The sequence below is a fragment of the Furipterus horrens genome, unplaced genomic scaffold, assembly GCF_987537825.1.
Source record: "Furipterus horrens unplaced genomic scaffold, mFurHor1.1.pri manual_scaffold_4, whole genome shotgun sequence".
NCBI classification, from domain to species: Eukaryota; Metazoa; Chordata; class Mammalia; order Chiroptera; family Furipteridae; genus Furipterus; species Furipterus horrens.
Window position 1 is genome coordinate 204,567,011 of NW_028327174.1, and position 272,774 is coordinate 204,839,784.

Sequence of the window (272,774 nt, forward strand, 5' to 3'; positions counted from 1 at the left end):
TTTTCAAGGTGCGTGACAGGTGGTGCCTGGAGCCGTCAACGTCTTTGTGACTTTACATGGTGCCTTTCAGCTGTCCTGCTTTTTCTCTTTTTTAAATTTCTTGCCTTTTGGGTAGAGGCTCCCCCCTATGTGCTGTTCCGCACCTGCAGCACCTACAACTCTCGCTCACCTCACTGAGCAGGTCCAGGACCTTCCGGGGCAGGAGCGCGTGCGGCCCCTCTGGGCTCCAGGCTGTGGGGCCAGCACGGTCACAACAGCTGGGGGGACTGGGGGGACATCATTGTTCTCGGGTCTTCTTCGGATTTTTTCCCTCAGAACTTGATTTTGTCAAATCCTTTGAAAAACCTTTCCGGGTTCATTGGAACCACACCCCCTACAGGCGGATCCCTGGGTCACTCGGAGGCTGAGGGAGCTTGTGGTCTTTTGCAGACAGGCCTTGTACGTTTATTATTTACGCCTGGAAACCATGTAACCTTCGGCTGATGTTGTGAACGGTGACCGCAGACATGCAGCGAGAGAAATGTTTAAGGCAAAATGCCTATTTAAATTTTTACCACAAAGCAAGCACCCACGTGCACGCCATCCAGGTCAAGAAATAGGACACGGTCTGTCCCCCAGAAGCCCCGTTGGGTCCTTGCTGCTCACTCGCTTCTCCCCCACCCCAGGTGATCACTCCCCAACTTTCAAAATAATTACCTTGTTTTCTTCCTACTTTAACCACCTAGCTTTACAACCATAACCACTCAGGTTTAGTTCTTTAACGATTATTTTTTTCACGTAGTAGCTTTTTTTGAGGCATCATTTACAGATCACGCAATTGGCGGCAGCTGGACCGGCATCGGCTTCCTGGTACCAGAAGTGTCCCGAGGCCCCAGGCTAGGCGCCAGTGGCGAGGCTCTCCCTGGCTGGTCCCCCTTCTCTCATAGGACCCAACCTCTGTACGTTTATTGAAGAGTCATGGGTCCTGACCCAATTTTATGGGAAGAACAGGACAATATGTCCTTTAAAGCCCTGGCAGAGAGTTTAACAGACCCACCTGCCCTTGGGTGGCCCCGCTACCAAGTTCCCCTGTCCCCTTGTCCATGAAAAGGATGGAGCGCCCTTGGTACTCACCCCAAGCATGCGGACCCCCTAGGCCCCAAGGATACTAATCAACAACTGGACCCTGTGGTGTGAGGCACCCTCTTGTCCTTGGGCCGCTGCTGCTACTGCCTTCTTGGTTAGGGACCCTGGGACCCCAAGGACTGAGAGGGGCTTCTGGCGGCTCACGGAGCTCAGATGGAGAAGCAGGTCCTCGCCGCCATCTCCGCCCGAGACTCCTCGCCCAAACTGCACACCACAGACCGGCATCCAGGCCCTGCCCGCCCGCTCTGCGTTCCTGCCGCCTGGAGTCCTGCTCCAAACTGCAGAGCTGAGACTTTCCCACCCCGGCAGAGCTGCCAACCAGAGAGGACCTGTTCTGCCCTCTCCAGTGCCTTTGGACCAGTCACACCGAGAGGATTTGGGTCCGCATTTGCATGAGGGAGACCAGTCAGCAACCGGGACAGGGACTTCTGTCCTTGCCCATCAGCTCCCCTGTGGTCTCAAGAGCAGGAGCGTTCTGAACTTGACGCCTGGGAGCTAAGGGAAGTCACTTTGTCACAGGTCTGCCAGGAACGCCGCCCTTCCAGGGACCAGCAGCTCCCACAGCCCGAGGGCTATGTGCCACGCTGGGAACTCAGACACACCAGCCAGAGAGACCCCACGGCGGGCCTCAGCGAAGGGGCGCGAGGTGGGGGGGTCCCCCAGTGGTTGGTTTCATAAAAGAGAAAGCTCTGGTTCAGACCAAATAACAAGCCCGCCCTCCTGGGCACTTGGGGGTTTCCACTGGTCCTCACTGCACAAGCACCAGCTGTCAGTCCAGTGACAGGAGAGCCGCTGGGAACTGGCAGCAGTGGGGCGGGGGGCAGGCAGCCACAAGACAGTGAATAGCGACCGAGTGCAGCCCGGGAAGTCTGTCCACGCTGTCTCCCGGCCCACTCGGGGGCTGGTGAATGGATGTGGTCCAGCTCCCTGTCTCTGGGGCATGAATGTGTCTTAGTCATGGTCTGCAGGTGTCCTCACTGGACTGAAACTTCCCCTTGCAGACAGGCTGCTGCCACTACAGTGGCGAAAGTCCCATTAGAGAAGGGGATCCCACCTGGGGAGCTTCTCCTGAGTTCCTCAGGGACCCAAGGACCCAATGTCCTGCTCAGGTGCCTCCCCAATGTCCTGAATGGTGCTACACTGTCCCTGCACTCATCGCCCTCCGCCCTCAGGTTTGGGCGGACGCACTAATGGCATTATTAAGACGCAATGGGAAGCCCTGGCTGGAGTGGCTCAGTGGATAAAGTGCTGGCTTGTGAACCAAAAGGTTGCCGGTTCGATTCCCAGTCAGGGCACATACCTGGTTTGTGGGCCAGGTCCTCAGCTGGGGGCATGCGAGAGGCAACTGATCAATGTATCTCTTGCACATCAGTGTTTCTCTCCCTCTCTTTCTACTTCCCTTTCTCTTTCTAAAAATAAATAAAGTCTTTAAGAAAAAGAAAAGGACTTATGGAGTTGGCAGGATGGGGGTGAAGAAGTTACATATGGACTGACAGGTAAAGGTGGTGCCAGCTTTCCTAGACTGGGGCGTGGATTCCCAATGTTAGTGGGCTTCTCCCTTTAGGCCCTATGGGCCCTTTCCCGCTTTACAGGCCTTGGGATGTAAACACGGTGTCAAAGGCTTTCCTTCCCAGATAGTGGAAGGGACACACAGAATTCCAAGGACTTTTCTCTTCCCGGTGCTAACACAGTATTTCCTGTGATGTCGGAACACCTGGCAACGTTACCGACCAGGCCCAGGACCACTGGGTGAGCGGGTGAGAGACGTGTCCCTCTGCTTCTCATTCGACCGTAACACAAGGACACGAAAACCCCAAGCCCCACACTGTGCCACCTGAAGACTTTGTTTACTGGAAAAGACGCCTGAAGAAAATGACTGCCTTCAGTCTCACTGAAAAAATCTCTGTTGGGCACACAGTGGTTTGTGTGCCGCCTAACTCCAGGGGACAGGCCTTTGGACTTGTGTCTAAAGGAAGCGCCACACACTGGCTGCACCTGCACACTGTGGCCTGAGAGTCAAGATTTCCCAGAAGTGAAGCAGAGGACACCTTGACCTGACAGCTTTCCCCGGAGGGGCAGACCTGGCTGCTGAAAGCTGTCTGCCAAGCTTCTGATGCTGACTCACGCCTCTGACGATCGTGACCTTGATAACACACGGGCTTTAGAGGAAGAAGGCCCAACAGGTCACCCCCCGGCCCCTCCTTGTCACTCAGATGTGACCTCAGTAGTTTTCCAGGCTCTGTGCTTTCCCGCGTGGGATGGGACACCAGGAGGGGCTCCTCCTGGCCTGAGGGCTGCCAGGCTGCAGACACTGGAAAAACCTGACTGTTGATCAGAGATGCATTCAGAGAAAGATCTTGATCAAAGGTGGGAATGTCCAAGTGAACACCCTGAAACCGCCTTTACCGTGCAGCAGGGAGGTCGGGAGGGGGCTCCCTCGCCCGGTGCTGACTGCAGGGCCCCGCAGGAGCTCCCTGAGTGGCTGTAACAGCTCTGCTCGCAGCCTCATCTCCTGGCAGAGGCTCTTCTGCTTCGTGGCGCAGGACCTGCCACGGGGTGCAGGTCCCGAACTGCGGCTCCTTGTTGCAGGGGAACAAACCCGTTTGGCTGGAGGACTGCCTGGCTCCCTGCCTGTGGGAGGCCAGCAGTGCTGTATCTTCTCTAAGAAATGTGCCTGCCCCAAGCTCGGGAGTCCTTCCTTATGTTTTCTTAGAGCAATTTCACCATTATACATTTACACTTACTTCATAATCCATCTTTAAAAAGTTTTTTTAAATCCTCACTTGAGAATATGTTTATTGATTTTGGAGAGAGGGAGAGACATCGATGTGAGAGAGAAACTGGCTGTCTCCTAGAGGTGCCCGGACTGTGGATCGAACCCGCAACCTTTCGGTGCGCAGGACGACGCTCAGTCCACTGAGCCACACAGGCCGGGGCTGAACTGGTTTTTATAAATGGTGTGGAGTAAGGTTCACAGCGCTCTTTTTCTCATACGGATAAGCGTTGGTGATGCACCATTCGTTGAGGATGTTCTGTACCTCATTGAATCGAGTTTGCACACTTGCTAAAAGTAACTTAATGGTAGGTGTGTGAGGCTGTTTCTGGATTCTACTCTGTCTCAGAGACACATGGCTAAGTCTCTTTTGGCCAGTTCCACAGTCTTGATTAGTGGAGTTAAGTCTTGAAGTGTTTGAAATCCTCTCACTTTGTGCTTTATTTTCAAGATTATTTTGTCTATTTTTTTGTCATTTGTCTTTACAAATGAATTTTAAAATCATCTCATCAATTTACACACACACACAAAACTCTGCCGGAGTTCAGACAGCAATTGCATTAAAGCGGACATCTGGGCCATGTTGCATCTTCCAGACCATGAACATCTAATTTAGGTCTTTACACCCACTCTTAACCCTTGCCGGTGTGGCTCAGTGGGTTGGGCACCAGCCTGTGAACCAAAGGGTCGCCGGTTCGATCCCCAGTCTCAGGGCAGAGGCCTGGGTTGTGGGCCAGGTCCCCACACATGGGAGTTTCTCTCCCTCTCTTCCCCTCCCCTACAGATAAATGATCTTAGCTTACGCAGCTTTCGTTAAGTTCATCCTTAAGCATTTTGAGCTTTGTGCTGCAGTTTTAGTGGTATTTGAAATCTTTTTACTTGAATGTATTGGGGTGACACTGTTTAATAAAATTATATGAGTTTCCGGTAGGCCTTTACATTTTCCTAAGTCCTAAATGTTAAGCTACAGAAGCACGATGGTTGTGTACGGACCGTGACCTGCGGCGAAGGTCATTCCCACGTTAGTCCTCGCAGGTGACTGGGCGCAGCGCACTTCTCTCCGGCAACGAAGAGACCCGGGTTGAGCCCGCGGCCTTTGGAGCAGCGAGCCCGGCACAGGGTCGGGCGAGGCCGGCTCTAGGGCCCGGCCCCAGCCGCCAGGGCTCAGTGCTTGAGAGGAGCCTCGCTGCGGCGGACCCTGGGGGCGCTGGGCCCGTTGGACGTGTGAGGGGCTGGCTGTGCCCGCTCCCGGGGGTCCTCCGGGGTGTCTTGGTGATGCCAGATCTTTTACTGCGGAAAATAATTCTGTTGCCTGAAAAACTACCCGTGAAAACAATCCGTGTTTTGTGTGTTTTCGGCCAATTTTTTTTCTAGTGAAAACAACAGAGAAAAGCAGAAAAGAGACCTACCCGCCCCCCCGCCCCGGTTCCCCCGGAGTCACTGAAACGTGCAGCCACACCAGGGCGGCAGAAGCGGGCAGGAAAGTGCGCCCCGCGTGAACCCCTTCCTATTCGGTTCCAGCGCGGGCACCGTGAGTCCGTGGGGCTGGGAACCCGCCAGCGGGCACCCGGGGCGGGAGGCGAGGGCACGCGGCGAGCGGCGGAGGGCGATGGAGTCACCGCGGCGTTAGCGGCGTGGGTGCGCGCGTCTCACTGCGTAGCGCGCTCCGAACGGCTGCGTTTTATGGTGCGGAAATCACACGCCGGACGGTACCCCGGTTTGCAGGGCGTAAGTGATAAGCCTAACGGTCTCCTTTCAGACTCCGTCGAAGCGGAAAGGAGCCTTGAGAAGGAGCGTTTTATGGACCCCATAACCTTGAGAACGCGGAGCGCCGGGTTACTCATTACTCCTCCGAGATAAGGGCGAGGGGGGCGGCACCGGCCTGCAGCTGGCGCCGGGCCGCGGGGGCCGGGAGGGCAGTGGTCCCCGCCCAGCGCGTAACAGCGCTCGCCGTGGGACACGGGCCCGGGGCGCGCGGGGAGGGCTGAGCTGGGCCCGCCCGGCCCCTCACGCGCAAACCGCGGGCCGGGCCCCGCCTCTCGCCCAGCACAGGGTGCCGCGGGCCAGGCCTGGGCATGTGCGCCCCTGCCCCGCGCGAAGCCGGCGTTCGGCTCCGCCCGGGCGGGCTTTAGCGCTTCCTTCTGTTCCTTCGCTGCGGGGCAGTTCCGATCCTCCAGGGCGTGAGTGCGGCGTGTATTCCCCGCGCGGCACCCAGGGTTCGCCGCGCACCCACGCCCGAGTCCCGGCCCTTGCCCCGGGACCCCCGTGAAGAGTAATCCGGAGAAACCTCACGGGAACTGCAGCGGGACAGGCCTGCGGGGGCGGGCCCCGGCGCGCCCGCCGACTGTCAATCACCGCAACAGGAAGACACACCTGCGTCGGGTTTCTCTAAGTCGCTGCCCCGGCAGAGGAAGGTTTTCCCCTTGCCTGGCAACAGCCCAGCCAATGAGAGGCTGGCGCAGTGCAGCCAATGACAAGCCGCGCCATCAGTCCCCTCCAACGGGCTCTGGGGGCGTCCCCGCCCGGCTTTCCCTTCCGTCTGTAAGAGCGTCCCCCTGCTTTGTCCTCTGGGATCGGTGGTGCGTGGCTCCCCATGACACCGAATTATGACGCTTTGTTGTGCCCGGATAAACCCATTTTGCTGAACGAATATCTGCCTATTTGTTTCAAGTCGACAGGCCGCATTTCCCAGCCTCCCTAGCGGCGAGGTCGGTCACGTGACTAACTTCTGGCCAATGGGGTGTGAGCAGAGGAGGCCGGGGCGCCTTCCAGGGAGCGTCCCGGGAAGCGAGGACGTTAGGTAACCGCTCCCGCCTCCTCGCTGTTGGCGGAACTGCAGACGTGATGGCTGCACCGGAGTCACTGTTCGGAGCTCACGCAGCAGCGCGGCATCCGAGGGCCCCGGGTCCCAACGCCACCTCCCAGCCCAGGACACGCACTGCAGTTTCTCCGACGACAAACAGTGTGCACGCTGTCCTGTTGGCCGCACTGCTGCTTTGGGTTTTGTCACGGCTCCCCGGGAAGCTCACGGGACGTTTTGGGCTTGGTTCCCTTGGGGGTTCTTGTCCACAGGACATCAACGAGGAGGCCCACAGACCTGCAGAAGCGGGTGTTATCCACGGGGCGGATTCGTACCGGGCGTGAACGTGGTCTTTGGGCTCCGTCTCCGAGCAGGCATGGCTTCCCGCACAGACCCCGCAGACGCGCTGCTGTGGCACGGGGCAGGGTGACCTTGCCATCAGCACCTTGCCCGCCGTGGCCCCCTCTGCCGAGGCTCTAGGCTGCGTGGGGTGACCTGGTAGCACCCAGGACTGGTCCTGATGGTTCTAAGGGACGGATGTGGTCTATGTCCTGAAGTGTGACATACGGTGGCCATGTCCCCAGAGCTGTGAGGGACCCTGCGTCCTGCTAACTGTCCACTCATGGCCCGGGGGCCCTGGAATGTACTCTCTTCTCCATTCCACCCACAAGGAGAACAGCTCACATTGCCAGGTGGCTGCTGGGGACGGTGTTGGGGCTGTGTCCCCAGGCCCTGGGGTGGGTTTCCTCGTGGGGACTTCAGAAGCCAGGAGCTGCCTGCTGAGGGTTCTGCTGACACTGCCAGGCTGTGGGATTCGGGGGGCCTCCATGCCAGCCCTTCCACAGGTGCCCCGTGTTCTCGTCCCTTCCCACCCCCTCTAAGCCCCCCAGATCGGCAGAGCTGTAACTTCAGCCACGCTGCCCAGGGCTGCTGGGGGTTTGCCCTCTCCCCGCGAGATCGGGACGATCTGGGCCCCTCTCGCCCTTTCCTGCTTTCAGCCTGCTCCTCACCCTGCCGTCACACATGGTAAGGCCAGCTCTGGTGGCTACGGCCCAAGCTCACCGCCCAGAGCTGGCCTCGGCCTGATCACTCCCGTGGGAACCGCTTTCGGCTCCCTGGCCCGCCCCTCACGCAGCTGCCCCAGCGCAGGCTCCTGCGGCCACCCGCCTGCCCCTTCCCATCGCACGGGGGCGAAGAGCTCTCCCTGGCGCACCCCGCGGCCGCCCAGACAGCCAGCCCCGATGCTCGCTGGCCACCTTCCAGGAGACGAGCGCTGGGCTCCAGGGTAGCGGGGCGCGGGCCCCCAACTCCGCACGGGTGATGCGGAGCGCCGGCCGGACAACTCCGGCCCAGGCGTGTGCAGCAGGCGGGCATGGGACTCCCATCGCAGCAAAGTGCTAGCGGGGTCGTGCCGGCCTGGGACCACCGAGCCCGGGAGGCAGTGCCCGCCGCGGCCGCGGGGCGGCAGCACAGCCCCCGATGCGTGATCCTCGGCCAGAACCCTACCCACCGCCGCCTTGGGGCAGCTAGCCAGGACGCGTGTCACCCGAAAGCCCCCCACCCACTGCGGACGCTGCTGCCGGCCCCACTCTCCAGTTGTGGAATTCCCACAAGAGGTGTGGGAGGCGAATCTGGGCAGGGGGGCGTCCTGGGCCCCAAGAGGCAGGCTCGCGGGGTCCCCCTGCCCCCACCCATTGTCGCCCTGCCTCCACCCCCTTCCGAGCCTTGTCAACGCCCGGGATCCTCAGGCGCCGCCTCTGGGGGCTCCCCATACCGTACCGCCTCTAGCGTCCGCCCACCCAGTCCTGAGGTGAGCAGAGGGGTCCGACCTTCCGTCTCCGCTCAGAGCCCCACCCGCGCGGGGTGCACTCGAGCCCCATGCACCGCAGCGTCTGGTGGGTGTGCAGAGAGGGGATGGGGGGGCGGGTCGAGCTGCGGGTTCCAGGACGTGACCCCAGGACAGGGATGACAGCTGGTCTCTGCCGCTCACACCCCGCGCCGGGCGAGTGGGTGTTCGGGGCGGGCTGCGAGCCAAGGGCGGCGGGGCGGCCCCTGTGCCACCACCGAGCCCGGTGCGCTTTCTGGGTGCGCAAGCGGCCCCGCCCCCACCGGCCCTGAATGGTCCCCGTTGGTTTTGAATACAAAGATCTGGCCTTTGTGAATGCCCGCCCCCACTCCTTGCCAGGCCCCCCATGGCCCGGCTCCCGCTGCCACTAGCCCCCAGCCTCTCCACGCTGGTTTTCCCAGCCCGACCCCCTAGATCGCCCTTGCCTGCCTTTCATCCCGTTTCCCCCAGCCTCCCACCCAGCCAGGCTCCCCCCTCCACTCCCTCCAGTTCCTCTGCTGCCCCCGCCGCCCCCACCTCCGTCCTGCGCGCCGCCAGCCACTGGCCGCCGCTCCCCCCCCCCCCCCCCGCCCTCATTAGCATAGCAGCTGCTGCCCGAGCGGGGACCCGCGGAGGAAAGGGCAGAGGCCTCGGGAATGAATGGGGGCCGCAGCTTCGGAGGGGGCGAGAGAAGAAAGACCGACAGACGGACTCGCGGAGGGACGGTCCGACGGAGAGCTGAAGAATGCGCCTGGCCAGGGGAGGAGTTGCTGGGGGAGCGGAGCCCCGGCCGTGCAGCGGCTGGTGGGGGAGGGAGGGCGGCCTCTCGAGACCCGAAACCCCCAAGGGAGGGCTCCCGCTGGAGGCCCCCGGAGGAGCCGTCGCAGAGGTTCCCAGACCTCCCGCGGGCCCCTGTCGCCTGCGCCCTCACACTCTGGCCCCGAGCTTTGTCCCCCAGCTGCCCCAGCACCCGCCTCCTTCCAGCCCTTAGAGGTCCAGGTGGACGCAGGCCTCTCTGCAGAGGCCGCAGGGGACACTGGGCTCCCTGAGGTCAGAGCTGCAGGGCTGCACCCAGATGCACCCCAGTCTGTCCTGGCCTGGGCGGAGCTGTCCCTATGGGGGACAGATCCAGAGGGCATCCGCCTCTGTCCTCCTAACCCGTCTTCTTGGCTCTTGGCCCTTGGTCCTGGCCTCCAAATCCTGCTCTCCCTGCTCAGGCCAGCTCTGTCCTGGCTCCCACGCTGCTGCCTGTAGACATCACTCATCTGGCTGACTGTTATCCTGGTTTCCTGGGCTCTCTCTGGCATCCATTCCAACAGTAAATACTTCCTGTGTCTGGCCAGGGGCAGGTCAGAGACGAAGGAGTGGGTGGGCCCTGTCCTTGTCCATCTGGTCTGTCTCCTTCCTTCATGGCGGCCATGCCAGGGGTCCGCGTGGCCCAGCCCCAGCCTGCCAGAAACCCTCCGGTCTCCTGCTGCCCCTGGCTGGGACCCCCACCTGGCCTATATACACACACACCTGCAAATCCCAGAGGCCAGGCGGAGAGGCCAGCTGTACCTTCCTTCTCACCCTGAGGCTTGAAAAGATGTTCCCGCCCTTGACCCTGAAGGCCTGTCTGGAGAGGGGTGATTGGGACCCCCAGGTGACAGCCACACAGTTGGCACCAGTTCCTGTCTGCTGAAGAGAGGTCCCGGAGCAAAGGCCTGCCCTATACCCTGACCTTCCGTGGTGGTCACACCATAGTTTTGGAGTCTGCTTCTTGAGGCTCTGCCCACGAAAGCGTGACCAGCATGTCCCCAGTACACCTGGGGTCCCTCACTGCCACCAGGTCCTAGGTTAGAAGGGAAGGGCTCTCTGTGCACAGAACAGCCCCTAGGGAGAAAGGCAGCAGAATCCCGCCAGGGCCACCCCATGAGGGGCTGAGCAGGGCCTGTGCTCCACGCAGAGAAAACTCTCTCCTGGGAGAAGCAACGTCTTTGCCAGGTGGCAGCCATCTGCCTGGAACACACTCCAGAGCCCAGACTCCACTGGCCGGCTGGCCTCTCCATCGAGGGAGAACTGGAAGGACGGTGTGGTCAGGGCCAAGAGCAGCACTACTTTCCACTGGTCTTAGGACAGCTTCCCCTACTCCTGTGCGCAAGGGCCCAGGATGGGAAAGGAAGGCCCTGCCCAGCATGCCTGTGGGCGCCCATCGTGCCCAGGCCTGACTCCACTCTCCAGGTACCCCAACTTCCAAGTTCTCGCAGCCACTCTTCCCCGTGGTGGCCAGGCACCCCCGGCTGGCACCATTGGCCCATGGGCCCTGACACCAGCCTGGGAGCACATGGCAAACACCGCCTCCCCAGGGACTTATTTGCATGATATTCCACTCACCTCTGCAGGTGTCTAAGGTTGGAGCTGGTGCCGTCTGGTAGGCCAGCAGGGGGACAGCAAACACCTGTAACACCCACGTGCTGGGAAAAGCTTCCAGGGCAGAACAGAGCAGGAGGCAGAGGCAGCGCAGTGGGAAAGCTTCTAGTTTGGGGAGGGCAACAGTCTGTGTCTGCCCTGCTGACGCTCTTTAGCTCCTTGCGGAGGGGCCTCGGAGCCGTGGGTTCTGGCCCAGTGAAAACATCCTCTGCCCTCCCTCCGCTCCGCTGGGCGGCCGCCCCCGCCGCCGAGGGCCCACAGCCGCACCCAGCAGGCGCGGGAGCGGCCGGCCCGCTCCGCACTCACGGACGCGCGCGCCGCTGCTCCAGGCCCGGCAGGCTGCCTCCGCGCCCGGACGCCACCAGGGCTCAGAGAGGAGAGAAGGGCCTTCGCGTGGCAGAAGTGGGCGACCACGCTGTTCCTCCAAATTTAAGATGCCCCTCCGTGCAACAGGCGTCCGGCAGGAACCCACAGCAGCCAGAAGGGGGCCTGGTCCTGCAGACCCGGTCACTCAGGCAGGCCGGGGGTCGGGGCTGGGAAGGGCTTTGTGCAGAACTTTCCATTCCGAGGCCTCAGCTGCTTTGCGGGGAAGCAGAGGAGACGGCCCAGCGCCTCAGAGGTCCTGTATGCGACCCACCGGGCTTGGCGGTGGAGCGGAGCCTGGGGCCCGTGCACGAGGCTCTGTCTGTCGGTGGACACGCGCCAGGCACTGTGTAGACGTCACCCACAGCCAGTGTGTTGCAGCCTGACCCTCGGGTGCCAAGCCCAAGAAGAACCAACAGACCTTTTTCTTAATATAAAAAGATCAATGAAAAATTTATTCATAAATTTTTCACGCTGGGCTACAAGTATATCGTACACTCAGGAATGGGCTGCAGACTTCATCCAGTTAGAAGTGATCAGACCGGGACCCATACACAGCTTCCATAAGCCTAGAAAGTCTTAACATTAATTAACATAATTAAAAAGTTATTTGCATCTAGAAAAAATATACAGAAAAACTCCTTCTGGAGTAATCTGTGCCGCAGTTTCAATGTCTGCTTGTTTCACTGACATTATCAATATATTCTCCGCACACAGGGTTTTCTATAAAGCCACAGACGACGGCCCGAATCTGACCAGCCGCGCACAAAGGGCCTCCACCCACCTGTGTCCTCAAGTGCTCCCCATTTTTGCACGAAGGGTCAGCAGCACTTCTACCCAGGAAGCCTCATTTAAATTTGAATAATTCAGTCTCCCTTTTATTTCTTGGGATCAAAACAACAAGGGGTGTGGGGTTGCATAGAAAATTGGAACCCAGGGACCAGGAAGGGCGCCTTTTGCCTTTCGGACAGAAAGCGACGGCAGGAGCGCCGCCTCCGGCCAGGTCCCCCAGCGGCCCTCCCGGGGCCCCTCCCCCACGGCAGGATTTTGGGATTCCAATCGGGTTCTTGAAGCTCCCGCAGGCGGAAGAGGGGCAAACGGTCCTTCAACTCACTCAGCAATTAGCACAAGAGATTCACAGTCTTACAGGCATTTTATAAAAATATAAATATGGGTACACTGTCGCCTACACAAGGCCGGATACAACGCCCTTTAAAATTGGGTTTATAACCAAGATTCAACAAATACACCTAAGACTTGGCTTAAAATATGTTACTATTTTATACTGTCATAAATGTTATGACATTTAATTGTGGCAAATCCATTTACCTTTTTAAAAAAGTGTGCAACCGACTGTTAAGTATAATAGAACTCGCTAGACAAGGTACGGTCCCCGCCGCCGCCTCGGTCCCCGCCTCTCCCGAGCACCCAGGCTCCCGCGCAAACTTTGCAAAACCGGCAGGTCTGGGGTTGGCGGCCGGTCACAGAGGGGCAGGAGGCCTAGGGCTTCCGAAACTCACACGGACTCGTGTGTGTGTGAGAGCGCGAGGCAGAGAAGCGGGGGGCGGGGGCGGAAGGGGGAATGAAAGCGGGAGCGGCGCGGAAGAGAAACCGGAGCGAGAGGAAGCAGCACGGGAAAAGCCATCGGGCTGGGCGGTGTTTTCAGTGCAACCAAGAAATGACACACTCAAGTTTTTAGCTTTAAGACTAGGGGAAAAAATGCACCCTCCCCCCCCAAAAAAAACCACATTGACCACGCACAATAGTTTCCAAACAAAAACATCAGGCGCACAAACTTCACCCACAAATATACACACACGATAAATAGTTTAGAAGCCCAGCAACAGCACAGCGTCTCCTCCGGGCGCGTCGGCCGCGGGTCCTGGCGGGAGGGGGAGGGCGCCCTGAGCCCGGCGTCCCCGTCGCCCGCCTTCCACCTCCGGAGAAAACATTTTGAGCGGAGGATCCGGTGTCTCGGGATTCCGAACTTACTGGTAGCGAGACTCAAATTTCAAAGGGGCTGGAGCCGGAGCCCGCGCCCCGCCCCCACCCACGAGGCGGAGGGCGGGTGCCGTGGGAAGCGCTCCGGCCCAGCTCCGGGCGGCCGCGGGGGGGCGCCGACCCCGGACAGCGGGCGCCGCGCGGCCCCCTGGGCACGGACGCGCGCGCTGGACTCGCCGTGGCCGCGGCGCCGAGGGCCGGGCGCACACCGAGGTAGTTGGCGGGAAGGTACAGCAGAGGCGACACGCGCGGGGCCCGCGGCCGAGTCGGGGTCCGGTCCGGGCGGGCATCACCGGCCGCTGCCGGCGTACTTGGCCTTGGTGATGAGATAGAGTACGATGTCCTGGTGGCCACCGAACGCGGCGATGTGCAGCGCGCTCCAGCCGTCGCGGTTGGCCAGGCGGATGTCGGCGCCGAACTTCACCAGCAGCTTCACGAGCTCCAAATTGCCGTCGATGACCGACTGGTGCAGCGCCGTCTGGCCCTCGGGCCCGAACGAGTTCACGTTGAACTCACAGTTGGTCATGTTCTGCAGCAGCGACTGCAGCTCCTGCGTGTTGCCCTTCCGCACGGCCTCCTGGAAGATACGCTGCGTCTGCGGCGCCGAGCAGGTGGACAGCTCGGTCTGGCTCATGCTGCCGCCTGACGCGGGCCGCAGGTCAGGCCGGGGCTCAGCGCGGGCCCCCGGCTGTGTCGGGGCCCGCCTCGGCGCATGGACGGCGCGGCGCCCCCGGGCCCCGCACGCCGCCCCGGGGCGCTCTGGGCGCTGGGGGCCGGGGGCCGCCGCTGCAGGGCCCCCGCCGCATCCAGCCGCGCCCGGGCGAGCGGGCGACAGGGGCGGGCGCTGTGCTCGCGGGGGCCGGCCGAGCTGGGGCGGCGGCGCCGCGCTCTCGGGTCCCTGTCCACTTCGGCTGCAGCTCCCACGCGGACCCCACGCGCCTCCTCACGCGCCACTGCACTCACCCGCCCGGGCTGGGCGCCTTTTACCGCCTTTATATTTGCATAACAATGGGGGCCGTGACGCGCGCACCGGCAGTCCGCGGATTGGGCGGTGCTGCGTGGGGGCGGCGCGTTGACGGTGCCGGGGGGCGGGGTGTGTCCGGGGGCGTGTCCGGGCGGCGCGCTACGCGGCAGGGGGCGCTGGTCGCAGGAGGCGCGGGCCTGAGAGCCGGGAGGCCTTGGGGAGGTCCTTGGTCCCCCGCGCCGCCGTCTCACAACCCCCCTCTCACTCCCCGGGCTCTCCGCCCTCCCACCCCGCCCCCCGAAGCTCCACCGTCGTCCCGCCCACTTTCCCTCTGGCCACCCGGGGAATTCCAAGCTTCCTGCGCGGACAGACTCCGGCTCGAGCTCCGGACCGAGCGTGACGCCGAGGTGGACCCGAGGGCGGCCTATCCTGGGTGGGGGGTTCGCCAGCATCTCAGACCCAGGAGGTTCGGGTAGAGACCCCGATCTCGCTCCGCGCTGGGGAGGCGGGCCACGGACCCTCCGCGGCCCCAGCATGCCCCAGGCGCGCGCAGATTAGACTCGCCCAGCCCGGCCCCGGGACACGGTCTACGCGGGTGATCACGTGTGGCCTCAGCCACGCGGGTTCTTCCCGCGCCAGGGCGGCTCCCCTAACGGCCTGGATCACCCGTGTTTGTTCCCCTACCTGACTGGCATGAACCCGACCCTGAGGCTTTCAGCCCGTCCTGACGAAGAAGCCAAGGCTGGGGGAGGCGTGGCTGGAAGCTCCGCTGCGGGGCGGGGCAGGGGCGGTGGGGGGTTCGGGGTGGGGGCAGTCAGCCGCCGGACCTGCGGGCCTGCCGCCCTCTCCTGGGCTGCTCCCATCAGCGTGAAGGGGGTCAGGAAGGCCGGGCCAGGTGAGCGCCCTGGGGAAGGCACAGAGGACTGCTCTGAAAGGAAACTCTGAAGTGACTCATTTTCAAACTGGAAACCCACTTGTAATTGACACTCGAACACTCCCGCCAAATTTTCTCATTAGGGCTTGACGGTTTATAGCTGGGCTGCGGTCGCTGGGAATTAAGGAGAATGATTCTCAGAGCCCTAGGCTGGGCAGCGAGGCCAGCAGCCGGGAAGCACGCAGGGACTTGCATTCCTTCGGAAGCTGCTGGGAATTCCCCAGGAGGAGCTCTGGGCCTCAGCTGGGGAGACCACCCAGTTAGGCCTTGTTCCGGGGTGGGCTCCCTGCCATGCGTCACGATGTGGGTGTGACCCCACCTTGCCCGGTGCTCTGGGAGGGGTCATGGCCAAACCACAATAGAAACTAGGCAAGGCCACCCCAGGGCTGGCTGTCTGCGGCCAGCTACATTCAGGCCGGACACTGGCTGCCTCCGCTGGGGTCCTCCTGGTAGCCGGGGCCACCTGAGCCCCTCCCTCTGGACTTCCCGAGGCTGGTGGCCGAGCTGGGCTGCTCAGACCTGTTCCCCTCTGGAACTTCCCTCTGAGCAGGTGGGGCAGCCCTGGCTGAACAGAGAGCAGCCAGAGCTCAAGCTCTGAGCTGGGCCTGGTGTGGGTGTGACCTGGAGGTGCCACCGCTGCCCCTCACCTGGCCCAGCTCATCTGGTGAGGATGTGTCCCTGGCTCAGGACGCGGACCTGGGATCAGCTGCTGCTGAACTGTGAACACAACACCTGGAGGGTGGGGCTCCTGACCACCCCACCCCCCGCCCCCGCCCCCCCCAGCTCCAGGGACCAGGGACCAGAGCATGGGCTGCCACAGAGGCTGAGCCGAGGGTGAGGACTGGGGCAGGGCCGGTCCACCTGCTGCCTGCCGCTCCCTGGAGCCAGGCGGTGGGGAGAGGCGGTTGTGCCCTGAGAACATGTTTGAAGGGCCCAGAGTTCCTTCCCTTCATGTCTGTGTTTTTCTGCATCTGCCATCCTGCCGTGCCCAGGGCTGTCCCCAGAAGGTGGTGGGTTCACAGACAGGCCCCCGCCCAGGTGGGCTCAGGCCCCCTGGTCTGGAGAAGGGCATCTGGAGACTCCGCTGGGCAGGGAGCAGAGCCTCGGAGAAAAGTCCCATTGACGCCCTCGGCGGGCGTCACGGTGGGCAGACAAAGGGGCCCTGTGAGCTCAGTGTGGGAACTCGCGGCCGCCACCCTGGGCCATGAAATTGGCAGCTTAGGTCCCCCCCACCCCCCACCCCACCCCCGCCACAGGGACCATGTGGTTGGAGTGGCCACAGGAGTCTCGCCTAAGGGCAGTGGCCATCCCCCAGTGTACAGTGAGAGCACAGGTCAAGTGGGTACCTGGGCCCGTCACCGCTGTGTGGCCATCCCCCGAGCCCCCCACACGCAGCTGCTCCTCTGTGGCCTCAGGTGGTAGCCACACTGCCATGGGGAGCCGATGGGCTGCTGAGGCTCATGCTCCGTCACCATATCCAGGAGGGATACAGTTCCGCTCCATGTCTCACTGGCCCCCCCCCCCCCACATGCAGCCTGGGCTCCCAATACACACATCCTAAGTGTTTGCTGAAGGTCATATCCGAAGGACCATGGTGGGAGGGGGCGGGAGCTCCCTGGGACTCTGAGAAGCCTCTTGGTGCATGCATGCAGCGTGTGCATGTGTGTGTGGGGGTGTTCACTGGCTCTGGAGAAGCCCGTACCTTGGATCTGGGGGGACAGACCCAACTCTGACCACTGGGTCAATCCTGTCCTCCTGGGGGTGCCCACGGTGGAGACCAGTGTGAGAGACGCCTTCTCCCTCTGCGGACCCGCTCTTTGGAGGCTCAGTGGCAGGCAGGTTGGGGAGCATTATGGACCTGGGCTGGGAAGGTCTGGGGAGGGGGCATAGGGGAGGACAGCGCCAATGGAGTGGCTGGCCAGAGCTGGGCCAAAGCCTGCGGCCACCTTAAAGACACTGGGCAGGGGAGGGAGGGCGAGCGGCCGGGCAGGGCCGAGGGCAGCAGGGGCGGGGCTTCCAGCTAATTCATTAAAATGTGTCGGGGAGCGTGGGAAAGAGGAGAGGATTTCTTCCCAGCAGCCCAGACACCTGGTAGAAGGGCCGAGCGAGGATACAGATCAAATAACAAACACTCAGCCGGGCCAGCTCGGCCAGTCAGTGCGCAGGAAGGACGCCCGGGGCAGGAACTGCTGCAGACAATCGTGGCGGCTCCTGCCCGCCCGGCTGGCCGCCCAGGCACCGCTTGGCACCGGGGCCACAGCCTGCCCTGTCGGCCTGGTGTCTGACCCCAGCTCGGGAAGGGGCCTAGGGTGGTCCCCAGGCTGAGGCAGGCTCAGGAATGGAGCGGGGGTGCCTCAGAGCCAGGGTGGGCTGGCAGTGAGTGTGGGAGCCCATGGGGGTCCCAGAGGGACACAGCCTGTCTGGGCAGCAGAAGGCTGGGAGGTGTGTCTATGGTCAGCCACCCTCTTCTCTTCCTGGAGATTGCACAGGGTGGGAGGAGACAGTGAGACTGGGGCCGGCCCTGCTGGGGGGTGAGGGTGGGAAGGACACATGGCCTCTGGTCCCCAAGCCTGTGGTCCCTGTCCTCTCCTGGGCTCCAGCTTCTGTCTGTCCAGGGCCGGCTGCAACACCAGGGCCTCAGGTCAGAGCAGAGTCTCCAGGAAGCAGCTGTGCTGGGAAGTGGGCCGGGCACCCCCACGGCTTCCTTTAACCCTACCGGGGAAGGAGTGTGGTCGATCTGCCTCCACAGGACAGGACATGGGGCCGGAGGTCCTGCTCCTGGAAGCTGCAACCCAGCTGCAGAGGGTCCCTGGGGTTGGGGGAGCGGGCGTCCAGCTTGCGGGCTCACCTTGGCACCTCTGCCCAACCCTTGGGCCCAGCAGTGACCATAGGGAGCAGGAAGGCCAGGCTGCACACTTGGCCTGGGGCTCCCTCTGCAGCTGTGGAGTGGCTGCCCTGGCCCTGCCGGCCCCAGGGTGGCTGGGGGGCTACATGGGCTGGCGCCTGGCACAGGGCAGGTGCTCCAAGGGGAAGGAAAGGACACAGAGTGCGGCAGGACACCTGTGTGCCCTGAGCACCCCTCAGTCTGGTCCCCCACAAGGGCTGCACCCCCGCAGGGCCAAGGGGGCCATGGCCAGCCCTGCTGTGCCAGGCACCCAGGGGCAGGGGCTGCCCTGGCATTGCCAGTGTCCTCCCTGCGCTTGAGGCCTCACGACCGGACCTGCGTGCGCCCTGCCCCGGGCCCAGGCCTCCAACAGCCTGAGGCTTCCGCCCGGCTCCTCGGCCCAGTCTGAGCTGGTTTCCGCTCCGGGCCAGTGGCAAGGACAGGAAAGGGATGTGAGCGAGGGCGGAGTGCATTCCTGGGGGGTGAGCAGGAGGAGGGGGTGGGGGCAAACTGCAGTCTGGGACCAGGCCAGCCAGTAGTGGGAGGCTCTCTGCCGTGGGCCCCACCCCCCCGCGCCCCCTCCCCACCACGGCTGGCGCAAGCACCCTCTCACTTTCCGTGGGGTCAGCTGTGCGCCTGCCTGAGCCTGTTTCCCCAGGGTGGGCACAGCCGGTGTGTGGACCGAGGCGAGGATGCACGTGGGCACAGGGCTCTGTCCTGTCACATGGTTGCGGGTTTCTCTCCCAAGGGGAGGCCGCCCAGCTCCGACCAGAGGGGCGGGGGGGAGGGCAAGGGGCTGCCCTGCCTCCTGCACCAGAAAGACCCCCAACTTGGCTAATAGGCCTTGCCCCCCAGGATCCCACCATCTTGCTCCTTGGAGCTGGAGGCTCCTGGCTGGGGCCATGGGATCTGCTGGGGGGAAGGCAGATAAGGCCATGTCCTGCCTGGCCAGGGGCCTGGCTCTCCACCTGAGAAGGCAGGGAGGGGGGTGGCATTTACTGCCACAGCAAAGTGGGTGGGCTGCCTAGTGCATGGGGGCCTGTCCACCCCCGCCTCAGCCTTCCAGCCTCACCAAGCTCTGGCTGCCTTGGGGAGCCACCTCGGCCCAGCCCTTGGGCCTTTGCCCAGACCGTTTCCTCTACCGGGCGTGCCCTTCCCACCTCCCATCCACCTCGTTCCCGAGCACTGGGCAGTCCTCAGCTCAGGGCCCGGGGCCCAGCGTCTTGGCCACTGGGAGACCTTTGCCTTTGCCCCAAAGCCGTGGGTCACATGTGGGCAGTGAGTGATACGCACGAATGAGTCCGCAGCCACAGCCCATGCAGGTGGGGCCTTCTCCACTTTTATTGTCACAATAAAGGCCATGGGACCTGAGGCGCCCTCACGGGGGGATGCTGGCAGGGCCGGGCGCTGGGCTGGGCTTGTGGGAGCAGGGGACACTGTCCAGGACCTCGTGGAACTGCGCGGTGATGCGGCCCAGGTGGGAGCCCTCCCAGAAGACCTTGCCACAGCCCGTGCAGCAGTAGAAGTGTTGCAGCTCCGGCCGCTGCAGCACGCCCGCCGGGACCCCTGCCAGCTGCAGCCGCGTGCCGTTGCGCAGCGTGGCCGGGACGCTGGTCTGCAGGCCTGCCCCTTCCAGCCAGTGGCAAGGAGGGTCGTGGGTGCTGCCCCCAGGCGTCTCCCCTGTGGCTGGGCCTGGAGCAGTGCAAGCAGCCTCCCTGAGGCCCCCGGCTTCCGGCAGCTCCTCCTGGTCTCCCAGCGCCAGACCCTCATCCCCCCTGGGGACCCCGGCCCCCTCTCCCCATCACTCTCTGCCATTGTGCCCCCTCCAGCCTAGGGCACAGGGACCATCTCCTCAGAGCAGTCCCCCTACTGGACCAGGACCCAAATGCCACCTGAGTGGTGGGTCCCGGTGCCGGGACCCCACGTGTCCTCATGGGCAGCCCCATGCTCACCTGGCTCCTGTGTGTTCTTGATTTGGGCCTCGTCACCTGTCAATCAAGGGTGTCAGGGACTCCTGAGGACAGGGCCTGGCAGCCCCAGCCTCTCCCCCAACCCCCAGTGGAGAGGGCAAAGGGCAGGGGCCCCTCCCACGGGAACTCACACCTTAGAACGTTCTTGGGACTCAAAGGTCCTTGGGAAACATGTTCTGGACGCAAGATCGGCTGACTCGGGCACTTGGGGGCCTGAGAACGGGCTGCGGGGCGGGGGTGGGGACGGGGGCGGGAGGCCAGCTGTGGCGATGAGCAGATAAGCCGATTGCCAAGGAGGCAGTTGCACAACCAGCCAGCACCAGGGCAGGCGGGCAGGGACCCAGGGGACCGGCTGGAGCTCAGGGTGCAGGGAGAGACCCTGGGAGAGTCCCCCCGCCCCCAAGAGCACAGGAAGCCGGCCAGGCTGCCCCAGGCTTCAGAGCCAATGCAGAGCCACAGGCAGGACAGCCGAGGGGCCCTGTCCAGCAGGTGGGGGAAGTGGCCTTCCGGGTCCTGCTGACCCTTGTGATTTGGCTGGCAAACATTTCTCTACAGACATCCCCAGACGGCCCGCAGCCGGGGTCTGGAGGCACAGTGCCCCTGCCTCAGCCTGCTGCCTCTCTGGAGCCCAGAGAGGCCACGACCTCCATCTGGCCTCCCTGCTGCGACCCAGCCTGTGACCCCAGCCAGGGCCGGAGAGAGCCTTGGGTGGTGCACCAGGGCCCAGACAGCCTTGTGGCCCCCGTGGAAGGCACTGCCCAGGCTGGGAGCTGCCTGGGGCTGGATGTGGGCTGTCAAGATGGCTCGCCCACTGTGTAGGTGGCCCCGAACCTCAGAGGAAGGTGGGGAAGACAGCAGCAGCTGGGTGGGGACATCAGCTTCCTGGAGAGGCACCCTGGCCTTGGGATGACCCCATAAGAGGGTCCTAAGATGCCCTCTATCCGCCCGACCCTGCCCTCCCGCGGAGGCTCCCTGCACGGCCCCCCGCTGGGGCCCCTCTCTCTGGAGAGTGGGGCAACAGCGTCTCGGGTGGCAGCGCACATTTGCTGCCCCAGCCCCGCACCCTCTTCTTCTGGTTTTACAAAAAGGGAAACTGAGTTCCTGGGCAGGCCTCGCCCTGGTAGGGGGTGGATAGCTGGGCTTGCCCTCTCTCCTGTCTGCCCGGGCTCCGCTACGTTCAGCGTGCTGAGTGTCACTGATGCATGAGCGATGCGTGTGTCTGGGTGGGCGGTAGCCGAGCAGGGTCCACTGGAGAGGGACTGGTGTCCACCAGCTGGAGGGGCCTCGCCTGCCTCAGCTTCCTGGTCCCCTACCCAGGCAGCACGTGCACCACACGGACAGGAGCCCAGGTGCAGCTCTGGCCCTGCCGGGAGCATTGACCCGCCGCATGTCCGCACCCGCCACCACCCTGGCCTGCACTGCTAGCGGGTGAGCCCCAGAGCAGCCAACGGCTGGGCTGCCGTCGCCTGCTCCCTGTTGGGTGTGCTCACCTGAGCTGCTGGGGCCTTTCTGGTGGCTACTGAGCCTCACAAGCTGCTTAATCGTGTCCTTGGAAACCTTCAGGTACTGGTCACAGTTACAGACCTGGGGGCAGAGCGGGTGTTGAAGCCAAGGGAGGAACCCCCCCTCAATGCCCTCCCTCAGTCCCATGCTCCCTGCAGCTCTGGGTCTGCCCAGGGTGTTTCACTGAGTCAGTGACACATCCCTTTCTCTGCCTCCAAGACCACAGGTACACCACCTCCTGGGAGTCCTCCCTGTCTGCAGCGGCTTCTAGTTCCTGAGACCCTGCAGGGCACTGCCATCACTGCAGCTGTTCTCTGCAACCCAGGGCATGCAGGGCCCAGCAGGGAAGGGTTGTGGCGGGCATGGGGTACACCTACGGCTGCCCTGACCTGGAGCCTGTCTTGGGGAGACCGGGACCCTTGCAGTGGCGGCATGAATCCGTGCCACCTCAGGGACCTGGCAGCCACGTGCTTCTATGCAGGACTCTTTGTCCAGGACAGGCAGCAGGCCCCTGCGAGCTCAGGTTGGCCTCACTGCTCTCATGGACTCTGGGATGTTGACCAGGCTTGGAGGGTCCATCCTGTCTTCCCAACGCAGCTGTCTGGGGTTGCTGCATGAGGGCCACTGTCTGGCAGGGGTAGGTCTGGACCCCAGGGTCCAGGGGTCCTTGGGTGATGGGGCATGTGGGGGCACAGAAGAGGAGGGGCCTGTGTCCACGGAGACCCAGCTTCCAGGGAGGGATTTGCAGGTACCTACGGAGCTGCACATACTGGTTACTGGTTACTGGTCACAGCCTTTCCAGACATGGGACATCGGACCCACTTGTGGGAAGAAGGCGAGCCAAGGACAGGGCCTGTGCGGGTGGGTGGGTTCCTCAGTCCCAGGAGGGATGGGCTACCATCTGTGCTACTGCAATCACTCCCCACCTTCCTGGATGAGCCGGGCAAGTGCCCTGGATGACATGGCTCTTGGAGGGAGGGTAGGCGGTGGCCTCAGGGCCCGGAGCTGCAGGGTGAGCCCACATCTGGTACAACACCTGGCGGAGCCGGTGGGCGGGGCCGCCTCTGCTGGGCTGGGCAGATCCCAAGGCAGAGCCCTCCTTACCCCTCAGGGGCCTCTTGTGCCCCTGCCACTTGACTCGGTGGTCTCTGGCACAGGGCAGCTGCCAGGGGCCCTGCTCCCTGGCCACGGGCTAGGGGCTCCCTGGGCCAGGAGGGCAGGCAAAAAGCCCTGGCTGCAGGTCTGGCCTGCGGTCATTCCGGGCCCAGCCCCGCTGCTGCCCTGGGCTGCCAGCCACAGGGGCCCAGGCACTGCCTGTCGGGCCACCCGAGGGGCCAGCACCAGCAGGTGCGGTGGGGGGGGGGGGGGGGTTGAGCAGCCACGGGAGGGTGGAGCAGGGCCCTCCGTGAGGGGTCTGCCCTCCTTCCCAGGGCCTGGGCCCGGCCTGTGCACCTGGGCGGGGCTGCCAGCTCACGCTGAGTCACGGCACCCAGACAAACGCCTGGTGCCATCCACAGGGACCTGGCCACACCCTCGGGAACCTCCAGTGCCGCTTTTCCCACGGCTGCTGCCCACTGTCACCCCAATGGGCCCTGAGAGGCCCTGCCCCCTCCCCCTGCCCCGGGGCTGGAAGAGCCGGTTCCTCACCTGCTCGCCCGCCCTCTGCCCCGCGTTTCCCATCTGCAGGAGGGCCTGGCACCCAGGGCTTCCCGTCCGTCCCCGTCCACTCTGGTTCCGCAGCCTTTGCCAGGCCCCCTGCTGTGGGTGGCCAGTGGCCACCCCTCGGGGAGGCTGTGGCGCTGTCCCAGTGGGGCTCGCTCTGAGCTCTTGCCTGGTCACGGGTTCAGTGCCCACCCACCTGAGGTCCCTCTCTGACACTGAGTGGGGGTGGCGGAGGCTCTGGCCTTCCATCTTGAAGAAAGGGGGCTTCCGAGGAGCTGAGTAACTTGCTCAGTCACAGGGCCCTCGGCTGGCCAGGACCCCACACAGCATCCTTAGCCTTACACTGCCCCCCAGCCAGGGGTACGTGCAGGTGACACTTGAGCCATGCCCACGTCCTGGGTGGGCTGTGCAGACCCTGGCCTGGGGATGCCCGTGGGCAGAGACCAGTGAGGACAGAGGCCTAGGGTTCTGCCCGTCTCTGTGCCTGCCCCCATCTGGTGCCGGAGCCTGAGGGCAGGGCTGGCCGCCCCCAGATCCTGGCTGGAAGGGAGGGGCCAGGTGAGCGGGGCAGGAGGGGCTGGGAAGGCTCCTGGCTCCCCGGTCCCAGGGGTCCGCCTGTGCACCCGGTTCCCACGGCTCCCGAGGCTTCAGAGCCAACGCCCGCCGTGCCGCCTGACTCAGGGCAGGCCAGGGACAGCCTTGGGCAGGAGCAGGCGCAGGAGCCTGGGCAGGAGGCTGCCTCCCGGGGGCTAGGCCACCACAGGGGCCTGGTCCTGGGGCTGATGGGCCTGTGGCCCCGCAACCTGGCAGGCCCGACCTGGAGGTCCACTCTCTGCAGCCCCTGCACCTCCAGGCCGGCCACTCCAGCCACGCCCGGGGGGGTCCGCCTTGCGAGGCTTCCAGGGGGTTTGAGGAGGGGCTGCAGCAGCCCCGGGGGATGCCTTCCCTTGCTCTGAGGCTGAGACTTGGGGGCCAGGAGCTGGAGGGCTGAGCGGGGCCATTCCCAGGTGCCGAGAGCCACACCTAAGAGCCAGCCTGCTTTCTCGGGATTCGGCCAACGAGCTGGGGCTGAGAGGCAAGGTCTCTGTGTCTGTCCAGAACTGTGTCCCCAAGACGGTCTGTGTTTCCACCTGCACGTGCACCGCCCTGGTCCGCGGGCCCGCAGGTGCCTGCTGTGCTCACACAGCAAGCAGCGGGGCTGAGCCAGCTGGGGTTGGGGCGAGGGCTCCACGGGCAGGCCCCGCGGGGCCGCAGAGTGTGGTGGGCGGGCGGGCGGGCGGGAGGCGCCGAGGGGGGCCCTCACAGACTCCCGCCCGGAGCCCACCGGCCCCTCCCACCACTGGGTGCTGCAAACTGCTAAGGTCTGTGGCTGCCTCGAAACACCCCGGGGCCCCGTCCCTGCACCCCAGGCCTCACTGAGGGGGCGCTGAGGCAGAAGGGAGGTGTGCTACACGAGCTCGTGGGGCCCCGAGGCAGGAGCAGCACAGAGCACAGTGACCCCAAGGGTGCTGGGCAGCACAAGGGCTGGTCCAGGCTGGGAGCCCAGGGAGGACCTGGGTGAGGCTCCCCGCCCCAGGCATCTGCCCGTTCTTCCTGCCCAGCAGGCCCCTGGCCTGGTCCAGAGGCTCCGGCCCTACCTTCCAGCCGGGAGATGGGGCCAGGCCGCTCTGGTGTCCCCGTCTGAGGGGCTTCCACTCTGAGCTCGCCCTGGCGCTGACTCCCTGCGAGGTTTCGGACCCTTTGCTTCTACGCACGGGCCAAGCCTGGGAACCTGGGTTCCGGCCTGAGGGCAAACACTGCTGGGCCCCGGTTGCCCTGCAGTGGAACCAGGCCCAGGGGGGGGGGAGGGGAGGTGTGGGCGGCCTGGTGACTCCGAGCCCTTTTCTGGGGTTTCTGACCCTGCAGGAGGAGGACAGGGGCCTGGGCAGAGGAGCTGCGACTTGCTCCCGAGTGAAGGACCACAGAGCAAACTGGAACACAAAGCGCAAAACCGCGGAGGGAAAGGTCGCCCACATGCCAGCGTGGCCACAGGCAGTTTCGGCACCTTCCCGGTTACTCATGTCCAGGAAATGGGGGACACGGGCAGGTCTCAGCTTCAGGATTCCAGTGTCCCTGTCCTCAGGGCGACTGTCACCCATTTGGTCCCTGATGGGCACCCTAATCCCCCCACACCATCCAGGATCGCTATCCTGAGAGAAGTGGGTCCCCAACCCCTCCCACTGGCTTGTCCACCTTGACTCCCCAGAGATGCCCCACAAATGGTGCTGGGTGCGGGACATAGGGCTGGAATCGAGGCCGGCCCGGAGCGTTGCCCCGACACCTCGCTGGAGGGGCGGGACCGGCTGGGAGGAAGCAATTAGGAGCCCGAGGCCTGGAGCTGCTCCACACCTCACTCTCCCACGCTGTCCAGGTCCCGGCAGCAACTTGTGGGGCCCTGAGCCATCTGCTCCCAAAGGTGACACGGCCCAGGAGCCTCCTCCAAGACAAGCGCATCACCCAACTTCGCCCATCAAGGCCCCCCCGGCCCCAGTGCTGGGTGCTGTCCCTCCCTGTTTGGCCCCGAATTACACTACAGAGGAGCTGGGGTGGAGGCACGGGGACTGCAGCCCCCTCTCCTGGAAGCCAAGACGGGCAGCACAGCCCTCTGGGCACACGCTGAGGCAGGAGGGCCGGGCCCAGGCCCCCAGGGGGCTCCCGGCTGGGGAGTGTGCCCTGGCCTGCTCTCTTGTTCCCAGGGAGCAGCGCTGGGCCCCCAGGCCGAGGCCTGGCCCTCAGCCCCAGGACCTGGGATGGTGGCCCTGCAGGGGCCCCGCTGCCATGCGCCCCGCCCCCAGGCCCAGGAAGGCCTATTCCCACGGGCCCAGCCCCTCCTCCACCCAGTCCAGCCCCTTTGTGGGGCCAGGACAATGTCTGCACAGAGTGGGGGATGGGCCTCAGGCGAGGCTGCACAGTGCAGGTCCCCTGGGGGTCAGGGGTCACGGTCCGTGTCCCAAGGAGTCTCCAGAGGGCCAGGCTGTGCACACGTGTGCCAGAGCAGGCACCCAGCAGGTGTCTCATAGGCGCCCACATATGAGGGGTGCGGGAGTCAGAGCAGCGGAGCGTGCACCTGCGTGCGGGCGCCACTCAGGGACAGGGACGTGGGACTGCCTGTGACTCCACGTGCACCCCTGACGGTGTCTGCGTGGGCAGCCTGCACAGGTGCTGTGCACACCCCACTGGGCGGCGAGCACGGTGGGGGTCTGGCTCCCTTGGACCAGCCTCTCCCCACCGCCGCTGGGCCCACTTCCTGCCCCAGACTCTCTGGAAGGGGAGCCCCTGGGCCAAACCCAGGACACGCCTGCCAAGTGGCCAAGGGGGGCCGACAACCAAGCTGGGGCGAACCCGCGCGGGTCCCTCTGACGGCAGGGGAGGAAGGGGGCTGCGCGGGGCAGAAGGAGGGGCGTGGGTAACAACTGGGGCCTGACCCGGCGCGCTGCCCCCCAGGGACACGGAGGAGGGGCTGCCGGCGGGCAGGTGCCCAGGCCCCGCGGCCCCGCCCGTGCGGAGCCCGTGTGCGCGCTGACAGCGCAGCCAGGCTGGCCCACGGGCACGAGACCTCACAGTCCCTCCCGCCTGGTGGGCTGGGGGCCCGCGGGGTCCTGACTGTGCCGAGGTGGCCAAGGCCATTCAGCAGGGGTCTCGGCCAGAGACGCCAACCAGGGCCTGCCTGGGGTCCCCGGTTTGTCTGTGAGGGGGGCGGGGGGTTACCACCTGTCCTGGGTAAAAGCGGAGAGAATGGGGACCAGACGATGCCTTCTGACCTCAAGCCCTGGGGGGCGGGGGGGTGGCTCTTCCCCACTCGGCCCCCGCAGTAGGCGCCCCCTCCCCAGGCAGCGCACACCTCCGCCCGCCCGTGGGGTCCCCACCTCAGCAGCCCCCCCAGCGGCAGAAATCCCCCCAACCAAGCGACCCTCAGGCGCATTACTGCCCCCGCCCTCAGTTCCCGCGGAGCCGGAGAGGCGCCCCCCGTACGGACCGCCGGGCACCCCCGGCGCAGCGCCGTTCCCAGGCGGGGGAGGGGCGGCGGCCGTGAGAACCGCCGGCGGCCGCGTGGGAAAGCGGGGGGAGGGGCGGGCTGGGAGGGCGGGGCGGCCTGGGAACGGCCCCCGCCCCCGCCGGCCTTTGAAAGGGCCACTCAGGGCTCCGGGCGGAGATTCAAAAGCAAACGGCCGGCCGCCTGCCTGCCCAGCCGCCCTCCCGCGCCCGGGCGGGGGTTGGTGAGGTGCCGGTGGTGGAGGGGCGCTCGGGGGCCCGGCCCGCCCAGGGCCCCGCGTGTCGGGGTCGGGGCTTCTTCCCTCCCAAGGCTGTGGAATAGCAAGGGGGGCTGGGGGACCCCGACAGCCTAGGGCCACGGGGGAGGGGGAGAGCGGGCGCCAGTCAGGCAGGGCAGGCTGGGGAAGTTGGGGAGGGGTCGAGGCCCCGTGGGGCCAGGGAAGGCCCGGGTTGTCCCCTCCCGCGGAGGCGCCAGGCGCTCAGACAGCAGGTGGCAGGCCCTGAACCCAAGCCCTGCCTTCACGTCTTTGGGGCCTGCAGCAGGGACCATTGCCCTGTCTGGGGTGAGAGAAACCTCAAAGTACTCTTCCAAAGAGCAGCGGCGTTCTGAGGTTGGGCCGCGGCCTGGAGGACTTCCTGGAGGAAGCAACACCTGCACTGGGACTCGGCAGCCAGGTGGGGTGGGTGGGAGGTCAGATGCTGCAGGAGCTGCGGTATGACGGGTGGGGCCCAAGGATGTTGCAGAGGGTGGCGGGGACCAGGGGCTGGTGGAGGTGGGGGGCTGGCAGCCGCGACGGGGCAGCATCTGGAGGAGCACAGGGTTAGAGGTTTCCTGGCCCCACCCCTTCCTGCCCCTCCCAGGGACACTGAGTCAGACCAAGCATCTGCACCTCATCAGATAGGAAGAAGCAGTTTCTGCCTGAGCCCAACTCTCCCCACTTTTCTGAGGGACCCCCACCCTGTCTGTACCTCTGCCCCTGCCTGCACGCCCCACTCCAGGGAGGGTGCAGGGCTTGGCTGAGTGGGCCTCACCCTTCACAGGGCTCCTGCTCCTGAGGCTCCTTCCCCCCCCCCCCCCCCCGGCTGTCAGGGGCCTCCTCCCAGGTCCACCCTGCACAGAGCAGAGCGTGGCCCCCAGGCCCCGCCATCCCTGGCCTCAGAAGAGCCTGGGAGGAGGTTGGGGCGGGAAGGGGAAGTCCCCCTCTCCTCAGCCCGTCTTGCTCTGCAGCTGTGGGGGATGGGTGGCCAGGTGGGGGGTGCGCACACATCCCCAGGGTGCCCTGCTGCACTGGCTGTCCCTCCGCGGGCCCCCACCCTGTCAGGACACAGAAGGAGCAGTCACTGCCTGGCAGGCCCTGCTTGGTCACCTTAGGGACCCACCCCAGACTCGAACCACAACCTCCCGTGGCCTCTTTTACCTGTGGCTGCTTGGACCTCACCCCTTGGGGAGCCTGTCCTGCCTCCTCCGTCCAGGGCCCAGTGGATAGCGTGTCTGCAGGAAGGTCTGCTGTCCTGAGCTAGGCTGTCGCCACCCACCTGGGGGCTGACTGGCCCCCAGCTCAGGGCCCCACCTCTGCATTGGGGCTGCCAGTGCTCCAAAGCAGGAAGAGTGCCCCCCCACCCCCCGCTGTCAGATGCCAGCGAAGCCCCTGGCCGCGGGTCAGTCCCTGCACCGGCCGGGCTGGGGGCGGGGGCGGGGAGCTCTCCTGGAGGGGCACGCTCTGTCCCGGCAAAGGCAGTGGGGCTGGGAGCACATGGGTGGGTAACTGGGTGCTGAGGTTGGAATTCCACCTGATTTAGCTCGAAGGCTGCGGTGTGCTGCTTACCCCCAGCCTGAGCCTCGGGGTCCCACAGACAGATGGGGTGCCCCCGCTCAGCAGCCCTGAGCCTCCCCTGCCCCCGGAGGCCTGTGTCCCCCCGCCACGGGCAAGGCACGCCCTCCTTCCCCGCTTCCCCCAAGCCCACCCAGGCCCTAGCCAGAGCCCTGGGAGCGGCGGGCCTGGGCACTGGCCGAGTGGCTCCTGCTGGTTCCATGACTGGGGGAGCAGGACAGTGGCCAGTGGAGGCGAGGAGCAGGGGGGCAGGAGGACCCGGGTCCTCGGACCTGTGCCGGGGGCTCTCCTAACCCGCCGCAGGCCTGAGACGGAGGCACAGCGCCGCCCGTGTGCCTGTGCTGACTCCGGACCCCCCGCGGCCTCCCCGTGCGCCCCGCTGCCTGTCCTCACGGCCCCAGGGCCCTGAGACTGTCCCACCAGCCTGGCCCAGGCCGGGGTCCTGGCTGTGGGTGGCTGCGTGCATGTGGACCGGCTGAAACCCGTGGCAGACGGGCACGTGTGACCGTGGTCCCCCCGCCACAGCAACCAGGCAGCAGGGAGGCCCTGTCTGGGTGTCCCCTGTGTTTTGACTGAAGCTTGTCACCCCTTCTGAGGTGGACACGTGTCTACTCTTCTGCCAACATCCAGGGGTGCAGCTGGGGAGCCTGTCCTGAGGGGCCCCCAGACCATGGGCGGGAAGGCCCATTAGAAGCCCCTGCTCAGAGAGGAGTGGCGCTGACTGTGGGTCGGGTCTCCCCCCACTGGCCCCCCCCCACGCCGCCAGACACAGACATGGAAGGAGCAAGGGTGTGAACCAGGCCGAGGACTCCCAGCTCCTCCCCGGGCACGGGCGCAGAGATGCAGAGACGCCGCTGACGGTCCCTCAGCCTAGGCTGGCCCCGGGGACGACACTGCGGGGACACCACGTCCAGCAGCAGCTGAGCTTCTGCGTGAAGCGTGTGGGCGTCGGGCTGGTCAGCCATGCCAGGATCCTTCCTGAAGTGGCCGGGGTTGGACTGGGGCCACCAGCAGCGAGGGGTCTCCTGGGAGGTGGGGTCCAGGTCCCCAGTCCCCCAAGGGCCATGTGGTGGGAACCAAGGCTGGGCACTGGCTGAGACCCAGGGCTGCTCTGGAAGGGGAAGGGGGAGACCGGGAGGCCCTACAGGCTGTGGGGAGGGCTGGGGCGGCCTCAGGGGATGTGGTGACCCGCCTGGGGGTTGGTCACCCCTGGGGGTTGTGCTGACCTTGCCCGTTGGCCCTCACCCCAGCCAGCGTCCCAAGTCTGGGGCATGCGGGGCCCCCGCCCTGCCAGGACCTGCCTGGTGGCCCCCACGACCCTTGAGACAGCCCTGGAAGCCCCACCCTGGCCCGTGGCTCCGACTCACAGGTCCTGCTAGCTCCCGGGCGCCCCTCCCGCAGCCTCAGGAGCAGGGCGCTGGCCGCCCTCCCTCAGCCTTTGTGCCTGCGTGACCCCGGGGGCACTGAGTGTGGGAACTGGGCTGGGGGCCGGGCAGCACAAAGGCCGGGGAGGGGTGGGGTCAGCGCCGCGGAGCCTCTTCCTGTCTGTCCCTGTGTCTGGGGTTGGTCACCGCCAGCGAGGCAGGGTCTCCAGGCCAGAGGACGAGGCCGGGCGCGGGCATCCCGGGTGCTCCCCGGCTCTGGGCTCCGGCTGTGGGCATGAGGGGCGCTGCCCCAGAGTCCCGCGCCTACGCCGGGGGCCTCTCCCCACCATGTGGAGGGGACCGGAGGGACAGTAAAAATAGATGTGTCGCTGGGCCATGTCAGGGGTTCGTGCGTAGGCTTTTTTTTTAACTCAAATTTCTTTGATAAAATACTTTCCCAGGGCGGACGGGACTGGGAATGTCCTCTTGGCAGATGCTCCTGATGATCATCGTCCCAGGCCCAGGTCACCTGCTTCAGGGCCCCACCCCGCCCTCCAGGAGGAGCCTGCTGCCCCTGACCCACCGGCCAGGCAGCTCGGTGGCTGGAGGGCTCCCTGTTCTCACAGCGGGCACTCCAGGACTCGGAGCCCAGGGCCCAGGGCCCCCGCCAGGGCCACACCGCTCAGGTCAGGGGCCGGGTGTGGGGCCGGGCGTGGGGCTGGCGCGGCTGCAGACCCCTGCCTGGCCCGCTCCCACCTTCACTCCCTCCTCAGGGCCCCGATGCCTCGGCGCCAGGAGCGGCTGCCTTGCTCTGGGAACCCTCGTGGGCTGAGCGGGTTTTCCCTCTGGGAACAGCACCAAAATAGCAGAAGGAAGGAAAAGAAATGGAAACTCAGCCTGGTGGTGGGAGCTCGCCAGGGAGGCGGCCAGAACTGGAGGGCTGGGGGGCAGCAGAGGCTCTGAGCCAGCAGCCCGAGCTCGTGGGCCGCTGGGGTGCAGGACGGGGTCCGCCCTGGGTCAGTCCCAGGAGCCGCTCTCGGCCGGCCGGCGCCCTCTGGTGCCCAGACAGGCTTATGAGCCCGCCCAGCCGTCGCTGCGGCCCCCTGGGTCTAGCCTGCACTGCGCTAAGCCTTCCGCCGCCACCTTGGGGCGCCTGGGGGGCACCTTTCCTGGGCTTGTCGGTGTCCACCTGCGGGAAGGCATCTGGTCCCCCTCGGCCCCCACCCTGGGCCGGGAGTGGGGACAGCCGTGTGCAGGGCTGGCGGTCAGCTGTTCCCAGCTGCTGCTCGGGTGGAGCTGGGGTTCCCAGGGATGCCACACTGAGGGGCTCAGGGAGCGGGTGGGAAGGAGGCCCGAGGCCCGCACGGACCCCATGCTCAGGGCCACTGCTGCTTGGCTGGGGGCTGCCTCTGCTCTAGGAGACAGGGACCCAACATCTGGCTGAAGCACCAAGGCCACCAGTTGGCTGACATGACACAGGGTGAGCCCGGTCCTCCCATCATGCCCAGCGCGCCTCCGCGGTCACTAACCCAGGCTCCAACATAGAAATCTGGCTTCTTAGGGACCCGCCTCTCTGCTCACCTGGCTCCACTCACTCTGGCCTTTCAGGGAACCTCGTGGTCACCTGTGGACCCCCCAGAACACCTGTCTACCGCCCAGGGAGGGCGCTGCCCTGGGTACACAGCCTGCTCTCTCTGGAGTGGAGCCCAGGTAGGGGATAGCTGGACGGCTGTGAGGCTCAGTGGCTCCCAGGTCCTGGGGTCCCCACTTGCTGGAGGCCCACTGGGCACATTGTCTGGTCTCACAGCACACGCCTGCAGCAGCCAACCCTCCCTGGGGCCACATACACAGGTCCTGCTGGGGACCCACCCCATCCCCAACACCCCGTGTCCTTCCACACTGGCCAGGGTGGCCGCAGGGCCCGAGTCAAGCCGTGGACCCTTCTCTGTCCTGCTCACCAGCTGTCCACGTGCGGGCTGCGTGTCCACCACAAATGGGAGGGGCCCGGCAGTGAGCTGGGGGCAGAGACCCCTAGATCCCCTCCCCATCCCACCCCACCCTCCATACCGGACCCTGTGAGCCCAGACCTGGCACCATCCTTCCCAGACCTGGGACGCTGGCCACCCTCTGCCCGCACCTGTCACAGCTGCCACGCATGTGCAAGCCCCACTGCCCGGGTCTCCTGCCTCCCTGCCCTGTGGTCGGAACACTCCAGATCTGTCCACTGCTGTCCCACCCAGCACTGCCCTCTCCCACCGGTCACGCACGGGTCCCCATCAGGGCACAAGCCTGTCCCTAGCCTTTGAGTCAGCCCCCATGCCGTCCCCAGGGGCTGTCTCACAGCCCAAGCGCCACTCAGTGGGGCCCCACGAGGCCCTCCCGGCCTGGACCCCCGCGGGCCTGATGGGGAGCTGGCTGCTCTGCGGGGGCGGCTTCCCAGGTCAGCAGCGCGGACTTCCGCCCAGCTCCCCAGCTTCCTGTTTTCTCAAGAAAATGCACCAGCAGAGATTCTGAAAAGCTCATTAAAATGCCTCCCTGCTTCCCGGACGTCCTGGGGTCTTTGCAACACTTGCTGCTTGAGGACAAAGAGGCAGCAGACACAGTTCCTGTCCTTCCCCAGTGCACTTCCACTGCCCAGAGGCCACCGTGGGTCCCTGCGGCGGACCCAGCTGGAGACAGGGGCTTCCCTCTGGCCTTCCTTCCTCACACTCTGCTGGGCGCCTGCCAGCTGGGGGGGCTGGGGCAGGAATGAGCCAGGTGGGCCGGTGCTGTGGACCCCACCTTGCCGTGGCACAAATTCTGGAATGTTCTGGGAGGAGCCAAGCCCAGCCTGCATCACCTCCCCCTCAGCCAGACAGCCCAGGGCCCTGAGAGCTCGGATGGACACCCCACCAGCAAGAGGGGGAGAGAGGCGCCCCCTCCCTGTATGGTGAGTCCACATCTGTCACCCAGGCCCCAGAACCCTCCTGGGTCTTGACCCAGGACATAACGCCTACCTGGGGATTTCCTCACCCAGACCTTCTGGATGCCGGGGCGGACCCAGGGGCCTCCTGTGCTGTGGGCACCGCCCGGGAGAATGGAACAGCACCCACACCCCCAGCCAGAAAGGGTGTCAAGGGTTTCCTTTACTCCAGCCAGAACCCTGCAGGAGGCTACCCCTGGGGGCAAGACACTCCCCAAATCTTAATAGACGCCCTCTGACCCCAGCCATCAGCCTCGGTGCCTCCTGGCCCGTCCCCCACCTTGCGCGTGGTGTGTGGGGGTGAGTCAGGGAGAAGAGGAGGAAACACCAGATGGCCGAAAGGCCCAGGTCCACGGCCTCTGCTGTCCAGCTACCTGTTAGGGACGCCTGCCACAGAGGTGGCTCCCCAGGGCTCACAGGCCAGCCTGAGGAGGCCTGGGGCACGCAGGACCCACCTGGCAGCGGCTGAAGATATCTGCGCGGGTGACATGAACGTTGAAATGCCGGAGCACGGCCTTCGCCTGCTGCTGGGCCTTGAGGGAGGAGTCCACCAAGAAGCAGTGCCCGGCCGGGACCTGAGCCCGGAGCTGCGGAGAGACGCGGTGCTGAGCCCAGAATTGCCTGACCGCCTCCCCGTCCCCCAGTTCCAGGCCCAGGAGCCTCCCAGGAGGCCAGCGCTGCTGGGTAAGCCCCACAGCCTATCCCCACGTGGCAGAGCCTGAGTTGGGGGGGCCAGGGCACTGGGCGCAGGCAGGGTCCTCACCTTGTGGTAGGGCAGCCCTGAGGTCAGGATGATCCTTTCCTCCTGCCTGGCGACCTGTGCAGGAGGTAAGAGTGATGGGTGAGGGGCACATGACCTCCCAGGGCTGATGCCGCTTTTGTCCCCCCGAGTAGCCTTGCTGGGGACCCCAGCAGCCCTCAGGGTCTGGCAGCTAGAGTCCTGGGCATTGCCTTGGCTGTAGATTCGGCCTTAGAATCATGCAATTGTTTCACATAATTGCAAACAAAATTAAATATAAAAAACAATCTCTAAAAATCCAAAGGAGACTTCCGGCCAAGATGGAGACCTAGACAGACACACTGCGTCTCCCTCCACAATAAGAGGGAACACAACTACCTCAAAACTAGAAACAACCAGAAGTTCCAGAAAATCACTGCATGGAAGTCCAACAAAGAAAGCTATAAAGAAGAAATACTCATCCAGACAGGTAGGAGGGGCGGAGAGGATGCAGCATGGTGGCTGCAGCAGCGGTGGCAGCAGGCCAGCAGAAAGCGCAGTCACACGTTTTAAAAAGTGGGGAGGGACACCTGGGGAATGTTCCCAGCTCCTTGCCAGACTTCGAAGCTCACGGTCCCAGCGCCGGGGAAATCAAGCCTCATTGCTTCTGACTGTGCAAACCAGTGGGGGTTGGGGTGGAGACAGAAACCGCCAGTCTCTCAGCAGAGTCCGCTTGTTTAAAGGGCCCCCACGGTCCTAGTACGTCCGCAGACCCACCCACTCTGGGAAACACGGCCGGGGCAGCAGCTAGAGGGGCACCAGTCCGGTGCGGAAGTGGGAGAAGTTCCTGGAAAGGGGGCAAGTGCTGGGCAGGGGGCATTGTTCCCTTTCTGACACCTCCCCCACATACAGCATCACAACGTGGTGAAACGGGTCACCCTGTACTGACGAATCCCTAAGGCTCTGCCCCTTAAAACGTTAACAGGTGCAACTGCTCTGACTAAGACACAGAGGCAAACAAACCCAGGAGCCTGTCAAGATGAGGAGACAGAGAAGTATGGCCCAAAAGGGGAAACGGATCAAGGTTCCAGTGGGAGAACTAAGTGACGAGGAAATAGCCAACCTAACAGATACAGAGTTCAAAACACTGGTGATAAAGATGCTCACAGACTTGACAGATATGCTCAAGTACGGCAAACACATAAGGGAAGAAGTGAAGGCCATGCTAAGTGAAACAAAGGAAAATCCACACAAAACCAATGGTGAAGGGAAGAAAACCGGGGCTCAAATCAATGATTTGGAACATAAGGAAGAAAAAAACAGTCAACCAGTGCAGAATGAGGAAGCAAGAATTGAAGAAAATGAGAAGAGGCTCAGGAACCTCTGGGACAACTTTAAACACGCCAACACCCAAACCACAGGGGTGCCAGAAGGAGAAGAGGAAGAGCAAGAAATTGAAAACTTATGTGAAAAAGTAACGGAGGAAAACTTCCCAAATTTGGTGAAGGAAATAGACATACGAGTCCAGGAAGCACAGAGAGTCCCAAACAAGCTAGACCCAAGGAGAACCACACCAAGACACACCATAATTAAAATGCCAAAGGTGAAAGATAAAGAGAGAATCCTAAAAGCAGCAAGAGAAAAGCAGAGAGTTGCCTACAAAGGGGTGCCTATAAGACTGTCAGCTGATTTCTCAAAGAACCTTTGCAGGCAAGAAGGGACTGGCAGGAAGTATTCAATGTGATGAAAAGCAAGGACCTGCAACCAGGATTACTCTATCCAGCAAAGCTATCATTTAGAATGGAAGGGCAGATGAAGTGCTTCCCAGACAAGGTAAAGCTGAAGGAGTTCATCATCATCAAACCATTGTTATATGAAATGTCAAAGGGACTTATTTAACAAAAGGAAGATCAAAACTATGAATATTAAAATGACAACAAACTCACAACTACCAACAACTGAATCCAAAAAAATAAAAACAAAGTCCAACTAAGCAGACAACCAGAACAGGAACAGTCATAGGTGTGGGGATCATTTGGAGGGTTATCAGCTGGGGGGGGGGGGAGAAATGGGGAAATGGTGCAGGGACTGAGAAGCATAATTGGTTGGTACAAAACAGACAGGGGGAAGTTAAGAATAACATAGGGAAGGGTGAAGCCAAAGAACTTACATGCACGACCCATGGACATGAACGAAGGGGGGTGGGATTGCAGGAGGGAAGGGGGGTAGTGGGCAGAGGGGAGCAAAGGGGAATAAATTGGGACAACTGTGACAACATAATCAATAAAATATACTTAAAAAGAAATAAAATAAATAGAACACAATAAAAGTAAAATAAAGAATAAAAATCCAGAGGAGATGAGAGAAATGAACCGGGAAGTGAGACGTGTCCCGGAAACACAGAGCGCAGTCAACCACCTGCTGCCGCGTGGATGCTCCCCGCAGCCCCTGCTCAGCAGCCCCGCAGGGGTCCTGGGGTCGGTGCGGCACTGCCGTCGCTGTCCTGAAATGTCCGTGTGTGAACTGTGACGTAAGACAGACGGGGGATGCCGAGGCCGTGAGCGGGAGGCTTGTCAGCCGAGAGAAAGGAGATGTGGACTAAAATGTAACGGATTATACTATATACCCCAGACCTGAACAGAAAGCTTCCGCGTGAGTTCCTCACGTGTGTTTATGTCCGTGAGTTTTGTCAGCCTGCCTACTGCAAAGGTCTGGGAACAGGAAGCAGACTTTATGGTAAAGAGTCTTACTAAAGCCCAAGAGGTTCCCCTCACAATTGTACAAGAGTTCACGCAACAGAAAGATACAAGAGTTCTAAATGCCCTAATCATGGAAGTTTAAAGCAGATGACGCAAATACTGACATGGCCGCAGAGGGTTTGATGAAGGCGCTGTCACGGGTTCCGACCTCGGCGCAGCTCTTGGTCTGGGACAGAGTCAGGCAAGAAACCAGTCAAACGAGAGGCAGGGGTCTGAGCAGCACACCATGCAGCTGGACCTACTGAGTGTGAACGAGCGTGTGACTGTGTGCGCACGGCTGTGATGGTGTGACCGTGACTGCGTGTGTGAGGGAGAGGGACGCATGTGGCTGGAGAACATGTATCCCCGCAAAGACCCCGGGGAGCGCTTGCAGGAAGGACCGGCCCTGGCTGCAAAGCCCGCCTTCGCCAATACCTGGCTGGCAGATGTAGACGGAGCTCCTGGACTGTGATCCCGTTGGGTTAGAAATCCAGGTAAAAAGAGCTAAAAAGCTCCCAAATCCAAGTGCTCAGAAATTAACACACGTCCTTCAAATAAGTAATTAGAACAGACACTAACAATTATTAGAACTAAAAAAAAAAAAAAAAAAAGGAAAATGTATCTCAAAACAAAACTGATGGAATGCAGAGAAAACAGTCCTTCAAGAAGAATTTATGGTCTTCAATGTTTACATCATAAAATTTAAAAGGCTGAAAATTAAAGAGCTAAGCGTTCCACTTGGAAATAACCCCAAAAAAGCAAAAGGAAGGAAACGATAAAGATAAGAACAAAAATTAATGAGATAGAAGCCAAAACGCGACGAAAAGGACCAACTACGCCAAAGCCTCGTTCCGTGAACACTCGTTAGACGGCCCAGGTCCTGTGAGGGGGCCCACCCGCCGCCCCGATTCTGCCCACGGGCCCCAGAAAAAGCGGCAGATGCCCCAGCAACGGAGAAGGTGCAGCCGCCCACCGAACGGCCCTGTGACGGGCCCAGGGCGCCTTGCGGGAGGTCCGCCAGCCCTGGGAGGAGGTTGTCCACTTGACGCTCAAAGTGTCACAGGAAACGGAAGAGGAGAAGCCCCAACTCGGCATCAGGCTAAGAGAGGAGGTGACCGGAAAGAAGCTCCACCTTGGACATGCTCCTGAGGGGGACCCGAGCCTCCAAATGGCGACCACAAGCCAAAGCAGCAAAGCCAGATGGCAAGTTAGTCCAAAGCCACGTCAGTGACGCTGTCCGTCGCGTGCATGGGAGTGGGGGGGACGGGGCCAGTCCTCCACGGCTCCCCCAGCAGCTGTGGAGCAGCGTTTGGAGGGGCTCGCTTTCCCTCGCAGTGAGATCGTGCAGCCCGCTCGGGGTCGCGGGACGCCCCAGCCTGTGCGCGCTGGGACCCGCGGGGCTTCATGTTGGCACGTTCCCTCTCCACCAGGAACCAGGAACGACCCCGGGTCGGCCGCTCCGGCTGCCCGTGTGCAGCACAGTCCCTGAGGCCTCAGCTCACAGCAGGAGGAGGGAAGGCTGAACAGGAGGGACTCAATTGTCTCGTGTGGGGGTGACATGCCCACAGAGAGACCCGACAGAGCTGACAGCCAGCCCCACGGCGTTTTGGGGACTTTCGCACGGTTTTTGGAGAGAAGACCGGTTCTCAGGCAACTAGGAACTCTGGTAACTGCAGTTCCTGTACCCGCAGGAGACGAAACGGCACAATTTGTCACAGCAATAAAACTCGGAGCCTCATGGGGCGGGTGACGCGGCACGCTGGACCGGTCAGAGGACAGTTAGATCGATAGTCCTGCTCGGAAGACTCATGTGACCAAAGCGTCCCCCCCGACTGATGGGCCGCAGTTCCACGGCCCCCAGCTGTTTCTGACCCCCAGGAGGAAGGTGGTCTCGGCCCGCAGGTCTCAGGGGAACTACCTACCTGTTGGATAGAGTGGCACCAGGAGCCGGAGCAGACTTGCCTGAGGGCCCCCAGGACGGCCGCAGCGGCGCCTTGTCCTGCAAACGCCAGGATCCACTACGAGGACGTGACCCCTATGCCATGGTGGCGCACTGGCGGCGAGTGTTGCCTGCCATGGACGTCCGTCAGAGACGCGGCCCCTGAGGCCACCCTGGGGACCCTCTGCCTGGCATGGTCCCGGCTGCAGACTCCCAGAGGGATGCAGGGCGCAAATGCCCACCCAGGCAGGCGTCCAGGGAAGGGTGTGTGTATGCCGGGGGCTGCGTTCCAGCCCGGCTCTGGACGCCTGACGAGGGCCAGCCATGTGCAGGCCCCTGAGGACCATGCCGGCCACGCTCAGGCGTCCGTCTGCACAGGCGCTGGGAGGAGCAGGAGGTCCCGCAAGGTGGAGCATCTCTTACGACAGCTGGGCCACAGCTTCTTATGCTCGGTGTCCTCCCATCCAGCTACTCACAGGACAAAACTCTGGGCTTGGTGTCCAGCCACCTGGGCTCTGTAGCCATGCGGTGAGGCCTCCTCAGGGGCAGACACAGGGGCTGCCGCTGGGTCCCTAGCTCGGGCCACTTCAGTTGGGTCCGGAGTGGGCTCAGGCCCGGCCACTTAGTACCGCCCCTGCCACTGGCACCAGGACACTTTCCTGCCACATCACACATGGGCTGCTTCAGACTGCCTTCCGGCGGGAGGACCCCTCAGATCGGAGGACCCAGCCTGCACACCATCCCCTGGGACCGCTCCAGCACTGACCTACGTTGCCCAGAGCAGAGCCATTGGGTGTGTGTGCAGAGTCACTGCCAGGGGCTGTGGTGGCCATTTGGGAGTGGTGGGCGAACCTTGCTGCTGTGGACCTTCTTCTCTCACTTTGGCTCCTGTGGAGGTGGCTGAGGCCCAGGTTTGGCCAAGGCCCTCCAGAGCCCCCTTGTTCTTTGCCACCATGCTCTCTGACCTTCTGCTCTTGTGTGGCCACTCCCAGCCTCCTCTCCAGGCCGCACGTTTGAAGGGGTCACTGAGTTTTAGCATCTTTGGTGCCCTGGACAGGTAGGGAATGTCCTGGGGACAGACTTCCCGCTGCTCTCGGCCAGAGTCCCCTCTGACACGGGGCCTCAGCAGGCAGACCCAGGCAGATCCAAATCCAGGGGCAGAGCAGGCTCTCGGGGAATGGGGGGCCGCGTCCACAGCCGCGGTCCATCCACATGGTGGCACGCGGCGTGGTCACAAGAAGGAACGCTGCGCTGACTGGTGCTACAGCCCTGGTGAGCCTGGACGGGGGTGCCAAGAGGAGCCGGCCCCAGAGGCCACGTGCTGTAGGAAACCGCGGAGTGAAAAGCAGATGGCCATGCCCGGGAGCAACGATGTCACAGGAGTGACAATTTTCCAAAATTGGCCACAGATGGCCGCAGGACCGTGGATGCACTGGAGGCCACCGCGCCGTGACGGTATTGGGTGAGCTCCAGGGCACGTGAATCATATCTCAGGAAACCTGCTAAGATGGTCACCATCCAAGCCCAGCCCCTGAATCAGAGAAAGCTGCTGGGTCCAGGGCAGGCAGCCCAGCTGGCCCCTCCAGGGGCATGCGGGTGGGGGTCCCCTGGCACCCGCCAGCCTGGTGCCCGACTACACGGCAGGCCTCGCCCACGCCTCGGGCCCCATGCTGGTGCTGCGGCGCCCGGGGTCTCTCCCACCCAGACTGGTTGGTAGGACAAAGGCATGAAAACGCCCGGACACTTAGTTTCACTTTTATCTGACGATTGTGACCTCTGAAGGTGGCCAGACACGTCTGTGTGGAGAAGCAGACCCTGGGCTCTGATCTCCGTGGCCCACTTGGCGGGGTCGCTGGTGGTGCCCCACTGGCAGGGAGCTCTTCACGCCCCTGGGGCTGGTGCCCCCGATGGTGCCGGCGTGGGCGTGAGCGAAGCCCATGGGCGTGTGAGTGGAGCCTGGCCTGGAGAGGGCCTTACCCACACACCAGGCATGCACTCTGGCTTCGCAGGGAACAGAAGGGCCTGTGGGCGCGCAGTGTGTCCAGGTGCCAAAGGACACCCACGGGACAGGACCACCCAGGGTCTGCCTGGGTCAAAGGAGCCATGAGGGCTCCAGCTGGCAGAACCCGGCTGTGTCTGGGGCCTCAGGGGCTGTGCCCTCCGCCCCGGACTGGGGTACGCGCGCAGCGGCCACCGAAGCACCGCACACCCACCTCGGCCACTTGGCGGTGGTCCTCGCCGGCACCCAGCACACGCACGTCTGCACCCAGACAGCGGAGCCTGCGCGCCAGCCCCTGCAGCATGCTGTCGCACACCACGCGGAAGGCCCTGGCTGGCACCTCGGGGGCCGCGGGCACCTGCAACACAGCCCCGCTCAGAAGGCCACGCCCTCAGGCCCACCCTGGACTTGGTGGGGGGTGGGGTCTCCCGGGCTGTGTGTTAGTTTTCTTTTCCACAAAAAACTTGATGAAGAGAATCATGAGCAATATGTACTCAATGCAGAAAACAGATAAAATGATACAGAATCATTCACACTGGACCCCAGAAGGAGCCTACTCATCTCCTGGGGAATCCCATGTACCCCGAGGTGGGGTCCTGGGTTCTGGGGGCACAAAGACACAGCCAGATGCTGCCCTGGACCTCGGGGGTGGGCAACATACCAGGCCTGGTGTCAGGAGGGGCCGGGACCCCTCTTCAAGGGGCCCACAGCCTGCGCTCCTTTTCTGCACGCGGAGGAGCCCAAGCCTCCCCCACACCAGGTCCCCATCTTATACACGGTGGTCCTGCTTCCCGAGAACCCTAGGAGGGGACCCCCAGGGGCTCCAGTCACCTGCCGGGGTGGGGTGGAGGCCTCCCGTGGGCGGGGCGGCTCCCCAGCCCCTGCTCTCTCACTGTGTCCTGGCCGCAGGCTCCGGGCCAGGTCCCCGGACAGGTGGAAGCGGGCCGGATCCCTGCGCAGCTCCCGGTACACCTCCAGCAGGCAGTAAGCGTCGGCAGCTGGGTGGATGGGGGTCAGCTTCAGCCTCAGCCTCAGCCTCCTGCCGGGGGCGGGGGCAGGCGTGTGGGAGGCGTGGGGGCAGGTGGGAGCGCACACCTGCATACAGCAGCTGCCCCTCGTCCAGTGGCCGCCGGTCCCAGTTGGAGAGCTGCTGTGCCTTGTCCAGAGGCTTGCCCAGCACCTGGTGCACCAGGAGGCTGAGGCCCCGCGGCCCCGCAGCCCTGTCCACGCCCGGGGCAGGCATGTGGGCCACCCGGATCTGCAAAGACAGTGCCCTCATGGTGAGGCCCGCCTTTGGGGGAGGACGGCCACTGCCCACTGCCCACAACCTCGCTGCCGCTCAGGGCTCGGGGACGGGCCTGTGTCCCATGGCGGTCGGTGCAGGGACAGAGGGGAAAGGCTGGCTGAGGGTGGCTGTGCCGGGGCCTCAGGGCCACGTCCCTGCCCACCGGTCAGCTCTGGGGCTGGCTGACGCCTTCACCCCCAAGGTTCGTGCTGAGAGCTCCTGAGCAGAGCCCAGAGCTGGGCTGTTCTGGGGAAATGGTGGCACGTGCAGTGATGCCCTCCTGGGGACCCTGCAGTCTGGGTCCCTGGTCACCTGTGCTCAGGGAGCAGGGCTGCAGCCAGGAAGGTACTGAGGATGCCCTGTCAGCTTTGGGCCCCCCCCACCGGCCCCGCTCACCTGCCTGTGCACCTGCAGCAGGTCCACGCTGCCCTGCAGGAGCTTCTGCACGTGGGCCAGGGCAGGGCAGGAAGCCCCCAGGCTCTTCAGGTCCCCCGCCATCCCATAGCCTGTGGGCAGGGGCCTCTGGGTGATGGGCAAGCAAGGAAGGGGCCCTGACCTCCCAGCACCTGCCCTGGATGGGGATGACCAGCAGGGCGGGGGAAGTGCTCACCCAGCTTGGTGATAGATGGGTCCGAGAGCAGCTGGGACACCAGCCGGGGGAAGGCCGGGGACACCTGCCCTTCTGCTGGCCGTGAGAGCGCAGGCAGGTCCAGCAGGAACACGCGACCCTCCACGGCTACCTGCATGAGTGACGCGCAGGGCCGGCCCCCTGTGCAGAATGAGGGCTTCCACTCCAGGTCCAAGCCGACCACCTGGCCAGGCTGCCGACAGAGACCAGACTGGCCTAAGAGGTGCGGCCAAGGGCTGGAGAGACACAGCCTGCCTGCCCGGCCCCCCGGGTGCACCCGGCCCGGTGAGGCACCAGGGAAGGCCCAACCACCCGTGAGCTGCCACCCAAGCTGGGATGCCCCTCACCCGCACGTAAGGGGCCAAGCCCAGCACTGGCTGGGGCAAGTGTCCTGCTGCGCAGGTGCCCAGGGCCAGGCGGAAGGGACAGCTGGCTCAATACCACTGTGGATAGAGCCCCGGGGGCCTGCCTACCTGCAGGAGCTCCTCCTCGTGCCTGGACAGGTCCTCCCCCGAGGCCAGGATGTGGATGTCCTCCATGGCGACGGGCAGCTGGTAGTAATGGTCTTTTGTGTCCTCGAAAGGTGCCTCGGCCATCCTGGGAGGAGCGCGGCTGTGGCACCTGGTGCTCCTGAGTCCCATCCGCCCCCCACGCCTCTGCCCTCCTGGACTACAGGCCCCCGGGGAGCGCAGTGGCTCTGCATTCTGGGAACAGGGGTATGCACCCCATTCTTGGTTTTCTCAGTTCCTAATTTCCAAACCACTGGCATTCACGACTCATGGGGCCTCTTCCCAAGGGGCAGGGGCCCAAGGGGGTGCTCAAGCCCAGGGCGCTCACCTGCCCTGGAGCCTGGGCCGGCGGAGCTCCGCGGCTACTGCGGCTGGGAGCCGCTCCTCGGGCAGTGAGAGGTCCCGCGCACAGCGGGCGACCATGGCTGCGTCGCAGTGAGAGGCCAGCAGACGCAGCAGCTGCTCCTGTAGCCACTCGCTAGGCCCCACCAGGCCCTGGGGACAGCGCAGGATGTGGGCTGGACCGCCTGGCTCTGCGTGGGGCGGGGGGCCCACGGGCCCACAGCCCCCAGACCCAGACCTCACCCTGGAGACCTAGCTCAGCCTTCAGGAGAAGGGGGCTGTCTGTCCCCTGAAGGCCAGTGGTGGCTCCCCTGACCGAGATGCTCGGGGTGAAGGGCCGCCATCCTGAGCCACTGCTGCCACTGCGCCCACAGCCAGGTGGGCTGTCCCCAGCCCCGCCCTCTGCCGCAGCCCCTCTCCCCATGTCCAAGCCCACTAGGACCCGCCCATGCCCCCTCCTCTCGGGCTGCGGGGACCTGGTTGGCCCTGCTCCTCCTCCACCCTCTCCCCACGGGGTGGCTCCCCACCTTCCGGCTGCCCGGTCCACATCTCCCCTTGCCCCTGCCCTCAGTTGGCCAGCATGCCTAGGGCGGGCGAGGTCACAGGACACCCCAAGCCCACGGCCCAGAGAGTGGACAGAGGGGCAGCAGGGACCATGGGGGCTGCACAGGGCCACTCTCCCAATGCTGGCTGCCCCACCCCAGTGTCCGCTCGGCTCAAGAGACCAGCACCAGCGGGTCCCAGCCGAGGGTCTCAGTCCTGGTCGAGTCCTGGGTCCACGAGGCCACAGGTCGCTGTGCCTTGGTGGGAAGGGTGGGAGTCGGAGCCCCTTGCCCCCCCACCTCCAGCCGCTGAGGTCCTGGTGCCCCCTGAGGAGGCCCTGTGCTGGCCTGTGGGCGGGGCCCCCTCCCCAGATGGCTCTGCCCCCCGGCAGCCTCAGGCCCTCCACTTCCCGCTGGCTGCAGGTTCCCACATGGACGACAATATGTGGAAACCCCTCCACATTCTTCAGGATGTCCGCTGCCCCAGGGGGGACCTGCCTTCCGGGCCTTGCCCTGGGGTCTGCGTTCCTCCCTAGTGACTCACCGCCCCCGCCGCCCTGTTACTTCAAGGGCAGCTCAGCACTGCCCCCCACTGGATGCAGTCTGCCTGGCCACCACTGAGGACAACAGACGGTGTTCTGGTCACGGGGGAGGGAGGTGACCAACTCCAGGGACAGCCCCTGTGCGCTCTGTACCTGGGTTCCCACAGATGTCCCCTTTCTCCAAGGCCACTTCATCCCTGCACCCGTGGTGACCCCTGGGGTCAGGGGACAGCCCCGCCTCCAGCCTGGCCGAAAGGCTGCTGAGATAGCATCTTTGCTGGGAGGGGAGGGCCCTTCCTCTGACCCGGCCTCGCCAACCTGCTGGGGCCTTTGGACTGCATGCCTGCTCCACTGGTGTGTACCCGTGAGCCACACACCACACGCCAGGCTTGCACATGTGCGCACGCCCTCTTGGGGACGCCCGCCCCCAGGCCTCGAGTGTGCCCACACCAGGCTGGGCTCCCCCGTCCAGACTCACCTGCACGTGGTCCACCCAGTTCTCCTGAGACAGGCTTCTCTGCAAAGGGACACCAAACACATCTTTTCCAGGGGCAGCCCTGGAAGTGCGGGGGCAGCCTCGCTCCAGCCCCTCTGCCGCAGGCCCAGGCTCGGGCCCCCAACCGGCCCCCACGCACCTCCACGAACCGCACGTGGCACAGGTGCTGCAGGGCGGCCAGGCGCTGCTGAGTGACCGCGCTGGGACACAGGCCTGGAAGAGAGGGTGGGCTCAGGCCAGGTCTGCAGGCCCCATGGCCTCTGCCCTGCACTCTGACCGTGGTGGCTCCCGCCCAACGTCAGAGCCACTCTGAACCCAGCAAGCCCCATGCAAGGTAAGCAAAGGAGACCTGTCACCAGTCTCCTGACAGCGAAGCTGCAGAGCCCCAAGACAGCAGAAGGTCCTAAAGTAGCCAGAGAAAGGAGGGAGACGGCTCTCTAAGACGGGAAGTTCAATTTCTTCATAACGACACATTTCAGCTCAAAGGGCTCACGCACACCACGGCCTCTGAACACAAGGCGAACAGACCGAGCCCGGGAGGTCACTCTCAAATGCCACAGAGCTTGGAAATTAAGAAACTAGTTTTTAATTAGCCCATGAGGAAAAGAAAAAAAATTACCATAGAAATTATGTTGAGCTAAACAGTAACAAAAATAACATATTAAAGTTGGGGAATATATTTAAGAAGAAAGAAGCCTTAACATTCAGTTTAGTGGGCTGGGCAGGCCAGACAAGAAACAGGATCAGAAATGCCAGAGGCAAGGCAACAGAGGCAGACATTGCCACGTGGGACCGCGTCAAACTGAAACCTTCTGCGCAGCAAAGGAGCAAGCAAGAAAACAAACAGGCAACCTCTGGAGCAGGAGAAAATATTTGCAAACCACGTATCCGATAAGGGGTTAACATTCGACATATATCAGGAACTCATACAACTCAATAGCAAAAAACTTCCAAAAACAGCAACAACTAACCCCCAAATAATCTGATTTAACAATGGGCAGAGGACCTGAACAGACATTTTCCCAAAGAAGACATCCAAATACCCAACAGGCACATGAAAGATTCTCAGCGTCACTAGTCAGCGGGGAAATGCAGATGGAAACCATGAGCTACCACCTCTCACCTAAGGGAACAACCGTCACCCAAAGACAGCGGACGGCGTAGGGAGCTGGTGGAGAAAAGGCAGCCCGGGTTCTGTGGCTGGGAATGTCAGCTGGGGCGGCCGCCGTGGGAAACCGTATGGAGGGTCCTCAAAAGACTAAGAATAGAGTTCCCTGTGACCAGCAATCCCGCTTTTGGGTATTTATTGGAAGGAAAAGAAATCAGGGTCTTGAAGAGCTGTCTGCACCCGTGTTCACGGCAGCGTTTTTCACAGTAGTCAAGACAACAGACAACCCCAGTGTCCACCACGGAGGAGGGGACACACAAGACGTGGTCCATACACACAGCGGAACATTGCTCAGCCATAAGAAAGAACAAGCCTCCCATCTGCGACAACACGGACGAGACGTGAGCGCATTGCACTAAGTGGGACCCAAACACCCCAGACCCACAGAGAAGAGACTGGAGGCTGCAGGGGCGGGCGGGGCGGGGAAATGGGCGAAGGTCGAAAGAAACAGACCTCCAGTTCAAAGAGGAATAACCTCTGGGGCAGTGGTGCGCAGCGTGTTAACTGGTGTTAACAACATCGTGTCACGTAGATGTTACAAGTTTTCATCAGAAGAAGACACTTGTAACTATGTAGGTGATGGATGGAGACCATGTAACAACATATACAAATAACGAATCACTGTGCTGTATGAGGGGGGACCCACGGAAACCTGGAATTTATAAAAAATTGCGTATTTACTCTGACATGTTTAAACTTCAGTCACCTATAAGGTACTCGTCATTTGATGCAATACACGTCTTGAGACATGTTTCCTAACGGCGAAAGCAATTTTTGAACTTGTTGAATAGGGAGGGTGGGGCCAGGGGTCATGTCGGTTTGGCAAAAACTGCTGAACACTCAGCACGGTGTGCACAGGTGCACTCGTAAATCATGCATCATGCAAGGGGCAGATGCACTGAAAGAGTCTTGGAAAAAATGTCCCTGAATCTGAACGCAGCCTCTCACAACAACGCCAGCTGGGGCAACGATTCAGAGGGATTCCTAGAGCACTCCCCTGGCGGGGGAGCCTGGGCTGCAAGGGCCCGCTCTCCAGAAGATGATTCTGTTTTTTTGTTTCCCTTCTTGTATACCGAAAATCAATACAGTGCTACATGTCGATTATATCTCAAAAAAACTTGGTGGCTAGGTCTTTGAAATAGCTAAAACTTTCAAGAGAAATAAATACAGACTTAGCTGCAGACGCTTGGAAACTATCAAGGGGCCTATGAATGACTTAACAACAGGACATGCGGACCTGGAAACAAAACAGACAAATCCCTCCAGAAACCCCACGCTGAGACGCGTCTGCAGTCTCACGTCCACACGAAGGAACCGGGTTCGCAGGCCATTTCTACCCAGCGGTTGGGGAAGAAGCAGTTCGAAGCTCAGAGGAAAAGGGCGGCCGTCCGTTTCATCTTCAGAGGCAGCTTAGCCTCGGACACACGCCAGACCCAGGAAAGCCTGTCGAGGACACAGACGCAGACCCCTCTGCACGTCAGCGCAACGCAAGGCTGGTTTAACAGCGCGAGGTCAGTTCCGGGAGCTGCCACGTTCACGTACCAAACGGGAAAGAGCCTGTCATCCCAGGAGACGCAGAAAACCCAACATCCATCCCTGACCAAGTCTTAACCGGAAATTGAAGAGCATTTTCATAATCCAATAAACAGGGCGAATCTACAAAACACGGCCAGTAAGGCCTGGCCCCTGAGAGGCGTGAAAGGCAGGGACGCGGGTCACCACAGCGGGCGGCGTGAGGGAGGGGTGCGGGGTGGGCACCGTGCCGGCCCAGCCTCCCAGGAGCCACCCAGGTGGGCAGAGGGGCTCACAGATCCGCCTCCTGCTGTGCCAGGCCCCGGAGCGCGCTGCTGAGGGGCCGGCAGCAGGTGGGAAGGTGGCACCGGGGTCAGCGGGCCCCGGCGGCCCGCAGCACGGACAGCGCGGAGCCTCACTCACCCGGGTCCAGGCCGTAGCGCTCCAGCAGGCGCAGGACGTGCCGCGCCAGCGTTCGGGGGCTCAGCTTCTCCAGCCTCCGGGGACGTGCCCGCGGGTGCCGCCTGCAGGAGAGACACGGCTCAGCCAGTCCTGCTTTCTTTCTAAGGTAATACCTTGCGGTTTTCATCTCCATCAAACACAGTTTTTACAAAAAGATTTTATTTCTTTAACTTTAGAGCGAGGGGAAGGGCGGGGGAAAGAGCAGCCCCGACCGGGCACCGAACCCACCGCCCAGGCCCCCAGGTGACTTTCCGTTTGTGGGACGGCCCCCAGCCCCGAGCCACACCGGTCCGGGGACACACGTGCAGCTTTAAAGCCAAATGGCTCTATGGGGCTCGCAGAAAAGGCCGCGCGTGTCTGTACTGGCCCGGCACGAGCCGCCCACACAACTTCCATGTTTCCAAGGAACACGCCTGCGTGGCGACCTCTTCCCCACTCAGTTCTGGGTGTTCAGCTGGCACACGCTGCTCACAGCCTCACGGCCCAGCACGCGCGCCTGCTCCACGGGGTTTTGCTGCTTCCTCGGTCCTGGCCTGGGGGCCCAGCCCACTGCGCCGCGGCCAACATGGGGGAACAGACCTCTGCTCCTCCCGCGGGCTGCCCCCCAGGTCCCTGCCCATCGTGGTCTGGATGGCCTCGCCCTCTCCCCCATCCAGGCTGCAAACCCCAGAAGTTCCTGAGACAGGGCTGTGCGTGTTTCTGGAGATGCTGTGGGTCCGAGGCCTGGTCTCTGAGCCAGCACCGGGCAGAAAGAGCCCCCAGCGCGGGCAGACGCTGCTCCCAGAATCCGGTCTGGCCCCGCTTTTTCAGAGGCTTTGAGGGTTCTCGGCCACAGTGTGGGACCCTCCATCCACTCCTGCCAGCCCCCACCCCCGAGGCGGCTGCCTGAGCTCCGTGCTGACGTCCCCTCTCCCTGCGGTCTCCCTCCTTCTTCCTGGAATTCCCATCTCTCGGATGCTGGCCTTCATGAAAGAACCTCTGATGTCCCCCACCTTCTCTCTCTGATTTGGCTTCTCTTTGTTCACTGTTCCGTGCTGTGTCTTGGAAGACGTCTTCACACGGACCTTCCTGGCGTGTTACTGAGCCCCTCACTTGCCATCACACAGCTGTTGACAAGCCCGTCCGCTTCAGGCTCCGGCACTTGCTGCAGACGCAGGATCCCCAAGACCTCCGTTCCAGCCTCTGTGCTGTGTGCACCTGTTCCTCAGCTCCGGGGGGGCCAAGGTCCTGGTGCCCCAGCTAAGCTCTCCCACCCTGGAGGTGTTTTTAGGGGTAGAACTTCAGAAACTGATTGTCAACTTCATACAGAAACGCAATGGGTCTAGAACAGGGAAAACAACTTTGAAACAGAACATCAGAAGTGGAGGGCTGACGCTGCCGACCTGAGACTTGCTGCCAGGCTGCCGCGGTCAGAGCAGGTGGCATCGACGTGAGGCAGATGGACGGATGGGGTGCCTGGACAGACACGCGTGCATGGACGACAGACAAAGGCACCAGGGGCTCGTGCGAAGAACAATCTGACAGCAGAAGCTGCCGGAACAACCAGCCATCCATGTGTTAAAAATGAGCTTCAATCAAAATGATCTAAAAATGAATTTTGAATGTAAAACTTAAAATTATAAAACTTTTAGAAGTGACCCAAGGAGAAAACGCTCGCACCGCCGAGCTAGGGAAACATGGAGTACAACCTACACGCATGACCCACGATTCACTTCTTACTTCACAGGCCGGACTTCAACCAACTAAGAACTTTTGTTCTTTGAGGAATGAAAAGACAAGCGACAGGATGAAATGTCTGCAAATAAGTATCTCATAGAGGCTTTTTATCCAGATTATATTTTCAAATCTCTCAAAACGCAGTAATATGGAGACAATAAACAATTTAAAGGTGCTGCTGCCGCTTCAGCCAATGAGCGCCAAAAACACGCTTAGCGTCATGAGTCGTCAGGGAAACCGGAGGTGCCGCAGGGATAGGACACCGGGTGGTCACTTCGGGAAGTAGTGTGACAGGTGTTCACAAAAAGAAACACGCACGTGCCGTCGGCCCACCCACTCTCCTGGGTGTTTCCCTGGGGAAGGGACGGCCGACGTCGCCGTGGGCATCCAGGGCGGCTCTGCCTGTGACTACGCAACCCCACGTCCCGGCACAAGTGCCGCCTGGAGCACACGCAGCTGCGCGCGGCCGTTGCACGTTGCGCGAGAGCAGCGCCGCGCAAAGGCCCTGTGGCCGCCAGTGGATGGCGCCCGTGGCAGGGGCGGTTTCGCGGACGCGGCGTCTGACACGGAAGCACCGCGCAGCGGCTGTCCTTCCCTTGGCAACGTCCTTGAGCGCGTTCCGGAAGTCTCCTCGCCCTTGTAGTTTGCTGAGGGTTTCATCACGGACAGGCTTTGAATTTTATAGTTGTTCTCTGCCTTTGTTCAGATGTTTCTACAGTTTTGTCATCTAATCTGCTGAAGGGGTAAGTCACGATTGATACTTGAATGTTCAGCCAACCTTGCAATCCTGACAAATTCCACTTGATCGTGGCGCATTAACTTTTAAAGAAGCGAATTTTACCTTTTCGGGGCAGTTTTGGGTTCACAGCAAAACTGAGCAGAAAGCAGAGATCTCCCCTGTGTCAGCCCCACCACCAAGGCCCCTCCTGATGTCCCGCTTGTTACACTGGAAGGACCCACATGGACATGTCATCGCCCGAGTCCACGGCCGACATTAGGGTCACGCTTGGTGGTGTGCGTTCTGTGGGTCTGGACACGTGTGATGACGTGTGTCGACACCCCCCCAGCGCCCGGTGCCACCTGTGCTCTGGGGCCTGACTGTTCCCACAGGTGCAGCTCATCATTTTAGTTTTCACTCTGCTGAGGACGTCGGGTCCTCACTGGCCCCCTCGCCATCTGTGCGTCTTCTTTACTGAGGGCTGTTAAGGGCTGTGGCCATTTTTTAAAATGGGATTAAAAAAAAAAATTTATTGCTGAGTTTTAAGAGGACTTTGTGTATTTTGGATAATAGCCTTTTCCAGCTTTATCTTGCAAATATTTTCTTCCACCCCCAGCTTTTTCCCTCCCTTTCTTAACTCTGGAATATGCCAGTTGATTTGATTGCTAACATTTTGTTTGCTATTTTTGTATCTATGCTCATAAGATACACCAGGCTTTAATTTTCCCTTCTCCTAGTGTCCTCTTCAAGTGAGCGTGCCGAGGTGCAGCCTGGCTGAGTGAGGGAGTCTGCAGGCGGTTCTCCGGAAGCATCTGTGAAGCTCGGAATGACCTCTCCCTTGAACATGTGAAAGAATTCCCCAGAGAAGCCATCTGGGTCTCAAGTTTTCTTTGCACGGAAGTTCTAAACTACGTATTTGATTTATTTAGTACCTATAGGACTACTCAAGTTTTCTGTTTTTTCCAGCATCAGTTTTGGAAAGTTTTGTTTTCCAAGAATTTGGTTCCATCTAAATTGCCCACTCGTGCATCTCTCGTGACCCCCGCGGGCGCGCAGGGTCTGCAGTGATGCCCTCCGCCACTCCGGGCGCCGGCGCAGTCCCTCCCCAGGGCCCTGCCTCCTTACCGGGCTCCACGCACTGCCGGCCACCGCCCAGCTGCCCGGAGCTGCCCTCCGCCACCTGCCGCTCTTGGAAGGTTCAGGCTCCCCCACTGGGTGCCTGTCCTCTCAGTCTGCTCTCCGAGGGGTCGGTTCCCTTCCACGGAGACCGAGCCTGGGTTCCGGGCGTGAGCATGGCCGTGGGGGGGTCATTGCCTCCAGGCCCCTCCATAGCCCACGAAGAGGAAACATTAAATTAATTAATTTAAACCAACATCCAATTAATCCAGCTCCCCTCTGTGCCTCCCCTTCACGGTGAGAACCCAGCCTGTCCTCGCCACACTGGCTGGCTCTGTCCGCGTCAGTTTCTCTTTCTTTTTGAACATGTAAGAAGACAGATCGATGGCAGCGCACGCCCCCTGTGCCGGCCCGGTGCCAGCCAGGCTCCATCTGCTTCGTGGTGTGTGACGTCACATCCACTGTCAGGGACGGGCAGAATGAGCCCCATGCCAGGGAAGAGGAAACACACCCAGAAAGTGATGAGCTGGCCATCGCTCCTGGGGACAATGGGGGCGGGGCTCCTGCCAGGAGATGCCAGGGCTGCGTGGAGAGGGGCGTGGGGGCCTTCCCAGACCCCATGTGTGGCCTCACCCTCGGGCCACCCCAGGCCCTTCTCCAAGACCTATTCCTGTGTGCCCCTCTGGTGACACCCTCGTATCTCACACACGTGGTCACACCCTGTGCACACAGCCCCGCACAGCCCCTTCCCTCTGTGACTGCTGGGACAGACGCACGCAGCAGGTGCTTCACAAAGAAGAGGAAAGGAGGGACAGAGGTGGAGACGGAGGGCTGGACGGGCGGCCACCGCGGATGCTCTTACCTGGTTGCTGCCATTCCCTGCCCCTGGGCTCCCGACAGCCCCTCACTGACCTAGGCCCCTGGGGCTCACCTGGCGACAACTCTGATGTCAAAGCCGGGCTGGCACCAGGAGTCCATGAGGGCCAGCAGCCTCCTCTGGAGGCCCGGGAAGCCATCCACGTAGCGCTCCACAAGGTTCACCTTGTCCTGGAGGAGCAGTGGGGTGCACATCTACAGGGGGGCGGGCACACCCTCAGGCTGCAGCGCACGGCAGGCAAGACCCCAGACTCACCTCCATTCTGGTGCAGGAAGTGGCCAGTGTCCGTGTGCCCTGCCTCCCCCAGGGGCATGGAGGCCAGCATGTCGGAGTCACGCGGAGGAGCCCGCACAGGCGGCTCCCGGAGGGGCACACCCGCCTCAGCCTGCACCAGCGCCCGAGACCTGCACGCACACATGCGTGCCTGCAACCTGCACACACGTACATGCACTCACACATGCTCGCACCCAGCACATTTGCATGCACACACCCGTGCCTGTGCACACACTCTCACGCGCACACCCTGGGCCTTGTCCCTGCAGCTCTGGGGCCATCCCATCTCCATGACAAAGGGCTGGAGGCCCCAAGAGATGCAGCAGGGGTCCTAGGGAAGCTCAGTCGTCTCTTGTCTCCACTGAGTGAGGGCAGCATGTGGGCCTGGCGCACGCCCACAAGACCCCCGAGCTGTGCTGGCCCCAACAGGAGGCCTCGAAGGAGCCCCTGGCTGTGGCCCTGGGCTGGGAAATGCCAGCCAGTCCTCTGTGAGGACCAGGCCGCAATTGAGCTCCTCACTCCCTTACCCTCCCCCCACGCTGTCTGGAGCCCAGACTGGATGGGGCCCCCCCCACCAGACCGGTCCTCATGGGCAGCCCCACCCCCGGGACCCCCGCTGGCCACCTTCTGGTCATCGCAGGGCAGAAGACGACTGGCCGCCCTGTGAGCGTGTTACCCAACCCAAGAGCCTGCTGACAGCTCAGAGGCACACACTGGGCCCTCCCTGCACCCCTCCCGGTCCCCCCCACATGGCCCTATGGTCATATGGGACCCCTGTCCCCCAGCAGCCCCGCCTGACAGACCTGGGCCTCAGCCAAGTCGAGACCCAACGTCTCCATGAGAAAGGCTCACCTTTTCAACGTCAAGCTCTGGCTGCAGCCGCAGCTCCGTGCCCAGCATGAGCGCCTGGCAGACACAAAGGCACAGTGACACGGGGCCTGGGCACAGGCAGCCACGGGGCCTCCTGCCCCATCGCAGGGCCCGGGTCGGTGCGGGCACAGCCACGGAGCGTGGGGTGCCGACGTGACCCGGCGCGGATGGACCCTGCCCCAAGCACGGGAGGGGCAGGTGGGAAGGACCCCCACCCCCAGGTCTGAGGTGGGTGCTGACCCCGGGTGGCCCTGACCGGGACCTGCTGATGGGTGGGTAGAGGGCGGGAGGGGGCAGGCAAGGGGCAGAAGCCCGCGTCACGTGTCACGGAGCCCAGAGCTGCCCAGGACCTACAGAAAGGGCTCTGAGCCCAGTGGCTTCCCAGGGGTGGCTGTGCCCAGACGAGGGGAGTGGGCGCGGCTGGGACTGGACCGGGACTCCGGGCCACACGGCAGCGGGCACGCGGGGCCCTGAGCGCTTGCACGTGGTGCAGGCTGTGCTGTTAATAATTCCATACATTGCACTCCCATTATGAGCAAAAATAACCAACAGGGCAGCCCCCCCCCCCCCCCCAGCACAGCTCACAGAAAGGACCGAAATAGCGGCCTGGGAAAGGCTCCCTCAGGCCTCCAGCCCGGATCTCAAGGGGCGGGGCGCAGGGCCCCGGGCCCTTCCCTGTGCAGCGGCTGACCCTGCGCCTCCACAGCCTGGCTGGGTTCCAGGACCTGGGCCTCCACCAGCCCCCATGGGGCCCAGGGCTGGGGGAGGGGCCTGGAGGAGGGGGCGCAGGGCTGACCTGGGCTTGGAGAAGAAGGGGCTGGGGAAGGGTGACCCACCCAGGCCCTGGGTCAGTGACCCAGGCAAGGAGAAGCAGAGGGGGCTGCAAGGCTGGGGAGGGGCCATCGGCCTTCACAGTGGGCAGGTCCAGTGCCTTTGAGGACAGACTTCACCATCCTTCAGTCGGAGTAGCCAAGGACGGTGGCCTGAGCCACAGGTGGCCAGGGTGGGGCCACATGCAGTCCAGCCCCCTAGGCTCCCTGCACTCTGCCTGTCGGGACTCCCTTCCCCGCCTGGAGCCCGTGGTGTCCAGGGGGCCTGCTGTTCCCACCCAGCCCGCTGCCCACTGCCCTGCAGCCAGGGCCCTCAGCGCTGCGTCCGTGGCTGTGGCGGGAAGGCGCCAGTGTGGAGGGGAAGGCTGCACCCGGAGCTCAGACCTCACCCGTGCTGTGGGCGCATGCCCCACCTGGCCGCACACAGACACCATCAGAAGGGGACTTCCCTTCTCTCCTCCCTGGTTCCCCTCATCAGAGCAGCCAGCTTGCTGCCCAGGCCTGGGGCCAAAGCTCTCTGTGCACCCAGGGTGCCCTCTCCCGGCCAGGCGGCCCGAGTGAAGGCTACAGGGGTGTGGCTAGTGTGCCTGAGGCTGGTGCCCTCACTATGCCCCAGTTCCAGTGACCTGGAGGTTGGGCTGGGGGAGGGGCATAGGGCTGGGGATTGAGGGAGTCCACTCAGTCTCACCCAGCCATGGAAGGGCACCCTGACTCCATCTGGGGTGACTGCAGTGATCTGGGGGGACAGCTGGCAGCAGAACCACCACCTCCAGGAAGCCCCCCTGGCCTGGCCTCTATCCTGGGGCTCAGCCTAGACATGGGGGGGTCCACATGATTCTTGCCATCCAGCCTGGCTTAGAGTTGGTCCATGGTCACTTCTCAGTCTGAGATTCTGCTGAGGTGACTGCAGGCCAGGCTGCCCACTGCCTATCACGTGGGAGTCCCGGGTACCTGTTACTGGCTCCAGACCCAAGGCTGGAGCAGGCACAGTAGGTTGGGGGGCCCAGACCCCGAAAAAATAAATTGCCTAGGGCTGGGCCCACCTGGCACCTTCCTGGCCTTGGCACAGGATGATGACAGCTGGCCACTGGGCAGGGAGATGCTGGGTCAGGACAGGACTCAGAGCTGCTGCTTTGGGGGAAGACAACTAAGAAGACCCAGAGGGGCCAGGGCAGCGGCTGTGGGAAGAGAGTCCCCGGAGCCCCCGGGCCGGGCCTGCCTCCCTCCGCTACAGCTCGGCTGGGCCTGGAGCCAAGGCAGCCCCCCGCCTTTCTACAGCAAAGCTATCTCTTTACCTTGATAAGCTGTTTAAAAAATGTAAATAAAATAACTCAGCAGACAAAGGCGGGCATTCACCCCGCGCAGAGCCAGCGGCGCCGGGACATGAAATACCGCGTCGCGTTCAGCCGGGGAGCCTGCTGGTCCGCGCACAAGGCCTGAATGCGGCCGCGACGCGGGCACTGGAGCATGCACCGCCTGCCGGGCGGCCCGCTCAGGACAATGGCTTTCCTGCGCACGGGGGCCTGTGCGGGACAAGAGCCCCCTTTGTGCTGGGATTCCTGCCTCGGAGCGCAGGGGGGGCGCATTCAGCGGCCCAGACACCCTTTGAAAGGCTCGAGTGTAAGAGGAGACGGCGAAACACTAGCTGGCCTCTGCGTCCTGCATTCTCTGTGGGCACAGCCACCCATTCAGCCCCCAGAGAATGGCCTCGCGCCCCCTTAGCAGGAGCCCGGCCCCACATTGTCCCCGCGTGGCCATCTTGGTGTCACAGCGCCACTCACCAGCCGCCAGATGAAAGCCCGGCCAGCAGGGGGACGGGCGACAGTGCGGCATCGACTCCTCAGGGGACCCACATCTCCGGGAGCTGGGCCCACGCAGGGGCCGGGGGTCCTTCCTTAGTGCCCAGCCTGCCCCCGAGAGCTCTGGTGCGGCTCGTCTCTGGGCCCCGGGGGCCATGGGGGGAGAGACCGGGACGGAGCCTTGGACCCCCAGACGCTGGACTCCTCCCTCCGTGGGAGCCCTGCTGCTGTGCCCTATACTGTGACGGGCACATGTCCCCACACGGAGACGCCTGGGGGCTCCCCTGAGCCCCAGTGCTGATTCAGGGTTCTTTGGGGCTGACGCGAGGACAGCCTTGCTCACAGGGGAGACTCAGCCAGCACCCTGGGATGGCAGGGCCTCCGCTCTTACCTAGAGACCCACAGCTGCTCGGCCCCCATTTCCACTGCCACCTTCTGTGCCTCACCTTTCCCCCTCGAGGGGCACAATGACCCCCTCAGGCACCCAGACGCACGGCTCCCACGGGCGACTCCCCATTGACATAACCAGTGGTCGGCGCCCCCAGGTGCCAACTGTGCTCCCCACTGACCTGCCCGCAAACACAAGTGCAAGCCGAGGGGCTGCCCGCGGCTGCTGGGGCAGGGGGCACGCCGGTCCTGCCTGAGCTCGGGGACGGCCGGGAGCCCACGGGACCCTCAAGGAGTCAGCCCTTCACAGTCGCCACTGCTGGCCGGCCCCGGCCCATGTAAACACAGAGGCGGGGACGCCGCCCAGACTGTGGCCCCTGACAGACCTGGGCAGACGGCGGACGCAGCACTCAGGGCTCTCGGGGGGCAGCTCCCACAGTCCTGCGCCCCTGAGCCCCCAGGAGTGTTCCCAGGAGTTACTACAGGAGGCCAAGCTGCAACGTCCCAGGGGAGTGGCTTTGGCATGCAGCTTTCAGGCCCGAGCCGGGGCGTCCCCATGCCACTGACAGGGTGCCAGCGCCCCGTGACACCTCAAGAGGAGGGCCCGTGGGCCCGTGGGGTAGACCCAGGCACAGCACAGAGGGCTCCCGAGACCCCAACACCAGGCGTGGCCCTGAGCTGGGTCCCTGGGTGGCTGGTCCCCCAGCACTTGCCACAGTGGAGAGGTGATGAGACCCTGGAAGCCCAGGCCACCCTTGGTCACCCCCATGGGCCCCACGAGAAGACGGGAGCCACAGCCCAAGCATCAGGAGGGGCCCCCCAGGCCACGCAGAGCTCACACTCACTTCCTTGAACTTGCCTTCCTGGTGTAGCCGGCGGACGTGGGCCAGCAGGGGGCTCCGGTCTGTGTCCTGTAGCCGGAAAATGCTGACCAGCGGCTCCATGAGACTCGGGGGACTCTCAGCCAGGACCCTGAGCGCACGGGCCTGCAGCTGCTTCAGCCCCGGGCTGCCCTGGAAGTCCCAGACCCGGCCTCAGCTGGCAGTGGCGTCCTGTGGCCGGGGGCTCGGAGCCAGGCGGGCAAGGCCCGGGGCGGAGGGGGCCCCGGTGTGGGACGTGTGCGGCTGCCAGGAGGCTGGGGGGTCAGTCCCACAGGCTGAGCACCCACCCCCACCACTGGGGGCAGCCCCGCGGACTGCAGAGGCCCCGTCAGCTGAGCACAGGGCCCACGGCGCTGAGGCGGGTGCACGGGGAGGGCGGTCACGTCTTTGGAGCGTCCGGTGGGCCTGAGGGTGGGGCTCACCTGGGGGGGCGCTGCTGGAGGCTGAGACTGCAGCCAGAGCTCCAGCTCCCGGGTGACCCAGGCCTCCAGGGCGGGGCCCTTCCACCGCCGGGCCCTGTTGCCCTCCAGCAGGTCCAGGAGGCCTGCCCGCGGGTCGGCCAGGGCGGCGAATCCACGCCAGGCTTCCTCCTTGAGCTGCGGAGACACGAAACCTCTGTTGCTAGAGCTCGCCTGCTGGCCCCGGCCTTGCACAGCAGCGCTCAGATGAGTTTGTTGGAGACAGAGCAGCGACCACCAGGCAGCACCCTGACTTCTGGGTGTCTCCTGCGCCGAGGTTCCGCCTTGTTCCTAACCCCCACACCCTGAGGGGGTGCCTGGACACGCTCCGAGCTGCCCCACGCACTGCCCCGCCCCTGCTCTGTGGTGTCTGAGCTTGGACAGTGGGCAGCGTGGCACCGTCCACTGGTCTGAGTCCCGGACCGGCTCTGGAGAGTGAGCGCTGAGCGGAGGTGACATGTGTCCCCGCGAGGCAGAGGCTTCAAGCACTGGCCACTGAGTAAGGGCACTTGGAATAGTCATGCAGATTTGTGTGCAACAAGCCTCTCATCCACCAAAAATAAAGACCCACAGACGGTGTCTTCGCGGCCAGAAACAAAGAGGACCCACCTTTGCGTGGAAGTAAGTCCCACATCCGTGCCAGGAGGCACTGTGGTGAAAGCCGGGAAGCAGGCGAGGCGGAGGGCAACGGGAGCCCCACCAAAGCCAGAGGCGCGGGCCTGCCAGGACCGACCGGGAAGGCAGACAGACAGACAGATGGACAGACTGGGGTCAGCAGCCGGAGCCCTGAGGAGTGTGGGGCTGATCCGCACAGCCCAGGGCTGCCAGGGCGGCCGCGGGAACGGGGTGGGGCAGAGCCACACGGTCCCATCTGAGCTCTCGGGAACCACATAGAACCCACGGAACAGAAGCTTCCTGGAGAAAGAACCAGTGACAGCTGAACGGGCCACCACTGCTAAGGGGTTTGGGTCCCTGCTGAAGTGTTTCCCGCCCACCAGGCAGAACCGCAAGTGCTTCCAGAAACACACAAACGGGCCGTAGTTTCCGCTGCCGCCAGCCATCTGGAGGGCGGGACGGAGGGGTGCGCTCCCACCTCCCATGGGTGCCAGACGCAAGGCACAAAGGCTCACGGAAGCCATGGGCACCCGGGACTGGGCGGGGCCAGCCTCAGATGCTGGGAAGCTTGTCCTCGCTGGTCACCACAGCCACATGGCCACGTTCCCTACACCAAACCTCCATGCTGTGGGACACAAAAATTTCAAAAGCAAAGAGTTTTCGGCTTTTGCAAAAATGTCAAGTTTCCCCAGCTGACGGCAGCAGCTGCCCCCATGCCTGCATGCAGGCCGGGGAGAGGGGGCACATGGACCGGCGCTGGTGGCTCGGGTCTCAGGGAGCCCAGGGCTGACCCCCAATGCAGACAGAGTGACGGCCCATGAGCTGGTGACCTGTTATCCAGGTGGCATGTCCCCCGACACCAGGCAGCCGGGTGGCAGCCAGAGAGCAGGGAGCTGCCCTCAGCGTCCCCTCCCTTCTGGAAGTGGCCCTGCTTGGACGCCTGCCACCTCCTCAAGCTGCATGGGGTGAGGTCAGCACCGAGGACGGACCTCGTCCCTCCAGCTGCTCTGGGGCTTGTGGCTAGGCAGCACTGACTTCTGTGTCCTTCCCAGACCTAGGGCCACCGTGCTGGTTGGCTGCCGCAGGGAGCAAAGGGCAGGGCAGGAGCGCCGAGCACCAGGCCGTGCCACGATGAGGCATGGCCTGGGGACGCAGCTGCCATAGGATCTTGGCAGGGCCACCTCCTCCTGCCAGATGCACACGGCCCCTGATGGCCAGGCAGGCTGTGCGGCCACCCTCCCTGGGAGACGCTGCCGTGGACAAGGCCTGGCCTCGGTGGGCCAGTGGGAGCCCTGGCCCCGCGCAGCGCATAGGTGGTCACAGCCCACCAGGCCTGCTGTTCTGTGCATGAGCTGGGGGCAGCCCCACCCCCCAGCTCCAGGCCTCCGGAGCCCGTGTCACCAGCATGTCAGACGGGACGGCCCACGGAGGCCCGTGGCCAGCCACCCCGAGCCCCGTGCTTACCTGCTGCAGCTCCCGCGAGGACCACAGCGTCTGCAGGGTCTGCAGGAACACACGCACTTCCTGGCCTGGGGGGGCAAGACAGGGCCATGGAGGGGCCATGTGAGGGGCTGGGGCTACTGAAAGCCCACTGGCCACATGGGACCAATGCCGGAGGCTCAGCACCTACACTACCCCCACAGTCCCTTCCCTGTGGCTGCTCCCTAGGTGGGCTTCCACCCACAGCCTGGGAGCCATGCTGGTCCGCAGGTCTCCGAACGGCCGTGCCATGTGATCGGGGGGGCATCCGACGGCAGGGCCAAGCCCGCAGCACTGACCAGGCCCCGCATGGCACGTCTAGTGGGGTCCAGCACCCCGCCTTTCTATGTCATGCCACAGCCCACTCTCCATGGCCCCTCTTGAGGCCCCAAAGTGGTCCGGGCTGGGTCTCCTCCTTTTTACACCCTGGCTCCTGCTGTGCCCCAGGCAGGCACCCCACCACCACCCACGACCACGGCCAGGTGTTCCGGGGGCCCCACCATGGTCCTGCTGCTTGTCTGAGCCCTGGCCCCTGCGTGGCCTGGAGACCGTGGAGCAGCGCGCAGCCCAGTGCTGGCTCGGGAGAAGCCTGCGGGACACCAGGCCCAGCAGAGGTCAGGGACGCCCCACCGTGGACAAGGACATAGCCCTTGACCAGGTCCAAGGTCAACACCAAGGAGAGCCAGCGGGGAGGCCAAGGGCCCAGGGACCCAGCTCTGAGTCACCCACAGCCCCCAGCACCCCGGCTACCCCGCCTCCACCGCCACCTGGGGCTGCGCAGACCTTGCCCCCAGCCGCCAGGCCCCAGGCCCGCTGCCCTCTCCTCGCTGAGCAGGCTCTGCAGGGACAGACTTCCCGCACCTCCCTGGGCTCTGAGCCGGGGAGGACCAGAGGGGCGGCAGCCAAGGTGAGCGGGGCTCCTGGTGGTCCCTGACCCCCCAGGGATGGGGAGTGGCCCTGGCACCCACCCAGGCCCAACCAGACCCCCCACGGTGGGGTCAGCGGTCAGAGTCAGGATCTGCACGGGAGAGGGGAGGTTACTAAGGGACTTTCCCACTGAACTCTGGGGATCAGGAGACAGCAAATCTCCCCAAGAACAGAGGGGATGACATGCTGCCAGGTCCCGGCGGCCAATAGGGCCCAAGGGAGAGGCCCCAGGTGGGGGCAGCCCAGCCAAGCCCCAGAGGGCAGCCACCAGGACACAGGCTCAGTGACCCAGGCCAGATACCAGGGGTTGGACTGCTGACCTCTGACCCTTGACCTGCGGCACAGGAGAAGGAGGGGCTTGCCAGGGCACTCAGGACACTTAAGTGTTCACCCTGGCATCCATCACTGCGGCTCATTCAGGACCAGGGAGGGCGTCTGCCCAGCAGGTGAGGACACAGCTCACACGTGGACTCTGGTCACCGCTTACAAACAACGCAGAGAACCGCGCGTCGAGAGGGCTTCCTTAGCCCACGAGGGTAGCTCTGATGGCCCCCAGACACAGAGCCTGGCTGAATGTCCCTGTGTGGGGAAGTCCTGCAGGACCTGCGGTCCCCACCCGGCCCTGAGGGCAGCCGGGAACAGTTGCCCTGACAACGAACTGTCCGTCAGAGGGTGGAGCACCAGCTGTCAGCCAGGAGGGGTGTGGAGGGACGGGGCCTGCACTTGACCAAGTGGCAGAAGCCAGCCTGTGTGACTCCAACCCTGGGCATCCTGGAAGAGGCCAAACTGCGGAGGCGGAGGCAGTGAGGAGGTCAGGGCAGGGGCAGCCGGAGAACGGGGGGTGGGGGGGCTCAGGGGCTCTTGGGGCAGCGGAAGGGTCTTTGTGCTGCTGGGACAGAGGACACACGGCCTCAGACATCTGTACAAACCGCAGACCGTGCCACATTGAGCATGAACCTCACATCGACTGTGCACTGGGTGACAACGACGCGTCAACAGTGACAAAGACGAACAGACTCTCAGCCAACGCAGCCACCGGGAGGGGCAGGGGCAGCAGGGGGCACCCTGCAGATGGCGAGGCTCTCGCTGCAGCCCCCATCCCGTGGTCACCCCCCCGGCCAGGCTCTCCCTGTCCGCACGCACTCGGGGCAGCCCTCCCTTCTTCCTGAATGAGTCCTGTCTGGTGACGAAACACCCAGGTCAGTGCTGTTTCCGTCGACAGTAGGGTCACGGACTGTGACGGGCAGACAGCCCTGCAGGGCGCTGCTAAGGGGGAGGCTGTGGCCATGGGGCCTCCGGGAAATCTCTGCACTGTCTTAATTTTGCTGTGGATCTAAAATTGCTGCCCCAAAATGCCTTTAAAAATAAAAACAAAAGCATCGTTACTCATTGACAAAATGACTACATATGGAGAAAGCCATAAGGAATCTAGGGACACGTTATTAGAATTAATAACAAGCTTAGCTCAGGTGCTCAACACAGGCCAATGGCTTCCCTGCAAGGTACGGAGTTGGCCACAAAGTCCATTTAGTGTTTTCCGTAAAATAGGGGACGCATTTTTCAGTTTCACCAATAACTGTATTGATTTGGATATTCTGAGTATGATGGCTGTTCTCCTGCTATTGGCTTCTCGTGGGGAGAGGCCGGGGGTTGCTAACCATCTTCCAGTGCATAAGGCGGCCCCACAGCAGAGAATCATTCGGCCAAAACGTCATTAGTTCCAAGAAACTCCACAAACCCCTCTGACACATTGATCGGTCAGTCACAGCACCTTCTCCATACACGGCACAAATCTTTCCTTGCTTTTCAGTTGTGTTTTTACCCTTCTTTTTTTTTCTTTTTTTAAACAATGAGAACTTTTTTCTTTTAATTTTTATGTATTGATTTTAGAGACAGGACAGAGAGAGAGAAACATCAGTTTGTTCTTGCACTTACTGATGCGTCACTGGTTGATTCTTGCATGTGCCCTGACTGGGGGTCAAGCTCACAATCTTGGTGCGACAAGATGATGCTTGAACCAACTGAGCTACCCGGCCAGCGCTGTTTTTACCCTTCTTGAAATAATAAAGCACAATATGCCGAAAATGTTGCATAGCTTCTTCCATTTGCAATATTAAAATGGTTGCACAGTAATTCACCGATGTTGATAAGTTTCTTAAACTGCACGCTGACAGGACAGCTGTCACAGCATAATCTAACAAAATTGTTTTGAATGAAGTTAAAGACAGCTAAGTGCTACTAGAGCCATTCGGAAAGTACTAAGTGGACTTTTTGGCCACCCCAATAGCTACACCCAGAAACATTTAAAAAGTGTCAGGGACAGTGGCAAAAATCCCCAAGTCCTAGGGATAAATCTAACAAAATCTGTTCATGAAAAAACCACAAAACATCACTGAAACAAAAAAGGAGCCAAGGAAGGGAGGACTCGGTCACACAATCGATGACGTAGAGCTGTAGTTCACCCAGAATTCACCAACAGGTGCCACACAGCTTGACCCAAACAGCAGTGCACGTGCAGTATGTGCATGGTTGTATGGGGGCGATGCGTGTGAGTGTACATGTGTGTGCCCATGCACACATGTGCATACACACACGAGGGCACGAATGTGAGAGCACATGCACGCACCAGTACATATGTGCGCATGAAAGTGCAAGGCACACATGCATGCAGCGCACATGCAAGTGCATGCATGCATACAGGTCTGTACATGAATGTGTGCACAAAGCACTGCATGCATTTGTGTGCACTTGTGCACACAATGCATATATGTATCACATGTGCGTGTGTGTAAGTGCACAAGTACATGAGTGTGGATGTATTGCATGTGGGTATGTGTGTGCGTGCAAAGTGTGTAGGCATACATGTACATGCATGTGTGTGTGTGTGTGTGAGTATATGTGCATATGAGTGGGTGTGGTGGGCAGGCCTGCAGTGCTGTCTTAGCCAACCTCACAGAGAGGGACATCCCAGGGGCTGGAGAAGCCAGCCCACCCCATACCAGCTACAGTGATTAAGGCCGAGTGGGCCCAGGGAGGGGCTGACATGGACAAGCAGGACTAACTGGAGTGACCCAGAGTCCAGGTGCCTGCGCATCCTCATTGGAAACAATGACATGGGCCCCCACCCACACCTAAGCGAATCCACCCGGGGTGGTAGCTCTGCCACATAGACAGGGCCTCGGAAGGGACCAGGACAGCGTCCACATGACCCTGGTGGGGTGGTCTCCTGAGGACACGGTGACATAAAGGATCCTACCAATTGGAAGGGCCTCCTGCCAGACATTGGCAGGGCTGAAGTGCTCAAGTGGTCGCCCCCTTGTCGGCCTGCAGGCCAGGGCTGAGGCCCTGCTCTGCCCACGCTTAGGTGGGGCCCCGGGTGTGCCATCCAGGGCTGAGGGCATGGTGGGCCCCACCCTCACACAGTGCTGTAGGGGCGGACTCACCACCCAGGGTGAGGCCCTGAGAGAAGGAGGGGTCCTGCCCGGGGGCCTGAAGACACCCCATGCACCATTTCCCCACGGACACCACCAAACCCTGAACCCAGCCCTCCAGGCCCTGCCCCCAAGACACCGGGTCTCTGTCCCCTGAGACCTTGGGTCCCTGCACCCCCAACCCTGGGTGCCTGCTCCTGTCTCTGGCTGGCCCGATGGCTGGAGCAGACCCCACTGGGGGAGCATCTGGGGTGGTGGGTGCCTGGGACGGAGCGCTGCACTGCAACCCTTGGAACCAGTTCTCAGGGCGAAATCAGAAGCCAGCTCTGCATTCGGGACACCCACAGCCCCCACCCCCGGCAGCCGGGACCCCAGGCTGTCCCTGCACACCCCTCCTTGGGGCCTGGGCGCAGGGTCGAGGTGCCACGTGGGACCCCCGGCTTCCACGCCCGCAGCACCTGGCAGGATGGATAAAATGCCTTTGTGCCCAGCCAGGAGCCCGGGGGCAGCACCAGCCCTGGGGGACCGGCTGCAGTGCACACCCGCCCCACGCCCCGGCCTCCCCTGCACTGGGGCTCCCGTCCTACTCCCTGAAGGGTCCTGAGGCCACAGCCAGTTCTCTGTGTTGGTCGTCAAGGGAGTGGGGCCACGTGTCCCATCCCCCGAGGGCTGGTGGCGCCTGCACACTTGGTCCACACTGGAGGCTATGCCGCATGCTCCAGCCCCACCAAGAGCTGCAGCGCCCAGACCCTCCTACCCGGGGCCCCTGCCCAGTGCACACACGTGTACCCTGGGCACAGAATGCTGCACACGCACATGCACCCCACACAGCCCACACATGGATCCCGCATGTGCACCCCGAGCAACACCCTATGCATACACCGTGCGCGTATGCACACACACAAAGACACGTGTCATGCTCACATGTGCACACTCCCCACACGCGCAACCTGTACACCCCCACCCAGCCCTGCCACACCCAGCCCAGCAAACTCAGGGCCGCATGGGACACAGACTCACCCACGGAACAGCATTCACCACCAGCATGGTCTCCGGCAGTGGGGTCTCCGGCAGCGGGGTCTCTGGCAGCGGGGTCTCCGGCAGTGGGGTCACACGCAGCGAGGTCTCCGGCAGCGGGGTCACACGCAGCGAGGTCTCCGGCAGCGGGGTCTCCGGCAGCGGGGTCACACACAGCGAGGTCTCCGGCAGCGGGGTCTCTGGCAGTGGGGTCACACGCAGCGGGGTCTCCGGCAGTGCGGTCTCTGGCAGCGGGGTCACACGCAGCGGGGTCTCTGGCAGCGGGGTCTCCGGCAGCACAGTGTTTGGGGTCCATCCTCAGGGCAGGGTGGGCCAGGCCAGGAGGCAGCAGGCAGCTCGAGGAGAATGGAACTAGAGAAGAGGGACAATTTGGCTCTGGGTTCCACATGGAAGGGAGAAGGGACCCCAACAGGCAGGCATGCAGTGCCCACCTCTGTGGTCTCGAAGGTATGGGGGGGCCCAGGCAGCCTTGGCTTCCCCTGCCAGACCGCAGAGGAGGACCCACCACGAGGCCCCACGAGCTCACCCGCACGGCACACCCAGCTCTGTCAGCCTTTGTGCCCAGCGGTTCCTTCTCTGCTTTTCCTTAGTCTTGTCAGCAATCTTCCCAAAGAACTAGTGTTTGATTTTGTGAACGTCATGCTCTCCGATTTAGTGTTTCATTAATTGAGCTTTTCTCTTCATCAGCGCCCTCTTCTTCCTCCCGGTTTCTTTGGTTTGCTTTTGACATTGGAGGTGTAGTTTCCTTCCTTGAATGCCCTTTGGTTAAACGCAGGCTCCCTGAATGTGCTTTTCTTCCCACGGCCTGGAGATGTTCCTCTTCCTCCCAACACCCACTGCTGCCTCTCCTTTCCTTTCCAGGAACCTGTTACTTCTCTTGAGAAAACCCCACACTGCCCTTCCCCTCCGATGTCTCTGGATGCGATTCACTGGCTCGGTCACTTCACAGGACACGCACACGCCTGTCTGCCTCAGTGGACTCATGAGACGACACTACGCCGGCAGTCTGCGCGGAGGGTGTGGGCCGCAGCAGTTGGGATGGTAGGGCCACAGAGCAGGTGGGAGCATGCAGCGGGAGGTGGCTGGTGCCTCAGCGGCTGTGACCCGTGAGCCAGGATGGTGACCCTGAGCAAACACTGCTGGGGGATGAGGGAGGGTGCGGGAGTGGGAGCAGGGTCCGGCGAGGGGCATCGATACTGGGGAGTTCAGGAAGCACAGGAGCGTGGGAGACTCAGTCTCCGCCGGGGAGCGAGCAGGCCTTTGGTGGGCACGGGCGTCTGCATTCTCTGGAGCTGAGTGGCTGCCCGGCGCCCTCGTCCGCACGCCTCCCACGCCCCAGGTGGGGACTCTGAGTCTCAGAGAGCAGCCCCAGCCACCCCGGGAGGACACACAGCCACAGCGGAGCAGAGTGGCTCCTGAGACACAGCCCACCCACCCCACAGGCCCAGCGGGAAAGGAGGGCGGCCAGCATGGAAAGTGAGCCAGACCTCTCAGAGACAGCTGAGCTCTGGGCTGCAGCAGTCCCAACACAAGGCTCCCTGCACCCTGGAGGCCACACTGGCTGCAATGCAGGGCAAAGGGCACCTCCGTCTACGGGGGCCTTCCGGGGTCGGGGGCCGTGGCGGGTCACGTTGTGTCCACTTGGCAAGGCTGTGGTGCCGAGGTAGTCAAAAGGGTGGAAGTCTGTTTCAGGTGCGCTTCGCGTGTAGGCAGTAGACTTGTAGCAACCAGATCCCCCTCCGTAATGGGGGGGGCATCAACCAGTTGAAGGCCTTCAGAGAATGACAGGCTCCCAGGGAAGCGGGAACTCGGCCTCAGCCGGCCTTGGTCTTGGCCTTGCCTTGGCCTTCAGCCGCAGCGCCAGCTCTGCTGGGTCTGCAGCCCGTCGGCCTTCCCTCGGGCTTGGCACTTGCCAGCCCCCACGATGGCGCGAGCTCATCCCTTGAACTCAGTGAACCGCTCCCTCCGCGCACAGGTGCGGGCGCTGCTGCTCCGGGACCTCCCAGACCAGGACACGAAACAAACGAAGCCGCGTTTCCCGCGGAGGCGGCAGGAGGGGGCGCTGTCGCCCACCTCCCGGGACAGAATCCCCGCTCCCGGCCCAGCGGCTCCGCGACCCGGCGGGGAGAACCCGTCCCCTCCCCGAGCCCTGGCTTTCCCCCGGCGGACTCCATCGGAACCCTCTCCCAACGTCCCCCTTTTCTCCATAAAATAACACGCCTCCGTTTTGCGGGGCCGGCTTCTCCACAGCATGCTTGTCCTGAATAGCAAGTCTCTGCTATTCCCCCCAAATCTATTTCTGCTGGTAAAATAACTTTTATTTTTGAGGTCACTGGGACCCTCTGAAAGATGGGGGCGCCGGGGTCCCCAGAAATGTGGCTGGGTCACTGTCACCACCTGCTTCCCCCGCGGGAGCCCAGCGGCCTCCCCTCTGGCTGCGGGTGGAAGTCGGTCCCCGGAACAGGCTTCCGGTGTCCCCACCCGGAGATGGGCCGACCCGCCCTCGGGTCCCTCCCAGCGGCGTCCCTCCGCAGCACTGGCCGCTGGCGTGGGGGACCACTCGTGGCCTGTGGCCCAGGACGTGCTGCAGGCGCAGCCCCGCCCGCAGAGCCCGGAGGACCAGGGCTTCGCGCCTGTCGGACACGGCCCGCGGGCTGGCGGGGAGGGGGCGACGGCGGCCACTAAGGGGCGCTGGGCTGAGCCCCTGCCCACCGCAGACCCTCCGCGCAGCGCCGCCGCCTGCGCCCCAGCCGACCCCAAGCCGGCCCCACCTCAGCCCGCACCCGGAGGGTCGCTCACCTGAGCCCGCGGGATCCGCCCGGAACTTGGCGCAGCCGCGGCAGCAGCGGCAGCAACGGACCCGGACGGCTTTCCCCGGAGCACCCAGGCCAACGCAGCCGGGCCGGCTCTGGTCCGCTGGCCGCGAGGCGCGGACACTCGGAGCTTTCCCGCAGGCGGCCGGAGAGGCGGGACAGAAACGGAAATGGGCGGTCCGGGGCGGAACTGACAGAGAAGGGGCGGGGCCATCTCCCGGAGGGGCCGGGCTGCTGGGAGGGGGCGTGGTCAGGACGGCGGGGGGCGGGGCCATCTCCCGGAGGGGCCGGGCTGCTGGGGGGGGCGTGGTCAGGACGGCGGGGGGCGGGACCAGCTCCCGGAGGGGCCGGGCTGCTGGGAGGGGGCGTGGTCAGGACGGCGGGGGGCGGGGCCATCTCCCGGAGGGCCGGGCTGCTGGGGGCGTGGTCAGGACGGCGGGGGGCGGGGCCAGATCCCGGAGGGGCCGGGCTGCTGGGAGGGGGCGTGGTCAGGACGGCGGGGAGGGCGGGGCCAGCTCCCGGAGGGGCCGGGCTGCTGGGCGGGGCGCGGTCAGGGCGGGACCATGCCGTGGTGGGCGGGGCTGACGCGGGAAGGGGTGGGGCTGCTCTGTCGCCAGGGGGCGCCAAGGACAGCAGGAGGCGTGGCGCACCTGGCGCTCACCGATCCTGCCTGCGTGCAAGTGCCCCGCGGTCCTCCGTTCCTGGCTCCCCACCGGCCTCGAAGGAGCACCACAGCCCGAGCCCACCTCCAGACCCAGACGTCCCTGCTCCGCGGCCCTTGGTGGCCCGGTCATCCCACCGGGCCCCTCACAGGACCCCACCCCGCCACCTGCCGCGCTCCTGACCGGAAGCAACGACTTCGGCCGCGGCCAGACAGGTGCCGACGCCACCATGCCCTCGCTCGGGGACCTGGTGCTCGACTGGCAGCGGGGTGTGCAGGCTGTGGCGCGCGGGGACTGGGGCTGCGCCCTGCGCCTCTTCTCGGGCGTCCCGGAGCCGCCCGCAAAAATGTGCTTCAACGTGGGCTGCGTACACCTGCTGGCCGGGGACCCCGAGGCCGCGCTGCGGGTGAGCCACGGCGCCCCACGACTGGTCGCTGAGACCCTGCCCCTGGGGGAGGCTGCTTTGTGGCACTGGGGGGGCCTTACCGCGCTCCGGCCAATGCTAAACACCCAGCTGCAGGGATGAGCCCCGCCCCTCCTCCGGGGGGTCACCTGGGGGTGTCAGTCCAGTGTTCTGCCTCAGTGAGCACCTGAGGCAGGTGAGAGCTGTGTGGTCAACGGACCCCGAGCTGAGTCAGGGCCAACATAGGGGTGCAGGGGGTCCTCGCTGCCTCCACCACCTGACGACCCTGTGCCGCTCTGCAGTCACGGGGAAGGCGGGGTCCAACACTGGCTCAGGTGCTCACGGAGGTGCTAACGCACCTGGAAACAAGCTCAAGGCTGGGTCCGGCTGGGAAGGGGCTTTCCTGTCCCTGAATGGGTGGGGCTTGGCGCAGGGGGCTTCAGCAGATGTCTGGGGTGACAGTGAGGAGACAGGTCTGTGCCCAAAGCCCAGATGTGAGCGCTCACCTGTCTCCCAACCTGCTCCTCCAAACAGAACCAAGAGCACAGGGGTGCACAGCGGCACACACACCTGGCCCCCCCAGGGGTGGCTCAGGGCCACGCCGCCCTTTAAGGGCTCTGTGCTTCTCCAGCGATGATGGTCCCCAACTTCTGGAAAGAACCAGGTTCCTAGATCGAGGAAGGCTGCTCCAATGAGAGCGGCGGGCGAGATGTGGAATCACATTCATGTCGGTGTCGCCCAGAGTCCCCCGCAGGAGGGACTGGGGACCCGCCATAGCTGCTGACCCCGTGCAAACCCACGGTGCTCCGCAACCTTTCCCGTTTAACTGCTGTCCAAGGAAGGGACTCTGATCAGTGGACACCAGGTGCTTCCGCGGCCACCACAGGTGTCGGGCCATCCAGTCACAACTCCGTGTAAACTGATTTGACTAGGGAGAGGGGACACAGGCTGTGGCAGAGGGGTCCACGTGACGGATTCTCCCCCCTGAGAGGAGGAGCCTCATGCTCTCTCAAGCCCCTGAAACTAAGTAGCAGTTGAACGGGCACATTAGCTGGAAATAGGGAGATTTTAAAAAGCAGATGGAACAGCGACCATTAATTGTTGTTTTGGGGAGCGGCATGGGGTGCGGAGGGGCATGCTGGGACTGTGCTCTGCCGTTTGGGCTCCGCACGAGCCTTGATCTGGCTGCTCCGGGGGGCGGGCAACAAACAAACAGGTTTTACTGGCCCTGAGTGGTCCCCCCCACAGAACCTTAGACTCTGGGTTAGGTCCAGTTCAACAAGCCCCCCACTGGGCTGTACCTGCCGGGGACGGAGCACAGCACTCCTTCCACGGCCTCTGCCCTCGTGGGGAACAGACACGTCACTTCTGAGTGTGGTTTGAGGAAGAGCGGTGCTGCTGTTCTTTCTGATCCTACTATTTTGGGTGTGAGCTCCCAAAAATAGGATTCCCAAAGGATAAAAGTCTTGCATAACTGCACTCCCCCCGAGGTGATGAGCATCCATGTGTGGGACTGTCTCCTTGTCCTCGTGGTAAACAAAGTAGTTTGTGACACCACCTCGCTGTGCTCTGAGCCGCTCACAAGGCACCCAGGGGCCCGGACGGTTCGGACTGTGGCAGTCGAGGGACCTGCATGGCCCTGTGCACCAGGGCATGAGCTCGGGGGCCCTGGACCTGCACAGGGGACTTCCACGGGACCCGTGGGATTCCTTGGCCCGTTACTGGTCACCCGTCTGGACTACATCAGTGGCCTGGGGTGACCGGTTACAGACCTTGGCGTTCCATGAGCGTGTTTATTCCCAGGCATTTGACCAGGCAGTGAGCAAAGACGCCTACCTGGCTGTCGGCTTCTTCCAGCGAGGAGTGGCCAACCTCCAGCTGGAGAGGTGAGCACAGGGCTCCTTGTTCCTTCTCTGACGGCCCCTTGTGCTCCTGCCTCCACCCTCTCCTACCAGTCACCCCTCCTGGGTGGGGGCGGGGCGCAGGGCGGAGCCACGAGGTCTCATGTCTCTGAGAGGCTCACAAGCAGCCGGGCGTCCTCTCATTTGCTCCCCACCATGTCCGCAGTAGCGGGACCGGTGTAGGGACCGAGGGCAGGGCCGCAAGGTGCTTCCAGCACCCAGGGGGCTTGGCGTCTGCATGCTCTCCACGCTGTCTGCACTGCTGCCCTTCCCAGGACAAGCCCCGTAGGGGGCCCCACACTTGGCAGACAGGCTCAGCCCGAGCCTCTCTGGGGGAGGGGGGAGGTGAATGGGGGGTGAGGGAGCTTGCAGCAGGGCCGGCAGGGAAGAGGGGGCATGAGAAGCAGGAGGGAAATGCCCAGGGCACAGCTGGGGCACAAAAGAGGTTCTGGGGGGCAGACAGGTGCAAGGGAGGGAGATGCCCAAAATTCAGAGCCGGGCGCCACCGCACACTAGAGATGTAGTCACATCTGCGTGCTGACCTCTTGACCCCTTTGTGGGGACTGAGTGACTGCCACTGCCCCCAGCAGGTGTCCCTGGAGTGTAGCTCTGGGGGGGCTGGGGCGGAGCTGGGCCCCTTTCCCCACTGAGGCCCTGGACCCCCGCCTGCAGGTCCCAGGAGGCCCTGTCCGACTTCCAGCTGGCCCTGGTGCGGCTGAGGGGGAACCACACCGTTGACTACACACAGCTGGGGCTGCGCTTCCGGCTGCAGGCCTGGGAGGTGGGCCGGGGGCCTCTGGGGGTGCCATCCATGGGCGGGGGTCTGAGTGGTCCTTCGCGGTCCCTTGGCTCCTGCAGGCCCCCTCCTATGGGTCCTGTTGTCTGTTACTGTCAACAGGTGAGGCCGTGTAGACAGAGGCTCCCTCTGGCCAGGGTGCCCCCCAATCCCCGCTGGCCACTCCCCCACCCCGAGGAGGCTGGGCCTGGTAGAAGTAGGGGCACCAGGACGGGGGAGAAGGCGGCCTGGCTCAGGGACAGTGTTGGCACCGAGGGAAGGGCACTGGGAAGACCCCCAAATGCTCCTGGCGACCCAGAAGCACACTGCTGTGGAGCCCTCTGGGCAGCGTGAGGGAGGCCCGTCAGGTGCCGGTCCCCAGCCCAGGGCACTGAGCCACGCAGGTGACTCCCACCTGGCCCAGTGGCAGCATCCCGAGTGGGTGGCCAGCTGGTTGCAGGAGCACCGTGTCACCTGGCAGGACACAGGACAGGTTTCTCTTGCTGGGAAAGCACCTGCTGCCCCCTAGACGTCCCTGATGCCGACAGCCACCACTCCATCCAGTGTGTCCGTCCAACGTCCTTCCATGTGGGAGGGGATGGGGCAGAGCAAGGTAGCCCCCAGCCCAGTGGGGCACAGTGCAGGGAGGCAGAGACCACGATGGGGTCTGGCCTGGGGCACAGTGGGGGTGAGACAGGCCCGAGGATGCCCCAGATGGGAGACGGGCCAGAGCGGTGGGCCTCTGGTGGGGGGGCGTCCTGGGAAGGACCACCACTGAGCCAGGCAGGCTCTGCATGGCTGGGCCCCCAGAAGAGTCCGGGCAGCTGCACCTGCGGTGGGACCCAGTCATGGGACCGGGGGCAGGTCCTGGCCGCCGCCTCACCTTTCACCGGCTCCCAGGTGCTGTTCAATGTGGCGGCAGCGCAGAGCAGGCTGGGGAGCTGGGCCGAGGCCGCCCGCAGCCTAGAGGAAGCCATCTCTGTGGGGCCCGAAGGGGCCTGTGGTGACCTGGATGCTGCCCTGGCCCGAGTGCAGGTGAGGGGACAGGTGAAGAGAACCAAGCCGGCCCCTCAGGCTCCTGAGCTGACCTAGAGTGGCTAATGGGGCTCAGCGCCTACAGTTTGGGGCTCATGTGTGTACAGACCCCCACAGGACTAACTGTGAGCTGAGGAAACTTCCAGAGGAAGGTGGCCCATGTGCCCAGGTGTGGAGGCTGGGCAGGGGCTTTCCAAGGCCTGTGGGGACGGGGTGGGGGCCCCGAGCAAGCCCCTGCTCCGCAGGTGCGGGCCGTCAGCGCTGGGTCGACAGGTCCGGGCCTCCCTCCAGAGACAGGTTCCCCTGCAGCCTCGATGCGTCCCCAGGGGAGAGGTCTTCCGGCCCCACCCGCGGCACCTGGGACGCCTGGGACCCATGGATTTCCTGGGCAAGGCTGAGGTAAAGGGGCAGCTTCTTGCTTCTCGGGCCCCAGGGACTCAGGGGCCAGCAGCGCCCAGCAGGGCGGAGGGGCGGGTGGCCAGGTCCGTGCTGAGTTCTCGGGGACGTGCAGGGCCTGGTGCATGTCCCTGCCAAGGCCTTAGTGGGTAGAGGGTGGGCACAGGGTTGGGGCATGTTCCCAAAGGGGGCGGAACCAGGAGGCAGAGCGAGGGCCCCAGGTGCGGGCCGGCCCGCTGCCGCCTCGCCCAGCTCTCCGGCCTCAGCCTCTCGCCCCCCGCCCGAGGGCCGAGGGAAGGCTGCGCTAGGCTGGCCTGGCAGCTTGTGCCAGGCGGGTCAGGCTGGCGGCGCTGCCGCCACAGGACACGGGAGCAGCGCATCCCCAAGGGCAGGGCGCACGCGGGGAAGCGAGTCCCTGTTTGCTCAAAGGGAATGTCACTCTGGTTTTGAGCCAGTGGCCTCGGGCCAGCCAGACACCCCAGGGTCACCAAGAGCCCTCACACTGTGTGTGACCACATGCCACTTCGGGTGACGTGAGCCCTGCGAGCCTTTGCAGGTCACCTGGCTGAGGCTGGGGGGCTGAGTGGGGGTGGGGCTCTGAGTGGCATTCACTTATCAAATTAGGTCCACTTTTCACTGTAGAAGACTTTCTAAGAAGCAACAGTATTTTAAAATTTGTAATGAAAATAAGTTACAGTGGCCGGCGCAGGTGTCTTCTGTCGAAGTGCACTCTCCCACCTGGCAGCCGTGGGCCCAGGGCAGCCCTGCCCAGCCCATGGGAGACCTGGGGTGGGCAGGCATGCAGGGCAGGGGGAGAGACATCACAGGGCCCCCAGGGGTGTGGCTGGGTGCCCCCTGACCCGGCTGTCCCTCTGCTGTCCCTCACCAGGTGGTGGTGGCCTCTGCCATGCCTGGCGACCAGCACAGGGACATCTGGCCTCAGCAGCCCCCGGTGAGCAGACACCGTCCCTCCAGCCCAGCCTCAGGCATTTTGTGGGGCAGAGCGCGGAGACCTCTCCTGCTGAGGCAGGGAGAGGCCACCCCTGCGCTGAGCCCTCCCTGGGCTCCCCAGCGTCCCTCTGATTGGGGACGGGGGACGGGGGTGGCTGTCCCATCCTGGGCGGAAGTCTGTGAAAATCACAGTCTTGCCTGGGGAGCCCCGCCAGCCCACCGGCCCCTGCCCCTCATCCGGGCATCTGTGTGCTGAGCGGAATGTCACTCTGTGCCCGCAGGTTTGGGACGAGGGTGGTGGAGCCAGGCCCCAGGTTGGCCCCAGGTAGGTAGCGGTGCCTCCCGTGCGCGTGCTTCTCCTGCTGGGGAGATAGACAGGCACGTGGCATGGCTACTCCTGCCAGGGGCCAGGACCGTCACGTCCCCTTTCTGGTTGAAACCGGCCAAGGCCCTGGTACCAGGGCTGTCCAGCATCTCAGCCCTTCCCATGGCCCCATCTGCCCAAGGCCCAGGGCGTCCTCTGTCCTGAGCCCATCCTGGGACCCCCTCTCAGGCCTCACTGGGCCCCAGGCAGTGTGGAGGGACAGCGCAAGGCACCCGGGGAGGGGCACAGGCTGGGCGTGGTCTGCCCTGAGCAGCTCCCACTGCCACCTCCGGGCCTTGGAGAGGGGTCAGCTGCAACTGGTGGGGTTCAAGGCTGCACAGGGCATGGGGGCTCCTCACCGCCCTCACCTTTGGACTCAGGGCTCCCCAGAGGCCCACCCTTTGCAGAGCCTGCAACTGGGGGGCAGCCGGGTGGGCTGTGTGCGCCATGGAGAAGTGAGTCCTGAGAATGGGCCTCTCCCCCCAGGGCCCACAACACAGGCCCCAGGACGCCCCCCGCCGCAGACATGGAGGTCAGATCTGGCCCCGTGGGCCAGGCTGACCACTGCATGCCCGTCTCCTATGGGGAGCAGGTGAGTGAGCCGGGTGGGGAAGGGGTGCTGTAGTACTGGAGGAACCCCACCCCGGGCTGAGCATGGGGACCACAGGGGTCTCAGGCAGGGCAGGCAGCCTCCTTGCCTGCTGGGGCCAGTGCTCTGGTGGCCCCGACAGGCCAGGGCCGTGCCCTCTATGGGCCTTGCACCCCCCTCAGCCACCCTGTCACCTCGCCTCCCCTCCCGGACATGGGACGCCCCGGCGCTGGGTGACGCTGAGGAGGAAGAGACATGGCTCACAGAGAAGGCAGTTCAGTTTCAGGTTCAGTTTATCAAGGCCCCAGTCCAAAAGAGTCACCGTCACTTTGCTCCCCGATGTGCCCCACCGCCTGGGCCCCACCACCTGGTCCCCACCGCCTGGTCCCACCACCCCTGGTCCCACCCGCAGCTTTCCTTGCAGAGGGCCCGCACGGAGCAGGCTGGCAAACAGGTTCCTCCAGGTAAGGGCTTCTGCAGGTGGTGCTGGGTGGGAGCACCCTGTGGAGGGGGCAGGCATGGGCTGGGGGGTGCTGAGAGCCCCGCTTTGACTCCCAAGGGGAGGCTGGCCGCCTTGGCCTCCCTGACGGCAGCCCCTCCAAAATGTCCCCCTGGGGGGTGACGGCCACCTGAGCCCCTGCTCTCACCCCCTCAGCAGGGCAGCTGGCGGCTGGGGGGCCAGACCCCGAACCCTCTGAGGATCCCGTGGGTACTGGGGTAAGAGGGTCCTACTCCCCAGGAACATGGGGTTTCTGAGGCCAGGCCCCGTCCCTCTGAGTGGCCCGGGGGACCCCAGCCGATGCAGCCGCACAATGCCTTAGCCCCAGCCCCGCCCACCCTCTCAGTCCCTGCCCCCATCCCCCGGGCCCAAAGCCCACCCCAGCCATGAAGACGTGGGGCTTCAGAGACCCACCACCTTTGTGCCTGGCCCCAGGGAGTAGCCCCAGGGGGCCCCAAGTGCCCGGTGACTGTCACAGTGCAGTGTGCCTTCACCGTGGCCCTGGAGGTCCCAAGAGGAGCTGACCTGTCTGGCCTGAGGGCCCTGCTGAGCCAGGCCGTCCCTGCGCAGGCCCGGTGTGGGCAGCTCAGGTGGGCACCTCTCGCGCCCGCGGCCCCTGCCCACGCAGCCCGGCAGCCCCTCGCTGCCACGCTGATGAGTCTCTTTGCAGTTACCGGGAGCCGGGCGGCAGTGGGCGCTGGGTCCCCCTGCCTGAGGAGGAGGAGCTGCGGAGGGCCTGGCGGGACGCGGCTTCTGGCCCCACGGGGCTGCAGCTCCGGTGCCGGGTGGGCCTCGGGGAGCGAGGGCCTGGGCCTGCAGGGGCGGCTGTGGGGGAGGCCCAGGACCCCCCAGCCGGCCCCACAGTGTCCCCTCCGCCGCAGGCAGTAGGCGGCCGGCCTGTCCTCCGCCAGGTGGTGGCCCAGCACAGATACGCCGCCCAGCGGCCTGAGGACTTGGACCTGCAGCCGGGGGACACCGTCGATGTCCTGTGTGAAGGTGGGGCAGGCAGCGCCCCTTGCCCGTCACCTGCTGGGGCCCTGGCGCACTCAGGCTGTTGCACAGATGTGGTGTCAGGCCCTGTCCCTTGCAGTGGACCTGGTGTGGCTGGAGGGCCACTGTGACGGCCGCGTCGGCATCTTCCCCAAGAGCTTCGTGGCCCCGGCCGCCGGTGCATGTGAGGGGCCCCGACAGCCGCGGCGCCATCAGCCCTGAGAAGCCCCGTGGCAGGAGGGCACGTAATAAAGGCATCTGCCCCACCGAGGTGTGGACATAGTCTGGGCTTGGTCACTTAGAGGCCCAACCGAGGGTGTGCGGTGGAGCTGCTCCAGAGAAGCCTTGTCCCTTAGGCTGGGGGACACCCGGCCTCCTGGCTGGGCCTCCCCCACCCCCTCCTGAGGACCCTGGGCCCCCTGCCCCCCCTCCCGCGGAGTCAGGCCCCTTCTGCTCCAGCCATTACTCCCCACTCCTGGGCTTGACCTGGCCCCACGGGGCTGCAGCCCCGATGCCTGGTGAGCCTCGGGGAGCAAGGGCCCGGGCCTGCGTGGGGCGGCTGTGTCCCGGTAGCCGCTGTGGTAGCAGGGGTGGCGGACCCGAAGGGCAGGGCTGCTCTGCAGGGGGGCGGGGGCAGCGCTGAGCACCCACAGGGCCCCCTCGATGCCCAGCAGTCCTGGCAGCGGGCGTTTGTGCGGAAGGTACTCACTGCCCTGGAGAGCAGAGTGGAGGAGGGGACCCAGGTGGCAGGATGGCGAGGCCGCTGATGGGGAGGCTCGGCTGGGGACCACGGCACTGCCCCCTGGCCCAAAGCAACGCTGAGGTCAGAGCCCACAGGACAAGCCGCTTGGAGGCCACGGTTCCAGGCTTGGGGAAGCTCCAGCCAGCACCAGCGTCCAGGCGGGCGGCCCAGCTGGGCTTTGGGAGCCGGGCCCCTCCCGCCCCAGGAGGCCGCTGGCTCAGTCCTGGCGCCAGAACAGCTGGGTCGCAGCAGTAGCGAAGACGGCCACAAGGGTCAGCACTGCGAAGACGACACTGGCCACCCAGACGCTGCGGCTCTCTGCCCGCCACTGAGCGGGCGCCTCTGCCGGGATCATGTTGGTGAGGTTCAGCATGTAGCCCAGCGTCCAGCCGATGTCGGTGCCGCCGGCCTGCAGGACAGCCGCGGTCAGGGCCACCGCCCGCCGCCCCCAGCCCCGACCTGCCCTTCCTGGGCCTGAGAGGCAGCCACCTGCTTGCGGAATTCGATGCTGGGCCAGGTCTCCTCGCTGAACCCGTAGCCCTCCAGCAGGAGCGTGAGGAGGTACAGGCTGGAGGCGCACTGGTCGCGCAGCCAGGGCTCCTGCCCGGGCAAGGTCGCCTCCACCTGCACAGGGGAGACAAGGAGCCGGGTGAGGCCACCCTCTGGGGCCCTGGGGTTGGTTCCAGCTGAGGCCCCGGGGCTGTCCTCCCTCCTGCAGCTCCCCGAACCCCCTGCCCACACTGTCGGGGGTGGCGGTGGGGGTCCACGAGCCCCTGCTCGGTGAAGCTGCAGCCCTGGGGCCCACCCACCAGCTTCCAGGGCTTCTGGCAGAACTCCCAGATGGTGGCGTTGACGGTGGCCAGTGGCTGCCCATGCGTGAGGTTCAGGAAGTGGAAAGTGTAGTAGAAGCTGGAGAAGGCCTGTGGGGGGAGGGCAGGTGCGTCTGTGCCCGGTCCCCACCCTGCCCCACGCTGGGCACAGCCCCCAGGGGCCCAGTGGTCCTGGGTCCAGCTGTCCCACCTGCCCAGGGCTCAGCCTGGGCCCACCTGGCATCAGGCCCCTGGGGCAGAAAGGGGGTGGGGCCCCTGGTGCTCACATAGAACTGGCCCTGTACGGGGGGCTGGTAGACCCCGTTGAAGGCACAGTGTGCTCGGCCGTCACAGCTGGAGAAGTTGAAGAGGTCCCGAATAGCGGAGATGCAGGCCCCGGGGTTCCCCGTCCCTTCCACGGTCACGTTCTGGGGCAGGGGACGGGGGGCCGTGGCCTGCACACAAGGCGACTCGTACATGTGGGCCAGGGACAGCGTGTCCTGGTAGCCACTGTGGTAGCAGGGGTGGCGGATCCGGAGGTTGGGGCTGCTCTGCAGGGGGGCAGGAGGCGGCCCTGAGCACCTGCACAGGGCTCAGTGCCCACGGGCCCCCTCCCCCGGGAAGCCCACCTGCAGCAGCGCGACCAGGAGCCTGTTCAGCATCTCGTTGCGCCCGAAGCAGAGGTGGCTGTGGGTGTAGATGCTGTGCTCGAAGCCGTAGAGGCGGAAGGTGGCCTGCGTGCTTTGGTCCAGAATGGGGCCTCTGGGCACGAAGCTGATCTGGGTGGAGGCCCCACCCATGTCCAGGGCACCCACCAGCGTCCCCTCCGCAGGCCGGACCCACTCTCCAGAGAAGGAGTACTGGGCACAGACAGACACTGGTTCCAGCACTAGCCAGGCTGGCCCAGCCCTGCCCACCCCACTCCCACCCCAGGGCTGCCCGTGGCACCTTGACCAGCAAGCCCAGGACATAGTTGGTGGTGATCCAACCCAGGGCACCTTCATCCTGACCGGGCAGGAGCTCAGCACCCCGAAAGTCCACGGAGGCCCGGCCCAGGGCCCGGGAGACTGCTGCAAAGATGTCTTCCGCCTGAGAGCTGTTCTTCTGGCTATGCGGAGAGAATGGAGCGAAGCTGGCTGGGAGCCCGCCCCCCAGCGCCCGCCCCCCAGCCTCCGCCCGAGGCGTTGGGAACATGCTAGGCCCTCACCTGAGCAGCCTCATGCCGGCTGTGGCCCCCAGGAACACGGGCGTTTGCTGGTGCTGGGCCGCCGGGATCACGGCCAGCGCCTCCTCCAGGCAGCCCCGCAGGCTCTCGCCCGCCTGGGCAGGGTTGGAGGCATAGGAGGAGATGCCGGGCCCTGAAACACAGCACCCAGGACTAGACTCCAGGCCCTGAAAGCCTGGAAGCTGGCTGGGCTGAAAGGGCCCTGTGGGGAGTTGGATCGTGGTCCCCAAAACGTGTGTCCACATCTCCTCACCCCTGCCAGAGCCTTCCAGCATGACCTTATTTGGAAAAGGGGTTTTTGAAGATGCAATTAAGAGCCTCAAGGCGAGATCCTCCTGGGTTCTCTTGGGGGACCCATATCCAGTGCCAAGGTCCTTATGAAAGAAAGGAGAGGGGGTTTGGGACCCGGGAGGAAGCCGCATGGGGCAGAGGCGGGGCACCAGAAGCCGCGCAAGGCTGGAGGAGGCAGGAAGGGCTGGGCCGTGAAGGCTCAGGTGGGGACCAGTCCAGATCTGGGGAGGCAATTGCAGGCTCCAGCCCAGCCCCACACTGACCAGCTGTGCCACCTGGGGCAGCTCACTCACCCTCTCTGAGCCCCCTTTCCTTTAGGCAAATGTGCTGACTCATTGCGGGAGGGACACCAGCCTGTCCCCTCCCAGCTCTCCACCCAGCAGGCAGGCCTGGCCAGGCGGTGGCTGCCGCTGCCAACACCACCTGCCTTTGATGGGGCGGCCCACTGACCTTTCGCCGTGCAGGCCAGGGCCTGGCTGACCACGCCTGTGTCATTCTCCTTGTCCGCCGGCCACCGGTACACAAAGAGAGACGTGTGGGAGGACCCCGCGTCAAACACGATCCCGAACTGGGGGCGACACGGGGGTCAGGAGGGCATGCGGGCCGGTGCGTGGCTCAGCTGGCCCAGCCGCCCACTCAGGGGCTGGGAGCACACCTTGGTGTCCGTGGGCAGCAGGACGTCGGTGACCTCCACCACGATGAGAACGAGCGTGGTGACAGCCAAGGCTGCGGTGACACCCAGCAGGGCCGTGAGGACCCGCTCCTTATAGGGCAGCTTCATAGTGGGGGCAGCGCTGCACCTGGGGGGTGGGCAGGGTGGGCAGCAGGGGCAGACCCCACCACTCCGCCCTCCTCGGGTTCAGCACACCTCACCGGGTCACAGGGCAGGGTCAGAGGCCACACCCGGGAGCCTGGTGCGAGGGTGTGGGCGCCCAGAAGGCTGTGTCCGGCGATGAGGCCGGTGTGACACACAGCACTGGCTGAGCAGGAGACCCAGCCCTCCCGGGAGCCCTGCTCCCCGCCCGCCTCGCCCCCTGCCCAGGCCCTGCCCAGGCCCCTCCCTGGCGGGGCTTTCTCCCTGGGAGCCCTGCGCTCAGGCCTGACCAGTGGCCAGGTCAGTGGGGGGCCGAACGCCCGGGTTCTCCCGACAGGGCTGTGAGGTGGAGCCAACAGACATCTGGTTTCTGTTTGAAAACCCAGACTCCAGTGTTTCAGAGCTGAAACTTTTCGGTTGACCCTGGACGGCCCCGCCGCCTCTGCCCGGGGAACTCGATCTCCGGTTGGCAGCCCTCCGGGGTCACGGGAGTTTGTGTCACGTCGCCTATTCCTATGCCCCTGCGCTCCATCCACACAGAGTGACGTGCCGGCAGGAGGCTGCCGCGGTCCTGGGCCTCTGCCCGCTGGCCGTGTGCCTCTGGTCCCATTTCAAGGAGGGAAGACGGAGACCTGTTTGAGCTACAGTCAGGCCAGGCCCAGAGGGGACCAGCCTGTGTCGTCAAACAACGCCCAGGCTGCAGGCCACCTCGCAGACACGAAGAGGTGGGTGACAGGCGGGGGTCACACCCCACCTCCAGGGATGTAGCACATGAGCTCCCAGCCTGAGCCCCTCCTGAGTGGGCAGAGAGAATGGGCAGACTCCCCACAATAAGGACAGCCCCCCCAGACCAGGACAGCCCCCTGAGAACACGGCAGCCCCTCAGACCAGCATGGCCCCCCTCAGACAAGCACAGCCCCCCCAAAACAGGACAATTCCCCCCAGACCAGCACAGCCCCCCCAGACCAGCACAGCCCCCCCAGACCAGCACGGCCCCCTCACCTGGGCAGGTGGGCACGCGGCGGCAGCGAGGAGGAAGGCGGACTGCTGCTCCCCAGGCACCTGCCAGGTGCTGTCCTGCCTCCCCGCTTCTCCCCACCCCGTTAGTGACCGGCCTCCCAGACCTGGGTCTGCAGCCGGGCAGCTGCCAGAGCCGGGAAGCAGGTGCAGGCCCGCACTGCCCACCCCGAGCGGCAGAGCACCCCCGGCTCACAGACTCACAGACGGGCGGCAGAGGCTCAGTGGCGCGGAGCTCAGGCCCCTGCCAGGGTCGTCCCCTCGCGGCTGACGGTCCCCCAGCTGCCCTTCCGCCCGCCCGGCTCCGGGACTTGAGCAGGTGGGCCCCGCCCCTCCTTGGAGGTTGCTGGCCTTGCCCTCTGACCCCGCCCTCCCCCAGCTGGAGGATGAGCACCCAGGGTCAGGCCACCGGCAAGTCAGAGTCAGGTGACTGGAAAAGGTGGGAGGCCCAGGCTCAGCCAGAGCAAAGGCCAGAGGCCGCCCAGCCTGTCGCGAAGGGTGGGGCCGGAGCTGCAGCCTCGGCCCCTGGCGTGGGGCAGTGGGCCCGCCCCTCTGTGCCCGCCAGGGCCCCGGCCCTCCGCCCTGCCACCCCACCCCAAGTATGGGCTCCCTCTCGACTGTCTTTGGGACAAGGGCCCAGGGAGGGACTGAGCCTGGCTTTTCCCCCTCAGCACGAGGCTGAGGCTCACTGGCCACTGTGGGCGCCAGGCGTCCCTTCTCTGCGCCCACGTCGAATCCAGCGGCACAGCTGGAACTGCCGGGTCCAAGGCATGTTTGGACTTTCTACTTTCTGTCTCTGGAGAGGTGTAGGGACATTCAGGCACAGGCCTCTGCCGGACAGACCCAGGAGACGGATGCAGGCTGACCGGTGATGCGAAACCGCCCCGCGGCTTTCCAGGAGGAAGGAGCCAGGCTCCCTGCACCGTCCCCAGCGCTAGGGCGCATCGCGGCTTCATTCACAGCCCAGGCCGATCTGCATGCACGCACCCTCCCTGGTGAAGGGCCAGGCTCCTGCCCATTTTTACACTGAATTGTTCGCTATCTTCCCATTAAGTTTAGAGAATTCTTTATATGGTCTCGATCTAGTTCTTTGTCACGTATGTAGTTTGCAAGTAGTTCTTCAGTCCATAGCTTGTCTTTTCATTGCCTTGACAGTGTGTTTCGCAGAGAAAAATCGTGAATTTGTGATGAAGCCCGGGTTTTCAGTGTGCTAGTTTGTGGACACCGTTTTCCACGTCCGTGCTGAGAACTCGTCACCTAACCCTGGTCACAGGCTTCTTTCTCCTACGGTTCTGCAGTCTCCTGATGCCCGTCCGCCCCCGTGGTCCACGTTCAGCAAGCCTTTGTCCAGCCGTGTGCTGCGGTCAGTGCCGGGCCCCATGAGACCATCGAGGTGCTAGTTCCTGTCACCCAGTGATGTCACAGGCATGGTTACATCACAGCTCAACACGCTGCCTGTGTTTGCCGTGATGCCGGTGTCACCTACAGATAAAAAGGCCTGTGAAGCAGGAGGCAGCCGGCACTTGTCCGGGGTCAGCAGGCACCGCTGCTCTGGAAGCCCTGAGTCAGGCAGAGGCCCAGACAGCGTTGCTGTGAGGAGATGAGGGTGGGGTATTTAGCATCGCTGATGGTGCAGATGCATTAATTCTTAGCAATATTCTCAATTTCAGCCCCGTAGCCGTTAGTCCAATAGTCAAAACACCTCATTATTATCTTTGTGAACAGTTATTTGGGGCATGATGTGGCTTCAGGCCCAGGCGTGGGCACCAGGCATGTGAGGTGGTGCCTCTAGGATGGCTCCACTTAGTTATTTTTTGACAAAACAAACCTGTGCTGCCTGCCGTCTCAGAGTATAACAGTTGTCTGTGGAATGGAATACCTGATAATGAACAACTTACTGGTTTATGCATTTACTCTACTAGACATTCTGGCTGTTGTTTTAGAATGTACGCTGTCTACCTTTTAAGAAATGTTTGCTACAACCAGAACAGGAACAGAAGCATGGTGTGGGGATCATTGGGAGGGTTATCAGCTGGGAGGGGGAGGGGGAGAAATGGGGAAATGGTGCAGGGACTGAGAAGCATAATCGGTTGGTACAAAACAGACAGGGGGAAGATAAGGATAATATAGGGAAGGGGGAAGCCAAAGAGCTTATATGCACGACCCATGAACATGAACTAAGGGGGGTGGGATTGCTGGAGGGAAGGGGGGTACTGGGCAGAGGGGAGCAAAGGGGAAAGAAATTCGGACTACTGTAACAACATCATAAAATATACTTTAAAAAGGAGAAAAGAAACGTTTGCCGGAGAACTGCATGCCGTGGCTCGTTTACCGCGTCTTGGTTGCGCCTTCTGTCTGGTGCGCGATTTGATCGCAGGGTGTCTGGTTCATCGTGGCCCCTGGCCGTTGGCCCAGTGACGCAATCACCCACAACACACTTCCGTGGTTTGCATGGCTGCACAAGACATGTGGCTTGGGTCACAGCTCACCCCCTTTGCAGGCCAATGACCACTGCCTGAAAACACCCTCCTCTCCCTGCTAATTCCTTTCCATCTCTGAATAAATGGCCGTGTTTGTGTGAGCCTGGTGCTGACCCACGACTGTGACTGTCTCGTCCCCAATTCTGTCTTGGTTTCTGCAGCCAAAGAGTAAGTCTTAATATTCTGCAGTGAGAGTCCTCCAACTTTGTCCTTTCTCAAAATTATTTTAGCTATTTTCCCTCCTCTGCCCTTCCATATGTATACAATCTACTCCAGATATTTTGATTGGCATTATGATAAATCTGTGATCATTTTGTGGAGAACTGATATCTTTACAATTTTAAGTTTTCCAACCCATGAACACAATTTATATAGGACTTAGGTCTTTAATTTTTTTTCACCAGCATTTTCTCATTTTTGGAATAATATCAATTACATTTTTATGAATTTACTTATTTTGAGACTTCTGGTCAAGATGAAGGTACAGGTAAATAGGCTTCACCTTCTCCCACAACTACAGCAAAATTTACACCTTGACTACAAAATAAATATCACCCAGATATGTCAGAAAATTGAGCTGTATGGAAGTCCAACAACCAAGGATTTAAAGAAGCCACGTTGATTCAGTGGGTCTGCTGCATGGGCAACAGCAGACCCTCCATATCACCCCGCCCAGGCTCTGTAGCTTCAGCTTCACTGGAGAGGACACTCCAGCGTCATCGCAAGATGTCGATTCAACACGGGAGGAGACAGATACCGTGTCACTCCCGAGTCGGACTGCACAGCCATTCTCGGCGGTGCAGATAGACTCTTAAGAAGCTACACCATCGTCTCTCGAGACGGACGGCTGCCGACGACGACGACGACGTTGATTCAGATGGGTAGGGGGAGCTAAGACGTGCAGAGAGGCATGGGGTGGCGAGGGGGCATGGACAGGCATGGAGATACGAGACAGGCAGTAACACATCCATGTGTGGTGGATAAAAATCGGGAGGAATACCTGGGGAGTGAGGGAGACCTGGGGAGCAAGATTTCAGCCTCACACTGTACCACCCAGCCCAGGAAGTCCCATAACTTCTGGCTGTAAAAACCGGTGAGGGTTGAGGTGGTGGAAGAAACTGCGAGATTCTCAGGAGACTCCTCTCAAAGGGCTCACAATGAACTTGGGACTCACACAGACGCACCCCCTCTGGAACTCAGCAACAGAGCAACAGCTGGAAGGGCACCAGTGGCATATGGGGAGAATATGAAGTGACTGGCAATAGGGCAAGTGCTAAGAGACGGTTTCCTCCTGGGAAGAACTCCAGAGGCCAGGTAGGGGCATTGTCCCCTCTGCAAGCCCTCCCCCACAGAGAGCCACGGAGCAGTGAAGCGTGTTGCCCTGCCCTGGTGACTACCTGCCGTTCCACCCCACACAACTTACAGGCGTGCTTTTCTACAATAGGCCACACTACTAAGACAGGGAGTCAAAGCAGCTCTACCTAATACACAGAAATAAACACAGGGGGGCTGCCAAATTGAGGAGGCAAAGAAATAGGGCCCAAATGAAAGAACAGAACAAAAACCTAGAAAAAGAACTAAATGAAATGGAGGTAACTAACCTATCAGATGCAGAGTTCAGAACACTGGTGATCAGGATGCTCAAGGAGCTCATTGGTTACTGCAACAGTATAAAAAAGACCCAGGCAGAAATTAAGGTTACACTAAGTGAAATAAAGGAAAGTCTACAGGGGACCAACAGTGGAGGGGAGGAAGCCAAGAATCAACTCAATGATTTGGAACATAAGGAAGAAAAAAAACATTCAATCAGAACAGCAAGAAGAAAAAAGGATTCAAAAAACAAAAACAAAACACAAGAATAGGCTAAGGAGCCTCTGGGACATCTTCAAATGTACCAACATCCAAATCATAGGCATGCCAGAAAGAGAAGAGGAAGAACAAGAAATTGAAAACTTACTTGAAAAATAATGACAGAAAAATTCCCTAATATGGTGAGGAAACAGACATACAAGCTCAGGAAGCACAGGGAGTCCCAAACAAGCTAGACCCAAGGAGGACCACACCAAGACACATCATCATTAAAATGCCAAATGTGAAGGATAAAGAGAGAATCTTAAAAGCAGAAAGAGAAGAGAGTTACCTACAAAGGGGTCCCTATAAAACTATCAGCTGATTTCTCAAAAGAAACTGCAGGTGAGGAGGGACTGGCAAGAAGTAGTCAATGTGATGAAAAGCAAGGACCTACAACCAGGATTACTCTATCCAGCAAAGCTATCATTTAGAATGGAAGGGCAGATAAAGTGCTTCCCAGACAAGGTGAAGCTAAAGGAGTTCATCATCATCAAGCCCTTATTATATCAAATGTTAAAGGGACTTATTTAAGAAAAAAAAAAAGATCAAAACTATGAACACTAAATGACGACAAACTCGCAACTATCAACAACTGAATCTAAAAAATAAAAACAAAATCTCACTAAGCAAACCAGAACAGGTACAGAGTCATAGGTGTGGGATCATTGGGAGGGTTACCAGCTGGGAGGCGGAGGGGGAGAAATGGGGAAATGGTGTGGGGACTGAGGAGCATAATTGGTTGGTACAGAATAGATGGGGGGAAAGTAAGAATAATATAGGAAAGGGTGAAGCCACAGAACTTATACATACGACCCATGGACATGAACTAAGGGGGGTGGGATTGCTGGACGGAAGGTGGGTACTGGTGTTACAGAAACAGGGGAGTCCAAAAATCCCCGGAGTTTGCAGCTGGGGGATGGGGAGAAGGAAGCAGCTTTCAGAATGCCTCCACACGCCTGAGGCCGGTGGCTGGTGTCTTTCATTATGCAAAATTGCTTGGATGCTTCCAAGGCCTCAGGTGGATGGGAGGAGTCTTGAACCAGGGGACGGTGTGGAAAGCACACAGAGCCTCCGTGGGGTTCTGTGAATGGTCAGAACTGTTGGCAACACCCACTGCGTCAGAGGACGCCGTCAGGGATATATAGGCAGCTGCGAACACTTTGGGGGGGCATGCTCGGGGGCTGTCCCCCTCGCTGGTGGGTGTTTGCAGAGGTGCTCTGGAGAAGGAGGAGAGATCCATGCGGTTTACAGAAAAAAGACAGTTTGCAAGGAGGCTGAGAATCCCAGCGGTTCTGCATTGAGAGCTGAAGGGCACCACAGCACAGAAAGGACCTCCCCAATCAGATTGAATGATTGGCAGCCGCTGGTAAAGCTGAACTGTGTTTGGGAAGGAGGGAAACGGTGTTTCTGACCTTCCTAAGACTGGCCAGGTTTGGTAGGGGGGAGGCAAGGATATGTGTAACTGTTAACTAAACAATTTTCTTTTCACTCAACTGAAGTATCAAGAGTTGTAATTCTGGCGGCGGGCAATCGGACCCCTAACTAAAGAGCCCGTGGGTTTGTTTTCAGTTGGAGCAGCCCAGGGGTTCTGTAACACTGGGTGGAGGGGGCAAAGGGGGAAAAACTGGGACAACTATAATAACATAATCAATAAAATATATTTTAAAAATTTATTTTAGTTAACCTAAAAGACAGTTCACCCACTTCCCTGACTTTTACACCCCATCCCTTACAGCCACCAGCCTGTTCTCTGTATCTATATTAGCTTGCTTTCCTTTCTTTGGTCCCACACATAAGAGGTCACACAGTATTTGTCTCAGCACAGTGTCCTCGAGGTCCACCCATGTTGTTGCCAATGGCAAGACGTCCTTCCTTTTTGTGGCTGAATAAAAGTTCCGGTGTTTATACGGGACCCATCTTTATCCATTCATCTGTCGGCAAACTGTTTCCCTGTCCTGGTTGTGATTAACGCTGCAGTAAACGTGGGGGTGCATATATCTTTTCAAATTACTGTTTTCATTTTCTTTAAATAAATAGCCAAAAGTGGGACTGCTGGGTCATAATGTAGTTCTACTTTTAAATTTCCGAGGAACCTCCATACTGTTTCCATTGCACCAATTCACATTCCCAGCGACAGGGCACGAGGGCTCCTCTTCCTTCGCACTTTCAGCAACACCCACCTCTCGTGTTTTTGCTGACGGTCATTCTCTCAGGTGTGAGGTGACCCATCTGCATCTCCTTGATGATTAGTGATGTTGAGCACCTTTTCATGTATCTGTTGGCAGTCTGTATGTCTTTGGAAAAACGTCTATTCAGATTGTCATAAACAAAACTCAACTAGGTGTTACATCACCAAAAAGGCTTTGAGAAAAAGAAAGGATTGCAGTTTTGTATGGGGAGTCATGGCGAGGAAAAATTGAAGCATTGTGTTTTACGGGGAAAAAGAGAAAGTTAAGGGGCGGGTCTGTCACAAGCCTAGAGCTCTGCTGTAAATGTGGGTAGGGTCCTTCTGAGTCCACTCTAGATTAAGGTCACTGTCATAAAATTTGACAAGATCTTCTGCATATTTTTTTAATTGGATAGCGAAGTTTACTTATTGATTTTTTTTGTTGTTGTTGAGAGAAAGGGAGAAAGACATCGATCTGTTGTTCCACTTATTGATGTTTCATGGGTTTCTTGCATGTGTCCCGACCAAGGACTGAACCTGCAACCTTGGTGTATCAGGAGACCCTCTAACCAACTGAGCTACCCAGCCAAGGATGCTCTTTTTTTATTTTTAAAAGATTTTATTTATTTTTAGAGAGAAGGGAAGGAGAAAGGGAGGGAGAGAAATATCAGTGTGCGGTTGCCTCCTGCACGCCTCCAACCAGGAACGTGGCCTGCAGCCCAGGCCTGTGCCCTGACTGGGAATTGAACCAGAGACCCTTTGCTTCGCAGGCCAGCGCTCAGGCCACTGAGCCACACCAGCCAGGGTGGATGCTCATTTTTTAATTGGGTTATTTTTATTGTTGTATTTTGCTATTGAGTTGTACAAATTCTTTATATATGTTGGATATTAGCCCTTTATCAGATACATGATGTGTCATTATTTTCTCCCATTACAGTAAGTTGCCTTTCATTTTGTTGATGGTTTCCTTTGCTGTGCAGAAGCTTTTTTCAGTTTGATGTAGTCCCACTTGTTTATTGTTGCTTTTGCTTTCAGATTTAAAAATCATTGCTTCCCTGGCTGGTGTGGCTCAGTGGACTCAGCACCGGCCTGTGAACCGAAAGGTTGCCAGTTCAATTCCCAGTCAGGTCTCTAGTTGGGGGCTTGTGAGGGGCAACCAACTGCTGTTTCCCTCACACATTGATGCTTCTCTCCCTCTCTTTCTCCCTCTCTTCCCTCCTCTCTGAAAATAAAGTCTTCTTAAAAATTAAAAAAATAAAAAAAACCATTGTCAAAATCAATGCCAAGGAGATTATTGCTTGTTTTTCTTCTTGAAGTTTTATGGTTTCAGGCCTTATGTTTAAGTCTTTAATTCATTTTGCGTTAATTTTTGTGTGTGGTGTTAGACAAGGGTCCAGTTTTCACAACATAACTTATTGAAGAGATCATCCTTTCCCCATTGCTGATTTGTGGCTCCTTTGTCACAAATTAAGTGACCATATACACATGCATGGACTTAATTCTGGGTTGTCTGTTCCATTCATATGATTTTATACCAACATCATACTTTGTAACATAGTTTGAAATCAGTTTGTAATATAGTTGAAATGCCTCCAACTTTGTTCTTTCTTAAGATTGCTTTGGCTATTTGTGGACTTTTGTGGTCTCATACAAATTTTAGGCTTGTTCTACTTTTGTAAAAAACACCTCTCGAAATTTGATAGGGATTGCATTGAATCTGTATAGTGCTTTGGGTAGTATGAACATTTTAACAATATCAATTCTTCCAACCCATGAACACAAAATATCTTCCCATTTGTTTGAATCTTCAATTTTTTTCATTAATATCTTGTAGTTTTCAATATACAGGTCTTTCATTTCCTAGGTTAAATTTATCCCTAGGTATTTTAAGTTTTGATGCAACTGCAAATGAGATTTTCTTAATTTCTGATACTTCATTATTAATGCAAAAAATGTGATGGATTTTTATGTGTTGGTTTTGTATCCTGCAACTTTGCCAAACTTATTAGTTCTAGCAGTTTCTTTAGAGTTTTCTATATATATTACATCAGCTGCAAATTGTGACATTTTACTTCTTCTTTTACAATTTGGAAGTCTTTTATTTCTTTTTTCTTGCTTAATTGCTAGAACTTCCAAGACTATGTTCAGTAAAAGTGGCAAGAGGGAGCATCCTTGTCTTGTTCCTGATCTTAAGAGAAAAAGCTTTCAGCTTGTCACCACTGAGACTGATGTCAGCTGTGGGCTTGTCACATATGGCCTTTATTATGTTGAGGTACGTTTCCTTTACACCTACTTTGTTGAGATTTTAAAATCAACATTGAATTTTGTCAAATGCTTTCCTGCATCCATTGAGATAACCGTATGATTTGTACCCTTCATTCTGTATGTGGCGCATCACGCCGACTGGTTTGCGGGGGTTGAATCACCCTTGCACCTCTGGAATAAACCGCATGCCATCACAGCACCCCACCCTCCCAACGTGCTCCTGAGTTCCATTTGCTAACGTTCTTGTTGAGGATTGTGGCATCCATGTTGACCAGCGACACTGGCCTGTAACTTTTTTGTGGCGTACTTGTCTGGTTTTGGTCTCAGGCTAACGTTGGTCTCATAAAATGTGCTTGGAAGAGTTTCACATCTTCCATTGTTGAACAACAGTTTCAGAGGGATTGATATTCTCTAAATGTTTAGAATTCACCAATGAAGCCATTCGGTCCCGGACTTTTGTTTTGGGGGGAGGTTTTTGATCACTAGTTCAAGCTCCTTGTTAGTAATTAGTCTGTTCAAACTTTATATTTCATCATAATTCGTTATATTTAAGTTACTGCCAGATTATTTTCCAAAAAGATGATAGCAATTCACATTAGCTCCCTCCCACCCCCCACGTTCATCAGCACAGGGCACCAATATCCTTTCAACTTTTTGGCCAGACCAACAGGTAAGAAGTAACCCTCACTCCTCTGCTGTCCTTGACTCAGTCCCAAGTGGGCTAAGATCCCCTGTGCATGTGTCGGCCACTTGACTTCCTCCTCTACAAGTGGTCTCTTCAGACCTTTGTCCATTTTTCCTACTGGTTTTTGTCTTTTCTTATTAATACATAAGGACTTCTTATATGTTAAGGACGTTGACCCTTTCTCTCTCACATGTTGAGATATCTCTTTCCCAACCACCTCTGGCTGCTGCCTATTCATGTATCGCTATTGGGGCAGGAGGCCAGGCCACCCCTGCGGTGACGTGAGGGGTTTTGGCCCCTGTGCTGCCCTCGCCCAGCCCGCTTCTCTGTCTGCCCACACCTTCCTGGTGTTGTACTTTCCCCCCAATGCTTCTCCCAGTTTGTACGTGGTCTGTGCTGGGCACTTTCTAGGTGTGCCATCCCCCTCCATTGCGCTTCTCCTTGGCGGTTACAGGTATGGGGAATGCCGTCTGTGAACCACACGTCAGGACCTCATGCCTCTTGCCTGTGGGCCCTCCTGGCCCTTACCCACCCCGGCTGACCCTGAGGGTCGTGCGGTGCACACTCTGAAGCAGCCCCAACCCTAGACGGCAGGGTCCCCACTAGAGGCCCGGCGAGGGGCAGGGGCGCATGACGGAGCTTCAGCTGCTCCTGGAGTCAGGGCTGCAGGTGACGGGTACCCCTGCCTTCTGCGCACAGCGTTCAGTTGGGGGTTCACGTGCACAGGCCGGCACTGGATTCTGTCTACAAAGTCTGGTGGCATCATTCGGATGTCAGGCCTGCAGGGCGGGGGAGCCACATCAGGCCTCAGGAACTGAGGGTGCAGAGGACTCCTGAGTCACGTGACTTGGTGGTATCGAATCTAAATCCTTAGAGATTTATCTACTCAAGTTGGTGCCAAGCCCTCCGCTCCGCTGCCCAGCCCCAGTGGGGACGCCTGGGAACCGGGTGCAGGGCTGTGCCCCGGAGCTGGGGCGCGCACCCTGGGAAGGGCTGCCTGCACCCGTGCCGCCCGCCCGCTGGAGGCCTCGCCCCACCCCCAGCCCTCGGGGGCCTTGGGTGAGCCCAGCTGGCACTCGTGGCTCCACCCTTGGGCCACCGGACCAGGAGCCGCTGGGGTAATCTGGCCTGGCCTGCCTGGTGACAGATTGGTCACCAGGGCTGGGCTGGCAATGGCACATCTGGGAATGACGGGCCAAGGAACGCCCGCTGGTCCTGGGGTCACTTCGTGGCCTGTGCTGGGTGGGGCCTCACTGCCGACCACACACAGAGAAGAACCTGAGCGGCGGCCCTCTGCCCGGAGCCTGCGGGCGGGGTGCCCCTGCTCAGCCTCTGCCAGGACCGCAGGCCCCGCTCTTCCCCCCGTGCCCCACCACGCCACTCCCTGGTCCCCGGACCCCACCCTCGCAGGGGCTGCGCCCTTGGCCGGGGAGGTCGGCGCCCTCAACGCGCACGCGGGGTGTGCGGGCGGCCACGCAGCAGAGGCCGCAGAACGGGGGTGACGCGCGTGCGTGGCGGGCCCGCGGGCGGCACGGAGAGAGGGACCCGCGGCGCCGCAGCGAGGGTCAGGTTTAATGGTCACTCTACGGGGTATCGTACATCGTGGGGCCCGCACACCCCCGCCCGCCCTCGGCCACGGGCACCGCCAGGCGCCGCGGACCAGGCTCTGTAAAGGGGGGGCCTGCCCCCGAGCCCCACTATGTACAGGAGCGCGCCCCGGCGGCCGGCCGCCCGCGGCTCGGCTCTCGGCCTGGGGCGCGGGGTGGGGCCCCGGGGCGGCCAGCGGGGTCTCACCCACGGGGCCCAGCCCCGACCGCGGCGGGGAGCTCGCAGGGCCGGGGCCGCACCCTTCCGCGCGCGCCGGCCCAGGACGAGGACGCGGGCCGGGCCGGCCGGGCCGGGGGCGCGGCCCCGTGCTGGTGATGGGTTCGGCGGGGCCGCGGGCGCGGGCCGGGACCAGGGCGCACGCACTGCACGAGCTCACGAGGGGCGGCGGTAAACGGCACTGATGCTGCGGCCGCGGGCGCTCCCGCCGGCTGAGGACTCGGCGCGGACCCTGAGCTGGGACGCTGCCCTGAGGGGCGAACCAGGACCCGAGCGGGGGCCCCGCCCTCACAAAACGTCCTCGAAGTCCAGCAGCTTCGAGTGCTGGCGGCTCTTCCACAGGCGGTACAGGCGGAAGTCGAAGTAGGTCTCTATCATCTGCTTCCCTGGGGCAGCGGGCGGGGTCGGGACGGGCTCAGGACGAGGGTGGGGGCGGGGCTCCGGGTGGGTGGGGGCGGGGCTCCGGGTGGGTGGGGGCGGGGCTCAGGGTGGGTAGGGGCGGGGCTCCAGGTGGGTGGGGGCGGGGCTCAGGGCGGGGCTCAAGGTGGACCCAGGAGGGGACGGAGCTCAGAGTGGAATGGAGGCAAAGGGATGGGCGGGACACAAGGGGCGGGGCCGGGGAATCAGGATGGGGTCAGGGGTCCGGGGTCAGCGCTCAGGGTGGGGAGGGGCGCTCCCTCCAGGATCCCACCTGAGCTGGGAACCTGCCTGACAAACTCACCTTGGGCCGACAGCTCCAGCGGGGACTCAAAGATGACCCTGTACGGGGTCATGAGGGTCCTGAGATTCTGGAACAGCTGCAAGGAGGGGCGGAGACATGAGTGCAGGGCAGGAGAGGGAGTTTGATGGCATGACGTGCGGAGGGGATAGGAACCCCCACAACTGGCTGGGCTAAGGCACAAGGGGCTTCTTGGGGAGATCAAAGGAAGCGGGAAAGGGACTCTGAGGAGAAACGGGGTCGGGTGGGGTAGTTCTGCCAGCTCTCCCCATGGGCCTGAGGTCTCCAGAGGCCGGGGTGGGTCTGAGGGCCCCTGTACCTTCTCCCCGTTGGGGTTCCCCAGAATGTAGCAGCCCATGATGTGGATGACGTTCGGCTCTGGGTTCACCTTGCTCATCAGGTGGCTCAGCCGCTTCCAGAAGCTGGCAAGGGAGGGGCAAGTCACAGGCGGTCTCCAGCCCCGGCCCCCACGGTGTGAGCAGACAGCAGCATCTCCGCGAGGGGACTGCGGGGTGGAGCACCCAGGACACTGCCTGCGGCGCGCCCTCCGCGGCTCCCGGGCCAGCCCCGCCTGCTCACTGGATCATGTCTTCTTCCTTCTCCACTTTGGCAAAGGTGGCCACCTTGTTCTTGAGCAGATACAGGTGTCCCGGGCCGCCCTATAAGAGACTATGGTCAGCCTGGCGTGCTGCACACACCAGGGGTCCACCCACCGCTCCCCCAATACACACGCACATGCAAGGAGGTGGCACCCTTGGCACGCCGCCACCGCCCACTCCCTGGCAGGGAGGTGCTTAGCCCTACCTGGCAGAATATCAGCATCTTCCAGATCTTGGCACCCTTGTGGTAGACGTTCAGCTTCTTCTCGATCTCCTCTGGGGAAGAAGGGCTGTGAGCACTGCCCCCAGGGCTCCCCACAGCCCGCACCCCCCCAGCCCCACCCCAAACAATGGTAGGTGTGGAGGGCACATACCCAGAATGTCCTCAAAGGTTGCGTGCTCATGGTCCTGGGACAGACACAGGCCAAACCTGAATCAGAGCTGCTCTCAGGCAGCACCCCCACCCAGGCCTGGGGGACAGGAGGGGCTGGGGGCACTCACGTAGAGGATGGGGATGATGGAAGGGTCATCCCTGCGGATGATGGTGGGGATGTACTCAGCTTTGGGCACCTTGGAGGAGATGAGCTGGGGACAGCACACAGCTGCTCAGGGAGGGCCTGGCCACCTCAGAGCTGAGGGGCAGCAGGACCCCTGTGAGATCACCCCCCCCTCCAGTGCAGCCCCATGAGACAGCCCCCAGGGAGCCCGGTGAGAAACCACCCCCACCTCCCAAGGGAGCCCCCCTGTGGCTGCATCAACCCCAGGCATAAGCGGGTGGGCACCTGCAGCAAAAGGACCCCCTCCCCTGGCAGGCTGGGGAAGCACTGAGAAGCCAGTTCTCACCATGACCTTGGGTGGCAAGAAGCCCTCAGTGTCACAGGCCACAGCCTCCAGGCTCTTCTCAGTCTCCCAGTCCAGGTCCTCGAAAGCCTCGTCCAAGGTGCAGTGCGAGCTCTGCAGGTCACTACCTGAGGGGCAGGGTGGGTCACCAGGGCCGGGGACACGAGCGGGGTCTCCAGGAGGCGGATGGTGGATGGAGCTGGCGGGCCTCGTCCCGGTGAGTCCTCCGGGCCAGCAGGGAACACGGGGTGGTTGAGGGAGCGGAGCTGACACCACCCCCTGCCAGGCAAGACTGGCCATCGCCAAAAGCCAGAAGCTGCCGGACCCCAGGCACAAGCGTGGGCTCCCGCCAGGCCTGCACGATGCCCTGGACCAATGAGCTGAGCCTCGCAGCCCCTCAGGCTGGGCGGCGACCAGGCCTACAGGCACCCCTGCCCAGCGCCACCACAGTGCTAACTGCCCACCAGGTCGGGGTGCCGAGCGCCCTCGTTTACTCAGGTGGGTAAACTGAGGCTCAGAGAGCAGAAGCGCAGAAGCTGCCCCACAAGGGACCTGCCTGCGGGGCCGGGCCTGGGGGAGCCTCTGGAGAGGTGACCTGCACAGGACACCTACTGTCTCGGGAGTCGTGGGAAGAGTCAGCTTTCATGGGGGTGGGGTCGCTCCAGGACCGGCTGAAGCTCCGCTCGCGCCGCTCTGCGAACGCTGCAGGGAGAGCGACCCCGCGTCAATGAGCGGCGGGCGGGCCGCCGCGGCCCGGCCCCAGGACAGGACTTGGGGCTGCTCCAAGCAGAGCATGGGAGCGCCAGGCTAGGGTACCCAGAAGGCGCCTATGCCGGAGGGGTCGGGGTGACGGTGGTGGGTGTTGGAGGGGCATGGGCTGCGTCTAGGAGTGCTGGGCGGGGCTAGGGACAGAGCCGGGCGGGGCGGGCCCAGCGCATGAGCTGGAGTGGGGGGCGCCAGGGCGGAGTTAGGGATGGAGCCTGGGGTGTCAAGGAGCCCGAGTCCGGCACTGGGCAGAAATCGCTAGAGGGGCCGGAGCTGGGTCTGGGGCTTTGGTGGTCCTCCCTGCACAGCAAGCAGCACAGAAGCCCAGCAGGCCAAGAGCAGGCCCCTCCCCGCCCCCCCACCCCGGCTTCCTTACTCTGGGCCTTCACCCTCCGACTGCCAACCATGCGCAGGTGTTTCCGGAAGTTCCTGGGGAAGGAGGCGCCACGAGCTGCTGAGGGCTGCGTGGGGCGGGGGGCAGGAGCCCCAGTCCCCACTGTCCCTGACCACCACCGCCCCAGGCCCTGCTCTCCCTTCTTCAGTGAGGGATGCCCTCCCAGCTCCCCTAAACTCAACTGCTTGCCCAGTGCCCACCCAGAAGCAAATCCCACCCAGTCCTCTCCTGAGACCCTTCCAGGGCTCCCCTTCACTGCCTGGACCAAGGCACAGTGACTACGCCTTCTCCTGCCACCCCACCCCGTCCCTCGGTGACTCAGGGCACTCAGCATGGCCGCTGTCACTGCCCTCATGCCAGTCCCTCCTTGGCTCCAGGCCAGCCGCCCACCCCCGAGCGGCCAAGGGCTCCTGCCTCCTGCACTCAGCTGGGCAGTGACGCTGTCTCCATCCCCCCAGATAGGTCTGGCCCTTGCAGGCAACGCTCCCTCCCTGCCACTGCGTCCTGGGCCACCTCAGAGGCAGGTCTTCTTTGTCCCCAGATTTTGTGTCCTGACAAGGCTGACACATGAGATGAACAGACAGCTTCCTAGACACACCTCTGAGGTGGGGGCTGGGGAGGCTAAGCCTGGCCACTGAGCTTCAAAGGCCAGAGAGAAACTGTCAGTGTGCCCCCCAAACAACAGCCTGGGGGCCCAGGCCACGATTTCTCCTGCCTGCTGCGTCCCCAGAGCAGGGCCAGGCCAGTAGTCGCCACCACCCTTCCCCCATCCAGTCTGCGGGGGCCTGGGGGGGCCCAGGCCAGACCAGCACAGACAAGAGACGGACCCTGGTGGCGAGTGGCTGGCAGGCCCTACCTCTGGATTACAGACGCGGAATGGTTCTCCCGTTTCCGGCGCTTCCTCTCCGCGTAGCCCCTGAATACCCTGGGAAACCGCCGGGAGTCAGCACTGCCCTCAGCCACCGGCAGAGGGACAGACACGGGAGGACAGACGCACAAGCACAGGGACCACGGGGCATCTGGGGTGCTGGACCTGGCAGAGGGGTGCTGACCTGCCTTGCCCTGCCTTGGCCCACTGTGGCCTCAGTGCCCATGAGGACACAGCACTCCCTCACAGTCAAGGCCTGCCCAAACCTAGTAGGGGGCGGGAGGCCCCCCAGGAACCACCGCGGGCCCTTAGGCTCGAGGTCCCACAGGATACTTACGAGATGCTGGAGGCGCGGCCGGAAGGGGCAGCGTGAGAGAGAAGACACAGTGAGCCTCCACCCCGCAGCCCCCCGGTCCCCTGCGGGCAGCTCCCTCCTCGTACCTGGCCAAGTCCCTCACAAGTGCCCAGGCACCAGAGAGGCGGCATGCTGTGGGCCAGCCCCCGGAAGCGCAGAGGACCCTGCAGTCCCCTGGCCCAGGCCACCAGGTGCTGCACCTGTCAGGCCGGCACGCAGGCCTGGCTGCCCTGCCAACCTGGGGACCAGAGGGCACCACCTCTTGTACCCCCGGGGAGTAGCCTGTGGGGTGGGAGTGTCTTCAGTGTGGGGCACGCTGCAGCCACGGGGGCCCCCGGAGGAAGCCCGCGACAGCAGGCCCGGTCGTGTGTTGCAGCTGCAGAGCCCCAGGAGCCCGAGCTGTGGTCTCTCGTGGAGTGCGTGGCGCACAAGCAGGCTGCTGTCTGGGGGGCTGAGAGGGCGGGGCCTCGAGAGCGGAGCTGGGTGACACGGGCCCAGAAGAACCACCCCCACTGGTGACTGTGTCAGCTGCAGCCTCCGGTGCGACCCGTGGGCAGGACAGGATGAACAGATGGGAGGAGCTGTGAAGAGCGGGGGCGGGCTGGGAGGAAGAGCAGCTAGTCCTGCTTTTCTCCAGGATGATGCCACATCTGGGCGTATGGGGCTGCCCAGAACCAGCCACCCAGGTGGGCCCGGGGCGGGCGTGCCTCCAGGGGTAGTTCCCGAGCACAGGAGGCAGTCTCAGGCCCAGGCCCCATGCGGCGGGCCCGCAACTCACGCTTGCATAGTTGTCGTTGCTGTCTGGAGGCTGAAGAGGCTTTCCTTGGGGAACCAGGTGCGAACGGGGGTGTGCGTGTCATCTGGAGAAGACAGGAGCAGTGACCTGGATGGCTGGGGGCTCCTGCTGAGTAGGGGGTACTCAGGCCGAGCCAGCGGAGGCCAGTGCAGGGCCGCGAGGTGACATGCACCCAGCCAGCTGTTGGGGCCTGGATGGCCAGCGGCTCCGTGACACGGTGATCGTCCTTGTTTAGCTCTCCTTCTGGCTGCCCACAGCAAGGAGCCCTCCTCTGACAGAACAGCCCGCTTCCATGGTGCCCCACGGTGCCTCGGTCTCCCTCAGGGAGGGAGGGCCCGGCAAGGACAATGCCTGAAGCCCCTCCTGGGGACTCCAGGGACACCTCTGCAGTGAGGACACTCTGGTATAAGCTCAGCCAGACCTCCCCTGCCCCGGACCAGGAGGGCTAGATGGAGACCCTGCAGCTCCTCGAGAAGGTGAGAGAAAGTCCAATCAGCTCAACCCTCTCGCCCTGACCCCCGCCCAACCCCTCGTCTGTGTCCCTTAGAGGAGCGCAGGGCCCTGGTGAACTGCTCACGCCCCAGGCCTGTGCTCTGACGCCCAGGTGGACTGCAGACTTGGAAACCCAGGGAGTGTCCTTGGAAGATGGGGCAGCTCAGCTAGTTAGAGCTCTGCTCTTCAGGAGGTGATCTCAGAGCGAGAGGCACAGGGCTGTCTGAGTTTCCCAGGGAGGCCTTTGCAAGACAGCGCAGGCCTCTGGGTCCCCAGCCACCCACACGGTCTGACAATCCAGGGGAGAGGCTACTGGCTGGTCAGGTCCCAAACTGCTACGTGTGTCCTGAGGTAAGTGGGAGCCCTGCTGGGTGGGCCTGGGGCAAGGACTGTGCCCAGACCCAGCCCAACCTGCCAACTAAACCGTTTTCTGCCTCCTCAACCCTCAAGGTCCTCCCAGGCTCCCTCCTCCGGGAAGCACTCTGACAGTCTTGGTACTGGCAGCGCCAAAACCAACCATGGGGCATGAGACATGATGGCAGAGCTCTCTACCTGCACGCTGTGACCTGGGTACCCTCCATCTGTCCAAGCCTCACAATGGTTGCTACGGGCAGACCCCAGCACCAGCACTCTGCCCACGCATCCCCATGCCAGGGCAAGCCCCCTTACCAGACACACGGTCGACGCTGTACATCCTCTCCAGCTTCTTGCGACGGCTGGTGGCCTGGGGCAGAGAGGGCTGGCCCAGCCCAAATGCCCGCGGGGAGGGCCCTGGGGCCAGCTGGACGCATCCCGGACATTCCTTGGAGCCCTGGTGGCTGCTTGCCCAGCTCTGGCAGGGTGTGCTGACGTCCTCACGGCTGCAGCCTGGGCTGGCGTGCAGGGGCTGGCTGTGGTGGTGGGGGTGCTGCTCCCGGTTCCGCCGCCCCTTCACCACGCCCAGCTCTATGGCCTCGGCCTCTGGGCTGGGCAGTAAGGCCGGCTCCCCAGAGATGGTGTACACACGGGGCTGGGGGCCCTCTCCGGCCGGCTTCCCAATGACCGCCTCCTCCGAGAGGCTGCCTTCGTAGCGGCCATTGGAGATGAGGGAGAGGCGGCGCTTGTTCTGGGGGGCTGGCTGCATCTCAGGGGACCCGTCGTGGCCAGAGTAGGCGTCGGCTAGCAGGTGGTCTGGGGAAGAGGCACCACATGAACCTGAAGACCCTGCCTTCCCTATCTCCCGGTGCTTGGAGGGCAGAAGACACCCAACGGGTGCCTGGCCCGGATGTGGGGCCTGCGGCTGCCCCCAACCCCACTGAGCAAACCCTAGTCCATGCCACCTTCAAAAGACGTGTTTCCCTGTGCTCCCTGCAGAGGCTCCCACCTCTCTCCTTTGTGGGCCCCCAGCCCCATCTTCTGTGTGTGTGTGTGGGGGGGGGCAGAATGGAGCAGGCCACCCCCTAGCCTGCCACCACACTCCTGTGCCCTGTGCCAACTTCTCCCCTCCCCCCCACCAGCTGGCCCCCAGAGACAGCGGTGCCAACCCTGGGGGTGCCAGGAGGCCTGTTGCCATGCCAACGGCCCAGGCTGGGTGGGTGCCATGGTGATGAGTGACTTGAGCTCCTCCTGGGGCTCTGGGCCCGGGAGGGCAGGGGGATGAGGAAGCCCGCCCAGCAGGGCAGCTGCTGCGCTCCCGCCCCAGTGCCCAGGGCAGCAGGCCGGGCCTGGCCCCGAGCAGGGGGAAGCAGGCCTGAGGGGGGCTGTGGACGGGCGCCATCCCGGCGCTGCCTCCCGTGTCCTACCTGCGCCGTTCCGGTTCTCAGGGTGACTCTGGGACAGGTACTCGCCGAAAGCTCGGGCGGCTCTGAAGGGTGGGCAGCAGGGAGCCGTCAGTGCACACAGGCCCACTCAGCTTCCCCTGCAGCAGCGGCAGCAGCACGGGGCCCCCACCGGAACCCGACCCCAGAGAGGAAGGGGTCGGGGTCACCCAAGGCGGGCGCTCCCTCCCCACCCAGAGAGCCCAGGGCTGGACGGTCGCAGCTACCGGTGCCCTTGGGTCACAGTGCCGCGTGGCTGGACCCGCAGACGGGCCCTGGCTAGGTCCTGCCGGGCACCTGTCGCCCCGCGTGCGCGCGTGGGGGTGAGATCAGCAGAGGGGGGCGCGGAGGCGGGGTGGGGGCGGGGAGGCGGCGCGGGCCGCTGTGCACTCACCGCACTTTGGCCGCCACGGAGGACATGGCCTCGCTCCTCAGCGCCCTCCTCCGGGAGGCGGCGGCGCCCATGGTCGAGGAGGCGGCGCATCCCCGGCCTCAGAGCGCGCCCCGCGCCCGCCGCCTCCGCCGGGGCAGCCGCGCCACGCAAGGGCTCGGGCTGGGGCGCGGGACCCGCATGGCGTGCGGGTTCTCCGCGTCCAGCACCGCCGCGGCCAGGACCCGGGCGACGCCCCGCCCACCGCTACGTCAGGGGCGGGGCTGACCCGCCCACCATGACGTCAGCCAGCCCCGGGGTTGTGGTTGGTGGGGGCGGGGCCGCCCACCGGACGTCAGGGCCCCTCTGCTCTCGGCTTCCTTGCAGACACCTGCCGGGACCGGACCCCAGGACCTCGGGCAGGGTTGCTCTGCCTCTCAAGGACCCGCATCGCCTGCTCTGAGACCAGCAGGGATCCGGGGGGTGGGGGTCGCCTCAAAGTCACAGGGCCAGCACTTCTCCCTCCTTTGGTACAAAAGGGCTCCCCTGGCGCTATGTCGTGACGGGGGACGAGTTGTGGGCGTGTGTGCAGGCGAGAGATCAGGAGAGGCTAATCCTCGGCTTGGGACCCCAGCTCCTTGCTTGGCCTGGAACGGTTGCCCAGGTGTCAAGTCCCAGTGGAAGGGTGTCTGGGGTCCTCTGGTGCCCACGTGGTGACCCCTCAGGAGGGCGGCAACGCCGTGCCACCCGGCCAGCCCCCGGCTCCAGCCAGGCACTTCTGGGCATCGCTCAGGCACCTCGGCGCAGGCAGAACATCGCACACAGTCAGATCGGCCTTTATTGAAATGCTACGTGGAAGCATGGGGCTCTAACATCTCTCAGAGGCCTGAGGGGCTCGCACCCCCACGGGCTGCTGTCTGGGCAGGGGATGCCGGAACCCAGCGCCCCACCAGGAGCACCAGTGCAGAGAGGCCTGGGGCACCCAGCACAGCCCTGGGCCCCAGCCAGGTCTGCTGCCCCCAGGGGCCTCGGTCTCCGGGTCAGGCCCGCAGGAATGCTGGCTTCAGGGCAGTCAGGGAGGAGAACCCTACCCATCCTGGTCAGAGAACAAGGAGGGTGCTGCGTCCTGGGACAGTTTGGGGGAATCCAGACAGGGGTGCTGATGTTGAGGCGAGGGCTCATCCTCCTGGAAGCAAATGGCAGAGTCAAGGGGGGTACAAGTAGGGGGCCTGGCCCTGGGGGGGCGTTCCCCAGTCCTGGCCTGCTCGGGGCCCTCAGAGCCCGCACGGCCCCGCCGGCTCACCGAGTCAGAGCCCTCGATGGCCGCGGTGCTCCGGAAGTCAGCGTAGGCGTCTGGGGCGCCATCCAGCAGCCCCTCCTCACACTCGGTCAGGTAGTCGGACTCGGCTGGATAGAGGGGAGGGCCATGTTGGTCCCCTCCTCAGGGCAGGTCCCCGCCCCCAGCCAGCCAGGTCCAGGGAGGCGTGCTCTGTGTGCCAACGGTCTGGAGGGGGTGCTGCCGCCAGCACCTCAGCTATGTGGGCGTGCGTCCGCGTGTCCAACTCACCATCCACCACGGCCACCTTGGCGGGCTCGATGCGCGACACAATCTCAGCGAGGTCCGTGAAGGAGGCATTGGGGCAGGTGAGCACCTGCGGGGCCAGGCAGAAGCACGGCTAGCCAAAGCCCCTCTCCCCATGCCCCTGCCACAGTGCTGACTGCCCAGCCGGGCCCGCAGCCCCAGCCTGAGGCCTTCTGTGGCCCTAGCTTGCTGAGGACCCCCAGACCCAAGAGTGGGGGCCGGGGTGTGGAAGATGGGCTAAGTCCCGAGCAGGCCCCCACCAAGACCACCACCCTCTCCAGAGTGGGTGGAGAGGAACCCAGGGGGTGGAAGTTAGGAGACAGCCCCCAGGGCTGCTGCCTTGGTCTTGTGGCCCATGGGGGGCTCTTGGAGGGGCTGCTGGTAGCAGGGAGCAGGGCACCTATCTCGGGTGGTTAGGGGGAGGACTGTTCATGGGGGACAGGGAAAAGGGGCACCTCTGGGCACTCACGTCGCCTGCCTTCGTCTTGCTCGTGCCCTGCCGGTCCTGCAGCATCTTCTCCAGCACGCCGCTGCGGGTCCAGATGCCGAACACGGTCCTCCCGTGCTGGTACCCCACCTCCTGCGCATAGCGGGGCCTGGGTCTGGGTGCTGGGCCTGGTCTCTGTGCTCAGAGGGCAGGGGCTTGGGAAGGGGCAGGCAGGCAGGCAGACACTGCCTCCCGACGGCCCTTGGTCTCCCCCGCACTCACACAGATCTCCGTGAACTTGCCGAAGTCCAGGGTGCCGTAGCTGTCGATGGGCGGGCGCAGGTACTCGCAGTAATCGCTGTTCCTCACCACCTCCAGCTGCCGCACGCAGCACACGTAGGCCAGGCGTGACTGGATCTCCGCCATGTTCAACACCTGCCACCGCACAGTTGCCTGCGTCTCTCCCTGGATCCCTCCCTCCCCTCTGCTCCCCGCCCCACCCCCAGGGGAGACAGAGCTCTGCAGACCCGTCCCTTTCCCCAGAGCCGGTCCCCACCGGCAAGCTGGAGCAGGTGCAGGGAGGCTACCAGGAGCTGCAGAGTGGCAGGGCCTGCCACCACCCAGGCCGGTCCCCACCTTGACTTTCGTGGCCAAGGGGTTCCAGCGCTTCCATAGCAGCCACCACCCGGAGAGAGCATCGCCGTAGTTGGTGAGGTCTGTCTCATCCCGGCTGCCCACGTCAACGGCGATCACCACCTTTGCCCCCATTGACCTGGCCACATCCGCTGGGAAAGGAGAGGCCCTGGCACCATCGACACAGGCACACAGTGCCCCAGGTGGGGACAGAGCCTGCCAGACAAGCCCTGAGGCCAGCTGAGTGCATGGAACTGTCCAACAGGTGACAGGTGTGCCGAGGAGGGGGGTCTCCCCTAGAGCACACCCGACACCTGCGGGCTGTTAGTGCCCACTGTGGGCACAGACAGGAGGTAACTGCTCTCAGCCTCTCCTTGGCCCTTGTTCTGAGCGCTGCTGAGCTGACAAACAGAGCCATATGCTGGACTCACGGTGCCCAAGTGCGTGCGTGAGTGTGTTCTCTGCTCCGAGCCAGCCTGTAAATTCCCTTGGCACACAGGGAGGAAAACGTGCACCAGCCCTCTGGGAGCGGAGGCGGTGGTGGCAGTACCTGGGAGGTTGTTGATGTAGCCCCCATCCATCAGCAGGTGTCCATCTTTGGGGTCACAGAGTGGGGGCATGTAGCCCGACAGGGACATGCTGGCGCGCACATACCTCCACAGGGAGCCTGGCAGGACCCAAAGGGGTGGAGAGGTTGCAGAACGTGCCAAGGGGCAGGAGAGCAGCCTTTCCTGCTACATGTTCCTGCCTTGCACCCTCGGCTCACAGCGTGGCCTGGACACACCTCCTGGACACAGTCCTCCCCGAGGCCCAACAAAAGCCAGGCGTGCTCTGGGCTCCTCTGCATCTCAATACCAGGCTCCAGCAGTGTGTGCCCAGGGCTTCCGCCAGCCCCGCCCACACACCTGTAGACACGCTGCAGCGGCCCAAACACAGGGCCCCGGAGAGGGCCTCAGTTCCACCCCCAGTCAGCTTTCTCCTTTGTCTCGTCATCCACATCTAACCAACGGCACCCATGACCTGAGTGGCCCTCCAGTCTCCACCCCATGACCTCGGTGTGTCCTCAGCCTACACCTCATGACCTGAGCGTGCCCTCAAAACTACACCCCATGACCTGAGCATGCCCTCCAGTCTCCACCCATGACCTCGGTGTGTCCTCAGCCTACACCCCTTGACCTGAGTGTGCCCTCCAGTCTCCACCCATGACCTCGGTGTGTCCTCAGCCTACATCCCTTGACCTGAGTGTGCCCTCAAAACTACACCCCATGACCTGAGTGGCCCTCCAGTCTCCACCCATGACCTCGGTGTGTCCTCAGCCTACACCCCTTGACCTGAGTGTGCCCTCCACTCCCCCACTTAAGTTACATGTCATCTCCATCTCTCCAAGTCTTTCTTTTTTGCCTTCTGGGGGTCTCCAAGCTCCTGGTGATTTCCCCACCACCCTGTCTTCTGTGTGCAGGACAAGGTCATCTCTGTTCAGATCTCACTTGGGTGATCCCGGGGGCCTCCCCAGTTCACGCAGCCACCAGGCCCTCCTGCGCCTGGAGTGGGGCCACACAGCGGGAGCCCCACGCAGGGGCGGGGCAGGCGCTCACCATCTGTGTGGACCCGCATGGCGGAGGCCGAGATGTCCGTGGTGATGGTGAAGTAGGGGATCCACAGGTCCTGCGGGGAGGAGGTGCTCAGCTGGGTCCTTCGTGTTGGCCCCCGGCCCGAGGGGAAGGGTACGGGCTCAGGAGGCTCTGAGTGTGCAACATAGGCCCGGCGGGGCCCCCACGGCAGCCGCTGGGAGCACCTCGATCTGCTGGTCCTTGAAGACACCGCAGATGCTGCTGTTGAAGCCGGCACCCGAGAACATGGAGGTGATGGGGTAGGTCAGGTCCAGCACGGTCTTCACCACTGACGTCATGTCCTGAGTTGGGGGCACAATGAGGCCCTTGTGAGGAGGAGGACTCGCACCCCCGCCATGGGGGCACAGGCAGCAGGTGACCCTCAGTGACCTGGCAGGAGCCTGCTTCGGGGAAGGGCACAGGGACACGGGCACATGTGTGTCCTCCCCACAAGCAGAACAGAGGTGCTGGGGAGCACCCTTGGGGTGGAGTCTCTGGGGCAGTGAGCGCCGTGGGAGGAGCAGCACGCCTGAGGCCCCGCAGGGACGCCACCGACCTCAGTGTGGACGGAGTGCAGCCGCTGAGTGGCTCCTGCCTCGGCCCTGGGGTCTCCAAGACCAAGGGGGCCCATGGAGCTGGCCTGGGATGGACCCCCCTGAGACTGAGCACAGTGGGCCCCATGGCTGCTGCTTGGGGAGGCCCATCCTTAGTGAGCAGGGCGGTTGGGCAGGGCGGCCCAGTCGGTTCAGGGGAAGAGGCTCCTTTGGGACGGTGTCCTCAGGGCTTCTGTGTAGGGGGCTGCCCACCTCCTTTTCTTTTAGAGGAGAACGTAAGCCCATTTGACCCCCCTGTGGTTTCAGCCCGAAAACAAGCCGAGCCTGAGAAAAGCAGACAGCAGCCACGCTCTCCGGGCGCAGCGGGGCGGGCAGCGAGTGGGCCCTCCGCCCTCCGCCCTCCGCTCCAGCTGGGCCCGAGGGCCTGGCCCTGCGGCCGCCTCCACTCGGCACAGGGCCGGTGTCACTCACATCACGTTCTGCGTCCCTGGTACTCTGGCATTTGGGGTCTTACAGACCCAGGGAGGGACTGCACCCCAGGACCACCTACTTGTTAGGGTGGAGTGCTCGCCCTGGGGGTGTCTTTCTTGCAAACTGACCAATGCACAGATCCCTCCCCCTTATCGCAACCTCACACCAAGCCAGCACGCCCCTGCCCAGCTCACCACAGGGCCCGGGACCAGGCCACTGGCACTGGGCACAGCCCCCACGTCCCTGGCCCGCTGGAGGCGCTGATCTTAAGCCGTGGACCCTGCCTTTCCCGCAGAAATCCCAATAAGGGGTCTCGCCTGGGGCTGCACCAGCTCCTCTCTGCCTCCTGCCGGGCACGGGGGCTCCCTGGTGGCCCTGAGGTGGGCGGTGCCTCTTGTTTCCAGGGCAACCGTGGGTAACACGGGCCTCGCCATGCTGCCTCAGTCACCGTCAGACACTGAGACCAGGCGCCAACCAGAGCTGACCCCCAACACCGATGGGGTCACAGCGCACGTGATCCCTCCACCCTGTCCCACAGCTCCCCAGGGACTGGCCCCTACCTCAGCCCACTGCTTGGCCCGGATCCGAATCTGGCTGTAGCTCCGCTCCTCGGCGTACAGGGCACCCATGAAAGCCCCGATGGACGTCCCTCCGACCATGTCCACGGGGATGCCACACTCCGTCAGGGCCCGGATGATGCCGACCTGGGCGCAGCCTCTGCATCGCCCAGGAGCAGAGAGCAGGCAGTGAGTGCGACTCCCAGGACCAGCCTCCCGCGCCCCACAGACCGCCCCGGAGACAAGGACCCCACCCCCCTGGCTCCTCCACAGTGCCCGACTCCTGCCTAGGCCACGGGAAATGGGGCGCAGACTTGATGCGGGACCGCGACCCTCATTCGTGCCTCCCTGGTGTCCTGAGAGGCCGGCCAGCCAGGTGGGAGGCTGTGCAGCTCAACAGGCTCTGGACGGACTCAGGAGGGGCGCGCGGGGAGGCTCCCTCACACCCACGCTGCTTTCTTTCTCTCTCCCTCCTTTCCTCTCCCTCTCAAATCAATAAACATACCCTTGGGTGAGGATTTTAAAAAATAATAATTGAATCTTTAATTTTTAAATCTTCACAAAGAAAAGTTCACATCCAGATGGTGCTACTAGTGAAGTCTACTCAACACGCAAGGAAGAAGAACACACATTTCACAGAAAGCCTTGCGGGCAGGAAAGAGCAGCACCTCCCCACTCAGCGTGGAAGCCGGCAGACGGGCTGTGCGTTTCAACAACAACACGGCCTCACCCAGACTCACAGGCAGCCCAGCACCAGGTGCAGAGGCTGTCACCGCCCGGCAGACGAAGCCACCCCAGGAGCGCAGTGGCATTCACCGCAGAATAAAGGAGAAAGTCACAGTCATCTCAACAGACCCACAAAAACAACCACTCATGACAAAAACCCAGCACGCTAAGTGGAGGGGAACTGCCCTGACCTGACGAAGGGATCCGTGAGCCCCTCCAGCCAGGAGCACACTCAGTGCTGACAGAGACGCCCTCCCCGCCCCGGAGCACGCGGTGCCTGCGCTCCCCCGCCCCGGCTGGGGTTGTGACGGAGCAGGGAGACAGGAAGGAGAAACAGAAGGTGTGTCATGCTTTGGAAAGAAAGAGAAAACAATGTCCTTATTCCCAGAAGATGTAACTGTTGTATAGAAAATGCAAAAAAATCCCTCAGAGGCACCAGGATGAGTGAGTGAGCAAGGCTGTATTCGTCCGCACTGGCAACCGGCAACTGGAAAACGCAGCAGGTGTGAACACTAGTAGAAGCAGCCCACGAGCTGCATATCTGATTCTAATGCCTACAGGGACATGCAAAAGACCCAGAGTCGCCCCAGTGAAGGCGGCTGCGGCCAGCGTTCCCACAGACAGCACACGCCCCTCCAGGGGACACAGAGCCAAGGCAGGTGCCCTGGAGCCACAGCAAAGAGAAAGTCGGTGGCAGGTGACGTCCCAGCAGCTAAAGAGCCACGTGGGGGGTGGGGGGGTGACACGGAACCTCCCCTCTCGCCACACCCACATGGCACCACTTCCGGTGGATCACAGACCCCCATGTAGGAAGAGAGGAAGAGAGACTCTCTCTGTGACCTTGGGTTAGGCCAGAGGCCTTGGAGCACCACAGCCACCGTACAAAACTGTGGAATCTACATCAAAACTAAGAGCTTGATCTAAAAATGCCACTAAGAAAACAAAAGGTCAGACAAAATGTTACCAATAAATACATCTGGTGAAGACCTGTGCTCAGACCATATAATTACTCCTCTGGCTCCACAACAGAAGAGCAGCCGCCCTTAAACCTGAGGGAAGATGGTAAATGTAACTTGACCCAAGAAGGTCCACCGGCCAGGAGCATGGCAGGCCGAGGGGAGAGGAATCCGAGTCCCCAGGAGACACACAGCAGACCGGCGACAACCGAAAATGCGGACCACAGCGAGGCTGACGTGAGTGGACGCAGACATTGTGTCAGCTGTGTAATGGGTTATTTTTTACTCTTTGCCATCTTTTGCGTTTTACCTCAGTGGCAGGTTATTTTTTGCTCACGTATCCTAGCAACCTTGAGCCCCCTTTTGCTAGCTGACTCTAGCTGTTATCTGGCTACCCCAAGGACATGAGAATAGTGTCCGGCCAAGTATTTATCAGCTGAAGTTCCTTCTAAATTAGAAAGTATGTATATATGTAGTTTCTCACGCCTGTGTAGTTTTTTTCTCTTTTGTTGTTATCTAGTTACCCCAAGGACATAGGAATAGTTCTGTTGCCTTTAAAAACCTTTCAGTCTGTAAGGCGGGGCGGCTCTCCCATCTTCTGCTTCTGAAAGTGGGAAGACCCATCCCTGGCCAGGTAAATAAACGCCATAAATTTACTTCTAAATTGCCTCGTGTCCTCTTTGCTCGTTAATGCTCCATAACAAGCTGCCCCACGACCAGGTAACTCCACTGTGCAGCGTTTGTCTGAGAGAGAGGAACGCGCGTGCACGGAGGAGCTTTCACGAGGCAAGTCGGAGCCGCGTGTCTCTTGTCCCCTGTGGGCAGGGACTGCAGGCAGCAGCCGCACGCGGGGACCACGGCCAGGCGCAGACACGGCCAGCGTGGCTGAAACCAAAGCAAGCCAGGGCACCCCGGAGAAACAGCGCTGCACCGGGCAACAGAGAGAACATGACGGAATAAGTGCCCGGCCTTAGAAACTGCCCAGCAGGGCAGGTCCACGAGGGGGTACACTTCAGGCAAATCACCCATAAGGTGGAACCAAAGGACAGATGGAGATGTGGCAGAGCGACCCCCCAGGAGCAGGGAGGGAGGGCATAGTGCCTAGCGGTGGGGAAGCCCCCCGGGTGCACAGGGAGAGAGGCTGAAAGCCCGGCCCCCGGGGTGCTCGGAACCAGACTCCCCACCCACGCTGCGCTGAACCTGCGCCGAACCCTCAACTCTTCTCCGGGACAGAGCTCCGCCTACAACCCCGCGCCGCCCACCAGGACGCCACCTTCTGCAATGGTGGTCTGCAGCCTTGGCCTCCCTGCCTCTTTTAAGGGCATTTCCAGAGTACGGGCTTTGCCAAAACTGGGGAGAGACCCAGGAAGAGGAAGACAGGGAACCCAGAAACCGGAGCTCAGGCGGGAGACGAAGGCAGCTCCCGAGGCGATGGCCAAGGGCCGTCCGCACAGCCGGCCCGGAAGGCGCGCATGGCGGCGAGGCCCCCGCAGCCTGCGCCACAAGGGCCGTGCTCTGGGCACAGGAGGTACAGGCTCTGGGGATGGATAGCGACGCCCAGGACACTGAGCAAATGGCACCTGAGGCAGTGACCAGCCCCGGGGACGGGAAGACAGTTGCTGTAAGAACGTAAACAGAGCAGCGGCCTGGCAGGGGCAGACACCCGGGGTCGCAAGCCGCACGTGGGACGCACGGCGGGCTCCGAGCCTCTACACCGCGCGTGAAAATGGGGACAACCTGCCCCGCCTGGGAAAGCAGCTCTCACAGGGGCCCACCCAGCGGTCACAGGCGAAGGCGACCTTGCAGAAGCTTCTGGACTCCGCTGGGAAGCACCGGCAGCGCGGCGCCACACGCTCTCTGTGCCCTGGGCGCAGACACACCCGCTGCACGCACCTGGCTCCGCCTCCTCCGAGCACCAGCGCGATGGCGTTGCCCGTCAGCACCCGCGCCAGACGCGAGAAGTCCGAGTGCCGGTCCGGGGGCTTCTGGAAGAGCCGCTCGTACATCTCCACCTGAGAGACACCAGCAGCTGGGCTCCGCGCCCAACCCGCGCTCGCCCCAGGACCCCCGGCTCTGTCTGACCCCCCCGCCTGCCGGCCCCTGGAGCGGCTCCCCTGGGGGACACGGAGCCCGAACCCCCGCTGAAACCCCGCAGCCCCGAGGATGGAGGGCGCTCTGGGCACAGACTCCCAGGCGTGGATGCAGCTGTGAGCACGATGTCCATGGAGCTGAGGGGCAGCCTCTGCTCCCCCCACCCCCAGCCTGCAGGCCCCCAGAGCTGAGGACACCCTCAGGGGCCTCGGGGTTGGCACGTGCTTTTACCGGTAGCAGCAGCTACGCTGACCGGCCACCGAGACCCTCTGGAAGCTTATCCCGCCTCCCTGGGCCCCGCCTGCCCCGGGAGCGCAGCAGCACCTTGCGGCCCTGAGAACCCCAAAGGCGGAGCTTGGGCAGGGGCTCGCAGCCAGGGCTGGGGCGCGGGGCGACGGGTGCTCACCAGCTTGGGCAGGCTCCTCCGGGAGAACACGCGGCGCGGGCAGCGCAGGTGCAGGTGGCCCGAGCACCAGCTGCGCATGTTGAGCCACTCAACGGTGCGCGCCGGCGGAGGCCCGTCCTCGCGGTGCAGCAGGACGAGCTGCTTCTGGGCGCGCACGGCTCTGCTCTCTAGCATCCGCTCCAGCTGCGGGGAGCACAGCTGCGGTCAGGGGAGCCTCAGGCTGGGGTGGAGCTGTCCATAGAGGCCCGCGCCAGACGCGGCCGTGCCGACCAGGTGGCACCCCGGTTCTGGAAACCAGCTGGGCTGTGCAGCCCTCTGCCCCTGGCTATGAGACTGTGGCCAGGGGTACCCCCCGCCTCCCTGCTGTGTCCTGGCGCCTCCTGCAACACAGCCCCCTGAACACACACTGAGACCTCAGATAATGAATTTTTTGCAAACACTCTCCCTTGCAAGAGACCCGCATCAGAGAGGAGGTACTTCTAGCTGCCCCAGGATCAAGGGCAGAAACTCCAGATGAGAACAGTGATGGAAGTGGAAGGAGACAGCAGACACCAGCTGAAGGGATGAAGAGCACCCACTTCATATCCATGAAGCCGGAAAAAGACAGGAGTGACACTGCCCAGTGGGGAGGACGTGGTGCCTGGGCCTGTCCCGCAAAGGCTGGTGAACTGGAAGGTCCAAACCCTCGGGCCCGAGTGGGCCCGTTACAGGCAATAACCTCCCAGCCCACAGATGGGGCAGACAGCTGGTAGGAACTCACACACAGGGAGATTTCAAAATGATAAAAGGAAAAAATAGGGCACTGTTTCTATAAAAGTTTGCCCTGTAAGACAGAGCTGCCCACACACAGCAGAGGTGAGAAACGCGGACAGAGGCCGCGTGGGGGTGGGGGTGCAGCGCTCCGCCCGGTGCGCAAACCTCCGCAGACCTGAGTATCTGGGCTTTGGCTCTTATCGTCCCCCCTTCCCAAGTTCCTGAAATACTTCCTTCAAAGGAAAGAGCAGCAGTGGGACCTGAGGAGAGCGGCCACCCAGTGGCCAGCACCCGCCTGCCCACGGTCCTGACCAACGCCCGGCCCCACTGCTGCAGCCCCAGCCCTGCCCACGCCGCCCCCCAGACCCTGCGGCCAGCCCACCTCGCCCACAGTAGGCTCCTGCTCGCCTAGGCCCACGATGAGGATGCAGTCGGCCTGCCGGATGCAGCGCTGGGTCCAGGGCGTGAGCGTGCTGTCTGCCTGGTAGAGCACAATCCGGTGGATGTCTTCCTGCTGCCCCAGCCAGCTGGACAGTCTATACTCATGCATGCTGGAAGGCCCGGACGTGGGGGTCATCAGCATGGGGGGGCATGGACATGTTCGGGAACAGACAAGGGGGCCGAAGACATGGGGCACCAGACATGGGGGACGGTGAACACGGGGCCGCGGGTGGGGGTGCAGACCCCGGGTGTGCACAGACACAGGACGCGGGTGAAGGTCGGGCTTGGCCTGGCCGGGAGCAGGGAGCCAGGTGGTCTGCTACGTGCGGACGGGGGTACCTGTCCAGGGCAGCAGAGCCAAGGCGCTGTTTTATGTTGTCACTGGTCAGCAGCAGGACTGGGCCTGAAAGCAGAACCTCGAGTTCTGGCAAACTGCCCCGATGGCCCACCTCCAAGGCTGCGAGGCCCGTCCACAGGAGCAACCACAGGGCAGCAGACAAGAGCGCCTGCTCCCTCCCCACAACGTTCACTCTTCCTGAAAGCCACGAGTAGCCTTGCACCTTTCAATAAGGAGGTGCCTGTGGCCTGAGGGGAGCCTCTGAGCAGGTGGGTCTGCATGGTGAGAAGTGGGTGCTGAGCCCCCGGAGCTGGGAGGACTGCACCAGCTCAGGGGCTCACCAGGCACAGGGACAGGGGGTCTCTCTGAACCTCAGTCTCCTCTTCTACACACGAAGGAGCTGAAGCTCCACAGCAGCAGCATAAGCTCATAAAATGTAAGTGAATATAATTTCCCAAATCCAGATCAGCGAGGCTGGCTGGATTCCAGCGTGACGCCGTTCACCAGGGTTAAGATGCATAACTTCTCAAATCTGTGCCTCTGACATCAAGCATCTTCCATCTATGGTGTCTTAGAGCCACTGTCCACAGACAGAGTTGCTCAGCCAGAAAGGCCGGGTCAGAATCGCGGGAAGGCTGCTGGGGCTCAGGACAGAAGGCAAGACAGAGCAGTCTCAGAAGGGCCGCTGAGGACCAGCCCAGGACCCGGCTGAAGAGGACCCCGAGTATGAGGCCACAGCAGGAGCGCCGGTCACTGAGGGCTTCCTTCTTCTGCATTTGCACCAGAGCTTCCCTAACCCTAAGGGTGTCTGAGTAAAAGGTGAGGTACAGAAATCACCCAAGTAGAGGACTTCTGGCCAAGATGGAGGCCTAGACAGACACGCTGCGTCCCCCTCCACTACTAAGAAGCAACACAACTACCTCAAAACTAGAAACAACCAGAAGTTCCAGAAAACCGAGCTGCATGGAAGTCCAACAAACAAAGATATAAAGAAGAAATACTCATCAAGACAGGTAGGAGGGGCGGAGCCGGGGCTGAGAGGACTTGGTGTGACAGCGGCAGCGGCAGCAGCAGGCTGGCAAAAAGCACAGCCACATGTTTTAAAAAGTGGGGAGGGACACCTCGGGAGCACTTCTAGCACCAGACCAGACTGCGAAGCTCACAGTCCCAGCACTGGGGAAAATCAAGCCTCATTGCTTCTGACTGTGCAAACCAGTGGGGGTTGGGGCAGAGGAAGAAAATGACGGCCAGGGCAACAGCTAGAGAGGCGCAAGTCCCATACGGAAGTGGGAGATGTGCCTGGAAAAGGGGCGAGTGCTGACCAAGTGACATTGTTTCCTCTCTGACCCCTCCCCCACATACAGCACCACAGCGTGGTGGAACAGGTCATCCTATACTGACGAATACCTAAGGCTCCGCCCCTCACAATGTAACAGGTGCGACAGCTCTGCCTAAGACACAGAGGCAAACAAACACAGGAGCCTGTCAAGATGAGGAGACAGAGAAGTATGGCCCAAAAGGGGGAACGGATCAAGGTTCCAGTGGCAAAACTAAGTGACGAGGAGATAGCCAACCTAACAGACGCAGAGTTCAAAACACTGGTGATAAAGATGCTCACAGGCTTAATAGATATGCTTAAGTATGGCAAACACATAAGGGAAGAAGTGAGGCTATGCTAAGTGAAACGAAGGAAAATCCACACAAAACCAATGGTGAAGGGAAGAAAACCGGGGTTCAAATCAATGATTTGGAACATAAGGAAGAAAAAATTCACCTAGTGCAAAATGAGGAAGCAAGAATTGAAAAAAATGAGAGGCTTAGGAACCTCTGGGACAACTTTAAACGTGCCAACATTTGAATCATAGGGGTGCCAGAAGGAGAAGAGGAAGAGCTAGAAATCGAAAGCTTATGTGAAAAAATAATGAAGGAAAACTTCCCAAATTTGGCGAAGGAAATAGACATACAAATCCAGGAAGCACAGAGAGTCCCAAACAAGCTAGACCCAAAAAGGACCACACCAAGACACATTATCATTAAAATGCCAGAGGTTCAGGATAAAGAGAGAATCTTTAAAGCAGCAAAAGCAGAGAGTTACCTACAAAGGGGTGCCTATAAGACTGTCAGCTGATTTCTCAAAAGAAACTTTGCAGGCAAGAAGGGACTGGCAAGAAGTATTCAATGTGATGGAAAGCAAGGACCTACAACCAAGGTTACTTTATCCAGCAAAGCCATCACTTAGAATGGAAGGGCAGATGAAGTACTTCCAAGACAAGGTAAAGCTAAAAGAATTCATCATCATTGAGCCATTTTTGTATGAAACGTTAAAGGAACTTATTTAAGAAAAAGAAGATCAACACTATGAACATTAAAATGACAACAAACTCACAACTATCAACAACTGTATCTAAAAATTAAAAACAAAATCCAACTAAGCAGAAAACCAGAACAGGAACAGAATCACAGGTATGGGGATCATTTGGAGGGTTATCAGCTGGGAGGGGGGAAGGGGGAGAAATGGGGAAAAGGTGCGGGGACTAAGAAGCATAATCGGTTGGTACAAAACAGACAGGGGGAAGTTAAGAATAACATAGGAAAGGGTGAAGCCAAAGAACTTACATGCACGACCCATGGACATGAACTAAGGGGGTGGGATTGCTGGAGGGAGGGGGGGTACTGGGCAGAGGGGAGCAAAGGGGAATAAATTGGGACCACTGTAACAACATAATCAGTAAAATATACTTAAAAAAACAAAAAGAGGACTAAGGGCAAGTAATCCTTTCTATGTTTTAAAAGTTCCTTTCAAGAATAACTTTTAAATATTTATGGTAGTACCTTTCAATTCTACAAATCATTTTTACTTGGCATTTACTCAGAGCCTTGTCATCAGATGCCTGTGTCAGGTAGAGAGCAGCCCCTCAGGGGGTAAACTTTGTCCGGGAAGTCAGCGAGCCCCCGTGTGCCCCGTCCCAAAGGCAGCCTCGGAGCCCAGCAGAGCCGACCACGGGGCTGGCGCACTGTCCGCCCTAACAGCGCTCGCCGCTGCGCCGATGGCAGCTCCTCAGCACCAGGACGCCATGTGATGGGGGCTCCTAAGGCTCTCGGGGATCCCACTTTCTTGCTTCTGAACCCCAGCATCTTAACAGCTTTCAGGGGTTGGGAAACACAGCCCAAGCTTCCTGACCCCGCCTGGGGCAAGTGCACGCAGGGTCCGGGCCGTGTGGAGCCGCAGGCACTGCCTGGCAGGCCCAGGGCTGTGCCCAGGGAACTGCTCACCGTCCCGAGGAGCTGCCCGTGACGGGGCTGTCACAGCCCGTGACCCAGGTTGGCTCGAGTGCAGCTCCCCCAGGCTCGGCCACCACCGCACCTGCAGAAGAACCTGGAAGGGCCACGGGGCAGCAGGAGGGGCCCGGCCGAGCCCAGGCCGCGGCGGGCACTCACCGATGGCGCTGAGGGCGTGCTGGAGCTCCAGGGCGAAGGCGGTGAGCGGCACGTCCTCTGACGCGGGCATGATGGCCACCGTGGACAGGTTGCTGGCAGGGTTCCCCGCGTCCCACTTGCTGCCCGCAGAGTGCAGCCCGAACTGGTGACCTGGAAGCACAGGGTCACGGTTGGCCTGAGGGGTGCGGCACCCGTGACAAATCCTAGGGGTCAGCAGATGTTTCCGGATGACACTCCAGTACAAGCAGCCCGGGACAAGAGATGGCACCGGAGCCTCTCCGGCCCGCGCCACCCGCGCACGCTGACATGCAGGCCACACGCACACCTCCCAGCCCAGGGCTCGGCCCCCGGGCGGGAGCTGGCCCCCTGACAACAGAAAACGCAGGCCCGGGACGTCGGGCCGGCCCTCCTGCAAGCGCTCGCCCGCTCTGGACACGGCAACCCCGTGGCCCTCAGGATCCACAGGCGCATTTCTGTTGTCTCAGACACGGAACGGGGCACAGACTGACCCCTAAGAGGTCAGGGCTGGTTTGGGGGCCGTGGCCCCAGCCTCCGAGGGACAGGTCGGGGCAGGCCTAGCCTCCATCCCTTAGCCTCCATCAGAGGGTCCCCAGCAGAAGTTTACTTCCAACAACACAGTCACTTCTTGGGGAGCAGCCTCACCCCCCCAGGGCCGGGACACACTGGAGCTCTCTCCCTGCTTCTGACCGCTCGCCCCCCAGCCCAGCCATCCTGCGGCTGCACAGACCCTCCGGCCCCGGTGTGCACGGCCCCACAGAAAGGCCCCGCTGCCCCGAGGGCGCGTCCACTCTGGCTCTGCTGTCTCCACGCCCGGGCAGGAGCGGCAGCCCTGACACAGGATGGCAGGGGCGCTGAGGGCTCACCTGGGGGCAGGGAAGGAAAAGCTGCACTGTGACCAGGTCTCTGTCTGCACGCGGGCAGCAGGGGCCCCTCACCAGCCATCTGGCCGCCTCTCCTCGGGGACCCCCTTCCTCCTTGTCTTTCCCAGCGACCTTTGATGTCGCCACCCTCCCAGTGGGGAGAACCCGAGGGGTCAGCTGCGAGCTCTGCGTGGCTTTCCTGGCCTTGATGGTGCACGTGAGGTTCTGGTTCCGGCCGAGGGGCTGGAGCACAGGGGCACAGACCTCAGAAGGGCAGTGAGCTGGGGGGGTCACGGCTCTCGGGAAGAACACCCACGGATGCCATAAAATCAGCAGCAGCTCTGCCCCTGCCTGGGTCCACCCCTCCCCCTCCCCACTGGGTGCTGCCTCCAGGCACCCACAGTGGGATGGACCCCCAACTCTCCAGCCCTGGGCCAGTGAGCAGAGGCGGCACCCCCACCAAGAGGGGGTGATCACACAGAAGAGGAGAGAGACAGGAAGTCTCCGAATCAAGTGTGAACTTCTTGGCTCGCTCCCAAGGAGCCAGGGCAGGAGAGGACCCAGCGCCGCAGAGCAGGGCTCTGGGAAGGAACATGGCGAGGACGGCAGCCGGCCTCCACGCTGGCTCCGGGCTGCGCACGAGCAGGCAGGCCAGGGTTGTGCTGCACAGCCTCGAGAACCAGATTCACATACACACGCAGCACGGGGAAGAGGACGGGACAGGCTGGGCGAGCACACGTGACAGAGCTCACGTGGCCGATTCCGGGGGGGAGCACTGCCTCACGACCTAACACTCAAAGGCAGGAAGCGACACCCCGCGTTGCCAGGCACACCCAGAGCCAGGACGTCTCGGCTCATGTGAGAAGAGACCTCACAGATGAGAACAACAGCAGGACACGGGAATTACCTATCACCAGGTAGAAATGGCGGTCCCAGCCAGCCTCAAAACAGACGCAGGAACATAGTAACTGAGATTAAAAAGGATTCTGGATGGGCTGGCGAGCGGGACTGAGACAAGGGAAGAGCCAAGGACCCTGGAGGCAGATCAGGAGGCACTCCTCTGCTGAGCATCAGAGGGAGAACATGGAGCCCGGCGCCCCCGGGACAACGGCAAAGGTGTCCCACCGCGTCGCTGGAGTCCCAGGAGAGCAGAAAGAGGGCCGGGCCGAAGAATGTTGCAAGAAAAAAGCCAAGAACTTCACAAATTCTGGAAAAGATACAAACCTGTAGATTCAAGAAATAAACATATAGAGGCGAACAAACCCCGAACAGGATAAACCCAAAGAAATTAATGCCCAGACACTCCAAAATCAAATTTCTAAAACCAAAAGACAAAGACAAAGTTTTGGCCACAGGCAGGGAGGGGCGGTGCCGCCTGGGAGCAGGCTGCACGGCTGGGTCCCTGTGGCAGCTCTGGCGGCCGGAAGGCGGGGCACACGCTGTGCACATGTGCAACGAAAGGACGGGGGGCCCAGACTGGCAACAGTCCCTCCAGGAAGAAGGGGGAGCAAGATGGGCTCAGGTGAGCAGGAAATGAAGAGCACTTGTGGCCAACAGACCTGCTCTGTTTTAAAGACTTTTTGAAATTTATTTTTAGAGAGAGGGGGAGGGAGGGAGAAAGAAGGGAGAGAAACATCCATGGGTGGTTGCCTCTCACACGCTCCTAACTGGGGACCCGGCCCGCAGCCCAGGCCTGTGCCCTGAATGGGAATCGAACCGGCGACATTTCGGTCCACAGGCCGGTGCTCAGTCCACTGAGCCACATCTGCCAGGGCCGCACACCTGCTCTTTAACACTATTGTGAACGAAGCTTCTTCAGAGCGAAGGGATGCTGTCAGGAGGAGGCCTGGGACCCAGGGTGACGGAAGAGGGGCAGAGATGGTGGGCATCAGACAGTTGTCCCTGAGCTTTAAACACAGCGGAGAGCTCAAAGCAGGAGTTACGGGAGTGTGCGAGGGCCTCCCATTCAGCGTGGGCAGAGGTGATACTTAACAACCACAGCATAAGGCGGAAGGACGCGGTGACCAAAGAGTGACAAGTGTCCACAGTGACGCGACGCGGAGTTGGCGTGAGAGGCGGGACAGGGCAGGGGGACACTGCAGTCCCCGGAGCGGCGCTGGAGTGTGCAGTGGTGGGCGCTCTGCGCGTCCCCGCGGGTTGGCAAAGGTAAGTCTCAGAAAGGCTCAAGCAACCAAACAGAAGACAGGGGAGAGGAGGGAGTGATGGGAAAAGGGGGACCGGAAAACCAGTAACGACGTGACAGGCAAACCCTAGCGTGTAATGACACAAAGGCAGACTGTCAGAGGGAGGACAAAACACAGCCCGTCTCTATGCTTCCTACCAGAAACCTGCTCCACACGTAACTGTGCTGGTTGGTTAAAAGTATCACGGAACAGACACACATGTCCACTGAGGACCTCAGAACAGGGTCCGCGCAGACGCCCTGGGGATGGGCCCCGCCTGCGAGGCCAGAGCCCGCCTGCCTCTGCTGCCCGCGCAGGGCGTCTGCGTGTCCGCCCGCCATTCCCCCGTCCTCTCCACGTGCTATACTGTGAGCACAGCCCTGCTCGTGTGTCGGCGCCGGGGACAACATGGCTGACCCACAAGGCGAGCAGCTGACAGGCAGCGACGCGTGCAGAGGAGAAGCAAGAGGCGATGGGAAACTGAGGGCTGAGAGCCTCGGGTGCGTGGGGCTCAGGGCGCCCGGGAGCTGGTGGCCGGGGCAGAGGGGCAGCGGGGCATTGGGGCCGATGCATGCGTGACCGGGGCTCACCTGCCGCTGCTCCCTGCTGCAGGCCGCCCAGGATCTTCTCGCCCAGCAGGTGGATCAGCCGAGTCACCACCTGGAGGGGGCGGGGGGAGAACAGGCCCCAACCACACATCTTAGCCCCAAGCCAAGGACCGCGGAGCCCATGTTTCCAGAGCCTCCATGGCTGCCAGCCGCTCCGGGCCGTGGCGACGGGCCAGCGGTCCGGTTAACGTGCTGATGTCTCAGCAGTCCCGCCTGGACGTGAATCAGCCCTCGGTCCGCCTGCCCGTGAATCGCTCAGGGGGTGGCCCTGCCTGCGGCAGCCACGCCTGCCCACACGGGACGTGGCCAGAGCCTTTCTGGCCCATCTGAACTTAAGACCCTGCAGCGGAACCGGGAGGCAGCTCCGTCCCCACGGACACCTGGCTGGGAGGACAAAGGAAGTGCAAGGTCTCGTCCTGGGGATCTGAACCCACCCAACTCAACCCATCTCCCTCCTAAATTCTCAGTTTGGTACCTTGCAGTTTTCTAGTAAAAAAAAAAAAAAGATACATATTATCTGCAAATACAGTTTTACCCTTTTCCCAAAATATATCTGGAAACACCAGTTGTTTCAGGTTTTAGCTTTTTGTGTTGGCTGACGTTCTGTTCAGGGCAGCTTCTCTTAGATTTAAGAGGGTTCCTATTTCCCTCCTGTTTTACTTAGCGTTTATTATAAATGGCTGAATTTTGTCAAACGCCTTGATGTACTCATGAGGTTCTCTTTTATTTTTGCCCTAATTGATCGTATTTTAATAACATCCCAACACGGGACTAACACTCCTTGAAAGAGACGTATTTTTACAGTTGATTTGCTAATATTTAGTGTAGCTAAGTGTTAAGATAAATGATTAAAAGTTTTGTTATTTCTGTCAGGTTTCGGTAGGAAACTCAGGTTAACTTCATGTGACAAACAGGTGGGCTTCCCATCGGTTCCGGAACGGAGGGCTCCGCACGACAGCTGGGCACCTCGTGGGCTGAGGAAGGTCAGCCCTGCACACCCTCGGCAGACGTCTGAGAGGCAGGGACGCAAAGACCCGACCACCGGCCGCGGGAACGGCCTGGGAGCAGGGCCGGCTCCCACTCTGCGGCCTGGCCAAGCCTGCCCCCGCGCCCCGCCCCCGACCGCAGCACGCAGGGACGCCTGGCACTGCACCACTCCCGCCAGCTCCTCCCTCGTGACGAGTGCTATGTTGCTGCTGAGACCGCAGGCCTGGGCACAGCCTCAGGACACACAGTGTGCCCAGCAGGCTTCACTCACGGGGTCCCTATGGCCCCCTCGTGCCTCCTGGGATCACCCAGGCCACCTGCCCTGAGGCCCGTATTCTTTAAAACCATGAATACTGTCTATTTCAACCTGCGCCTCACGCCGACCCTGGAACGGAGGCCCCACTGCCCAGCAATGGTGGGCTCAGAGTGCGGGCGCGCAGCTTCCCTGACGCAGCCTGGCTTGGCGCCCTCACCTGCGGATACCTGCGCTTGATGGAGGTCAGCGCTCCTGCTGGGAGCTTGGCCAGCTCCGCATCCCGAACAGCGTGCACTGTGGTCGCCCTGGGCTGGTGGGTGAGTGTCTCCACCTGAGGAGGGGACAAGCTATCGCACGGCACCACCCCCACTGCCCTGTGCCCCAGTGCAGGAGGCATAGTGTGTGGCAGCAGAGGAAGCCGCCATGAGAACTCGCCGGGGCTGCAGTGGCTTCCAGACCCAGCCACGGCCTTGTCCTACAGGCAGGCTCTCTCGTGGCAGGGCCCCCACCCCTGCCCCACCTCCCTGGAGTCCTCTGACCCTCAGACATCCCCACGCTGCCCTGCGCTTCAGCCTAGGCAAACCCTCAAGAGAAAACTGAAAACCACAGACTGGGGGATGACGGCTCCTGTGTCATGCAGAGGGCTCCCACCTCCCCCACTCAGGAGCCAGGTGGGGCCAGGCATCCCCCCAGGGCAGGGCCCACTATGGTGGCCCCCAGCCTACCACGCCGATGAGGTCTCCGCGGCCGTACTCCCCAGCCAGGCGCTTCTTGAGATCCTCCTGACGGATCACCGAGCGCAGCCGGCCGCTGAGGACGATGTAGGTGCAGTCGGACTTGTCCCCCTGCCTGCAAGGACATGCTGGGAGTGGGCGGGGCACCAGCCCGGGACCCTTGCCCACACAATGCAGCAGAAAAAGGAATGCAGTCTGCTCACGAAGTACTTTTTGTTTGGGGAAAGCTATTTCCCATTAAAAGAAAAACACGTATGCCAGCACGTAATAGGTTTTTGGTGATTTTTAAGGAAATAATTACATATCTAAATGTTTCTCAGTTTTGAATTTTAGCGCCATGACCATGGACAGCTACAGCCTCAGTCTGGGTATAGCTGTCACTGCTGTGGAGCTGAAGATGCCCCAAAGTCAGGAAAGGGGGCGGTCACAGAAGCATCTTCACAAACGCTGCTGTGACGCTGCCTTTTGGGGCCACTTCCAAGGAGGGCGTGGGTACGTCTGTGCGTGTCCGAGTGTGCGGCACACGAGCACGGAGCCGGCGAGCCCAGCCGTGAGTCACGGGAAGCCCCGGGGGCCCATGCCCGGCAGCCCCACCCCACCGAGTCCTGCCCAGCGCCTCATGACCTCCACGCCGCCCTGTGCCCACCTGTACACCGCGCGCCCGGCCTCCACCTCCATCCAGTCCAGGGCAAAGTCGATCTGCCGCACGAAGGACGACATGCGCTTCACCACCGTGTGAGCCACACCCAGGACGACGGCCGGCTGCTTCCGCATGATTCTGCCAGACCAGCCCCGTCATTCCGTTGCGTCCTACGGCTGAGCCCTCCAGCCCGGCCTCTTCCTTCCAGGCGTGAGGGAACGCAGCACCCACACCCCCGCTTATCAAACTGTGCCATCCACTGAGCAGGTGACGCGGACAGGCCAGGGGCTGCGCCACAGCACAGAACCCAGTCACTGCTTGCCCCACCTGCCCCGTGTGCCCAGACCACACATGAGGCCCATCCTGGCCATGGGTGGTGGGGGGACAGCGCAGCGAGAGGTCTGTCGGCAGAGACCCTAGGCCTAAAGCCCCAAGTGGAATGAGGACTCTTGGGAAGGCAGTGGGACAATGGCTGCAGGGCAGGAGCTGCCACAGCAGGGATTCATGCCACGAGCATACACATAGGAAATACACACGAGGACACACGACAGCACACACACGAGCACACGTGGGAACCATACATGAGGACACACATGGGAAACATGAGGACACCAGGAAACTTGAGTATGCATGTGGGGACATGGGACATACATATAAGGACACAGGGAAACACACGGGGACACACAGGAAACAAGGATGCACGTGGGACATACATACAAGGACACGGGAAACACAAGGACAAACGAGAACACACTTGGGGACACACATGGAAAACTCAGGGACACACACACTCGGGGACACACATGCGCACACATGGGGACACAGAGGGACCAGGCCACGCCCCCGGGTTGCTCACAGGCCCAGGAGACTGACTGTCCTGAGAAGGAGCTGAGTTCACCTTGGCTTCCAAAGGCTGACACCTCATCCCGCCATCCCCCCTTCCCACCCCACGGTCCTGTCCTCTCCCAGGATGCCTGTCTCCTCAGGGACACGCAGGGTGGGGGCGGGGGCAGGGGCGGGGCCTGTCCAGGCCCGTGGCCCCACACCGCAGGGCGAGGCGGCCAGACTCACTCGTAGAAGTGGGCCTTGGAGATGGACAGGAAGCTGCAGTCCCGGTTGGCCCTGATGGTGAAGATGAGGGGCTCGCCGGTGAGCACGGCCAGCTGGCCCACCATTTCCCCAGGGCGCGTGACAAACAGGCAGCTGTCCTCCTCGCTGTCGACCTTCCGCTGGTACACGTGCAGCAACCCCGAGACCACGAAGGCGATGTTCACGTCCTGGGGGACGGGCCCCGGTCAGCCGCACGCCCTCGCCCGCTCCTCCCACGGACTGTCCTCCGTCCCCGGAGGGAAGCTTTCAGGGGCACTGGCCATGAGCCCGCCTCAGACGCAGGACCCAGGACGGTGGGACCAGGACAGCGTGACCCGAGACAGCGGGGCCTGAGACAGCAGGGACCCGGGACAGCGGGCCAGGGCGGCAGGTCCCAGGCTCGGGCCCTGTCCCAGCCAGAGGCCTCCTCGTGGAGGCCGCGCCGGCTCTCACGCACCCGAGCTCAGTGCAGCTCAGAATCGGGAACGGGGGTCACTGAGGAGGAACACTCTGTTCACCTCTCTAGGTTTGAGGACAACGAGCATGACTTTCTTCCGGACTCTGCGAGGGAGACCAGCAAGCCCGCGAGTGCGGACACGCGCCCACACCTTGAAGAGGACCAGCCCCGGGAGGCGCCCTTCTGGGGACGTGACCGGAGACCCCGTGCCGTGTGTCCACAGGGCTCCCTCCAGCGCCGGGACGGCCCCCTGGACCGCGGCCTTTCACTCACCTGGTCTCCCTGCCTTGACACCACTGTGCCCCCGGGGACATGGAGAAACGTCACCCGGCCGTCTAACAGGGCAGGGTCCTAAAAGCAGAAATGTGGAGTCAACAGAAGGAGCTCAGAGAGACTGGCGGAGTGGACGCCGCGACGCTGCCACCCACAGACGCCGGTGCGGTGATGCTGGCCCAGGGCAGAGCGACGATAGGTGCCGGCCGAGGTGCCTGGGAACTGGTGGGACAGAGAGGACTTGAGTGAGTGGGCATCTGGCCCAACGTCCACCATCTGAGGACGGGGCTGGTGACGGGCAAGGACACCAGCTGGGATGCGCTTCCCTGCACCAGGTGCTGGGGCGGCTCAGAGCCGGGGGACGGCGCGTCCCTGTGAGCACCAGCTGCACTGAAAATGGAACAGGCACCCAGGAAACTTGGGGTTCATCTGGGACACGACAGGGTCACCAGGGGACGGCAACTCTGCCCTGGGGCACAGGCTGCTGACCCCCAGCGGCAAAGCCCTCGGGAGTCAGGTCCGCCAGCAGGGGAGACACTGGGGCCTGACACCGGCGAACTTGAGTAAAACCTCTTAAACGTTTCACGGGAGATGGGAGAGCACAGTCACGCGGCCCCGAAGGAGCAGAGCGGAGGGGCAGAGGCAGCAGCGGAGCGGCCAGGCTGACGAGAGGGGTCGCGGGGCCGCTGGAGGGAGCCCAGGGCCTCAGCCAACGAGCAAGAGGAGCCCCCCGCCAGTCCGGTCAGAGCGAGACCGCGGATTCCAGCACCGAGAAGGGTCTTAAAAGCAGCCAGAGGGACGCATTATTGTCACAGGAAAGGCCAGCGCAGCTTCTCAGCAGCGACCACGGGGCGGGGCCGTGGTGAGGGGAAGGTCCTGGCCCTTTCCCTCCTTTGTCCCCCAACACTGGCCCGAAAGGTGACCCAGCTGAGATGCTGTGTGGTGCCACAGGTGCAGGTGACAGAAACGTCATGAAAAAGCCCTTTTTCTGTCCTGGAGTGTCGTCCCACGCACCAGAGGTGGCAGGTTTGGTCCCTAATTGGGGTGGTGGTGGGGGAGGCAGCTGGTCCCTGTCTCCCTCTCTCTCTTCCTCTCTCTACAATCAATAAAGCACCCCCTCAGGTGATGGTTTTCTTTTTAAAGCCCCTGTGTCTGAGCAAGAAAGAGGTTCCTGAGAGCCAGAAAGGTGTGGGGAAAAGCCCGCCTCCTGTGCTCCATTGGCCTGGGGGGTGGGCAGGGGGCCGCTGCAGAGCTGCAAGGGCGGGCGGGACACAGAGAGCCCGGAGCCCAGAGGGACCGCACCAACGACAGGACAGTGTCCATCGGTATTAAAACCTCAGAAAGGGCCCTGGCTGGGGTGGCTTAGTGGACTGAGCACCGGCCTGCATACCAAAGGGTCGCTGGTTCGATTCCCAGTCAGGGCACAGGCCTGGGCTGCGGGTCAGGTCCCCCGTTGGGGGCGCACGAGAGGCAACCACACGTGGATGTTTCTCTCCCTCTCTTTCCCCCTCCCTTCCCTTCTCTAAATAAATAACTAAAATATTTTATACAATTAAAAAAAAAAACTTCAGAAAGGAAAAGCAACAGAACTTTCAGGCAGCAACACAGAAGCACTTCTGTATGAAGTCAAAGCACGGAACCGTTTCTGAAATGCACAGAGAGTCGCGACCGCAGAGGGAGATGAGAGCTTCTGCCCAGAGACCCCACGCAGCAGGCCCAGCCGGGAGTCCTAGGCACAGAGCATCAGGTGCGGGGCCTGTCAGCACCACAGGACTGAGCTGGGGACCAGGAAGAAACCCGACGTTGAACGGGAAAGAGACCGACGGAGAGCAGGCTCCCCGCCTGCACAGACGTGAATGGAACCACGGTCACGCTTGCGCCACGTCCGTCGGGAACCCTGATGGCTGCACAGATGCACCACCGCCAGCTGGGCGGGGACAGCGCACCCCAGGGCCGCAGACATGCAGGCACCTGAGGGGCGCTCATGCACTGGCCCCTCCCCCCAGCAGCGCCGCACAGGGACTGAGGACACGCACGGCAGGGCACTCACATCAAGTCCACACACAGGCCCCGGGCAGGGCGTCCCTGGGGGAGGAGGCGTGTGGCAGTCTCGTCCCTGAATGGGGCTGTGCGGGTCTCACTCTCTCCTGACCATTCTCAATATTTCAAACGTTGGGGGGGAGAAGGATGAAAATGTGCACGGGATAGAGGCCCAGGCACAAGCTGTCACTCCGCCCCCACCAGCACCCTGAGGGGTGTCCCGGCCTGCCCAGCACAGGGGCGTGTGACCCTCCCTGCCCCCTGCGAGTGGGAGTCAGGCGCCCGCCCGGGGCAGCACAGCGGGGGCCGGGGCACCTACGTCCAGCTTCATCAGCGTCAGCAGGTCCTTCTTGGCAGCTTGGAAGATGGCGTCTGTCTCCGAGCTGGCGACGGTCTCATCTGAGCTGCGGTCTGAGCAGGGCAGGACGGTGGGGCGCGGTCCTGCGACGACCACACTCTGCTTGGGCTTGAGGAGAGCGGGGACACGTGGTCAGAGGGGACACAGCGGGGAGGGGGCCTGGGCAGGGGTGTGCAGCGGGTTGGCCTACCTTGCTGGCCACGGAGCTCCCGGGGCGCTCCTCTGCCTGCAGCGGGGGTACTGGCATGGTCGCAGGCCGCCGGTAGGTGGGAGGCGGTGCCTGCAGACGGAGGAGAGCCTCAGAGGCGTGCTGGCGGTGTGGCGGGGGGTGGGGGGGCTGCGCACCCCAACGCCTGCAGACCCGCAGGGAAGCCTCGGTTCTGGGAGCGTAGTGCGATGCAGTCGGGCCCCTTAAACACGCTCAGTCCCGGTGGGAGCCGCTCTCAGCCCGGACACTGCAGTCAGCTGGGGTCTGCCTCCTAGGCCCCCAGGCCCGGGCTGTGCTGGGTGCAGCTCCCACCATGCAGAGACCCCCACCCCACGGTCGGGCTCATCCTAACCCTTCAGCAGCCGGAAAGATGGGCGAGCTTCCAGCACAAGGAAGTGCGGCCACAGCGCAAGGGCAGGGAGCAGCCCCCCCAGAGGAGATGTGGGAAGGGTGGGTGCTGCTCCAGCCGTGCTGGCACCAGGTGTGGCCTGTCACTCGCACTGCACAGTCCCGTCCGCAGGACGCGCTCCCTGGGGAGGCGTGACAGAAGGCACCCGGGCAGTGGGTCCCAGCGCCGAGGCCCATCCCGGCCGCAGCCGCACCGAGGAGCCTGCCTTGGTCACACGGGCCAGCTCAGAGTCACAGAAATTGCCAATGGCGGGCGTGTGGCTTCAGACGGAGTGGACAGGAACACAGGGGGCGGGAGGCTGCATCCACTGGGGTCTGAGAGTGGACACGGGTCTGCCCCGTCCTGCACCTGGCTCAAGAACGGAGTCTGCACTCCAGACGGAAAAGTGACCGACTGTTACCAGGAGCCAATTTCTACAAGTGTCTTAAAGGTTGTGTTTCACAGAAAGTAAGTCTGTTCAGCTATTGTCTTGTATTAATAAGACTTCAAAATGTTCAAAATAACAGCAGTTAATAACTTCTTTTCCCCATCCTGAGATACTATGTATTTACAGTACTTATATAATGTTATTACACAACATACATTAATATGTAAGACGTTTTACTACATTAGCATCTTGTTCCTTAGCAGTCGGACTAGTGAGCCAAGGTATTAGATACCAAGGGCTATTGTAAAAACAAAACCCGACCACACTCTGGGGTAAATACACGCACACATCAAGGCCTCCCGTTCCTATAGGGGCAGCTGCTGTGACCGCAAGCCTCAGAAACCTAAAACATGGGTGCGTCTGCTGTCGGTCAGAAACGTGCCGAGGGAGAAGCTCGCTCTGGTGTGACCGCCAGCTGCCCGTGTTCACGTCTTGGATAATTCACATTCAAGTTCATCGTATGTGGACCTCTTCATTTTCGGTTATTATTTAAGCTTCTTTTACTTGAAAAAACTCACCGAACATATTTTTTTAAGTACAGTGAGTCCACTGGATACTCACTTTACACAGAAGACCCAACCCTGGAGGAATAACTATGAAAAGTGAAGTGTTAGGTCTGACAGGCAGATTTCCTAAACAGGATACAAAATGCATTGCCCACAAAAGAAGATATCTGACAAACTGGACTCTTAAAAGTCTAAGAACCTCTGTTCATCGCGACGCCACTAGGAGCAGAAGGGAGCGGAAAACACTCCCACGTCCACCCGTGAGTCCAACACTGGGCTTGCGCAGGAGACGTGAGGCGCTCAGGGGACTCCGGGAGGGATGAGGGTCGCCTGGGAGGAAACGGGCCGGAGGCAGCGCGGCCTTGTCCCGGGGCAGCCGGAAGGTGCTCAGGCTCACGGCGTCAGGAAGTCAGGCCTCCCACAGTGCACGGGGGCCAAAACGAGGATGACATAAAGCGACAGGACTGGGGAGGGGGACTGCACCCAGGGCAGGGAGAGGGGTCTTCTACCTGGTGGAACCGGAGGGGCCTGGCCGCCCGCCTGGGTCTGGCTGAGCTCATCCGAGATCTCCTGGTGGATGGAGGGCAGTGGGACGGAGTGGCTCCTCTTCAGCAGAAGCCCGGAGGCGGCTGCCCGGCTGCCACTGTGGTCGGCTGGTGGGGCACGGGCGTGAGGCCAGGCCTGCCCCCCCGCACCCCAAACGGCCCGTCTCGGGGCCCGGGGACAGCCTCTGCACACCTGCCCCCGCAGGCCACATCCTCATCACCTGTGCCCACCGGCCCAGGTGACTGACGAGCAAGGGACATTCTCAGACTGCCCCGTCCCCAGGGTCTTCCTGAACTGCCCAGCCCCTCGCTGCCCGCAGAGCACCTCGGAGGCCGACTCCCGCCGCGGGGGGAGCCGCAGTGCCTTTCCTCAGGGCCGCTCCGGGCGAGGGCCCCCGGGCGTACCGGGGGGACCCACTTGTTTACAGACGCCGGGCAGCGTGGCAGGGGCTCCTGGCCGGGGCCTCAGTCAGTCTCTTTCTCCAAATCCAGGCCCCTCTTGAGGTCTCCGAGCAGCGTGGTCAGAGCGCAAAGCTCAGAACCTCCCCCCTGAACACCCTCTCCCTGGGGCCAAGTCCCCGCGCAGAGACAGGAGACGGCAGGGGGCAGGGGCCTGGACTCGGGTGCAGGTGGGGGCCGGGGTCAGGTACCTGGGTCGCAGGGCTCCTCGGGGCCGCAGCCCGGCTGCCTCTTGGCCTTTCCGGCAGCCACGCTGGCCACAGACACCAAGGGGATGGCCTGGCTCTCCTGGGGTGTGAGAAAGAGGAGAAAGAAGGGGCTGCTGGGGCGTCTCGGGGACAGGGCACCGGCAGGGGGAGCAGCCACGGAAAAGGAGAACTGGTTTGCTTAAGGCAACAAAGACCTGGCAAATTTAAACAACGGTCAGAATCGTCAGACACCGTAAGAATCTCCATTAAGATGAAAAATAACGCAGGAAGCAGAAGGGTTTGCCCTGAACTGGCAGCAAAGGGAGGCGAGAAAACTGGGACAGCACCGTGTCCAGGCGGCGCTCCAGGAGCGGCCACACGCCGGCACACGGGGCCGCGGGCACGTGGCCGGGCTCGGACTGGGCTCCCAGTGAGCACCAGGACACGGCGGGTCCCGTCTCCCTCTCCCAAGGACTCCAGGGGGTGGGGCGAGCTTATCCCACGTCACAGCCACTACTCAACCCCACCAGGCCCTGACAGGACGGTGAAGGGACCCCGGGGACGAGAGGCGACAGCTGTCACTCGGCGGGCACCAGCAGATCAAACTCGAGACCCTCCTGCACAGGAACCACAGGGCGCGGCAGGCCACTGGCAGATGGGCAGCAAGTGTCCGGGAGGCACCAACTCTGGCTTTGAGAAGGAAGCCCCCCTCCCAGCCAGTGACAGCAGGCTCTCGGCACAGGGCCCCCAACTCGGCCACAGGCGTCGGCTTTGGGGCAAGAGTCCCGACGGCCCCGTCCTCACAGCTGCACTTACGGGGTTGAAGAGCTCCGTGGTCAGGCCCAGGTAGTTGTGCAGAGCCAGGAAGGTGACCCTCTGCAGCCGTACCATGATGATCTGTGGGCGACAGGGGCCGGCAGACCGTGAGCCCGCCTGGGGCCTCACGGGCCTGGGGTCCCCAGGCTGGCAACGCCCACACTCCCCTGGGAGGTCGCATTAGGGGCATGACCTCTGTGTACTGGTTGTATGTCTTCTGTTAAGTGTCAACTGACTTCAGACAGGAAGTTTACAATTAAAGCAAACTTGGGGTAGGAGCAGACGGGAGTGCCTCTTTGGGGTTATGAAGACTGATTTTTGTTTCAGACTAAACATCAAGGTTTTCCAAAACGCCCCCCGTGTACCCTCACGGGGACGCCACGACAGTGGGGAAGGTGGCCAGAGGAGCACCCACCTGCACCACCCTGACCAGGGTTTCAGGATATTTCTCAAAAATCCCTTGGAAGGCCACAGCCGGGAGCCTGAGGACGGTGGACGGGGCGGCGGCGCGGGCAGACACGGTTTTGTAGGGTGCGGTGTGGCCCTGTGGGGACAGGCGCGGCGTGAGCCCCCCGCCGTGCTGACAGCCCCAGGGCTCCCCACCCGGCGGCTCGGGAGGCCCCTGAGACGGCCTGCTGCCTGCGGCGCCCTCTGCCCTCCCTGGTGCCCCGGCCCGTCCTGCCCCCACCCCCACCCCCACCCCCCACCCTGGTCCTGGCAACCACCCAGCTCTCTCCTGTCCGGACGGTTCTGCCTTTGTCGACACGTCACATAAATGGAATCACAGAGGGGCTGGCTCCTGTCACTGGTGATGCGCCTGCAACGCTCTAGCGGCCCAGACAAGGCTGCCTCACAGACACAGGGGGGCCGGCACCCACGCGGGGATGGAAGACGTCTGTGTCCAGTCTGGGAGCGTTACACACAAAACTGCTGTGGACACACAGGGTGGTGCGTGGCAGTGCCCATTTCTCTTGCTGGCACTGAGACGTGGGACTTACGGTCACACCTTCTGAGGAAGCACCAGCTGCCACCTCCGTGGCTGCACCCGTGGCGTTGCTTTGGGGACCCCCCCCACACCGCACTGCACGGTCACCTCCCAACCTGGAATCCCCAAGTGTTAGCAGCCTCTGGGAAGGAAGACTCGCCAGGGGAGGGGAGGGCGGGGCGGGGCGCCCCGACCTTGAGGAGCAGAGGAGCGGCAGGGACTCCGCCCACCGGACCCATGTCCCCGCAGGGCTGGGGCGGCGGCACCAGTGCACCCTCACCGTCACGCCCCAGATGAGCCCTCGGGCGCCTGTGCGTGTGCGACCAACGTGGCACGTCTCTGCGCGGAGGTGCCCACTCCACCTTGGCCCCGAGTCGCTTGGTTCCCTCGCAGGGAGTTTCGAGAGTCCTTCGTAGGCTTGGGACACAAGTTCCTTATCCGGTGAGGGTTTTGCAAGCGTTTCCCCAGGCTACGGGCTCACTTCACTCGCTTACCAGTGTCTCCCGCAGCCCAGTCCTTAATTTCCGGGCAGCCTCACGAACCCACTGATTTTCTTTCGTGGATCCTGCTTTCCTGTCACGCCTGAGAATCTTAGCTGCGAAGCACAGAGAGCAGGTTTCCTTCACCGTGTCCTCCGCCAGGCCGGACCCTCTGGGCCTCACGCACAGGTCTGAGACAGGCTCCGAGTCGGGGGGCGCTCGCTGACCACACCGTCTCCCCTGCCGGCGGCCGACGACCCGCTCGGCCTGCGACGGGAACAAGGACGTGCGTGTCCTCTGGCCTTGCTTTTCTTTCTAATTCCTTTAGCTCTTCTATTCCCTGCCTTCCGTGCGACTTCATAGTCGATCTGTCCTAGGACAAGAGCTTGCTGAGGCCTTGACTGGAATGACGCTGACTAGTCTGGGGAGATGCACCTCCTAGCGTACCGAGTCTTCCGGTGCAGAGCCCGGCGTGCTGCCCCTCGCTCAGGCCCCTCGGGCCCCTGGCCGTCAGCACACAGGCCCTGCCCGAGTTCTGTTACATCACCAAGGATCCCGCGGGGCTGGGGGACACTCAATGCTACTGGTTTTCACGTTTTCCATCTCCGGCTGTTCATGGCTGACCCTCAGAAACACCGTTGGTTTTAGACACTGACCTTGGCCTCATGAATGAGCTGCCACTTCCCGTGGGCTCTGTGGAGCTTTCCCGTGTTCCTGACATGCATGCCTCATACACTGCTCCTGCCCTAACTGCCCAGCAGGGCCTCCAGGTGGTCTCACTCGGGGCTGAGAAGAGACATCCTGGGTGCGACTCTGGTCTTCAGGGGAACACCAGTCTCTCCATTTCAAGGACGACGCTGAGAGTTCTTGTAGACGACCTTTATGGGACTTAGGGGTTCTCCTCCTGGCTCTCTGAGTTCTATCGTGAACAGACGCTGAATTCTGTCACAAGCTGCTTTCTGCCTCTGCTGAGATGATCGTGCGGCTTCTCTTCCGTCTGCTGATCTGGGTGAGCACACAGACTGGCTTCTGTTCTCCTTCCTTTATTGAATTTACTGGGGTGGCACTGGTTAATACAATTACACAGGTTTCAGGGTCACCTCTACTCGCACCGGCTGGCTGTCCTGTGACGGGTCCCAGAGGCAGCTCCACAGAAACACTGGGCACCATCCTCTTTAATGTGCTGCTGGACGCACGGTTCCAGGACGTTTCGCGGAGGGTTTTTGTGTTTGTTCATGAGGTACTGGCTGGCAGTTTTCTTTTCCTGTAACGTGTCTGATTTCGTGTCTGAGTGATGCCAGCTCCGAGATGGACTGGGAAGCACCCCCTCCTCTGCACCTGTCCACGAGTCTGTGGACACCCGGCACCACGCCCCCTGCAGCAGAGCCACACGGCAGCCACCGGTCCCCGTGTCCTCCTCGTTGAAAGAACATGAGCCACAAACCTTTCTTTCGCAGACACAGCACTGTCCCGAGCACTGGTCTCATCGAGGCCACTGGGTGGCCCGTCTCTTTCCAGGGTCTCATCCACTGCAATGACGGTGTTGAGCTGGTGGGTGGGGTCAGGGCCGCCTGTGGCATGCACCCTCTGCAGGGCTGCCCCGCCGGGCCGATGCCGGCAGCGCGGCCTTCCGTGCCTCACTGGCAGGGCCCGAGGCTTGTCTGCGAGCCAGCTTCCGGTCCTGCTGCGCTTCCCTGTGGTCTCCCTGTTTCCAGTCTCTCCGATTTCGGCTTCCATGCTCGTGACTTCCTTCCCGCTGCTGGCTCCGCGTTTTCATTGCCCTCACAGTTCCCCAAGATAAAGGCTTCACTGACTCAAGACCCTCTTTTCTAACACGAGCAACGCAGGTCTTGCTCGCAAGTCCTCCCGACGCCCTGCTGTGGCTTCACTCCACCACCCGGTTAACTCCATCAAAACCGGAGGGTACATTTTGCATGACTTCAATTCCTTCAAACGTATTAACTGTCTTATGGCCCAGAACGTAGTCTCTGCTGGGCCGTGTGCACCTGAAAAGAGCTGCTGTGCTGTGCTGGGCGCAGTATTCATTCCTGCTCAACTGGTTAACGCGTCCAGGCGCAGGAGCGTTCTGTTCCGGCTTTCTGTGCCTTCGTGGGCTTGATGTCCGCTTGGCCTCTCAGTTACTGAGAGAAAAGCTGAAGCCACCAACTGTGACTCTGCAGCTGTTTCTCCTTTCAGTTTTGCGGGTTTCTCTTCAATGTCTGAAATCACGTATTTTAAAACCCTGGTGTTAGGTGACTCTGTGTTTCAGACTGCTGTGTCTTCTTGGTCCCATGCAGGAAGTCGACAGGACTCTAGGACAGAAGGTTCTGGAACGCAAGAGGGCCTCAAGGAGCTGTTCCAGAGGGGCAGCAGGACAGGTGACAGAGGTTCACAAAACATCAAATACCTTCTTAGAATTTCCCGTGTGATTTTGCTAAGACTTACATTTAAAAAAACAACAACAAACCCAAATAACTTCTCAGGACCTCTGCAGGGTCCTCAGGCCCACGGGCCCCCACAGGTCCAGACGCCCGCCAGCCAGGGCAGCACCCGACCTGTGCGACAGGCCCCATCTCGGGCAGAAGTGCCTCCCAGCTGCGCGCCAGCCCTGCTCAGGTGACATCACGCCAGGTGTTGGGGACAGAGCGTGATCCGCAGTCCCTTCCACACCTCCACCTCAGGCCTCAAAGCAGCTCAACGCACATCTGTGCCAGTCTGACAGGGCACGGGGAGCACACTGGAAACCCCCAAAGTCTGCTCACAGCTTGTTGCCCCTGTCATGCACAAGAGCTTAGGGTTCCTCCCTCATGAGTGCTGCACGGGGCCCTAGACCGCTGGTCCTGCCTGGGGGCGTCCTGGCTGCTCGGAGACCCCTCTGCAACGTATGGAGAAGCTGAGACACCAGGCGCCTCCACGTGTGAAATGAAAGCAAAAGGCGTAACTTCGAAGAATGTGCCTGAAATCAACGCGCCTGCTGAGTGACGCAGGGGTGCGCACCGGCCGAGGGCGTGGGAGAACTGGGGTGCGGAACGTGGACCCGGCTCAGAAGCAGGTTCTTGTTCACGGGAGGGACGGGTGCTGAGCTGGACGGGCACGCGAACTGGCTTTTCTGTTGCTTAAATGTTTGAAATGTTCCATTATCAAAAGTTTAAAAACTACAAGGCAGCATTAGGCTCTGTGTTTTAGTCGACCGGACTAGCAAAAAACAAGTCTTGGATGGCTCACTAGCTGGTGGGGCGAGGTGTGCTGGGGTTCAGCCTCTGTGAGCAGTGTGTGCCCCTGGGGTCCAGCAAGCCTAAGGATTTGTCCTATGGACTGGACCCCAAATATGCAACACAACATCCACACAAGGGTGCTCGCAGCCACAGTGAGTAGCACAGACTGGGGACAGCAGAGGTGCCGTCAGCACAGAAGACCCAGAGAGGGTCCCTCCTGGGAAGGGGGAGACATTTTCACCCTCTGACGCTTTGAGCCCTTTGAATCTTGGACCACGTATGACCCAGCCCCCAGTCATTTAAGGGACAACCCAGACCTGTCAGCAAACGCTCAGCCATGCGTAAGCACACAGGGTTGCTCTTGTCACACCCTGACCTCCTGGGGTCCTGTCCCCTCCCGGACCAGCCCCGCATGGTGGACACCCAGCCTCAGTGCTGAGGGACCTGCTGAGCAGAGCGGGGGTGGGGCACTCACGGTGATGACATCCAGGATGCTGAGCAGGCTGTGGACACTGTCCCCGGGCAAAACCTCTTTGACTACCACCTCGGTGCCATCCTGCACGTGGGGAACAGAGCAGAGGGCTCCAGTGGCGGAGGGCTCAGGCCGGGCCTGGCCTGCTGGCCGTTGGAGTGGTGGAGGCCACACCCTGGCCGACTGGCAGGGGTCAGAGGTGATCAGCTCAAACGCAGAGAACAGGAAGCGCGGGAACAAGTAACAGGGAGGACTGGACACCCGGCCAGCCACATGACGTCCAGGCCCAGGGCTTGTCCTCCCCGGAGGCCGGAGCCTGCATTTCACAAGACCTCAGGCATGACAGCGCTCTGCAAACACTGCGCTCAGGCTACGCTCAGTTCATGAGAAGAGGCTCCTTTCTTCAATAATAAGTGAACCTTTCTGACACTTTTTACTGAATGAGCTTTTTAACTTCATCCAGTGAAAAGGTGACAGTAAGTCACGTGGCTGTGATGTCACGGCCACAGGAGTTTTCCGGCTCCTGGACAGGCCTGCGGGACCAGCATCAGAGGCGTGCTCTGCCGGCGGCAGCCCGACAGGAGGACCTGGACCAAGGCCATTTCCTTTTTGGTCACCCAGGGAGTCCAGCCGCAGACGGAGCCGCGCGCACGAGAACTCTGGAACCATAGGGCGTGTAGGAAGCATCCACGTCAGGGCCCAGTCCCGGGACTGACGGGTGGGAACTTCAGTAAGGCAGGGGAGCACCCTCGAGCAGAGCGGGGTTCGCTAAGTGTCAGCATGAACCAGTGACATGCAGCGGGACGCCTGGGCCACACCACAGGGCCAAGGACCCACTCGTCATTGTGCGGAGCAGCCTGACCGTGGTCTGTCTGGCCTTGAGGTCACCGCCTGCAATTGTGACTGAAGGGTATTAGTTGACAGAGGCAGGAAGCAAGTACTTAGCTTCCAGATAAATCAGGACTTACTCGTTTTCTTAAAAGCTAAAATTATAATCTGGAGTCTGAAAATAAAGCAAGAACGCAGTTGATCGCAGCAAACAATGCCCAAGCATGAGTGGGGTTCTGAGGACGTACCCAGAATGGATCAGGTGGAACGCAGAAATAAATCCAGCGAGCGAAGCGCACACGTGTGCGCGGGTGACAGGTGGCCGCCAGCGTCTGGGGCAGCTGTGCTCCCACACTGGCACCCAAGTGCGCCCTGTGCCTTCAAGAGCTAAAGTTTAGGTTTCGCACTAACTTTTTAATGGAAAATGTATAAAAACGTGAAGAAGGCAGACCTCTACTGGAAACACACAGACCAGCGCCCTCCCCTCTCTCGGCGACCTGGAGGCTCCACCCTGCATGTGATGGGCTCTTACCGTGTCCTGGATGCAGACCTCCAGCCGCCCGTCCTGCACCACGTAGAGGCTAGTGTCCGGCTCCCCCGGCCGGAACACGTGCTCTCCTTCGAGCAGCTGCACGAAGACCATGTGTCTGCAAAGCTCCAGGAACAGTGGCTTCTCAAAGTGGCCCAGGACCCTACGAGAACCAGCACACACGTGGACGCCCTGCGGGAAGGAGCCCGACAGGGAGACCCACAGGGCTGCAGCCTGGAGTCACCATCGGGACAGAAGCTTCAACTTTGGGAATCCCCATGAGCTGTTTTCAGCTCAAAAGGACCCTGGACTCATGACCGTGAACTTGAACCAGACACACAACCAAGCCCAGGATGGTTAAATGGGCTACAAAGAGGGAAGAAAGGGTTTCCAGGGAGAGGGGGAGGGGACCCGGACTTGTGACTTTCCCACTCACTCCGAGTTCCCTTCGGAGGTGGAACTGCTGACAAGTGTGTCAACACTGCACCAAAGCGCTGGGGAGGAGGCTCCGCCATCGGCAGGGCAGGGAAGCAGGGGAGCAGCTCAGCCCCTCAGTGGCCGCAGGGAACCCCGGGGGCGCCAGCCAGCACGGCTGCTGCATCTGGGTCCCCTTACCGGACGTTCTTCAGCATGTACAGGACTTCCGAGGGCAGGTGTGAGTTTTTCACGTCAAACTCTGTGAGGTCGGCCTCCAGCAGGGAGGGTGGGGGTTCCTTGGGCTGCAGGGTGGGGTACTCCTTCTTGAAACGCAGGATCCTGCAGAGCAGAGAGCCACGCCCTGGAGCAGAGCCCCGCAGCTGGGGCGCAGCAGTTCCCCCCGGGAAGGCAGCCCCACTACCTCTTAGCCAGAGACAGCACCTTGGTCCTCTTCCTCATCCGCTGCCGGGCGGTGGCCGTGCTCCCCACCAGCGTATTGGGGAGCGTGGTCACCTGCGGAGGGAGAGGGCGAGTCGCAACCCTGAGATCCAGCCCGCAGCCTGCCCGGGACACGGGAGCCAGCCAGGGGGCCACCCAAGCAATCAGTGCAGCCCGCAGCGCTCGTGTGACCGCCCCCAGGACACAGCCCCCTCTCCCCACAGCCCTTTACAAGCCTGCCCTGTGGGGCCTTCCCCCTCCCTCCCGGTCCCCTCCCCGTCATCAGGGCCAACTCGGTCGTCCCGGGCAGGCAGCGGCAGTGTCAGAGGGCAAAGCGGCCCCTCAGGTACCCGCAGCCCTCCCGCTGTCCCTCAGCTCTCTGAGGAGTGTTGGCCCCAGGGCGGCAGCTGCGCTGTGGCAGTGTGGTCACCAAGGCTCCACTTCCATCCCACATGACCGTGCACCGCTGGACCGCACACCTGTCCTCACAGTCCAGGGCCAGCTCACTGCAGCACCGTCCTCGGCGGGACCTTGGGTGCACGGACTCTTTAAGACTGGCTGGGGGTCACTGCGTGGGGCCCTGCACTAGCTGCGGACCAGCCCCCACGCTGGGCCCCGCCCCCGCCATGCCACAGGCAGCACCCCGGCTCTGAGCAGCCACCGCCGCCCGTCCCCAGCACGGGCACTGGCCCAAGCAGCAGACGCACGCCAGACTGCTCACAACTCCTCGCCCGACACTGCCAGTTCCCCGCAAGGAGCACGGGTTAACCGTGTATCGGGGTGGCCTGAGCAATCCCTTGGAGCCCGCTGGGCAGGAGTGGGCTGGGGGTCACCAGGAACAGCTGGGCCGGCTCTTTGTCCCAGATGGGGGTTTCCACCCCGTGGGGGCCCAATCCTGGCAGGATCACCAATCTCGGCCCTGGAGCCGGGGCCCTCCATGCCCACGTGCCCCAGGGACGTTTCCGGGAAGGCTCTTCCTATCTCTTCTCTAGTAAACAAGCGCCCAGTCGCAGGGCGGACAGGCCCTCCGTCTCTGCACACTTGTCAGGCTCAACTGCTTCAGCCCGCCCGCCCCGCCCAGGCCTTCCCAGAGCCCTGCAGCCGGGCACGGCCGCACAGAGCTGCCCTGGCCAACCGGAGCCGAGGCCCCGAGGGCAGAGGCCGCCCTGTGCAGGAGCCCACAGCCAGGTTACCTTCCTCATGATCTTCCGGCCATAGAACATCACTTTGTCTCTCTTCCGGAACCTGTACTGAGGGCTGGGCTGCACTTGTCCTGCAAGGGGCAGAGCAGCCGCCTGAGCCTCCCGCGACGCCCCTCCACACGGGGGCGGAGAGGCAGCACCCTGCCCAGGGCTGGGACAGAGCCAGCCACTATGGGGATGCAGAAATGGCCACTTGAATGAGAGCCGAGAAAGCAGGACAGGCTCGGACCCTGCGGATCCCACGTGCTCAGCCCTCACCCAACAGCCACAGCTTCCAGCAAAAGCCACATGGGACCTGAGGGCCCCTCACCCGGACCTCGCCCCCGGAGCTGGAGTCAGACGCCAAGTACTCACGGACTTGCTTCACCCTCCTGTACACGAAAAAGGCCGTGACACCCACGAGGGCCAGAGCCAGGAGGGCTCCAATCAGCATCCCGGTGAGCTGGGGGTTAGGGGGGACAGAGTGCCTGTCGGCTACGGGCAAGGGGCCCCATCCCACCCGATGGACCACAGGCGGAATGTGAGGGGCAGAGGGGCCGGGCGGCCGGGGTGCGCGGTTACCATGGTGGACTGTGAGCACTGCTCCGTCACCTGCAGCCACCAGGACTGCAGGGTGGGGCCCAGGCAGGCCTCGGCCTGCGGGGCAGCACCAGGGTCAGGAAGGGCAGGGCAGGCCTGGCGCCCCAGGGCCGTGAGAGCAGAGCCTTGGGCCGGGGAGGAGACCTGGGAAAGAAGAAGTCTTCCTGGAACTGAGGGCCTGAGCCCACAGCCCAGGGGCACAGCAAGAGACCTGTGTCCACGCCACCCGCGGGACTGTCGGGCAGGACCAGCAGCCCTGCCGTGCGGACAGCAAATGCTCCCCATGTCATTAACACACCGAATCCTAAGTACACTGGACGCAAGTCCAGCGGAAAAGGCCTGGCTGGCCACAGGGGGTGCAAAGGTCACCTCTCCGTGCTCTCTGGTCACCAATAGGACCGTGAGCGGCCACCCCAGGGCACACAGAGCCCAAGCACCAGTGGCTCTGAGAGCCCCACAGAGCTGTCTGGGTCTGAGAACATTACATTGCAGCTCACAGCGGAGAAGGGCTATGAGCCTGCTCCCCCCTAACCCCCACCCCAGAAAGTTACCCGGGCTTTAGAAGTCTGGCAGGGAGGGAGGGAGGGGAAGAGGGCTCTGAGGGTGAGCGGCAGAGGCTGGGCCGCCCCTGCGGGGGGTGCTGGCCGATTCGCAGAGAAGGTGAGACAGCAACGAGAGCAGCCGAGCTGTTCTCTGACCGTTACCCGCTCCTGCCCGCAGGCCGCCCCCAGCAGCGAGGGCAGGGTGGCAGGGCACCGGTTCACCCTCCCAGGTGCTGCCCAAACCCAGGGACTAAAGGAAAGCCAGGATCAGACGCGGCTTTGGTGCCAGAAAGCCACAGAGACGGAAGGGCACTCGGAACAGCATCTCACGAGCAGGGTGCACCCAGACAATGAGCGTCCAGAAAACTCAACCTCCGCCCTTGGTTCAGGAGGCAAATGGAAGCAGTGGGGGGGGAGGGGTGTGTGTCTCTGCTCCCGAGTTGAGGCCCCCAGCCCCTCCCAGCCCACAGAGTGCCCATACCCATGGCCGCACCCTTCACTCCCAGCACAGGACTGTCCCAGGACAGGGTCACACGGTGTCCCCCAGCCTCTGTGCAGCCTCCAGGGTCAGGCATCTCAGACTTCCCAGTGTCTCACCGGCTCTAAGGCACCGAGTCGACCTCAGGGGAGGGAGGCTCCAAGGGGCTGCCTGGATGCTGCCTGGACCCCTCCTCCCAGTGCAGAAACACCCGCACTGGGCATGCAGCTCCATACCTCCAGGCCGGCTCCCTCCTCCTGCTCCATGGCTTAGAAGGAAAGCAACGGTCCGGGTGAGAACCAGAGGCTGGTTCCACGGAGGGCAGGAGTCCACCAGCTCGGCCGTGAGGGAAAGCCACGTGTCCCGCCGTCCCCTGCTTCTCTGCCACGTTAAGTTACGTCTTCGCTGATGGCAAAAACCGGACGGAAAACTCCTCCCTGAAGAGGCACTGCGTTTTCAGAAGCATCAGAGCCACCTGCCTCTCTGTAAACAGCCTCACGTGGCCGCCCGGGCACCTAGAACTGCAGCCAAGTGGCAGCCGGTCAAGGGCGCAGAGCAGCTGGGCAGAGGCCCGCCCGGGGATCTTCCCCCCAGTGTGGTTGAGCCCTCAAGGGGCTGTGCTGGGTCCAGGGCTGATGCCTTGGGGACCAGCCTTGCTCAGCAGGCCTCTGTCTGGGAGGGAAGAGCCAGGTCGAGGGCCTTCCCCCTGCAAATCCCTTGGGAAAGGGGCAGCAGGGGAGCACCTGCGTCTTCCAAAATCCCACGCCGGGGAGTCAGGGAAGAGGCAGGTGTGGGGCCAGGTGTGCCGCCAGGGGCACCTGCTCACGGCCGGGCGCCCTGCACCCTCCCCACCCCACAGCGGGAAGCCCTTCTCAGCCGAGTCTCCAGGGGCGGCGGGCCGGACCCCAGCCCCGCGGCCGGCGACAGCCCTGACCAGGCCCGGCTCCCGCGTCCCAGGCGTGCGAGGGGCCGAGCTCAGCACCCCCAGCACGTGGGACACCTGGGACCGGGGAGACGGTGACCTGGGGCAGAACCCAGAGCCCTGACACCGGGGCGGCGGCCCTGCAGGGCCCCGGGTCGGGCCGAAGGGGGCTGTCGGGTTAGGGGTGTGGCGCGTCAGGGGATGCTTGGGGCGGCCGCCGGGGTGAGGGCGTCAGACTTCGGGGGCATCGGGGTTGCGGGGCACCGGTTAGCGGGGTGGGGAGTTAGAGGGCCGTCGGCGTTACGGGGGCTGCAGGCTGGCGGACTTCAGTGTCACGGAGCTCTGGGGTCACGGGGTATCGGGTTAGGCCGCGTGGGCGTCACAGGAGCTGCATGTTTCGAGAGGTCGGGTTTACGGGGACATCGAGTTTGGGGGCGTCGGCCGGGGCACGGCCAGTGTCCGCGGCGCCCGAGACGAGCGGGCTGCGGCTCCCACAAGCGGCCACGTGCTCCCCGCACGGGCCACCCCTCCCCAAAGGGCCGTACCCGCGCTCGCCGGCTCCCGGCGCCCCGCGGCGACTCACCGCGCCCGCGCTCCCGGCGCCCGCACCGACGCCGGATCTCGCTGCGGATTGGCCGGCCCCCGCTGGCCCCGCCCCCCCGCGGGCGGCGGCGCAGCCAATCGGAGCGGCCCTTGCTGCGGCGCGGGGGCGACCGCCGGAAGCCGGCAGCCGGAAGCGCAGAGCGGAGGGCCGGGCCGCGCGGGGCGAGGGCGGCGGCATGGGGCTGCTGAGCGCGGCGGCGCGCTGCGTGGTGCGCGGCGCCGACCGCATGAGCAAGTGGACGAGCAAGCGTGGCCCGCGCACCTTCTACAAGAGCCGCGGCGCGAAGGGCACCGGCGTCCGCCTCCGCGGGGGCAAGTTCATGCTGGTCAAGGAGATGGTGCCCGAGCTGGTGGTGCCCGACCTGGCCGGCTTCAAGCTCAAGCCCTACGTGAGCTACCGCGCCCCGGAGGGCGCCGATGAGCCGCTGACGGCCGCGCAGCTCTTCCGGGAGGTGGTGGCGCCCGCCGTGGAGAGGGACTTCCGCGCCGGCACGTTCGACCCCGAGCGCCTGGACAAGTACGGCTTCGAGCCCACGCAGGAGGGCAAGCTCTTCCAGCTGTACCCCAAGAACTTCCCGCGCTAGCGGCGGCCGCGGAAGGGACCAGGAAGGCCCCCCGGCAGGCGTGGTCACCTGCGGCTTCTCTGCGCCTCTGCTCCCGGGCCTGGGGGGCCCCCGGGAGCGCCCCCCGCGCAGGAGTTTTACGGCGGCTTACACCAGCGGGACGCGCCAGGCCGGAGCCGGACCCTGCACCCACCCAGCGGCGCGCGGCGCCTCCAGACTCGGCCTCCGCGCCCGCCCGATCCCCAGACCGCGCGTAGCCCCGCACCCCGCCCTGCCCCTCTCCGGAGCAAGTAAAAATAAAACGTTGCCGCCTGCACTTCTGTTGAGTTTTTCCGCAGTCCGCGCCACCGGCCCACCTGACACTCCCACTCCCGCCCCTTCCCGTCTGGGTGTGGGGACCCCAGCGGTGCGCTCCGTACCCCCTGTGGTTTTGGGGAACGCGGGCAGGCCTCCCAGTGACTGCGGCTAACTCGTGCCCTCACCGGGAACCACTGATGGGCGGACTCACGGTGGCAGGGGGCGGGGGGTCAGGTGAAGGAAACCACCCCCCTCGGGGCCGACGAGACCAGGCTACAGAGGCCGAGCCCAAACCGGGGCTTCCAGAGCAGCGGTGCTCAACCTTCCTAGTGCCACGACCCTCTAATCCGGCTCCTCATGTTGTGGGGACCCCCAGCCATAATTTTGCTACTGTTATGAATCATAATGTAAACATCTGATATGCAAGATGTATTTTCATTGTTACAGATTGAACATAATTAAAGCCTAGTGATTAATCACAAAAGTAATTATGTTTTCCAATGCGCTCAGGCGACCCCTGTGAAAGGGCCGTTCCACCCCCAAAGGGGTCATGACCCACAGATTGAGAACCGCTGCTCTAGAGGAACCTGTAGCGTCTCCCCTGCATCCACCTGTGGCAGTCTGACGGCTGTCTGGGTCTCCTGTGTTGTGCTCAGTCTTTAATAACCTAACACTAAAGGGGATGGAGGGGGTCACCCTTTCTCCAGTGAACTAAATGGGCCATCGGCTGGGAACTGATCGTGTCCAGCGGAATAATCTCTCACAACACATGGACCTACATCGGCATGTTGTGTTGCATCAAAAAGAAATCAGAAAACAAATTAGAAGTGCACGTTTCTGACTCTGAACAGTGATCATAATCATAATCTCAATCAGTAATCAGTGGCCTGGGACAGGCAGCAATGAGCTTTGTGGAAGCCAGGGGTTCCCAGCCCGGCCCTGTCCGGGTTTCTCGTGTGCAACCTTTGGAAGCGCCTCAGTTCCCTGGCGCCACGGAGAGGCAGTGGGGTTAGGGCCCCGCACTGCCCGCCCTGCAGCACGTTCCGCGCTCGCCGAGGGCCCAGCAGGCGAGGCTGCTTCAGAGAACTGGAGGTTCCGCCAGATGCACTGAGCACACACCGTGAGCTGCAGAGAATCTCGGGGCGGGTCCGAGGGCAGCTCATGAACAGACACGGTCTCTACGGCTTCAAAGCAAGCCCCCTGCTCCCTCGCTCAGCTGTTCTCCCACTTCCAGAGGTGAAGGACATGGTCGTAGAAGGAGCAAGTGGCTACCAGGCTGACGTCCAAGTCGGCTGCTTCCACACACCGGCTGCAGCCACAGAGCTCGGCCCCTGGCACGTGCTGGGTGCTGCTCTTCCTCAGGCCCTCTGGGCCCGGCCGGAGGGGAGTCCCTCCCTCACTTCCACCCTGGGGCTCGGGGCAAGCCCCTGCGGGGTCCTCTGCGGAGCAGTCAGGAGAGGGAGGTCCCGGTGCCGAACCTGCAGCCTCATCGTCTGCCGTGGCAGCTGGGTCGCTGCAGGACGCGGAGCCCGAGCGGAGAGGCTGCCAGGTGTGGGGCGGGCGGCGGCAGCAGAGCCAGGACCAGTCGGCTCCGTACACCAGCGAGCCGGGCGGCGTGTGGGACGCGGCCACGGCGCACGCATCCTGCTTCTCCTCTGCAGCGAGACGGGACGCAGGAACAGTCCGTTACTCAGAGCGGGCTCACCGCCCCCAGCCCACAGCCCTGCCCACCCTCAGAGGGAGACCGCCAAACGGCCAGGGGCGCGCGGGGGTGGCCGAGACGTGGGCAGACTGCAGAGGAGCAGGCCACGCCTGGCACGAGGCGCCTTGCTCCTGTGCGCGCGCGCGCGCGGCCGGGCCGCAGGACCCTGCGTGAAAGGCTGCGTCTCCCCGCTGGAGCACCCAGCCCACGCCTCTCAGAAGCAGAGCACAGAGCTGCCCAGGTCGGGGGGTGAGGGCGACAAGGACCTGGCACACAAGCAAGGGGGGACTGCACAAGGGCCCTTGGGCCGGCGAGGTCAAAGTCTCGCCCAGAGCAGCGCGCTGGGTTCCAGGTGGCCTTTAGCTTGGAAAGGTGTCCCGAGCCGGTCTCCTGACGGTGAGTTGCTATGGCAACTTTGAGGCTGGAGGGCATGAGCGGAGGGAGCTCCAGAAGGCACTGCCCCAGACGCCGGGAAAGCTCAGGTGACCAGAAAAAGTGACGAGGTAGCCTCGGGGCGGGGGACGCTGAGGCCGCAGGCAAACCAGTGGCCAGGGAGCTGGGCCGCAGGCTTAGACACCGGTAGGGAGGCCACGGCGGCCCCCCAGGCAGGGGTCCGCGCCCCAGGGGTCTGCACCGCCGTCAGAGTGAGCGAGGCTGGAGGGGCCGAAGGCAGACCGGGTGGGTGCCGACTGAGGGAACTCGCGGACAGCGCAGCCTGGACAGGAGGCCCCGGGCCGGAGAGGGGCCGGACCCTGAACCTCCCCAGACGGTGGGGATGCTCCCCAGGGACCCGTCCCTGTCCCTCCACACGAGTGCCCGGGAGGGACCCCGACAGTCTCCCGTCCCACAGCCACCCAAGGCCCAGGACTGCAGCCGGTTCCCGCCACTCAGGAGCCGCAGCTGCGCCCCGGGCGCCCGGGCCTCCCGCGCTGCGGGTCGGAGGTGGCGGGAGCACAGCGCACGGCCCCCGCCCCAGTCAGAGACACCGAGCCCCGCCCGGGCTGGCGCGGCGAGTGCACTGAGCGCCGGCCTGCGAGCCAAAGGGCCGCCGGTTCGATCCCCAGTCGGGGCGCAGGCCTGGGCTGCGGGCGGGTCCCCAGCTGGGGGCGCACGGGAGGCAGCCACACACGGGTGTTGCTCCCCCTCTCTTTCCCCCTCTCCCTCCCTCTCTGAAAATAAATACATAAAACCTTTTCGGCCTGAGGAAATACAGTTCACCAAAACTGACCCAGCAGACACGGCATAAACAAACCAGTTTGCACAGAAAAGTTAACGTCATCGAGGAGCCGCTATGCAAAAATAGGTGTGGCCCACACAGTCTCATGGGAGAATTTTACCAAATCTTGAGAGAAAAAATAATCCAACTATATAAATTATTTAAGAGAAGAGAAAATGAGGAAAAATTTTCACACTTTTGGTTTTGATTTTCACGTGGATGAAACAATGCTGATTTCAAATCTTGGTAAAAATAGCACAAAAGAAAATTCATGTCACTTTTGAACATTAATGCAAAACCCTAAATAAAATATCACCGAAGTCCATGTTAAAAATAACCAAGTCAGCCCTGGCTGGTGTGGCTCAGTGGACTGAGCATGAGCCTGCAAACCAAAAGGTCGCCGGTTCAATTCCGTCGGGGCACAGGCCTGGGTTGCGGGTTGGATCCCCTGTTGGGGGCGTGTGAGAGGCAGCCACACATGGATGTTTTTCTCCCTCTCTTTCTCCCTCCCTTCCGCTCTCTATAAATAAATAAATAAAAAATAAAAGAAGAGAATATTGCTATTTTATTACAAAAGCAACAAAAAAAAGATAAACTATTCAGAAATAAAGTTAACAAATGTGCAGATGATAAAGCTGTTGTAAAGTTAATTTATATTTAATGCAATCCCTATAAAGAACCAATAAGCTTCTTTATGAGACAAGATAAGCTGGCACTCAGTTCAAATTATAAGGACTGTCAGGAAACCCCTGAAAAGGTGAGCCCAGGGGCAGAGTCCCAGGACGACAAAGGCACCGTCACACGTGGGCAGGTGGGGAGACGAGGGACCAAGGACAGGGCGCATGTAGAGTCAACACGAGACAGGTGGGGACTCCGTGCACTGGACTCCCCCACAAGCAGGTGTGGGACAGCGCCTGCACCACATGTAAGGACACGGATCCGAGTCCCCACTGTGCGAAAGGGAAGCCACATTAAGAACTGGAAGAAAACATTGGTGATTCCTTTGTAATATGAGTGTGGGAGGGAAAATCCAGATTCAATTTAAAAATATGTACAAACATAATTATATGTTTTTAAAAAACACACAGAAAACCTGCCCTGGCCGGGTAGCTCAGTTGGTGGGAGCGTCATCCTGATATGCCAAGGTTGTGGGTTCGATCAACGGTCAGGGCACATTCAGGAATCAACCAACGATGCATCAGTAAGTGGGACAACAAATCGATGTTTCTCTCTCTCCCCAACCCTACCTTCTTCTCTGTCTCTAAGATCAATAAATAAAAGTTAAAGTAAAAAATTAAAGTTTAAATTTTAAAAACAAACAAACAATAAACCTTTTGCATGAGAGAAGAGAAGCACCACAGGCAGAACCAAAACAGGAAAAATATTTCCCACATATACCAGAGATGAAGGGCTCAGGCCACAAATACACAGGAACAAAAGCAAAAAAAGACCAGAAAACAGAGAGAAAAACAGGCAGAAGACAGAAAAAGATCATTCACAGACACAAAACTATAAAACCAGCCCTTCGACAGGAAAACACCTTCCGTCCCATGCAGGCGCACCGGGCCGCCAGCTCTCCCGCCCCAGACACGTAGCTACCACCCGGCCCCTCTGGCTGCCAGGCTGCAGGCAGGCGCTCTGCCCTGCTGGAAGGGGGGGAGTGGGGCACAGGGATCTGTGACCCTGCAGTCCCACGGCCAGGCAGGGACCCTGAGGACACACCTCCAGCAGAACAAAACACACGTGAAGCTTTATCCGCAACGGCAAAATGCTGGAAATAGCCCAATACTCACAGAGAAAACTAGATGAAAAACCACGGCAGGACCACCACTAAAGGGAGTGTAGGCGCCCTCACAGGACAAGGGAGGGCTCTTTGAGCCCATGTGCAGTGATTTCAGGGCAGACAGCAGTGGGCCAGAGTAGCTTAGTAATAATAAGCAGAACAATAATTAATAACTAACAAGAATAAACGTTCACTCACACCTGTAAACCTACTTTTGCCTGTCACGGTGTTTCTAAATGAAATAAAGCGCGAGAGTGTATAAGGAGTACATTTTGTATAAGAAAGAAGGTGAATTCAGATACAGACACACACTTCTTTTTACAGAAAGATGCACAATTACAACCAAAACCCAGGGAAATGAACTATCTGTAAGAAGCGACTAGGGGCCCTGGTGCAGCTCAGTGGGCTGGGCAGCGTCCCACAAACAGAAAGATCACTGGTTCGATTCCCGGTCAGGGCACAGGCCTGGGCTGTGGTCCCCGGTTGGGGCACCAGTGTGAGGCAGCCATCGCTGTCCCCCTCCCTCTGAAAGGGAACCTGGTGACGAGTGCAAGCTGAACCTCACCACAGCGACTGAGCTACCAGGGGACCAACATTTTCTCCGTGGAGATGCCTGGGTTGCCCACCTGATCCCAGGGACTGAATGAACAGCAGCAGCAAAGGACAAGTGGCATCAGGTGGCTCCTGACACAACACACAAGGCAGGCTGAATGTCACCATTGTCATGCTCCCGACAAACGTGCAGAACCCACTGCAGAAGAAACATTTTGGGTTCAAATCTGGAGACTGAAAGGAAACAGTGGAAGAAGATGTGTCCTGCAAACAGCCACTGCAGGGAGCCTGAGTGGCTCTGATGTCAGACGACGCAGGGACTCCAGACCAGGCCCACCTTCCGATGAGGTCAGCGTGCAAGGAAACCACAAGCTGCAGACTTTACCACGACATGGCCCCAAACGGACACAGAGCCTGGACAGACACCTGCCCCGGGTCCTCTCACACCTGACAGGCCCCGTGCCGGGCTCCACAAACTCAGGGAGGGAGTTATGGGGGCCTTCAATCACTGCTTTGTGCCAGGGCAGGGGGGAGCCATGAGCTGAGAATGAGGAGGGAAGAGGAGTTCAAAAAGACAGAACACGTGGGACGGTTCTGACAGTGAAGAGTGACTGGTGCGAGGAGGACCGCGGTCGCCTGCTGGGGCACCGACTTCAGTGAGACCCTGCGGGGTGCCAGTTTCCGGCAGCCGCCCTCTGTGGCTCAGGCACAGCAGATCGGGTAGAACCAACGCCGGGCTCGGCCCAGGAGGTGTGGGAAGGGAGCAAGGAGAGTGGGTCGAAGCACGTTTGGGACAGCAGGCCGTGCAGACCACACTGCCACTGGCAGGAGGAAGCCCAGGGTGGCGCTGGGAGGGGCAGGTGTGCAGGCTTCCGGGACAGAAGCCCCCACGGGGTCAGAGATGCCCTGCGGTGCTGGTCAGGGAGGAACCACGACCAGAGAGCAGTTTGCAATGGAGACTGATGTGGACCACAGCACGGCCTCGGGGGACACTGGTGACGTAAGGGGACAGGAGTCGGGGAGCCCGCCCTGCCAGCCGCCATGGCCCCACTCACCGATGGCCCGCCTGCAGTCGAGGACCCGGAAGCCACTGTGCATGCAGGCGGCCAGGAGCAGGTGGCCCTGCCAGGGGTGCCACTTGAGCCTCCACACGCCACCCTGCACGGGCAGATCTGCGAACGGCTGCGTCATGTTCCGTGTGTCCCACAGGAGGATGTGCTCGTCATAGCTGCAACCGACCGACCCCGGAGAGTGGGCAGGAAAGGCCCTCGGGGGAGGGAGCACCGCCCTGGGAGTCCCGCCCGGCTCACCCCTGCCCCCTGCCTCGCCCTGGCCTGGGAGCTGGCCCCTTAAACATCCCCGGGTCAGCAGGAGGGAAGGCCAGGGAGCCAACGCTGGGCCTCACCTCCCGGTGGCCAGGATGCCGTCCCGGTGCGGGTTACTCTGCAGGCTGCACACGCCCATGGAGTGTCTGTGAGCAGAAGGACGGTACCTCAGCCAGCGAGGGCAGGGCCGCCGCTCAGGCGACGTCCAGTCGTGCGGCGGGCGCTGCCGTCACAAGCCGAGCACGGACCCCTGGGGTTTACCTCTTGCTGGTGAGCACAGATGTGCCACGTGTCCTGGTGTCCCAGCCTTTCAAATAGCCATCGTCCCCACCTGTGTGGAAACAGGAAAACCTGCTGATCATGGCAACTCCGGGGGTGGCTTTCCCTGGGTGGGTCCAGGGTGCCACCCGGCGCAGAGCCCCAGGGACAGCACCCCTGGACAGCCACCCCTGTGCCACGACTGTGCCCGTGGACTGGAAGAGGGCACCCACGGGGAAGGGAAGGGAAGGGAAACTCCTTCCTGTGAGGACCAGCAAGCAATGCCCCTGCAATGGCTCCCGTTCCTCCAGAGCAGAAGCCCAGGTCCTTCCCATGGCAGGAGCCCTGTGACCTCTGATGTCACCTTCTCCCCCTGAGTCCCTCTGGCCACGCTGGCTCCTCAGTGCTGTCCCATCACTCCCGGCTCCCTCCTGCTCTGGGCCGACGAGACACCCTGCACCTGCCCGCAGTGCCCGGCCCCTCACCCTGTCCTTTTTTCTTCCCAAAGCACCCATCACCCTGACCTACTGTGCGCTTTGCTTCCTTGCTGTACACATTGTGCTGTGCTCGCTCAGTGTGAGCTCAATGCAAGCGAGGACTGTCCCCAGCCACCCAGAGCCCAGCTTGGCACGCGCAGGTGCTCAGTGGTTTGCTGAATACATGAATTGGCCCTGAGTCAGCGACTCACTGCCCCACTACGCCCTTGCTCTGAACTAGCTGAGCCTCAAGGTAGAATTCACCGACAACCAGGGACGGCAGAGGTTAAATCTTCCCTCTTTTCACCAAGACTGTGGGAGACTGTAATTCACACAGCGCAGGGCGGCCATTAAAGAGGGAGGGCGAGCTGTGGCTCGCGGGAGGGAGATGGCCCGGACAGGTGCCCAGAGAAAGAGGCGGCCAATTCCGACCTGAGAGGGTAGGACCAACGAGGCGGGAACCCACAGGAGGCGCAAGTGGACAGAGGCGTCTGACTCGGGCCACCCAGAGGAGCAGGTGCGCCATCGCCTGGCATGAGGGGGGCTCAGCAGGAGGCGTCCCTGCAGGCATCTGGCCACGCTCGCCAGAAGACCAAGCACTCAGAAGGGAAGGCGAGCACCGGCCCCCATTGGCACGGGAAGCGGTGGAGCCCAAGCTCCAGGGAGCCACATGCAGGCAGAGGCTGACCAGGGCCCCCTGCGGCGGGAGGAGTGCAGAGCAGGGTGAGGAGTGTCCGGGGACCCGCCCGCAGAGCCCGCGTCCAGCCCCAGGCGGCACATGGGACGCTGGCGAGCGGGGCCCCGGGGCCTGGGCGCGGAACACGCCTCCTGTGCTCGCTCCTCTGGGCAGGTCCTTCGAGGGGGAACACGATGAGGACCCGGTGACCCACGCGCGGCCAAGGAACACCAACCTGAATACACGATTTCTGTCTGCCAGTAATTAAAAGCCGCCACCCAGGCCTCAAAGCGATGGGCCTGCCACGTGGCCACCGCCTGCAGTCCCGGCCGTGCCTCGTCCACCTTCAGGAGGTGCAGCTGCCCCTTGGAGTCGCTGCTAATGATTTTCAAGGGCTGGTCACTCGCCCTGGACACAGAGGACCAATGGAGAAACCCAACTGAACTTCCCTCAGAGAACTCACCACCCTCTCCTGGTTCCCCAGCAGTGATATTCGATGCCCCCAAGACGGGTCCCCCGCTTCTGAAGAGGGGGCGTGGCCAGCGTGGCCCGGGAGCCTGGCGGAGGCCAGAACTACCACTTGGCCGGCCACAGTAAGTCAGGTCAGCTTCTGCCGAGGGGAACGCTGCCCCCTTTCCCCGAGGGCTGCAGTCCCCTGTCGTTCTGGACTGGGTCCAGCAGGACGGCCCCAGGCTCGGGGAGCACAGTCATGGCTCACCCCGGCAGCCTGGACCCTCTCCTGCAGGGAAGCGGAGAGAGTCCTCAGAGCGAAGAGGGTGGCCCTCACCTTCCAGCTTTCCCAGTGGACCAGTCCAGTGACAAGGCCAGACACTGCTCATCCAGGGCAAAGCTGGCCCACAGCTGCAGGGCGCACCTGCTCCCCTGGAGAGAAGGGACACTGTCACGGGGAGCAGCCCAGGACCCTGGGAAGTCTTCCTCCAGCTCTGGCAGGCCGGCGTCCGCTCCTTTGCTGCTAGGTGAACCACAAGCACTGCCACTTCCTGGGAGAACCTGAGAACACGGCAGAACGGGGCTCCGCCCTCCACACGCCTGCAGGAGGACGTCCTTGCACCCGTGACCGTGGGGGAAGCAGGCATCCCTCCTTCCCAGACCCCACGCCATCCACAGCCCCTCGGCCTGCTCGGGGGCCGGGAAGCACCCTGGTGCTCACTCTCCGGCTCCCTAGGCCTCCAGGAAAACCGGCAGACAATGGACCCTTCCCTCGGGTCTCCATTTCAGAAGCCACCACCGGCCCTTAAAACACTGTTTCTCTCTTCTACGATCTACATACGTCTTATCACCTAAGCAACCTGGCGTGTGCTCAACTCCACCCACAGGCCCCCAGGAGACTGCTTCACCAGGGCCCTCCCCGGGGCTCACTGCCACTGCCTCTGTCCTGCGCCCTGGGCCTCGTCTCCCCCAGAGCGTCCCCCTCGCTCCCAGGACAGGGCTGAGGCTCCCTGCCAGCCTGCAGCAAGGCCCTGCCACACAAGCTCTCAGCGGCCACAAGTCCAGCGCCCCGGGCCACTTGCAGCAGGACATGTCCCCCAGAGGCAGGCATGGTCATGCGGGCTGCCCACCTCCCTGTGCCGCAGGTCCCAACGGTCAGAGCTGTCGCTGCAGACACCTGGCCCAGGCCTGAGTTCACGTGGTGACCACGTGCTCTGCTCACTGTCGCTGGGGAGGACCATCCCCTCGAAGGAAAGTCACTGCTGCTCTCAGCCCCGGCAGCAACCACCCAAGAACGCTGTCCAGGCTCTCCCTAGGGAAGAACTTTCAGATCCATTGGACAGGCAAACCAACAGCCTCTCACTTCTGCTAGTGACACAGAAGTGACCTCCTCTTCGTGTTGGATGCAGAACCCAGTAATTTAAGATACGCTGCATGCTATCTTAGAGTGTTTCACGATCAAGTTCACCACTGCACAGAAAACATTCTGGAAATACAGTATCAGTCTCCCTCCCACACCCTCTCCCTTCCAGTTCCCTCCATCCCCTACAAAGCCCAGCCCGTCACTGACCTCAGATCCCACCAGTTGGAACAGCTCTATGCACCCACCAGCATCGGCCACACCCAAGAGGGCATGGCCGGCCACCGGAACGTGGCACCTGAGGAGAGAATCCACAGGCCAGTCAGCATGTGGGACGTACCCAGGGCACAGGATCTTACCACTTCAAGTTCAGCCCCTACACTGTTCTGGAGGCTACAGTTCTGTTCCAAAAAGATCCCCCATTTTATGAATCAAAACACCAGCATTACTTCTTAGAATATTAACTTTGAGGCTTGGAAACTGACAAAGGAAATGAACCCCAAGTCTCCTTCATCCTGCAGCTGCCAGACAGTGGGCAGGACAGTGAAGGAATGAACCCATAGCTCAGACACTGCCCCATCTTGTTGAATGCTGCCAGGCATCAGGCTCCCTGACCAAGTGACAGATTGCAGACAAGTGGGGTGGTAATCAAGTCTGTACCATTTCATGTCCAGGATAGCAGAAGTGTCTCTTCTCTGGATCTCAGCCAGGGAGCAAGCAGAGAGGTTTTCATCACAACTGTACAGGTAGAGACGACCTAAACGGGTCTGAGGCTCGGTGGCGTTCCGTTCACTCTACAAAAGATGCAGGTGTCCCAGTTACCCCAGCAGATATCTATGATGGGACAGGGAGCCAGGGAAGGAGGTCTGCGGAGACTGGATGCTGCCTGGGAGCAGCCCCCGACTTCCAAGCTGGAGAGATGTCTCTTCTCCTGCACGTGATTAGTGTGGACGCGTGGAGCCAGCACAGGGTACTCCTTTGAAACCGGCACGCGGCCAGCTGCGCTCAGGACCCCACGGGGACGGTCTTGACTGAGGCCTGGGCCCCAGTGCCTGTCCTCACTGTCAAGGGCCCTGGTTTGGACCCCTCTTACACGAGATTTCACCCGTAAGCTGGAGCCACGCTGCATGCAGACGGCACCTAACCCACATCCTGGCCACAAAAGCCAAGGGCGCACCTCCTCCCTGCGCCTCCCGCTAGACTATTCCAGCCCCCGGCCGCAGACCAGAGGTCTGCACGCTGAGTCAGCTCTGCCTCTCCGGAGCCATAGCTCGCCCCTCCCTGCGCTCTCCGGGCCTCGGTTTCCCCGGGAGACGCAGTCTCCAGGGCGCGCGCGCGGAGACGCACGGCCAGAGCCCAGAAGGCCAGGCCGCGGCAAGCGCACCTCGCCGTCCGGCGCCCGGAGCTGGTAGGTGCCGCAGGCCAGCACGCGCCGGCAGCCCTCCAGCGGGCACCACTCCGCCGAGTCCGCCGTGTACTCCGTGTCCACCGCCTGCAGCAGCTGCACGCGACTGCTCATCTCCCAGCAGCCGGAGGACACCGTGACGCCGAGCTGCTGGAGTCCGAGGCGCGCGGGACGGGGCACGTGGCCAGCGTGCAAGCCCGGGTTGCGCAGCCAAGGCCCGGTGAGAGCGGAGTCGGGGCCGGAACCTAAGCGCCGCGAAGACAGCGGAGCAGCTCCAGGTTACTTCCTGTTCTTCCGTGGACGCTCCCACCCGACTCCTTCCGGGGCGGGACTTCCGGCTGGCACTGCCCCCACACGTGAGGCCGGGCTCCTGCGCCCCCTGCCGGCCCGCGGGCCTCGGCGGCCGCACGTGGCAGCAAGGCACGCCCCCCGGCCCCGTGGACAGATGCGGCGTGGCCTGGACGGTGTGTCCCGCAGTGCTAGCAGGACAGCAGGCCCAGTACAGGGAGGGAGGCCGGCGTGGAAGTGGAGGCACGCGCAGGGCCTGGACACCCAGGGAGCAGCGTCTGGTGTCAAAGGGGCTGGGCCTCAGCTGCCCTCCTTCCTGATGTCCGCCCCCCACCCCCACGCCCCGGTGCGGGTGGACGAAGACCTGCGGGCCAGCACCGCAGAGAAAGTGCACAAGGGCCAGCTGGACGTGCCCACCTGGGTGGCAGGGCCCTCAGCGGGCAGGCGCATGACATACAGAGAAGAGCCAGCGCTCATCCCCGGCAGGGTCCCTTGCCAGGTAGGGTCAGGCTGTGAGGGAGGGGACCCAGCACAGCCGTGATCTGATTTGGGTGACTGAGAAGGTGCTGATGGACCGTGCAACCCTGCCTGGTGGGGCTGTGGATCGAGTGCCAGCCTGTGAACCAAAAGACCACAGGTTCGATCCCCAGTCAGGGCACAGGCCTGAGCTGTGGGCCAGGTCCCCAGTTGGGGGTGTGAGAGGCAGCCAACTGATGATTCTCTTCCTTCTCCCCCCCCCCCTTCAAATAAACTTAAAAACATTTAAAAAGAAAATTAGTGTATTCTACCCAACAGGTTTGGGAAAGGCAAGTTTGGACACTTATTGTGGGCTGTCCCGTGTCCACAAACAAAGTGGTAGTGTCACACCAGAGGGCAGCCTTTGGGGACGGGGTCTAACCCAATGACTCCTGCCTTTATGAAGCGGAGTTTGCGGTCTGGGACACCCACCCAGCAAGGAAAGACAATGTGAAGACTGGGACAAAGCAAGAGCCCCAGAGGCTGCCAGGAGCTGGAGGCCTGGCACACACCTTTCCTTGGGGCCTCTACAGGGAGCACGGCACTGCCCAGTGCCTGGGTTTGAGCCTTCTGGCCTCCAGAAGACAGTCCGCGGTGCTGGGCCAACCACCGAGTCGAGGACACTTGCTACAGCAGCTCCAAGAACTGCACGTGCTGAGACTGAAACCCACAGGGAGTCCTGGGCGTCCCGCCTGCAGCTCAGAGCCAGTAGCCCGGGCAGTGGCAGAGGCAGAGGGCTGGTCACTCTGACACAACAGGACCACATAACCTCTATCTGGTACAAGAGGGTCAGGTCAGCAGCCCCACATGCTGGGATCCAGCAGGTTAGAAACAAGCCCCCACTGAGCCGTCTGGTTGCTGAACTTTCAGCTATGCTGTCGGCTGCGCGGCTACAGGGGGCAGGAGGCTGCAGCTATTGGGAGAGAAGCCAGGTGCCAGGTATCAGGTAGAAGACGAGGGAAGGAAATGGACAGAACCAGCTAGACTCACCGGCACCTCCATGACGGCACCTGCTCCAGGGGCCACGGTGGTGACTGAGCGAGAGGGAAGGACTGCCACAGGGGCCGGCTCTAGACCGGAGGCCACGTTCCCCGCTCCAGCCCAGGACCCTTTGCCAGCAGGCTGGGTGTGTGGGCACAGCCGCCTGCTGTGGCACCAGCTCCCAGTGGCCATGGTGGACAGTGATCCCCAGGGCAAGGCTATGTCTAAGAGCCACAAGACACCCTAGAAAGCCACCAAGTGTCAGGACCCTGCATGGCACTCTGTGGCCAGCTGAGACACCGGGCACTTCCCTTTCAATGCGATATTCTGATGAAGGGCTGACCACAGGACAGCCTGCACGGGCCAGGGGATGCAGACGGGCCGGAGTGCCCTGCTGGCCACTCCCCAAAGGACAGACAAATCCCACAGCCTGTAGTTCAGTGCCTCCTTGTCTCAGGGGTCTTTGTTTGAAAGCAGACTGAGCACCCAGGGCCCATGCCTAGCAGACCACCGAACCCCCAACATGCCTACCTTCACAGGCCCTCCCACCCCCCACCCCCCTGTCCTGGACACAGCTGGCCTCTGGAAGCAGGAGCCACCCCAGCCCTGGGAATGCCCCGAGCTCGAGGCAGCTGTAGGGGAGACCATCTCTCAGGATCACACATACCTCCCCACTTGCTCTGCGCCCACTGCAGCTCAACATAGGGTCTGGAGGGACTTGGAACAAATCTCCCGTATGCAGCAAGCGTCTCTGCCCTAGGAAGTATGCTGCACCTGACCTGCAGTGGCAAAGGGGAGCTTCTCCGTCAAAACAAGTGTGGGGGACATGTGGAGTCCTCTGCCCTTCAGAAAAACCCTCCTTTGGGGTCAGGACTGAACCCCCTGCCCGTTGCGTGCTGCCATCACTGTTTCCAGTCTCGTTCTTCAGGACACACTGCCTGGGGCACAGCAAGCATGCAACAGCCACTAGGAGCTTGACTCACAGACCCAAGGCCACCTACGGGCTGTCGCCGCCAGGGGACGAGCTCAGGCGCCCTGGCTGCTTCCAGTCTTGGGCAGGGCCTCAGCAGGCCTGCCAGCCACAGGCCCCTGCGGAGCTCCCAGCCGCTCAGCAGGGTCCCGATGAGAACTTCCCGGAGCCGTGCCTGCTCCACAGTGGCTGGCGCACTCAGCCACAAGACAGCAGTGGGTCTGAGCCTCACTCCCACCGCCAGGCATTTCCTGGAGAACCCAGGGGCAAGGCAGGCCCCCCGAACCCCCAGAGTCCATGCGAAGCACACTCAGCAGCAGGTGAAGAGCACAGAGCTGGGGGCCTAGGTCACTGCCAGGGACTCCCCTGCAGTGCGCTCATGAGGGGCAGCTCCTGCTCCATGACAGCCTGAGACACGTGGCCTGACCATTGGCCATTTTGAGGATTACAGCAAATGATTCTATTCGCAGTTTCTAACCCTCCACTGACTCCCCCCAAAAAACTGTACATGAGTTTACAAACATATTAACATATAAATAATGAGAAGCATCCTGGCAGCAGCCTCCCCGGCTGTCTCTACTCCAGGGAACACTTCCAGGAGCGCTGTGACAAAGGGCCTCTCCGGGCCGCTCTGGGCGCATTGCTAGCTTCTTCAGCACTGCCAGGTCCAACCAGCGTGTCCGCGGTGCCGAAGGAAGACCGGGAGCCGCACGGCCAGCCGCCGCCCATGGCCAGTCACCGCTCCGGCTCCAGCTCGTGCTGGAAGGGGCGCCTCTTCTCCCGACAGTGCTTCTTGTGGGCGGGCCAGTCCTTCTGTTGGCACTGGGAGCCGCAGTACCGGGCCACCTGGCAGCGCCCGCAGATGTTGAACTCCCGGAGCTGGAAGAACACAGAAGAGGGGCTCACGGTCAGGCGGAGGGGAGGGACCTGCGACCCCAGTTCCCTCGACTGGAGAGGCACCGAGGGATCCGAGGGGACGCAGGGAGTGGAGCAGCCGGAGTGCTCCCGCGGCCCGTACCTGCTTCTCGATCACCGTGCAGGGCGGGTAGTGGCACTCGTAGTAGGTGCAGGAGTTCTCCTCTTCCTCCACCACGTCGCCGTTGGCATTGTAGTACCGCGTCACGTTCAGGACGGGGAACTGCTCCTCAATGGGGTCCGTGGGGAGCTGCTGGATCGCGAGCCAGTACAAGCTTTGCTCCCTGAAGGAGAAGGGGACCAGCTCAAGGCACAAGTGACACAAGTGACAATGGCAGGACTCCAGGATGGACGAGCTGTTTCCTCGTGCTCAGGAGGCCCCCGCCCCGGTTTTTGTTATGGCGACGGGTCCGCTAACTGCATGCCTTCTCTCCATGACATCGACAACTAGCACTTCGTCTTCCCGCTCACAGGTGAGGAGCAGGGCCACGTCGCTCCCACACCCGGGACTGATGGGCACACAGCAGACACGGGCACCTTAAGGTATCACTCAGCCCCCAGCCATGCCCAGGTCACCTGAGCAAGGCCAGGCAGCCCCTCTCCCTGCTCATGGTCCCGGCAGCGCCCGCTTCTGCCGCTGGTTGCTCCTTCTCCCCTTTGATGCTGTGAAGGGCTCCACATCCTTCCGAACACCCGTCCTGTGTGAGTGGCTAGCGAGGTTGCTACCGAAGAGCTCCACCCAACCCTGGAGCTGAGGGAGGTGCTCTGATGGGGCAGGCGGGGCGTGTGCGGGGCAGAGTGGCCCACCTGCAGCCCTGGCCGCGGGGCACGGGAATCACATTGGGGGCCAGGCCTGCAGAGTCCTGAGTAAGAGGGGGAAGGGTCACCCTCACCTGACACGGCCTACACAAATGAACTCAAAGCGAAACAAGGACCTAAACACCAGACCTCCAACAGCCCTGGCCGGGTAGCTCAGATGGCGGGAGCAGCACCCCGAGACACCAAGGCTACGGGTTTGATCCCCGGGCAGGGCCCATACTAGAGTCAACCGATGATGCATTGATAAGTGCAGCCACAAATCAATGTTTCTCTCTCTAAAACAATAAAAGAAACAAAACTTCAAACAAAAGGTCTCTTAGAAGCAAACAGGGAACAAAAGCTGCACTACACTGGGCCTGGCCATGACTTCTCAGATATGGCACCAAAGTCCCAGGTGACAGAAGAAAAAGCAGACACACCACACTTCACAAAATTTTTGAAATGTTGGGCATCAAAAGACACTATCCACAGAGTAGAAAAGGAGCCCACAGAATGAGGGAAAATATTTGCAAACCATACATCTGATAATGGGTTAATATCCAGAATATATAAAGAACTACTGCAATTCAACATGACACAAACAACACAATTTAAAAATGGGCGAAAGGCTTGGTCAGGGTGGCGGCGCAGGCAGACACAGCTCGCCTCTTTGCATGACCACATCAAGATTACAAGTAAATTACAGAACAGCCATCACTCAGACCCGTCAGAAATGAAGTTGAATGGAAGTCTGCCAGCCACGGAATTAAAGAAGCCACACCCATCCAGACGGGCAGGGGGGGCGCAGACGCGAACAGGCTGGTCTCACCCACGTGTGGCGGATAAAGATTTGGGAGGAACATCTTAGGAGCACGGAGTCCCAACCCCACACCAGGCCCCCAGCCCAGGGTCCCAGTGTCAAGACAGTAACTCCCCACAACTTCTGGCTGCAAAAACCAGAATGGGTTGAGTCAGTGGAAGAAACTGCTGGAGCCCCAAGCAGTTCCTCTTAACCCTTTGAGTGCCATGCATAATTCGAAATTTGGATCAACATGAGAAAAAGTTATATAAATATATAACTTGAAGTACAAAAAGAGAACAAAACATAAAATAGGAATTATTCCATTGTTATTTACATTTACAGCCATTGAAAAAAAGTCGCTGGGAGCGACGCTGACACTTCTGGGAAAATTTGTCAGCGTCGCTCACAGCAACATTGGCACTCAGAAGGGTTCAAGAACACACACACGGACTCACCTGCTCAGACTCGCTCCCTCTGGGCTCCAGCACCAGGGTAGCAGCTTGAAAGGCCCCAGTGGTGCACAGGGAGGAACTGAAGTGTCTGGCATCAAGGCGAGCAGAGGCCACTGTCCCTTTACTAAACCCTCCCCCAACAGAGCCCGTAAGCTGGTGCCATAGCTGAGACTCCATCAACCTGGCTGACACTGTTTCACCCGCCTTGGAGCTCTCCAGAGACTCCGCCCCTCAAGCTGCTTGTCCATATGAGTGGCTGGTCTTGGCTCATGATGCACAACTTCCTAAATCCTCTCACACAAGCAACAGCCGGCCTCAGTGAGCCCCAGGCCCGGCACTAGCAGCAGCCAGCCTAGATTCACAGCCTGGCTTTGCCTAGAATCTCGAAGCCCAGCACAAGTAGCAGCCATCAAAGATGGCTTTACAGCTCAGGCAGGGTGGCCGCCGGCAAAACACAGGTGGGGGCTGACCTTGGCCTGCACTACCTGGGAAACCCCAGGGCCAGCACACCCAGTGGGCAGCTACAGACCACGTCAGAGCACCAGCGCCCTGCCCCTGCACAGCTGATCCTCCACCGAGGGTGGAGGTTGGTGGTCACTGGTCACAGCCAGTCCTTGCAGCTGACTGGCCTGGGTGAATCCCTCCCACTGACCTGCCAACAGCAACCAAGGCTCAGCTACAAGAGGAGGGTGTCCTCGGCCAACATGAAGGGTGCACCTTGACTACCCAGCTTGGTTGTAGGGGGAGGCTGTGCCACTGGACTCTAAGGACACTCACTACATTAGGGTCACACTACCAAGACAGGGAGTCCAAGCAGCTCTACCTAATACATAGGAACAAACCCAGAGAGGCTGCCAAAATGAGGAGACAAAGAAACCTGGCCCAACTGAAAGAACAGATCAAAACTCCAGAAAAAGAGCCAAACTAAATGGAGATAAGCAATCTCTCAGATGCAGAGTTCAGAACACTGGTTATCAGGATGCTCAAGAAACTCAGTGAGAACCTCAGCAGCATAAAAAAGATCCAGTCAGAAATGAAGGATACACTAATTGAGATAAAGAACAATTTATAGAGAAACAACAGTAGAGTGAATGAAGCCAAGGATCAGATCAATTATTTGGAACTTAAGAAACCAAAGAACATCAATCAAAACAAGAAAAAAGAATCCAAAACAATGAGGATAGTGTAAGTAGCCTCTGGGACAACTTCAAGTGTTCCAATATTTGCATCAAAGGGGTTCCAGAAGGAGAAGAGAAAGATCAAGAAATTGGAAATCTATTTGAAAAAATAGTGAAAGAAAAGTTCCCCAATTTGGTGAAGGAAACAGACGTTCAAGTCCAGGAAGCAGAGTCTCAAACAAGATGGATGCAAAGAGGCCCACTCCAAGACACATCATAATTAGAACGCCAAAGGTTAGAGATAAAGAGAATCTTAAAAGTAGGAACAGAAAAAGAGTTTGCTGCAGAGTAGTTCCCATAAGATTGTCAGTTGATTTCTCAAAAGACACTTTGCAGGCAAGAAGGGACTGGCAAGAAGTACTCAATGTGATGAAAAGCAAGGACCTACAACCAGGATTACTCTACCCAGCAAAGCTATCATTTAGAATGGAAGGGCAGAGGAAGTGCTTCCCAGACAAGGTGAAGCTGAAGGAGTTCATCATCACCAAGCCTTTATTACATGAAATGTTAAAGAGACTCATTTAAGAAAAAGGTCAAAACTATCAACAATAAAATGGCAGTAAATATCAACAACTGAATCTAAAAAACAAAGTAAGCAAACAAGAATGGAGACGGAATCACGGACACAGAGAGCATTCTGATGGCTGTCAGGTGGGAGGGGAGTTGCAGGGGATGGGTGAAGAGGTAAGGGGATTAAGAAGTACGGCCCTGGCTGGTGTGGCTCAGTGGACTGAGTGTTGTGTCCTGCAGACTGAAGGGTCGCAGGTTCAATTCCCAGTCAAGGCACAGGCCTGGGTTGTGGACCAGGTCCCCATTCGGGATGTGCAAGAGGCAACTGATTGATATTTCACTCCCCTTCTCCCTCCCTCCCTCCCCCTCTCTGTAAAACTAAATAATAAAATCCAAATAAATAAAAGTAAAACATCAAAAAAATAAATAAAATAAAATGGAGCAGCCACTGTTAAAACTGTATGGCTGGTCCTCAAAACTAAAACTGCTTTATGACCCAGCAATTCCACTTCTGGGAATATGCTCAGAAGAATTAAAATCGGGGTCTGTAAGACCCACATTCACAGCTGCGTCACCCACAGACGCTGAAACGTGGAAGCAGCCCCAGTGCCCATCGGTAGGTGAGCGGTGAGGAAAACCGCGCGCGCAGGTCCAATGAGGTGTGAGCTGTAAGAAGGAAGGGATGAGGCTTCACAGCCCCGAGACCCTGGAAGGAGTGGTACCATCGCTGGGCAACAGGGGTGGCGGCGGGGACCCTGCCCGAGGTCAGGGAGCGCTCCCTGGACCGCCGGCCGGCCTTCATTCTGTCTGCTGGGACAGCTCTCTGTCCCCAGTGCTTGGGTAGCAAAGTGAGCTCACGTGAGCGCACCGCTGACCCCGGAGTGTCCTCGGTGCTTCAGGGACGCTGCCCCTGTGCAAAGCAAGCCTGCAGCTCCGGAGCGGCGCAGAGGACAACCTGCAGGTGGCGGCCCCGTGGCATCCACACCTCCGCTCGGGGAGCCAGTAAGCCCCCTATCTTTGCTTCAGCCAAACTGGGCCCGATTTCTGTCACTTTCAACCCAAAACCTAGGAGGGTAACTGTTACAAGAGGGTCAATTTCCCTCAAGGACAGGGAATTTTAGGGCCGTACCCTAACATCAGGGGAGACAACCCGGAGGCTGGGGCCCCAGCCCTGCCCCTCTCGCCCTCCAAAGCCTGGCAGGAAGCCAGGGTGTGCAGGACCCCGCAGGGCGCAGCAGAGTTGGCTGGGTGTGGTGTCCGGAGCGCCTGGGGCCGCCCCTCCCCACGAAGCAAGCTGGGCCGCACGATCCTGCCTCTGCCGCTCAGGGCCACTGTGAGCAACAACCGCAACAGCTGACCTGCATCCACCCGCCCAGACCCCAGGACGCACGGACCTGTCCAGTCTCACTGACATCTGTCTGCTGGGGTCATCACCGCTGCCCACAGGCCTGCCGACACGCAGACACCGCAGGGAGTGCCCCTGAACCTAGAGAGCATGGCAGCCAGGGATACCCTGGCTCGTGACAGCTCCCAACTCCCGCCCTGCTACTTGCTGGCCCCACCTCACCCCAAGGCCCCATGAAGCTCCCAGCTGGGCTGCGTCCTGTGCACCCACATGGGCTCCCTGAGCCATCCTGAGCACAGGCCCTATTTCAGGACCACGGAGAGGAGAGACCCAGGCCCCAGCCACACTCTCCCGCTTCTCCAGACCACTGTGCACTGTTCAGCAAAGAGCGTGACAAAAGCCCCGTCTGTGTGCATGGGGGGCCCCCGAGATGGGGACACCAGCTTGCCGCAGGGGCCTGGAGAGGTCCGACCCGTGCGCAGGCATCCAGCCCAGACAAGCCTTCTCCCCAACAGACCTGGTCACCAGAAGACCAACCCCAAAAGATAATCATCAGAATCATACGTGCCTCCGAGAAGAAAAGGAAGACCCTGCACTTGGGAGGGAAAGTAACCAAGGCCCCCAACCCACAGAAGCATCAGAGCAAAACAGAGACACAGGCCCCACTTGGCAGCGAGAGCCTGGAGAAGGCCGTACTCTGGCGGCACTGCCCTCACCACCAGGCTCGACAAGACCCACCTCTGTTTGCTGGACGTCTCTTCCGCTCTGGGCCGCCAGCCCCACGGCACCAGCTGCAGGTTGTCCAGGCGATTGTCCACGGTCACAGCGTTGAGATGCACGACCTGGAATCCGGGAGCGATGCCACCCCTGTGCCGCTCCCTAGAACATGGACAGCTCTCGATCTGCCTCCCAGACCCCCCAACATCTCAGCCACATGCTCTGGGCTGGCCCCTTGTCACACTGACGGTGTAACGCCAAGAGCAACGCTGCCCAGGATCCAAGGGGTCAGCCTAGGGCCCACAAAGGACCAACCGTGCTGACAGTTCAGCCTCTGGACTGAAGAGCTAGGCTGCAGGGCACCGAGGCTGGAGCCCCAAACGTCTAACACGCAGCCTACAACACGTGCCACCTGAGCGGTCCCAGCGTGCACGCCAAGGGCTGCAGCTCCTCCCCCACATGCCACTAACAGGCTCAGCCAGAGCCCAGCAGGGACCGGAGCCCGCGGGGCAGTGTGTGTGTTGTCCCCCACCCCACCCCGGGGAGCAGCACAACAGCAAGAGCTCTTGGTCTGGAGACTGGGGCGGCCCCGTGGCACCACCACACGCCGTCGCTGCTCTGAGTTAGCGGCAGTGTGAGGGCAGCAGGCCGCCCCGGCTCCCTGCACCCAGTGTCCGTCTGGGTCACGCAGCCCCTGGGGGTGGGGGAAGCAAGCAGCTCAAAAATACCCACCAGAGCAGCTCGTGAAGAAGCCTTCCCGACCCCCTTCCTCGGTTTTTGTCAAAGGCATACGCGAATATCTTAGCACCGTTTCCGTCTGCGTCTACTTCCATCCGGGCCTGAGAACATGCAGGACACAGGTCTGTTAAAGCCTCCCATTCTCAACAACAGTTCAGTTACCTCCTAGAAGAGACAGGTGCCAGAGGGACAGAGGGCAGCCTGTTCCTGGGCCTCTGGGAGCCGGCAGAGCTCAAGAAGCCAGTCATGTCCCAAGAGCGCTCTCTTGCGTTTGAGCAAGGGACGCTCGGACCACCGTGCACCGTGCCGGAGACGCAGAGAAACAACGTGGCTGCCCTTCAAAGGGCCCACAACCCAGAGAGGAAGACAAACCCCTGCCGTGGAGGGGGCTGGGTCCAGCCTCCTGGAGGCTCCTGAAAGGGAGGTTCGGGTGGGGGAGGCCTGGGGCAGGAACAGAGGCTGGTCGGGTGGGGAGAGAGGAAGGCAGGGGCGCTCAGGGAGCTGAGAGGAAGGAGAGCTCTGGGCACTGGGAGGAACAGGGCCAAGGCCGGGGAAAGTGGGGTGGCACTGGATAAGCCCCTAAGGAACCAGGCCTTGTCCCCACTTGAATTCAGTCACAAGCATGCCACCACCGGTCTGTTTTCAAGGAAGAGTGGCAAGCAGGGTGGCCTCGGGGAGAACCAGCGTCACAGAGGCCGCGCGGAGACGCGTGTCCCGAGTGCAGCTTCCCAGGCCCTCCCGACCCTCCCCAGGCACCGGCCGGAAGCGGGCCGCAAAGGGCGCCGTCCTTACCTCGAAGGAGTAGCCCTCCACCAGCGGGATGTCCTGCTCGTCTATCAGGGTGTACTTGGTCTGCAAATTAAGCACATTTCAGTCACGCGTGGGGTCTGGGTTAGCGCTGGGGACTGGCAGCCATGGCCCCTCCGGACTAAGCGAGGGCAGCGGGCGGGGGCGCGGGCCCAGAGCCGCGCCAAAGCTCGCCCTTCCCCGCCCAGGCTGCGCGGGAGGAGCACACTGCCCTCTCGCCAGGGACGGGCCGCAGCACTGCCGCCCCGGTGGCCGACCTCCACTCTGCGCCTCGGAAACCTGGCCCACCGCGGTGGCTCCGCCGCAGGGGCGGGAGGGGGCCCGGGCTGCGGCAGAACACCCAGAAAGTGTCAACTCCTGTTTGCTCACCAAGAGCACTCGGCCCCCAGCTGCCTTTTTGTTCCCAGTGCCAGCTTTAAGAAACGACACTAGTGGGACCGATCGCAAAACGAGACGGGGTCGCAGAGCGGGTGGGAGCCCAGCCTCCCCTAGTACGAAGGCCCCGGCCCTCCGGCACGGAGGGCAGAAGCCGGCCCCCGGCGGGACTAGTCTCGCTTCTCCCTGGAAGCCTTTCTCCTCGGACCGGAGCCCGCGTTCCCTTCATCTGACCGCCTCTGCTCCTCTCTCCCCCCCGAAGCTCCCGCCCAGGGTGAGGTCCGGGCTGCGGCAGCCGCGCGGCCGGCCCCTGGAAACAGCCGAGCCTCCACGGCCACAGGTGCTGGGCAGCCCCGGCCTCGGACGCGCGGAGGGCGCGGCCCGGCAAGGGAGAGCAGCAGCGGCAGGCCCTGCCCGGGGAGGCCCACTGAGGCTCGGCCGGCCGCGGCCACCGCGAGCAGCGTGGAAACCGTGCGCAGCCCCACGAGGACCCGCAGGCACGGGCGGCGCGCACACGCCGGTCTCGGCACGGGGCGAGCGCGCCGCACTGGACGGGCGCTGCGCTCCCCGCGCCGCAAGCGCAGCCGGCAGCCCCCTCCTCGCGGGCCGCGGCGCCCGGTCGGAGCCCCAGGCCACGGCCCGCATAGGGCTGCCCGGCGGGGACACGCCGCCGCCCGGGCGGCCACCCGCACAACCGCCGCGCCCCCGGCGCTGCGCCCCCCGGCCCCGCCCCGGCCACGCGCCGCTCACCTTCCCGGCCACCCGGCCGAGCCGCACGATGCCCAATTTGAAGTCGGTCATGGCCAGGCCTGCGCTCGGCCGGCGGCACCGCTCCCTCGGGAGGCGCCGGACCGGGGCGGGGCCGCGGCGTGCCGGGCGAGCCGGGCGGGCGGGCAGGGGTCGGGTCCGGGCAGCCGGGCGGGACGAGGCTGGGCCGGGCTCAGGCCACCGCCGCCGCCGCAGCCGCCGCCGCCGCCGCCTCGGGCCCGCCGGACCTGCCACGCGCCGCCGCTGTCGCCGCGCGCACCGCCGCAAGCCGAGTCGGGGGCGGGGCGCGGTTCGAACACACCCCCCGCCCGCCACCGCCCGGCCAATAGCGGGGCGCGCACTGCACCGGCTGGCGCGCGCCGCCCCGCCTCGGCCAATGGGGAGCGGGAGAGTGCGCCGGCGCGCCGAGGAGCGAGGCGAGCGCGGGGGAGGGGCGCGGCCGGGGGGCGGTGCCTTGCGGCCACCCCGCGTACGTCAGTTTCGCGGGAAGCTTTGTGCTGGCGTCTGCTCGCGCCGCTCTCCGCCATGGACCCCGCACTTGACCCCCGACCTCGCGCCGGACCCTGCGTCTAGGTGCCGCGCCGCGCCGCCCCGCCCCCTCGGTTCTCTCCCGGCTTCGCTACCCGGAGCTGTCCGGAGGATCCCGCAGGTTCGGGTCTCTGCAGCCGTCGCTGCGGCCCCCGCCGTAAACGGTCTCGCGTCCGCAGGGACACGGGGTGTGGACGGGACCCTGGAGCTCCCGGCCGCCTTGGATCCGGGCTGGTGGCCCGCACCTGCAGGACGCGGGAAGAGGCCCGAGCTGAGCGCCCTCCTCCCGCCCGGCCAGCGCATCTCCTACTCCCGGGCCTGGGCTGGATCACAGAGGCCGCCCCGACCCCGGCTACCCCAGCCTTGCCTGGGGCTCAGGCTCCTTAACCGAGGGCGGGCGAGACCCAGGGCGTGGAACAGCCTGGTCCAGGGACAACGGGGGCTGCCGTCTTTGGGGGCCTGCGTCCTCCCCCCCCCCGTGCCTCCTGGCAACCACTCCCGCCTGTGCCCATGAATGTACAGCCCCACTCACTTCCCAGGGAGGGAGGCAGGAGAGACCCGGGAGAAATGAGTTGTCAGAAAGCGGTGAAGGCCGCGGGAGACTCTTGTAGGTCAGCAGTAGGGGTTGGGGTCTTGGAGAAGGCCCATTGCCAAGTCCGTCTGAACAGACAGTGGAAGGGGTCGGCGTGAGTCACGTCCACATCCCGCGGAGCACTCTCCGCCCAGGAGGGGCCCCGGAGTGGCCCTGGACCAAGAACTTCGCTGGCACGTGTGTCACCAGAATGGGGCGGGGGCGGGGGCGGGGGGCTCTTGTAAGGACTTGGACTTTGACGCTGGGAAAGAAGGGAGGACACAATGAGTTACCACCTCACACCTGTCCGAATGGTTATCAGCAATAAATCAAACGAGCGTTGGCCGGTGTGGGAAAAGGGAGCCCTTGTGCACTGTTGCCGGGATTACAAACGGGTGCAGCCGCTGTGGAAAACAGCATGGAGATTCCTCAAAAAGCGTTACAAATAGATCTGACCTAGAACCTCACAATTCCACTTCTGGGTATTGCTCTGAAGAAACCCAGAACATTCACTTGAAGAGATGCAAATTAATGTTCATTGCAGCGTTATTTACAATAGCCGAGCTATGGGAGCAACCCATGTGCCCATCAATAGACGAGTCGTTAAGGAAGTGGTGCGTATATACAATGGAATGTACTCAGCCATAAGGAAGAATAAAATTTTACGATTTGTGACAACGTGGAGGGACCTAGAGGGCATTGTGCTGAAATAAAGACAAATACCACACGATTCCTCTGATCTGTGGAATCTAAACAAAATAAGCAAAACAGAAACAGACTCAGATACAGAGAACAAACCGACAGTTGCCACATGGAAGGGGTGAAACAAGGGAAGGTATTAAGTACAAATTGCCACATATAAAAACAGCCCTGGGTGGAAAAGTGCAGGCAACAATGTTGTATTAGCTACATGCATGTGGCACTGGGTGGGTAAAGACTTTGTAACGTACATAAATGCCTAATCACTATGCTGTACAACTGAAACTAATATACTATGTATGTCAACTGTAAACGAGAAATTAGAAAGTATAACAAAGTGAGGCCGTTGGAGGATATGAAACAGAGGAGTAGCTTTTCAACGAATTGCACTGGCTGAGGGAGACAGTAGTTTATGGGGGGAAACGTGGAGGTGAGAATGCTGTTTGGGAAGCGCAAGTGAGCAGAAGGGTCCAGCCCAGAGGTGACGGAGTTCGGACACGTGCGGTGGCAGGGGTCTGCAGCAGTCAGGGGAGCCCTGGTTAGGCTGCAGTAACCAGCAGCCACACATTCTAGCGGCTTCACAAAATAAGCACACACTCCTCACTCGGGCTCCGTGTTAAGGTTACAGGCGGTCGAATATGTGAGGCTAGAGTTCAGGGGAGCTCTTCGGCCTGGGGTGTAACTGGCACTCATGACATTCACTGTATTCCAAAGATGGCCACGCAAGAAATGCAGACAGAGGAAGAGAGGGCAAAGGCTGTGCCCTGGGAATGCCCATGTTAAGGAAGAAGGGAGTTGGAAAGAGGAGGAGCCAGTAAAGAAAACCAAGAAGTTAGGTGACAGGTAAGCCAGGAGAGGGCCAGGTAGGGTGTGGAAGGGCCGGCCGGCCAGCTGTGTCACACGCTGCCGGGAGGTCTTGTAAGGTGGGGAATGGGAATTAATCAATAGATGGAGCGACACAGGGCACCAGTTACTTTGAAAAGTACAGTTCTGATGGAGTGGTGGGGGTAAGGAGTGGAGGGTACCCTGGCTGGTGCGGCTCATTGGATTGAGTGCCGGCCTGTGAGCCAAAGGGTCACCAGTTCGATTTCCGGTCAGGGCACATGCCAGCGTTGCGGGCTGGGTCCCCTGTTGGGGGCCTGTGAGAGGCAACCACACATTGATGTTTCTCTCTTTCTCCTCCATTCTCTAAAAATAAAATAAGTAAAATCTTTAAAAGGAGAAGGAGGAGAAGGAGTGGAAGAAGAGGACTGCAGACTGTGAGACACACAGCTCTTCCGAAGAATTTTTTGCTAAGAATAGGAGCAGAGAAATGGGACAAAAGCTAGAAAGAGAGGGGAAGTCAAGAGTAATGGGTTTTATAGTGGAAGAGAAAAGGGCATGTTTGTTCACCGACGGAATGACCCCAAAGAGAAGGAGAAGTTGGTGATGTAGGAGAGAGATGGAAGAATTTCCGGAGAGGCGAGGAATGAGGAACTGGCTTTAGGTAGGAGCAGGGGCCGCTCAGAGACGGTGCAGGGCCGAGTGGGTGTGGAGGAGGGAGTTTGGGGAATTATCTTCTGATGAAAACTTTCTACTTTTTTGATGAAGTAGAAAACAGGGTCAGCAGCTGAAAGTGGTTCGAGGAGAAGGGACCAGGAGAGACTGACCGACTAACCAGGAAAGAGCCAGGAAGACAGAGCAGGACGGCCTGGCGGCACGGGGCGGGTGGGGTGGGGTGGGGGCACCTGTCAGTGTGACTGTGGCTTTCTCCAGCCCCTCTAGGCTGCTCCGGAGAAGGCAAGAAGAAGGAGGGGGCTGGCTATGCCACGGGGACGCACTGGGAGGGAGGGAGGTGGGAGAGCCTCAGAGAGTCGTCCTGGTGCTTGCCCAGGGCATTTGAGCTGAACAAGGAGAGGAAACGCCCAAGGGGGCGAGATAGGTAGGTTGGCACTGAGGTGCTAGACAGACTGAGCTGGGAGAGCAGGCGGTGGTCAGGGAGGCATGGCCTTGAGATTGTGAGGAGCTGCACCTGCTGGTGACGACAATATTTTTCTGTTTTCTACTGATGCGTAATAAACCTTCCCAAGACGTAATGGCTTAAAACAACATTGGTTTATTATTTCTCACGATTCTGGTGCCAGCTGTCCCTTCCTTTGGTCTCAATCCTCTGGGGACTCGATGGGAGCACTTAATTTCTCTTCCATGTGTCCTTTCTCTGTGCGGTGTCTCTTTATCCAGGGTTTCCCCACGTGGCCAGGCAGGATAGCTGGACTTCCTTGCAGCATGGAGACTGTGTTTTAAGTGAGTTACCATGGAGCAAGCATTTATTGGACCTCTAATGGGATCACGCTGCTAGGATCGCACTGGCCCAAGCAAGTTACGCAGGCAAGCCCAGAGCCAGTGCAGGAGGGCTGTGCACCAGAGCGCAAATTCTGGGAAGTGTGCCTCATTGGGGGGTGGGGAGTGGTACAAGTGGAATAGCCTGTCCAGTCGGCCCCCTGCCCCCTGTCGCATGCAGATCGCACTCAATGCCTGCTAAGACCCCTGGAATTACTTCCTCGAGGCATTAGGCTTGGAGTCCAGTGTCTTATGATGTGCAAAAGGGCTAGAGGTGGGCGAGGCACATCAAGTGTGGCCCCTTTGGCTTCAGAGATGTGTTACCCACCCACCCCACCTAATACCAACATTCCATGGTGAAGCACAGGCTGAGTGATAGGCATCCAGTTCAAAAGGAAGTGCACTCCAGTCACTGGCCCAGAGCAGTTTTGAAATGCAGCCAGACATCTGTCATGATGTTCCTGGATCAGGGCTCGTCTGCTCCCTGCAAGTTTCCTAATCTATTGGGTTTTTTAAAGCAGTTCTTGGCTTTTCCCTCTGGGCTTTTGGCCCCGAAGTCCCTGTCACTTTCCCTTGTCCATAGGACGTGGTCCATGTTTGCAGCTGAGCAGCTCCCTCAGCCTGCTCCTCGCCTGTTCTGACTGGTGTAGCACAGTGAATTGGGCATCATCATGCAAACTGAAAGGTCATGATTTGATTCCCAGTCAGGGCACAGGCCTGGGTTGCAGGCCAGGTCTCCGGTTGGGGGCACGTGAGAGGTGACTGGTTGATGTTTCTCTCCCTTTCTTTCTCCCTCCCGTCCCCTCTCTCTAAATATAAATAAATAAAATCTTTTAAAAAAGGGGGCCCGAGGTCTCATTTATTTCAAATTCTATTCATTTTAGTTCAAGCGGATACAACCCTTAATAAAAGAAACTGTGTATTTTCTATGTATCAAGTTATAACTCACTTCATTAGGCAAACGTTACACTGTAGATGTCTTTAGGAAAGTTCCCACCTACTATGGGCTACAAGTCAGGTGAAGTGGGACAATGACCTCAAGATTCTTAAAGCCAATTGACCCTTTAAGCATTCTGCCAGGAAAATCAGACCATTGGATACATTTTATGTCTTCCACATGACCACGGACGCTGTCCTCACCAGTTTGCCTGCCAATACCTAATGTGGAACACTCCCTCTCCAGCCTCTACCTGCAGTGTCTCCCGGTGGCTTGGTTCCAGAGCCAGGGCCACACTCCAGAACCGGCTGTGGCAGCGCGTCCCGTCTAAGTACCGCCACCTGGTCCCGTGATCTACTGGCGCATGACAAACCACCCCAAAACTTCCTGGTTTAAAACAACTATTTTCTGGCTGGTGTACCTCCCCACACCATGCTTTTTCCACTTGTTGGCTTTCTGCAAACAAACAAATAAAACTATTTTCTCATGGTTCTGCAATCCAGATTGGGCTCCGCTGGTAGGTTCTGCTCTTGGCTGGTACGGTCCGTTGTCTCCAGTCGCCACCATTAGTTCCTTTCCTCCTTGTAAGTGTGTGATGCTCCACCCCCCCTGGTCCTGTGACTCTTTTGACACATTGAATGTGTTAGAAAGTTCTGGGATGTCAGAGCCCGGGCCCAAGGACTGGTAGCTTCACCTTCCTCAGTCTTGGGGGCCTGCCACCAGGTAACTGGCTCATTATCTGGAGACCGTTGTGCTGTGCAAAACCCCAAATTAGTGGAGAGGCGTCGTGGAAGATGCCTGGCCAGGTGTATCGCCTTCCCGTCCCCGAGCCGCCCCAGCTGAGGCAGCAGGCGTGCGTGTGAACAGGACAACGGGCTGTCCCATCCTCAGCGGGTGCTGGTGGAGCAGAAGAGCCTGCAGCTGAGGGCGGCCGAGTTGTCACAACAGGTAACAAGCTGGGGCGGCTGGTCCCGCAACAGCAGCTAGCAGGGCCCTAGTGTGATGGAGGCAGGAAGTCTGCAGCGCCACACACGTATCCAGGCACCCTCTCCCGCTGAGATTTCCTCAGCAGGGTAACCAGACATGTTACATAGCAGCTCAGACACGGAGGGACCGCGATGAGAAGCGCTGGGCCTCCTGAGCCCGTGTCTGGTAGGGCACCTCCGGTCACAGCATGGCCAGTCGGGTTCCGTGGGCAGGGATGGACCCCTCCGTGATGGGGGACGCAGTGCAGACGCAAAGGCGGAGGGGAAGGGCGGGCAGACAGCTCTGCGGCCCGGCCTGAAAAGAGCGGCTGGAGTCAGCTGGAGTTCTCGGAGAGGACTCACGGGAACGAGAGCTGTTATTGATGGTGTCACTTTATCTCCTGAAAGATTTTATTTATTTACTTTGAGAGGGGAAGGGAGGGAGAAAGAAAGGGTGAGAAAAAGTGACGTGAGAGAGAAACATCCATCCGTTTCCTCTCGTACTGGGGACTGAACCCACAAGGCAGGCATGTGCCCTGATTGGGGATAGAACCAGTGACCCTTTGCCTTGTGGGACGATGCCTTACCCACTGAGCCACACCAGTCAGGGCTTATTTTCTTATTTATGATGCTTTGACATCTGGGGGCCCTTGCTGGCTGGGGAGAGTGCCCCTTCCTGGGATAACTCCTAGAGGGAGCAAACAATTTCCTGAGACTATACCTTTTATATGCAAACCACCCAACCCACAGCCCATACCCCCAACCACCTGTGTGTGTGTATCTGTGTGTGTGTATATTGATTTGGGAGAGAGAGAAACATTCATTTTGCTGTTCCATTTAGTTATGCATTCATTGGCTGATTCCTGTATGTGCCCTGACCAGAGATCAAACCCGCACCCTTGGCGTATTGGGACAATGCTCTAACCAACTGAGCTCCCTGGCCAGGGCCCACTTCCTTTGTCTAACTCACACACCAAGCCAGGATTTCTCTGCCTAAAATTCCCCAGGGCCAGGTATTGGACAACTGGAGACGACCCCTATAACCCAGAGCCCACTGAGATTATTCACACTCTTCAACACTAAGCAGGCCCACACTCGCCTCTGCTGCCTCCCCCATTCCTTCCCACAGAAAACACAGAAGGGCTCTGGGCCAGCCAGCCCTGGCACTTCCCCACGTGGCCATGGCCCTATGGGGTGGCTGTCCCCTCCTCTGGGTAAGAACTAAACGCTTCCTTCAAGCAGTTGCCTGTATCTGTCATCTCACCTGATTAAAACAAATCCTGGCTACATGTTTAAGACAGAGGCCAGGAGGATTCTGGTTCCTAAGAATTCCTGCAAACTGGTACTAGAGATGACAGTGAATTAGGAGCTGAAATCAACAAGAAATAAGGGTGGCCTGGCCTTGAACATGATTAACAGTGGGGGGTGGGGGTTCTACTTCTGAGAAAATGAGAGTTAAAGTGGGGAGATTTTAGGGTGACAGGGAAATGGTCTGGAAGAGGTCATAGGGGTCAGGAGGGCACCCAAGCTATCTCCAGGCCCAGAGACCCAGGAGTTGTGTGAAAATAAACACCTACATGGGAGATGCCCCAGGAAAGCCGGGTCCTGGGGGGGGGGGGGGGAGGAAAAGGAGGCCAGGGCACTGGTGCTGATGGCAGACACGTGCAACTTCCAGAACAGCAAGGGGTGGGTGGTGAGGTCAGAATAAAGGCCACACAGGGCCGTTTGGGGGTCTGATTATGAGAGACCCGGCATAAAGGCGACCCATTTTCTGTCCTCATTTATTCCATCTCATCAGCAGCCAACCCACATCTTCCTCCCTCCTTCCTGAAACCCCTCCACCTTGACTTCTGTTGTGGACATTTGGCATCCTGGGCTGCTCACAATCTCCCTCCTTCCCCTGGGCACCTGAGCTCCTTGTTCAGAAACTCCCCCATGTCACAGTCGCAGCACTGCGGTTAATCACACCCCCTCTGGGGCACAGCAGGGTCCTGCGGAAGCCAGGGGAGCCCTGGCGCGGGCCCCTCTCTTTCCTCGCCTGGCCCAGAAGGACCCCTCCAGCCTGTAAATCCCCTTTCCTTTGCGGGGGGTGGGGTGGGGGCTAGATTAGGTTTTTGTGGCTTTCACCCCAGACTCTGATGGCATCAGCGCCCTGACTTGAGCTGCCATCTACACACATGTGCGTAACAAATCTTTACTCCTTCGTCTCCCCCAACCTCACGCACAGAAGTGCCCAATGGATCCCTGACTCTCCCACACCCCGAACGCCTTACATCTAGGCCGGTCTTCTCCATCAGAAAATGCCATCCCGTTAACCCAGCTGTTTTGGACAGAAAACCTCGTGTGGCCTCGACGCCTTCCTTCAGGGACCCCTATTTCACGAGCAGCGGGCGCCCACCGCAAGCTTCTCGGAGCCAGCACGGCCTTCTCCTTCCTGGACTCTCGCAGTCCCCCGTGCGCGCTCGCCTTCCGCCACAACTCACTCTGCACAGAGCCGCCTGTTAAAGACGGTAAATCAGAGTCGGTCCCTCGGCGCCCTGGAGGCCTGCACACCCCGCCCCACGCAGTCCCCGCCGCGCTCTCCCTCCTCTCCAGCCCCGCACCCACGTGTTCCGGCTGGCCCCGCGCGTAGGCCTCCCCTGGCGACCCCACCCGGAGCCCCAAGACCGCTGCGTGGATGCAGCAGGCGCACACGCTGGCCCGCCCTCCTGACGTCCTTCCGCGCAGTGACGCGCTGAGAGCAACAAGGGACCCTTCCAAGCGAGGCCGCCGCGCCCCCGCACCCCTCGAGCCCGGCCCTGGCATGGCCCCGCCCCCTCGACAGGTGAACCGGCCGCTCTCCCGGGGCAGCAGGGGGCGCACGTGCGCCGGGTTCTCGCTACCCGCTCCGGACCTCCACCTTGCGGGCCAGTCGGGGCTGCGGGCAGACCGGACGGGACGGGGGACCCGCAGGAGATGAGGGGGGTGGGGCGACGGCCAAGAAAGAACCCCGCGGGCAAGGGTGTGGCCGAGTTGGGGGCGGAGGGGTGTGGGCGTGGTCTAGGGCGTGTCGTCCAGGGGCGTGGCCGACCCAGAGGCGTGGCTAAACACGAGGGGAGGACCGACGGGTGAGGGCGGGCCGGACACGGGACGTGGGCGTGGCCATGTTGGGGGCGTGGCCTACTCGAGGGGAGGGCCGGCGGGCGGAACGGGGCCAAGCACGGGGGCGTGGTCGAGGGCGGGTCGGACCGGAGCGGTGCTCAGAGCGCAGCGGGGCCAGCAAGCGGGCGGGGGTGGCAGTGAGTGGCGGTCCAGCTTGGTCCGCGGGCGGCATGGGGCGGGTGCAGCTCTTTGAAATCCGCCTGAGCCACGGCCGCGTCGTCTACAGCCCGGGGGAGCTGCTGGCAGGGACCGTGCGCCTGTGCCTGGGAGCGCCGCTGCCTTTCCGAGGTAGGCACGGGGCCGTCTCGGGGAGCATGGTCGGGCGGGGTTCAGGTAGCTGCGCCCGCACCTGGGGCAGAGCCGGGGCTCCCGGAAGCGGCTGCCGGTGGCGCTGAGCCTGGGAAAACCCCTTCGCCCCTCCCGCCGGCCTAGGGCTCGTGTGGGCTCTCTACTCGGGTTCCCCGGCTGCGGGGAGGGTTGGGTGGAGCTGGTGGGGTTGTGCAGACCCTCCGGTGTGGGAGGCCGGTGGGGTGGCGATCGGGGCAAAGTAAGGAGGCCTGGGTGGCCCAGTCTTCCCTCTCTGCCTTTCCAGTCCTCTCCGCCTGAGGGCGGGGGCTTAGAGCCTGTCCACTTTGCTGAAACCCACTCTGACCGGGACACATGCACGCCTCCGACCTTCCCTGTAGAATCTCCAGGGTCCTCTGAGCCCTGCACATGCTGGGCCCTCACCTGGAGGCTGGGCTTTCTCTCCCACACACCCTGGCTCCTGGCAAAGGCCCTTCCTCTTCACAGACAGTCCCACCAGTGTGTGAGTCCCCAGAAGGGCCCAGCCCGCAGCCCATGCACCTGCTCACATCCAGCTTAAGCTTGTGTTTGTGTGCTGGGGATGTCTTGCTCATCCCCACCTGTGCTGGGCCCCTGGCCCAGCCAGCATCTGGGAGCTGAACCTGAGCCCTCCTGACCAGTCTCTGCTGGTGCAGACATCTGGGACTTCGGGACTGGGGATCGGGTTGCTGCAGCAGCCCTCGCTAGGGCTCTCCACAGGTGTGGGCTTCATCTGCTGTCCGAGGTGTAGGCAGGGCCCTTGTTGGGACTTTGGGGCTCAATACTCAGGGTGGGGCAGGGGTGACAAAGGCACAGTGCAGGGATCCTTGGCTCTGAGTGCAAGGCTGTGTGGTGTGTTCCTGTGGGGGTGCTCCTCTGCCTTGGGGTAGTTGGCCAAAACCACAGCTGCTGGGCTTTCCTCTGTCCCTTGACCTTCCAGACACCTGTGTGGTTGCCAGCTCAGCACTTCTGGTCCCACTTCTGAGACCCACTGTCTTCTTGGGGCAGCTACCACCTCCATGCTGAACAGGCCTAACCCACCCTAGCACAGGGGTCTGAGAAGAAGCTGGGTGCAGGTTCCTGTTGTTAGGTGTCCAGTCTGTGGAGCCACCTTTCCACGATGCAGCCGCCTCCTTTCTTGTCTCCCCAGTTGGGTTTTGGGGTTTGGATGGGAGTAGGTGTAGCAAGAGGCACAGCAGGGACAGTGCAGTTCTTCCCTGGGGCACAAGTGATAAGTGAGCCATGAGATGGGGCAGGAAGGCTCCTGGCTGAGGGGAGAGGCCACAGGAAGGAGGCGCAGATATCTGCTCGATCATCATCGCCTGGGTCATCCACCCTGTCGCCCTCCTGGAGCTGGGGCCTAGGACAAACAGGCTGTTGCTGGCCACCGTGAAGGGACGGCCTCAGCTGTGTGTGACTGGACTGGACTGGGCTGGGCAGAGTCTGGCCTTCATGTGGTGGGTGGGATGCAGGTGAGTGGACAGCTGGGCCACAGGAGGCCGAGGGAGCCCCACTGGTGGTCCCAGCTGTAAAGCGCTGGCCCCGGAGCAGCGGGAATGTGCGGGCTGGAGCTGCTCGGGGCTTCTCCAAGCCCTGCCTGTGTGTGGGAGAGGAGAGGCTGTGGTTCTTTTTTTTTTTCTTTGACTCAAAAGCTTGTGGAGCTGCTGCCACCAGCCAGTGATCCAATGGGGAGGCCCCCTATCCCCTGGCAGGACCCAGAGGAAGGGAAGGCAGCCAGCCCCCAGCTCCACCAGCTCCCTGAGCTCTCCTTATAGCCAGACACGAGTCCTCATAGCTTCCCTGGGAGGTGGGTGCTGTTAGGCTCACGGGACAGATTTGGAACCAGGACAGAGAGAAGTGGCATGTGGGCTAAGCTTCAATGAGAGGATGCAGCAAAGGCTGAGCCGCTCCGGGTTTGTGGGAGTTGGTGGACAGTGGGAGAGATCTATGGGACCAGAGGAGAAGCGAGCAGAAGTCTTCACGGTCAGACTGCAAGTGTGCAAGGGAGGAGGGCTGCTGGACAGGTGGGAGTGCTGGCCAGAGTGGAAAGTTCCACAGGTCACTTTGGAACACAGTCCACATGATGACAAGGAGTTGGAGACCCATAGCAGCCCTAACGGTCCAGATACGGATGCCTGTCCATGCAGTGCCTGCCCGCTGTCAGGCACCGAGTGTTGGTACAGCTGAACAGTCACGGATGGCACAGCTCGGTGGCTCTGCAGCCAGCACGGTGCCGTGCGGTAGAGGCCATGCCTCGCTGGAACACACCTGCCCCCATCCTGTGTATGGGTGCATGTGCTGGTGGGAGGGCCGTGCTCTCCTCCAGGGGCGGGTGCCCCCTGCGTGGGGCAGGGAGACTTGTCCTGTGCCTTCACCGTTCCCTGTGGAGAAGGGGGTGAACAGGAACAGCATGGTCTGACTCCAAGACAGTGACTGGGGGCTGCTCCTTCAGTCAGGGCCCCCAAAGGGTCCTCCGTGTTTCTCTGTAAAGTGGGGCTCCGTATGGGCATTGGGAAGGTCACAGAGCTTGGTTTCCTCTGGGACAACCCAAGGGTTGGTTTGATACTGTTGTGGGGGGGGTGTCAGGTGCCCCCCACAGCCCATTTACCTGAATCCCAGGGGCCAGGGCCAGGGCCAGGCTGGGTCGACGAGTCTTTAGCCAGGTGCTCTTGGAGACATGGGCTGTCGCGCTCAAGGCTCCCGGGCAAACTGAGGTTCTAGGAGCTGCTCTGTCTCCTGGCGTGTGCCTGGCCTGCATGGCGCCTCTGCAGGCCCCATGCCCGTCTACATCTGGTCACTGGAAGGGAGTGTCCATCTCCCATCTACTCTCAACACATCAATATTTGTCAGTCTGAGAGGCTATTGTGGTAAGTTCTCTGAGCTTCCCTGACTTCTAGTGAGGTGGACATCTGTTCCTGTTATCTGCTGCTATGTAAACCCCTAGGTAACAAAAGATCCCTAAACTAAGTCGTTTAAACCAACCATTTTATTACATCTCATGGCTCATGGGTAGGAATTCAGACAGAGGTGGGCAGAGAAGTGCTTCAGCTCGTGTGCCACCCACAGGGGTCACGTGGCAGGGCTCGGCTGGCACCGGGCCAGCCTAGGGACCACCGTACCCTGTCTGGCATGCTCTGTGGGCCCCAGCGTTCCCAGGGCAGCCAGATTCAAGGGGGGATTGCACCCTCTCCACAGGGAGGGGTAGAGCCTTGTGGCCCTGGGTCCCCCAGAGTGTCCTCTCCCTGGGTCACGTCACTCTTCCCTTTCTCCGTCTGCTCCTCCCCTGCCTGGTGGCTCTTGGGCTGTGTTGGTCTGTAGGAGCCCTGGTGTCCCAGATTTCAGGGTAGGAACACTTCCAGGGGTGAACCCAGTAGGGCCTGGCTGACGAGCGTGGATTAGAAAACGGGGCTGAGGTCCCAGAGGTGAGGCTGGGCTGGCACAGAGGTCAAGGGCTGGTCACTGCAGTGCTGATGGGGCCGGAGGATGAGCCAGGGTCGTGAAGGAAGTTGTGCACGGAGGGTGAGCAACAGAAAGCCTGCGTCAGCAAGGCGGGGCCACCCTCAGGAGACTGCCCACACGGCTGATGTGGCCGACCCTGGTGCTGGGCACTTGGGACACCAGGTTCTTCCTGCCTGGTGGCTCCATCGGGAAGGTATCAGATTCTGAGTCAACTTCCCTTCACCTGACTATAAAGTCACAAGTCACGGGAGGAAGTGGGACTGGGCAGGGATGTGCCTGTTGGGCTGAGGTCTTTTGCAGTGACTCTGCCCTGCAGGAAGAAAAAAAGGTGGGTGGAGCTGGGGGGCTGCCTGTCGCTGAGCTCCGGCCCCTCCCTGCTTCGGTCTCCAGGAGTGGGGAGCAGCCTCGCTGGGCCTGGTTGTCCACACACGTTCTTCTGACCACAGTGGACTGAGACGTTCGCGTCCCTGTCCGCAGAACAGTGGTGGTAGCCTCTGCTGCAAATGGTTCCTGGTCTGGGCGCTTCCACTGGCGGGTGGGGGAGAGGGCTGAGCCTTCTCTGGGTGCAGAAATTCAGCGCTCCCAGGCAGTACTGGCCCAGGAGGTCGGGGGTGTCCCCACTCTTCACTGTGTCAGAATTGGGAACCTTTGCTGCTCAGGCAGGTCTGACCACATTCCTGTACCAGGAGGGCCGGCGGTCAGCTTCCCGGGAGGGCTGCCTGCCAGCCTGACTGACTTGTGAGGCAGCAGGAAGCTGGGGTCAGAGGTCAACAGCCTCAGAGGCCTCTGTTCCTCATCAGCACCCCAAGCAGCCCCAATAGGGAGCTGCATTTCCACAGGTCTAGTGGTTACCAAGTTGTGGATTGCCCAGGGGTCCTCCGGGTGACCACTGGGGCCCTCCTGGGCTGCTGACCAGATGTCACTCCATTCCTCACCACCCTCGCTCTCTGTCAACACCCCAGGATGGGGGAATGGGCAGGAGGTGTCCTCTAAAAGGCAGCCGGCCATTTGCTGGCCTTCTCAGGCCCCACTGGGTGGGGCTGCCTGGCACCTGGGCGCTGCCAGCCCTGCTGAAACCCTTTGCTGGGGGCAGGAAGGGGCCGGGTCAGCAGCTTGCTAGGGCTCACAGTCCCCCCTTCTTGCAGCCATCCGAGTGAGCTGCACAGGTTCCTGCAGGGTCTCCAACAAGGCCAATGATGCAGCGTGGGTGGCGGAGGAGGGCTACTTCAACAGCGCTCTGTCACTGGCTGACAAGGGTGAGTCTGTCTGGGGGCTGTCTGTCCGCCCCACTCCTCAGTCTGCCTCTGGGGGCCGTGCACTTGCCCACCCTCTCCCAGTGCTGTTCATCATGATGGGCTTCTCTTCCTGGCGCACTTTGGGCATTGCCCAATAGGGGCTGGGTGGCTGACGGGGCCAGCTTCTCCTGGGTTTGGGTGGGCTCCAGCCCGCGGAACAGCCCTGCACCCCTGCTGTTCGAGCCACATCCATTGCCCTAGCCAGGGCCCTGTGCTGCGATGGCACCGGGTACAGAGGCTGGGATTCCCAGCAGCCGGATGCAGTGTGAGCCGGCTGGCTGCAGTGCCTGCTTCCTGGGCCCTGTGGGGTCACCTCGGGCTCCTGAGGTCCCCTCTCCCTAATCGCTTCCTCCTATCTCTGCAGGGAGCCTGCCCACTGGAGAACACAACTTCCCCTTCCAGTTTCTGCTTCCTGGTGAGGGCCTAGCCTGGTCAGGCCTAGTGGTGACAGTTGGTGGGGGTGGGTGGGAGGTGGGGGTCAGTGGGGTGCCAGCCTCTGTTCTCTCTCCAGCCACAGCACCCACATCTTTCGAGGGCCCTTTTGGGAAGATCGTGCACCAGGTGCGGGCCACCATCGACACGCCACGTTTCTCCAAGGGCCACCAGTGCAGCTGTGTGTTCTATATCTTGAGCCCCCTGAACCTGAACAGCATCCCGGATATCGAGGTGAAGATGGGCTGATGGCCCCCTGGGTTGTTCCCACATTGACCTGTTGGCCTGTACCCCTACGAGGTAAAAGGGCCAGGGTCTGAAAGAACAGTGACCTCTGTGTCCTCAGCTGCCTGTGCTTTGTCTAGGGCTGGGGTGTGGCAGGGCTGCGTGGCCTTGTCCAGGGTCCACAGGGATCCAGCCTGCCCACACCACCAACACCCTTCCCACCCTCCCCAGCAACCCAACGTGGCCTCTGCCACCAAGAAATTCTCCTACAAGCTGGTGAAGACGGGCAGCGTGGTCCTCACTGCCAGCACAGACCTCCGTGGTTACGTGGTGGGGCAGGTGCTGCGGCTGCAGGTTGACATCGAGAACCAGTCAGGCAAGGACACCAGCCCCGTGGTGGCCAGTCTGTTGCAGGTCAGTGCCCAAGGGGTGGCGGAGGGGTAGGTGGCTGGCCTGCTGGAGCTCACAGGCTGGTCCTTCCCCAGAAAGTGTCCTACAAGGCCAAGCGCTGGATCTACGACGTGCGGACCATTGCGGAGGTGGAGGGTGCCAGCGTCAAGGCCTGGAGGCAGACGCAGTGGCAAGAACAGATCCTGGTGCCTCCCCTGCCCCAGTCGGCGCTGCCGGGCTGCACCCTCATCCACGTGGACTACTACCTGCAGGTACCAGGGCTGGGGGGACAACTTGGGGGCGTGGGCCCGGCGACCTGGACCCTCACCCCGCATCCCCTGCAGGTCTCCCTGAAGGCGCCTGAAGCCGCTGTGGCCCTCCCGGTCTTCATCGGCAATATCGCCGTGAACCAAGCCTCGCTGAGCCCCCGGCCAGGCCCCGGGCCGCCCCCTGGGGCTCTGTCCTTGGTGGTGCCCTCTGCGCCCCCCCAGGAGGAGGCAGAGCAGGTTGCCGGCCGCCCCCACCTCGTGGACTCTGTCTCCCTCGTCACCCAGCGCCATTCGCAGCAGCCACCGCCCGGCGCTCCTGACCCCTGTGCTCAGGACGGCCGCAGCCCCGCTTCCCACCCTCTGCCCCCCGCCTTGTGCGTCTCCACAGGCGCCACTGTGCCCTACTTCACCGAGCGGTCCGGAGGGCCGGTGCCCACCGCCAGTACCGTGATCCGCCCCCCGGAGTACAGTTTGTGGGGCCACCCCTATGGTAAGTGGGAGCCCGGGGCCTGGCGGGGCGGGGAGGCGCCACGGGCCATGTACAGACTTCGCTCTCCCCGCAGAGGCCCCGCCGTCCTATGAGCAGAGCTGCGGCGGTGCGGACCCCGGCCTGACCCCCGGGAGCTGACCCTGCCCTGAGCCGCCTTCCCCGGGCTGGCAGGCCTTTGCCGTGGGAGCCAGGGCCTCGTGCCTTCGCCGCCGCCCTGGCCCGGCGTACTCAGGACTCTCCGCGCCCGAGCGGGCGCTCGGCCTGCCCCGGGCCGCCTCCGTGGCCCCCTGCAGTCGGCCTCTCTGGGCGGGCAGGGGCCGGACGCACTCGGGGTAAATAAAGCGCGTCGTTCGCAGTGCTGGGCGCGGGCCGGCCTCTCGGGCGCCCCCCTGCGGCTCCATGTGCGCGGCCCGGCCTGGGGGCCCCTCCCCGGACCCGCCCAGCCCTCTCCTAGGCCCCGCCCCTTCCGGACGTGAGTCCTCGGCTCCCGGGCCCCTCCTTCCGGGCATCTTGGACCGGATGTGGGCCGGGGAAGGCAGATCTGGGGGCCCCCGAGGTGGGGCCAGCGCCGGAGCTGACCCTCGGGCTCCCGGCTCTGCCCGAGGGTGTGTCCTGGGAGCTGGGTTTCGTGTCCGGAGCCCCGACCTTGATTTGAAGTGGGTTTGTGTGGGGGAGAAGGCTAACCTCCACTTCGTGAACACACGCCCTCGGGCTTGCCGGTTGTGCACACGTCCATCGTTCCAGGCGGCGCAGCCTAGAGCGCCGGCGGAGGTCGGGGGGGGGGCGTGCCTGGGCCTCAGGCGTCACGTCTGGCTGGGAGACAGTGCTTCTCCGCTCCCGTCCGCGTGCGGACGCACAGGGCTGCGTTTCAGGGGACTGTCATTTAGGAGCAAATAAAAAGCAAGGGTTTTGCAGAAAGCCGTTTCTCAAAGGGACGTCCTTGCAGGTGTCCAGGCCCCACCTGACCAGCGATGCCGGAACGAACTGGGAAACACCGGAGGCGGGGTGAAGGCTTTGGGTTCAGAACCCTCCTCTGCCGGACGGTGCCGGGGGACGCCGGCCGGGGGTCTCAGTTACCTTCATCTATAACGAGCTCCCGGGACAGGAGCCGTTTACTTGAACATCTAACAGCCTGGGGGTGGAGGACTTGCACCTGTTGTCACTGTCTAGGCCACGGTCCCCCCTACAGGGTGGCTGTTAGACTTTTCCCCGTCGCCCAGCTTACTGGGCCTGCGGGCCGCCGCGGGCCTGGCCAGGTTTTACTCTCTGTGGGATAAGGAGGGGACGAACACTGGGGAAAAGCAGGCCACAAACGGGATCATCTGAAACACCTGCCGGAGGCTGCAGCCTCGGTCGGTCGAGAGGAAAGTGTATGGGCTCTCAGCAGGTGTGTGGCCTTGAACGTGCCCCACTCCCTGCGGTGGTTTGCACATGTGGGGACGGACAGCGTCCTTCTCACGACTGACCTGAAGGTTAAAGAGTTAAGTCATGTGCCGAGAACGGCATCTGACGGAGGTTCCCGAGATCATACCAGGGGCGGGGGGCGCTCATGGCGCAAAATGGAAGTGTGGCTGCTGCTCACACTCGTTTGCTTTGGTGTTTGCCTGGTAAAGGGTTTCCCTCCACGTCTAAGCTCATTTATTCGTCCAACAAATGTTCACTTTGTACCCTTCATGCCAAGTATAGTTGCAGGCACCTGGGCGCACACATCCCTGACCGTGTACACTTGACACTGGTGGGCAAGGCAGGCAACATGTAGAACGAAGCGAGTTCGGTTCTGGGGTGCAGCGTCACTTTTCAGCGGGAGGGCAAGGGAGGGCCTCTGGAAGGGCAAGGGGGGCAGAGAGGCGAGCGAAGGGCGCTCTGGGTCGGGACGGCCCAGGGCCGGACCCAGAGAGGCAGGTGTGGGCGAAGGCGGGCCAGGTTGGGCGGTGCGAGCCGTGGCAGACGCCTGCGCCGGGGCCTCCTGTCCGGGGCTGCGGAACGTGGGGGCCCGCGGCCGGCCGCAGGCGGACTTATCGGTAGTCAGGGTCGTCCATCTCCTCCTCTGCACCGGTGCGTACCGGCAGGCAGGCTTAGGGGCCTTATCCTGGCGTTTCTCCGGGTTGGGGGGCGGACTCCCCTTCAACTCGGCCTCCTCGGTTCTTGGTTCCAGACTGGCCAGAGAACGCCTGCTTCTGTCCAGGCTTCTCTCCTCGATTCCCCGGGGCAGGAAGGGCAGCTGTGGGTACGGCAGGCCTAAGCCAGCGACGTCCGGAGAGGCCTGTTGGGTGCGCAGCTCAGCGGCAGGCAGGCGACGTGCTGGACACGGGGCTCAGGGTGGCTGGCGGCGCTGCCCGGCCGGGGCCTCTCCCGTAACCACGGCGCCCCGGGACGTTCCCCACCCCGCCCGCAGCCTTCGCAGCCAGGACTCGGACCCTCACAGTCCCGACAGCCCCCGGCTGCAGCACCCCCCGAGCTGGGGCACTGCCCCTAATCGCGGCACCTCCAACGGAGGCAACGCCCCTAGCGAGGCATCCATCCAACGTGGGGCAATTCGCCCCTCTGGGGCGGTCGCCTCCCCTGCCTCGGGGAGGCCACCGCGGTCTGGACGCCGTGCCCCGCCTGAGCGTCGCCCGTCACCCGCACGGTCCCTAAGGGGGCCGCCTCCAGCTGGGCGCGCCCCCAACCGGGGCACCGCCCTAGGACGCAGGGCAGGGCCCGCCCTCTGCGAAGGCCGACGGAACGACGTGTCCGGGGTTAGAGGTCAGGGGTCCTTCTGCGCCCCCGGTCAGCCCGCCAGAATGCCTAAGTAGAACGAGAAGATATTTATGAAGGCGAGGGGACGAGGTCTCCGCGTCGCGGCGCCGCCCAAAGGGCCGCTCCGTCCGACCCGGTCTCCGTCCGGCCGGCGGGCCCTGGTTCCGGTCGGCGCAGGCCCGCGCCGCGGACGCCGCTGTCTAGGCCGCAACGCGCAGGCGCGGGCGCGGGCGCAGGCGCAGATGCGCTCGGCCGGGCCGCCCCGCCCAGGGCCGCGAGGCGCGGGCGGGGCGATGGCGCGCGGGAGGGGCGGGGCCACGCTGCGGGCCCGGGCCATGGCCGCCGCCGATGCCGAGGTGAGGAGCGGAGCCGGCGGGCTGACGGCGGGCGCGGGCGGGCGGCGCGGGGTCGACGGCGGGCGGGGGCACGGGAGGGGGCGCCGCGCGGCGGGCGGGGGCGCTGTGCGGGAGGGCGGGCCCGCGCCTCGCCGCCGCTGCCGCCGCTGCTCAGCCTCAGGCCGAGGCCGGGCCGAGGCCCCGGGCGTGCGGGCCGCGCGGCGCCGGGCGCGCTTTGTGCGGGCGCCGCGGGGGCGGGGCGGGCGCGGGCGAGGGAGGCGGAGGGGGTCCGGCCGAGCCCCGCGGGCCGCGGGGACAAAAAGGAAAGTGGGGCGCGCCGGCCAACTTCGCGGCGCGGCCGGGCGAGGCTGTGCGCTCCCGGCGCCGCCGCGGCGCCGCTGACCTTCCACTTTGTTCCGAATAGGACGGCTGCGCCTTCAAGGAAAAGTTGGCGGTCCGCGCGCGTCCCCCCGGACCATACCGCCCGGTGCCCGCGGCTGTCAGCCCCGGAGTGCGCGACCGGGGCGCATTTCTGAGCTCTGCGCGGAGAAAGTTCGCCTCCTTTTGTTAACGCTCTTGGCCTTCCCCGGGGCTCGCGCTCGAGGGTAGCGGTCCAGGACCCCGGCTTCCCGCCGATGGGAACGGCGAGTCAAGCCGGGTGCCCGCGGAAACGCGGGAGAGTGCGGTCTCGGGGCTCTCCGGGGGCCGGTGTGGGAAAGGGACGGTGGCGGAGGTCCCCCGTAGCCCCCCTCGGTGTAGCGATAACGGCGGGACTTCTCGACATGGGAAAGCCGCCCTGGGGCAGAGCCCCAGCGGCGCGGGCCGCTTCGGGTCGGGGACAGTTTCTGGTGACTGTGCTCCGCCTCGCGTTGTCGGGAGCGTCGATGGTCGCGGGCAGGAGGTGCGGGGCAGTGCTAAGCTCGGCGCCGGGAGCCTTGGCTGGGCCTGCCGCCTGGAGGGGACGAGAAGGTAAATGGGACCCCGAGCGCGCGCCCGGGCTTGCGGGGCAGAAGCCGCGGAGCGGATGCTCAGGGCACCGAGCGCTGCGCGCCCGCCCCCCAGGTGAGTCCTGTCCTGGAGACAGAGGCCCCGCGTGTGCCTGGGCCCTGCACACAGCCGGCTCTTAGGAAGCACCCAGTGGGCTAACGCCGTGGACCCTGGGCTGCAGGGCTTGACGGAGCCGCCGGTGGTGGTGACAGCCGGGGGCCGCTTGGCCGTACCTGGGTCCCAGGCTGCCAGAGCTTGCGCCTTCCAGCCCGGCCGGGCCGTGCTCTTCAGAGGTGGGGGCTGCTGGGGCCCCCCTGGCGTGCGAGGAACCGGCCGCAGCAAGGCTCGGGCCCAGAACCTGCGGCAGAGGCGGCGGAAGCAGGTGGCTTGCCACCAGAGACCCTGCTCCCCGGACGCGTGCTGGAGCTGCGGTCTGCGGTCCCCGTTTTAGTGAATCGCCACTCGGGGCGAGGGGATTCCTGGGTAGTGGGTGGGCACGGGGCCACGGCGGCCCCCAAGTCTGAGACGTGGTGGCTGGGCTGGGGTTCTCTGACCCCCAAGTTGTTAAACCAGCAGCGTGGACACTTGAGACCTCCAACTGCGTGCTCCCTCTTTCCTGTTCTCATCGATGAAGAACGGTAGGCACTACCGCTGACGGTGACGAGGACTCCCGCGTTAGTGGGCGCACCCCCACCTCCACTTCGGGAATTAGAAGTGGAGCTCCCGGCGCTCAGTGGCCTGAGCCTCGCCCAGCAGCAGAGCCCGGGGCGCACTGGGGTGCAGGCTTTGCACCCAGCAAAGGAAGCGTCCCTGGCCAAAGTCATTCAGCACCGAGACATATTTCTAAGAAGCCGCCCTTCCGTCCCGCCTTGCAGAGAGGCCGCGGCCCCGTGCGTGACGCGCGCTGCACGGTCGAGGCTGCCGGCTCCCGTTCCAGGGCTGCCTTTGGCTTCCGCTCGAGCAGGGGGTGATCCAAGTTCCCGCACACGCTCTCCGAGCTGTGTGACGTGTTTGGTTAAGTCCACATCCAGGATCTCTTTTGTAAAGGTTTTGTTTATATTTATTCACTTATTTGTTTGTAAATATTTTATTTACTCACTGTGAGAGAGAGGGGAAGGGAGAGAGAAAGAGGGAGAGAAACGTTAGTGTGTGGCTGCCTCTTGTTCACCCCCAACTGGGGACCTGGCCCACAGCCCAGGCCTGTGCCCTGACTGGGGATTGAACCGGCGGCCCTTTCGTTTGGAGGGTGGTGCTCAGTCCACTGAGCCACACCAGCCACAGTCATATCCAGAACCTTTATCAGTCTGTTCAGGCCATTATTGTGCCATCTGAGCTGGATAATAAACTACAGTTATCCTTTTCTGTACAGCCTTTATTTCTTCCTTAGAGTTAATAACTGCCTTATTTTTGGTTAGTTCAGTTTCCTCTGAAACTCAGAATAACGTTCTCACACCTCTCGTTCTGTTAAACCTTTCTCATTTTAGGCTCTGGCCGGGTAGCTCAATTGGTTGGAGCATCATCCTGATACGCCAAGGTTGTGGGTTTAATCACTGGTCAGGGCACATACAGGAATCAACCAGTGATGTGTCAATAACGGAACACCAAATCAATGTTCCTTTTTCTCCCTTCCTCTCTATCTCTGAAAATCAATAAGTTAAGAAAAAAAAGTTTCTCGTTTGAAGTTTTCACCACTGAGCCCTGTTAGCTCACCAGTGTTCTTTGGTGTTCTTCGGCCACCCCGCTCCTGAGGGTGCGTGTCTTCCTGGCCGCTGCACATTCACCCTGGGGAGTTCTCCCTCTTCCTGGAGAGACGGACCTTCTCCCTGCTCCTGGTGCCAGAGCACAGGCTCCGGTCCCTTTGCTGTAGTGTATTGGGACTTGTGTGTCTGAACCACACTTAAAGAACTAGTTGGTGCATCACTGGTGTGTTCAGTGGACTGAGTGCCTGCCTGCGAACCAAAGGGTCGCTGGTTCGATTCCTGGTCAGGGTACGTGCCTGGGTTGCAGGCCAGGTCCCAGTCGGACATTCGAGAGGCAACTAATCAAAGTTTCTCTCTCACATTAATGTTTCTCACCCTTTCTTTCTCTCTCCCTTCTCCTTTCTCTAAAAGTAAATAAGTAAAATCTAAAAAAAAAAAAGAATTAGTTGGGCTGAGCTTGGCATTCCAGGTTGAAAGGAATTTTAATTTTGCAGTTACTGTTCCAGTATCTTCTAGTTTTCATTGTTGCTCTTGAGAAGTATGGTTTGATTCCTAATCCTTGGTGAACATTACTCCCCCTTCTAACTTGACTTTCAGGGTCATTGTGTCCTTGATTTTCCCAGTTTTTGTGATTTGCCTCAGTGGTGGCTCTTTCTCATTTCCTATGCTGTGTATTACATGGCTCTGAAATCTGCAGATTGATGCCTGTTCATTTATTTTATTTTATTTTACTTAACCTATTTTTTAAAAGATTTTATTTATTTACTTTTAGAGAGATAGAAAGGGAGAAAGAGAGGGAGAGAAACATGTGAGAGATACATCGATAGGTTGTCTCTCACCCGCCCCCAACTGGGGACCTGGCCCACAACCCAGGCCTGTGCCCCGACTGGGGATCGAACCCGTGACCTTTCGGTCCACAGGCCAGACCTCAATCCACTGAGCCACACCAGCCAGGGCTCAGTCCTTTTTTTAATACCTCTTGTTCTTGTTTTATGTGTACAATATCTTGGCTTATTTCAATTTTAGTTAAATTTTTTAAATTAGTTAAATTTTAAAAATTATTAAAAATGTTTGTTTCCTTTGTTTTTTCTGTTTTCTGTGCGTGCTCTTTGATGTTGTTGTCCAGTGTCTGGTGGTGACTCCCTTGGCTGTTGGTTCACCTTGAAGAGTAAATTAATAAAAGCCAAAAGCGGCTTGGGGGTCTTGCTGGCGTGTTGCAGGGCGATGGTTGGCCCGTGTTGGCGTTGGCTCTCCTGCAGAGCTCACGTCTGCTGGGTGGTTTCCCTGGAGAAGGGCCCTTCAGTGACTTGCCTTCTTGGTGTAGGTGGACCTTCGGGAAGGTTAGAGAGCGGGGGGTGGGGAGGCCTGCCCGCAGTTCTGTGGGTAGCCTTTACCTCATGTCCCTGCTTTCCTTGGGGGACCTTACTCCTGTCTGTCCTCGCGCCCGCTGTCCCCCAGTGCCGTCCGTTCCCAGCAGAGATTTCTGGAGCCACCCTCTGCTCTCCTGTGGCCACAGAGGAGGGGTGCTTGCCTGGCTGTCAGGAGGGCCTGGGCACCTGGGGGTCCAGCGTTCCTGACGTGGGTGGGTTCTTACTCCCACACCCCCTTTCGCTACAGGCATCACCCCCACTTCTGAGCCATTCAATGATTCTGTGGGGCCAGTCGCCCTGCTTCTCAGCAGTAACCCCATTACCTGCCTGTTCATGGTTGTGTAAGGTTTTCCATGACTCCCAGGCAAAGGTTGATTCCCCTTCCTCTTCTGTTTGGTTGATTTTTGATAAGAGAAGGGGGTGGAATGTCCCTTCTGCCATCCTGAAATTAGAAGCATTTGCTATAAGTCTTGAGAAGTGACTTTTCAGCCATACTGAAAGCGCAGTGTCCTGGGGGAGGGGCTGCCTGCCTCGGGGCTTCTGTGCGGTCCGTGCTCTGATCTCCAGTTAACCAGGCAGACAGGGCCCTCAGCCCTGTGCCCGCCCACAGGGGTGTCTGGGGACAGCCTGGTGGTTGAAGATCCCACCTGTGGTCAGTGCCAGCCAGGGTCTGGAGCCCTGGTTTCCTGCTTCTGCTTCCTGTCATGTCACAGAAACAGTTTTGTGTATTTGACCACATTTTATTGAGTTTATCTTCTAAAGTAATTTAGCTCTTCCCTTTAGGAGCTTTGTGTTCTTTGTCACTTGTCATTTTACAGTTGTTACATTTAACCATGGGCTTACAGTGTTGGATAGATGCCTTTATCTTGATAAGAGGGCAGCAAGTGGCACGGGGCGTAGTGACTGCAGCCCAGCGGTTGTGGCCGGCGTGATGCAGAGACCACTGGCTCCAGAATTGAGAGACCCTCCCGTCTGTGGCTCCGCTTTTGTTTAACCTCTAGTCTGTTCCTTTGTTAAAATCTCTGAGGATTTTGGATTTTAACTCTCGGAAGGTGGCATTTCCTTTGAGATGGCGTCTTCCTGGGTGAGAGGTCACTGTCCCAATAACATCACTGTCAGTTGGTATTTTATTTTGAAAAAGGTTTAGACTGCTTTCTGCACCCCACTCTTAGTAGGTCTGTAAGTTCTGATGAGAGTATGTTTGAAATTCTCTTTCCAAGGGGTCTCTAAGCACTTACAGGGCACCTTCTGTTGATGAAGGGCTATCAAAGGTGTGGTGTCAGAGGGTATTCAGGGTTTTGAGATGGGTCCCTAATCTTGCAAAGCTTAAGCTGTGACAGAGCAGGAAATGAGGTGGCATCAATGAAGAGTAAACAAGGAAAGGCCAGAGCCAGGCCCTGAGGCTGCAGCCAGGCTCCCTGGGAGGGCGCCTAGAGGACTTGTCAGTCCAGGTCTTGAAGACGAGGAGGCCGGGATTACAGTGGCGAGTTACAGTACAGTACGTTTCAAATAAGAGATTACGGATTTCAGCAAATTTAGAAGGTTGAAAGCTAGGAACTCATGAATGCCAGGTACCCCATGTTTTCTCTGATCCTTACGTATGTGTGTGTTCACACTTAAAATTGGCTCTGATCAGTGAGGGTGTGCTGTGTCCACTCTCCTCACACGCATCTGTGTCTTTTAACACTTTTTAAAAAGGTTATATTTATTTATTTTTAGAGAGAGTGGATGGGAGGGAGGAAGAGAGGGAGAGAAACATCAATGTGTGGTTGCCTCTTGCACACCCCCAACTGGACACCTGGCCTGTAACCCAGGCATGTGCCCTGACCGGGAATCGAACCGGCGACCCTTTGGTTCACAGGGCGGCGCTCAGTCCCCTGAGGCGCACTAGCCAGGTGATGGGACTCTTACGATGTGTTTGACATGCTCCTCTCTCTACGTTTCCCGTCGCTGGTGCTCGAGGCCGGGGCTGCTGCTTTCCAGTGCGGCAGCCACTAGCCGCCTGCACCTCTCAGTGGCTGACTGCGTGTCTTGGTGTGGCTGAGACGGGGAAGGGCCAGACACACAGGGTCTTCAAGACTTCATGCGGGAAAGGGACTGTCAAGCATCACATTAATACTTAACAGACTGATTGCCTGTGGAAGGTATAACATTTTGGATGTATTGGGTTAAGTGAAATAGTAAAAATAATTTGTTTCTAATTCTTTTTTTAAAATGTGGCCACTAGGAAATTTGAAATTACGTACATGTAATTTCATCGTGTAAGCTTGCGGCTTACATTATGTTGTGGTTGGATAGCCCTGGGCTAGAGACTGTAAAAGTTTTTTTAGCAAGAATGCCTAGTAACTGGTATTGAGTTTTTAAATCAGGCGTAATAAGTCTGTTCAACTTGCTTTGTGATGTTAACAGCCGTTGATATTCATTGCTCAGAGCTAATAACTCTTCAGGTCCTCTTGCATTGGTGAGCTGGCCACCTACTAGGAGAAATCTCCTTGTTGCCGTGAAATACAGTTACAGTTCCCGTGGGGAGGGAGGGACCCATTCGGGACATTTCAGGGAAACCAGCTGACACCCATAGCCTCTCAGTAGGTGCTGGCCTGAGACCGGCTGCGAGGGCTCTCTGCCCCGGACAGTGGGAGAGCCGTTTGCTCAGCTGGCTGTTAAGATGGTGTCTGCTGTGGAGGATCCCCTTGGCTCCCGTCGGATTCCACGGCTGCTCGCGTCCTCAGCCTGGCGGTTGGCCTGTGCCCTGACCTCCTCGGACACGAGGGTGGCGCCCGGGCCAGGGAGCGGTCAGGTGCGCCCACCTCCGGCCCAGTCTGCCCTCGGTCTCGCCCTGCAGCAGTGGGCTGCCAGACTCAGTCCTGGTCCTGCAGTCGCCGGCCCCTCCCTTAACGAGATGAACGAGATGCAGTAACCGCCATTGAACCGAAACACGAAGGTGGTGTTTTGGGGCGACATTTTTTTACTGTTTGTCACACATACAGGGCTGGCAAAAGTAGGTTTACAGTTGTTCGTATGGAAAGTAATACGATACTTAGCACAGGATGATGTAAGAGTAAACTGTTCACTCACAGCTGTGACCGCCTTTTGCCCGCCCCGTCCAGAAAAGCGCACCCGCCACGTGCACTCAGTGCACTGAGCCACCCCAGCCAGGGCTCTGTGCGCATCGTCACGCGTGTCTCCAGACGAAGCTTGAGCCGGGACAGCACCGGAACCGCAGAAGCCCCCGTGCGCTTCCAGCCTGCCCCGCACTTTCCCGGGGTAATGGCCGTCTGGACTTCTGACTCCGGGCTCTGGCCGGCGTGGCAGTGAACTTGATGGAAAGGCCGCATGCAGGGGGCACAGGCGTCTGTCGGCTCCGGCGGGCCCGCTCGCCGCTGCGCGCTGCTCCCTCGTCCGTCGGAGCGCACGGCGCCGCCGCCTCCTTCCGGGGCCGTCTGCCCGCGACGCCGAGCTGCTTCCAGGGTCGCGGTTTTGAGGCAGAGGGGCCGTGAACGCCGTGTGTGTGTCCTGGGGACGCTGGCGCGCGTTTCCGGCTGGGCGCGCTCGTGGGGCCGCGTCCCTTCGGCGCTCGGGTCGCTGTGTGACGCGTTTAGTTCCGCGCTTCCCTGCCGACTGACGCTGCTCAGCGGCGGGGTGCTTTCTGGTTGTTCTGTTGAGCCGCTTTGGGGATGTGCCTGTTTAAACTTCCGTGGGTTTTCTCGGGGGTATTTTGTTTATTGCTTTTAGGGGGAGGAAGGGAGAGAGCGAGGTGGAGAAACATCCGTTTTTCTCGTCGCCCTGCTCTGTGCCTTCAGCGGGCGAGCGCGGCGCGGGCCCTGACCGGAGGTTGGACCCTAACCCTGGAGCACGGCGGTGCGTTATTTTTCACGTGGGCGATTAGTTCCGTTGTGTGAAGATACTATTTTGTTTATCCGTTGGTCAGTTGCTGCCCTTCTCTGGCTGTTATGACTCACGCTGCTGGGACCATTCCCGGAAGTGCTCTCGCTCCTGTTGTGCGGACCTGGGGGTGGGATTGCGGGGCACGTACCGACGTCTGCGTTTAATGCAGTGTCGCCAGCACCCGGCATCGGCTGTCTGTGCGCGGAGCCGTGCTGCCCGGTGTGAGTGGGGTTTGAGTTCCCCGGTGACTGATGACGGTGAGCGTGTCTTCTTTCTCATTGGCCCGTGGTGTATCTCCTTTACAGAAGTGCCTGCACAAGTCGGTTGCATTGCCGCTTTTGCCGTGGAGTCGTGCATGTTTTTCACATTTTGGAGACTGTACATACAAATCCCTTGTAGATACATGTTTAGCGAATATTTTCTCCCATTCTGTAGGTTGTCTCTTTACTTTGTTCCTAGTGATCTTTGAAGTACAGATTTTTAAAATTCTGATGAAGCCCAGTTTATCTACATTTTTCTTTGCTTGTGCTTTTGGAGTCGTATCTGAGTCCATTGGCAAATTAGTGTCATGAAGTTGTGTTTTCTTTTTATCCTCTTTCTTTTTTTGAAAATGTTGTTTCGTTTCCTTCTGGCATGAAGTGTTGATGTACAAAAGTCTGAAGGAACTGTGTAATTGGTTTCATTTTAAAGAGTGTTCCAAGGTTACGTGCTTGATGCCTTTTACTGACAAATGTTCTTTAATTCAAGAAGTTATGACGATAGTAAATGGTAGTTTTCCAGTGCTCACTCATGAGAATAAAAAGTCAGCGACACTCCTTGGTTTCCGAAATTTTTTCTAGATTTTAATGACCTCTGCATTCAACTCCAAGTTGTGTTTTCTTCTGAGAGTTTTGTAGTTTTCGTCTTATGTTCTTGTCTGGGATCCATTTGGACATCATGCTTGTCCATGGAACGAGGCAGGGTCCAGTGTTACGGCTCTGCAGTGTGTGGAATCCAGCTGGCTGGTTGAAAAGACTGCTCTGTCTGCACTGAACTGCCTTGACACCGTGGTTATAAATGTTAGGGCTCATCCGAACTCATTTCTGGACTCTGAGTTCTAGGGTGTTGATTTATATGCGTCTGTGTGCCAGGACCACACTGTCTTGGTTACTGTAGCGTCGTGGTAAGTTTTGAAGTTGGGAAGGGCTAGTCCACCAGCTGTGTTTTGCTCTTTTGGGACCCTTGCAAATCCAGATGAATTTTAGGGTTAGGTTGCCTATAGCTGCAAGAAAGTAAAAGCTGTCTAGGATTTTGAAGGAATTGTATTGAATTCGTAGATCACTTTGGGGGAGTTTTATTATCTTAGTGATATTTAGTCTTCTAGTCCATGAACACAGGGTGTCTGTCTCTGTACTTAGCGCTTCTTTAAATATATTTTTTTCTTGGTTAGACTAGTTAAGGTTTTGTTAGTGTAATTGTGTCTTCAAAGAGTCAGCTTTTGGTTTTGTTGGTATTCTCTGTTTCATTCAACTGTGAACTTTTAATTCTTACGCTTGCTTTGGGTTTAGCTTGCAGTTTCCGGAGTCACTTTTTGGGTGTAGTGTGAGGTGTAGAGATCAGGACTCATCATCTTCTGTGTGGACTTGCACCTCAGCACTTGAAAGACCCCGTCTCCCCTGCACTGCGGTGTCCTTCCTGCCGTGGGCGGGGAAGCCGCGTGGCGCCCCAGAGGGCTGCGCTGTGGGACGCCTTCTCTCTCCCGCCATGAGCGTGGGGAAGTGGCTGGAAGATACCTTGGTGCTGTGCAGATTTGGTCAGGCCATTTGCTCAGGCTGTTTTCCCCATGTGACAGGCGATGCAGTGGCAAGGGGCCTGGTGGATGACGGGCCTGACCGTCGGTGCCTTAACAATGTTATTACAAGTTAAAACAGGTGCCATGGAGAGGCTGTGGGCTGTCTGCCTAGCAGTGGGGCTCACCTGCCAGCCTCACCATTTAACTGTGGCGCATCACACAGTTTCTCGTGGTCTCTTTGCTCACGGGTCGTGGTGACAACACGTGGGTACCTGGCTCAGGCAGGTGCTCAGGTGATCGGGCCCCCTCTGGCCTTCCCCTCCAGACTGTCACTTGTGAGTGGCATTGTTTTTGACGTAGGAGGAACACAGTGGCAGAGGGGTGGGGGTGGGGCTGCGGGAGACGCGCACCTGGAATTAGCACCGTGGTGCCCACAGGTGAGGGCTTGGCTAAGCAGGTAGTGTCGCACAGCAGGTGGGGATTGGGGAGGTGGCCCTGTGTAGGCTGGCGGGACCCCTGAGGGAGTGTTGGTAAGGACCCAGCCGTGGTGTGCTCTTGTTGTGAGACGGTCAGAAGTCGGAATGGTGGCGCGTGCTCTTTCTCCTGAGCACCCAGCCTTCCCTCCCTCTTGTCTTTCGAGGCATGCGTCTCTGTCTCTCCTGAGCTCCAAGGGCCCTCCCTCATTTTGCCTCTGCGACTTGTTTCCTGAGCCCGTCTGTCCTGTGGCCCACTTGTACCTCGCTGACTTTCTAAGTAAACTTTCTCTGGTTGTCTGAGTCTTGGCTCTGAATTCTTTCTTAGCCAGAACTCAAGTACTGAGGCTGCCGGACCAGGGTCTGACACCTGGTGGTAGCCCGCTGCCCAGGCGCTGTGCCGTGACTCGCATCGTCCTCCTCTCTGCTGAGAGTCGCCCTCTGAAGCAGGCCTGCACCCTCCATCCTTTGCTTAGGTTCTAAGGGTCCCTGTGAGCCTTGCATCCAGGGAGCAGGGGACTGCGGCCACTCGCCTGGGCTGAGCCCCCTAAGGACGCTGCCTCTGCTTCTGTAGCTCCCTTCCTGCGTTAATGCCTTGCAACGTGGCTCCCCCTGCATCCTCCTGCTCTCGGTCCCCTCTCTTGGGACCTGCAGTCCCAGAAGCTGTGAATTCCATCACCTGGTGATTGCCTTCTGAGAGTCTGAACAAAAGCGTTTACTGCACGCTGGAGAGCCTGGCCCGTTCAGCTCCGAAGGTAAAGGGCACTTCCTCCCTCCAGCTTGAGTCTTGGGTGTTCTTAGGTGACTAAGAATCTTTGTGGAGGTGTCTGAGGGCAGGAGCCCCACAGGTGATTCCAGCTCAGCTGTAATTAAGTCACTGGGTCATTCAGGGACGTGCCTGTCCCGGCAGTTTCCTGTCACTCCAAGTCCTCACGGCTGCCTGATGTAGCTGGGGAGAGAGGCGCAGACACGTGAGGGCTGAGCTTACCTGGGAGGCGACAGCCCCCAAGCAGCACCCTCGTGCCCCCTAGAGAGAAAGCTTGCCTCAAGGTGAAAACTTGAGCTGGCTCCCTGACTTGGTCTCTTGTTTATAATTAAAAAAAAAAAAAAGATTTTATTTATTTTTAGAGAGGGGGGGAAAGGAGGGAGAAAGAGAGGGAGAGAAACATCAATGTGGGGTTGTCTCTCGTGCGCCCCCAATGGGGACCTGGCCCACAACCCAGGCCTGTGCCCTGACCGGGAATCCAACCAGCGACCCTTTGGCTCCCAGGCTGGTGCTCAGTCCACTGAGCCACACCAGCCAGGCCCCCTTCTTTATTGTTCTTTTCCACACATCCCAGCAAAGGTGGGACTCGGGACACACGCTCACTGCTTTCTCTCTGCGCACCTGCAGGCTTCCTCCTGCACCGAGCATTTGGGTTCTTCCTGCCTTGCGTGTTGCCGGGGGTCCTGCTGTATCTGCCCCACCCCTTGGTACCGCCAGCCCCTCACGGCGTCTTCTGAGGTCTCCAGCTTCTACTGCTCGGGCCGGTAGCCTGTTGGATGTCTCACGGCCGTGGGAGTCGCTCGTGAGCCCTCTGGAGGCCCTCCGCGCTGTGTGCCGCGCAGCCGTCAGGGACCTTCTCTTGCCGGCCTCTTCGGTGCATCCTCTGCCTCTCACGGGCATCTTCCTTGGACCCTGCGACAGTCTTCCGATTTCCCCTTATTACTGTCCCCGATGCAGAGAGAGGGATGAATCCTCCCTGCGGCCCCTGTTCCCTTGCGTGCCCAGCGGTGCCCAGTGATTTCCGGTCTTCCAGAGACGTCTGAGAGGATGTGGTTCCAGGGCCCAGGGTGCGCTCTCTGGCCAGCCCAGCTGAGGTGCCAAGGTCACAGGGGATCTTCTCGGGTCCCTCGCAAGTCCCATCTCTTTGTTGTTAAAGTCCTCACTTGGTGGTACGTTCTCCCTGATTTTAGAGAGGAGGGGAGAGGGGGAAACATCGGTTGGTCACCTGTCGGGTGAGCTGTGACCGCAGCCTTTCGGTGTACGGGAGGGGCTCCAGCCAGCTGAGCTCTCTGGACAGGCAGGCCCCTGGCTTTTAAACAGCGTTTTGTCTGCTCTCTATGGCCCCTGAGACCGGGGAAGGGGGCTGCCCTCAGCTCCTTCTGGTCTCCTCCAACCGCCTTTTCTTTATTTCTGACTGTTGTGGGGACTCAGGGGAGGCTTCACGGGACACTCCCTTCCCTGCTAGGGGTGGCTGTCTTCTCCCTGCCAGGCCTCGTCAGGGACTAGGGCTGCCTGGCCCAGTGTACGTTGGGCGACAGAGAGGTTGGCCAGTCGGTGGCATCATCAACTTGAATGCTGTCTCCCAGCTGGACTGCTCTGCTGTTCCACTGGATGGGCGTCCGTACACCGAAGCCGTTGTGGCTCTCGGGGACCCCTCCGCTGTGCACTGCCTGTAAACGGGATCCTTCTGCAGCTGCTCTGCTGTGCCCCGGGCCCTGCTTCTTACCTCCCCAGGTGGTTCCTCTCCTCCTCCTTGTCCCCCCTTGGCCCTGAAGGAAGAGGAAAACCTACCAGTCAGGCCCTGGCTCTCCTTTCCCTACATGCAAGGCTCTTCACCCTACTTTTCACCTGACCTTTACAAGAAGTAGCAGGACTAATTGGGGTCCCTGTGAGTACATGTCCCCTTCTCGCTGAAAGATTTACACCAAATCCAACAGGACTTAAGGGAACTCTCAGAAGACCAGACAGGTACGTAGGAAAGTTTCAGGGGGTAACCCAAACCTTTGATCTGGCCTAGACATCTTGTGGTCCTGACTCAGCCCCTAAACAAGGGAGAGACCAGGGTCGTGGAGGCTGCCTTCCAGTTTGGGGATGAGACGCCTGTGACAGCCCCTGCCCCTTGGAGGAACGACTGTCGCCCGGCCACTGTCTCCTGTGGAACTGTACCACCTGCCGTGGAACCCTGCGCCAGGACCGTTTTCTGACGCAACTTCGGAGGGGATGAAACAGAAGCATGAAATCAGTTAATTACACCAGGACAGCAGTGATCCGCCAGGACCCTCAGGAGAGCCCATTGCCTCCCCAGAGAGATGGAGGGGGCCATCGTTAAACTAACCTAGGTCCCAACCGACTCTCACGAGACCGGTTTCTAACCCAGACTGCCCCTGATATTTGGAGAAAAATTCAGAAGTTCTCTTTAGGGCCTCCTTTCCCTGTATCAAAATAAACAAATAAATAAATGAAAAGAAATAAGAAGGAAAAATGAAAGTTGGGGTGGGGTGTCAGAGCGTCAGCAGTGAGCTTTGCTGGTCAGTGCACGGCAGCTTGTAGGCGCCACGTGGGCTCTGCCGCCGGCCCTGTGTCCGTGCCCCCAGGTGGCAGGGGTCTGTTGTTCTTCAGACACTGGCCCGTGGTACTCGGGCCTCACCATCGGGCCGGCCGGGGCCTCTATCATGTGGTTGGGGCCGTGGGGGTGATAACCACGTGCCATCTGGTGGTGGTTCCCAGGGTGGAGCAGGGTCAAGGCCTCTGCAGAGTGGTTTGTGTGGGGCTCCCCCTCATCCTGCCCGGCCCCGTCCGTCAGGTGGGGCTCTAGCCAGGATGCTGAGGTTCGGACCCCAGTGTAGCACTGAAGAGTCAGAGAAGCGCTGGAGCTCAAGCTTCCTGCCTGTTCACAGTCTCAGCTGCCGGCCAAGGAAGCCCCCACGTGCTGGGCCGGCCGGGTCCGGAGTGGGCGCCCCGCCCGGGAGGGAGTCTGCTGGCCGCCTGCTCAGCTCCCCTGGGAGCACGGACCCCGGCTTGGTTCCGCCTGATCGCTGCCCCTGCTGTGAGCTGTGGCATCATCCTGCGCAGCGGCTGTGCTTCCGGTTTCCGTGGCTTCACGTCCCTTCGCTTTGCCTGAAAGATGGAGGGGGACCATTAGCCTGCCCGTCCAGGCCCTTCTCCCTCACCCTGCCGAGCGCCTGAGGCGCAGGAAGACACCTGGGTCTCGCTCTCCAGGAACTACTCCGGCAGCGGGCACTCCCTGTGCTTGGCGTGACTTGTCTGTGTAGGGGGAAGGGAGGACAGCCGGGACCCTGGGGCGCGTGCACAGGCCCCGTGGAAACCCTCCTTGTGCTTCGAGGGATGAGCAGCTGCCGCAGGGGGTGGGTGCGGGGCAAGGTGGGCACAGGAGGGTGTTCGGGGGACAAGGAAGGGGTCCCAGGGACAGTTTGGAGCTCGGACAATGGTGGCAGCAGTTGAGGTGCTAAGAATAGGTCAGAGTCTTGATAAATATTTGAAGGAAGAGAAAAGGGGAGCAGGTGAGTGAAGGAAGCAGGCACCTGGAGAACGTACTTGTCATTTCTGGAGCCTGAAGCTCGGAGGGGCTGACTAGGCTTTCAGGCGCAAATGCCCAGGCCCCGGAGGTCACACTGTGGGGGCGGGGAAGCCAGCAGAGGGACGGAGGTAGCAGGAGAAGTGGCCTGGGAGCCGTGGGACGTGTAGCGTGGGGTGGGAGACATGAGCTTCCTTGTGGAGGGAGTGAGGTGAGAGCAGAGGTCTGACCCCGGGTTTGACCGAGGGAAGCTCCCGGGACCCGAAAAGCTCTGCTGCCGCCTTGTCTGCCTTGTTCGCACCCCGTGCCCGTGGCCGGTGTCCCTGTGCTCGGGACGTTTGCCGACAGTCTCACGCGGCTGGTAGGTGTGAGAGCCAGGTCTGCCAGGGCGCTGTGGGCAGGTGCTGTGCAAGGGCGTGCCAAGGTCAAGAAGAGATCGCAGAGGACATTGCGGCGCAGGGCGGGGGAGCTAAGCCTGCGCCCTGATGCTCCTGGCACAGGCAGAGCAGGTGAGTCTGACGTGGGACACGCAGGGTGGCTGCAGGGAGGAGAGCCCCACAGGCCCGGCCTGTCCTGACGGGAGCTTAGCGTGACCTGCTCTGTGCCGTGCGTCACAGCTGGCGGTGTGTGGGAATAACCCTTGTGAGCGGACAGTTGACACCTTAGGAGTATTGGTATTTTCAAGACCACTCATTTAAGAATTTTGTGGTGTTTTGTCACCTTCATAGGGTGACGTGTGGCAGGGAAGTAGTTGAAGTTATCAAGGGCCTGTGTCCGTGGCCTAAGGTGGGGAGGGCTTTAGGCAGGAGTGATGGCATCGGTTGGTGTGTTAGAAGGCCTTTCTGGCTGCTGGGTGGGTGGGTTACGGAGCAACCACGTTCCTCCAGGAAGTGGGATGCGGCAGGTGAGGAAGAGTGAGGCTGGTTCACAGGACCAGCTGTGGGCCAGGTGCCGGTCCCGCTGGAATGGCAGAGTGGGTGGCCGTGCCGTTCACTGGGACAGCCAGATGCGCTGAGGCTGGCTCTGGGAAGGGGCGTTCCTGAGCGGCACGCTGTCTGCAAGGGCTGGACAGTCAGTGCTGTAGGCTTTGTGCACTGAGAAACAGAATCAAGCGTCGTTCCACAGTTTTCTATTGTCCAAAGTAAAAGTATTAGAATTGATTGCTTTTTTCCCTGGTAATACAGATGGGCTCATCAGAAGTTTGGGCCCTGGCTGTGCAGGTCAGTGGGTTAGAGCGTCGTCCTGCTGCAGCAAGGGTGTGGGTTTGATCCCTCGTCAAGGCACTTAGAGAATCAACCAGTGAATGTGTTAGTAAGTGGAACAAGAAACAGATGTCTCTCTCCCTTCTCTCTCTCTCAAGTACATTTTAAAAGAAGGAGAGACAGGGCTGGAATCTGGGGGGATCACCTTTTGCTTAATTGGGCACAGCATTCCCTGTCAAAGTCATGCCCCTCTGCTGATGCCGACCTCTGCCACTTTCCTGGGTTTCACCTTTGCAGATGCCGCCACACTGACAGGTGCCGCCAGGTCCACGGAAGCCCAGGAGCATGTGTACTTTTTATTGAAATGTAATTCACATACTATGAAATTCACATTTTAGACTGTGCCACGTAGTGCTTTTTCCTGTATTCGCAGAATTGTGCAGCTATCACCGCCATCGAATTCCAGAACATTCCCACCACCCCGAAAGGGGCCCCACACTCGTTAGCAGTCACTCCCTTTTCTTCCTCTTCCCGTCCTCGGCAGCCCCGGCCTGTTTCCATCTCAGGATTTGCCGGCTCAGGAGACTTCATGGAAAGGCTGTCCTCGCACATGTAAGAAATAAGAACATAGTGACTCCCAAACCAGTAAAAAGTCATTGATAACAAAGGGCAAATGTAATTGAAGGGTCTTAAGGGCAAATGTAATTAAAGGATCTCTGAGAAGGGAGTTGACAGCATTAGCATATCTACAAATCACAATAGGGGCATTTAAATGAACACGTTAGACTGTAACTCCGGAGTATCCAGTCATGGAGAAACGGGGAAGAAGGAGAGGGGAGGGGAGCTAGTTGCGTTAGGGCGGGGAAGCTAATCGCTCTCACTTTAGGGCAGAGAAGATAATCACTTCAGGGCAATTTCAGAGTGGGGAAGCCGAGACTATAAAACCAGTTTCCTTTGTCTAGTTGCTGCACACATTCTCCTGGCTGTGAGGTGCGCCCGGCTCTGCAGACTCGTGAATAAAGTCCTCGCTTTACTGCTCAAGTCCTGTGTCCCAGTTCTTATTGTGAGCATTTCTCACACACAGCATGTGGCCTTTTTGACTGTCCCCTTTCATGTCGCACGGTGTTTTTGAGGTGCATCCGTGTGGTGGCACGTGTCAGCCCCTTGCCCGTTTTATGGTCACAGCATTTCCTTGCATGGACGTGGCTCGTTTTGTCCATCTGTCCATCAGGATTTGGCGTCTGGGTTGACTGCACTGTTTGTCCACTGTGAGGAGCGCTGCTGTGAATGTCCGAGTGCGGGCTTGTGTGTGGACCCTGCTTCATGCTCTCCGGGCTGTCCCAGCACGGGGATTGCTGGGGCGCCATGGCTCCGTCGGTGGTTCCCCCAGTGGCCACGCTTCTGCCTTCCTGACTCAGGACTCGTTCCTGTCCCTGTCTCTGTAGTAGTCATCCTCATGAGTGGGTCGGGACACCTCCTGGGGGTTTCATTGTGTGTTTTGAGGCTTAGTGAAATTGAACATCTTTTTTCCTAAGATTTATTTTTAGAGAGGGGAAGGGAAGGAGAAAGACAGAGAGGAAACAGTCATGTGAGGGAAAAACATTGATTGGCTGCCTCTCACGTGCGCCCTGATTGGGGACTGGGCCCGCAACCCAGGCCTGCGCCCTGACTGGTAATCGAACTGGTGACCCTGTGGTTCACAGGCCGGCGCTCAATCCACTGAGCCACCCCAACCAGGGCCAGAGCGCCTCATGAGCTTATTAGCCATTCAGATACTTTCTTTGTAGGACTTCAAATACTGTGCCCATTTTCTTTCTTTCTTTTTCTTTTGTACTTTATTGATTTTTAGAGAGAGGAAGAGAGAGACATTGATTGTTGTCCCACTCGTTCATGCATTCATCGGCTGCATCTTGTGTGTGCCTTGACTTCGGTTGAACCCGCAATGTTGGCACATCAGGACGATGTCCAACCAATGGAGGTACCGCGCCAGGGCCCTGGCCCATTTTCGATTTGACTGTCCTTTGGTTACTGATTGTAGGAGATCTTTATGTATAGGCACACTCCGCTTTATTGCTGTTTGTTTGTGGTGGTCCACAGGTACTGCTCTTTCTTTCCTATAAACTGAACACAGGTCCCTCCATCAGCAGAGATTTTGACTTGCTTTGTTGCGGTGGTCAGGTGCCGGACTCACGATACCTCCGAGGTTTGCCTGTGTTTTGGATTCAAGTCTCTTACTAGGTTTACAATTTGCAGATATTTTCCCATTGTGTGATGGAGTCCAGTTTTCCTATTTTTTCCCCTTTGGTTGCTTATGACTTTGGTGTCATATCTAATTGCCTGATCCAAATCACAGACTTTTTTTCTAAGGGCTTTGTAACATTTGGGCCTTCGCTCTGTCTTGAGTTAATGTCTGTTTATAATGGGAGGCAGGAGTACAATTTGATCATTTTACACGTGGATGTCTTGTTGGCCCAACCCCGGATTTATTGAAAACACCGTTCTTTCCACATCGAATGTCTTGGCCCCCTTTTTGAAAACTAATTGATCGTAGATGGGTTCTGCGTGTTTATGTCTTGGTTCTCAGATCGACTTCCTTGATCTCTGCATGTCTGTCCTGTGCCAGCAGCACCTCTCCGTGAGGACTGTGGCCGTGTCATAAGTAAAAACATAAAACAGGACGTGGGAGTCCTCCAGCTCCGTTCTTCTTTTCCAAGGTTTTTAAGGCTCATTTGAATCCCTTGCATTTTCCTAGGAATCTGAGGCTAGGTTGCTGGGATCTGGGGTTTTGACAGGGATTGTGACGCGTGTGAAGTCCCTGTGGGGTGTTGCCATCTCAGTGTGAAGTTGTCTAGGCCGCGCTCGCACATGGAAGCCCGGCTTCTTTACCCAGGGTCACACACAAACGGCGGCTCCGCCACTTCCCTTGCTGATGGTGTCTCTACATCCTTTTCGATGCTTTTGGAATGGTACTGTTTTCTCAGCTCCGTTTTAGCCTGTGCTTTGGTGGCACGTGGAAGCACCATCGACTGTTGCCTGGTGGTCTGGGCCGTGCAGCCTTGCTGGAGCTGTGAGCTCTGTCCTGTCTCGGGGGGGCTCCTGGGGCATTTTCTGCACTAGGCCAGGCGCTGGGCGCAGCGGAGCTCCTCAGACTGCTTCCTTCCCGTCCTCTTCCTGGCGGACCGTGCCGAGGGACCCTGCAGGAGAATGTGCGAGGGGCCCTCCTGGCTCACCCGCCTGTTCAGGGCAGCTTTTAGCCTCTTGGTACCTGGAGCTGGCCTGCCTGTCCCCAGTGCTCTGTGTCAGGTTGAGGAAGTTTCCTTCTGGTCCTGCTTTGTTGAATGTTTTTATCAGAAAAGGGCATTGGATTTTGTTAAATGATCTCTTTTTTTCCTTTTTTTGCATTTGTGGAGATGACCGTGCAGTTCTGTGGTTTTTTTCGTTAGTGGCGCATTGTATTGCATTTCATATGTTGCATCCACTCTTTTTGCAGTGAATTCCTTTTGGCAGGTGTTCGTCTTGGTTACATCTGGCTGCGTTTGGTTTGCTGGTGTTTCACTGAGGGTTTTTGCATCTGCATTGATAAGGGATGTTGTATTAGTCTGTAGGTTTAAAAATGTTTCTGTGATGTTTTTGTGCAGCTGGGATCAGGGTAAACCAGCTCCTTAGAATGAGTTGGGACGTGCCTTCATCTCTGTTACAGACCTGCTCGCGGAGGCCTCGTGTTTGTCCTTGAAACGTTTGGTGGAATTGATCTGCGAAGCCATTTCTTTCTCTCTGTAAATTTGGACGTTGTGGACATTTCATGTAAACGGAATCGCACGATGTGTGATCTTTACAGCGGGCTTCTTTCACTTGCTGCCTCCCAGGGTCGTGTGGTTTGGGTTAGCATCAGCGTCAGAGCGTCGTTCATGGTGTGGGCAGGCCACCGTCCGTTTCATCCGTCAGTTGTTGGACATACGGGTTATTCCCACTTTTGATATTATGGATATGCCAATCTATTTTTCATGACATTAGTATGGACAAGTTTTTTTTCATTTTGTGGGTTGACTTTACTTTCTTGAAGCACAAAAGTTTTTTTTTTTAATTTTAATTTTTTTATTTTTAGAGAGAAGGGAAGGAAGGGAGAGAGAGAGGGAGAGAAGCATCAGAGTACCAGACGCATTGGTTGGTTGCTTCTCACGTGCCCCCATCTGGGGACCTGGCCCACAACGCAGGCCTGTGCCCTGACTGGGAATCAAACCTGCAACCTTTCACTCAGTCCACTGAGCCACACCAGCCAGAGTACAAAACTGTTTAGTTTTGATACAAGTCCAGTTACTTGTTTGCTATTTCTCACGTGAAAGTGATACACAACCGAAGACTCAGAAGAGGGAAGGGCGTGAGTTCTGGCAGGCAGAGCTGGGAGGCTGCCTGGTGAGAGGGAGGAGACGCAGTGGAGGGTCGGCTGCGGGGGTGGGCTGGGGGGTCCCCTCAGGCTGAGGCTGAGGGAGGGCTCGGGTGCACAGCTGCACGCACCGGCCCCTAGGATCCAGGGAGGCTGGTGAGAGGCGGAGGGCGATCAGAGGGGGACAAGGTGCGTCCTTCACACCTGCCTCCCGCTGTGCTCACTTCCGAGGACCTTGCTGCCTGCCCACTGGGAAGCTGGGGCTCCTCGCAGCATCTGCACTCACCCCCCCCCCCTGGCCCCACACCCAGGCCCGGTCCTAGGCTCTGCCCAAGGTGGGTGGTCCTTCTGTGCTTGCCGCCCACACGTGTCTCCGCCTGTCTCTCTCCTCCTGTCGTCCCCCTCCTCTCCGCCGCCCCCCTCCCCCGTCTCCCCCACCATCCCCCATCCCCCCATCTCCCCTTGTCCCCTCATGACCTTCCTCTGTCCCCACACCGCCCCCTCCCTCCCCTCACCTCCTCTCACCTCCGCTGTTCTGCTCCCTCTGCACACAGCCGTGTGCGACCCCACTGCTGAAAACCTTTTCCTGACCCTGCTTCCGCACCCGTCCTTACCCTGGTCCCCGGTTTCTACACCAAACCCTCCCATTGGTCTGCTGCTGTCACGTCCATTCTCTGGGCAGACTGCGCCCCCCCCGCCCCCCCACCCCCCTCCGTGGCCGGGTCCTGGCCGCCCATCGGGCCGTCCTGAGGCTCTGAGCACCGTCCAGGGCTGGTGATGCCCATGCCTGAGGCAGCGTCCTGCTCCCCACCTCTCCTTTCGTGGGGACACCCGTTCCTCTGCCTCTACGACTGTCCCCTAAGCTGGAGTGCTGGGGAGGCCAGGCACTCTCCTGGCTGCTGGCCTGGCTCTCTCCCCTGCCTGCGACCATCTCCCACAGACTCCTTCCTTCTGGGGACTTCCCTGGGTGCGGGCTGGGCTGGGCCGCGCTCCTCTCCTGCTGTCCTTGGCCCCTGTTGGTGACTCCCCGTCCCGGACCCAGTGCTGCCTGAGGCCCGTGGGGTGGGGCCGCCGGCTCAGGCGGCGCTTGAGGGCCCACCACGGGGCCGGGGTGCTGCAGGGCTTCTGTGGGCGCCCGGGAGGTCCCTGTGGGTTGTCACTGCTCTTGCAGCACTGGGCGGCCTCAGAGACGGGCTCAGCGTTTGACAGTTTCTTAAGTTTAGGAAGAAAACCGAAGGGAAAGAGAACACTAGTTAACTGGGGTAATCCGCACTGTGGGGCTGACAATGATTTTTCTTAGTTTTGGGGATATTATAAGTATTTTTTATAATGAGCATGTATTACTTAGTTTTATAGTAAACAAAGGTAATTAGAAACCTTCATGTACATGCACACTTAGTTCATACGATTAATGCTCACTGCTTTAAAAAGGTGCTGTAAGAGCCTGCAGGGAAGGTGACCTTGAGCCCTGTGCCCAAGAGCTGCACCCCGTGCATGTGGCCCTGCAGTGCCGGGCCCTCCGCCCCGTGGCGCTTCCTCAGCACCTGCGCCTCCCGGGCACTGGAGCACAGGGTCCCTGAGACCCAGCCAGGCCGTCTTCACACCAGTGCCAAGACATGTGCCTTCTTTCCGGCCATGCCGTCATGAGCGTGGTGCCTCGTGTCTCCTCGTGTCCCGAGGCTGCCTGTGGGAGGTGTCACAGGTGTCCCCGTGCGGGACTGAGCGCAGCTGGCTTGAGCCAGAAAAGGTATTTGCAAAGGTGGGAAGCAGGGCCATCCTTTCTCCTTTCTTTGTTTTGAAAAGTAGTTTCCATAAAAGCATTTACTTATTCTAACAAGGATTGAGAACAGAAGCTCTCTGGGTTGTAAACACCCTGGAGCGGAGCTTGAGCCTGGGGCTGGGGTGTCTGAGCGCGGCTGTTCTGTTGTGAGCCGGGGCTCGGGGGCGGAGTGTTCCTCATGGAGCTTCCGTGGCGGGGCACAGGCTCCCAGCTGCCTCGGCGTTCTCTCCGCCGTGCTCAGGCCTTCTGTCAGGAGATTCAGCTGTGCATGTGCGTGTGTGTGTCCCCGTGTCTCAGCCCTGTGTCTCGGCCCCGTGTCTCAGCCCAGTTACTGGGCAGTCTTGCGGGGAGATGGAAAACGCGCCAGGGGCTCAGGAATGTGCGGGAAAACGAGCGGGGACATCGCTTTGGTGTTCTGCTCGAGGTCTGGCGGCCACCAGATGGCGTGGCTGCTCTAAGGAGCCGCAGAGCCAGCTGGGCGGGCGGGCGGGGGGGGGGGGGTGGTGGCCCAAGGTGATCTGCAGTTAAGGTCCCAGGGAGGACAGGAGCTTTACTGAGCTGCATCTGTGCTGGGACTGGGCCGTCCTCAGGTGACCAGCACGTGCCCACCCCCCCTGCATTTCCTGCAGGACTGTCTCTCAAGGCACTCGCCCCTGCCCCTCTCCTAACTTTGACCTCCCTGTTCCGGAGGGAAGGCGCTCTCCGGGCAGACGGGCCCTGCTGGCTGTAAGCTGCACCCTCGTTGGAGGTGGAGGTGAAGGTGGAGCCGGAGCCAGAGCCATCCAAGCTCTGGCACAAGGATGTGCCCAGAGATTGTCCTGAAGTCTGGGTCACTTCCTGTTGTCCAGCCAGTGCTCCTAGACCTGCCCCGGGCCTCACCGAGCTGGGGCTGCTCTGTGGGTGTGGGGCACCTGTGCCATCGCTGGGCTCTGCCCCTGACACTGCCCGTGTTCCAGGCTCATCCTCCCATCCGGCCCTGTGGGGCTATTGCTCTCATGGTAGTGGTTGTGCAAAGTGTGACCCATTGACGGGATAGAAGTGACAGGACCGCTCTGAATCCAGGACCACTGCCACATGGAGATAGCTTGTCTGTGTGCTGACTTACTGTTTGCCCTGCCCCACTGCCCCAGCAGCCTGTGGTGCCTCTGGGTCCAGGGCAGGATGACCGCTGTCTGGAATAGAGCCTGGAGTTTCCAGGTCTTTGACATGGAATTCGGGGAACTTCTGAAAGCCCAGTCACTTCTCAGAGGCCCTGGGTCTCTGCCTCGAGCAGGGACAGCAGAGCAGCGACCCCACAGCCCCACTTACTTGTCGGGGCGGGGGCAGTGGCCCACAGTCTGCACCCAGCCAGCGGCACTGTAGGGAGTGAGTTCCAGGAGCCCATGAAGATGACACAGGATTGGAATCATTGCCGGCATCTGTCAGAGACCCAAGATGACGGAGATCAGCCCGCACAGCGGCTGCCGGCAGGCCCCTCCCTTCCCCAGCCCCCCGCACTGCCGCCTCACTCGGAGCTGCTCTTGGCAGACACCCCAGAAGCTCCCGGTCTCAGCTGGGGGCTTTTTCTTTTGTTCTCTTTGTCTTTCTCTTCAGCCTTAGAAGAGCACACGCAGCCCATCCAGGGCCTCCCTGGGTGGCTTTCGAGTGACCCGGGAGAGTGGTCTGTCGGTGTCAGAGGCCTGCGTTTTACACTGTGGCGTCAGAGTCCCAGGGGAGCTGGGTGCGGGGGCGCAAAGGGACACAGGCAGGCCCGTTTCTTAGGGCTCCCTTTGTGACCTGGGGGGGGTGGCAGCCGGCCAGGAGCTGGGGTTGCCATGGGCCTGGCGGGCCTTCGTGGCAGAGGTGGGTCTTCCAAGATGAAGGCTGCGGAAGGGAGATGCCGCGGCCGAACACTCTAGGGTGCGCCGCTCTAGGAGTTCCGGGGGCTTCCCGGGATTGGCTCGCGTGCGCGGTGCGCAGGCTGGTCTGCGCCTGGAAATTGGGGTCAGGCTACGGCTCAGCAGACTTTCTCTGTAGAGGGCCAGGTGTGTGGGCCACAGGTGGTCTCTAACACGTATTCCTTTTTTTCCTCTTAAGGGTGGAGGGGGGCCAGTGGGCATGGTTTGTGCCCCCCGCGCCAGGCTGTCGCCGTGCCCTCCTGTGCTGCCTTACGGAGCGTGAGCCCGCGCTTGCTGCCCTGGGAAGTGCTGCGTTTTCAGAAGATGGTGGTGCGAGCACAACTCCGGAAAGAGCACTGACTGCAGAGTAGTGCAGATGGAAAGGGAGAGGGACGGGTCGGCAAACGTGGGGAAGTCTGCTCCTGCCGCCAGCGACCTGAGGGACGAGAGGCGGCGAACTAAGAGGGTGGCAGCGCGGCAGGGCGGGGCGGGGCCGGGCCGTGGAGGCGGCCCAGGGCGCGGGGCTGCGGTGGAGAGGGGCCCAGGGCGCAGCGCCCCTGGCGGCTGGGATAGCTCCAAAGAGGAGGCTGTCGCCATGTGACAGCCGTTGCGTGTCCTGCTTGGTTGAGTAAAAATGGTAGCTGAGAAGCCCGTCGTCCATTGGGGCGGGCGCCTGCAGGGGGTGTACTGAGGGGGTCACTGTGGGCGGTGTTCGTGTTTCCTTACTTGTGCTGACGCCCCCACGGCCCTGGCTAGAGCCCCAGCGCGTGGTCCGGCCCTGAGGGGAAAGAAGCTCCGGGTGGGGCCTCCTCCGCGGGTTCCAGCCTCGGGGGAGCCCGAGCGCTTTCCTGGGTGTGTTTTGTCAGGGTGAGAGTTTTTGTCACAAAAGAATTGTGTCGGGTGCTTTTTCTGCATCCGTTGAAATGATCCTGTGGTCTTCGTGCTGTGTTCTGTCCACACGAGTTACGTGCAGCCTTGCACTCTGTGGGTTCCTTAAGCATCTCTGACTCGCTTTCTCGTCTGTGCGACCTGTTCTCAAGGAGCGCGGGGGGAGCGTTTCCTCTGTGCGGAGCCGCAGCTGCTGACGGGGCTGCGTGCGCCTGTGGCCTTGGGGATGTCCCTTCAGTTCTTCTGCCCGTCTCTTTGTTGTCTTCACAGATTGGTTGTTAGTTGTTGTTTGTCTCCTCCCCTAGAGTCACGTCATACTAACCTGTCTACTTGGCCACACAGTTGGGGTCCTGTGTGTGGCGGCAGCTCACAGGTGCCCCGACAGTGGGGTGTCGGCAGCCTCTCCTCCGAGGAGACAGGTTCGGACTGATGCCATGGGTAGCGTCTGTGTCCGTGACGTGAGTAGGTTTGCACAGAAAAATGTTTGGAAGGTTAGGCACAGATGTTCAAGTATTTGGCTTTTGGCTAATTTTCACTTTTTAATTTTTTCAGGTTCCCTTACTTAAATTTAAGAAATAAAATTACAGAGTAATGAATGAGTGTTTCTTTTGAAAATGGAATTCTGTTCAGGCAGCATCTATCATAGCTCACCCTCTCCCACGCTGCCCACAGCTTCTGTTGGGGTGAGTTCACAGGACGGACCTCTTCCCAAAATCCCTAGTGTTGTTCTGTATAGGTTTTATTGTTTCCTGCACATAAGACTTTTCCTTTTGAAATGCTCAAACTTAACGGCGAAGTTGCAAGTATGATGAAAGGTTTTTACGATCCAGTTGAGATTCGGTCGTCTGCGAGGTGCTCGTCACACGTGTTTCCCACAGACACTTGTGTGAGCGCAAGGTAGCCGTCAACACCGGAGCTGCAGAAATGCGCTGACGGGGTGTCCTGCTGTCAGCACTTGCCACGCTGTGCGCCTTTTCTTTCTACCACACAAACGTTTTTTCTGATTTTATTGTTATATAGGAGGGCTGTTCAGAAGCTATCCAGCCACGTAATGTGAAAAATAGAGACATTTATTGAAGAAGATACAAGAAACATTGTACCTTCAGTTCCCTTCAAAGTAGGCACGTTGGGACCTCACACAGGTCTCCCAGTTGCCATCAGCTGCCCCATCGTATTTTCCTGAATCTCAAAGACAGTCTGAAATCTCCTTTACAAAGGTGATTTTAGTTTTGGGAGAAGCCAGAAGTCACAGGGCACCAAATCTGGGCTGTAGCGGGACTGAGTCACCTGGGTGAATTGATGTTTCACCAAAAGACTCAGCATGAGACGTGAAGCGTGAGCAGGCGCGTTGTTGTGATGAAGCTGCCCGTCACCAGCTGCCCACAGCTGCAGCCTCTGGGTCATCCGAACAGTTTCCATGGAGGAATGTTCAAGCTTAACGCAAAAGCTGAAACAGATTCGCTGCTGTGCTCAGTCACTTTGAATACGACGACCACACAGTACACAGGCTCACTCAGCAGTGTCTGCCACCCCCACTGACCAGTACAGTGAAGGCATCATTGTTCACACACGCGCATTCCCGTCCACTCTCCTTGGCTGCCAGGCCACAGCGATGTCGCACAAACTGTTCTCGTTACATTAACAATGGCTTGGATTTTTTTGGGCAGACCTCATATACCTATGAATGAAATTGCTGGGTCATTTGGTAATTTTTGGTTTAACTTTCTGAGAAGCCATCAAGCTATCTTCCACAGGAGCAGCACCGTTTTGCACCCCCCCCCCCAGAAATGCCTGAGGGTTTCAGTGTCTGCACAGCCTCCCCCACACTTGTTAGGGTCCGTCCTTTTGACCCCAGCCACGTAGGGGGTGAGGTGTGTTGCCGTGGTTACGGCCACGGGCTGCCATGGCCCTCTGCCTCTGTGGCTGTCGTGGGTTTTGTTCCTTGGCTTCATAACACGGGAGCTTTAAACGTGTTCTCCCTCGTGGAGCACAGATGGGGCACAGTTCACTAGAAACTCACAGGAAATGGCTGATTCCGTCCAAGTGCAAAGAGGCAGAGCTCACGAGAAGGTGGGCCGAGCTCTGGAAGAACGCGGAAATGGCATAAAATGAGACTTGGAAAACGCCGGCCAGTGTTCCTGCCGCAGGTGCGCCAGTGCCGCAGGGGCGGGGCCCGCTGTTGCAGTGTGTGCGCCTCTGGGCCCTTCTGACGGCTTTCGGTCAGTAAACGGTTTTTTCTGATCGACTGTTTTTTGCCTTTGGGAGGGAGTTCTTCAGAGGGACGAAATGAGGAAACGTTCTTTCAGATGCACCTTCCTTGTCCGGGGAAGAACCAGGTGACTGCGTTTGCCTGGTGTGAGCCTGCTGAGTGTGCTGGACCGAAGCGCGTGAGGCTCCGGCTCCCGGGAGGCGAGGCCCGAGGGTACCGGGGACGAGTCGGGGGCGAGGGCTGGGACGTGTGTGGCCGGGGCAGGGCGCCCTGCCAGGGGCTGTGGCGTGTGCACTCCCGGAGAGCCTTCAACAGGCCCGCGTCCAAGTTGGCGTGGACGGCGCGGGAGAGGAGAAGCCCCCCTTTCAGGAGCAGGTCCCGCAGAGCTGCTCAGTGTGTTCTGAAGGGAAATAGCTGCTGGCCGTGGAGCGGTGGGGGGAGGGGGAGCTCTGTGCAGGTCCCGCTGGGTCCTGTGGGCGTGTGCGGGGCAGACCAGAGTTGGAGCTGCTGAAGGGGGGCTGCCTGGCAGGCAGAGTGCCTGGCCCGTGGCAGCTGTTAAAAACGCCTTTGCGGTGCGTTGACTAGCTGGCACCTCCTGGCTGCTTCCTCCGTGTCACACGGTCCAGGCCCTCTGTGGCCGCCTCACAGTGTGCAGCCGTTCCCATGCGGTCAGGAGGGACGTGGGACCCTGAGAGGCTAGGCAGTCAGTGTCACAGCGGCGGGCGGCGGGGCCGGGACTCGACTGTGTGCCCGTGTCTGTCTCTGCCACGTGGTGCAGGCGACGTGCCACGTGCAGCGAGCATGTGGCCTCTGCTTCCCAGCGCCTGGCACTGGCCCGGGGCGCTGGGCACTTCTGTGAGTCCGTTATCTGCTGCAGGATCTAGGTTTTCTTCTCAATTCTGTGATGCATTTAAATGCCCATCATACACAGAAGAGGACAGCTTACCATCCTGTGGTGATTGTCAAGGTTTTGTCACATGGCCCTGTCTTCATTCTTTCCTTTTTAAAAAAATTGTATTTTATTGATCATGCTCTTACAGTTGTCCCCCGTTTTCCTCCTTTGCCCCTCTCCATCCAGCACTCCCCCCCCCCACCGTTGTTCATGCCCACGGGTCCTGCGTGTAAGGTCTTCGGCGGCTCCATGTCCCGTACTGTCCCTCACATCCCCAGGGCTGCTCTGTGACTACCTGTCTGTTCCTCTCAATCCCTCCCGTCCACCCATCCCCCACCCCCTCCCACCTGGCAGCTGTCAAACGCTCTCCGTTTCCATGATTCTGTCTCCGTTCTTGTTTGCTTAGTTTGTTTCTTAGATTCAGTTGTTGATGGATTTATCCTATGTCTGAATTTCTGTTACTCGCTTTTCTGGGCTACGTGTTTTTGAGCCATGTTGGTTACCTAAGTACAACACATAATGTCATGCTGAGCAACCCCCCCTGAGTGTTTAAAAAAATAATTCTCCTAGTTTTCCTTAAAAATGGTTTTTTGTCACTTGTAGCTGTCATCAGAGTCAGACCGGTCATGCACTGATTTTGGTACAGCCTGTTACCCAGGAAAGCAGACTTATAATAGTCACAAGGCCTTCCTGGAGACAGCACAGGAGCGCGACGTGACATTTTTTTTCTGTGTCGATGTGGCTGCTTCTGGACGTTCTCACCAGACTTCTGTTCAGCGTGTCTTCTCAGGGCTTGTTCTGCACTTGGGTGTAATTGTGATGTCGTGGGGGGAGGCGAGCACAGCGTTTCCTGCACCGCGGTCTGGACCGGAAGTCTCCCCGGCTTTTACATGATGAAAAGTTTTGCCGCCACTGGGGGTGGTAAGAGCGAGGTCTTTGGAGTGGGACTGACTGACCCTGGCTTTATAAGGTGACACGGTGCGCTGAGTCACTGTGCTGCCAGCCACGCACAGCCGGCGGGCAGGCCTGGGTAAGCCTGGCTGACCACAGCGGCCCTGTAGCCACACTGTCCTGCCCTCTGCCCTCTGCCCTCTGCCCGTGAGGCACTCCGACTTATCATGGGCCCAGGTGTTTCCCTCCGTTTACTGCAGAGGAGCTCGCGGAAGGAGGAGTGTCTGCCTGGGTCCAGCCCGCGGGGAAGGTTGTGCGTCTCCACAGTGTCGTGTTGAGCTGGGTGTGTGTGAGCACCTAATGGTGCCAGGGCCCTGCACCCACCGCCACTCACCTGCACAGTCACATGGAGACCCTGCCCCCAGGCGCTGTCAGTGTGAGAGCCAGGCAGACGGTCCCCAGGGAAGGTGGATGTCACCAAACTTGATGTTATCAGGAAGTCAAATTCAGTCAGTCCAACTGTCCAAATTCAGAGGACACTGATGTGTGAACTAGAACATCGGCATGTGTGTGGTGGTCAGTGACACGTGTGACTATCTACACCTCGAGGACAATCGGACTCAAAGTCAGTGAGGGAACCCAGCCCCTCAGGACAGATGTCTGCTCAGCTGACACGCGGGTCACAGCCTGGCACCTGTTGTGGTTGTGGCTGGCTGGATCTGTCCTCCACGTCCTGAGGGCAGCACACAGCCCGGCCTCACCCAGACTGTTGGGCTCGGACGGAGGGCTTTCTTGGTGCCACGGTCCTGGCTCGGCTCACGGGAGGTCAGGTTCTGGGCCATGCGGCTCAGCTGTGCAGCCTGGGCGGCCTGGGAGCAGGCAGCTCGCGTGGGGGCGCGGCTTCCTCCGTGGGGAGCTGAGGCCAGGCTCGGGCTGTGTGTGCTCTGCCCCGGGGCTCGGGCAGGAGAGGGGCGCCCTCTCGGCAGTCTGTGGCCGTGGTCGCAGGCACTTCGTGCCCTCCCGGCAACTCTGCCTCCAGCAGGCCAGCTCATGGCAGGGCCGAGGGGAAGGCTCCCCTGGCCGTGGGCCTGGGGCCTCAGCCGGAAGCCCTGAGTCCTGGGCTGGAGTCGCCCGCAGGCTCCTCACTCGCACCTCTGGCCCTCGATGCTGGTGATGAGGTGGCCGCGGACTGGACGGTGTGCTCAGGCAGCCTGTCCTGTAGTCTGGGCTCAGGACAGTGTGTGGCTGGGCTGATGCCACTGCCCTGGCCTCAGACTTCATGGAGCGGACGAGGCCACTGTCTTGGACCCGGGGGTTGCAGGGGCCGTGCGGTAGGGATGAGGGGACAGCCCACCCCTCCCAAGTGGTGGCAGCATCGCAGCGCGTACGCGGCGCGGAGCGGCTGTGTGCAGGTCAGCGGTCTTTGGAAAGTGTCAGGGGCTGAGCGAGCTCTCCAGGCAGCGGTGGGGAGGTAGCACCCTTGGCTTTCTTTCTGCAGAGAGTCCAGGGAAGGGTTAAGTAGCAGATGGAAGGGAGTTTGTTTCGACATTGCAAAAGCCCTTAACTGTGAATTCTGGGGCGATCTTGGATATTAATTGTGTGTTCCAAATTTAGGAAGCGAGCTCCTTTCTCTGCCAAGGGAAAAAACAAAAAGACAAAACAGGGAAAAGGAAGTCTACCAGATATTGTAAGGGTTCATTCTTTCTCTCCAGCCCTTCTGACAATTAGCTGGCGAATTGGTGCGTTGAGAATCGTTTAAAATTAGGGGGCGGACAGAGCGCGCTGTGCATCTCACAAGTTTCCCGGCCTGGAGCTGCTTCCCGTGTCTGAGCCCTGCATAGTGTCCGCACGTCCCCAGGGACAACGCCACCCCTGGCCCCAGCCGCAGCCGGTGGAGGCCTGCAGCCCAGAGCTGCAGGTGGCAGCGGAACCCAACGTCTGGCTTTGGCTGGAACCAAACGTCTTGTTCTTGGGAAGAGAAGGCCCGTCCACGTGTCATGTGGGCTGCGACGACGCGGCCCCGGGGGATGAGTCACGGAGAGCCCAGTGAGCGGGGTCCACGCTGCTGGCAGGCAGGGCCTCCTCTCCTGTCCGGCCGCCCAGCTCTGAAATGCAGAAGTGGGGTCACTTGTGGACCCGTGAAGGTAATTAGTTTAACAAAGGCACTGAGCCTGCAGAGAAGCGTTCACAGAGCTTTCCTTCCCTCCTCCTGGTGTCTGGTTGCTGGTGTCTTTGCAGCCCAGGGCACCCCCCACGAGTGTCTGGGTGAAGTGCCTCGAGGCCAGCCTCACCCTCCTAGTCGCATCTGTCTCAGGTTCTTTCCGAATGCCTTTGACTTCCTTTAAGCTGACGGCGTGTGTAGCAGAGTTAGAGTTAACGTTCTCGCCCTGGCTGGTGTGGCTCAGTAGAGTGCCTCCTGCGAACCGAAAGGTTGCCCGTTTGATTCCTGGTCAGGCCACAGGCCAGATCCGCAGTTGGGGGCGTGTGAGAGGCAACCACATGTTGATGTTTCTCTCATTCTCTTTCTCCTTCCCTTCCCCTCTCTCTACAAATAAAGAATGAAGAGTTCACCTTCCTGACACGGCTGAGAGCAGGACCTGCGCGTCCCGAGTCCCACTGCTCTCAGGCCCGAGATCCCGAGATCAGGGCCCAGAGCTGGTTCTGTGCATACACAGCAGAGTGTGAGGTCTGGGTGCCAGGTTCTTCCAGCGTCTGGCTCTCATGTTTTTCTGGGTGACTCTCCTGAGTGTGTGCGGCCTGCATGCCCTCCCCCTACCCCGCCCCCTGCAGGCTGGCCTGTCCCCTGGCGCCCCTGGTGTTGCTGGTGGAGCCAGCATGCAGTTTTGAAGATTAGGGCACCGTCACGTTTCTTGTGATGTTGAGGATTTTCCTTTTACCCTCCTTGGGAAGGATGCCTTTTGTAGTCGGAGCCCCACGTGGAGGTGGGACCGTCCCCGGGATCAGGTGTGCTGGGTGTGGGAGGGTGGCTGCGTGTCGCGCCTGCAAACAGACCAGGTGCAGGCAGGCAGCAGTGGCTGAGGGGCCTGGGGGGGCGAGCGGGCTTTCTGGGAGAGGCTTCCGTGCAAGTTGTTGGCCCGAGTGTGTCGGTGGGATGGCACAGCCTGCCCCAGAGGACGCTGGCGCTCCCCAGGGCCCCCGTGTCATGTGTCACTCTCCCTTGCGTGACCGTGCAGGGACACGAAGACCACGGTGGCAGAGGGGCTTGCTGAGACGGCCGCTCTTGTCACCGCTTGTGGGCACGGCACGCACACGCTATTTTGACTCTTCCAGGGTACAGGGGTGTGGAATGTGGTGGTTGTTTTTCTGACTTGGTTGGAAACCTGTGACTTGGTGACATTTGAGTAGAAGCCATCACACGACGCCCTGGAGGTGACTGTGCTAGGTGTGTTACTGTGGACATGTGCACTGCCTCCTTGACCCCAGCCTCTGGGCTCGGCTGACCACAGTCTGTCTGCTCTGCCCTCCATGGACTTGAGGGGCTGTGGTGGGAGGTGAACCCCAGAGATCACTGCTGCTTTGTGACCCAGGGGATGGCGGGAGCGGGTGGTGGGAAGGTGACTGGCTTGGAGGAGGTGGGCCGACCCTGGGCTGGGCTGGGTCTCTGTCCTCCTCTGCATAGGCTGCTGGGCCTCCCGTCCTGGGCTCACGGCGGCCAGCAGCTGTGGGCGTCTTTCTTCCTCGTGAGCCCAGGGCCAGTCCCTAGCAGAGCTGGCAGGAGGTTCTGGTTCTTTCTTCCATGTCTTCAAAAGGTAAATTGATAAACGTGCTTAAATACTCTTACAGGCTTGTCTTTGAATAATTATGATATAGATTATTCAAAATGTATCTAGCCCTTCTTTGTCTTTAATGCCAGAAATCTTCTGAGGGGTCATGTCAGTTTCTGTGATCAACGCCACCAGCCATTGTTGATTGAAAATGAAGAAAAAACAGCAGGTGTAGACACGGATGGGGCAGGCGCCGGGGCTGAGCACCAGGTGCCGCAGGGGTGACAGGCGAGGAGGCGGGCTCCTGGAGAAGCTGTCCAATGAGCTTGGCCTGTTGTTGGGCGGTGGGCGGCGGGGCCCAGGGCGTGGAGGGGACACGGGGGACCGGAGCTGGCCGCAGGGCCTTGCTGTTCATGAAGGAGGCTGCTTCTGACGAGTGAAGGGTCTGAGCCTTCTTTCTGGGAGAAAGGCACCTAGGCCCCAGTTTCCCACAGCGCTGACACCCCTCCCATCTTCCTGTGGCAGCTGTGATGGAGACGGGGGTCACAGAGGAGCGGCCAGTGTGGACAGATGCTAGGCACCTGGTCCCGGGAGCACAGAGCCATGGGGAGGGCTCCCGTGCCATTTCACAGCGCCCCACTCCCTGAAGTTAACGTGTGCAGTTTCTTCTTGCTGCACTCAGATGGGCATCTGTGACATTCCTGAGAAGGACCACAGAGGTCTCCGTATGGGTTTCCCGCTGTTGTTTACGGGCCTCTGACGGTAGGGCCACTGCTGCGCTTGGCCTGGCCGGGCTCCCTTGAGGCCCCCGGTGGCCTCTGGGACTCTCAGGAGAGGGCGGTGATAACAGGCCCCCTGCCCAGAGTGTGTGTGTCCCACAGAGCTGGGTCCTCTCACGGCTCCGGGGTCCCCTGCACACAGTGGGCCGCCTGTGAGCTCCTGGGCAGGAGGGAGCTGGCTGAGTGCGCCCTTTCCTGGCCGGGGAACCTGGTGAGCAAGTCAGTTCTGCCCAGAAGGCTGCTGAGGAGCGTTCTGGACGCGCCAGGGAAGGCGGCTGTCCAGGGTGCCGGGGGCGGGACTGTCACTGCTCTCGGAGCCGCAGAGGGCGCCGAGGGAACTGACGGCGAGCTCGAGGTTCCCTGAGAAAGTTCCGAGGGCATTTCGTTGTGCCTTCTGGAGAAAATATCCCAGAAGTTATACAAGTATCATGGGCGTCATGCGCGGGGACTCTGGCACTCTCAGAGGGAAACCGGAGGGTTTGCGTCAGCCACCCCGCCGGAGGGCAGGCACTCCCCCATTCTCTGTGGACCCGAGGGGACCCTGCAGAGACCTGGACAGAGCCTCTGTGTGTGGGTGTTCGCTGCTCCGCCAGGTGCTGAAGTGCCCAAAGCCTGGCATTTGTGACTTGAAATAATTCCAAGAGGCCTGTGTCGTTCATGTCACTACATAACAGGCCAGACATGCGGTGATTCAGGGTCCCTTCGTTTATCTGCTTCTGTAACTGTTCGGTCCGGTGTTGGACATTTGAGATACTTGGGTGGAATCCTGTCGGCAGCAGAAGGCACTTTGCAGTGCTTGGTAGCATCTCTGGACCTGCCAGGGCGGTGGGGTGTCCTGTTGTGTGAGCCGGAGCTCCAGCACGTGGACGCGTGCACTTCCCGCGGCCATGTCCTGCCTTCTCCTCCCAAAGAGCCTGAGCTGCCCGCCACCCGCAGCGACTTCTGTGTGTTCGGGTGGGATTCCGATGCAGAGAGGTCGCGCTGGAGAATTGCGTGCTTGGCCTGTGCAGGGCCCCGCTGACAGGTGTTTCTCTTCAGCAGGCAGTGCCGGCGAAGGGGGAGCCGAAGCAGGACTGCGGCATGAAGACCGACCTGCTGAGAGAGGAAGGTAAGGCGGCCGCCCGTCCGCGTCTCCTCTCTCCCTGCCCGGACACAGGCACACACAAGGCCTGCAGATGAGAAGCCTGACCCAGTGAGGAGCAGATGCCCCAGAAAAGTGGGCTCAGCGGCCACATCGCTCTTCTGGCAGCTTCATTCCCTCACTCATGGCTGGAGCCACGTGGGGGCCCCAGCTGATTGCAGATGGGGATGCAGACCCGGACGCATGGGGCTCACTCCCGACAGAGCCCCAGCATGGTGCTCGCAATCTCGCGGTGATGCCGCGTGCCTGCTGGGCAAGTGAAACGGGGGTGGGGTGGGGGCTTGGAAAGCACGCCCCCCTGCTCCCCGCCCTGGTCCAGCTAAAAGGAGCAGTGGGGCGCGGTGCCTTCCTGCCTCTCCAGCTCCGGGCCACAGCCGCACGGTCTGCTCTCCTTCCAGCCTTGCGGTGGCTCCTTCCCCACCCTCTGCCTGCACCGGCTGCCGCTGCCCTTCAGGGCCATCGTGCCCACTCTGACCAGCATTTCCCCCGGGATGCAGAGCATCTTCCCGTGTGCTCATTTGCCACGTGTACGTCTTCCTTGGGGAAACGTCTACCCAAATAATTTGCCTATTTTTAAAATTGGTTATTGAGTTTTGTTACAGGTTTCTTATCAGATACATGGTTTGCAAATATTTCCTCCCATTCTGTGGCTTGTCGTTTCGCTCTTGATGGTGCTCTGCAAAGCACCAGCGTTTTTAGTGTTGATGTCACTGTGCTTGGTTTTTCTTTGGTTCTTGTGCTTTGGTGTAACATTGAAGAAATCATGCCTAATAGAAGGTCACAAAGGTTTATACCTGTTTTCTTCTTAGAGTTTCAGAGTTTTGTCTCTTCTGGTTAGGTCTGTGGTCCACTTTGAGGTAGTTATTGTGGACGCGGGGAGGTAGGGTCCAGAGTCCTCTTCTATGTGTGGAGACCCCGTTGTCCCCGCTCCACTGGTTGGAGAGACCTCTCCTTCCCCGTTGACTGTCCTTCCACTCCCCTAGGAGGGTCCGTTGTCTGTGCACGTGAGGGCTGTCTGTAGATCGCAGGTCTGTTCCGTGGGTGAAATGTCTCCGTTTTGTTGGTACCAACCTTCTCTTGATTACTGCGGCTTTGCAGTGAGTTTTGAAATGGGGGATGAGTGAGGCCTACAACTGTATTTCCTTTTTCAGTGTTTTGCCATATGAAGTGTTAGGATCAGCTCCTCAATTTCTGCAAACAGCCAGCTAGAGTTTTGGTGCTGACTGTGGAGCATGGACATCAGTTTGGGGAGCACCATGTCTTCCAGCCCATGAATGTGGGTGTCTTTCTCCTTCCTCAGATCTTTAATTTCTCTCAGTAACGTTAGTAATTTTCAGTGTACAAGTCTTAGACATTTTTTGTTAACTATATTCCTAAGTATTATATTTTTGATGCTTTTTCAAATAGAATCATTTTCTTCTGTTTTTCTCATTGATACTGTATAGAAATACAATTTGTTTTCGTTTGTTGATTTCGTATCTTGCATCCTTGCTGAACTAATTTATTATTTCTAACAGTTTTTCTACTTCCTTAGGAATTTCTCTGTAGAAGGTCATGTCGTCTATAAAACGGTCCCTTGGTCTGAAGTCGACTTTCCTGCGTGTGCAGCCAGTGCAACCTCCTCCTGCTTGGGGTCTGCATGGTCTGTTGCCCCCACACCTGTGCATGTTACCTGTCTGCTGCAAAGCATATTTAAAGTAGTTTTTTATAGACACCATATAATTGGGTCTTACTCTTTATCAGGTCAAACAGTCGCTGCCTTTTCACTGGTGTTTAGACCATCGATTTGGGGGGTGTAATTGGATCATGCTGTCCTTTTTTCTGTTTTCCCTGTTTTTGGTTTCTTTTCCCTCTATTATTACATTCCTTTGAGCTGAACACCTTTCACGGCTCCTTTCCTTGCCGTCCCCACAGGTGGCCTCGTAGTGTTTACCCCCTTGTCCCCTGCTTGCTCTTGGGCTCACAGTGCTCACCTTGAACTGTCCACCTTTAGGTGCTGCCATGTGGCTCTGTGATGTGCGAGCTGCCTCCCTGCCTTCCCGTCTCTGCTGCTGTCCCAGGCGTCGCCTCTGCACGAGCCGGAGCCATGGACACATGGCTCCCGTGTGTGCTTTAAGCAATCAGGTTTCTGTCAACAGTTTTTAAGTGAGATGTAAATGCTTTCAGTTTCCTTACATGCTCATTATTTCTGGTACTTTCCATTCCCATTTGCAGACGAATTGCCACGTGGGATCGCTCCCCTGCCCCCCGCAGAACCCCAGCAGCGTTCTTTACTGGGCGTTTCCACTCTGACCGGCCCTCTCTGCTGTGTGTGTTTGCGAACGTGTGGCAGGTGGTGCTGGCTGTAGAGTTCTAGGAGAACTGGTTTTCGTCCCGCAGTGTGAGGCTGTTCCACTGCCCCTGGCTGGCTGGGTGTTTCACGGGCTTGTCGTCCTGACGGCTTCCTCTGCGTGAGCCGTGCCGTGCCGTCTCTGACAGCTTTAGAATCTTCTCTGTTGCTCATTCTCAGCAATCTGGTTACTCTGCTCTGGTCTGGTTACCTCGCTTGGAGTTCCTGAAGCTTCTTTGTTCACTTAGTATATCATTGCCATCCCATCTGGAAAAATCTGGCAAAAAACATTTACCAGCCATGACTTCTTCAAATGCATATATTTTACTCCCTGCCATTGCAGGCCCTCCAAGGAAGAGGGAGTGAATGAGGCTGCACCCTGTGACCCTTGACCGTCCCCGTCCCCATCCGTCAGAGTAAAGCTGCTGTGAGCACCAGGCGCTCGCCTGTTTTCGGGCTGACTTCTCACTGCGCCGGGCTCACCACCAGGGCGCTGTCCGGGTGAGCGTCTGGTTGGTTTCACAGGAAACTGTCTTCCAGACCGTGTTCCCCGTTCAGCATTCCCTGTGGCTGTGCTGGGTTCCTGTCTCTCCACACCCTCTCTCCGTGTTTGTCTGTCTGTACTTGGCAGCTGTCTCGGGAGGCCTTCTCGTCCTGGGCTTCCTGCACTTGGGTTTGGAGGGGGGTTTGATGCTGTCAAGGCTGCATCACCAGGGTACCTCCTGGGGAGTGGGTGGCGTCTGGTGGGAAGAGGAGGACACGTGGCCTTGCTCAGGGTCCCAGAGCACTTCATCGTTTCACACCTCAGCGTTCCCACTCTTTTTAAAAATAATATTTTATTTATTTATTTTCAGAGAGGGGAAGGGAGAGAGAAAGACAGGGAGAGAACCATCAGTGTGTGGTTGCCTCTTGCACGCCCCCAGCTGGGGACCTGGCCCGCATCCCAGGCCTGTGCCCTGACTGGGGATCGAACCAGCAACCCTTTGGTTCTCAGGCCGGCACTCAATCCACTGAGCCACACCAGCCAGGGCTCTTTTTTGTTTTGAGTTCACTCTTATATGCGGGGTGGTGAGGGTTCGATCAAGGCTCATGCTTCCAGCGCATCATCCGGCTTCACTCGCTGGTGCTCGTGGCTCCTTGCAGGTGCGCGTGTCTGCCAGGGGCAGTGTCATCTTGCTTTCTGACCGGAATGCCCTTCCTTCCGTTTCTCGCCGGAGCGGTGGCCCTGACTGGAAGGTGAGCATCGTGTGGAGCACGGCAGTGAGAGCAGATGGCTATGTTGCCCGTGTGCACGGCGAAGCATCCCCTGTCACCGTGCCGCTCTCCCCGGGCAGCTCCAGCTCTCTGGGCACCCGCTCAGTTTGTTCCCACGCTGCCTCCCTGGACTGAGCACAGACCCCAGACGTTAAGGGTGCAGTCCCATGAGACCGACCTGCTTCAGACAGCAGTCCCATGTGGAGGGTCCCAAGGTGCCCACAAACCGAGTGGCTAGATTAGAGGCGTCCCTCAGCCCCTGTCAGGTTGGGTGGTTTTCTAGAACATCCACAGGACTCAGGGCGACCCTTGACTCATTGTGAGCTGGTGTATCACAAAGGACGCAGCTCTGAGCTGCCTGCAGGTGTGCGGGGTTATTCCCTCGGTCCCCAGTGCCTCTCTGCTCTCGGGGATGGGCTGGACCTGGAGTGCCCAGCTGTGACCATCGCTGACTGGCTCTTTCTGGTGACCAGCCCCTTCCGGGAGCCCACCCTGAGGCAGCTCATTAGGACAAAGGACACTCCCATCACCCAGGAAGTTGCAGAGGTCTGAGGAGCTGCGTCAGGACCCAGGGTCCTGTTCTGTCCCACTGTGTGACCAAGCGCGTCTTTCCTTGTTATGACTTACGCTCTGGTGTGCCACAGAGCTTCTGGGCCACAGACCTGTTGTTTTCCATGTTGAACGTCACGGTTCTCAGACCACCCAGGTCTCAAGCTTAGGTGTGGAAGTGAATCAGCAGGTGTGGGGGCTGCCCCCCGACACTCAGACCCGGCAGGTGGGGCTTGGGGAGGCTGTTGCTTCCTCCTCTGCCAGAGGGCCCCCCCTTCCCTGTTCCCTTACTGCTCTGTTTTGCAACTTACTTTGATATTTATGAAGATTTGTTTTTCCATAATTTTCAGAATGAGGCCGTGGCCTTCCTCAGTCCACTGACTGCAGTTTGGATGGGGCGTCATCGAGTTTGTAGATTTAATCTGAGGTGACTTGCCATCTTGGTATTTTGTCATCTATTGAAGATCATGAAGTGACTTAATTAATTTTTCCTTCTCCACAGAGGCCTTGAGTAACCTTGGTTAAATTGTATATCCCTGCCCTGGCTGGTGTGGCTCAGGGGACTGAGCGCCGGCCTGCGAACCAAAGGGTCACGGGTTCGATTCCCATTCAGGGCACAGGCCTGGGTTGCGGGCCAGGTCCCCAGCCGGGGCGTGTGAGAGGCAGCCAGTAGATGTTTCTCTCCCTCTTTTTCTCCCTCCCTTCCCCTCTCCCTGAAAAATAAATAAAACCTTTAAAATTAATTATATATCCTGTAAAGCTTTTCCTGCTTTTTGAGGAGTGTCTTGTTTTTCCCTCACGAGCATTCTTGCTCGTGCTGGTGGGAAATGCCCGTGGTGTCACATTCAGCAGGAGGGCTGCGCTTTATTTGCTAACTGATAACATTGTTAAAAGGGACTGACTGGGAGGTGCAGGGTGGCTGTCCCGTCTCTAGGCCTTGACCTCGTCCCTCCCTCTGCTGTCACTGCCCGTGTCTGTGTGAACATGCGTGGTGCTCGTGGGGTGTTTAGGCGGTTTCTGGTCCTCCGGGGAACGCACTTCCTATTTTTGTAGAAGCAGGTTTGCTGTCCACTGTGGCGTGTTGCCCTCTCCAGGGTGCATCCCCGCCTGCCCTGCTGGCTCGTGGGGGCCGTGCTCCTCCCCGCGCACCTGCGGGCCGTGCCCGGGCTGGGGGCCCTGTGCCACCCGTGAGAGCCGGGCCGACGGTGCGAGGAGGCGCCTGGGTCTCGGTCGGGGCTCTCGCGGCGTCGGGCGATGTCGTCACCCGTGTGCTGCTTACAGCTGGTCCCGGGCGGGCGGGCGGTTGTGTGGGAGACTGAGCTCTGGTGGAGGACAGGCCATAGACCAGGGGTCTGAGAAGGTGCTCTGGCTGACAAGGGAGTGTTCTGGGCTTGTTACCCATTTTCTGTAAGTTTGTTGTCGTGAAGCTACGTCTGAAGCCTGTTTTTTGCCTCAGTCCTGCTCAGAGCAGGTGCCTCAGAGCCTGCGGGCACGTGAGCCTGCGTCCTGTGTCTTGAGCTCTTACGGGCAGTGATTGCTTTGTGCCTCTGGGCCTGGACTGGGCCCTGCGAGGCAGGACTGTAGGCCTCTCCACACCGCGCACGTGGGGCGGCCGGCCAGCCAGCCAGCGGGCTCTTCTCAAGGTTTGGGCTTCCCCACACTTAAACCAACTAACTTCCAAAGTTCACGTCTGAGTTGTTTTATATTGAATCTGTTTGAGCTGCAATGTCTCTGCGTGGCATGATGACTTTTCCGTGACAGTGTCTGTAACCATCAAAGGAGCGGCTGCTCCGGGCAGGTGGGCTCGCGCAGGTGGGCTGCAGCTGCTCACTCGTCTTCTCTGTTGCAGGCATCTCCATGGCCGCCGCCGAAGGCTCAGCCGAGAATCTGGGAGGAGGGGCCCACATGGCTGCAGACGGGGCCACCAACGGGTCCTTGGAAAGGGGCGATGCCGGCAGGCACATCAGCGCTGCCGAGCACACTCAGGAACACACGAAAGTCAGCCCGCAGGAAGGCCCCAACAAGCTAGGCTGGATCGCGGAGAATGGGGTTTCAGAAGGAGACGCAGAAGCCGGGAAGCAGAACCACCACGTCCCAGCTGAGGACCTCACGCAGACGGCTGTCATCGGGAGCAACGGCTACTTCCTGAGTAAGCCAACCGCGCAGGAGCCGGCCCTGCGGGCCCCCAGCACCTTGGCCCCCTCCCTTCCCGGTCATGCTGCAAAGACCCTCCCGGCAGCCGCTGGCAAAGGGCGGACTCCCAGCGTGCTCCCTCAGACACCAGCCGCCGCCGTGCCAGCCAGGCCCGGGGAAGGGAGCAGAGACATGGAGGACAAGAAGCCCCCGGCCCCCGGCACCGATGTCAAGGTTCACAGGGCTCGGAAGACCATGCCGAAGTCCGTCCTGGGCCTGGTAACGTGCCCCATCGGGGTGGGTGGTGGCGGCTCCTGTCTTTGCCTCTTCCTTTGTCTGCTCTCTTGCTGGGGCTGTGGCAGGCGGACGCCTGAGCTGAAAGGACTAGCACGTAGCAGTGGTCGCCTGTGGGCTGGGGAGGGTACGCGCTTCCAGGGGCAGTGGCGCCGCGGGGCCGTCAGCCTGAACTCCGGGCTCTGCTCCTGTGGGTGTCCATTGCCCACAAGGACACGTCTCACAGATGCCACCACGCCTGCTCTGGGCCTGGGAGCCTGCCTTCCAGCCCCACACGGCTCGCTGGGAAGGAGACAGGAAGTAGGGCAGGTCCACCATGGCACAGAGGGAGGGGACAAGGGGCCACACTGAAGACATGCCCAGGCCTCCGTCCTTGCCCCAAGCCACCAACTCAGGGTTTGGGCTGAGACCAGGGAGCACGTTCCTGACGCGCGCGGGGCCCGTTGCCTCTGCTGCGGCCGCCACGTGCACTTCCTGTGAGTCGGCAGGGCCACGTCGGATTCCTGTCCAGTGGGTTTGGGTTGGTGGTTAGGCTCCCTTGAGGTTTCCTGTCCCTGGCATTGCTGGGTGGCATTCAGATGCCAGTCTGGCGTCCGTAGGTGGCCTGCGCGTCCTCCCGGCACCTTCCCCGCAGGCCCTGCGGGTCTGGTGTGTGGCTCCTCAGTGCTGGGGGCGTGCTTTGTCCACGGCTCTGTCTACGGCCACGGGGCTTCTGTCTCCTCCCACAGCTCCTCCCGGGTCCAGCTGCGAGGTTTTGCTGGGCGTTCCACGTACTGATACTTTTCTTTTTGACAGGGTTTTTTTCACATCCAGTGTCTTCAAGCAGGCCTTTAATTAACAATAATCTGTGTTCTTAGTTGTGTTTTGTCTTCTTTAAGTGACGTTAGTTATAATTTTTATAGTCTCTGTCATAAGTCTTGTTCTTCAGGGGGGAGTTTTGTTTGAACTCGGCCCCTCTTGGGGGTGACCGCCTCCCTCAGGAGTGCGTGTCTCTCTGGTTCCGTGTTGCTTTGCTGCTGTACCGGGGGGGGGGGGGGGGGTGCTGCGCTCGGCCAGGGTGGCCGGGCGGGGCCGTGCCATGCGTGTTCCCCTGGGTGGGCCTCTCCTCGCCCACCTGGCCCCCGCACTTGGCTCCCACCTTCTGCCGTGTTCTTCTGTGCCTGCCCCCTTGAACAGGCTTCTTAACACACATGGGTTCACAGACCCACAGGAAGCTGGAAAACCAGGAGGGAGACCTCTGCGCCCTCTGCCCTGTTTCCCTCAGGTAGCATGGCCCGCAGCTGGCATGCAGCGCGGGTGTGTGTGACCACCGGGGCGAGGACTCCCCTGTCCCTCCACAGCTCCCGCCCCGTCCCAGGCCCTGGCCTCCATTTTACTGCTGGGGGTTTACGAGATGGAATGGCAGAGTCTGGAAGCTTGGAGAGGGGTTTTCCACGCAGCACAGCTGTGCTAAGGCCCCGTCCCTCCGCGTGTTGGGGGTCCACGTGGACCAGAAGAGTCTGGGGCTGTTACAGGAGAGCTGCTCTGGGTGTTACGCACCCGTGTTTGCTGGGACCTACGTTTTCGTTTCTCCGGGTGAAACATTCGGGAGCACAGCTACGGGGTCACGCGGCAGCTGGAGATGGAGTTTTGTCAGTCACCGCGGGGCCGCGTTCCCGATGGGCCGCGGCATTTTACGTCCCCCAGCGCGGTTCGAGCAGCCCAGCCCCTCGTCCTTGCTAGCGCCGGGGCGCCGCTGTTCCTGTTCCGCCTGGGAGACCTTGTGTGGCTTCATCAGAGCGCGGTGACTGTGACTGGGGTGCCGCCCATCTCTGCGCGTGCTGACGGCCACTGCACGCCCCTCGGGGGCAGGGCTCCGCGGCGCGGCCTGTTCTGCCCCTGCGCCTGTGGTGCGCTCCGAGACTCTGGGTCCCGCTCGCAGGTGTTCTCGCCAGGCCTGTGGCTGTCCCCACGCTTTCAGCAGAGCCCTTCACAGAGCGTGTTCCCCACCTTGACGACCTCGTCCGTGGGCACGTTTGCTGCTTTCATGGCCTGGGCCTGCGGTCTCATCTTGGAGCTCTTCACACAGCCCCAGATCCTGAGGGTGTCCCCAGTTTTTAGAAAGATTTTATTGATTTATGTTAGAGGGGAAGGGAGGAAGAGAAGGGGAGAGAAACATCGGTCGCGTTGCCTCTGGCGCGCCCCGAGCTGGGGACCCGGCCCGTGACCCAGGCCTGTGCCCCGACTGGGAATCAAACCGGTGACCTTTCAGTTTGCGGGATGACGCCCAGCCCACTGAGCCACACCGGTTGGGGCAGAGTTTCCCTACTATTTAAGTTATTTTTTTTTTTTACTTTCATGTGAACTTTCAATATGAGTTATTTGGAGTTAATTGGCACTAGGTGTGAGGTTTAGAATGAAGGCCATTTTTTGTGCCTGCCGTTATCAGTTTTAACTTGCACGGGAGAAGCTTTCCATCAGTTATGGAAATTATACTTCTGTTTCTTTCCCACTTCCAGGTTTTTATTTTAATGTATTTTTAATTGTGAGAATCTTTTATTGTCACCTCTTCATATTCTAGGGTGAAAGCCACTTGAAATTTAATTTCAGGGTGTTTCTCTGACCATAAGACTCATCTGTCAGCTTTGCCCTGAGTCGAGTTCCAGCCGTCAGTGGGGAGTCGGCTGCGGCCTGGCCCCTTGCTGGACATCCGATCCTGAACGCTGCGCGGCCGCCAGCTGTGGGCCAGAGCGGGGGTGGGTGTGAGGCTGGAGGCTGGTTTCCTGAAGGCCGTGCTGCCTGCTCCCCGGGTCCCGGCGTGGCACCTCCCTGTTTCAGGCCTGGCCCCTGCGGCCCCCAAACCCAGTCGTCTTGTTTGGTTTCCTTAGGAAACTCAGTTATTGAAAACTGTTTTTTTAAGCCAGTCATTCCAATGATGAAATGAGCGTTGCAGGCTTGGGACGAAGCCGTCCTCTCAGGGCGAGGGTAAGACGCGGGTGCCGGCCGGGCCGCGCAGAGGTGCTGTGCCTCTGCCCCGGGCTGGGCTCGTCCCGGAGCCGCAGTGCAGGGGACGCCACCACTGTTCGGGCAAAGGCAGTTGGAGCTTCTGGAAGGGAACCTCTTTTCCTGCACCAAGGTGTGTCTCACTGTGGCTGCATCGCGCCCCGTTTCTCTGCCTGACTCGCACACTCGGCAGGCGGCTCCCTCCCTCTGAGCGGTGTCTCCGTCCTCCCACTCATGCCCCCGGGGTCCTCCAGGCTCTGGGGAAAACGCAGCCCTGCTCTCGGGGCTCCTGGTCATTCTCCATCGGGCTCAGTCGCACCTGGATTGTCTGCAAGGAGACGCCTGTGTGCTGCGAGGGCTCGTCCCCAGGCTGGGGCACCGGCGTCCCTGTCGGGGGAGCTGTGGCCAGCTCTCTGCAGCCTGGAGGCAGGCGCGGCGCAGGCGGGCGCACTGCGGTGGGGGGGGCCGCGGCTTGGCCGGGGGGCCCAGGGCCCGTCGAGGCGGCCTCTGGGGGACGCAGTTCTTGGCTCTCACCTGTTTGCTTTGTCACGTGACTGCCGTAACACATCTAGGACCTTCTTGGTTTCCTCTTAGATTTTGAAAAAGAACACCTTGAACTAACAAACGGGTTTCGTCCCTGCATACCCTCACGTGGCCGCTCCCTCGCGTTTTCTGCGGCTGCTGGCCCTGGCTACTGCAAGGCCGTGTTTTGCCTTCGCACGCACTGGTCGTGTGTAGGGCACGTGTGTGTTCAAAAGTGACCTCATTGGGCTCCAGCGTGTGGAGCAGGGTCGATGAGTCCCATTGACGTGGCGCTCGCTGGGCTGAGGGTGGGAAGGTCGGGGCTGTGGGTGTCGGGGTGGAGAGTGTCCTTATTAGAGGGACGCAGACAGAGGCACCCTTGGGGCCACGCTAGAGCCTGCGGGGTCCCTCACACTTGTTCCCGATGCAGCTGGCAGGGCCAGCGGGCCGCCCACCTGACATTGACCACAGCAGACGAGGAGACCTTTTAAAAAACTGTAGTAAAATGCACTGTCATGACCAGTGTTAAGTGTCCAGTTCTGTGACATTAAGTACGGTCACACTTGTGGAGCCACCACTGTCCTCTTCAGGACGTTCCGTCTTCCTAAACGGACTCCCCGTCCCCATCAAACACCTACTGCCCCTCCCCCAGCCCAGGCCCCCAGCCTGGACTCCCTGTCTCTGTGGATCTGCCTCCTGCAGGGACCTCGTGTGGGTGGGGCCCTGCAGGACTGGCCCTCTGTGACTGGCTCCTCTCGCCTGGCTGAGTGTCGAGGAGGGACTCAGAAGTCCCTCCTTTCTAAGTTTGAGTGACGCCTTGCTCAGTGGATGGGGTGTGCAGCTCACCTGCCCTCGGCGACGCCACCCTCGGCTGCTGTGGTTGACACCGCCCCAAACCACGTGCACATGTGTCTCGGAGACTCTGATGTCCATCCTTGGAGGTGTCGCCCACGAGGGGCACTGCTGGGTCACGTGGTCACCCTGGGGTTGGCTTTGGGAGCTCCTTACACTGTCTGCACAGCAGCTGCGCCCCTGCACGTGCCCCCACGGTGCTCTGTGCCCCCGCCAGCACTCCTGTCTCTGTGTGTGCGTCGTGTGGTGGTGGCCTCATGCACAGTTTTCAGAACGCTTCCCGCGAGCCGCTGTGTCATAGGTGAGGCGCTGCCTCCCTGTGGTGCTGACTCGCGGTGTCCTGGTGCCCATGGGAGCTCAGGGTCTTACCAAGGGTGGCCGGCCAGCCGTGTGTCTTTGGAGACGCGTCTATTCAGGTGGTTTGTCCATGTTTTTATTGATTGACTTTTTACACAGAGACAGACATCGGTGTTTTGTTCACCTCACTGATGCATCGTCTGTTGGTTCCCGTACGTGCCCTGAGCGGGGAGGGAACCGCAACCTTGGTGCCCAGAGACGATGCTCCGGGCCATGGAGCCACTCAGGGCGCCCGGCTTTAAATCAGGTATTTGTTTCGTGGTTGAGTCGTAGAATTTTTATATATTGTGGATATGAATTCATCAGATACAAGGTTTGCGAGTGTGTTCTCCCGTTCCTTCAGTTGCCTTTTCATTTTATGGGTTGTGTCCTGGGACACAGAGACATTTTTAACTTTGAAAAGTCTAGTTTATCTCTTTAGCCTTTTGTTGCCTCTGCTTTTGGTATCATGTTCAAGAAGTCACTGCCCCATCCAATGTCATGAGAGTTCCATTTTCTTCTAAAAGTTGTATGTTTTAGGTGTTTGATTCCTTCTCAGTTAATTTTTGTATCTAGTGTGAATGTCAAGGTCTAGCCTCATTCTTCTGCGTGTGGGTGTCTGGTTTCCTCAGCATCCTCACTCCTTTACTGTTGATTGGACCTACTGTGTGCACAATAATGCTTGGCTCCGTTAAACTGGATTTGAGATTGAACTGTCTGGAGGCTGTAGGTGACCTAGAGGTTGGTGGGCCAGGGGCTGGATGATGTTCATGTCACAGGCTGCCAGGGCCTGGGAAGACTGAGGGCGGAGGCAGGGTTAGCTCAGCAAACTGTGCGCCAAGACGGCCTAGGGTGTGGCTGGCCCTTGGGCCGTGTGCGTGCGCCCGCTGGTCCGGCCCTGCAGCGGTGGGGAGCTTCTGGTGCGGCCTTTGGGAGGGCTTTTGAACTTAGTGACGGTTCACTGCCTGCGTCGGGGTCTGGCAAACCCCTCTGTCCAGGGCCGGGTAGAATGACTTTGGGTTTTTCCAAGTATGGTCCCTGCTGCTGCTTCTCCTCCGTTTAAAAATGTCACCACTGTTCGGAGCTCAAGGCGCAGTCAGAGGCCAGGCACCACTTCCCCTGCCTGTCTCAGTGGCTCGTCTCGGCAGGGGGGCGATTGCGGGGAGAGGAGCTGTGTTTCGGGGCACGTTGTCTCAGTGACCATCTGTTGGTACTTGATTATAGTCATTAACTGTCTTTGTTCCCAAGCACGCAGCCAGCAAGGATCCCAGGGAAGTTCGAGAAGCTCGCGACCATGAGGAGCCAAAGGAGGAGATCAGCAAACACATTTCTGATTTTGGACGGCAGCAGCTTTTACCCCCCTTCCCACCCCTTCATCAGTCGCTACCTCAAAACCAGTGCTACATGGCCACCACGAAGTCACAGACAGGTAAGGGACCCAGCCGCTGTGTGCCGAGCTAGCACCGTGTTTGACGGTGGGAGCAGCCGTGCTCTGGGCCAGTGGCGCCGGAGCCGGCAGGTCCTCTGGAGGCCTGGACGCGTGCTGAGCTGGCTGGGCCTCTGCGCCGAGCCCCCTCCCACCCCTCAGTTGCCTTTGCTTGTCGTCAGTCTCGCGTGGGGTGGTTTTATCACTGGGTGGCGCTTCCTTGGTCGTGCTGTCGGGTGGACGGCGCAGGCTGTGTCCTCCACGGGGCAGCGGAGGTGGCAGAGCCCGGAGGCTTGGTTCCAGCCCTGTTGTCCACCCCTTTCCCGGGGGTGGGCTGCACACGTGGCCCCACAGCAGGTGCCGGTGGGCGTGCCTTGAGCTTCTCCTGCGGACAGGCGGCTCCCTTCAGTGCAGAAGGGCCCTTTGTGCGCAGGCCTTGTGCATGTGGGGTGCAGACTTGCAGACACGGCCCAGGGGGCTGCTGGGGCTGTCCCCCGGCCAGGCCGGCCTGAGGATTTAGCGGTCATGGCTGTGTGTCTCCTTCTGGACTTGAAGATGCTTCTTCCTCAGGAGGACGCCAGACCTCCAGCGCAGGGGCTCAGGTTCTGCAGGGCACCCCCACCCCGCCTCCGCCCCCCGTGCGGCCCTGCCGCCACCTGTGCACCGCTGTGCGCTCTGCCCCACTTCCTCCCCGAGGCAGGAACGTAGCTGCAGACATGAGCCCCTTCAGCCTCTAAACTCTTCAGTGTTGCTTCCTAAAAATGATAGGGTGGCGTCCCTGAAAACAAGGACGTTCACCTCCTGCGACACTGTGTGAAGGGTTGTCCAGTTGCTCTCTTAGTGCCCTTCCCGGTGGAGGAAGCACCTCTGGTCCCGGTGCCAGGCAGGGTCCCAGCCACTGCGGCACTCCCCACGCTCTCTGGGGTCGGGGCAGGTCCCCACGCTCTCTGGGGTCGCGGCAGGTTGTGCAGCGAGCCTCACCAAGGGGCGTGTGTTCTTGGGGTCGGGGCAGCCCTCTCCCTACCGCACTCCCTCAGCCGTGAAGCTCCTGTTTCCCGAGTGGGGACCAGTGTGTGGCGTGGGAGGAGGGACATGGAGGCTCTGCTCCCGTCCCATACGTGGGGGGCAGTGTTGGCTCCTGAGGACACCTGACCCCTGGCTACCACAGGGCGGGTCTCAGCCCATCATCCCTCAGTGGACCAGAGGCTTCTGCTGTGGGAGGGGCTGTGTGTCGACCTAGTTATTTCATTTCACTTCAGTTTAATTCAGTTCAATTTAGTTTTATTTTATTTTATTAAATTCTCAGGACAGTTTTTCATTGCTTTGGCCAGATAAGACAGGAAGAGAGACAGGTAGGGGGGGGTCATACGCACCTGAACCGGGGATGACACCTGCAGCCTCTTGCTCGGTTAAGGGATGAGTGGTCGGGGCTTATCTGTTTATTTTTTATTTTAAAAATATTTTTATTGATTGATTTTGAGAGAGAGAGAGAAGGAAACATTGATTTGTTGTTCCACTTATTGATGCATTATTAGATCATTCTTGTCTGTGCCCTGACTGAGGATCGAACGCACAACCTTGGCATATTGGTTCAATGCCCTGACCCACTGAGCTACATGGCCAGGGCTTATCTGTTTATTTTTAAGTGTGGCTCATTGTCAGGTTGTCCCAGGCTGCCCCTTCACACTGTCCCTGATGTGGCCTGTTGTAGGCACAGCCAGGGGCCCTGCCCTTCCTGTCCTTCCCCCTCCCGCCCTGGAAGTGGCTGCTTCCCCGGGTGGCCCATCCTGTCTGGTGGAGCCGGGTAGTTAGGAAACAGGACCAGTCTGTCCCCGTGTCCCCAGCTTTTTGGCTCTCTTGTCTCAGTATTCCTTGTTTCAAATAGCCCAGCCTCGCACTGTGCACAGCTCTGTGGAACGGCACCCCTGCCCGTGTGCGGGGACAGCCACGGAAGGTCAGAGGTCAGTGCCTCTGTCAGTGTTAGCGTCTTTCATGTTCTAGCTTTGTTACTTCGTCATCTCTTTAATCTGAGTTTTTTATGATGACGTGCTCTGTGGGTTTGGCAGTTTCCCAGCAAGTCCTTCCCCAGCTTCTCTCTGCTCCTCTTCCTGTTTGGTCAAGGCCAGCAGGTCAGGGGCTGGTCAGCTGTTCCTGGTGCTGTCCCCTCACACCTCCTGTGTCTGCAGCTGTCTCCTGGTGAGGGAGCCCCCTTCTGGCCACATGGCCTTGGGGCAGTGCCTGAGGACCTGCCCGTCTGTGGGATGCCAGAGAGGCTGCCGTCTGCTCAGTGTGGCCTGTGGACGGAGTCCTCTGTGACAGCCTGTCTGTCCACTCACTGTACTCTGCAAGCCCTGCTCCTCCTCAGCCCTTCCGAGCCGGCCCCCGGGGGAGGGTACTGGAGCCGGCACCTTAGCTGCCTCAGGAAGCTGCAGGTTGCACGTCCCTGTGGTGACGATCCTGGGAGGTTCTGTCCTTTTCCAGCCGGGCCGCACCGACAGGAAAGACGAGTGGGTTCACATGTGGGTCACAGAACACAAGCTGCCCTCCCGCCTGTAACGTGGAACTCTGGGCTCAGGCTGTGCACACCTGCGGTTGCGCCCAGTCACCCATTTAGCACGTGGACGGGCAAGGCGTGTGTCCTCGTGATGAGTCCGGTGCTCCGAGCCTCTGCCAGGGAGCACCCTGCAGGGCTGCGCGGCCCACCCATCGCCCCGCACGGGGTGCCCTGCACTTCCGGCCATGCCCCCGCCCAGTGTCTGTGGCCCCCACTCACACATGTCTGCCAGATGCCCAGTTACGCACTTGGTAGAGCTGAAGCAGGAGCACGCCCCTCAGTGGTTCTCAGCTATGGTTTAAATCCTGAAACGTTTTAAGGAAATAAAATATTGTTGACAAGCCCGGCCTGTGAAACCAGCCGCCCTGGCCCTGCCTCATTCAGGACCCGTGACCCCGACACTCGCCCCTGCGCCCTCGTGTGCGCCGAGAGTCGCTCCCAGGCCACTTCCCCGCAGTCAGGGGCTGCTGAGCGAGGGACGGGTGGCAGGGAGGCTGCTGGGCAGGGCTGCCCCACCGCACGGCTGCTCGGGAACGGGGGTGCCCGGGGTCGGCGATGTGCCCACACAGCTCAGTGTTCACTGGGACCTGACACACGCCATCCGCACTGTGACGCACAGCTTAGGACAAGTAGCACGTGCCGTCACTGCTGGGCATGTGGCCGCTGCGGCAGCAGTCGGGTCTTGTGAGTTGTCACCTGCCTTGAAGAAACATTTGAATGGTACTTCTTTTCCTTTCTTGTCTCCTTTTGACTTTTTTTTTTTTAGCTTCCTTGCCTTTTGTTTTAGCAGCTGCAGTATCTCGGAAGAAAAAACGAAGAATGGGAACCTATAGCCTGGTTCCTAAGAAAAAGACCAAAGTTTTAAAGCAGAGGACGGTGATTGAGATGTTTAAGAGTATAACTCATTCCACTGTGGGCACCAAGGTAAGGGGCTGCTTGCGGCGACGGCCCGCGCACCGGGAGGCCCGTCTGTGGCCGCGGGAGCGCGTGCGAGGCGGCTGGTGCCCTGGCGACCTCCGTCCCTTTCGAAGGCCCAGGCGCTGAGGCTCCTCTGCCCCCGGCCGCGCCCCTTCCCGTGCAGGAGGTGCTGCAGGCCTGCCCCCCCACCCCCACCCCCAGGCCTGCCCTGGCGGACGAGCGGCTGTCCTGCTCCTGGGCCCTGCGTCATGGCTGCACTCGGCCCCCCTTCCAGGGTGAGAAGGACCTGGGCGACAGCACCCTGCACGTCAACGGAGAGACTGTGGAGATTGACTCGGAGGAGGACGACTCCGAGGAGCTGGACGAGGACGAGGACCAGGGCTCCGAGCAGGCGGCGGCGTTCCCCCCCGAGGACAGCAGGACTTCCAAAGAGAGTGTGTCGGGGAGCGACCGTGCCCAGAAGGTGAGCCTCTCCCCTGCCTCGGTCCTGAGAGGGAGCAGTCTGGGCTCTGTAGGCCACCTTCACGTCCCCTCATTATTCCTGCTTGGAGCTCGGTGTTGGTTTTTTTTTGAAGTTTTAGATTATTTTTAGTGGAGAAGGTTTGTCTCCCTGCACAGTTTGTTGAACTGAATATGGTGAGCTCTTTTGCTGCAGAGTGACAGGATTCGGGTGATGGCCCGCGAGGGCTGCATGCTGAGGGCCCTGGTGTGGCTCACCCTCCGCAGGCGCCATCTCCCTGCAGATGAGGGCTGACGCGGGGACTCTGCCCTCCTGGTCGGAGCGGGTAAGCGTCCAGGACTGCTGAGTTACGTGCGACCTGTGGACGCTGGTGTGTCCCGTGTGGGCCTGGCATGTGCCCGCACGTGTCCACCCGAGGACCAGTTCTGGGAGGTGGCAGCACGGTGGCTCGGTCACAGCCACAGCCTGTGGCCCCTGCCCGTGGGCACTGCCTGTGCCGGTCCTGGGGCTCCGCCCGGGGCCAGGGCGGCTGTGATTTCAGAGCGACGACGGGTGTGGGCATGCGCGTGCCCGCCTCGAGCGGAGCGCTGGGGGCTGTGGTTTTGGTGGCCCACATGTCAGCCTTTCTGAAGAAACTTGAGGTCATTTTTAAGCCAGACTGTCATAGCCAGTACGTTTACTGTCCTGTGAGTGTCCGCCGCCCACTGTTCGCCAGGCCCTTTGTGTAGGCGGAGAGCTGGCGCGGCTCTGGGGGAGCCCTGGTCGGGGCCCGGGGGCGGCTTGTCTGTCTCCTGCCCTCCCGGGTCTGTCGGCGCCCGCGGCCCTGGTCCGTGACTGTGCGTTCCCGGTTCCGTGTGCTCTTCTCGCTGGCGCTTCTGAGTAAACTGAAGCAGGCTGTCTTATAATACTTCATGGATGTCACTTGTTTCTGCATGACTGATCCATGTAGAATTTATAGTTCGTGATAAAATGTGACGTAAAATGGGTGAGTTTTATGGGATGTAAGTTATGTCTCAAAGCTTGAACAAAATATGAGGTCAGGGTTCCATGGTGTCTTTCAGAATGGTTGTTCATGTATGTCGATAGCAGTGATTGGCTGACTCTCCTCCCCTTCTTTTTTTCTAAATAATTTGTTTGTTTATTTTATTTTTAGAGAGAGGGGCAAGGAGAAAGGGAGGGAGAGAAACATCACTGTGTGGTTGCCTCTCACTAACGCCCCCAACTGGGGACCTGACGTGCAACCTAATCACGTGCCCTGACTGGGACTCGAACCAGTGACACTTGGCTCGCAGGCCGGCACTCAATCCACTGAGCCACAGCAGCCAGGTCCCCTTCTTTTTTAAGAAAGCTGCCTTTATCATGTATAGAATGGCAAGTGAATGTGAGTCTACGTCGAGATTCTCTACTTTGATGGAGATTCTCATCTTCAAGGGAGAATCCAGACACTGAGTAGCACTGAGTGCCTAGAAGTGGTGAGAAAGGGGAACATTAGAAGACTATCCAGCTGACAAGAGGATCAGGAAACAGAGAGGGACAGAGAAGAGAGGGTGGTCCCCAGAACACACAGCCAGGTGGCGAGCACAGATGTCAGCAGCCGGGTCAGACACGTGGGGGTTGGACATGGGAGCCGGGCCAGCCGCCCGAGGCAGCAGGGACGGAGCGCAGGGCTCGCCCCGAGGGGCAGTGACAGGGCGCTGGGCCGGAGGCGCACGTGCGCCAGAGGCACCTGGTCAGGCTCAGCCGTGCGTCGGGCGACGGGAGGGGTGCGGGCTTAGTGCGCCGAGGTCAGAGCCACGCGCGCGTCCCGGTCTCCACGGGCTGTCTGCCCTTTTTCTGTCTGCTGCACAGACGGAGTCCTGCCACGCGCGCTCTCTGGTGTGGCTTCTTTACACAGTGTCGTGTTGGTGGGTTTGTTTCCGTTGCTATAGTACAGCGGTTTTTAGTCACCTGGGCTCGCTGAGACCCTCTCGGGGGGCCTGGGCTCCAGAGCGTCACCGTCCGAGGCTGATGCAGCGGTCACTGCCGCCTCCGCTCCTCCGCCGGAGCTGCGCTGGCTTAAGAGTCTCAGTTTCAGTGTCTGGGGCCGTGACTGTTAACAGAGGTCACACGCTAACGTTAGCAGGAGCGCTCTGTTGTTCTCAGTGACTTTTAAGGAAATAAAGGCGTCCCGGGACTGGAACTTTCAGGAGCCACCACAGGACATGCGACTGTTCTGACTGCGTTCCGCTGTCACTGGTCCTCGGGCAGTCGCAGCTGGTGTTGTGTGGAACAGGTGTGGGTGCTGGATGCACACCCATGAGCACAATTGCGTGTCATGTGTGAGCACCGAAGACCCCTCCCACGGTGTCCCACTGAGGCCTGTGCTGGGACCCGCACCGCATTGCAGTCAGACTGGCCTCTGCCCTTGTCCGGGGGGTCGGTGCTCCCTGTTTGTGCGTTCGGACGCCTCTTTCTGTGCACAGCCAGCTTGGGGCTCAGCAGGTTGTGGCGTTGGTCATCTGTCCTTTCTCAGAATTATTTGCTAGGTCCCTGGCCGGGCGGCTCGGTTGGTGGAACGTCGTCCTGTGCACCAAAGCTCCGTGGGTTCAGTTCCTGGTCCGGGCACGGCCTGGGTTGTAGGCTTGGTTCCCAGTTGGGCACTTACGGGAGGTAACCTGGTTGATGTTCCTCTCTCACATGGTTGCCCCCCGCCCCTGTCTCTAAAAGTAATAAAAACATGTCCTTGGGTGAGGGGACAGATCATCCGGTGGGAAGGGAGCCCCTGGTGGGCGCTGCCAACAGCGCACCTCCTTCCACCTTCTCGCTGCTGTGACTGGCTCTTGCCCCTTAGGTAGGAAGCAAGTCACAAGGCCTGGTCACGTGGCAGGCAGCTCGGGGACACAGGCATTTGGGGCGCCGGGTTGGGGGAGAGCTGAACCCTGACTTGCTAGCCCAAGGCCATAGCTGGGCCTGGTGACCAGAGCCAGTTCTGCCGGGTCAGGGTCTCCTGCTGGCCCCCCGGCCGCTGAGCCTCTGCCCGCCCCACGTGCCGTCCTCTCTGCTCACTAGCCGTTCGGCTCTCTGCTCTGCATGAGGCCCCGGCTGTGCCGGCCGCTGCCTCTTCTCTTCCCGGCTGCCCCGGGGGGGGGCTTCAGCGAGCACCTCCGTCCGTCCTTGCCTCTGTCGTGGGTGCGGCCGCTCAGCGGCCTTTGTGGAGCCACCCTGGTCCTTGTTTCAGTCACTGTGGCTAGAGCGGGTGACCAGGTTGCTAATGGCCTGTTTTTACCAGTAGTTTCATTGCTCAGTCTTTTTAAAGTAAAAAGCTACTCAACGAGATTTAGAGATAACACCCTAAATTAGGCTGACTGAAGGTGTCAGGGCCCTTCTGACGCGGTTATGCCGCTTAATGGTGAGCATTTTACAGCCTTTCTAGTAACATCAGCAGTGAGGGGGCAGGGCTTGCTGCTCTGTGCCCACCCCCGACACCGCTGAGCTGGCCGCCGGGGTCTTGGGGGATGAGACTGAAAGGGAACATTTCTAGTTCATAGGACAAGGGAGAAGTTGGCTGAGAATGGAATCATTTCTCTAAAAAACCCAAAAAAAGTCAACTGGAAAAGCCTCAGAGCTGGTGAGCCAGACGTCCTGTGATGACGACAAAGCCCTGATTTTCCTGGGCGGCTGCAGAAGCCAGGTGGGCACTGGTGACGGCAGTGCCAGTGAGACCAGGAGCCACCCGGGCCCGAGCCCTTCGGATCGGAGCATGTGAAGGGCGCACGCGCAGCGTGAGGGCTGAGCAGCCGTCCCCACGGGGGTCTCGAGGCGGCTGGGTCGCTCAGAGAGCAGGACTCTGAGAAGCAAAACCACAGTGTCACACCCAGAAGTGATAGGATGATTGTAATTGTTAAAAACCTATAATTTTTCAATATTACCATCGTACTTAGCATTAAATTTAACAAGAAATGTTTGTCACTTATGGAAGAAAACTGTCAGACTTTGCTTGAAAGAGTTAAAGAAAAAGACAAGTTCATGGGAAGACCCATTACTTGTCTGAAAGAGAAGGGCCAGTGTTTATCTCCCACAGATTCAGAGCGGTGCTCGCTGAAGTCTTTCTAGGGTTCTGCGGCCGCCGACATGGGAACTGTGTGCGGTGAGAATAGGAGAGGGGATGGCACTGCCAGACTGGGACGGTGGCCGGAACGGGGCTTTGCGAGGGAGTGAGTGGTGGGGTCCATAACCGACCATTTGTACGTAAAGACAGAGTTTATTGTAATAATGGGGTTTTCAGTTTATGGTCTGCGGATGACTTTTCAGTAAATGTTGTTGGAATAATTGACTGACCTTTGGAGGCAAAGTAGATGTGGACTCTGCTTGATGGTGTGTAGCAAATGGAACCCCCTTTCCGGAGTTGGACGGGGTGAGGCTGCGCGCTGCGTGTGCTAGGAACCACCCTGTTGAGCTCTTGGAAAGGGTGGCTTTTAGGGCAGGAGAGGTGCTTCCCAGGAACGCTGTCATTTAAAAAATAAATTCTAGGTTTAAAGTGTCAGCACAAAATATTGCATGGAGGGAGAAAATGTTGGAAACTAATTTTCTGATGTCAAATGAGGAAGGCCTTCCAGTGCAAGGCAAGGCACAGAAGCCAAGAAGGGAAGGACGGGCACGCTTGGTCCAGACGAAACCTCCGAAGTTCTGTGTGATAAGGAATACCAGAAGCAAAGCGTACAGAACTTGATACAGAAAATATTTGTAACACAGTTAAGAGACAAAACATTAGCCTCCTGCATGTGTGGCTTTTACAGATCCATAAGATGCCCAGAGCCCAGGAGAAATACTGACTGCGGACACCAGATAAGGCGGGGGAGGTGGAAAAGTTCGGCGACATTGCCGAGATGCTCCTCCTGCTCCGGGGGCGTGACCCTTTTGGGCACAGTGAGCAGCGCCCTTGGAGCTTCCTAAGCGCCCTATGCAGATGGCAGCGCCCACCTGCGGCTTGTCCCGGGGGGTCCTGGGTCTGGGTCTGGGTCTGGGTCGCAGCCTCGTGTAGAGTTGCAAGGGGCTTGTCGATGAGGAGCTGATGGAGTTAGCGCCAGCCACCCCACAGAACACCAGGCCTGCGGGCGGGCCCTGCGCCTGCCTCAGGGCCTGCTCGCCGGGAACAGGTGTTCACTCCCATGTCAGCTGTGCGCACATAGAAAGGCACGTACAGCAGAGAGTCTAAGGTACCCCTGGTGTTTTGATGTGGAAAGAATTCCAACATGTGTTCTTAACTAGATCCTGGTGACCATCACTGAGCAGAGCAGAGAGAAACGCCTCTGGTGGTCAGGCTGCGCGCCCGTGGCTGGAGGCCCCTGGGGCTGCCCTGGGCGCCTGGGTGTGTGGGGGGGCTTTCACTTTTGTTCCTTGTGGCTGAAAGTCTTCTCACTGCGTGTCCTTTATCACTTTCCAGTTGAACTCTGCCACGCAGGACTGTGTCGCGTGCTCGCCTCTAGCGTCGGCCTCCGACAGGAGCGGCAGAGCAGCCATCTGCCTGCGCCTCCAGCGTCGGTGGCCGGTGTTTGGAAAATGTGCTTTGGATCAGATCGCTCCCACCGAGGGTCTCATTAGTCTCTGTTCTCTTTTTGGCTTGTTGTGCGCTGGTCAGATGGATGGAGAGTCTGAAGAGGAGCAGGAGTCGGCCGGCACCGGGGAGGAGGAGGAGGAGGATGGAGACGAGTCTGACCTGGTAACCAGCAGTGCATTCTGACTCGTGTTTGTAGCCGCGTAAATCGGGGGACACGCCTCCATGTGCGCCAGTGCGCTGGGAGGACGTGGGGCTGCCGGCAGCAGGCAGGAGCGCGCGAGATGCCTCGTGCCCACCGGCGGGGGCCGCCTGGGGCAGGAGCCGGCTGCAAGCAGAGGGCTGCAGGCTCTGGCGCTGTGAGCACGCGGGAGGGAGGGTGAGGTGTCAGGCAGGAGCTGCCGGTGGGCTGGTGCCACAGGGCCGTGAGGGATGGGGGCAGCATGGGTCTGTGGTCACTAGTGGGCAGCCAGGGCCGTGGGCGGGGCTGGGGCAGCTGGGGCGTAGGGGGTGGGGACAGAGCGTGGGAGCCGTGGCCAGGACGGCAGCAGGTCTCTTGAGCTGTAGGAGGAATCAGGGAGTCCGGGGCCACGTGGGCTGCGGAACACTCTTTGGAAGCAAAACGCGGCCAGTGGTCTCAGCTGGTCATGGGGGCGAGCGAGGTCAGGGGGCACACGGGGGCCTCGGCTGATGGTGGGATGAGGTGACAGTGAGCTTTGGGTGCAGTGCTCGCCACAGTTCTTGCCCAAGTTCTGCCGTCAGGGGCGCCCAGAAGAAGCACGTTGCAGGGACATGGGGCGGCTGGTGGGCAGGCCAGGCTGCTGCCCGCAGCGTGTCTGTCTGTGAACCCGTTCTCTCCAGGTTCCCTGCGCCCACAGGAGGCGGGCAGCCTGCAGTCCTTGCCTTAGACCAGTTAGAGAGGGCTGGCGGTGGGGGCCGTGCGCCTGTCCGTCGTGGCAGGTGGACGCCCTTTCCCCTAGAGGTTTTAGGGCCACGCTCAAGAAGACCTCAGCTCTGTTGCACCCTCCGCCTGCACGCTGCATCAGGTCACTGTGGGCTTGGACGCTGACGGCGGCACTGCCGGCCCTCGTCCCCCGAGCAGGGCGTCCCTGCCGGGACGTGGCCTCCTGCTGAGCTGCGTGGTTCCTGAGGGGAGCTTTGCTGTGTGTTCTTTTCGTGCCAGACTCGGAGCTCCGTGCATTCCATTTTAATGCTCTTGGCCCTGAGCTTAGGGTGATTCTGGGGGAAAGCCTGGGTATCTTTAAGTATGGGACCCAAGAAATGTCTAAAAGTGGAATAAACCTTCTAGCTGAAGAATCAGGATGTAGCAGGTATTTTATTTTCCCAGAGAACAGAACTGGAGCACTGGGCTCTGTGGCGCTCCCGTGCTTAGCATTTCCTATTCCTCCCTTTGGTTCCCAGAGCTCCGAGTCCAGCATCAAGAAGAAGTTTCTCAAGAGGAAAGGGAAGCCGGACAGCCCCTGGATCAAGCCGGCCAGGAAGAGGAGGCGGAGAAATAAAAGGAAGCCAAGCGGTGTGCTCGGTAAACGCAGTTCCACCCCGGACCCTGGGTGGAGCCGGCCTGGAGTTGGGCTAAGATTTCATCTGTTTTTTAAAAAGGAAAAGATGCTTGAAATCCCTTTGGTAGACACTCAGGTGACCCTTAAGTGACTTGGAGCAAACGTGTGGCACGCGCCGGCTTCCTTGTCGAATGTTGCACTGTGGGGGCTTGTGCGTCACTGTCCCTGTGCGGCCACGCCTGTGACCTGCGGGGATGCGCAGTGTCCTGCGGGCAGTGCCTTGGCCAGTGGCGGGTTTCGACTTTTTGGTCAGATGCCCCTGCTCCAGATGTCATTTTATTTTTGGCAAGCAGGGAAGGAAAGGGCCCTCAAACCCAGAAGGCGAGCAGGCCTGGGTGGGGCCTCTGCGGCCGCTCTGTTGCCAAGGGCTTGGTATTGGATGCCACGCACATTGTTCAGGTGCACCGCTGGGGGGGCCTCCCCACACGCACTGTGGCCATCACTGTGCCCTGCGGGGCCCTGGCCCTCCCAGCTCTCCCGATCGCAGGCCCCCCTGTCACTGCAGGTCAGTCAGCGCCGTCTCTGGCTGCTCCGTGCGTGATTGTTGGCAAGGCAGCTGCGCTGTGTGGGGACCGGCGAGCATCTGGGAGGGCTCCAGGCCAGGGCTGCCCATGGCACGTGTCCTTTGCCTGCTGGGTGGGGGCTGTTACAGTGAAGCGGCCGTGCTCCTGTGTGCAGCCTCGTTGGCCGGGTGCTCTCGTTTCTGTGGGTAAATGTTTAGGCCGCAGGGGCTGAGTCGTGTGCTGTGTCTGACTCTTTAGGAAACTGTTCTCCCAATTGCTTCTCCTCTGTAGCTCCCGCAGCGCCCAGGGCCCGGGGCCGCGCCCTTGCTGGTCCACCACGGCCAGGCCAGGCTTCCCTGGGGGCTGCCGGGCGTTTTCCTTGTCAACACCGGGGGTGCGCGGCTTCTTTTGGGAAGTGTTTATATCTTCAGTTCCTTTGAGATCAGATGTGTGGCTGCTCGGGCAGTTGCGAGGTTCTTCCTGTCTTCTGTCAGGCGTGTGTTATGTACATGTGTGCACCTAGTGTAAAGCTTTGTTGAAGTCTGATTTGTGACTCTTCTTTCCAAATTCATGCTGTTTGTGGTCTCAGAAATCTTGATGGACTATCAGGTACAAGGATTTTGTCCTGTATTTTCTTCTTGGAGTTTCCCAGTTTGAGCCCTTTCATGCGGTTCTCTGACCCGCTTTGGGTGGGCGCCTGGTGTGAGGTGGGGTCCACCTCGCAGATGGGCGTCTGGTGGCTCCCACACCCCCTGCTGAGCGCCTGTTCTCGTTTCCTCCTTCCACCCTTGCTGACAACGCGTGCGCCGTTTCTGGACTTTTAGCCTATACCGTCCATCATCCATCCATCACCTGTCTATTCATCCACCGTCCGTTTGTCCGCCCATCCTTCTGTCTGTCCGTGCATCCACCGTCCATCCGCTTGTCTGTGTGTCCAGCTCTGGGGCACGAAGCCGCAGGACTCGGTCTTTCCCGTAGTTGTTTCGGCTGTTTTCCTCGTCTCTGACCGAGGTGTTGGTTTGCTCCGTGGGTGTCGGGGAGGCAACGCCGTCCCCTGAGGCGCAGGAGGCCGTGTGTGGCCGCTGGGGTCTGAGGCTGCCGCTGGGTGTCGGTGTGTCTCTCCTGCCCCTTCCCTGTCTGTCCCAACTGTCAGCTCCAACCAGAGTCCCCACAGGCTCTTCCTGTTGGCTGGCGGAAGCACGCGTAGGCCCGAGACTGAACGTTGTTTTAGGGCAGGAGCGCCCTCTTTGCCTTCTTTAGCATGATGTAGATAATGCATGTTCACACAGGAGTTGGAACTGTATTTTTTTATGTGAAGTGTTCGAAGTTGCACAGAGACTCCTCATGTCTTTCAAATGGTGGTGGTTGCTCACAGGTGGGTGGCTTCCTCCTGTCTGTCCCAGAACTGGTGCCGAATGTGGCAGGAGTTCAGAGACTTGGCCCTGCACCTCTCCGTGTCACGGCGTGTGTGTCCCTGGTCACTGAAAGAGCCCTGAGGACGTCACAGCGTGTGCTTGGTGGGGAGTCGGGCCCTTTGCCCGCTGCCAGTGTGGGGTGTTCTCCCGTGTCAGCAGCTCCATGGTGACGTGCTCGGACAGCGGTGGGGTCCAGGCGGGCCCTCCTCATCGGCACACACGCCCGCTGCTGGCGTGTTCCGATCAGGGTGCCCTCTGGTGAGCGCCCCCTCCCTCACCTGCGGTCTGATGGCGGCGCCTCCCTGTGTGCTGGGGCCTGTGAACCCGCAAGTCTGTTCTGTGTCTTACGGAAAGTCACGTTCACAGAACAGACGTACCCACACCATGATTTTATCATTTCCTCATCATCTGATCACGTCTCTCGAGTTGGTACCATGTCAGAAACAGTGTTTGGACACGGCAGGGCCTTTGTTTTTGTTGACACAGGCCCCTTGCTCCCGTGAACTCATGCAGTGAGCACGGGCAGTGCCAGGATGGGGACGGTGTGGCGCGCAGGCAAGACGGCCTTTGGCTGCTGTGTTGAACGGGTTACCCAGCCCCTACTCACAGTGGTGCCTTTGACTGCAGGTTCTGACGCGTACATGTCGTCTTCCGGAGGCACTGAGCCCGTGGCACCAGGGGACGGCGCGGGGTACATGGAGGTGTCCCTGGACTCCCTGGATCTCCGCGTCAAGGGGACGCTGCCCTCACACGGAGAAGGTGAGCGTCAGGCCGTGGCCTGGCTGGGCACCGTCTTGCTCTTTGCTGGGCGTCGGCCTCAGTGTTCGCGTGATGCCCCCTGGTGGCCGTGCTGGAACGTGTGTTTAAATGCGTTCTGAAGGGTGGCTGGACAGACACACACAGGCGGCGTCTGTGTTGCTGCAGTGTCCCTGTGAGGACACTCTCGGCGGTAAAGGAGGAGACATCGAGGGCGAGAGCCACATGTCAGTCAGTGCTCGTGGCTCAGGTCCCCCCCGCCCCCCGCACAAGTGGTGCATGTTCGCACCGTGCTCCCAACACAGGCCTTCCTGCCACCCTGTCCCGTGAAGTGCACAGGTGGCCTGCTGTGGGACGACGTGGCTTTTCAGTGTGCTGTCTCTGAGTCTGACTGCGATTGGTTGAAACGTGCGTCCTGGTTAGCTGAGCTCCCAGAGCTCTGGCACATTCTGTCCTGGAGCACAGCGTGGCGGGTGCACGGGCAGCCCTCGGCGGAGCCTGTCGGCCCGGGCCCCAGGCTGCAGGCCAGCTGTTACCAAACGGGCACGTGACTGGCTTTCTAGAATTTGAAAACTAGAGGAATTTCAATCACCTCTTCAATTTAGGAAATAACATCTTTTAAGTTAAGACATAAATTGAAGGCTTACTCGGCAGAGAAATGACTCCTCTTTTTCTTGCCCCAACTGAAGCAGAGCTCATCTCTGGTGTCCCCCGTCCCAGGCTTCATCTCCTGACCCGGGTTGCGCCGAGTGCCTGGGTGTCAGCAGGAAATAGCGTTTCATCTTATCCAGCTGCCGCTCCACCCTGCCCAGGGGTGGAAGAGGGAGGCTGCAGGGTGCAGTGACGCTCCTCCTGCTCGGGAGCGTGGCAGCATGGGCCCCGTCCGCTGGTTTAGCAGAGCAGCGGAGCCGCCTGCCAGGTGTTGACGCTCCGTGTCTGGTAGAAAGTCAAGGCCACACTGGTGGGAGCCGTGGTGCAGAAGCAGGAGGAGGGAAGACTGAGCTCCCAGAGATTTCACGGCCTGTTGTAAGTTGACGCGCCGAGTTCATTGCGCTGTGACCGACGAGCAGGACTGACTGTCCGTGAGGGTGCACAGCCGTGCCCTTGAGGGGGACAGCGCTGCTCGGGTGCGGCCTTCTCCTCTGCACTGAGGGTTGGGGCAGCTGTGGAGCCTGGGCCCTGTGGGCTCGTTGAGACCTGGGTGGGGACAGCTCTGGGCTGGGGTTCGGAGGGTCCGGGCTGGAGCCAGAACCGGCAGGGCTGTCCGTGCGTCCACCTTGCTCTCTGGCCTGTGGGTTGAGGGTGAGAGGTGTTGTGACCCCAGCAGGTGATGTGGGCATGAGGCCAGGTCGTGAGGCCGAGCTTAGTGGGAACGGACGCTCAGTGGGACATGCACCGTCCTTTGACCTCTGGTGGCTCCGACTGCTGGAGATGGGCACACGCCCCAGGTCAAGAGACGCCAGAGCCACGACCATGTGCAGGGTGTGGGGGACCTGGGTCCTCGGCGCCTTGGCACCAGCTGTGTCTTGCTTGTTTGAAGGTCAGGTTGCTGAGCAGGGTCATCTCAAAGGCCCTCCCAGGGTTAGTTTTGCAGGAACCCGTCACCTTCTCCTGCTTCCTCTCAGAGGAGCCCCTCCCGCCTGAGGGAGAGGTGCCCACCTCTGGGCGTGGTGGCGTCAGGAGCGGCAGCTGGCCTCCTGCTTGCTTCCTGGCAGGCGCGGTCCTGCCGGCAGCTGTGGCTGACCTGTGTCCCAAGTGTCTGGCTGTGACGGCCGCAGCTCACCGTCCAGGGCGTGTCCTCTGACCACATGCTGAGCGTTAGTGGTGGAGCCAAGCCCTTCGTTGCAGCGGAGGGGGTGGTGCCGAGGGCTGGAAGCACTGACTGCCCTCGTCTCCCCTTCGCCGGCTTCACAAGAAGGAGGATGCCCCCCTGTAGCTGCCGGCCGGGTCAGCCTGCGGTGTGGGCGCCGGCGGGCTGCGCTCAGGCTTGGGCCGTGCCTCCTCCCCGGCTGCCCAGCCTCGCCTCTCAGGACAGTGGGCCTGAGGAAAGGGTGCAGTGCCTGCATCCCTGTTTCCGTCCCGACATCCCCTCTGTCCTCCGAGGGTTTGTGTCCTGGGTGCTCTGGGGAGGAGGGTCCAGGTGGGAAGGGGACGCTGCCCGGCTGTCCCCGGTGGAGTCGGGCGTTTGCTTTTGTGGCCGAGACCCTAAAAGTAGGTGAGAGCCCAAGGGTGAGAGGCGGAAGGTAGGAGCAGCTGATACAGGTGCTGCCTCTCTGTGACTTGGGTCCCTGACTCTGCGAATGGGGCCAACAATCGCTCTTGAGGGCCTGGCGGCAGCATGGAGCGGGAGGTTGCGCAGGTGCCGCGAGTGTTGCTGTGCTGGCCGGGCCACCGGGCCGCGCGTGCCTCGTGGCCCTTGGAGGGCGGGTGGCGTGTCCGTGGGTGGTGGCGGGGGAGAGCTTGGCACGCCACCCCCGGTACTGATGCTCCCGCGTGTCTGTGTGCCTCCAGGGCTGGCCAACGGTCCCGACGCGGGGGAGGTGGACGGCCTGCAGGAAGTGCCCCTCTGTAGCTGTCGGATGGAAACCCCGAAAAGCCGAGAGATCACCACTCTGGCCAACAACCAGTGCATGGCCACAGAGAGCGTGGACCGCGAGGTGAGCGCAGCCTTCACTTACCGGGGTGGGGGCGGGGCCCCGTGCACGTGTGCAGCCCGGCAGACAGGGACGGCCAGGTGAGAGGCCTGAGACAGCAGGTGCGAGCGGTGCCTGGGTGCAGGAGCCCTGCGCACGGTGTCTCTGCGGGTGTCCGCCGCGCTGCGGGCTCTGACGTGGGCGGGCGAGCGGCACGGCCGAGCCTGAGGCACTGAGGGAAGTTGCCTGTTCCTCATAGGAACCTTTCCTAGTGACAGATGGCGCCTGCCCTTGTGACCCTGTTCCCCCACTTTCACCGTCTCCAGTGCTGGGACTCGGCTCTCCCTGTCCTCATCCTGGCTGGGGGCTGGTACTTTAAAGTAGACCCCACTTACCCCTGGATGTTCCGGAATGTGTTTCTCTAAATGGAGGATGCTTCCCACGTAACAGAGATCGCAGTGATTTCCTGTCACGGGAGGCTTGGGCCACAGTCCAGTGTGCTTGTGAGCACCTGGTCAGGCCGCCTCATGGCATTGGCTGCAGTGTGTCCTGTGCGTTTGCCTCTTTGAAACCAGACAGTCCCCTGCTCCTCTCCTCGTCCACACGGCCAGCCTGTCGAAGGGCGTGGGTGAGCTGGACGCCTCCCCGGAAGTGGGGGGTTGATGGCATTCTTTTCCGTTAACTCGTGCCCTTAGTTCCTGGGGTCTGAACACTCGGTCTGAAGACCTGAAGGAGCTCAGGCACTCAACGTTGTAGCTCTCTTGTGATTTTGCCAAGCATGCTTTGGAGCTGTGAGCTCCCCCGTGGCCCATCAGGAGTGATGCTGAGATGCGTCGGGGTCTGCGTGGTGCCCTCCCGCCCCTTCCTTCCCGCTGCTCCTCAGCCTTCCCTTGGCAGCGTCACCGTCCTCAGTCTGCTGCCTGAACCCATCCTCTTGCTGGACGTCGCAAAGTGAAGAGCAGCCGGGGTTCCTGGCCCAGAGCCCGGCCCGATCCGCTGGGCTCAGGTCGTGAGAGGCGGGTCACACTGAGCAGCAGCGCGCAGAGCCACGTGCTGGCCTCTCCGTTTCTGAAGACTCCTGGCTCTCTCCCCACGGCCCCCCCTTCAGCACTCAGGCACTCATGGTCGTTTCTGTATTCAGTGCGTGACGTCCATTTTTTGTTGTAATGGGAAACAGAAGACCACACGAGAGGCAAACATGTAACTAATGAGTCTGTCCAGAGTGAGCACTTGCGGCCACACCAAGGTCAGGACACAGAACTGGGCCCCGAGGAGCCAGCACCCTGACTTCAGTCGTGATCACGCTGGTCTTCTGAGCAGGGTCGTCATCGTGCGGGTAACCTAGACCTTGTTGCCCCCTTGTTTTCCTTTCTCCAAGAGAGAGAGAAGGAGGGAGGGAGAGAAAGAGGAGCATCGACTTGTTCCACTTCTATCTGTGCCTCTGTTCACTGGCCCGTCCTTGTTCGTGCCTGGTCAGGGGGTCGAACCCACAGTCTTGGCATCTCGAGTCCGTGCCTCACCAGCTGAGCTCCTCGGCCAGGCCTGTGGCCAGTGCGGGCCTTTGCCCTCGTGGTTGGGCCCGGGGGTCCTGCGCTCCTGGTGCCGTCTCCCACTCGGTGCAGCTGGCACCTGGGACCCGGCTCCGCACGCTTCCTGTGCTCCCAGGGGTCTGGAGCGCAGGGCGGGCTCTGCCGTTGGTGTCAGCTCACTGGAGGTTTCGAAGTGGGAGCGGCCGGTTGTTTACCGCTTTCGTCGGGATGGCTGCGCAAGGAGCCTGTCTCTTCACTGGGGCCTCACAGCGGCGGCACAGCTCGCAGGATGGGGCCCGAGCGCCTCCTTTCCCTGTGCTTCCTTTGCGCGCTCCTCGCGCGTGTGCACCGCTGATATGGGTGTATTTCTTTGTGCTTCGTCGCTGTTGCCGCTCAGACTGTCCTGTCTTTGAGCCATGGGACCTCTTCACATGGAGTCTCTCCAGGGCTTGCTCGGTTCCCAGCGAGAAGCCCCGTGCTTGTCACTCCTCCCCTCAAAGGGCGCGGTGGCATTTTGTGTGTGTGGAGGCCCGTGTCACCTGGGGACTCTGTCATTTCCGTGACGCAGAGCCCAGGACGCAGCGGTGGGCGTCGCTGGACGATGGCTGAGGTTTCCCAGCACAGCCAGTCTGAGGAAGCCCCCGCGGGACTCGGGGCATCCGAGCAGCAGCCCCCGTGCACTCAGAACCGGAATCCTGCTCCTGTTCAAGAACTCTGCAGGCAGCGCAAAACTCGGCCACTCTCCTCATTAACATGTTTTGTTTTGGAAATTATTTTTTTCATTAAAATACTTCCCTGTGTTGTGTGTGATAATAGGCGTATTGCTGCCTTAAAGTCAGTCACTAACTGAAGATCTTTTGGTTTCCGACGTCGCAGAAATGGGTAGATGTGCCCCATTGGGACCCTCGGGTTTTCTGAGTGAAGGGTCCTGAAACCAGAGACTCTGAGAACTGCTGGGCTTGGTCTTCCCTTCGTTCCTCTCACCCCCGTCCCAGCCAGTTTGGACCCCCTGCTGGCCTCTTTCCTGGTGCCCGCGCAGGCCCCTGGGGGCGTCTGCATCTGGCTCTTGCAGCCCCGTGGATTTGGCGGGAATGGGAAGCATTCTCCCCGCCGCCTGCTCTTCCTGGCTGTGTTCCCCCACCGTGGCCGTGCCGCGAGGGCCGGGGTGTTCTGGGGCTGGGAGACGCTGCCCGTCTTCCTTCTTCCCTCCCGTGGCTCTGGGGTCTGTGCCCCCACCGTCCCCATGGAGTCTTGCGGTTGTGGTGACGGGTTTGTTGTCTGTGGGTTTGGGTTTTGCTCTCTACTCGCTCTGTCTTATGTGGGGCCCCAGGAACTTCTGGGGTTGCAGCTCTCCCATCAGATTATTTCTGTTTGATGCTCAGCCCGTCTCACCCTGAGGTGGCAGCAGCCCTTTAGAAACAAGCTCCTCTTTGTGCTGCCTTTCTCGTCAGCTTTACTGAGGCCCAGTTCCCACGGAGTCAGAGTCCCCACTGTGCGCCGTTCTGGGGTCTGACACGTGCGCACAGTAGTGTGACCTGCAGCACGTCAGGGACCTGCGCTCACACCTCTGGGGCCTCTGTGGCTATTGCCCTGCGCTGCATTCTGACGGTGCCGGGGTTCTCCTCGCGGCCCTGTCGTCTCGGCGAGCGGACTCCCAGAGTCTCTGTGACGCCCACGTGTGTCCCCATTAAACGGCCGGTCCAACCACGGCTCCCTCCACCCGGCTCTCCTTGGAGCAAGGTGTGCACGCACGTCTGTGCGCTCACCTGGACTCCTCTCTACGCAGCAGGGGGCTTGTCTCTTCCATGGGACGTCAAGTCTGTTTTTGAATTGCTGTGTTTAGATATCCCTGTTTAACGTGATTGTGGATATTCTGGGATAACAATTCTAATGGAGTTCAGACGTATGCCATCTGTTCATGCTTTCCTTCATTTTCAGCCTTTTGCGTTGTCATTTTTGGTTCCTGTAACTCATTTCGGTGTTGGCCTTATTGTTCATGGCTTTTGCTGCCCGAGGCTCACAGTGCACACCTTTCACTGACCACAGCTCACCCTCGGCTGCCGCGTCACTTCACGCGGCGCTACAGTGACGGGGTCTGCGTCCTCCCCCTCCCCGTCCGTCCTGCGCTTTGGTTGTAGTTTCTGACGTGCTGAGGGGACGCCCCCCAGGAGATCCCTGATGTCTTTGCTGTAAGTAGCCGGTGGCCTTCCAAGCCAGTGCAGTGTGAACACAGCCTTGCGCCCAGTGCTGGCCGTTGTTCAGACCCCGGGCTCTCCGGTGTCGGCCGTCCTCCTCGTGCCTGGAGACCCTTCTGTTTCTGCCTATACAGGGATCCCTCACTTGTCGCAGGTGTTACGTTCTAGACCCCCCGCGGTAGGTGAAAATCCTCCAAGTAGGAACCTTACATCTATTTTAGCATTTATGTATATTTTAAGGCTTTATAAGCCCCTCCCACACACTTATAAACCGTGCCCAGTTCCTTATTAACCTTTTCCACACTTTTATAAACACTACTCATGTCCTTAAACATATTCTACACTCTTAAACCTACGTAACTTTAACAACGGACGTATATAGTACCGCAAAATCCTGCGATACAGTGGAAAATCCACGATAAATAAATATAATGTTTTTAAAATTCCGCGATACAGTGAGGCCGCGACAGGTGAGCCACGGTAGAGGGCGGGACTCCTGTGTTCTCCTTGCAGCCCGTCTGCCAAGAGGGAATTCTCTCCTGTTTGTCTGAACAAGCCCTCGTTTTGCCTCTGTTTCTGAAAGGTACTTCCGTGGGCGTAGAAGTCTGGGCACTTCACGGGGTCAGTGTGATTTTCCGCAGTTTCCAATGAGAAGGGGACAGGGCTCGCGTCCCCGCTCCTCTGTGGGCATCACGAGTTTCCTTTGGCCGCCTCCAGGTTTTTCTCTGGCCGTTGGGTTTTGCTGTTTTGGTTTGGTTTTCTCTTTCGGTGTTGATCCTCGTGGCGTTTCTCATCATTCCTAGGAAATTCTCCTCGTAGCAATTTGTTTTCCAGCCTGTGCTCCTCCCCCTCCGGGGCTCCGGGACCCGCGTGTCGGGCGGTGCCGTCTGTCTCGCGCCGGTGGTGCTGTGCTCTGCGAGGGTTGGGTACGTCCCGTCTTCAGTCCGGTGACTTCTTCCTTGCAGAGTACACATGTGAGCGTTGTCGTCCCCCCCACCCCACCCCCCGGCATCTGCGTGTGAACTCACTCCCAGCCCAGTCTGACGGTCGGACACCTGGGCCGTCGCAGGTCTGCTCCTGGCGGCCTGCGGCTCCGGCAGCGGGGTCCACGGCCAGATGCCCGTGGTGCGGAGCTTCTGAACCTTGGTGCCGCCGAGACGTTGCCCCAGGTGATTCTTTGTGGCGGGGGCTGTCCTGTTGGTCACGGGTGTGTGGCAGCCAGAGCGCCCCCGAGGCGGTCAGGGCTCAGCTGGCGCGGGGTCCCCGGTGGGTGTTCTCGCTGGCTCTTCGCTCTGGCTTGCCCAGCCGCCCCGTCTTAATTTTTCTTCTGGGTTTTTCTCCATGTTTTGATTAATTTTAACGTGCTCCTACTCTCTTGACTCTCCGCCTCAAGACGGGTTTATTTCTGTGGAGGAGACGCTTCCCCATTGACCCCACCTTCTGTGGCTGCGGGGGGCCGGGACAGCAGCTGCGGTTCCCCGGCTGTGGCGGAGCCGTGTGCTGGGCTCCCAGTTCCTTTCCTGGACTGCCTTGGGCCTCCCTCGGAGGTAATGGTGACCCCACCTTTCTCACCTTTTCTTTGTACCTGTGACAAACTCAGGCCCAGACTGTAGGAGCGGCACATTTTCTGGGGACTTGGAGGCATGTCAGGTCTCACAGAGCTTTTCCCTCCTGGGGCAGGACTGGCAGTAGCTCCCGGGGGAAGGTCACTGGGCGAGAAGCGCCTGGGACTTGGTGTCTGAAAGCATCTGATCGCGTCAGCCTGGCAGCGGGTGAGTGAGGCGCTCTGGGCTGGACGCCCTCTCCTCCTGAGGATGGAGGCCAGGCTTCCTGCTCCGTTCCCGCCGTGGGGCTCGCCGCGTCTTCCCTGCAGGGCGGCTCGCAGTCCTGACGTCCCCCTGCTGTCCCAGCCTTGTGCTCTGGGGGGTCTGCCACGGGGCTGCCCGGGTCCTCGCAGGGGCCCAGACTTGCGCCTCCTTCAGCTCTGCAGCGGTTTCCTCTACGGTTTCGACGTTTTGCTTGTCTTTCAGAAATTCCCTCCACCGAGAGCCCTTCTGTAGGACTTTTCATCCCTTCTCCCTGGTTCCTGTCTCTGGGAGCTTGTTTGTCCTCCGGCGCATCTTCCTTGGTGGCCTCCAGTTTCCATTTCAGAGCGGCCGCGAGGCCGCCCCTCTGGGGGCACGCCCAGGCCTCTCGCGCGCCCTCTGCTTGTCCCCGCTCCTCTAGCGCCCCTGTTTCGGCCTCAGCGTCCCCATGCAGCCCCGTCCAGCTCAGGCTGCGTGGCCCACGGCGCTGTCCCTCGTGCTCACACGCTCTCTGCGTCTGGGGGTGCTGGGTGGGCGTGGGGCTGCCTCAGCTGACCAGACCTTGGGCAGGAAGTGAGGCCTGAGGAGGGCTGATGTTGGTGTGTGTGCCTGGGTCAGGCCCATTGTCCGCGGTTACCTGACTGGGATCCCTTGGTCTGGCGTTGGCTCCGGTCATCCGGGCCGCCTGTGGGTCTCAGGGAGTTTCAGGCATTCACTGTGCCTTCCCGCTGCTGGCCTGTGACGTCTGTCCTGCCCAGCGCATGTTTGTTTGTTTGCATCTGGCCTAGACCCGGACGTGCTCAGGGTGTGTGTGGGGACGCGTCACGCCGATCACCCTCTTTGGGGTGACACGCATCATTGCTCCCACACGGGCGCGCGAGGTCCGCCCTGGACTCGCTCCTGCCGCGCTTCCCCCGGTGGCTCTGCTGCTGACCTGGTCTTGTCTGATTGCAGCTGGGCAGGTGCACAAACAGCGTGGTCAAGCACGAGCTGATGCGCCCGTCCAGCAAGGCGCCGCTCCTGGTGCTGTGTGAAGACCACCGGGGCCGGATGGTGAAGCACCAGTGCTGCCCCGGCTGTGGCTACTTCTGCACGGCGGTAAGCGCCCAGCTCCCTGCCGCCCACGGGGGCCTCAGCCGGGCACACGGCTGCTCCCAGGGCAGCGTGGCAGATGTACCCCAGCAGCGCCTGGCTCTGGGACCCCTGGATATCGGCGCGCGGCACGCAGGATTACAGGGACTGGGCGGGGCGGGTGCTCTGGATGCCCTTGGCTCCCTCCTCCTCACTGAGCTCTGCGTGGGAATGCGCAGCCCACGTCCTGGAGGGCACACCTTGCCTTCCACGCTGCCTCACCTCCTGTTTCCTTCTGGACCTCCGTCAGCTGCTTCCTTCCGCAAATCCCTGCGCCTGCAGTACCCGGGCACCGCCCCCCAGAGCCACCCTTGTGCCGGGCTGCTGTGGATCCCCCACCCTCTTTGGCTTCTGGTGAAAGAGAGAGAAGCTGCTTCTATGTGTCTGCTGAGCCCCGGCTCATCCCTCTCACGTGCACCCCTTTGTGCCAGTGGGAAGCCTTCCCTGAGGTCACTGAGTCACCTAAAGTGCCACAGGGGTCACTGTCAGTAACGCCCTCCTCCTGGCTCTCTGTCTTGCCGTTCGCGCTCTGGTCTGTCGTCTGTGGGTCCTTCCTGGGACCTGGCCTGCTGTGTGGCCTCTCCTCAGGGTAGGACAGCCGTGGGGCGTGGGTGGGGACCGTCTCTTCAGCAGGGGACCTGTGGGCGCTCTTGGTGAAGGGCCGCACACGTGGGACCTGGCGTCGCCTCGCTGGCCTCCGGCTCCCGCCCCGCATGCTGCGCTCCCTCCCGCGCAGGCCCGGGCGCACCTCACTGACTTCTTGCACGTCAGCCCCGATTTAAAAACGAATTCTCGGTTTCCCACTTCAGGGCAACTTCATGGAGTGCCAGCCCGAGAGCAGCATCTCTCACCGCTTCCACAAAGCCTGTGCCTCTCGCGTCAACAACGCCAGCTACTGTCCCCACTGTGGGGAGGAGGCCTCGAAGGCCAAAGAGGTGACCATCGCAAAGGCAGACACGACCTCCACCGCGACCCTGGCCCCGGGGCAGGAGAAGAGCTCCGTGGGGGAGGGCAGGGCCGACACCACCACGGGCAGGTACGCGTCCCGCGCGCGGGGCCTCCGGCCGGCTGGGCTCCGTGGTGTCTGGTGGTGAGGGCGCGCCGGGGTTCCTGTCCGGTTCTCACTGGACACGGGGCCCCTTCTGGTCTGCGCTTGTGGGTTCATTTGCCCCTTTTGAACCAGTATCACACCATCCAGGCTGATCGGAGGTTCCAGTCTTTTCTGTGGGTAGCATAGTTCTCCCATGGATAGCTGTGTGCATCTGGAACCTTTGTACATGTTTGCACACATCTGTTCATGTGTGCACATGTCTGTATACCCTCATGCACACGTGCATGTTCGCAAACATCTGCACACGTGTGCACATCTGTACATGTCTGTACACTGCTCTCAGCTGCTACAGTCTGTATTGCTGCTTTACATTTTGAAGGCCTTAGCTGAACACAGGAAAAAAAAAATCTGAAAACAAGTATTCATATTGGAAGCATATAATTTTTTTCTAAAAGAATTCCGTGGAAACAGCTGGGAAAGTTGTAGAGCTGAAAGAGGTCAGTCAGAGAAGGACATCAGAGAGGGACATCGGAGGTTGGCTGCTGTGTGCCCTGCCGGGAGGATCTAGCTAGAGAATGAAGTGAAGAGCAACGGCAAGGCCCGTAGAGCACGCCAGGGAGAGCACTGTGAACGTCCCACTGACGCAGAGGAGACAGGGAGGCTTGGCTGGAGGGTGTTGCACAGCGACCTGAGCAGTAGACACATCAACACTGAGTGTTAGCAGGTGTCGGCTCACCTGGTCATCTGTGAATTCAGTGCACTTGGAATGTAACTTCAGTGGGACCCCATCTCCTGGGGGCCGGGGGGCTTGGGAGGTCCAGCCTGCAGCTCGTTCACAGAAGCAGGCGTGGGCTTGTGGTCCAGAGGTCCTGGGAATGTTGTCCCCGTCGTCCTTGGAGATCTGATGCGGATCCCAGACTCGACCTGGGGGGTCGTTCTCACTCTTGGGCGGGCCCCCAGAAATGATGTCTTGTGGTTCCACTGGTCTCCGTGCAAAGGGAGGTTTCTCAGGTCTCTCCACAACGCAGCGTCTCACGCGCCCCTCCTCCCTTAAGCGTGGCCGGCCCTCCGCTGTGCGAAGATGACAAGCCACAGAGCATGGCCACCCCGGTGCACGAGAGCTTTGACCCCGCAGGGCCAGCTGGGCTGGCCAGGTCAGGACCCGGGAAGGAGACCCTGGAAAGTGCGCTCATCGCCCTGGACTCAGAAAAGTAAGGACGGTCTGTGCTTTCAGACCTGCTCGGGGCCCCGACTCGATCCCGCCTCCACGCCTGCGGCTCCCCTTCCCAGAGGCCTCTCCCTCCTGGGCCCCCTCCACACCCGCATGAGCCAGCGCTGCGCTGCTTGCACGCTGAGCCCTTAGGTCCCCTGTGGCCCCCACTGCCTCCCAGGGTCCCCCTTCCCAGGAGGTCACTCCGGTGTTGCTCTTCTTCACTGGCTCGCTCGTGAGGGCAGTGCACGTGTATTTACACTATTTTAGGGAGTTATTGTAAGCCATTGCCCGTTATACTAAGAGCAGAAGGTGGCATCTCTGAAGTCACAGCAGGGACCGTCCTGGGGAGGGCTGTGCACCGCCCGCCCCCCCCCCCCCCCCCCCGGCACGCGCCTGCCCTGCTGCACTGGCCACCCAGCCTCAGAGTCGGTGCCTCGTCTGTGCCACGGGGGTTCCCTCGCTGGGCCTCAGGCTCACCGGCCAGGGCGCAGGTTCTGCGGCGCCCCCGGCCCTGCAGGAGGCCCGCTGTCCTGCCCTGTGAGCAGGCCGGCGTCCTCTTCCCAGGCACCTGGCTCCTGTGCAGGGAAGCTGAGCCCCCCAGAGCGTCAGGCCAGCACATCCCCTTCCCCTGGAAAGCAGGGCCGTCTGCCGGGAGGGGCGAGCGTCACCTCACTCCTGCTTCGTGGGCAGTTCCCACACCAGGACACGTTCCCAGGTCCCCCATAACTTCACTTCCTCTGTCTGCCTCCAGCCTCCTCTGTGGGCCTGTTCTTGGGGTGACAGTTTGTCCCCACTGTGGCTACTCCCCAGGCCCGACTGTCCTGCTGCAGGGATGGGCATCACTGGCTGTGACCACCCTGTTCCTGCCCGCCACCTGGGCTGCCCCTGACCTCATGCTACCCGGGTGAACAGAATTGACCCCAGCCACAGGCTGCTGGGTCCCCAGGCGCGGGTGCAGTGACAGCACCTGGTGTTTGCTGTGCGTGTCCATGGTGGTATGCAGACATGGGGCTTGGAGGGCGAAAACTCCGTGTCATCCCAGCTGAGGGCTGTGGGACCCTGGGTGAGACTCATTGGTCAGGACTGAGCTATGGCAGAGTTGTGACCTCAGGTCTGAGGTCAGCTCCGTGTCCCTCAGTCGGGTGGGGACGTGGCCAAGGGTCCTCCTCTCTAGGGCTCACGATGCTGCCCTCAGTTCAGCAAGCCCGTGCCTGTGACCCGTGGTCAGAGCCTGGCCACCGGCTCTTGCTGCCTCGGGGAGTTAAATGCTGGGAGAGACGGAGCTGGGTGCGGGGGCTGCGTGTTCAGTCAGAGTCGCGTTTCCCATCAGGACCCTGGCTCCAGGCGGAGAGAGCAGGTCGCTCTGTGCCCGGGGTGATCTCGTCTTCACGGTGCGCTAGACCCTCTGCTGTTGGGTGTGAAGAAGACACGTTGCTCGTTTTAGTTGTTTTTAGGGCTCAGGCCTGGTGGGTGTGGGGCCCTTGACCCAGAGGAGTCGGCAGGCACTGCACATGGCCGTGGGTGGGCCCAGTGGTGACAGCCGTCCTGTGCTCTCCCCACAGACCCAAGAAGCTGCGCTTCCACCCGAAGCAGCTGTACTTCTCTGCCAGGCAAGGGGAGCTGCAGAAGGTGCTCCTCATGCTGGGTGAGTGCCTGCCACTCCCACGGGCCCCGCGGGGGCAGCTGCCGCGCGTCCTTCCTGCCCCTCGAGGTCGGTGCCGGCGGGGTCCCTGATGCTCTGACGGGTGCGGAGAGGGCGCCGGTGGTGTGGAGCCAGCCCGCACTGTTCTCCTTCAGTCCCCACGGGAGTGTTAACAGCGACTTCAGGCGTGCGGCTGCTAGATTAGGAAGGATGGTGCTGGGAAGGCTGCAGGGAGCCCCGGGGCGCCGGCCCTGAACTTGAGCCGCTCTGCGCCTGCTTTTCGTAGCAAAGACCCCTGTGGTGTCCGGCCTCACGCTGGCTGCGGAAGGGCAGCGATTTGACTCTGAGCTCCTGGCTCTGGGCTTGAGGTCTCTGGGTTGAAAGGGATGGTTTAAAATTTCTTCATGTCACAGTAAATCAGGAGATAAAATAACAGTTTTTTGCTTTAAAAAAACTTGTATTTAACGTTGACCGAAGTGGCCCTTTTAGTCGTTTTCCTCAGGCCTTTGTGCTATTGCCTCTCTGCTCCGTGGTGGGTCTCTCGGCTCAGGGTCCCCTTCAAGCGTGCTTGTGTCAGGGCGTGCCTGCCGGCACTCTCCCCAGGAGCCTCTGTCCCTGCGCTCGGGTGGGGAGGCCACCACCAGGACCAGATGACGACAGAGCCCCGGGAAAGCCGCTGGGCCCAGGTTAGACGGGGGTGGGGGGCGTGTATAGCGACGTGGCTTCTGACAGCATAGCCGCCTGTTGACACCGGAGACTCCTGTGCGGTGCCCTCGGCACCTGGTCTGTGTGGACAAACCAGGGGCCTCTGTGGCTCAGCCGGGCGTCCGGGTGCCTCGCGACTGGGTGCCAGGAATCAGTGTCGGCTCTGAAATAACCAGCAACACCTGTTCGTTCATAGTTGACGGCATTGACCCCAACTTCAAGATGGAGCACCAGAGCAAGCGGTCCCCGCTGCACGCCGCGGCGGAGGCCGGCCACGTGGACATCTGCCACATGCTGATCCAGGTGGGCCGCGCGGCTCTTTAGCGGGCTGTTTCTGTCTCGGTTGATTTCTGCGATTGTTCATGACTCCCCGGTGCGCCGGGCTCAGGCTGAGCGTCCAGCACACACTTCCTCTGCCCGTCCGCTCAGCGGACTATGTGCTCCATCGCGTTCTGGTCAGCCGTGCGGACGCGTCGTGTGGCCGAGGGCACTCGCGGGCACTTGTCCTCGCCACGTGTCTCCGCAGCTGAGCCACCACTGCACCTCCTCCGTCACTGCGGGCCCCTGAGCAGGCCGATGCTGTCTCCACACCTGCCCTCGGGGATGTCCCCCCAGGCCCTGGGCTGGGCGCCTGCGTCCTGGAGCCCTGCGAGAAGCCCTGCTCTGCCTGTGCGACTCGCTCTCCACTCAGGGCTTGAGAGGCTTCCCTGTCCCTGCCTGTGGCCCGGGAGGCTCCTGGCCTGGTGTCTGCTCCGTGTGTCCCCACCCCTGTCCTCTGGAGCTGCTGGTTTACTCCCGTCCCCACGGGCCCCCTCTGGGCCCTCCCTGCAGGGGTCTTACCTAGTCAGGCTGCCTGCTTGGGGCCACGAGCTCTCCTGTCCCTGAGCTTCGCTTCCGCAGCTGCACTCCTTCCTGTTCTCCAGCCACATGCCTGACGGTTCCTTTGAAGTTTTATCAGCTCTGCTTTGGTCTTATGCAAAGGTTTTCCTCAGAGGCCTGTAGGTGGTGGTTTCTGGCTCAAGGAAAGTACAGATGCTGCTGGGAGGTTCTTCGTGGGGTGTCTGGTCACTGTTGGGGGACCCACAGGAGCGGCTGTTCCTTTGGGCCCCAAACATCGCTGCCTTAGTGGGGCCCCTGCAGGAACCTTGAGCAGTTTGCAAAGCAGGGCTCGCCCTCGCCCGCGCCCTCCGCCCTGGCCCTGTGCGTCCGGAGGCTCCTCGCCGTCCCTTCGCTCTCCTGTGCAGCAGGGGCCGCGGCTGCCGGCGCCAAGTCGGACGCACCTGCGTGGAGTTGGGAGCCGCTCGCTGTAGAGCACGTGCCCCGGTGGGTGTGGGTTTCTGGCCCCCACCACCCTCCCGGCCTCCGTTGTGGACGTTGCTGTGTAGGTCGCAGACGGCCAGAGTTTAGCCGCAGTCTTCAGTCTGGGCAACACTTCTGTGATTTCTGACATTTACATTGTTTGATGCCTTTCATCGTAGTTTTCCTTCCCCACTTTCTGAAACAAATGATCTGAGTTTACGCCCCTGCCTTGTTTAGGGCTGGTTTTTACTTCAATTGTGTCACCGACTTTCTTTTACTATCTTGGAAGCCCCTTCTTTCTCGTCCGCGATGGTCACACATGCGGGTGCTGTTAGTGACAACTGCCAGGGCTCCTGCGGAGGGGCCAGGAGCCAAGGGAGCCCCACCCATTCTCGAGAGAGGCCCTAAGGTGCTTGGTGACAGCAGTTGGGGGTGCTCACAGTCGTCACCCAGGCTCTCGGTAGTGACTGGCCAACAGGGGTGGGGGCTGTTGAAGGAATGGCTACGGGGCACTGGTGCCCGCCGGGAGGGGGGTTGTGTTCTCGTGGCCTCGTGCCTGCGGGGCGTGGCACTGCCGAGGGTGAGGGCAAGGGGCGTGGCGGCCGGGGGAGGCTCTTGGGGGACGTTGTCCCTGGGTTTGGGACTCTGCTTTTGCTGGTGGTTTTCTCTGCCTGTGAGGAGTGGCCTCGTCTTCTGCTTCCAGCTGCCCTCTGGGTGTGTGTTAGGTTGTCACTGCTCTGAAGTGACCTGCCCTCTCCTTGGCCTTTTTAAACACTGAGGAGAGTGTGTGTGTGGAATACACGTGGAGGCGAGTCCTCAGAGTGAAAACTTCCTGCTTCGGACGTCATTAGGAGGTAAGCCATCTGCCTGCCACCTTGGGGCCGCGCTGCTGCTCCCCAGAAACGTCATGTTCCCTGCAGAGGCGGCAGCTCTCCAGGCTCCGCGCTGACAGTCCGGCTCTGACTTCCGTGCGTTACCGCTGGGCCCCGTCCCCAAACCCCGTGGCTCTGCTCTGTCAGCCTCCAGGCTGGAGCTGAGGGAGGCGCCCAGGGGTTTCTGTGTCCCCTCCTTCAGTCCTTGCAAGAACAGGCACCGCTGGGGAGCCGGTGCAGGCAGCGGTCCGGCCCCCCGCCCCCCAGCCGCCCCCGCTCCCGCGCTCGGGCCGTGGCTGAGCCGCCGGCACAGGGAAGTGAGTGAAGGGACGCAGGCGCTCTGTCCCGTTGTGAGTTTTTAAACCCTTGAAAATTAAATGTCTGTTTGGAAGAACGCCCCCCGTTGGCGCGTAGGCGTCCTGCGTGAGCCTCTGCACCGATGACCAGGCGTGGCGGCTGGCGCCCCTTTGATCACGCTCCGCTTGGGCTCGGGCCCCTGAGCTTGGGAGCCTGTGGTTTTGTGGGCTTTCCTTCCTCCCAGAGCAGCTTTCCTGAGGCTCTGAGGGGTTTACTTCCAGAGCCCAAAGTGCTGTTGTTTGGAGCTTCAGCTTTTGGGGGGTGTCCTCCCGTGGGCTGGCTCTGGCCTTGTGCATTCCCTCAGCCCCAAGGTATCCGTGCTGATGGCCACCCGGGTCCCCAGCATGCTGCGCCCTCACACACGCACACGTGTGCTCTCCGTCCTGCCGAGCGTCCGTCCCGCTTGGCTGAGGCCCGGTGGCCCCGTCCCCTGTGGCTGTGTGGCTGTAGGTGATAACGCTGGACGGAAGGGGGGCCCGGGCAGCTGTGTCAGCAGCTCGGGTACCACACCCAGCCCCAGCCTTTGGCCGCCATTGGGACGTCCCTGGCCTGACCTTCCTGTCCTGGACCCTGACGGGCCACCACCTGTCCCTGCGCCTCGGGCCTCCACCTGCTTCCCAGGTCCGGGCTGCCGTCTGTCCCATCTGTCGGGCCTGTTGCTGTCTGGGGTTCCCATCCTGCTTCCCCTCGGGGGGCTGGGTGCCGGGCGAGCCTCGGACACGTTTCCTCACAGGACAGCTGTGTTTCCCGGTAGCCACAGAGCCGGGCGGTCGGGGGGCAGCAGCCAACACCTGCTCGGTGGGCCCTCGGAGCCCGAGGACCTGCCACTGGCTGCGCGCACGCCACAGGCTCACCCGGCGAGGGCGTGGGCGCGGCGCGGGGCCTGGCCTGGAGGCTGCGCCAGGCGGTCCTGCTGGAAGGGCGCCGAGGGTCTCAGGGTCCTCAGAGGGTTTTGGTTTGCCTCTCGTCTGCCCTGTTTCCTGGTGTCGGTCACTGCTCTGTGCTGACGTCTGGCTTCAGTCCCGGGTCGTCTGTGTGTCTCCGTGAGGGGCCTCCAGCGCGCTCTGGTTCTGTGCGAGCCCCCTGAGAACCGGGCCCTAAGTCCCAGGGAGGGCCCAGCCCCGACTGCGGCCCCTCAGCCTGTGCCCGGCTGCAGCTCTGCTCTGGGTTGCCAGCCCCGCCTCATGCTGATGCACTGCGGCTTCCGGGGCACAGGCACGCGCCCCGTTAGCGGGGCTTGTTAGTGCTGTGGGGGCCCCGCTCCGCCCTCGCTCGGTGTGGTTCTTCAAGTTTGCTCATTAAAGTTAGCTGTTGCGGAATTCAGGCTCAACTCTGCCCTCAGATGGGGCACCCATCCTTGGCTTTGAACTTCTGTGTGTCGGAAGTTAGCCTTGTGCCCCCTGCCCCCGTGTCCCCTTCACTGCCCCAGCTCTGACCTCTGGCCGCAGCTCTGGAACCAGGGAGGTGGGGTCTGCGGCTCTGAAAACGCCCGCGTCTCCTTCCGGGTCCCTGGACCATCCAGGTCTGTTTTGCTTTTTAATTCTTAAAAGTAAAAGTAACACTAACTTCAGCCTTTATAATGGTAAATACTTAATTAAAAAACTGAATATTAGCTTTTGTCCGGCAGCTTAAGATGTTTGACAGTCTCCCTCTGCGGGGAGACGTCTCAGCTGCCCCCTGCCCAGCCTCGCTGGGTGACTCTGCACCCCTTTCTGGCTGGTTTCAGGAGGTTATCCCTTTCCTTCTCATTTCTGAAGGTGGTGCTTTAATGTGCCAGGAACATCTTCTGTCGAGTTAACTTAGAAATGAGAATGCTCTTCTTGAGTGAAAGCTTTGGTAGGACCAGGAAACTGTGGGAAGGCCAGCGCTGGCCAGCAGAAGGACTTCCACGTGGCTCCTGAGACCTTTCCGTGTTCGGGTGTCTGAAGCACGTGAGTCACCATGTCCTCACACAGACTGGCTGTCCCTGTCTCACCAGGCGGGAGCGAATATCGACACCTGCTCTGAGGACCAGAGGACCCCACTGATGGAGGCAGCAGAGAACAACCACTTGGACGCGGTGCAATACCTCATCAAGGCTGGGGCCCTCGTGGACCCTAAGGTGCGTGCGCCGCCCGTCCCTGCCCCGTTCCAGCTTCCCAGACCGGGGCCCGCTCCCTGCGGGCACTCTCAGGAGTCGGTAGCTGTCAGCCATGTGCCAGTTGCTGGGAATGGTTAGTTTGGCCGCTTGGTTGCCAGGCTGCTTGCAGACCGTGCCGTGTCCCTGGCAGGACCGAGCACTGGGCCCATCATTCAGGGGGAGGCGGGGGCTTCCTCCATCTGGCCCCCTGTCCTGCTGTCTCCTACCTGGTGCAGTTAGAATGAAAGAGGGATGAAGGGCATCCAGTTTGGAAAGGAAGAAGCAAATGATTGCTGTTCACAGATTACATGATCTTACTCGTAGAAAACCCCAAAGAATCCACAAAAAAAGTCAGAACTGAGGAGCGTGTTTAGGAAATCTTGGAGACACGAGTTAGTACAGAGACATTGGCTGGGCTTCTGTCCACTTGTTGACGGACCGTCCAGAAAGGGAGTCAGAGGCAGCTGCGTTCACAGTAACCTCAAGGAAGGGCCGAGACACCTGGGAATAAACTTAACCGAGGAGGTGACAGCCTTACCCTGGAAACTACAAAGCGCTGCAGAAGGGGAGACCAATAAATGGAAGCACACCCCACGTTCCTGGTGGGGTACGGGGCATCGCTGAGGTGTCAGCGCCGCCCAGAGCGACCTGCAGAGTCGGTGCAGTCCTGCCCAAACCCTGCCAGGCCTCTCAGCCACAGAGACACACCTGCTGAGATTCAGACGGGACTCAGGGGACCCTGAACAGCCCAAGCAGCCTTGAGACAGAACAGAGCTGAGCACGCAAGCTTCCTGGTTTGCACACTCGCTGCAAAGCCACGTCATGGAGACAGTGGGGTGCTGGCTGAGGACAGACCTGGGGTCCTGGAACAGGACAGTGAGTGGGACAGACCTTGGGCGCTTTGGTGGTTTCCCTCGTGTGTATCAGCGTCCGCTCCACGGGGAAGGACAGGCCTCGACTGCACACCCACACACGGGAGGATGAAGTTCCATGTGGAATTACAGTCATCTGGTCCTCGGTACACACCAGAGGAGCAGAGCGGGGACGCGAGCAGACCCTTGCGCACCCACATTCCCAGATGGAAATGGAGACACCTCAGTTCCCCTCGATAGACGAGGATACACCAGGTGTGGTCCGTCCACACCGTGGAACGTGTTCAGCCTTAAAAAGGCAGGGCACTCCGCCACCTGCTACCAGAGACGAACTTGAGGAGGTTACGCTGAGCGCAACATGCCAGTCACAGGGGGGCAAGAGCTGCGTGAACCCTTCTTGTGATGGACGTAGGGCCACAGAGTTAGAGACTGAGGTAGATTCGAGTTTTCATTTGGGGTGAGGAGGGGCTTTGGGGGCAGAGAGTGGTGACAGCTGCCCAGCGCTGTAGTGTGGTCGGTGCGGCCGAGCCCACACCTGGCATGGTCCCCGTGGCGAGAGCGTGTGTGTCTGTGTCTGTAGCCACAGTGAAAGGCAGTCTTTTACGCTTGGGACGTATTTTTTCCAACGAAAGCGGTCATACTGTTCATACTAATCTATCATTTCCTCTCTCCCATTAAAATCTACTTTTCTGTCATTAAATATTCTGCAGCATTGTTTTAAGTGGCTGCGTGGTGCTCCGTGATGTAATTGTATCGTTTTTTTATTTGCTGATTTCCTGTTTGTTATTTTCAGTTTTTATCCCACACGCTGCAGCAGCTGCTCCCGTAGCCGAGCCTCGCAGGCGGCTGGTTTCTGGGCGCGGCCTCGCTGGGTCAGCGCGTCACCCCGAAGGCCTGGGCCCTCCGACGAGCGTGCGGGGCAGCCCGGCCACGCTGCCCTGCTCTCTCCCCGGCGGCAACCGTCATGCGCTTTGTAGAAAAACCCTAACAATTTGATGCGCAAGTTTGTTGTTTGTTGCAAATTTGCTTCTCTTAAAGGCATCATTTTTTGTGTACAGTCATTCACCTGCATGGAGAGCGTTTCCCAGCCTTGTGTGCAGCTCTCTGGTTTGGTTTTGGTGGTGCTAAGACGCAGAAACCTCTCATTTTTCTGCAGATGTCTGTCGTGACTATGAGGTCGCTCTTACCAGCCCTGTGCGCTGTGAGGCTGGGCGTGCTGCGTGTGCCCCCCAGCAGTCCCCACCGAAGGGCCAAGAGGCCTGTGTCCAGGCCCCACAGCAGCAGCCGGACCCGCTGGCAGGACTGGAGCCAGCATCTGAGGTGGACGGCTCCTGAGACAGAGCAGGGGGCGTCAGGCCGGCTGGCTGTCCTTCGAGTCCTAGGAAGAGGAGAGAGGAAGCCGGAATGGAAGCAGTAACTGCCCTGCAGGAGAGCGGTTGTACTTTGCTCAGATCTGACGCAGACCTACAGGACTGAGCAGCTCACTAGCCCTCAAGCTGGATAAGTACAAGAATGGCCACAACGGACTGCGTCTGGGCTGAACTGTTTGCGCCAGAAATAGAGGAGAACCATTAGAAGCAGCCAGACAAAGCCAGCGTGTTCCACGCAGACCGACGCTCACGAGGCTCCGTGGAGCCCGGGGACAGGGTGGGGGGGGGGGGGGGCGGGGGGTGTCCTCGCCATGTCTGTGCACAGGCTGCGTCCAGCGAGACCGTCCGTCAGAAACGCACGTGAGATAAAACGTTTCGGGTGAACCAAAGCTGCTGGGATTTGTCAGCAGGTTGACGCTGAGGAAAATGCTGAAGCTACCGGAAGGAAAGGCCAGCCCTTGGGAAGATGGGAAAAGCCCCAGAAATGGTCAGGAAGGAAGATGGTTGTTTCCTTTCAATTTCTTACAAGACAAGAGGCTAAAGGGAAGGAGATGCTGTAACGTGGGCTTACGGGGACTCGGAAGTGACGCACCGCCGACTCCTGAGCAGTGTGGGGCCCCGGGGTGCCGATGCAGAAAACCCCGCTGACGTGGCAACGGTCCCTGTTGTCCTTGGGCGTTAGCTCCAGGGCCGGCGCCGATGCGAGTCCACAGTTGCTCCTCAGGTCCCTTACAGCCAAAGGCCTGTGACGGTGCGGGCGGGGGCTCTCCCCACACAGGGGCTCCCAGCCGCCAGCGAATACACCGTTTGTGATCTGGGGTTGAATTCACAGGTGCGAAACCTGGGGAATGGGGGGACCAACTGTATACTTACCTGTAAAAACCCCCGTGTAGGTGGACCCACACATTTCAGACCTGTGTTGTTCAGGGTCAAGTGCACATGACAGCGGGCGGGGGGCCGCAGGGAACGGGGCAAGGCTGCGCTCAGGCTGTCCGGTCTCTTGCGAAAGGGGGTAAATACTCACCTAAGTAGACCGGTGAAGATGGGTGCTGTAATCCCCAGAGAAAGTACCAAGAAGGTGACTTAAATTACCTTTGAGAAAAAAAATTAAACTAGTAGAGGAAGTGAAATGGAACACCAAGACAGGTTCATGTAACTGAAGGCAGGAGAGGATGGATAAAAACAAATGGAACGAGTCACACAACGTCCGTCACTGCATAACATGTGAAAGGCTGAGCAGCCCCGTTAAAGGCAAGAATCCGAGTGGATAAAAACCAGGAACCAGCCATGTGCTGATCCAGGCAGACTCACATGAAACATCAAGGCACAGAAGGGAGAAAAAAGAGACGGAGAACCAACGTGCAAGTGATAGGCAGGATCATAAACCTCTGAGGAGAGGACGGGAGATGGTCTTGTTACCCCAGCACAGGGACAGGGTTCTTCAGCAAGACACGGAACAGTAGAAAAACGACCCACAGGGCCAGGAGCGTTCTGACTGAGGACTTCTGGTCACGAAAAGACATTACAAAGGACGGGAAAGGCTACGAATTGAGAGTAGAGTTTACCAGACTGGCAAAGGGTAGTATGCAAAACACTATAAGAACGCAGACAAATAGAGCAAAAGCATCCAAAAGAAAAGCTGGGAAAAGATGGTGCTGAACATGCAGTTCCCAGAAGAGGAAGAATAAGTGGCCAACAGACGTGGGAAAACACGCCGGCCTGGTAAACACCACGGACGTGCCGTGTTAGCCCTGCGCTCCGCAACGCCTGGGCCGGCCCTGGAGGCCAGCAGCGCGGCCCCCAGGCTCGGCCGCTGCCGTCCGTTGCTAGAACCCTCGCGCCGCAGTCCAGTGTGTCCCCAGGTGGTGGGGACAGGGAGGCCGACCAGGCAGGAGAAGCAGAAGGGTAAAGCCACCAGTCGCGGGCACACGAGTGGGACCCGTGTGGTGAGGAGGAAATGCAGTGGGCCAGGCGCTGGGCTGTTCCCTGAGGTGGTGGTGGGGCCATCGCCACTCTGTGGGTGACAGCTGGCCACACCGCCTGCCTCCCCCTACGCCTTCCCCATGGCGTTTGCTTGACCAGAATGCCCTCGGCTTCGTTCTGTGCCCCCACTGCTCCCAGGGAGCCCTCCCGACATGCCAGCGGGCACTGCTGGCTGGTGCTCGGCCCCGTGCTCCTGCCTCGTCCCGGCTCGGGGCACCCACGGCCTTGCTTCCCAAGGCACATTCTCCTGCAGGAGGACGTGCTCGGTGGCACGTGTTCACCCTGAGGGCTCCTGCTCCGAGACCGGCCCCAGGGAGCGCTGGCCTCACGAAGGTGGGCGGCCCCGAGACGGGACGTGCGCGTCACCGTGTGCTCTCGGGACTTGACAGCCTTTGTGTTGCAGGACGCAGAGGGCTCTACCTGTTTGCACCTGGCTGCCAAGAAAGGCCACTACGATGTGGTTCAGTACCTGCTCTCAAATGGACAGATGGACGTCAACTGTCAGGTAAAGCCAGGCCCTTCACTGTGGACGCCCCGCCCTGCCCCGCCCCCGGCTCCCTCATGGTTGCTCTGGACACTCGTCCCTGCAGCCACCGCTGCCCTGCGGCCTGGGGCTTCCGCAGTGTCCGCCTGAGCCGCCAGCCTCCTTCGGGCCTGCTCTAAGTGTCACCACTGCAGTGGCCCCCAGTCCCCTGTGTGCCTCATCTTCCTTCCCAGCACTGGCCCCTGTCTGGTCCCCTCCTTCGTGTGTGCTGGCCGCTGCCCACCTTTCTGTCTTGCAGTCATTGCCGTGCCGGGCAGGGCCCCACGCCAGAGGTCTCTCTTCCCGCCCTCGGCCTCCGGCACGCTGTCACGCGTGCTGCCCTGCCCATCCTTTCTCGGAGCGGTGTGTGCCCGTTGCCACTTTTACGGGGTCACAGGCCGGACCCCTCTCCTTCAGTCTGTCTGAGCACCCCTCCAACTTAGTTTTCCGTTTCCTACCTGATGGGGTCTTGTGAGTTTCTCCCCCTGGGCCGGGCGGGGTCCCCGAGGCGGGCTCGTGTCCCTCTGCCATGTGCCCAGTGCCTGGCGGGGCCCACGGTCCAGCTGCAGGGACCGTCTCGCTTCAGTCCTGAGGCCGTGCGTCCACTGGACGCGGGCGCCTGGGGTGCGCGCTTCCCGCTCAAGGCGCTGGGGGGGCGGAGCCTGTGCGGGACAGGGCGTGGCCCCGGCCCTCCGCCCAGCAGCCCGGTGGTGAGAAGCAGAGCCTGGGCCCCGAGACGGAGCCGGCCCAGCGTCTTCTGCTCCCTGTGCCCATCCATCCCTGCGCCTGGTGTCTGTCTGCAGCTCTTGGCTGGTGCCCTGGTTTTGTGCTCAGAGTTATGTCATGGGCACCAAGAGGATCAGCAGACCCTGTCCCTGCTGGTGCCCTCACCAGCCAGACCACAGGGTGTGACAGTCAGGCCCGGCTGCCACAGCCTGGTCCCCCGCAGGCCCGAGAACGGCTGTTTTCGCCATCGCCCCCGGGAGCTGGGACAGATTTCTGCTGCTTTCTTTTGAAATCAGGATGACGGTGGCTGGACGCCCATGATTTGGGCCACTGAGTACAAGCACGTGGACCTGGTCAAGCTGCTGCTATCCAGGGGCTCCGATGTCAACATCCGGGACAACGTGAGTGTCCCCAAGGCGGGGGCGGGGCAGTGGGGGCTGGGCTCTGACCGGCCTGCACAGCACCTGTGGTTCTGTGGAGGGTTTTATATCAGCCTCTTGCTGGTCACAGTTCCAGGGGCACATCTGAAGGGTGACCGTGTCACCAATCCCCTGTCTGATGGGGACCCAGGAGCCCTGGGGCACAGCCCACACCTGGCAGGCGGACGTGTGACGCAGACTCGGCGGTAGTTGCTGCCTTTTGGAGGGAAAGAGAAGGTGGAGGCCATGGCTTCTGGGCTGATTCACAATACTGGACTGGTGGTAGTTTGTAGGACACGTGTGTCTGCCCAGAAATGGGGTTTGGGGCCGGGGTCACAGCCTTCCGGGCACTTGGGGCTGTTTTGGGTCAGGTGACAACAGGCAGTGCTGATGAATTTCAAGGCTTATTTCCTAGAAGGACTTCAGGGACCTCAGGGCTGGTGGGATGATGGGGGCAGGGGGAGTCTGGCAGGTGTCCCAGCAAAAAGCTGGGGCTTCTCGGACAGACAGACGCCGTGTGACTGTGTCCACCTTCACGGAGTCGCCGAAGCCTTAAGTGGAAAGTCTGGCCACAGGCTCATTAGAAGGGTAACAAGACGCGGACGCAGGCTCGACACACGATTTCTGCAAGCTCACCACAGACCCTGCGTGTCCCCGGCAGGAACCGAGGGCAATGGCACGCACTGGGGGTCCAGGCACAGGGTCGGGGGGCTGCAGTGATGCACGTGGATGACGACAGGGCTGCTGGGGGAGGGGCCGTGAACTGGGCAGCGCGGCGAGGAGGTGGCGTGAGGAGGCATGGGAATGGCCACGGTGGCCACAGCAGACGCACCAGCTGCTCTGCCTCGCTTCTGTCCGTCCCCACGCGTGACCCGCGCTGCAGCAGCGCAGTGGCTCAGGGAGGCCCAGCCCCGTGCCCTTGGGCCGGACAGACGTCCGCTCACACGGAGGCCTCAGCGTGCCCCGTGCGGTGGCTCCAGAGCCCCTGTGGTGGCGCGGAGCGTCGGAAGCATCGCTCAGGTTGTGCGTCTGTTACTGACACGATGAAACGCCTGACTTGAGTCACGTTCTTAAGGTGTGATTGGCGGGCTGCACGATGGAAAGTCCTAACCCAGAAACCCCCACGGTCCCCATGGTGACTGTCAGTCCCTCCCAGGAGTTGCCTCCTGCCGCCGAGATGGACTCACCCACATGCTGAGCCCGTGCACATAGGGCCTGGCTTCAGGGCTGGGCGGTGCTCCACCTGGTGTCTGCAGGGCCGGGGGCTCGGGGTCTGTCCCAGGCGGAGCTGCCGTGGACGGTCGTGGCTGGGGCTTGCACGGCGTGGGCGCTCACCTCTCCCGGGGCACGGCGCGCAGTGGAAGGCTGGGAGCGGCGTGTTTTAGCTCTTGTAGGAAACTGCCGACCTGCCCTGCAGATTAGCTGACCTTTCCCGGCACCGCCTGTCAGCCCGGGTCTCTGGTGAAGGGGCTGCCTGAGGCCTGTGCCCTGAGGCGCTGCGTCGTCTCTCCTGTGCGGCGGGAGTGAGCGTCTGTTCTGGCGCAGGGCCTCCCGGGCGTGGGCCCCACCGGCCCCAATGGCTATCTTCTCAGGAGCAGGTGCTTTTGATGTGGGAAAGTGCAGTTTATCAGCCACTGTCCTGGCCCAGCCTCCCGGAGACCTTCCCTTGTTTTCTTTGTGGCTTTGGGTGGTTCGTGTGGGTGGTGTGGGGTGTGGGCGTGAGTTCTTTTTGCTGGTGGTTTTTGCATGTGGGCGGGCCTCTGCTGTACCGGCACCTTCACCTGGAAAACCACCCTTTCTCCAAAGATGCCTTGGCTCCCTTGTTGACAGTCAGCCGTGCCCGTGTGCGGGCCCGTCCCAGGCTCTGTCTCCTGATCATTTTGGGTTGGTCTGCTGGTCCTTTCAGGGGGGCGGGTAAACCCCGGCCAGGGCCTCCTGTCTGTCTTTCCTGAAAGCGGAGGTGCCCCTGTGCTCCCTGGTGTCCCGTAGCAGGTGGGCCCCAGGGAGGCCGGGGACTGGTTATAAAATCACAAACTGTTCTGATGAAAAGAAGGGGAAAAGGGCCTCTAAGGAAACCCCATTTTGCTCAGGAGCTCGCAAACAGAAGGAGGACGGGAGCCAGGGCAAGATCAGGGAGAAGTCTTTCAAGAGCAGCGTCCAGAAAAGGAGGCCCCGACCACACCCACTGGGTGCCTCGGAGCAGAGCCTGTGGGTCCGGGCGGCCCCGCCGACGAGGACGAGGACGCAGTGCCTCTCGGCGGCCGCTCTGTTTCACCTGCCCCGAAGCCCCCAGCTGAGAGCGGAGGACGCGCTTAGCGCAGAGACAGGCGGGCAGTCCGGGAGCCCATGTCCCCCGCGGGACAG

General features: G+C 60.8%; 11 protein-coding genes across 14 annotated transcripts in view; 4 read left to right on the top strand and 7 right to left on the bottom strand.

Moving 5' to 3' along the window:
• Positions 1-12,429: 12,429 nt before the first annotated feature.
• Positions 12,430-14,294, bottom strand: NRARP (NOTCH regulated ankyrin repeat protein). The gene has a single exon (XM_090276054.1). The coding sequence runs from the start codon at positions 13,928-13,930 to the stop codon at positions 13,586-13,588; it is 345 nt and encodes a 114-aa protein (XP_090132180.1). The 5' UTR covers positions 13,931-14,294; the 3' UTR covers positions 12,430-13,585.
• A 5,101-nt stretch (positions 14,295-19,395) lies between these two features.
• On the bottom strand, positions 19,396-60,805 carry EXD3 (exonuclease 3'-5' domain containing 3). The gene is made up of 21 exons (XM_090275298.1): positions 60,763-60,805; positions 60,288-60,352; positions 58,173-58,346; positions 57,715-57,882; positions 53,836-53,889; positions 52,765-52,904; positions 48,245-48,345; positions 45,281-45,354; positions 45,124-45,162; positions 43,548-43,714; positions 43,184-43,307; positions 42,693-42,903; positions 42,479-42,588; positions 41,893-42,055; positions 41,629-41,795; positions 41,012-41,155; positions 34,167-34,220; positions 33,859-33,990; positions 21,539-21,632; positions 20,031-20,066; positions 19,396-19,770 (listed from the first exon to the last, which is right to left on the bottom strand). Exons 1-21 carry the CDS (start codon positions 60,803-60,805, stop codon positions 19,457-19,459), a joined length of 2,574 nt encoding a protein of 857 aa, XP_090131424.1. The 3' UTR covers positions 19,396-19,456.
• Positions 60,806-69,119: 8,314 nt separating this feature from the next.
• Positions 69,120-77,346, top strand: NOXA1 (NADPH oxidase activator 1). Its single transcript, XM_090275065.1, has 14 exons — positions 69,120-69,579; positions 71,380-71,462; positions 72,150-72,258; positions 73,153-73,287; positions 73,579-73,686; positions 74,573-74,635; positions 74,916-74,959; positions 75,485-75,590; positions 76,012-76,051; positions 76,246-76,304; positions 76,522-76,676; positions 76,757-76,871; positions 76,968-77,082; positions 77,177-77,346. Exons 1-14 carry the CDS (start codon positions 69,403-69,405, stop codon positions 77,296-77,298), a joined length of 1,431 nt encoding a protein of 476 aa, XP_090131191.1. The 5' UTR covers positions 69,120-69,402; the 3' UTR covers positions 77,299-77,346.
• Positions 77,347-77,603: 257 nt separating this feature from the next.
• ENTPD8 (ectonucleoside triphosphate diphosphohydrolase 8) lies at positions 77,604-82,300 on the bottom strand. Its single transcript, XM_090275066.1, has 10 exons — positions 81,960-82,300; positions 80,799-80,943; positions 80,594-80,711; positions 79,835-79,985; positions 79,576-79,735; positions 79,257-79,487; positions 78,915-79,178; positions 78,628-78,738; positions 78,308-78,442; positions 77,604-78,227 (listed from the first exon to the last, which is right to left on the bottom strand). Exons 2-10 carry the CDS (start codon positions 80,922-80,924, stop codon positions 78,036-78,038), a joined length of 1,488 nt encoding a protein of 495 aa, XP_090131192.1. The 5' UTR covers positions 80,925-80,943; positions 81,960-82,300; the 3' UTR covers positions 77,604-78,035.
• An 11,174-nt stretch (positions 82,301-93,474) lies between these two features.
• Positions 93,475-101,481, bottom strand: NSMF (NMDA receptor synaptonuclear signaling and neuronal migration factor). Of its 2 annotated transcripts, XM_090275067.1 has the most exons (14): positions 101,264-101,480; positions 100,855-100,916; positions 99,743-100,243; positions 98,564-98,645; positions 96,545-96,597; positions 96,012-96,105; positions 95,407-95,527; positions 95,065-95,148; positions 94,938-94,971; positions 94,769-94,839; positions 94,544-94,623; positions 94,284-94,386; positions 93,968-94,043; positions 93,475-93,632 (listed from the first exon to the last, which is right to left on the bottom strand). In XM_090275067.1, the coding sequence occupies exons 1-14, from the start codon at positions 101,332-101,334 to the stop codon at positions 93,535-93,537; spliced, it is 1,530 nt and encodes a 509-aa protein (XP_090131193.1). In that variant the 5' UTR covers positions 101,335-101,480; the 3' UTR covers positions 93,475-93,534. The 2 variants fall into 2 exon arrangements, with proteins under 2 accessions (XP_090131193.1, XP_090131194.1); XM_090275068.1 differs by lacking the exon at positions 96,012-96,105 and having other exon boundaries at positions 95,407-95,531; positions 101,264-101,481.
• A 769-nt stretch (positions 101,482-102,250) lies between these two features.
• Positions 102,251-142,305, bottom strand: PNPLA7 (patatin like domain 7, lysophospholipase). Its single transcript, XM_090275299.1, is given in 40 exon segments — positions 102,251-102,425; positions 102,543-102,646; positions 102,807-102,891; positions 103,291-103,401; positions 103,531-103,683; positions 103,885-104,033; positions 104,432-104,548; positions 105,477-105,546; positions 105,677-105,793; positions 107,077-107,233; positions 110,649-110,767; positions 111,253-111,435; positions 112,388-112,556; positions 112,786-112,849; positions 116,222-116,371; positions 119,876-119,945; positions 121,354-121,467; positions 121,862-121,985; positions 122,517-122,648; positions 123,582-123,787; positions 124,330-124,407; positions 126,689-126,835; positions 126,918-126,962; positions 126,964-127,007; positions 128,787-128,930; positions 129,473-129,569; positions 130,286-130,366; positions 130,701-130,829; positions 135,440-135,520; positions 136,797-136,956; positions 137,409-137,549; positions 137,632-137,723; positions 138,842-138,921; positions 139,205-139,292; positions 139,412-139,573; positions 140,686-140,717; positions 141,302-141,449; positions 141,787-142,007; positions 142,010-142,134; positions 142,136-142,305. Coding segments are annotated over 40 exon segments (4,656 nt in total). The 5' UTR covers positions 142,204-142,305; the 3' UTR covers positions 102,251-102,326.
• Positions 142,202-142,558, top strand: MRPL41 (mitochondrial ribosomal protein L41). Its single transcript, XM_090275300.1, has one exon. It carries the CDS (start codon positions 142,202-142,204, stop codon positions 142,556-142,558), a length of 357 nt encoding a protein of 118 aa, XP_090131426.1.
• Positions 142,559-143,841: 1,283 nt separating this feature from the next.
• DPH7 (diphthamide biosynthesis 7) lies at positions 143,842-154,337 on the bottom strand. Of its 2 annotated transcripts, XM_090275071.1 has the most exons (9): positions 154,017-154,337; positions 153,293-153,426; positions 152,843-152,930; positions 151,610-151,704; positions 151,058-151,230; positions 149,674-149,743; positions 149,493-149,558; positions 149,143-149,315; positions 143,842-144,489 (listed from the first exon to the last, which is right to left on the bottom strand). In XM_090275071.1, exons 1-9 carry the CDS (start codon positions 154,149-154,151, stop codon positions 144,047-144,049), a joined length of 1,377 nt encoding a protein of 458 aa, XP_090131197.1. In that variant the 5' UTR covers positions 154,152-154,337; the 3' UTR covers positions 143,842-144,046. The 2 variants fall into 2 exon arrangements, with proteins under 2 accessions (XP_090131197.1, XP_090131196.1); XM_090275070.1 differs by lacking the exons at positions 152,843-152,930; positions 153,293-153,426; positions 154,017-154,337 and adding an exon at positions 152,403-152,578.
• A 2,964-nt stretch (positions 154,338-157,301) lies between these two features.
• Positions 157,302-166,330, bottom strand: ZMYND19 (zinc finger MYND-type containing 19). The gene is made up of 6 exons (XM_090276055.1): positions 166,180-166,330; positions 165,040-165,099; positions 164,242-164,348; positions 163,531-163,671; positions 157,811-157,991; positions 157,302-157,671 (listed from the first exon to the last, which is right to left on the bottom strand). Exons 1-6 carry the CDS (start codon positions 166,228-166,230, stop codon positions 157,528-157,530), a joined length of 684 nt encoding a protein of 227 aa, XP_090132181.1. The 5' UTR covers positions 166,231-166,330; the 3' UTR covers positions 157,302-157,527.
• A 9,108-nt stretch (positions 166,331-175,438) lies between these two features.
• ARRDC1 (arrestin domain containing 1) lies at positions 175,439-182,394 on the top strand. The gene is made up of 8 exons (XM_090275072.1): positions 175,439-175,645; positions 180,286-180,396; positions 180,800-180,850; positions 180,947-181,101; positions 181,324-181,506; positions 181,578-181,754; positions 181,827-182,241; positions 182,315-182,394. Exons 1-8 carry the CDS (start codon positions 175,528-175,530, stop codon positions 182,377-182,379), a joined length of 1,275 nt encoding a protein of 424 aa, XP_090131198.1. The 5' UTR covers positions 175,439-175,527; the 3' UTR covers positions 182,380-182,394.
• Positions 182,395-225,551: 43,157 nt separating this feature from the next.
• Positions 225,552-272,774, top strand: part of EHMT1 (euchromatic histone lysine methyltransferase 1) — a 57,489-nt gene continuing 10,266 nt past the window's right edge. The window contains exons 1-16 of one of the 2 annotated variants that reach the window (XM_090275073.1): positions 225,552-226,114; positions 232,070-232,250; positions 235,568-235,725; positions 235,994-236,182; positions 241,797-241,877; positions 243,135-243,255; positions 245,838-245,969; positions 248,478-248,623; positions 255,083-255,226; positions 256,069-256,295; positions 257,366-257,521; positions 259,086-259,168; positions 260,067-260,173; positions 264,377-264,499; positions 269,146-269,247; positions 270,288-270,392. In XM_090275073.1, coding sequence (XP_090131199.1) covers positions 225,560-226,114; positions 232,070-232,250; positions 235,568-235,725; positions 235,994-236,182; positions 241,797-241,877; positions 243,135-243,255; positions 245,838-245,969; positions 248,478-248,623; positions 255,083-255,226; positions 256,069-256,295; positions 257,366-257,521; positions 259,086-259,168; positions 260,067-260,173; positions 264,377-264,499; positions 269,146-269,247; positions 270,288-270,392 — 2,610 coding nt within the window. In that variant the 5' untranslated portion in view covers positions 225,552-225,559. The remainder of the gene's footprint in view (positions 226,115-232,069; positions 232,251-235,567; positions 235,726-235,993; positions 236,183-241,796; positions 241,878-243,134; positions 243,256-245,837; positions 245,970-248,477; positions 248,624-255,082; positions 255,227-256,068; positions 256,296-257,365; positions 257,522-259,085; positions 259,169-260,066; positions 260,174-264,376; positions 264,500-269,145; positions 269,248-270,287; positions 270,393-272,774) is intronic. The other variant, XM_090275074.1, reaches the window with a different exon arrangement.

Excerpts from the sequence above, each read along its gene's own strand:
- EXD3 (XM_090275298.1), bottom strand. The coding sequence starts at position 60,805 with ATGGTGGGGCCCCCGGAACACCTGGCCGTGGTCGTGGGTGGTG. Across the intron at positions 52,905-53,835 it reads CAGAGCTTGACGTTGAAAAG|ATGTGCACCCCACTGCTCCT; the intron begins GTGAGCCTTTCT and ends GCCCCCCTGTAG. Across the intron at positions 45,355-48,244 it reads GCGCTACGGCCTGGACCCGG|GCCTGTGTCCCAGCGCGGTC; the intron begins GTGAGTGAGGCT and ends CCTCTCTTCCAG.
- NOXA1 (XM_090275065.1), top strand. The coding sequence starts at position 69,403 with ATGCCCTCGCTCGGGGACCTGGTGCTCGACTGGCAGCGGGGTGTGCAG. Across the intron at positions 71,463-72,149 it reads GCCAACCTCCAGCTGGAGAG|GTCCCAGGAGGCCCTGTCCG; the intron begins GTGAGCACAGGG and ends CCCCGCCTGCAG. Across the intron at positions 74,960-75,484 it reads AGGCCCCAGGTTGGCCCCAG|GGCCCACAACACAGGCCCCA; the intron begins GTAGGTAGCGGT and ends CTCTCCCCCCAG.
- ZMYND19 (XM_090276055.1), bottom strand. The coding sequence starts at position 166,230 with ATGACCGACTTCAAATTGGGCATCGTGCGGCTCGGCCGGGTGGCCGGG. Across the intron at positions 163,672-164,241 it reads CTTCTTCACGAGCTGCTCTG|GGAGCGGCACAGGGGTGGCA; the intron begins GTGGGTATTTTT and ends TCCATGTTCTAG. Across the intron at positions 157,672-157,810 it reads GCACGGTGATCGAGAAGCAG|CTCCGGGAGTTCAACATCTG; the intron begins GTACGGGCCGCG and ends GTGTTCTTCCAG.
- NRARP (XM_090276054.1), bottom strand. The coding sequence starts at position 13,930 with ATGAGCCAGACCGAGCTGTCCACCTGCTCGGCGCCGCAGACGCAGCGT.
- MRPL41 (XM_090275300.1), top strand. The coding sequence starts at position 142,202 with ATGAGCAAGTGGACGAGCAAGCGTGGCCCGCGCACCTTCTACAAGAGC.
- ARRDC1 (XM_090275072.1), top strand. The coding sequence starts at position 175,528 with ATGGGGCGGGTGCAGCTCTTTGAAATCCGCCTGAGCCACGGCCGCGTC. Across the intron at positions 180,397-180,799 it reads TCTGTCACTGGCTGACAAGG|GGAGCCTGCCCACTGGAGAA; the intron begins GTGAGTCTGTCT and ends CTATCTCTGCAG. Across the intron at positions 180,851-180,946 it reads CTTCCAGTTTCTGCTTCCTG|CCACAGCACCCACATCTTTC; the intron begins GTGAGGGCCTAG and ends TTCTCTCTCCAG.
- ENTPD8 (XM_090275066.1), bottom strand. The coding sequence starts at position 80,924 with ATGAAGCTGCCCTATAAGGAGCGGGTCCTCACGGCCCTGCTGGGTGTC. Across the intron at positions 79,736-79,834 it reads GCCGGCATGAGGCTGCTCAG|CCAGAAGAACAGCTCTCAGG; the intron begins GTGAGGGCCTAG and ends CTCTCCGCATAG. Across the intron at positions 78,443-78,627 it reads GCCAGAAGCCCTGGAAGCTG|GTGGAGGCGACCTTGCCCGG; the intron begins GTGGGTGGGCCC and ends TCCCCTGTGCAG.
- NSMF (XM_090275067.1), bottom strand. The coding sequence starts at position 101,334 with ATGGGCGCCGCCGCCTCCCGGAGGAGGGCGCTGAGGAGCGAGGCCATG. Across the intron at positions 94,972-95,064 it reads CCATCATCCCCATCCTCTAC|GACCATGAGCACGCAACCTT; the intron begins GTGAGTGCCCCC and ends TGTCTGTCCCAG. Across the intron at positions 94,840-94,937 it reads AACCTTTGAGGACATTCTGG|AGGAGATCGAGAAGAAGCTG; the intron begins GTATGTGCCCTC and ends CTTCTTCCCCAG.
- DPH7 (XM_090275071.1), bottom strand. The coding sequence starts at position 154,151 with ATGAGCAGTCGCGTGCAGCTGCTGCAGGCGGTGGACACGGAGTACACG. Across the intron at positions 153,427-154,016 it reads TCCGGGCGCCGGACGGCGAG|AGTGAACGGAACGCCACCGA; the intron begins GTGCGCTTGCCG and ends CATCTTTTGTAG. Across the intron at positions 144,490-149,142 it reads CGACTGCAGGCGGGCCATCG|AGGAGAAGCAGGATGCGTGC; the intron begins GTGAGTGGGGCC and ends GTCTCGCTGCAG.